This window comes from Stegodyphus dumicola, chromosome 11 (genome assembly GCF_044657685.1).
Source record: "Stegodyphus dumicola isolate Sdum_Otavi_A_Nest chromosome 11, ASM4465768v1".
In the NCBI taxonomy this organism is placed as follows: Eukaryota; Metazoa; Arthropoda; class Arachnida; order Araneae; family Eresidae; genus Stegodyphus; species Stegodyphus dumicola.
In genome coordinates, this window is record NC_140778.1 from 147,487,493 (window position 1) to 147,775,850 (window position 288,358).

Genomic DNA, 288,358 nt, shown 5'->3' on the forward strand with positions numbered 1-288,358 from the left:
TGCGGTCCTAAGGGCGAAAGCAAATTCATTGACATAGTTATCCCAGCTTTTATGAAAATTTTTAACATAACTACGGATAATTTTCACTATATTTCTGTTGACCCGTTCCGCTATATTTGATTGCGGCCGATACGGGACCATTTTTAAATGACGTATGACCAGTTTTTGGCACATGTCTTCAAATATATTACTTACAAATTGAGGACCATTATCCGATATAACTTTTAGGGGCGCCCCGTATTTTAAAATATATTTATTTAAAATAGAATCAGTAACTAATTTCGCGGAGGCTCGTTTTAAGGGAACAATTTCGGTTCATTTACTAAAATGATCAACCATAACAAGGAGATAGCGACTTTTATTTAACTGACTTTTTGGGAAAGGGCCCAATAAATCGATGCCAATTATTTCATTTGGAAATTCGGATTTAATACTATTTAGAAACCCGGCCGGGCGGAAATTAATATAATTAACGGCTTGACATGTTGGGCAGGACTGGACATACGCCCTTGTTAACTTTTGCAGTTCAGGAAAGTAGACTGCCTCGTGTACGCGTTGGATAGTTTTTCGAATACCAGCATGAGAAGCTAAAGGGCTGTCATGGAGCTCTTGCAGGATATTTAATCTAAGACTAGCTGGGATAACAGGTCGAAATTCGTTGTTGGAATTCGTAGTTTTTGTGTAGAATAATAGACCATCTATTAGTTCGTAATGGGCCGCCCTATTTCTTATCGCCACAATATCTTGGTGGCTAAAATTTTCAGGATCCTTCAAATACTCATAAATACTTCCAAACTCAGGATCCTTACCCAGTTCGGTTATTACAGTTTCTCGGGAATTTATTGTACGCTCTGTAAGCATTGCAACTTTTACGGTATTACCCTGTTCGTCTAATTTAATTCGTGATAGGGCATCTGCTACGATATTTTCCTTTCCGGGGGTATGCTTGATTACCAGATTATATTCTTGCAGCTTGAGTGCCCATCTTATTAACCTTGGGGATAAATTTTTCCCTGAGTACAATCTAGTTACCGCCGCATGATCAGAATATACTGTTATCGGCGCCTTTCCGAAATAGACTCGGAACTTTTGCACTGCTAACAGAACTGCAAGTGCCTCTCTCTCGGTCGCGGAATAGTTTCTTTGTGTTTGATTTAAAGTTCGGCTAAAAAATGCCACGGGCTGCTGATTTTGCGAAAGTACCGCTCCTACCGCATAATCCGAAGCATCCGCTGAAATTTCTAAATTTTCATCCTTTTCAGGAAATTTCAACACAGGGGCTTGCGTTAATGCTTGTTTTAATTTTTCGAAAGCACTATTGGCTTCGGCCGTCCACGAGAATCTTGCCTTTTTCCTTTTTAATTTTAACAATGGCTCAGCGATAGCCGCAAAATCTTTTATAAAGGACCTATAATATGAACAAAGTCCTAGAAAAGAAGAGAGCTTCTTTGCCGTGTTTGGAGTCGGATACTTTTGTACAGCGATTATTTTTGATTCATCTGTCTCGATCCCTTTTTGCGATATTTTGTAACCTAAATATTTTAATTCAGGGGCTGCAAATTTGCACTTTTCGACATTAACTTTTAGACCGGCCTCATTTAATAAAGAAAACACCTGTCTTAAATCCTGTATATGTTGGTCGAGATTATCACTAGTAATAATGATATCGTCTAAATAGATAAATGTGGACTTTCCAAGAACAGGTCTTAACACAATGTCCATGCATCGCTGAAATGTTGCTGGGGCCCCAGAAAGGTCAAACGGCATACGCAAAAATGCATAAGTGCCAGACTTGGTTATAAAAGCAGTCTTAGGCACGTCCTCAGGCCTGACCCCTATTTGAAAATAACCATTCGTTAAGTCTAAAGTCGTCATAAATTTGGTTGATTTTATGTTCCTTAAAATTTCTTCTATGATCGGTAACGGATATACCGGATATTTCGTTATGGAATTTAATTTACGGTAATCAATAGCGAATCTCCACCTTTTTGGATGCTCCAAAGGATAATCATTATTTTTCTTACATAAAACCACCGGGCTAGCATAACTACTTGAGATGGGCGTTATGATCTTTTTACGTAGCATATCGGTAATATGCCATTCTATAATTTTTTCCTTATTCTTATCATACCGGTATGGTTTTTGACGAACCGGCAATGCATCTCCGGTGTCAATACTATGGTTAGTAACCTGAGTAAATCCTGGAATATCACTAAATAAGGAAGCAAATTCACTTACCACTTGTCGGATTCTATCTTGCTCGTCATTAGGTAGGTGGTCAAGATTTAACCTTGGCGGTTCAACCTTTTCTACACGCACTGGTTTCATTGTCAGCCTAAGGGACGCTTCATTAAAATCCAGTGTAGCTTGCGCGTCTGAAAGAAAGTCTATTCCTAGGATTAAATGTGCTTGCAAATTCTTTACTATAAAAAACATCACCTTTACTTGTTCGTCCTTGATACGGATATATAAAGGTACTTTACCTACGCACTTACATTCTTTTCCTTGCGCCGCTAATACTGTCGTATTATCCGCATTATATATGCGGTATTTGCGAAAATACTTTCTAAAAAAAACTTCTGCCACACAGGAACACTGCGCGCCGGTATCCAGGAGTGCGGTGGCCGGGATATTATTTACCAACACTTCAATCTTCGGAAGAGTCAAATTTTTCACCATTACTGTATTTAACTTGAAGGAAGAGGGGTTTTCGTGGCCTTCGGATTTCCGCACCCTCTCGTCAGCAGAAATCCGTTTTAGTTTAAATTATTTTTCCTTTCCGTGCTTTCCTTCTTTTTCCCCTGGCCTTGAGACTTTTTTCCTGGGTTGCTATTGAACTGTCGACGTTCGCCGGCTGTTTTTGAATGCTCGGGTTTCCTTGCCCACTGATTCGCTTTTTCTCCGTAGCCGTATGCTTCAGTTTGTTGTAGTCTTGGCGTACCAAATTGGTTTCGCTGTTGATATTGGCGTCTTCTTTCGACGTCCGCCGTTCTTCTACTTTCAAACTGGATTGCTAGCTCAAATAACTTTTCCAGTGTAGTGGGATTTCTTAATTCAATAAAGTCTTGCACTTGGGGTAGTAACCTCGGCAAAATCACTTGAATTATTTCAGGATCCGGACGATTTCCATACAAGAGCTTGAAAACGTGAATTTTTCTTAAAATAAAGCTCGACAGGTTTTCGATTCTTTGTTGATATATGCTAAAAAGTTCCGTTTCTAATTTCGCACGATCCCTTACAACAGGGAAGGCTTTTAGTAGGGCAGTCTTGAAATTTTCATAAGTATAGGTGGGACTTCCTGCTTGACCCAAGAGACTTCTGCCGATACATTTGAACCAGTTAAGCGCTTGGCCCCTCAAAGCGCTGGTAGCTAAGGTAACTTTTTGAAACTCGTGCACGGGGTAGAGCATGAAGTGGTCATCCAGTTTTTCCAAAAAACTGGTTACCGGTGAGTTTCCATTAAACGTTGCTTCTGGTTTCATCGAAGCGCGCATGGTCTGGACGATGTACCCAAATCCTTCCAGGGCGGCAGCTGGCATTTCTGGATTCTGAGCCGTTTCTGCAGGCAGCACAGGTTCTTCTTGAAACTCGGCCATGGTTATTCTTCGTTGGGCGCCACTATCAGGTTCAATGTTTCTTCTAACCTTCTTCGGAAACATACAATGACCTGACTAGGAACAGAGAGCTTACTAAAGTTATGTTCACTAATTGTAGTAAGTAGACAGGATACAGACGAAGGGTATACAAAACCCTTTATTTTTCTTTATATACAATGACTTCCGTACTTCGGAATACAATGACCCTCCACTCGGGGTCTAACGTAAAAGATATCAAAATAAAACTAAACTCTAATTTAACTTTAGAATAATACACGTGTAAGATTGGCCTTATAATAACAGGAAGCGTATGTAGCACAGAGACTGTGAACACTACAATACGTTTAATTTATCAAGAGGATTAAAACCTCTGGCCTGGAAGGCAAATAGCAACTGCGTAACTTCTAAGGTAAGCGGCCTGCTTCGAACTCACTGCTTCCTCTCTTTCGCTTGGCAAAAAGGCCACACTTAAATACTTGGCGTTCGCCAGACAAACTTTGCATAAAAACCTTCACGCTTATAATTCTGGCCGGAAGTAGAAAATAAGAAGTGATAGTAAAGATTTAAAATAAAATAAACGTTAGTAAAACTTAAGATCCTTACAACATGACCCCACACATTACATCTATTATCCAGAAGTTTCGAGCTTGTGAAGCTAAACTCTACCTGTTAATTTCTCCATACAGCTTTTCATCTATAGACCTCAAGTAACTTATTTACAAATCTGTATTGCGTCTCATGCTTTGCTATGCATGCTCAGTCTGGGTGTATGCTTATAAGAACAATAAAAAAAGACTGCAGACGGTGCAGAACTCTGTTTTTTGTCAGATCGTAAATGCCCCGTGGTACATCCACGAAAAACTGAGTATCTTCCACCTCAGGATATATTACTATTTCTTAGCAAAAAAATTAAACGAGAGGCAGGGGGAAAATTAATAACCCTGCATTTAAGTATTTGCACGTATGGATTCCAATGATCTGGAAAACCGTAACAGGCCTATGGCAACAAGTATATTATGCAATACCGTATGTTATGCAATGTAACCGTAACAGGCCTATGGCAACAAGTATATTATGCAAATGCTGTACATTGTAAAATTACCACTATTTGTTTCCTTTTGCATTTGTAATATTTTTATATTCATTGCTGGTACCTGTGTTTTTTCTTATACAGTCAAAAGTCCTCCGGACCTCAAAGCTAAAAATTTTATTATTTAATTATTAAATTTTATTATCCGGACCTCAAAGCTAAAAATTTTCTGCGCATGCGTCAATGCATAATGCGTCCACGCTTGCGCATATGCGTGTGCGCATGCGCCTGATACGTTTACGCATACGCGTTTAATGTATAACGGACGGTATAAGGTAAGCTAAAATTATCTAATTATCTATTTCAGTTAATGTTGCAGATTGCGTTGTTCCTTAATCTTCGAATTGGATCCAGCTTATTATGTTTTTGCAGACTGTTAGAGCAATTTTATAAAAGTAAGCTTGAACTTTCGATTATGTCAAATAGAATTTCAAATGATCTACAAAGCGAAAGTATGTTTCGATGTCCATCAAACAAAAAGTGGAATTGCTGCAAAAAATGGATAAAGGCATATCCTTTGTTTCTCTAACCATTCCGAAATCTGTTTATCAATTTCACGCTGCTCTGCGGGGGGGGGGAGGGGGAACGTGGCAGCACGCAATGAATTGGAAGTTGATTTGTCAGCACTATCCTTATCTTCAGGGCAGATGTTTTTATTTTATTTGGCTTATGATTCCTTACTAAATGTAGTATTTCATCTCGATGTACACCGTCTTTGATATGATTTAAATGAAATTCCTCGTCATTATAATTCGCTTCTGATAGTGAAGAAAGTGACACAGAGGTTATTGAAAACGAAAAAATTTCGATTGACAAATTAGTCGGTGTTCTCAACACAGCGATTATAGGACTTGAACAGCGGAACTTTGTAACTGAACAAGAAATTATGTCTGTTTATAGAATTAAAGAGAAAGTATTATCACATAAAACGAAGCAATTTAAACAACTTACATTGAAAGAAATGTTTAATAAAGTAAACAGATAAATATTAAGCTTTTTGTTTTGTAAATTTTGATACCCTTTAGATCATAATTGTTCTTTATTTCATAAATTACGGTTTCATATTTTTAATTTTATAATTTCTGCATGCCATCTTACCAGATTTAAACTGATGATCTATAATCCGGAATCGCCGAAGTCCCGACGAGTCCGGATTAACGACTTTTGACTGTATACGTATATTTCATTTGCATGTTTTTGCATTCCTGCTCTTATAAGAGCCAGTGATTCGTACTTGCCTGTGTTGCATTAATCTTTGTTTTTCAGCAAACTCATCCGCTTAGACTATCCTTTTGGTCTCCGAAATGAATAGGAGTTGATTTTCGTAGATCCCCTTTTATTTACTGTTTCAAGCTTATTCTGTTCTTATGCCTTTTGCATAATCTCCTATTAAAATAAATAAGTAAAATCTGAAAGCATTCAGCTTTTATATATATTAAGGCCAAAGAGGTGTTCATTTCATTTACATGCACATACACTTTTTGAGAGCATTTGGGATAAAAATATTTAAAAACAGCCTATCTTTCGATCATATGCTCAGCTGACAACACACTGGGATACATGGAAAAACCCAAACCAAGGAATTGGTGATAATGAATGCTTCCTTGTAACACAGACAAAAAAAGCTGCTTATAAAAATATGGTGCAAAAGCGACATTCAAGACTCTCTGTTGAGAAATATAAGAGATCTAGAAAACAGGAGAAGGAGCCCATCGGCTTAAGATAAGACTTTTTCATGACAACCTATTTAAGGATGTTGAACATCTGAGGGGGTCCAATGAAAGCCGTGCTTTCTATTGTGAAATTAATCTTGGCTGCAAAAGTTTTAACCTAGAACTGCTGCCTGTAAAGACAAAAACAACATCATCCTAAATGATAGAAAAGAGGTACTCCACAGGTAGAATGAGCACTTTAGTAACTTTTTGAATGACCATACGCGGGATGGGTCTTCAACCTACCCAACTACCTCTGTAAACACTGATAGTATCCCGCCACCATCTTTGGCAGAAGTTAGAGAAGGAATTAAAAAGCTCAAAAATAACAAGGCCCCAGGCCCTGACTCGCTTACTTGAGAACTTATTAAAAGCGCTGTAGGTCAAAACATCGGGGAAATACACTACCTCATCGAATCAGTTTGGAACCAAGACGTTTTACTCGAAGATTGGAAACTGAGCATCATTTGTCCTATACACAAAAAAGGAGACATTTTGGAATGTACCAACTACAGGGGAATCAGTCTCCTTTGTGTTTTCTACAAACTATTTTCCAATATACTTTTTAGTAAACTAGAAACTTATACAGAAAATATTGTACGTGATTACCAATGTGGTTTCCGCAAAGAAAGATCTACAGCAGAACAAATCTTTAACATTAGGCAAATTTTGAAAAAAACTAATGAATATGGCATTACAACACACCACCTTTTCATCGATTTTAAGACTGGCTACGATTCAGTAAACAGAAAATATTTAATTGAAGCTATGAAAGAATTTGCAATACCTGAAAAACTTATAAATTTGGTCACCATTACTCTTACTAACACAAAACTTGGGGTTAAAATCCAGAATAATCTTTTTGAGCCTATTGTTGTTTCGAATGGGCTCAGACAGGGTGATGTACTGGCCTGCTTGCTTTTTAACCTTGCCCTCCAAAAAATCATAAAAGACTCCAACATTAATACTCATGGAACTATCTTTAACAAGTCTGTTTAGATTTTTGAATTTGCTGACGATATTGACATAGTCGCACATACTCCCGAGTCACTTAGAGAGGCTTTTACATCTCTAGAGGCTGCAGCCAGCAAAATGCATCTAGGAATCAACCAAAATAAAACTAAATACATGCCATGTAATAACAGCAGCCTCTATTTTGAAATAGGGAATTATGAATTTGAAACTGTTAGTAAATTTAAATATTTAGGATCAGAAGTTAATACTCTTAATGTTTTAATGCCTGAGATCCGTAGTAGAGTCACAGATGCTAACCGATGTTTTTTCGGTCTAAAAAAATACTTCATTAGTAGAGAAACGAAGATTTTAATTTACAAAAGCTTAATCAGACCCATTCTTACATACTCTGCTGAGACCTAGGCAATGACAGAAAAAGCTAAAAGTGTCATTTCTGCCTTTGAAAGAAAAATTTTGAGAAGTATTTTTGGTGGCATAAAATGTAACAATATCTGGAGAAGAAGAACTAACTCTGAACTAGTAAAATATATAAGGATTCAGAAAACTAAATGGGCAGGACACCTGTGCAGAATGGATGCAAATCGAGTAACTAAAAACATCTTCTCGGCCAGACCATTCGGCACCCGAAAAAGAGGGAGACCTAAACTTAGGTGACTCGACTGTTTGGAGGCAGACTTAAGAATTTTAAAAATAACCAACTGGATATCCATGGCCAGGGATAGAAGAGTTTTCAATTTGATTCTGAGGAAGGCAAGGGCCTATCCTGGTCTGTCTGGCCATTGAAAAAGAAACCTATCTTTAGAATTTCTGATAGACAGTATCGCGAACTGGAGATCATTTTTTTTTTCCCGTACAGTGTTGCCATTGCTCGTTTTGAAATCATTGAGTTCGTTAAAGTTTTACAAAATATGAAATATATAAAATATTCAAAATTCAGGCTTCCAGATGCCCATATTCAGGTGTAGGATTACGTTATTCAAAATTTGATGACTATAGGTACCGCTGTTTTTTTCACAGTGTGAAAACATGCATAGATTCATGCAAATTTTTCATTATTTAATTTCTTTAAATATAATACAGGGCGATATTTGGTGGCAAAAATTTGAAAAATAATTCAGATTTTTATACTGAATCAACGCAAAATCCCAATCTAATAGCCCTTCTAGGCTAATGCTCCTTTGGGCTAAAAAAAAAAAAAAAAAAAAAAAAAAAAAAAAAAATACTATTGAATTTTTAGTTCCTCTCAGTATGATTAGAAAAGTTAATTCTATGTAAAGTAGGACCTTGATGCCCAGGTGTCAACACCACTTGTATCGTCTGCCATGGTTTAAATAAACTACTTTTCAAGAGATTTATAAAGAGTTATAAAAATAATGGTTATAATGATTTCTATCGCTTTCGCACATGAAATATACATTATTGGAGAAGGACACAAAAATAATAAGACATATCTTAAGCTATCCCTATCTTTTATAGATTTGAATTTCGCACACAGTTCATTGTTATGGATGAAAATGCTCGTTACATTAGGCTACTCTGTTGGATTATTTTTCTGAATAGGGAGGTTATGAATTGGAGATACTGATCAGTAGATTTTCAGACCTGTACATACGTCTGAGACTCTTTATGAAAAACAAATGCAACACATTCTTACTTTACCAGAATCCACCAAGACCTAAAAACAACGTTGCTGCAGGAGTGAAACCGACTGACGCAGGAACTCATAAAGTACCTCATTCCCATTGTCAAGTCAAGCTATGAGAGTTGTATGGCTGTTAGAGCAGTCCATATCCTTTTTACAATCTTTCGATTTTAGTTTTAGACCATCCGACGAAAATGGAGCGCGCTTTATCGTGCATACGTATGATGATTGTTGTATTTTTCTGTATTATATCAAATTATATCCATATGAAATCAACTAAATCTAAATTAACTAAAATCTGTCCATCAGTGCTGAAGATAATTGATCAAATAAGAACATTTTTTCAATTTTTATCACTATTGTATTTTCTTACTAATACACTGATGGAAAATGAAAACTCAATATCAAGAGGAAATAAATTTACAGTAAAGCTTCTTAAACTTTTTTCATTCATGAGCATTTTTTATCATCGCAATTTTTTAGTGACCCTACATATTAAATATAAAAAAAATTTGATATGGACATCATATGACTTCATTGTACGGCCTATTAAATTATACGCATTTTTTACTTCACTTCATTTAAATTTATTTTCTCGAACTATTCTAATTTAATAAACCAATCCCTCAAGGTAAGTTGAAAATGACATCAAATATTGAAAATTTTCAAATTAAATAACCCGGTCAATTTGTCGCACAGGAGTCAAACTTCTTATAATTTTATTTTTTCATAAAGAGTATAAATTTTACCAAATATAAATACAAGAACTGAAAGATTGCATTAAAAATTAGATTTCGTTATTTCCACAAAGGTAATTTTTTTAAAATTTTACACTGCCAACATATGAATATTTTTGCTATTTAAAGCACTTCTATATCTTTGCTACACTTCATTTAAACTTGTTTCCTCGAATTATACTAACTTAATTAACCAATCCCTCAATGCAAGTTAAAAATGACATCCAAAAATTGCAAAGTTTGAAATTAAATTAAAAAGGTCAATTTTGCCATTTAATACTTCTGTTATTGGAAGTAACCCCCCCACCCCCATGACTACAATTTACCTGACCTTTATTTTCGCATACTCTCTCTCTATATATATATACACACATTTGGTTCAACCGATTGCAATAAAAGAGCGAGGTCCATAACAAGATGTTATAGCAGTCCCGCATACAAAATTTCAGATTCCTAAGACTGAATTTTGAGCAATGACGTACATATGTATAGAAGTCAGAGGGGGGAATCCCTTCTGAATCCATTTTACAATTGGTTTAGGGGGGGGAAAGGAGTCCTTTATTCTGTTCGTACTTACAGATGTTACGCAAAACAAATCATCCATATGGATTTCGGAACAGTCAAAATGGATATTTCTGTTGAAATATGCTAGACGAAATTTTTCACGATTACAATATTTCCTACAAATATTTGATGTAGACACCACATGTCCTTGTACGATCTATTAAATTATAAATATTTTTACTGCATTTCATTCAAACTTATTTTCCTCGAATTTCATTAGAGATACATTTCTCATTCAATCAATTCAATTCTCACGCAAGGGAAAAATATATAAACTCAAAATATCTTCATTAAGAAATGTAAAATACAGAAAAACATGAAACACCAAATAGAGTTTCTATGCAAAAACAAGCAATTCGGCCAGCAGGCCGGAAGACAGATTTTTTAGTGCCACAAACCTGGAAATTTACTTTTAGTTCCACTGGGCAACACTGATGTTAGTTCACAAACTGAAAATTCACTATTTTACTAAGAGTTTCAAATCAAGGCGGTTAGAATCTATTCTAACCTCTTTGACTTTTATTTATATGTAGTTATTTTTAATTTCCCATTGTTTCTGGGTTTAGGATTCATAAACCTAAACTCTTTAGTGAAATTTTCTTTGCATTGATGGTAGCAGGTTTATACATGTTTTCTCTTCATTTCCCACAGACCTCTTTTTTGTTGCAAACATTTATGTAAATTCATGCTTCACCAATGATCATGATGTATTTCCATTTATCTTCTGCAAAAAAGTTTTCATACTGGGTTCTAGAAATTGTTTTGCATTGAGCCACATGTTGCCTGATCCACTCCTTTTTGCTTATCCCCCCTATTTTATATTATCATTTCCTAGGTTAACATAAATTTGCTTTGAATTGTAAAAGAATTATATTTCTGGCATGTAAGTATACAACACGGAAAGACAAACTGAAACTGATAAGCAAAGAAGGTGTAAAAATAAACTTTTGTGTGTTTAAAAATAGAAAAAGGTATAAAACTAAAAGTGACACACTGATTTTCTCTTGGGTACAAAAGGAAATTGAATGCACAGATGAATACAGTACCTCTTAAGGACCGAAGCAGGTTGGTTCGGCGCCAACGTTTCGACACCGGGGCAGTTCGACGCCATATTTTTTTCATATTATTATTTTTTTTTAGAATAAATAGGAAGTAATATAAATAAGTAATATGACTGATTTTTATTTATTGAATTAGCGATTGTTTTCATGCATATTTGAAATAAATATATGTGTGAAAGTGTTCTAGATTTTTGTTTGTGTCCCAGATTAGTGAGAAGCCCCCTCGCCAACGTCAAGGCCCTGGACATGTGGGAGGTTTTTTTTTTTTTTTTATTTATTTATTTCACAAAACAGCATCAAAAAGGCAAAATACACAAATGGTAAATAAACATATGGTTACAAAGTAGTTATATTATATTGCAGACAAATATAATTACAGATAAATAAAATTACATCACAGAACTGTTATTATACTAATCTATTGCAAAATTATGCGCCACACCTTTCAGGTATTCCATTATTTCTCGATTTTCAAAATCTTCAACTATTACTTTAATTCTCATATCAGCTCGCAGATACCTATTCCGCTTGTGCGGCGGTTCATCTCCACGTACAAATTGTTCATAACATTGATCAATTGATTTTTGAACACGCCTGAGACCATCTATGAATTCCCATAATGTGGGGTGTGAAACACCAAATGATGATGACACCAAATTTATTTGAATGATGATGCAAACTTATTCTAAAAATAAATAAAAATACAAGTATGGCGTCAAACAAAAGCAAAAAAAGTATGGCGTCAAACTGACCTGTACCATTAAGGACTGCTTTTATTTCAGTGCAAAAAGTTACAAAACCTACTAATCTGCCACTGACAGAAGTTTTCATTCTTGATTACACATCATCACAACCTAATGCAGACAGACATCTGCATTAGGTTGTCTAAAACAGATAATATATTAGAGCAATATTTCTTCCTCAAAACGTCACTGCATTATGTCAGCCAATGGGTCAAAGCATTCAGGTTACAATGAAGAAAATTACAAGCATAAATCTCTTTCAACAACTAGTTTTATCAACTAAGGAAGAGAGAGATATGATTGAAAATCATATAATTATCAAAATTAACTAAGTTGGATACAGTATGATGATTCTGAAAAATGTTGGGATAAATTCAGCTAACTAGCTCTTCTGTTCACATAGAAAATTTTTTGACAATTCAGAACATGAGTCCCAACTTCTTCGCCCAACCAGCTAGCAGCAATGGGCTCTACAGTGGACAATATCGATCGACGACTTCTTTCATTATTAGACTGTTTCTCCTGTGCCGTGGAGCGCGTCGTGTTTCTCACCGCTATTCACACAGTTACGAATGCCACTATCCTTCTGCCATATATTCATGAACTCTCTTCTACTTCAACATCTCCAGGAACTTTTTTTATGTTATCAGCATATTTGTTAGAAAATCGCCAATAAATCAGTATTTCGCACTAGCATGGGGGCCCACTTAAGTGAACTGCGTTCGCCTGAGTTGTCCCAATAGAGCTCAGAAAAATGTTTTTCGGCCAGTAGTCTTAATATAAAGGATTCTAGGCTGACAGGAAACTACTAATGGTACTGTTGACTGGCAGATGAAATAAGGTGAGCATGAATCACTTTCTAGAACGCAATGAAAATGTTGCACTCATAGCAGAAAAATGTGAAGGATCATAGGAAATGGTAGATGATGGAAAAGTTAAGATGATGCATAACAAAAGACTAAAGTCTTAATCACACAACATAATACTTCTGGAATGGTCATTTTATTACTTAACTGCTCATACAAAAAAACAGCACAATGCTTCATTGTATAAGCTCATACAAGGAAGCACGAAGAAGGAATGATTGTAAAAAGCAATCAAATATCCCCAGACTTTTCTCTGTCTAATTAACTTTCTTAGATAAATTACCTCTTATCTACCATTCTTTTTGCATTGCAATTATGTTTTTGCTACATTATATATTATATGTAGTACCAATGTTGAATACCAGATGGCGTACAGATTGCTCATCCTATAATTCTTTTAATGTTTTATTTTTCGTTTTGTCAGTTGGCAATCAGATGAGTTGGACTCAAGATGCAGTAAAAGAACGACAACGATAAAGGCATAAATAAAAATGTATTGAAGAAGTTAATTCAGTTTATAACTACCATATTTGTTAAAAATGTAAATACTTTAAATGTAATTAAATGTGCTGTCCTTTCTCTAGTAGTTTCTTAGATGTCTTTTTCAAGAAGGTATTACCACATATATATAATTCAACAAAAATTTGCCAATTTTAGAACTTCCCAAGGCCCAAGGCGTTGGCTTCCGGAGTACCTTTGCAAATAAATGCAATTACCTCCACAACATCGTTAAGAAAAATGAATTAATTAAGAGTCGAGCAATGGCTAAAGAAAATGAACGAAACCATTAAGGGTTTAAAGATAACAGAAATGAATAAGGAGTCCACACAAAGGGACGAAAGCATCTTTCAACTTTCAATTCACTTAGGTAGGGGTCAGAGACCTCCCGCCGCTGCGAAATTGAAAGAGAGAAAGGTGATTGATAAGGTGAATTCCTAGACACACTGCGTGAATGGAATTGAAACAGGTTGAAAGCGTAAGGGGAGACATATTTCTCCAGGTCCCAGGTAAGGTCGTCATGGCAAGTCGTAGAGCCGCGAAGTTCGCTAATGCCTTGGGAATAGAACTTCCCAGCCTATGCATTACATTGAGTTTACAAAGGGGCAGGGATGTTTATTTTTGAGACTTTTCATTCTAAGTAATGTGACTTGCAAATATAAATACAAGTATATATACAGTATATGTAAAATATAATAAAATACGATGGCTGTGCTAAGAAATGATTGGCGACATCAAAATCGACTATTCTAGATTTTATATTCTGCCCATAAGTTCATCTTTTCTCCCAGAATTCGAGATCTTTCCAAGTTATATAACACTGCTTACAAGGAAACTAAAACCTAAAATTAACCAATGGCAGTTTAGCTGTACCTATGCACCTACCTAGTATAAATAGCTACTGACTGCGTAATCTCTCTCTTTTTTAACTCTTCGCCTGTCTGCTGATAGCATGTTGCTCAGCCTCTGCTAGCTATTTGCCATTTTTTAAAATGTAATTGCATATCTAAAATTATGGGATGCATTCAGTTATGAAGATATGTGCTAAGAAATTCGACACCCAAAAATAAATAATGTTTAACTGTCAAGCTGATCGGGCTTCTAAAATTCCATTGGATCATTCCATTATGACCCAATTTCCAATCATCTATGCAGCAGTATTTTCGGCCATGACTAGAAAGTGAATTGTTTTTATCCTCTGCCAAAACTACAACATATATAATATATATATATGTTAAAGAAAAATGATAAATTATATATAATTATATTTAATATATTATTTCATAAAATATTAAATATTTTTTTCAAAATCTCACTTCATAAAATAGTTGAATTATAATAAATTTTAACATAATTATTTGGACATCAAATGCATGCTGTTTGGAAGCAACAATTTTTTCACCTATAATGAGTTGGGAAAATTTTCAAAATATATATAAGGTGATACGACAAAATTTTAAAATGCTATTTTGGTCGTGATTTCTTTCCCAAATAAAATACTTCAAGAAACAATAGCAAGGAAGCATCTAAATGCAAAATATTTGTCTTTATTGTTCATTTCAAATAATGAAATGGACAATTTTATAATTAAAAAATCTTTTAAAGAAACTTATATGACCAACAAATATCAGAACATTATTCACTAACTTTCTGTGGGAAAAAAATATAAAATATTTTTTTTATCAAGCAAACAGGTCATTTTATTAAATAATGGCAACTATGAAGTATTCTTTGTCACAAATTAAGATAACATTTCATTGCAATTAAAACAATTTGCACAGTCCCATTACAACTAATTCATAAATTAAAACACATGCTTTTGTATAAATTGATCATAAATATGCTAAGAACAAATAGTTCATAAAACAAAAATATTATATATTGCAAATATTTGTAAATAAAATTATAACATCCGAGCTAAAGATAATTAACTGTTTTTAAAATTTTATTTTGAAATTTAAGAAGTACATAATCATACACTCAGCAGACAAAATTACACTCATAAATAATAATAATAAACATAACAGCAGTTAATAAATTTATACAATCATAAAAAAGTTATAAAAATATACTTTTAGAAATTTTTTAGATCACTAGAGAAATAACATCACACAATTTTAATAATTTACAATCAAAACTACAAATTTCATAAAACTGGATTATAATTACAGTTTTCCCCCTAGAGTAAGTTGATTCAGGTAGTCAGTTCATTAGATTTAAATTTATCATATATACACAACAAACCCAAAATATGAAAATGCCCTCTGTTTAATGAAATGCTTAAATTATAAAACTGAATTATTTTTCAGCTTAGAGGAGGTTCATTTTGCACAGTGTTACCTTCTTTTATCTGAACTAATTTATGGTAATGTTCACTATCAAGGTGATTGAAGAAATTTTTCCTACGCGTTGCCATTTCACTTTCAAGCTGATGCACTTCAGATGAGGGAATATCATTCAGATCATCATCGACGTAATCTTTCATTTTTTTATATTGTTCTAACATAAAAGTTCTTTCTTCTAGCTCTTCATTTTCTTTTACTTTCAAGTCATGTTTCTCTTTAATTTTCTGAAAGAATAAAAAATCTTACATAAGAAGAAAAGTATCAAATCAAAATGCAGCAATTTTTTTAACAATGACTGAGTAAAAGCAAACATGCTTAAAAAATGTCAGCTATTTTTTAAATACAAGCTTCTATAATACAAAGGTACTTAATGAATACTATCTGTTTTGCAATGATGTTTACTGTGTAGGACATTGTTTCCAGTAGATAGTAAGGAAGTAATTTTGTTTCACTCCAACACTCTACTTAAAATCACAAAACATTACCACACGTATTCAGAGATTACTAAAATCCCCAATAATCTTGAAAATGATAGAAATTTAGTAATTTGTTAGTTATAAAAATCTCACAGTTATACACTCTCACAGTTTTTTTAGTTCAGTTCTATCCAGGGCTGTGGAGTTGGTAGGGAAAATGACCAAATCCGACTCTTGGAATTTTACAGACTCCAACTCCCTCATACACACACACACATATATATATATATGTAATAATAAAATTCCATAGTCAAAAATACACTTAAAATTCTAACTGTATGTTCTTTTCATTTTTTTTAATGGCGAAGGTGATTTGAAAGTACTTACTTGAAAGTACGTGGAATTAAATCCACATCCCCATAGTCGTTGTTTTTCCCGCCTTTTCTACACATACAGTTATAGAATGTTCTGGAAATATTTAAAGCGAACTGGATTGGCTGATGAGGCCGACGTCATTTCTTGGAAGTTCCGCCTTTCCAGAGGCTATAAAAAGACTCACAAAGGAATATCGGGGGCTTTTCTTAAATGTCACGATGCAGTAAACTTCATACAAAAAGTTATTAGTAATTCCTTTTATTTACTCTGGATATCTGATTTTGTAATTGCTATTTCTCCTGAATAATAATAAATGGATACTGTTTTTTAAACTTATCGTCTGATAATTTAAGCTATGACTACATTTATGATTCTTCACCAATCTTTTATTCTGGACAAAAGCCAGCACATCACATATATGTAAACATATACACATGGTTTACAGCTTATTTTTTTAATATAAAAGAAGTAATAGATGCTACAGAAAAAAAATGGATGGCATAGCAAATTATTTATATTAATTAGCATTTATTATGAAATGGAAAAACTGGCATTAGTTATTTCTAAGAAACAGTATAGCTTTGTTGGAGGGCCATAGATCTGATTTGATAAACTTCAGAGCTGAGAAGAGTCTTTCCACACTAACTTGAGTAAGAGGAAGAGCTCTTACTGTTAGGGCTACTTCTTTTAACTTTTCAGGATAGATTTTTATAAGTTCTAAAAGAGGTGTCTTGCAAGCGCAATCATATTTCTCTATTTCCTAAAAGGCCATGTAGAAATCTTGTTTATATTTTTTTCATTTTTATATCTAAAGGCTCTTGGTTCTTTATTTTCATTCGCTTTGCCTTAGCCTTTTCAATATTATCCAAAAATACTTCTCAAAATCTAATTCATCACTGGAAGAGGATGATAGAGACTCAATTTCAATGTCCGCAGTTTGACTGTCCTTATTCAAATTCTCCAATTGTTCTGAGAATAATTTCATTTTTAATGAAAGTTTTTTGCCTTTTTAATTTGTTCCTCATCCAAGAAAATTCAGTGTTTCAGATCTACATATATTGGAACCCAGCAAGATCTCATTGTCTAGCAAACTAGTTTCTCTTTTCTTCATTGAAGGAATGATTCCTTCTGCAATAAACCTTCCATTTCAGAAAGAATAAACATCACATTCTTCCATTCTCACCTCCTGTCAATTCTTCAGATTGCAGCTTTTTTTGCGTGGGGTAGAAAGAAGAGTTTCCAATTCTGCAAGATCATTCCAGTCTTTCTGTTAGTGAAACATTAGGGTTATCTACATCTTCTAAAAAAGTCTTTAATTCTAAAAACTCTTTATCATCAAATATGTATTTCCTTATTGTGTTGCTTGATCAATAATTACTCCTTTTCCTGCTCGCTTCCTAAGAATGACATCAATTTTGGGAGTTATTGCTGCTATTACTGCTTACCTAAATTTACCTGTGAGATTTGTAACTAAATGAATCAATTTAATCACTAATGACAAATATCACATCCATTCTCCTCCCTTATATTTATTTATTAATACGTCAACAGAAAATAACTATTTATTAATGTAGTATATAGTCCATAAATAAAAATAATAACTCAGCTTGTCATTAATTTTTTTCAATTTTAATTTAATTTCAAATTCAAACTATCCAATGAAAACTGGAGTCGGAGTCGACCTGTTTTTAGCGACTCCAGCTCCGACTCCTTTTACCTCCAAATCTGCCCGACTCCGACTCCACAGCCCTGGTTCTATCTTCCACTGAAGGTTGAAGATTCAGCTGTCTTCTACCTTGACACATCTGCCTTTTCTTTATGAGAGGCCCAGATTTCAAGAAGTTGTCTACAGTAGGCTCTGCCTTTTTCAGAATGATCTTGAAGTAGTGCATAACTTTATCTCAATTTATTGGAATGCATTGCCTTGGTTATAATTTGAACTTCTCCTCACTTCTAATTAAATACACTTTTAATTTAGGAAGCGAGAAATCAGAGTAATTTTGATTTCCTTAAATGGTTCTTAATGACCCTTACATGACCTCAGTACTGACCATACATTCTTGATAATTCTAAGGCAGTATCCTCAGGAGTGTTCCCTTCAGACCTAGCAACAGGAGTCCTGGGAAGATAGTCTACTCAAGATGGCTCACTACAGCTAACAGAATTCTTTGCCTTTACATATTAACCACCGAACCATCAGACAACTTGAAGCTGTGTTTTCTTCACTGAACAGAACCATTTGTTGGGTCAGGAAATAATAAAATTTGAAAAAATATTTTTTTGTCCTATTTCACTCCACACTAGTGTATATGAGCCAGTTACCTTAGAAAGTCCTCCACAAAGACATCCTTCTCCTGAGACAGATAGCCTTCAAGTGTTTTTCAATAATAAAATAAACCAAAACCAAACCTAACTCTCCATGGGTGTAGGTATCCACACACATATTCAGGAAGTGTTGTCGTATCAGATTGGAAGATATGACACATGAGACCCAACATATTAAAAAATATGTTTATCTGCCCACACCTTTAATAGTTTTCTTAGTTAAGTTAGGCAAAACAAATTTAGTTTCACTTAATGTGCCATGAAATTTTCATGTGGTTTGTAATGGAGAACATTTTAAAATTTATTTGTATGTTCACTATGAAGGATGTTCAATACATGAAACATTCTCTATGCAAAGCCAGGGCCATTCCTAGCAGGAGTGCAACACGTAAAAATATGCGGGCGACCAAAATCAGGGGTGGCCGGACTCTCGCGATACCACGCCTAAATATTTTAAATTTATTATAAGTACTGGTTATATGTAAGTACGTTTTACACAATTTGTCATACGCAAGTACTTAGTGAGTATGAAATAAAAATTTTATTAATCATTGAGCATTTTTTAAAAATTTAGCAGAGGAGAGTAAGCAGGCAGGCCTAGGAAGGGACCTGTGCAAAGCCCTATTGTATAAAGTATCATAATTACTAAACTGTTGCAGATTACACATTACCTTACAATACATTCAACAACATACAGCTATCAAATTTGAGCATTTGGTAATGATCCATTTATTAATATTTTTCAGCCATGCTCAAGAAACCATTTAAAATATTAAAAAAATTTTAAACATTATTTCTCATGATCATTAATGACTAAAATAATGTGGCATATTTAACATAATGATTTGGCACACATTACAAAAATTCGATATGCTATTAAATGAACAACTTACAAGCAAATTATATAATATTAATTCTAGAAAATCTTGAAAGTAGTATCAGCATTATTTTCTTAAAAACGAATGCCTACGTCCTAGTTATGAAAGAATTTAATTCAACAAATAATCAAATTTAATTCATAGTAAACATCATAAGATATTGATTTACAATTTTAATAAATGCAAAAATAACTTACTTTTAGATGAAGATAATTATGCTGATAATATAGCACAGCTAAGAATAGATGCCATATTCGAAATTCGGGCCATAGTACTTTGTAAAAGGACAAGACAGAATAACTACTTTGCCATAACAGAAAGTCACTTAAGCGAACTTCTCCTGATGTTCTTATGACAATATCTGGATTTGTACTTTTACTGGAATATAGGCTGTGGTTCAAAATGTTCTCATTTATGTCTCTAAATAGAGAGAAATGTGGAAGGGAAAAAAAAAAAAAAAAAAAAAAAAGACATAATATTAAGGAAGGAAAAAATAATCTGATTTCATTCATTCAAAACACTGAAATTCAAAGGAAGAAATTAATCACACACACACAAACTTATAATAATAAGAATACACGTTAATAAAAGCTATAACCACTACTCGCGTAGTGAAATTTTTCCCCATTGCGCGTTGACGAGCTGAGCTCGTTCGCCATTATTATTCTGCATCGATTATGTTACAAAGGAATCCTACTTGCAAAATTTAGTTAGTTTTACTGTCTACAGATGGCAGTATGGGTTCCATGAATTTCTTTGGTACTTTTCCATTTTGCCGGCGCAAGCAATAAAGTCGCCAAAAATGGTACAATCGATGCCAAACGGAGTATCCTTGCTGGGAACCTATTATGCCTCATTTTCAAAAACAAGTGACAGCTATTTCTTGTCAGATTGATTGTTTCTTTCAATACTAGTATACAGTTACATAGAATTTTTACCACATAGTTCAATTTTATGCCCTAAGGCCATTCGCAGTAATTAAGTCAATTAGAATGCAATCACACTGCTCACCCGAAGGCAAAAATACAGAAAAGGCAAAGTCAAGGGTTAAATTCATCAATTCTAATGAGAATGCACTAGCTAAATAAAGCACTGCGGTTTTACATAATTTCTGAGTAAGCTATTCATACGAATTGAAATAATTCTTGCATTTAAACTTGTATTTCAGATTGAAATTTAACTTGAAATTAATGTAGATAATTACTGAGAGAATCAGATTTTTTTAGCGTAGTTTACGTGAGATGACATCACTTGGGATCACGTGATATGAAACGGCAAATCAGGATGTTCTACCATGAAAGCATAGTAAATTCTTAAATTAATGTCTTTTTGCAAATTTATCATCTTTATTTATTCTCTTTTTACAAAATTTTAAACGATATTAAAATGTTTATGCCTTCAAAATAAAAATTTCTTAGAACTAATATTTGTTAACCTTTTTTATGTGTACATTGTGTGTTGTCGCCAATAAAGTCTGCCTGGCGAGATTTGCGTCGGCGAAACGGAAAAGTACCATTTCTTTTCATAATGAAGGAAGAATTTTTTTTTTTTTTTACCTTGTTCTTTTTATGCGTATTTTGGCACGTTTTTAGGATGTTTGTAAAGTAAAATGGCTCAAAAGTGAAAGTTAGATAATTATGATGGTGATTATGATTGTGATACAGAAAGCTTATCAAATTTTGTGTCTGATGAAGCTTTGTTCACAGTATATCAAGCTCAGAAGACGATTCAAGCGATGAGGAAGATTTTTCGAGTGTTCGACAGTGGTGTAAAATTGATTCAAGTTCTCATGCTCCTAGCCGATTTAGTTTTACTGGTTAGTTTAGATTACGATTTAGTTTTAAAGTATATCACACACAAAAAGGTAATTACTGTATTTAAATGCTTCATAAAGTTTTACATTAGTTGTATTTATTTAGTCCTTTCAATTTAATATTTGTCTTATATTTATAATTAACTATTATTATTTATATAATTGATTATAATCATTTAGAATTTACTATTTAATAATTACCATAATAATTATCATTTATAAACTATTTTAAAGTATGCAAAAACTGTTATTTATGTACTACAAATACTTTAAGAAATTTTTAAAACGTGTGAGGTGAGCTATCTACGGCATCACCAGAGAAGGGTGACATTTTTAGAAGAACAGCAGGGAAAACAGCTGCTACTTTCGACTACTGTTTACTCATAATACTGCACGAATTAAGTAAATGAAAACTCCTCATTTCCCTGTAGTGTGGTAGGCCTCCTCGTGGTGCACCCTGGGTTATGCTAAATCTGCTACAGCTTTGCCGCTTGTTGATGGCTTCTAGAGATCCTCCGAACTGTCCTTTTCAGGGCAAACAGCATTTAGCTATTGTCCAATGGAAGGTGGGTGGTTTTTCCCAAGAAAAGAAAACACAGCTTATGGCTGAATTAAATGATCGATAAATAGATGTATTTCTTAGTTTTGAGGCAAATTTGTCTAGGGACAATATGAAATAATATTCTTTTGATAACTACTATCTACAGCTCCTGCCTAAATCAAGAAAAATCGCTAGTGGAATTTTGGTTGGTATTAAAAAGAACTTAACATCCAAATTCAATATTATCAGTGACTTATCCTCTCATATTGGTGCTGAGGTGGTCCAAATTGATGTTTGGAATAAAAAAAAAAAAAAAAAAAAAAAAAAAAAAAAAAAAAAAACATTTCACTATTTATGCTTGTTATAGCCCACCAAACAATATTAAACTAAGTTTCCAGGGCTTTCCTTCCTTAAAAAACTATCCTCTGTGAAGATTTTAATGCTCATAGCTCCCGCTGGAATTATAACGATTCTAACCATTCTGGGAGGATAATGGAGGACCTAATTAACTCAACCAGACTGGAACTAATCTACCAGAACACAGATATTCCTTCTTATATTCATTATAATGGAAATGGTACAAATCCCGATCTGATTTTAGTCACTGTTGATTTAGCTGGGGATACAAAGTCATTTATGATCCTGGTTCTGGACATCGTATATCACGACCAGTTTTGGATTACAATCCTGTAACCCTTTAGTAAATAAAGTGAGAAACAGGTGGAATTTTAAGAAGGCGAAGTGGGAAAACTTTTTCTGGGAACTTAAGACTATCTTTTCCCAGCCACCTAAGTTTTTAAACTTTAAGACGAGCATCGACAAGGCATTCTCTTATTTTTCTGAATTAATTTTGACAACCGCAAAGAAGTGGATACAAGAGGTAAACAACTAAGGTTCAATGCTTTCTGGAATGATAAATTGACTGAATTAAAGGGTATGTCCATTAAATCCTGAAGCATTAATGAACAAACAAAAATCCTAAGGACGTCCAAAGATGAAGAAGTGTAGCCATCCTCAGAAATGAAATTAGTGCAGCAAAGAAAAAATGATTTAATGATTTCACTACTAATATAGATTATAGAAAGGATGGAAACAAGGCTTATAATTTTGTGAATGGAGTGAAAAAGGAGGAGAGTGTTCATGGAAGAGAACCCATGAAAGTAGGTTCAAAAATACTGACAGACTATCTGGTCATTGCGGATGCTTTTAACTCATTTTATTGCAAAAGACAGCGTTTAAAAAACGATCTAAAAAAGAGCCAAAAGATTTTTAGGAAACCAATTATCGAGAAATTTTCTTCCAGCCCTCGGGAAGCTTTGGTTTTTAATAGAGATTTTACTATTTATGAATTGCGGTGAGCTATTGGACAAATGAAATGTAAAAAACATCCAGGCCCAGACAATATCCATATTGAATTTTTAAAGAATTTTGGCGAAAACACCCTGAATGTCTTCCTGAAGCTCTATAATAAGAGTTGGAACTCGACTGTTCCTGCTGCCTGGAAAAAGGCCATCTTGATCCCAATTCTTAAAAACAAAAACCCACAGCAGGATTTGAACAGCTATAGACCAAATGCTTTAACTAGTGTGTTATCAAAGATAATGGAGAGAATGATTGTTTCCCGTCTTAAGTGGTACTTGGAAACCAATGGCTTAATATCTTCCAAAAAAGCGGGATTTAGAAATTACCATTCTACAGGTCAACGCACTTGATGAACGAAATTCAGCACTGGCTGTTTATGTAGATTTCCAAACAATTTATGATAACGTCTGGAGGTTAAAGGCTGTTAAAAAAAACTTCAGACATTCGGTGTTGGTAAAAAAATGTTCCTTTGGGTAAAAAATGTCTTGACCCAACGTTTTTGTGCTACTTGTTACGGCACCAGCACTTCAAAATATAAACAAGTTGAAATGGGTTTGCCTCAGGGCACAGTTATTAGCCTTATTCTCTTTAACATTTTTATTAACGACCTTTTTATTAATAATGAAAGTTGAAGATACATATTTTCATTACCAAAAATAAATTTGGTACTTCTTTGCTATAGCAACCCCTAACCATATTTAGCAATTTTAGATTCATGCCAAGATCTCAGCTATAATTTTGCCAAGCTCATAAAGTGAATATAAAAATAAACAACACAATATATAATAATGACAGTAATACTCACATATCGTTTCCTAAGAATACTTTTAGGAATCCTTATCTTATTATTACTATTTTACAGCATGTAACTTTCAGTCAACTGCAGCACTTTCACACATATTAAGCTGTTTGTTACACCATTTCACGGACGTCAGCTCAAGAATATATTAATCTAATAGCAGTAAGGAATGATAGTCTGGAACTATTGAACCAATTTTCAACATGAAGGCCCTTCTCTTATTTGCAATTTTTAACATTGCATCTCCAATGGCATCTTTAAAAGACAATTACATGGTGAGGTATAAGAACATGCAGTTGGTACTAATATATGATCACGTGGCAACATGCAGCCAGATTTTGGCGAGATATCTGTTGACTGGGGATTTAATCTCGGGAGTCGGTGTAACAAAGAAGTACCATAAATTTCTCTTCTTGTGATATGTTTTTATGCAAAATAAAAGTCTAGTACAAACATTTCTGTGATTTAAAAAAATTGTGAAACATTTATGGGTTTCTTAGGCAACTTTATGTAGACCATCCTTACATGTGCCAAATCTGATCAAAAGGATATAATACAAAGATTTAACGCTGCATTTGCATATTAATTACTTATTTTACTCAAAATACTGCCATTTCGATTTATACATTGTCTCCAGTATTTCATTTTTATAGGATTTTATGAGATGATGTTTATAAAAATTGAGATTGCCAATGATTTTAATTAGATGATTAGAAACAGAAATTAAAAATCAACTGAGTTTTTTTTTTTAATTCACCAACTATAGTCAAATTTTGTTTGCTTAAAAAGAGCGTACTTCACACTGTATAGGTTTGAAAAGAAAGCTACAGAATATTTTCATGAATAATATGTAGACAGAAATGTATCGACTGAATTACTTAAATTTGTATCTGGATCATTACTTGCTGAAAACATTTTGTGAGCAATGACTGCACTATTGAGCTATATAGGATCGCATGAAAAACGTTTCAGCATGGAATTAATGCAGTTTTTACATACCCTTCCATTAAATTTCCTTTAGCAACTTCTGTAGCAATTTCTTTCACAGCATTGGTGATTTCCTCTCGAGAGGTATAAGCCAAGCAAACATTTAAGTAAGTTCTAGAGAGAGAAAAAAAGAAGCAGTTATGTAATGAAATAAAATTTGGGAGTAACAATTTGTTAATTAAACCAAATGCAAATATGAGACAGAGCTGATCACCATAAGAATAGAAACATAATCTGTCAGTTAGAAAATTAATGCTTAATTTTCCTGGATTGAACTTTTTTTTGTTATGCTTTTTCTACATTTAAATTACAAAGATAGGATACATCCAGTTAACTAAAACAAATTACCAACTAAATATTTGCCTAGTTTTATAACTGTGTTCAGTTAATGTACTGTCAAAAATAGTTTCTCTTAACATAATTTTAAAATAAATTTTAAAAAATTCTCTCCCCCCCCTTTTTTTACAGTCAAAAATCGTTAATCTGGACTCGTTGGGACTTCGGCTATTCCGGATTATAGATCATCAGTTTAAATCTGGTAAGATGGCATGCAGAAATTACAAAATTAAAAATATGAAACTGTAATTTATGAAATAAAGAACAATTATGATCTAAAGGATATCAAAATTTACAAAAAGAAAAAGCTTAATATTTATTTGTTTACTTTATTAAACATTTCTTTCAATGTAAGTTGTTCAAGTTGCTTCGTTTCATGTGATAATACTTTCTCTTTAATTCTATTAAACAGACATAATTTCTTGTTTAGTTACAAAGTTCCGCTGTTTAAGTCCTATAATTGCTGTGTTGAGAACACCGACTAATTTGTCAATCGAAATTTTTTCATTTTCAATAACCTCTGTGTCACTTTCTTCACTATCAGAAGCGAATTATAATGATGAGGAACTTGATTTAAATCATATCAAAGACAGAGTACATCGAGATGAAATACTACATTTAGTAAGGAATTATAAGCCAAATAAAATAAAAACATCTGCCCTGAAGATAAGGATAGTGCTGACAGATCAACTTCCAATTCATTGTGCGCTACGGCATTCCCCCCCCCCCCGGCCCACCGCCGCAGAGCAGCGTGAAATTGATAAACAGATTTCGGAATGGTTAAGAAACAAAGGATATGCCTTTATCCATTTTTTGCAGCAATTCCACTTTTTGTTTAATGGACTTTGAAACATACTTTCGCTTTGTAGATCCTTTACATATTAGTAAATATATATCGGAAATTCTATTTGACATAATCGAAATTCAAGCTTACTTTTATAAAATTGCTCTAACAGTCTGCAAAAAATAATAAGCCGGATCCAATTCGAAGATTAAGGAACAATGCAATCTGCAACATTAACTGAATTAGATAATTTTAGCTTAGCTTATACCCTCCGTTATACATTAAATGCGCATGCGTAAACGTATCATGCGCTTGCGCACATGCATATTCGCAGCCGTAAAGGTCTTACACGCACAGAAAAACGCCTATGCGCATGCGTCAACGCGATGCACACACAGAAAGTTTGTAGCTTTGAGGTCCGGATTATGCGTGTCTGAATTAACGACTTTTGACTTTTTTTTAAAGTCTACATACTGAATACCTTACACAAATAAAAATGGGACTGTTCTACATCTCCCATTCTACTAAACCGATTGTCTAAATTTAACTTGTGTTTTCCATGTCTCGAAAGCACTTCTTAGGATATATATTAGATTTATATACAGCATTGTTCTACTATAGGTATTTTGACACAAAATTGGACTTTTTCTGAAATAACATACCAATTTCTTTTTCTCCATATTTTGATTCTACGACTCAAATTACACCATAGTGCCAAGCTTGTAAAAGATCATGCAAGTAGTTTTTAAAAAATTAGGTCTCAAAATTTTAGCTCCTTCATGTTAATTAAATTTGGTATATATTTATTAATAACTCCTTTTTTGTTAAGCTTATTTGATTCTTCTTTTCACATTTCAAAATTTAGGTTCATTCCAAATAAAATTCACCTATTTTTTATGATTTATTTTTTAAATTTGTATTTTAAAATAATTTTTTATAAATTTTTTGACAAAATTTTGAATCATAACCAACAAATTTTTACCATCATTATTAATGTAGTAGATGTATTTTTAAGCATAACCAAAAAATTAAGAGTTTTTTATTCAAAATTTCCTATGTGAATTTACATATTGGTGCATTTTGAAATTTGGCATATTTGTTATAAGCAATAATAACGCCAAATGTGGTTTACACACTTTGTTAAAATTATTTGAAAGCATGAATGATGACCTTTTTTCCACTTGTGTACAATGAAAAAAAGGAAAGGAAAACAGGTTGCTATAAATTAAGAAGTTCACCAAGTGAATTCTTGGTGCAAACTGAAAAAAATGCAAAAAGATAAATTTTAAAATTTCTACATAAATTTTTCACCGAAAATGTCAAAATTTAATATCTATGCTTAATTTGAATCGTAGAATCAAAATATGGTATGTTATTTGAGAAAAAGTCCAGCTCTCAGTCAAAAATACATATGTTAGAACAATGCACGACTTAGGATATAAATCTAATATATATCCTAAGTCGTGCTTTCAAGATATGGAAAATGCAAATTAAACAGATGACTTAAAACAGACCAATATTTCAATTTTCTCCATCATTTTTAATTCAAAATTTCAAATTTCTGTTGAAAATGGCTGCTTATGTCATTTAAATCTATCATTGCAGGTTTATTCTCTGGCTCATTATACATAACATTTCTTCACTGACATTAATACGACAACCACACAATTACATTAATTATACAATGCATAGGTCTCTATTAACAACCCGTAACAATATTAGCATATATAAACACACCAAGACTTGATATTTTAAGCCTGAATGGCTACTAAATTTGAATGAATATAATATCTATATTTATAATGAGGTTCATTAATAGAAGGTCTTTTCTGCATTTCTTAGACATTAAAAATTTGACTATATATTTAATATGATATGGTGAAATGATGTGATAAAAATGAGTATATATTTAATGATTTAATTTACAAATGTTTGATGATTTAATCTATACATATCTGAACGACAAATTTGTTGCATTTCAGCTACGATAGCTCAGTTACATATGAAATGTTTGAAACTAAGAAAGCTCTTCTCCTTTCCAAACTTACATTTCTTATCTTTCTAGAATTGAATTAACTAGCTTGCAAAGTTTTTATGTCCTGTGACAAAGGGGGATTGTAAAGTCACCGGTCCAAACTGTTTTAGTTGAGACATTGGATAGTATTTCAAATGTAATCCACCAAATTTCTATGTTTTCCCAGTCCAATTTCATTGAGACAGAATTTTTTCTCTTAACACTGTCTTCTTATTAGTTCTTCCAAATAAGGAAATGAGATGTTTGCTTATTTTGTTAATTCCTGTTTTTGCAGCCAGTTGTCTATTATTTCATTGTTTTGTACTGTAGCATAAATATTCCTCCATGATAATTTAGATGAATTTTATTCTTGAGACTGCAGAAGACTTCTTTTGTTGCTTGAATACAGTCAAAAGTCGTTAATCCGGACTCGTCGGGACTTCGGCAATTCCGGATTATCGATCATCAGTTTAAATCTGGTAAGATGGCATGTAGAAATTACAAAATTAAAAATATGAAACTGTAATTTATGAAATAAAGAACAATTATAATATAAAGGGTATCAAAATTTACAAAAAGAAAAAGCTTAATAGTTATTTGTTTACTTTATTAAACATTTCTTTCAATGTAAGGTGTTTAAGTTGCTTCGTTTCTTATGATAATACTTTCTCTTTAATTCTATTAAACATACATAATTTCTTGTTTAGTTACAAAGTTCCGCTGTTCAAGTCCTATAATTGCTGTGCCGAGAATACCGACTAATTTGTCAATCGAAATTTTTTCGTTTTCAATAACCTCTGTTACTTTCTTCACTATCTGAAGTGAATTATAATGACGAGGAACTTGTTTTAAATCATATCAAAGACGGAGTACATCGAGATGAAATACTACATTTAGTAAGGAATTATAAGCCAAATAAAATAAAAATATCTGCCCTGAAGATAAGGATAGTGCTGACAGATCAACTTCCAATTCATTGCGCGCCGCGGCGTCCCCCCCGCCGAGCAGCGTGAAATTGATAAACAGATTTCGGATTTCGAAACATACTTTCGCTTTAGATCCTTTACATATTAGCAAATATATATCGGAAATTCTATTTGACATAATCGAAAGTTCAAGCCTACTTTTATAAAATTGCTCTAACAGTCTGCAAAATATAATAAGCCGGATTCAATTCGAAGATTAAGGAACAACGCAATCTGCAACATTAACTGAATTAGATAATTTTAGCTTAGCTTATACCGTCCGTTATACATTAAACATGCATGCGTAAACGTTTTATGCGCATCTGCATATTTGCAGCCGTAAAGGTCTTACGTGCACACGTAAACGCCTATGTGCATGCGTCAACGCGACGCATGCACAGAAATATTGTAGCTTTGAGGTCCGGATTATAGATCATTCCGGATTATGGGTGTCCGAATTAACGACTTTTGACTGTATTGGTTTATTTCATTTGATATGATTTTACATCAAAGAGTACATAAGCTATTATAATTTACAAAGGGTGTTTACACATTTTTTAACATTTAAAATGAAGAATATTTTTTTAAATATTTCAATTGATAACCTTCACTCTGGACGATAGGTCTGCATCATGATTTACATGACAGAATCAAATGTAAATTTTGTAAATTTTTCAGAAATATTTGATTTCCACAGATCATCAATTGTGGTGAGCTTGTGCTCAGAAATAGCTCCTTTTCGAGACCAAAGGCACAATAGTCCATCGCTAAAACATCAAGGGACTCCGCAAGAATATGTTTAAAAGGTATATGCAATACCTACATTGGTCTTAATTGTTTTGAGGAATGCAGTGGTACTTTTCATAACATGATTTGTTGCTTTGTCTTGATGAAGTTTCACTCTTTGAAAGTCACTACGGTAAAGAAATGGAATTTCTTCTGTAACTATCAGACGTAAAATTTTCTCATGGTAGTACATTAAGTTGTTTATGACATTCCCCCTCCCAATCTTCTTAGTTTTTATTTCACTTTGTAAGAGCATCTTAAAATAATCCTAAACTGTTTAATGAAACATTTTTTTGCATTAATGGAACTAGATTCATACTTTTTTTCTATTTATTTTTTGTGATAAATAGACCTTTTTTGTTGCAGTCATTTAGGTAAATACATATTTCATCAAGGGTTGCAATGTATTTTCATTTATCTCCTGCTAAATAGTTTTCGTACAGGGTTCTAAAAATTGTTTTGCATTGAGACATATGCCTCGGCAAAAGCTGGCGAACATCAAGTTTTTTAGCTCTTTTAAATCTTGGCTTACTATTTTCATTACTGTTGCTGCAGATGTATTTAAAGATTTTATAATTGATTTCTGTGTCGAAGGATTTTCTCTTGCTACGAAAGATTTAACGTTAGAAGCAACACGTACATTTTTCAGAAATTTGTTTGGAGCCTTCTTTCCATATAGAAGTAATGATTGATGGTTTTTCCCATCTGATTAACTATGTTGCTTATTTTGCAGCTTGAACTTTTAATATTATGCATTTCACAACATTTCTAAATTATGGAATAGGTATATTTCTCTTCAGAAAATGCAAAAACTCATCCTTCAATACTCAGCCTGTTTACATGCAATATTTTGAAAGACTAAATTTAAATCTCATTTCAAATAATAAGCTGTTGCCAAAAATGTCAAAAATTTTCATTCCAAAACACTTTCTTTTTAAAAATTCTTTGTCAAAATCATTCTAAAATTGTGTAAATACCATCTGCATATGCATGTTTTTGGATAGGCCTGAAATGAATTTTGAATTAGAATTAACCCACTGCTGCCTCCTTCAATGGAAAGAGCGATTTAATCTACATGAGTGGCAGTGACTAGTTGAATGATCTTACAGAGCACATTACTCATTCTGAGATCATCCATAAAGATTTCTAGTTACTTATTCTCACAAGATATTTTGTGCTTATTTCTTCTAAAGATACAAGTTGTTCTTAACATATACATTTAACTAAAAACAAAAATCAGAGCAAAAGAAAAATAAATGAACAACATAAAAAATAAATCCAAGAATTATAGTTGGGTAAGTTTTATGAAAAACGGTACTTTGGATTATTTAAAAACCTAACACAGGTCTCTGAAACAGCACAATTATTCTACTTGATAAATAGTCATTATGTTAATCTTTTCTTTCCCAATGAACAACCCATAAAATTCTCTGAAAATATCCACAGCTTTTATTTAAAACTGAATCCAATATGTGATTGAATATTGCCTGAGTTAGCATGATTTTCTTACATTTGTGAATTTAAAGTGACTGTTATGTATTGTATTCTTATGTCATACATCAGACATTTAGATTTGTTGGATTTAGAGAGAATTTCTCAGATGACACACAAAATAAGTGAAATTTTCAATCTAACTAAGTATGTACCTAATATAAGAAACTGAACAGCAAAAAAAGAAAAAGAAAAAAGAACCTGTTTATCCAATTTCTTATTATTTTCAGTAAAAATTTACAGTAAAAAGTATTTGTGTAGTCTGGTAAAACCTGTAATCTTATTATTTCTTTATATAAAATTAGTGAATAATAGCCATTTCACATATTTTAAATCACATAAATCTAAGCCCAAATGCTGAAATGAAATAAATACATGAAAGATGAAAGCAAAAATGAAATAAATAAAATGAAATTATAATTAGAAATTTCAGTATTACCAAATGAAACATGTTTGATATTTAATAAATATTTCAGAAGAAAAGCTACATACTCAGTGTTGTTATATGTATATAAAACTGCTTCAGCAACAAGCATCTGTAAGTCTACTGGTAGAAGTGTAATATCACCAAATATTCTGATACACACTCCATATTTGTCCAATTTGTCTCTAAAAAGATGATAGAAAATACACATATGCATAACACAAGACAATATATTACAGATGAACAGAGATATTATCAATAAAAGAGAAGACAGCAACTAATTTATAATGCTGCTTCTCCTTCTTTAAGGAAATGAGGTGTTGTCCCAACTGGCGATCTACCGAATTTCATTAGTTAGTTAATCAGTTCAGAAGTCAAACAACAAAAATCAGCGTAATATTTTCAAATTTTTACAGGACTAGTTTCGATGGTTTTACCGAACCACCATCCTCAGCTGCAAAACCGCAACTAGTCCTGTAAAAATTTTGAAAATATTACGCTGATTTTTGTTGCTTGACTTCTGAATTAGTATTTATTCGGCATGCTATTGTGTCTTAATTAGTTAATCAGTTTTATTCTAGATGGTGCCTCCTCTTTTGCAGACTACTGTTTGTATTGACTTATTTGCTTACCGTTTCTTTCACATTTAATTTTTCTGTTGAATTTGTGAAGAGTTCTTAAAACGCTATCTTCGAATCTTTGTTATCAATTTACTCTCAAATAAATTTTCTATTTACATTTACAAAGATTTGAAATAAGAAGCAAATGATGTTTGTAAATAGGTTTTGAAACAACTAAATATAGCAGTACAAAATCGAGTGTATTTTGTCTTACCTCCAGGGCCCAACTTAGCCTAATTGGGGCCCAGGACAAAAACTTCTTTGGAGGCCCCTCTCTGCTTAGTAGTGAAGAACCGGACTTTATGGAGGTATTTAAATTATTCACCTCATTATAGATGTATAACAAGTTTCCGAAATGCAGTTTTCTGATTGTTAGCTTTGTCATCTAGCTGCGAAAAATTCATATCCTTGCTGACATTAGGGCGAAATTCAGCTAAATTTTCACAATTACGATGGCTCAAATAAGCCGACCAGAAGCCTGTATTTTTGTAAACATTATCGCATTTTGCGATATGTTAAAATACAGGCTTTTGATTGGCTAAATCTGTCTATCGTAATTGTGAAAATTTAGCTAAATTCTGCCCTAGAAAGCCTTGGATTTACAACATATGGATTTTTTTTGCTCATACGATAGATTAATGAAGAAGCTAACATAAAACTGATGGATTTTACATTGTAGTGATATTCTGTTTTAAAAAAGTTCATTAAAGAAGGAAATGTAAAATAAACTTTCTATTCGATTTGGGGCCCCCTCTAATGTGGGGGCTCAGGACAACTGCCCCGTATGCCCCTTAGTCAGGCTCTGCTTACATCTTATCTGTTTCATTCAGTATATGTGTGAAATTCTTGATATAATCTGTATCCATAAAATTTAGAGAGTCACTGTATCCATAAAATCCAGTTATATTAATATTATGGATACAGATTGTTAATATAACAGTTTCTAGTTACATTAACAATCTGTATCTATAAAATCCAGTTAACAGTGAGTTAATTGATTGAAATACTTAAACCAGCTACTTTAATAAAATAAAAAAAAAATAAATAAATAAAAAAAAAAAAAAAAAAAAAACTCACCCTCTTATTCACACATTGAAAGTTTCCTTATACATACCATAAAACGCAGCAAAAGAAAAATATTTTGTGAAACAAAAAAAATTTAATATTAAATAATAATAAACCTGATCATGCAAATTTGAAAGTAAAAACAACAATTTTAGTAGTGGTGCCACCTATCAATCTGTAAAGTAACTACACAGTTAAGTAAGGTAGATCCCCTATTGGGAGAATACCAAAATGTACTTGTCAGTTACAAAAATTAAACTTTTTTTTTTTTTTTTTTTTTACTTGAATACAGAAATTTAAAAAGAAAGTCCCTTTAGCAAAAATTTTAAATATTTTTAGACAAATGATAATTTTTTAAAAAATTATTTAACTATTTTGTCAAAATTAATTGCTTCTAAAATTATGGAAACAAGAGAAATTTCATGTCAAGTTGTTAACAAGAGAAAATTTATGTATATGATGCTCAGATCAAACAAAATCAGATTCCTCTATTAAAATTTTTGGTTATTGGATTTGGCCTTAAAAAGAGTGGCACTTTTCCATTTCACCGGCGCAAATCTCGCAGAGCAGACTTTGTTGGCGAAAACATACAGTATACACATAAAAAATGTTAACAAATGTTAATGCTAAGAATTTTTTATTTTTGAAGGCATAAACATTTTAATATGGTTTAAAATTTTGTAAAAAGCCAATAAATTTGTAAAAAGACGTCAATTTAAGAATTTACTATGCTTTAATGGTTCAACATCCTGATTCGCCGGTTAGTATCACGTGTGACCCCAAGCGGTCTCATCTCACGTACACTACACTACAAAAGTCTAATTCTCTTGGTAATTATCTACATTAATTTAAAGTTAAATCTTAATTTGGAACACTAGTTTAAATACAAGAATTATTTATAGTTTAAATACAATTCGTATAAATAGCTTACCCAGAAATTAAAACCATGATGCTTTACTTTACCAAATGCTACTGCATTCTCATTAGAACTGATGAAGTTGAACACTTGATTTTGCCTTTTCTATATTTTCGCCTTCGGGTGAGCGGTGTGATTGCATTCTAATTGACTTAATTACCGCGAATTGTCTTAGAGCATGAAATTTAACTATCTTGTAAAAATTCTATGTAATTGTATGCCAGTATTGAAAGAAACAATTAATCTGATAAGAAATGGCTGCGACTTGTTTTGAAAATGAAGCGTAAAAGGTTACCAGTGAAGATATTCCGTTTGGCATCAGTTGTACCATTATTGGCGACTTTATCGTTTGATGCCGGCAATACGGAAAAGTACCAAAAGAATACATTTTATACATTAGCATACCTCAAGTAGAATGATTTATAGTAACATTTAAACATAATTTTCTTCAGAAATAAAAGACAAATGCTGCTTGATAAATAAATACTTTTTCTATTTGGATATTTTTAAATAATTTTTAGTGTTATGTTCTAAGAATTTGCATATAAACATATAAATAATGATAAGTTACATCTTCTTACAGTTTACATTATAAATTCCTTTTTATATTTAAGAGAGATTTTAAAAAATCTAGATTTTTATCCTATGCCATAAGTATATGATTTCATCACTGATACTATGACTAGCAACTCAAGTACTAGAGTTCAACTTGCAATTTTTTATATGTTTCTGTTAACTTCACCAAAATACCCGATTTTTTTTTTAAAGTAGTGAAATTTCAAATTTGGCCATCAATAAAATTTTTGCTGCAATAATTCTGCAAAGAAAGGAATGTGGCATAGAAATATTACTGTTAAATTAACAAATGATGCAATAACGGCTTCCAAAGTCATCATCAACAAACTCAGTTTTATTTCTAAAACATTAGATCATTGCTGTAAAATATAGCTCATAAAGTTCTTTTACACATACTACTTTTTTAATTGCTTTAAAAAGTAAAATTTATAGGTTATATTTGAAAGCTATTAATACTGATATTTGATATAAATGTTGATATATATTAGTGAAAATAAAAATGTAAATGAAAAAGTTAAATTATGTTCTATGGTAATACTTTCTTTTCTACAGGTACAAAATTGTATGGTGGAATTATCAGAAAAGAACATAATACTTTTTTTCCAATTAACATTTGTAAAAATTAAAACTACAGTAACATCCCAGTAAAATAATACTACATGGGAAGAATCCTCAATATGCATCACAAATAGAATTTGTAGAAGTATCTTAACACATTTAAATGTATAACCTAATGAAAAATTCTAACAATGTAAAAAGGTCAAACAGAATGGAAATATTTGTAATATAGTTTATTTTTATTCTTTAAAAAATTTAGCTGCTGCTTTTACAGGTATACTATATTGGGTACTATTCCGTTTTGAGGACCATAAAAAAAATTGCAGCGGAAATGTATGCGCAAAAGCACCAAATCTAGCGTACACACTGACTTCAGATGGCGTAAGTTTATATAGTTATGTATTTCTTAAGACGTCATTGAAACATTAGTTTAATTTTTAAATCCTTTTTTGATATCTTATGGATTTAACAATTTGGGAATTGCCCATGACGAAAAGTCTGCAATAGAATTTTAAGTAAAGTACAGAATCACCCACTGCTTGAAGTGTTTTTAAGAATTACACACACTGGGTATCCATGTACACGTTGACCTATATTCACTTAAAAAAAGAATCCCAGAATTGCACAAAAATGGCACTGCGCACACTCTTTATCTATGTACACATTGACCTATTTTCACTTAAAAAGTAAAAGAAAATGGACAAAAATCCAATTGTTTTTACCCTTGTAAAAAGCGGCACACAAATAAGAGGGCAATTCTGGACGTTACCGAGTCACGTTTAACCTTTTTTATATAAATTATAATGATAAAAAAGTAGTACATGAAATTAACCTTTCATGTAAATTAAAACATTAACCTAAGATAGTTATTTATTATTATACTTCCTTTCTTGCGTTAGAGTTGCTGCAATTATTTTTTACAGCACTGGCATCAACAATAGTTTGGCGATTTTTTATGGCCCTCAAAACCGAATAGTACCCTATATTTTAATTTAATATCCAAAATAAGGCTATTTTATAGCATGAATAAATGTTTTACATCCTACATAATTTTTAATTCACAATAAAGTAACTGTAAAAATTTAACACATACTTTTCTTGCAATAGTTCTCGGAACTTATCTCTAGCTAAATTCATCAGACAATTCACTTCTTCTTTTGGTCGTTTAAAATTTTCAATGCTGAATGTGTAAATTGTCACTTCGGTAATACCCAAATCAAGACACCATTCCAAGGTCTGTTCAAATAAAACTACAAGATTAAACACATTATAATATCAAAATACATGCATATATAATACCACGTGTACAAGTATGAAATGCTGATTTCAGATAACAGATGGCGAGATTTGACACAGTGCCATTTTGTTGTGTCATCAACAAGTATCAGAAGTGCATGAGTGATAAATTAGAAAAGTGTGTACATAGTGTTGTGTCCAATATGTCAAAATGTTTACCGAACAAAGAGCATTCATGGACAGCATTAATTTTTTGTTTTCATTTCAAGAAAACTGCTGCTGAATCATACCAATTACTTCAAGAAGCTTATGGTGAACACGCTCCTTCGCAAGACACCTGTAAATGATGGTTTTAGTATTTCAAGAGCTGACTTTGATGTTGCAGATAAGGAACGTGGAAAACCACCAAAAAAATATGAAGATGTGGAATTGCAAGCATAGTTGGACGAAGATGATTCAGAAACGCAAAAACAACTCGCCGAGCAATTGGGCTTTAGCCAACCAGCTGTTTCCAATTGACTTTGAAAGAATGGAAATCAGAAAACCAGTAGATAGGTACCATATCAGTTGAGCGACAGGCAAATGGAAAAGCGCAAAACACATGTGACATTTTGCTCACTCGATACGACAGGAAGTCGTTTTTGCATAGCATAGTTAAAGGGGATAAAGAGAGGATTTACATAGAGAATTCCAAGTGCAAAATGTAATATGTAGACCCAGACACACCATGAACATCGACAGAATTACTTTGGCAGGAAGACAATGCTGTGTTTCGTGGCACCAAAGGGGCATGATCTACTATGAGCTGTTAAAATCTGGGATAACGGTTATTACGAATTGTTACCAACAACAATTGACCAATCTGAAACATTTGCTGCTAGAAAAAGTCCAAAATACGAAAAGAGGCAACACAAAGCCACTTTTCTTCATGACAATGCTCCATCACATGAGGCAAAAGCAGTTTGCAACACCTTGGAAGCATTCAGCTGGGAAGTTCTACCCCATGCGGCTTACTCATCTGACTTGTCTCTTCCCGAATATCGTTTGTTTGCTTTAATGAGTCATGCACTTGCTCAGCAGCGCTTTGGTTCATACGAAGATGTAAAAAATGGTTCGATTAATAGTTCATGGTAAAAGGGGAAGATTTTTTACTGGCATGTTATTTACAAATTGCTCAAAAGATGGAAAAAATGTATAATAAGCGATGTAGCATACTTTGTAGCTTATCAGTCTTCCATATTTAGCATGTTTTTTAGGAGGGTGGATTCACATTTCATACTTCTACACCTGGTATACTTAGATAGACTAAATTTTGATTTAGAAACCTGAAACCTCACAAAACATATTAAACAAAATGCTATTAAAACAGCAGGAATCTGTTTTAATAGCATTTTGTTTCAAAACGGCTGATCTTTGGAAGCAGGAAAAAACGGCTGATCTTTGGAATATGGTAACTGGTAGTTTGGCGACATTTTGGAGGCGATAAAGGTTACTACCTAGGACTTTGGTAATAATGTGAGAAGTACTCAGTTCCGATTACGCATTATTTTGTGTGAGGGAAATGAGAGATCATGAGATATGTCATGTGACATTAATAGACGAATTACAGTTCTTTAATCGGAAAAGGGGGGAATTTGGAAAACTGTAGTACTATATTATTTTGTATTAAGCTTCATTGTGTGTTGTGTGAAATAGTGGAAGTGTGCGTGCCACGTAATGAAGATTCTGAAGATTAGGTAAGTTAGTATTTTTAATCATTTGAGGATATTATTTTTATGCATTGTTCTAAACGTAAGGAGTAAATAAATTAATATGGTATTATTGGAAAATTGTTATTAGCAATGATTTAGTTTAAAGTAATTAGGATTGTAATCTAATTTTTATTAATTTAATGCATGTGCTTATTTATATTTTAAGCAGTGTTTTTTAATTTAATTATATTTTAATTTAATGATCGTGATTTTGTGAGTTATATGTTTGCAGTATTTTGGAATACGTTTGAGTAGAATACGTTGAGTATTTTCATGCATTTTCGTGAAATTTTTCTAATTTATGAGAAAAAAGAAGTGTACATGGATATAGTGAAGAGTGTGCACAATGCCATTTCTGTGTAATTCTGGGATTTTTTTTAAGTAAAAATAAGTCGACGTGTACATGGTTTAGTGACATTTTAATTAAATGATAGTTATTTTGTGAATTATATGTTTGTAGGAATTTGATATACGTTTCAGTTGAAGTAAACGTGAATGGAAATAATTTAAATATTTGACACTAAGTATTTGTAACCATTTGTAATGTTTGCGGTATGAATTCGTTGGTAACGTTTATAATATAATAGATAATTTAGAGGTAAAAGTTTTTGGATATTTTATTTATTTTATACGTGGAAATGTTCATCCTTGGAAAGGGTATATACTTTTTCGCAATCAGGTAATTTCATATATGTGTTTTTTACCGAGTTTAAAGATTCACAGAATTTTTTTGCATTTTCGTGCAAATTTTTGTAATTTATGAGAAAATAACAGTGTAGATGGATAAAGTTAAGTGTGCAATGTCATTTTTAGGCAATTCTGGGATGTTTAAGTAAAAATAAGTCGACGTGTAAATGGTTTTTGTGTATGTGCTATTCTGAAAAACGCGCAAGGAGTTTGCGATTGTGCACTTTTTCCCAATTTTGCAGTTAATATTTGTCATGATTAAGCAGTTTTGTTACATAAAATTTCTAGCATAAGCGTAATTCGGCTAGTACATTGTTGGAAAAAGTGTTCAGTAAATAAAAAGAAAAGAAACATGTCTTTACTTCGTGAAGACAAAATGGCGGCGAAAAAAAAAATAGAGGGTTGCTGTAGCAGAGTTGGTCGCCAAATTTTCGCCAAAAAATCGCCAAGTTACCATAATCCAAAGATCAACCAATTAATTAGCATAATGCACCAAAAAAATTACAATAACATATTTCAAGTTATGTTTTTGGTACTTTCTGATTACCTGCACAACCTCTGAAAAGTGTCAACTGGAAACTTTGGAGAGCATTAAAGATTTTATTGCAGACTTTGGAGATAAATATATAATTGGATATCTTTACATCTACTATTTCAACAGTGCATTCAGTAATGCCTATTTGCTTTATTCTTCTTTTCCCTTACAAGATGCACACTTTCTGGTTTTTTGCATAGTTGTGCTCTCAATGTACACAGCAATCTTTTTGCTAAGAAAAGCATCAAAGAGTTACAGAAACTCGGCATCGCACACAACATCAGCACTAAAATCTTAAAATAAGAAGAAAAAAAAAGAGGAGCATGATGACTAAAGTCACCATAATATGCTTTCCCCTAGTAGAAAGCTAAATCCGAGATTTTGCTCGAGACAAAACTGTAGTAAGTACTTCATTACAATGCTAAAATGATGGAATTCTTATAGGATGAATCATAATCTACAATCACATTTGCAAAAAATGTCCGAAGAAGTGGAAATTAGTCTGGGGGGATGCTATATGTATACCTGGAAAGCCACATAAATAACTTTTTGACGATACCGTGGGTTGTAACATAAATATTTTTTAAGACACAGTACATTACTTCAATACTTTTTTGTGGCTTTTCATCAATTGAGGTGCGGATAATCAGAAAGTATCATATTTTCTTTAAATTAATAATAGAATTTTACTCTTCTGCAGATAATTATTTATAATTGCATAATCTTTAAGAGAAAACGAAGTTTAAAACAAAATATTATGCCTCTTTATAAGTTCTCACCTTGAGCCATTCAATAATTACAACATTCAAGGATAAGTTACATAATAATTAAGAGTAAGCTATTATGAAGTATCGACTAATTAAAGTTATAAGAGTAAGCTATGGTATTTTTTGGTATCTTCTTATTGTAGCAGCCTCCGAGATTCAATCATTAATAAACAGAGATACCTCACCAGCTGTTCTCATATTAGCACCATGTTTCATTTTTACTAGTTCTCATATTAGCACCATGTTTCATTTTTACTAAGTTTTTTTTTAAGGTTGGAAGTTGCTATAATAAGGAAGTAAATTTTTTTTTTAAAATCAGAATGTTGCACTGGACTATAAATCCTGAATAAATATTATGAAATTCAAATATAATACCTCAGACAACTTTTGGAAACCTAATGCATGACCCTTAAGTTTCTCCATTCCATTTTTTGTCGCATATCTTCTGTTGCCATCCATTATAAAGGCAATATGACGAGGTATAGGTCCAGTTTTTAGAACACTTATGCAAAACTTTTCGAGCCATGAGCGCTTACTCTCACGGATCCAAGACATATCCTTAAAAAGAGACAAGCGGAAGTGCAGATAACCAATCAAGGAAAGTTTAAGCAATTTTTTAAACTTAAATCTTTACAACATATAAAAAAATGAAGCAGTAAATGTACTGAATTCTACAAAACAAGTATAAAATGTATGTTGGGTTATTTTTTACTTTTCATTAATTCAGGTTGTGTCAGCTATTAGTTAACCATGATTCAAAACAGACTTTAAAAATTATATAAGCAATTTTTACTATACATGTTTTTTCATAATATTACGCTTTGGTACTCTTCTGTTATCGGGACATATGTATGTATGGGGCATTTTTTCATAATATTAAGCCTTGGTACTCTTCTGTTAGTGGAACCAGATTCAAAAATTTATGCATGCATCCATGCATGTATATAATAATGTAAGTACATAGTTAGTATGTATGTATGGCTGTGTATACGCACATACATACATACATACATAATACATACATATTTTAATCCGGTCCTAATAACAGAAGATAACCGTTAATTCTTTTGTGTCTCCGATACTAAGAAGCTTCATATCACACAAAAATTTATTACTACAGTAATTTTAATGGAGTCTATTTTCATACATTTTTTTTTTCTTCCAAATATTTGTTTTCACTTATCAAACATGAAATTCCTTTTTTCTAAGCTTTGCATAAACATATATAAATATAATACTGAAATAAATGCACATACATAAAGTCACTAATATGTTGAATCAAAGTAAAATAAAGATAAAATCTTTTATTGAGGTAAAAACGTGAAAATAAATTTAAAAAAATTCTGAAGGATAAAAAAAAGTATCATTTGCTCAGTTACTGATGGAAATTAATTATATTTTAATGAAAGGTGATTTTTTCCTTTTGTGAAGAATTTATTTTTTTATATTACACGAATTAGTTAAAATTGTATAATTTATTTATAATGCATTATTATTATTATTTTGTAACATTGTATTTCAGATAAATGGTATTTTAATAAAAAACAAAATTAAATATCACTTTACAATATCATAATAAAAATATCACTCTTGATATGTGATATTTTTAAGTACACAGACATTCATGCATATTTGTTTATATTTATAACACATATGTTTGAAGAAAAAGAGTTAAGCTACAAACTGAGGTCATAACTGGAATTATACAGTACAAAGTCTGAAATCCGGACTGGTCAGGACTTCGGCGATTCTGGATTTGGGATTTTTTCAGATAATAGATTATCAATTTAAATCTGGTAAGATGGCATGCAGAAATTATACAATTAAGAATATGAAATCATAATTTATGAAATAAAGAACAATTATGATCTAAAGGGTATCAAAACTTACAAAAAAAGCTTAATATTTATTTGTTTACTTTATTAAACATTTCTTTCAATGTAAGTTGTTTAAGATGCTTCGACAAAAAATTAAAAAGTTCCTTTCTCTTTATTCTTGTGTCATATACAGTGGACTTTCCAGTGCCATACTCCTTGCATAATTTTCAGACAGATATGCCTTTACCCATTTTTTGCAGCAATTCCGCTTTTTGTTTAATGGACATCGCAACAGTTTCACTTTGTAGATAGATCCTTTGGCAACTCCAGAATTGGAAACTCTTTTCACATAATCGAAAGTTCAACTTTAGTTTTTATAAAATTGCCATAAAAATAACAGTCTGCAAAAAATAATAAGCTGGATTAAATTAGAAGATCAGGGAGCAGCACAGTCTGCTACATTAATTGAATCAGTAAAGAATCAGTAAAGAATCAGCCTTAGAATCAGTAAAGATAATTTTAGCCTAGCTTAACAGCGTCCGTTATACATTATTGTCTGTGTATCACGAGATTGGCGATGAAAGCCAAGTTGTTTCGATAAATTTTGTCTTGCTCCTATTGTGTACTGAATTAAGCCTGAATTGTATTACTTTAGTTATTTACTACACCTACATTTATTTCTTGCACATGCTTCAAACTAATCAGAGTCCTGAATAAATAAACTCCCACATATATTTAAGGCTTTATCTAGGGCCAGCGCTCGATACCGCCTGGTGCAGTCTCTACGGGTCCTAAATTCTGCTACAAAGCGCTTTCCTAAGTTCTAAATTTTCACTGTGCCTAAACTTTGGATCCCAGTGCTTTCCCTAAATCATAAAAACTTTTCATCCTTAATTTTGACGCTTGGTTTTCCCCAAATTCCAAAAATTTCGCCTTCCCTAAATTCTGCCGTCCAGTGCCGACATATTCTGCAGCCGCTTCTGCATTCATGGTCAATAATATATAAGTTATTCTTCTTTAAAATAGCACTAAATGTAATCTTTTGGCCTATGAGTTTCATTAACTAAATCTATTTTTAGCATATGAAAAGAAACGTTTGTTAAATTTTTCCTCGTCAACATTTCTTAGAGCATTTAAAATCTATAATCATCGCCAAGCGTAATGTTAGCATAATAGGTTGCCATACTCTTGTTATTCAATTACTAATATAAAAAAAATTTAGCCATCACAGCATGAGTTATTACTGAAGCTGTAATGTATTGATAAACATGCGGCGATGAAAGCAAAATACAATAAATGATGACTCGCCAGGTCAGCATCAGGGATATAAAATAGGTGAATGTTTCGGTTTCAGATGTATGCCAAGTAGATACTCAGCTACGGAGCCATATTATAAATCTCACAAATTTATGCTTACATGATTGTTTTTCCATAACGAGGTATTTTATTTAGAACCTAAGTGAAATTAAGAATCGGAAATTTTAAGTGAAAATCTCCCCATGTTTTATTATAGAAGGCAAAATCAAATGCGCATGCATAAAGCATTAATAAAAAAAAAAAAAAAAATGTTTGTGGCTTTGAGGTTCAGATTTTAGATCATTCCGGATAATGGACGTATGGATTTCGGACTTTGTACTGAAGAAAATGCCTATTACTCATGCTCTTTTTGGGAAGCTTGAGAGATCAGTATCAAACCCTTGGCCGTTTGCACGATTAACAATATATATTGTACTTCTCCATTATGCATATATTGGTACTTTTCCATTATGCACCTGCCACAGTTTTTGCTACCTCTAAAAGAGAAGGGAACACCAGGCGGAGACCCAATGATAGTGCCATCAGGGCTGTCACTGTGTGTATGTGTATCTATAAACTATTATTGTAACTAGAAATTGTTTCTAAAAAAAAAAACCTGCCAAAATTCATAGCAGATGCATTACGGAAAAATACCAAAATACTGATATATAAAGCAAGCACATAATAAGCAGTCATTTCCTTTTTAGTTATATAAAAGAATTTTATTTTGTAATGTTCCTACAATATGTTTTATTTTTATAAAGTATATAAAATTAAATGAAGAAACCCAGTGCTTATTTTAATGGCATGTTCAAGTCCTTAAAATTCGGATAACACTATGATGTATTTGATTAGGTGTTAATAGAATTCGGTTTCTGGATATTGCATTACATAATACAGTACAAAGTCTTTAATCCGGATGTCCATAATATGGACCTCAAAGCTACAAACTTTCTGCGCATGCATCTCATTTATGCATGCGCATAATACATTTACACATGCGCATTTAATGTATAACGGACGGTATAAGCTAGGTTAAAATTATCTAATTATCTATTTCAGTTAATGTTGCAGATAGCATTGTACCTTAATCTTCTAACTGTACCTTAATCCAAAGGATCTACAAAGCGAAAGCATGTTTCGATGTCCATCAAACAAAAAGTGGAATTGCTGCAAAAAATGGATAAAGGCATGAAGAAAATGACAGAGAGGTTAGTGAAAACAAAAAAATTTCGATTGACAAGTTAGTCGGTATTCTCGGCACAGCAATTACAGGACTTGAACAGTGAAACTTTGTAACTGAACAAGAAATTGTGTCTATTTATAGAATTAAAGAGAAAGTATTAGCATATAAAACGAAGCAACTTAAACAACTTACATTAAAAGAAATGTTTAATAAAGTAAACAAATAAATATTAAGCTTTTTTCTGTTTTTTGTAAATTTTGATACCCTTTAGATCATAACTGCTCTTTATTTCATAAATTACAGTTTCATATTTTTAATTTTATAACTTCTGTATGCCATCTTACCAGATTTAAATTGATGATATATAATCCGGAAAAACCCCTAATCCGGAATCGCTGAAGTCCCGATGAGTCCTGATTAAAGACTTTGTACTGTATATAATTTTTTTGGCTGGATCCTTGCAGAGCCCACACCCTTGGGGCACCCACTTATATGGCACGTATCGATGTGTACATGGACAAAGGGAGTGTGCAGTGCCAAGTTTGTGAAATTCTCTGATATTTTAAGTCAAAATAGGCCGATTGATATCGAGTTTGTGCAATTCCTTGACTTGTTATTTTCAAGTTGGCGATTTTGAGAAACACGAGAAGCAGTGGGTGATTTTGCACTTCCCGATTTGTTGCCAAGGGTGGCTCTTGTAGGATTTTACCGTGTTTTTGGTATAAGATGGTGCAGAAATAATGTATGCTAATAGAAATTGCATTTTCATCTTTTTTTCTAAGCTAGAAATACAGGCAAATCCCAAATGAATAATTCTTTGATTTAATAATTCTTTCTCCCATCTCATAAAATAAATAAATAAAGATTATTTTATCTTAATTTAACAAACTCAAAAAATTAAAATATTTAAAAATTGTTATTCTACTTGTATTAACAATTTCAGATTGGTAAGAGAAGTTTTCAAATTTATTACTGATTTAAAGAAGTGCTAAGCTTTTGAAAGAGTGAGGTAATTTAATAGTCACCATATGAGCTCATAGTCAACATGCAGTTAGGAATCAACTTTACTTCAAAAACTGGGATGAAAGAAATTTTGGTAATTATGCAGCATCCGATCCAACGCTTTTAAATAGTCATTTATTTTTTAGGTGACCACATATTATACTGCATAATTTTAAAATCACTTACAAATAAACTGCTCATAAAGAGACTTCTATGAATAAAAAACTAGACTAAAAAGCAATAATTTATATACCGTATTATCTTGATGTATAACATGCGCTTATAATTTCAAACTAAATTTTTTAGTTTTAAGGTATATCTGGTGTATAAAGCATAACCTTTTCTTTACGAAGCAATCTGTAAGATACATGTTCGATGCTTTTATATTTTGAAGTCATTCATTCGAAGATTTTCTCAGTCTTTCGAGCAATGGTACACTGAATTGACAAATTATCAATGGGAACAATATGTGTGTAGGGAAAATGCTTGAAAGAGTAAATAGTTCTGCAAAGAGCATGCGTTGTTGTGCACAAGAATGTTATTCTAGGGTTTTGAGAAAAGAAGATCATTATTGGAGGCAATAATGCACACCCTGCCTGAATGAATTCACAAAAAGAGCAGTTAGATGTTTTTTCTTTCTGTAGTCATTTGAAGTGAACATTGAAGTCAATAAATGAAAAAAGAAGGGAAAGGAATCCAAATGGGTCATGCCAGTCTGGAAACTGTGTGTGAGTGGATAATAAAAGCATGGAATTCAATTAAACTGATATAATTCAAAAGTCATTAAAAAAGTATACAATATGTAACAATCTAGATAGAATGGAAGATGATTATTTATTAACGGATCACAATAACAGTGATGGTGAAGATAAAACAGAATTCGATGACATGATGAAGATATGACAGAAGACATATCTGACAAACTTTTAATGTCATCAGAGAAGAAAATTTTTTAAGTTCATATTCCATATCTGATATATAACACCACACTCACAAATTTTGATCTTATATTTTGTATTAAAAGTGCAGGTTATATGCGGGAATATATGATATTAAAATTACTTTCATGTAGTAATTTTTTAGAATTAATTTTTATTTTTCCTAATCCTGAGCCCCAATATTTTCAAGGTATTGCTGCATTTCACCCATTTAGAGGTCTAATTTCTGCAATATACTGTATTTAATGGCTTCCATTCTGCAATATACTCTCTATATATTTTTTATAAGCTAATTCTAAAATTTGTTGGTTTCATTTTCATACTCAGTAACCATATTATTTGCAATAATCCTTGCATTAAAATAATATGTAAATTAAATTCACAAGCATCTATAAAGAAAACAATCAGAATGATAAATATGAATGATGATTGTTGCACTAATGCACTGCACTGTTTTCTCAAATTTTACTTTAAGATTCAGAGGGTCTACCAGCGACCAAGCAGTAAAGTTGCTGAACATGGGTAGCTCGACCTGGGTTCATTTCCAGGCAAAAAGTTTCACTGCATGGGCGTTCTGTACATCAGGCAGTTTTCCTTAGAAAGTCCTCCATGATGGCATCCTTCCCCTTATGCAGAAAGGCTTTGCATTCTTACCATAATCAGAATTAAGATTCAGAAACATATGAAGTAATAAATGAAATTTTAGTTTGAATGGTTTTTATAAAAAGAAAGGGAAAGGCTTTATGGTAGTACTTTTTAAACTCTAAAGTAGATTATTCCACTTTAAATTCACCACTATCACAATCTCTAAGAAATTATTTAAGATATTATTCAGTAAGCTAAAATCAAAACAGTTTTTAATCACTCCACCCTTCGTGCTTACAGATAAGTTGTTTATAATTAAATATAACAGTCAGAATATTTTAAAAGAAACTATTAAAAAATATTTAATTTATTAATGAAAATTTGGCATTAAATAAAATTCTGTGTTAAAACTTACAATATATTTTGATGTTAAAATGAGGAAAGGGTATAGAATAATAAACTTACTGAAGCACGAGGAAATTCCGAGAAAGCTAATTTTAATATTGCATTTACATCATTAAAAAAAATAGTTAAACATTTATCTGTTTAAATATGCACAATTACGAGAAACAACACAAAATATTATTACACCGTCTGTAAAATTATTTGAAACTGTCAAACGTAAAAAATTATATCCAACGAAATAGGTAAAATTCACGTAGAAAATTGCGCAATCATACGCAACTAGAAATATTTTTTATCTTTAATACACCTTCTTGTTTTTTCATTCATTAGTTAAAAAATGATATCTGCAGTGTTTAAAATATAATTATATGTATTTATTTTATTATTGTATGCCATTTAAACGTTAAAGGAAAATATTACGAATGAATTTCCACTACGTGATGTAACCTTACTCAGCCACCACGTCAAAATGTACATTCATCATTAAATTGATGGTGACTTCCATCACATCTCGAAAGTTATGGATTTATTTAAGTCTATTATAAGTGAATTATTATACCATAGGATCTTGTTAGGTAAAAATGTCTTATACTCGAAAATTCTTACTTTACACTGCCTTCGGTCTCGCCAAGGAAAGCCTCAACGATGACGCATGCGCGGTGAACTTTGGTCGTCATCCTACATACGTTGGAAATCATCGGACTGAATCAAGAGAAATTCTCGATTTTTGATTGTAAAAATGACTATAATTTGTGTTATTAATGTTCATGAATACTTGTTCTTATGTATTTAAATATCCAATGAATGATTTAATGTTGGAACTATGTTTTCTACTGTTACATATCATTACACAAAGACTAGTATTCAATGTCGTTAGAGGATATGCTTTAGAGCTGTTCTTCTGTTTATAATTCATTTGAAACAGAACAGTTTATGGTTGTGTGTAATTTGATTATTTTGGAAATTTTGAACTATCTACAGTATGCCGAGTGATCGTAGGATTAAGAATAAGTCTTCAAATTTAGAAGCAGGTAAGTTAGAATATTTATATTGTGAAGCCTAACTTGTGCTAGTAAGTAATATCAGGTAGAATTCATAAGTGGTATAACGATATGTTTATTTCAGAACTATACTTATTGATTGCAAAATTTCTCAACACTGGGCCGTGTAAGCAAGCAGCAGAGGTAAGTAGAGTTTCTTTTGAGCGTTATTAAGCTGTAGTATTCGAATGTAGTACTTACATGTATTTTTTTTGTAGGTTCTTAGGAAAGAAATTGAGGAACACCATGTAAGTTTTGACATGAGTTTGATCACTTTTTACACCTCGTGTGCCACCACGTGGTTTAGTTTGACAAGTTGGCGTTTGTTTACGTTATATTGCATGCTATATATTAATAATAGTTAATATTGTAAAACTTTTTTGAAATTACAGTTGTTGCCGAAACGTGTTGATTGGCTTGGAAATGAGCATAGTAGAAGCTTTAATGAGTTGGTAAGTTAAAAATTTTTAGTTTTTCGTAAATTTTGCATTTATGCATTTTAATTGAATTTTTTTCCGGAATCTATATTATTAAGACATCTTAATGTGAATTACATTGTTTGAGGTATAAATAATGCTAATTTATGTAGTAATAAGTTATTTTTTTGTCGTATTTTGGTATATTCCTTATCTTTCCTATGATGTTTATTGAATACTAAAACAAACGGGAGAGAAGGGGGGGAAGAGAGTTATTGCGTCCCTGTACTGTGACGTAGCGTTAGTGTGCTCTTCATCCAATGAGAACTATACATTGTTCGGTAACCTTTTACGCTTATGACGTCAGCACAGCAGCATTTTATGGGAAGGGTTATCGCATTTGGCGTGTATCTGCTCCTTCTACGATGTTCATTTGTGCTTAGGCTCTTTTTTTGTGCCGAAATCAAATTTCGATTATACAATTCTAGCTGTGAGAATAGTTAATCATAAAAGTCCTGTCTGTTAATCTCTGAAAAATAATCTTACTTAAACAGTTTCTCATAAAGCTTGAATGGTTTAGAATACGAGTGTCAGTAGTTTTTGTTTTTTTTCAATTATTTTCAGAAAATTTTTACTAAAATATTAATTCGATTGTTAGAGACCAATAAAAATAATGAATAGTTCAAAAAAGGAGACTTAAGTGAAATGAACTTACTTTAGTTCCTTATTTGAAGTTACATAAAAATTTCATCCCTATAGGATGAATTAAAAAAAAAAAAAAGCTGAAAAGTTATGTTATAGTTTTAATTTTGTCAAATCTAGATCTTAAGTTTGTTTGCTAGAAAACAAAGTTTAACCAACAAAAATATCTTGGCAAATCCAGAATAAATCTTAATCCAGTAGAACGATAAAATTGGGAATTTAGCATAATAAAAGACATCCAATAAAATAATAAAATTAACTGTTTTGGAACTGAAATATGTAATAAGAATGGTGGGGTTTATGTTATTATGCAAAGCCTCGAGGTTTAGCTGCCTAAGTGGAGGGATGCCTTTATGGAGAACTTTCGAAGGAGAACTGACTCGTATATGCATGCAATATAGTGAAAATGTATTTAGTTATTAGATGAATAAATAATAATAATCATCACAATAAAAGTAAAATCAAAATTTCACATAAATTCATAAAATACCAAGGATCTAAAAGAGATGATAGAAGTTAAACCAGAATTAACCATATTACACATATTATAAAATGCAAAAACAAAAGTCTTAACTATGTAGCTAATTTATTTCATCAATGGAGCAATAATTAGACACATACTTAGGAAAGATTTTCAATTATCTTCTAATTTTCACTTTTTTCTGAATTGCGTTTTTTTGCTTGTTATCGTGAGCATTTAGTTTATTATTAAATTTATTGTGTAATAAAAGTGTAAAATAAGTTTCCAAAATAAATTAACCATGCACTTATCTTTTTTTTCTTTCCCCTTTTCTTTCTTAAAAAAAAAAAAAAAAAAAAAACCTTTTGAAGAGTAAAGAGCAGAATCGCCCACTTATTTGTTTGGCGCTTTTTTCAAGAGTAAGAAGAATTGGATTTTTGTCAATTTTCTTTGACTTTTTGAGTGAAAATATGTCGATGTGTACATGGATACAGTGCACAATGCCATTTTTGTGCAATTCTGGGTTTAATCCTAGTTTTCGGTGCACAAGGGATTTGGCTACTTTTGGCGACTTTATGATGAGCAGTAAACGGGACATATACGATGAGTAGTTAAACGGGTCATTTTGGTGTTGGCGATAATTTTCAAAATCGCGCCAATACTGCATTGTATACTAGGATTTTACCCAATTCTGAGATGTTTTTTTTAAGTGAAAATAGGTCGATGTGCACATGGATACCGAGTATGTGCAGTTCTTAAAAATGCGCCAAGAGTGGACGATTCTGCACTTTCCCTCAAAGGGATACAAAAGAGTGGCTAATACAAATTTAAAGTTATGAATTTAAATGCAAATTATCGAAATGTTTATTTTTTGTTTTGTGGTTCTTTTCCAAATCTGTTTGGAAAAAATGTAAGCTTTTGATGGATATGAGAACTTGAAATCTAATTTAATTCATTCTGAAATATAATGAACTATTTTGTTGAACAATGTAGAACTTTTTGTATTTACTTAATTAAAATATTATGGAATTTTAGTGATGGGAATATCACATGAAAAGTTAGATTTTATATTTACAAAACCTTTTTGAACTACCCAAGTGAAGTTTTTAAAATTCTTGTCTCTCATTTTGGAAGGACTTCAAAAGTACATGTCTGAAATCTTTAATTAACCATCTGAGCTCAGCCTAAAATACTTGTATTTTTGACTTCTGTATAATAAGATCTCGTACTTTTTCTTTTTATGACTGTTCCCTAATGAGAAGTCTCTATGAATTTAAATAAACTAATTATATCCTTTAAATTTAGGTCATTACTTTTTTTTCTAGTTTTGATAATATTAAAATATTAATTTAGTCTTGATAATATTAGAAGCTGTGCATGGGAAGCATGAGAAAACAATGTGGGATATGTGAAAATTGTGTCCGGGAAATCAATTTGTCCATGTCCGGAGATGACAAACTATTTTACATGGTTAAATCAATATTGATAATGATTCCGATACATTGCATCGACTTGACAGTAGGATCATATGAATTGCTTTTTATAAAATAAATCAGCGAAAATGTAATGGAGGAGTTTTATTGACACATAATCCATACACACTATACAACACATGGTTAACAACTGCCGGATCGACAGACTCTATCTCTTCAGTTCAAAGTTATGGTTTAGTTAAAGCACAGAGTGAAAAATTAGGAATTTAAACAATCACATCATAAGATGAAACCAATCACACCATAAGATGTGTCCAGAAGAGAGTTTAGAGCTGTTGAAGATCAACAAAGTCTCTCCAACAATTAACTTTTTCAGCTCTTCATCCTGACCTTGTTCCAGTGCAATCTTTTCATAGTCAATAATAGCAATCTCTTCAACTCGAGGCAGGGTATCTGCCACAAAATTCTCTTTGCCTATAATGTGCTGGGTGTTAGTGGTAAAGTGAGAGATGTACTGAAGTTGTCTCCATTTGCTTGATGCTTTTTCATTATTTTGCCTAAAGGCAAAAATTGTAAACTCTCTATTGTCTAATAAATGTTTAAATTGTTTTATTGAGAGATATATTTGTAGTAATTCTCAGTCATACATGCCCCCTGTGCTTCATTCAATTTCTTCGGATAGAAAGTGATGGGTTTCCTGCTTCCTTCATCCAATTGTTGGAGGACTGATCCTGTTGCCCAGTTTGAGGCATCTGTACATAAGGATAATAGGCAATCAGGTTTGGGAAACGTTAACAAAGCAGTGTTAGCCAAATCTGTTTTGCACGTTTCGAATTGCAATTTAGCTTCCTCTGTCCATGAAACTTTTCGCTTATCCTTCTTCTTAGCACCTTTGAGCATCTCGTGGAGAATGGCTTGTGTTTCTGATGCATTTTTTAGATATCTGCTGTAGTACCATACATAGTAAAGTAGGTAGGTCATGAATTGTTTTGGGCAATTTGTAATTCAAAATCCCTTGCACTTTTGCAGGAAGAGGCCTTGAATCTGCAGCATTTATGAGATATCCGAGAAATTTTATTTCTTCAACTCCAAACAGAGATTTTGATATATTGATGCACAAACCATATTTGTCTAATCTTTTAAACACTAGTTTTAGGTGTTCACTATGCTCCTCTTCTGACGATGAGGCTATTAATATATCATTCAAATAAGGGAATGCAAAAAATCAAGGCCTTGGAATACTTCATGCACAAAATGCTGAAAAGTTGATGGTGCGTTCCTAAGTCCAAAACTCATGACATTAAGCTCGAATAACCCAAATGGAGTAATGATATCTGTTTTGGCTTATCCACTTCTGCAATTGGAATTTGGTAATAAGCTTTTAAGAGATCTAGTTTGGAGAAAATGGATTTCCCATTCAAAATGAGATGAAAATCTTCTATTCTGGTACCTGTCTGCGATTATCTGAGCTTTTAGCCGTCTATAATCCCCGTCTTAAGTGTTCTGTCTTTTTTGTTTACTAAATGCAAAGGACTGGCCCACTGGGATTTTGATGGTTAGATAATATTGTTATCAAGCATAAAGTGGAATTCTTGCTTTGCCAGTTTCAGTTTTTTCCCATCTAGCTGCCGTGCATGTACATATACAGTTTGGTCTTTTGTACAAATATAGTGTTTAACATTATGCTTTGTTTGCTTATTTAGCACATTAGGTTTTGTAATATTTGGGTATTGATGTAACAATTCAGCAAATTTGAAAGAATTATTTATGGTAGGTATAATATGATCAACACCAATTGACATTATAGTACTTGAGAATTGAGTAATGTCATCAATTAACTGTTTCTTTTTTATATCAATTAATTGATTCAAAAAATCTGCACCTAATATGCCGTTACTTACCTTGGCCATTGAACCTGAACGGCCACTGGAATGGACGTCTCAGTCCTAAATTAAGACACAATAACACGCCGAATAAATACTAATTCAGAAGCCAAACAACAAAAATCAGCGTTATATTTTCAAAATTTTCACAGGACTAGTTTCGATGGTTTTACCGAACCACCATCCTCAGCTGCAAAATCGAAAATGAACAAGATAGGAAATAATGATTAGATAAGATAAGAAAGCCTGGACAAGAATAAGCAAGTAATGCCATCTGTTGGTAAAACCAGAACTAAAACATAATTTCTTTAAAGGCCGAAGGCAAAGATGGATTGGAATTAGGATCGTTAACAGGAAGATTTTTTTGAATGTGAAATGCCTCTAGAAAATCCAGTTCTCCAATGGAAGATGTTTTTTGTATAAATTTGGCAGCAGAAGAATTGAAAGTGTGATTTTCGGACCAACAAAGTTGAGCAACAGGTCTTCTGTGTCTCAACATTGTCTATTGAAAGGAAGGTTATTTATATTATAGATATATATTGTAATTATATACTTTAAAAATGTAGAAGATAATAAGTATTTATCTAGCACATAATCCTTCTTCAGTTAATAAAAGTATAGACATCCAAGAAGCATCTACTCAATTTATGTACAGCAAGAATTAAGTTTATTTTAAAATATAACAGTGAAATATCTTACGAACAATACCGTGAACACAATAAGGAATGTCAACCATTATTACGCGAAATTCACACTAATGTAAAATAAAAATGAAAAATAAATAAATAAATTTATAATATTTTTTCTGTAGTTGTAGTATTACTAGTGTGGTACTTTTAAAAATAATTTTTAGGTCAGAAGGGCTATTGATTTCGTTTTGCCATTTTGCAGTGTTTCACAATAAATGGCATTTCACTTTTTAAATTGTTGCCCCTAAATATTATCGCACTGTATTATATTTAAAGAAATTAAATAATGAAGAATCTGCTTAAATGTATGAATGTTTCTCGCACTGTGATAAAACAACGGTACCTAGAACCATTAAATTTCCATAATCCTCTACCCTAATATAGGCATCTGTAGGTTCAAATTTGAAACTGGGAATTTGTTTTATTATCTGTTTCATATTTTGTAAAGCATTTATGAGTGTTTGATTAAGAAACTCGACAATTTCAAAACGACCAATGGTAACATTGTAGGAGAGGGGGGGGGGAAGTGGAAAAAAGGATTTTCATCTCTAGCGTGCGAGACTGTGTATTGGAAATTCTAAAGATATGCTCTTTTTAAATTATATAATATTGCTGTTAAATTGAATTTTATGGTTTAAGTGCGAAGAACATAATATTTAATAAATAAAGTAACACACAAAAACGTTAAAAAAAACTGCCCTTTGGGCGTAATGTAAAATTTAAGGCTTTTAAATTTTTTTCTGCGTGTATGTGTAATTTTATTACGATTTAAAACTGTTTTCTAATGGTTCCTAAGAGACTTTCTGAGGGAAACTGGCTTGTATACACGGTACACATAAGGAAATCCACTAAAACCGATGCGGCCAGCCCGTTCGTCGGATTCCAACCTCGGACTGAACTACCTGTGTTCAGCGACTCTACCGCTCGACTGCTGGTGGGCTTATTAGCAGAATTATAGTGCATTATTATTGTATTATGCTATAAAGTAACAATGCTATGAGACTGAGGGTTTGTTCATGAAATAGTACTTTTGTAATCTATTAGTATTAAAAAATCATTGTTTCTTTGCAAACTTAAAAAAAACCCTGTTCATAGCAGAGTTTTTATTTTTATATTGTAAAAGAGATATTGATTATTATTAGTTTTCTATTGAATGTGTCAAAACACTGATTTAACAAGGACTTCTTCAACTGCAGGATACCTGCATTGATTTTTTTTTACTTTAGTCCTTCCATTGTGAAAATAATATTACTATCTTTTAATTATTTTCACAGAATAAAATCTTTTGAGAAGGAAGAATATCTAAAATAATCAGTTCTTATATGTATATGAAATTAAAATAACGGCAATGTAATATTTAAAAAAAGTACAGTCAAAAGTCGTTAATTCGGACACCCATAATCCGGACCTCAAAGCTACAAACTTTCTGCGCATGCGTCGCTTTGACGCATGCGCATAGGCGTTTACGCATGCACGTAAGACCTTTACGGCTGCAAATATGTGTGTGCACATGCGCGTTTAATATATAACGGACGGTATAAGAAGCTAAGCTAAAATTATCTAATTCAGTTAATGTTGCAGATTGCGTTGTTCCTTAATCTTCGAATTGGATCCGGCTTATTATTTTTTGCAGACTGTTAGAGCAACTTTATAAAAGTAAGCTTGAACTTTCGATTATGTCAAATAGAATTTGCGATATATATTTACTAATATGTAAAGGATTTACAAAGCGAAAGTATGTTCCGAAATCTGTTTATCAATTTCACGCTGCTCTGGGGAGGGGGGGGGAAACACCATGGCGCTTATAATTCCTTACTAAATGTTATAATTCCTTACTAAATGTAGTATTTCATGTCATGTACTCCGTCTTTGATATGATTTAAAGCAATTATAGGACTTGAACAGCGGAACTTTGTAACTAAACAAGAAATTATGTCCGTTTAATAGAATTAAAGAGAAAGTATTATCACATGAAACGAAGCAACTTAAACAACTTACATTGAAAGAAATGTTTAATAAAGTAAACAAATAAATATTAAGCTTTTTTTATGTAAATTTTGATACCCTTTAGATCATAATTGTTCTTTATTTCATAAATTACGGTTTCATATTTTTAATTTTGTAATTTCTGCATGTCATCTTACCAGATTTAAACTGATGATCTGTAATCCGGAAAAATCGATAATCCAGAATCGCCGAAGTCCCAACGAGTCTGGATTAACGACTTTTGACTGTATTACTAATATATGCGTGACAAAAATTGCAATACGAATTAATCACGCATACAGAACAGATTAGCATAATTTTGGTTACATATTTTATATTAAAGAATATTTTCTTTCCTGTTAATTATAGAATAAATTATTTAAAGTAAAAAATTTTGATGCATGTGTGATAGCTGAATGCAGCAACAATCAGCCATACCGTAATAACAAATAAATTTTAGTTCTTTTCCTGAAAGAAATAATTTTCATAGAAACAGAAAATAAAAAAAAATAAAATAAAATAAAATAAAATAAAATAAAAAAAAATAAACATTAAGAAAAAATATTTTCTTTCTAATTTCTTACATTAAGAAATATTTTTCTAATTTTAACTGTAAAATAAATTGTGTGAAAACACAGTTTTAATGTAAGCATGGGGGGAAAAAATTAAAAAAAAAACTTAGTTTGCTATTAGATTGTAATGCAAATTAATCATATTATAAATTTAAATAATTAAAATTGTTTATTTCTAAAAAGATTTAAAGTAAGCTTAATTCATTTATCTATTATTTACCGTTGCTTTCGTGGTATCCCACATCTCTCTTTATTTCTTAGACCTAAATTCTGGCGTTAACTTTCCCCTTAAAAAATGGGATTTTTCTTCACATCACACAGCAGCATATTCTGCTGCGTGTTAGTCATTATACTGTTTTGTGCCATTTTTTTTTTTAAACTACAAATACAGCATGTGAGTTAGTGAAATAATGAGAGAATATTCCTAGAACTTCAGCCAGCGCATGCTATAAATTTCGTCACTCGTCTGTACTGCGAATGATCTAAAGCTCCTTGAAACCTTGTCCCCTTTCAATAAAGTCAAATGGACCCACCCGCCCTCCAATTGAGAACCACAGAATGGCTTTCTCCGATACATTGCGATGGCTGTCCATACTAGTCTGATACATATTGACTCAAAAAATTAAGTCAATATTGTTCGCTCAAATTGTAGACGTTTCCAGTCATTGTAGAAGAGGCGTCCAGGTATACTCTGACGTTCGACCATATGCATTTCCTTCCTACAGGACACATAAATACAATGGATTTAAATTATCAGTGCTTTTGATTTACTCATTAATTTAAGAAAGCACTGCAAGTTCGTAATATGCAAGTGTTTTTAAAAACCTAGTAGTCGGTTTAAAAAAAAAAAAAAAAAAAAAAAAAAAATTGAGGTAATAAAATGCCATTAAACGTTAAAAAATAAATGGTATAATTTTGGTATATTAATGTCTTTATTATTATTATAGGATAGTTACCTATCCCAGATATCAGATGACCATCTGCTGAAGATATGCTCAAGAATTGGACCCATCTTAGATAAAGAAATACCACCAACTGTTCCAGGCTTAACATCTCTGTTAGGAGTGGGAAGACAATCTCTTTTAAGGACAAAAGAAGGTAATTATTTCAACAAGTTTAAAATTTTAGTCTTTATACAAATTCTTATGTATATGGCTGAGTAAATAAGCAAAAAGTATTAAAAAATCTAATATCAGAACTCCTTAAATTATTCAGTCTGTATTACTTTGATAATAGTTTCAAAATTTTTACAGTTTTATATGCAAAGGAAAGAAATAATTACAACTGTGAATAAAGAGCCAAAGCATAATTGATGGCATCTTGTTGAACCTGTGATAAAATAAATGTTAGAATCTGGAATTTTTCTCGGATTGAGAAAGGAAAGTCTGGGTTGCTTTTGTCGAATTTATATCCTCGCCATGTAGTATTAGCGAAAAAAATTAGAATTAAAAAAAACTATAAAAATTAATTTGTAAAGCAATAAAAAATGAAAAGTAGTAAATGTTATGAAGGAGGAGGGGGGAGGAGAAATCTTCATGCTAATTGGCAAATAGTAGCAACTCAGAGAATGAAACATTACCTATTTTCTAGTCAAAGAAAGAATAGCTATATATAAAGAAATGTCAAATTAAAAAAAAAAAAAAAAAAAATACTATTTATATTTTGCACTATGGAATACTTTCTCGAACGTTCATGCCATTCCTCCTAAAATTTAGGTTTAAGAATGCCTTTCATATCATGAGATAAAACTTCAATGGTTGTAGATTACTCCAACTTTTTTTAAATGTAAATTAATGAAAGTTAATGGAGCTTGATTATTTTATTAGGGTCTGTAAGCATTAAAATTTCTTCTTGTTGCTGTTCTACCTCAGTACAAATATTCTTAATATGTTTTATTTGATTATTAATACTCTTACTTAAAACCCTTTTTGGAAATGTTAGAAAACCAGTTAGTAAGTTTCGTAGTAGTAAAGTTGAAATCTTTTCGTTTAATTTTCACTATTAATTTTGTCAATTAATAATATAATGTTTATTTTCTTACATTTTTTTTGCCTCTTTAGTTTTAATTTTAATTTAATCAGTATTTGCACATTATGTCTTAATAGCATTATGTGCAGGTAATGGATTTTAAGACCTTATTATTTATATTTTATCCAGTTTAAGTATTTAATAATAGAGAGTAGTTTTAAAACACTCTACTCTTATATTAGTATTTCAAAGTTTCACCTTTATTATTACTAGCGGGCAAAATTCGGTTGGCAGTATTTGTCATACGCTGCACTGCCATTTGTGATTTTTCAATGTGTGGATTAATTTAATGCTAAAATAGTGGGTGTTGCCATTTAGAAAATTTTGCACTATAATCATAACCGTGAGAGCTCTAATGTTTTAACTCATCACAGTCTTAAGTATACACCTTCTAATAATAATAAATTTAATTTTGATTGGTTGGGTGTATAGGCTGCTAGTGGTTTGTATATTGGAAAAGTGTTTTTATGACTACCCTGTTTATATATGTGTAATAGATTTGTTAGATTAGCTGTAATGGATTGGAGGTGGTTTATTGCATAGATGTAACTTGGAGAGATTTGTATTGTGTAGATAGACGGATGACACTTGTAGGCGGAGGGTGACACTTGTAAACAGACATAGCAGTAGGTTTAATATAATTTTGTTATTGGGTAAAGCTAATTTTTAAGATGCATAATCTGATTCAAAAGATTATGAGCACAATATGCATATTTTTTAAAGCTTAATACATCGTTAGACAGTGGATGATACAGAGAAACGAGTGTGGTGTATGTTGGCAACAACAAAGCAAAGCATTCAGAAGCATGAGACAATCAGAAAGTTTCAGTTCTTAATAATCGAAAATCTTTAATCTGATTGGTTGAACAGCATCTGCGTTGTAGTGTTGTGTAAGATAGTATGAAGAGGATTAATTTCGAAATGACATTTCAGATTCAGATTATACTTTAGAGTCACATATTATAAGCAGTTAATATTTTTAGGACAAAAAGGGGAAATGTCTAAATTAAAAAGAAGGCTATAATGGGGCTATTGCCAGTTTAAATTAGAAGTTTACTTTGCATATTTTTATCTTGCATATAAATTATATCTTACATACTTGTTATTTAATTTAAAAATAAAATGTACATTATTAAATAAATAGAATAAAAAATTGTTCACATGTAGTTTTTCAAATTGTATATTGTGATGGATTTTGCAATCTAATTATTTTATGCTATAAAATATAAAAAAAAAATTGAATAATATTTGATTCATCATAGTTATTATAAGAGTGGAAATAAAGACTTGATGCTATAAAATTGTCTTTAACAATTTTTTCCCCTCTGTTGCCAGACAAAAGATCTTTAGCCTAGCCTTTTCTTTTAAAATCGTGATATAATAAAGCTATAAAATTGCTGTCTTTTGTGTTTTGTTTAGTTTCTGAAACATTTATGTCATTTGGCAAATTATATGTTCTAATAGCTATTATGACATATAGCATATGCTATTTAATTTAGGTTCTAAATTCTGATAATAAATTCCCTCAAGTATAAAACATTTGATATGTTTCTTCATGTTTAGTAAGAGGTGATAATTTTCAAATTTATTACTTTTTTTAATTTTTACGTGATTTTTACTTAATGATAATTTTATTACCTTTTTATATTATTTAAAAAAATATATATTGTGCAATTGAGTGTAATCTTTTCTTTTGTGGATTTTTCCTTAGATATCGAAAAGCCAAAGTATAATTCTATCAATCTTTCGGCACAAAAGAATGGGATGCCATTATTTCCATCACCTGCAGTTCAGTCTGCATATCCACCAAATATTAGTAAGTAAATTTTGTTGAATGAAGAAGAAAATAGTTATATATATATATATATATATATATATATTGATGATTAATTTAAATATGATCAATATGATTATTGCATAGGAAATGATGAGGAAATGTTTCTTAGAAAGAAATTTTTGTTTATTTACTAGATAAATATATATATATTTATATGTAATAAAAACAAATTTTAGAAGTACTGGTGTAGGAACACTGAGATGTAGAAATACTGATTGCACATCACATAGAGAGGACAGATACAGATGGAGGACAAAATGTGAACACCTGTGAAAAAGTATAATGTATTTCACACCTGCAGTACAGACGTGCCACCTGCAACAGAAGTCTGTCACCTAGCGAGCATGAAGAGGAAGGTGTCAGTCTCTCAACAGCAGTCACCTGCATTGCATGCTTCGATCGAACTGCCTGTGAAAAGTTGAAATGTCAGACCTGACAGAGTTCCAAAGAGGAATGATAGTTGGAACGTGTTTAAGTAGGGCATTGATTAAGGAAATAGCAAACCTTGTGGGGTGTGCAAGGAGTATGGTATCTGTCGTTATGACAGCGTACACAAAAGAGGGTAAGATGATGTCTTCAAAGCACAACAGTGGCCGAATTATCCGAGATAACATCCGAAATGAACAGTCATCTCCAGGACCCCGTTTCAACAAAAACTGTCAAAAGGGAACTTCATGCTGTGAACATTTATTGCAGAGTGGCAATTTGTAAACTTTTGGTGAAAGCAACTAATGCTTTCAAGTGATGCCGATGGTGCAGAGATCACAAAGGCTGATCTCCACAGCAGTGGCAACAGGTAATATGGTCAGATGAATCGTCATTCACCCCATTTCAGATGACCGAATGCGTTTATGTCTGGAGAACGCGCGAAGAAGCATTTCATCCCGACTGCCTCTTGCCGACTGTGAAGCAAGGCGGTGGCGCCTTCATGGTGTTGTGTGTGATATATTGGCGCAGTCTTGGGTCACTTGTTATTCTGCATGGGAGGATCACATCCAATCACTATCTAAGCATTCTAGGGGATGATGTCCATCCTTTTGTCCAGACTGTATTCCCTGAGGAGCGAATGCTTTTTCAACACAACAATGCTCTATTTACACTGCTAGGTGTCTTTAAGAATGGTTCAAAGAGCATGACGATGCAAATGAACATCTCGCTTGGCCCCCCTCGGTCTCCGGACTTGAATATTATTGAACATTTATGGGCATATTTGGTCCAAACTTCGTTCCCGATTTTCACCTCTATCTGGACTTTGGAATTAGAGACCGCTCTGCAGGAGGAATGGCTTACTAATCCTTTAAATATTGTCCATGATCTTTATGTATCTATCCCATGTTACATCCAATCTGTACTTCAGTCAAAGGATTCTCCAACCCTCTATCAATAAAGATTTTCCATTATTTCACAGGTATTATTATTATTTTGTCCTCCATTTGTAGTAGGTGTATACTGAAGAAAAAAAAAAAAAAAAAAGATTGTGTAGAATGCTAATCCATACTGAAAGGGAAACTTGGCAGTCAAGGCAGATTAAATTCCAGTTTTGTTTAAATTGACATTTTTGGTCACAATTAACTTGGTACTCTAATCGTGCCTATTTCGAGAAAATTTACATTGATACTGGTGGAATAGAAAGAGAGTGCAGCAAAATTACGTCCAAGCTGCAGCAAAGGTAGAAGCAAAGTGCACATTTAATGAAATATGGAAGACTGCCAAAAGAAACGTTTTAGTTTAGGTTAGAAAAGTTTCAGTTCTTAAAATCTTGAGTTCAAGTTCCCAATTAGTTGTCATCAGCCTAAAGCAAGCCATGTATCATACATTGATCTAGAAATGACAGAGTCTGGGAAACTTATTCCAATTTTTAGAATACAATGAGAAAATACTAACATAAAAATGAGTAATGAAAAGCTTATGGTTAAATTGAATTATAAAGCTGATTTACATATTTTTATCTTACATATAAATCTGCACTTGTAATTGCTTTACTAGCAATGGCCAGTAGTAGTGGATATGCGTAAAATTGTGACAGAAATTGTCAGTGATATTTAAGACAACAATTTTTAATGATCATTAAAGCTATAAAAAGAAAATTACTTAAAAATGAACAATTGAAAAGATAATGAAATGATACCGACTCTTCAGGAGGAATTAGCTTATTTCACACTTCCTCCAACTGTTGAGGCAACTTTCGTCCTTGCTATGCATATGCAAATTGAAAGTAGAAATGAAATTAAATATTGAATATATACATACATATATGTATAGGTATAAAAGAAAATTGAAATAACTCATGATAATTAACAAAGAAATGCTATGAGTAATTTATTTGTATTTTCAAACAGTTTTGAGATTAAAATCATTTGAATATGTAAGTTAAATCATTGTTCAGAATAAAAAGAACATACTGTACGCAGCTTAACCTTTAGTGGGACGGTGTGCCCGTTATGGGCACCCTAAAAATTTCCTTCTGTATGCACAGAAAAACTGAATGAAAAAGGATTTATAAGTTACTCTGAACCTTCTTCATTTATAGTTGATAGCAGCTCAGCACAAACCAATCCATATATTTTAGCCATGTTTAGTTTTTTAAGACCCTCATTTTACAAAGAAATCTTCCAGATTTTTTTTAGGGTATAAAAGGAATTGTTTGAAAAGAAATTTCTGTTATTTTTTTGGCTGTATCTCCTGAATATTATTAGTATATTAGTTTTAAATTTTTATCTTGAAATCTTGCCTAAAATCGAACGGCAATCCCCAGCTGTGCCCAGAATGGGCTCCCCGATAAACTACGACAACTGAGAGACTGTATTCTTTGTTTCTCCGCATCTCATCAGTCAGTTCATTGACAACAGAAATGTGGGTCCACATCTGTGTTTCATTTCCTGTTTTTCTCTTTCTTTCTCTCTCTCTCTCTTTTTTTTTTTTTTTTTGAGGGGATGTTTGGTTATTAACTAACAAACTTGTTGGGGTGATTTTCTGAATATCAATGGTAATGTTATTGGTTAGCTGTTTGGTTTTTCACTACAGCAGTTCTCTTTTTCTCTTTCGCTTTCGTTCAAAGTTTTGCTAGCGCTACGTTTAATAGATTTGAGTTGTAGATGTTTATTTAATTTAATTTTATAGTTTATAATTTCTAATTGTAGATATAATATTAGTTTATTTTTTTCAAATTTTTAATTATTTTCCAAACGGATCAGAAAGGACTGACCATTTCTGAAGCACTCAAAGTGCTACACGAATTGCTTTCAGATAGTGAATCTTATACGGATCTCGGTACATGCGCAAAACATGCAATATTGAGTTGTGCTTTTTCAAAGGTGTCACTTTCTTACCACCATGAAAAAAAGTACCACCATGGGAAAAAAAAAAAAAAAAAAGACTAAAGTGTAAATAATGTAAATATCATATACCAAAGTTACTTTTTTTTCCCCATTCATATGCATGTAATCATCGTATAACCAAAAAAGATCTTTTTAGGGGGTGTCGAGTAGCAGGTCTTCCTGTGGCACACCCTGGGTAATGCTAAATCTGCTACAGTATTCAGAATCTAGTGTTTTTTTAATCGTAGGTAAAATCTCTTGCACTTTTACATGCTTTCCAGTAATGCTCATTTCAGCACTCTTTTTGAAGCTCTATTCAATCAGTGTGCCTGCTTCGGGAACTCCCACAGAATTAAAACGATAAGTGCTATCTTCACGAAATTTTATGTGTGTACTCCTCTAGGCCTAATTAGACTGCCTATCTTTTGTTTTTATCGAAATTCCAACTTTAAAAACTTTATGAAATAATATTTACAAAATGTCATCTATACGGGGTTGTAAAAGGAATTGGCGATAAAGTGTTCAAGTTATTTGGGGATAAAAACTCAACCTTGCAAAAAATCTCTAAATTTGATTAAGGCATCACTTATATCAGTTTATAAATATCAAATTAAATGTGCAGAATTTTGTTTTAAAGAATCTTTCAGAGAAATAGTCTTTAAAGATAAATTTATGCAATATTTATCTAATAAAAACCATTTCTCTATTCTTTTGTGATATTAAACAGAAATAATTCTGTTATTCTCCCTCATTTAGCTCAGGTACTAGTCTCTCGAGAATTAAGTGGTGCTATATCCATCCGACATGCATTTTCACCCAAGATCCATGCTCGTCCTCAACTTTATCGAAGACTTTTAGGGCATTTATCATCAGTTTATTGTGTGCTGTTTGATAGAACTGGAAAATACATATTTACAGTATGTATTAATATTGCTTTTCTGACCTTATCTTATTCATATTTAGCTTATTTTTGCTAGCTTGAATTTTCTCATAATTATATTTAACATTTTTAAAAAGTATGTTCATTTGAAAGGATACTTGTTATTTTAGTTGATGAATTAATTAACTGAATTTGTGCATTTTTCCGCTGAAATTTTTATTTGTTCTAGTTTGTTTCATTTTTAAAGCTGTTGAAAATGACTTAATACATCTTAAAATACTGACCATAAAAATGAGTATATTATGAATGCTAGCTTTTCAGTGCTGATCAATAATGCTTGTTTTAAAATTATATTCTCTTGTTGGTACATCATAGAAATCTACCAGTAAGCATCATAGAAACTGTAAACATTTGATATTCAGGATTGTTAAGTTTAAAGATTTTTTGGTACTTTTCCGTTTCGCCAATCTTGCCAAGCAGACTTTTGTTGGTGACAACATACAGTATACACATAAAAAATGTTAACAAATGTTAGGTCTAAGAATTTTTTATTTTGAACTCATAAACATTTTAATATGGTTTAAAATTTTGAAAAAGACCAATAAATAAGGACAATAAATTTATAAAAAGACATTAATTTAAGAATTCACTATGCTTTCATGGTTCATTATCCTGATTCGCGGGTTCGTATCACGTGACCCCAAGTGATCTCATCTCATGTAAACTACGCTACAAAAATCTAATTCTCTCAGTAATTATCTACATTAATTTCAGGTTAAATCTTAATTTGGAATACAAGTGTAAATGCAAGAATTTTCCATTTTGTACGATTTGCGCACTCAGAAATTCTGAAAAACCGCAGTGCTTTACTTCGCTAGTGCATTCTCACTATAATTTATGAATTTAACCCTTTACTTTGCCTTTTCTATATTTTCGGCTTCGGGTAAGTGGTGTTATTGCATCCTAATTGACTTAGTTACTGCGAATGGTCTTAAGGGCATAAAATTAAGCTATCTTGTAAAAATTCAATGTAATTGTATGCCAGTATTGAAAGACAATCGATCTGATAAGAAATGGTTGTGACTTGTTTTGAAAATGAGTTGTAAATGGTTACAAGCGAAGATATTCCATCCGGCATCAGTTGTACCCTTATTGGCAACTTTATCGTTTGCTCCGGCAAAACGGAATTTTTTTTAATAGTTAGTTTCTGAAAACTGCAGGGAGCTATATATGTCAAATAAGTACATTCATAAGAAAATGTAACACTAGAAGGAATATAAAGTTAAAACATTTGTGCTAAGAATTGATACATTTTGGTATAACATGGTTCGGTTAATCTTTGGATTATGGTAACATGGCGAAAATTTGGCGACCAACCCTGCTACAGCAACCTGCTAGTTTTTGTTTGGACGCCATTTTGTTTACATGAATTAAAGGCATATTTTTTTTACTCAGCATTTTTTCCAACAATCTGCTAGAACTTATGGAACAAAAGTGCAGAATCGCAAACTGCTTGCCACGTTTTTAAGAATTGCATATACACGGTAACCATGTACACGTCGACCTATTTTCACTTAAAAAAACATCCCAGAATTGCACAAAAATGGCATTGCGCAGACTCTTGACTTTATCCATGTACACTGCTAAAGTCCTAGTTAGTAACCTTAATTGCTTTACCAAAATGTCGCCAAACTACCTGTTACCATATTCCAAAGATTAGCCCACGGTTCTCTTACAATTAATAAGTTTACTTTCTGATTATCTGCACAAAGGGGGGGGGGAGCAGATAATAGCATTTACATTGTGTACCCACCACAATCATGATCACAATGTACACTCTAACGAAACACTTCAATAGAATGAAAATATAAGGGCAAACTCCACAATTTCATTAAGATTTGTTGAGACAAAAACAGATATATTCAGTGTAAAAAGAAATACTAATCAGAAAAATGACACTTGAATTTGAAAATTCACATGTACTTAAACATATGCAATACGCTTGTGGCTTACCTGGGTTGCCATGTAAATCCTTTTTGGTGACATTGTAGTTGCCGCACAAATACTATTGATGACGTGTAGCACTGCTTCATCCATACTTTTTCATGGCTTCTTGGTGAGGATGTGGATAATCGGAAAGTGTTAAGTTTAAATTAACACGAGCTGATATTTGTTTATGGAAAATTAATTTTGCTTGTCATGTTTCTCATGTTTAACTGCAGAAAAGGAACACTTCATTATTATTATAAAAAGGTCAGCAAAATATTTCTCATATGTTTCTTAAATTTTGTAGAATATAATTTGAATGATTCATATTTGTTCTGTTTCCCTTCTTTTTTTCTGTAGTTTAATTTTCTACTTTTAATTATAAATAGTATAAAATTTATTTTCTTTTATATATTTCTGTGTTTATTTGAATGTTCTTAGTTTCACATTGATAACCTTAGGGAATAGCAATTTCATTGGCTTAGATCTTTCACTTGTTTTTGACTGACTTTTGTCCTCTAATTCAAAAATAACCTCAGTTTTTGTCTATCACATCAACCTTTTATGCTGCAGAATACCTTCTCTTTGTTTCAAAAGTCATACAAGATATGCAAATAAAGCAAAATAAAGGGAAAATTTCACAAAGAATAGTGTTCACAAAGAATACAAAGGCTGTATATAGTATACAAAGGCTGCAAGTTAAATTTTTTTTCATACAAACAGTAAAACTTTTTTACAAAATGGTAAACAAACATATGAGTTAAAAATTTTTACTTATTGCTTTTTTAGAGTGTTTGTTTAATCTGTGGATATTCTTTCTTGGTGCTCAACAGTGGTGGAATTCTCACCCTGCTCATTACTGATTATGCCAAGATTTTTCAGAAGTTGTCAAGTTGGCTATGTACAAAATTAAATTTCATGCTCATGTTGCAACCAAGCATTTTGAAGCTCTTCAAAAGTATTTGGACAATTTTACTGTAATTCTATGTTTGTGTATTTCCAAGAAAGTTTTTGACAGTGTATTTGAATGCCTTCCAAGCATGCTTTTTACATTTTGTCGTGTTCCGATGAAATGTTCATCTGTGAACCATCAAACACACAGGCTTTCATCTTTTCGAATGACAGGCTAGGAAATGCTGAAATGAGATACTTAAAACGGTCTCCTTCAGTTGGCAAAGCGTGATCTAATTTGCTTCACGAAACCCAATTTTATACGCAGAGGTGTTCTTTCTGTCAACAAGTGCCGATGCTGGATGTTTGGATCAGGTTTCAGACTAGATCTTGGCTACCAATTCAAATGCACGCCATGCTTCTGACAAGCTCTGCTGTTCCAAATACACAAAGTGTAGGGATACTTGGCATATTCGCATTACTGGTCAAAAATGATGCAGATCATGCTAAGGTCCACACAGGTGATCCATGAGTGCATGTGATATTGCAACAAATCAAAGGCTGTGCATTAGGTGTTTATAATATTCTTCATACAAACAAACTGAATGTCCTATTAGGCCTGCACAAAATAAATTTCCATTGTTGTGAAAAACACTTCAAGCTCTGTTTTGAGTTGTCGATGAACAATCACCATTGAGTTTCATTATAGGCTGAAATTCTCAACTCTTCCATTAAACCATGTACATTGTGGCAATGCACATCATCACTTTGAATGTATTGAAGAAACACGCTTAGTGGGATGCCTTAGCTCCTTTTCCAAACAAGTTTTTCTTGTGCAGTCTTGATGCTAACAGCTCTGAAGCTTTTTTGGATAGTCCCAAATTTCAGGCTAAATCATTAACTCATGTTGGTCTTAGCCCTTACAAATGGAATCATCTTCAGTTTCAAAATTTTTGTCATTGCGGTTAACTCGATACTCACCAGAAGCATATTCTGATGTTCCCAAAGAGGACAATTCTTTGAATACACTGAGAATTCAACTGAGTGAGGCAATAGGTGTATAACTGATGGTAAATTAGGATACTCTACATTTGCTTTTCTTGTTATATTGTGGCATTTTTGTAATGCAAAAGTGTTCACTTCATATATAAATAAAAACTGCTAACCTTGTATACAGACAAGCATATGGACTCCACATTGGAATGCGCTTCGCTATATCAGAGCGACACACAATGTCTCACTAAGGTATCTTAGCTGTAACTGAACCAGTCTAGAGAAAGGTGTCTATGTCACTTGTCTCCTAGGGCATCATTCACCTGGTGCCAATCGGAGAGTTCATGTCAGTCAGTAGAACAGCTGTAACACCTCCTGTGTATTGTGTTACATGGTCAGTGCTGAGAGTGTTCACATTAATATATAGAGAAAAATGTGATATGGTTGAAGAAAACTAACTACAGTTTTGAAATTAGTATGTCTGTTTAACTCTAAAAAAGTTCATAAATCGAACTTGACAGAAATTGTGTTACAAATTGTTCCCCAGTGTAAACAATTTCAATATATACTTGGTTATTTTAATATATCAAATTGTTCTTGACAATCAGTACCATCTGTAGTTAGCTATTAATTAATGAAGTAACAGTTAAAGCTTGATTATCCAGATAGCTTGTGAAATGTTGAATAAAAAGCTCTGGATAGTTGAGCATATAAAATGCAGTTAATGGTAGAAAAACCTAATAAGTGGAAGAATAAATTTATGGGCTGAAACTGTAAAAAGTCACCTTATTTGCTATTATCTTAAATTTCAAAGGTTTACTTATAAAAAATATTGAAATAAATACAATAAAATTATTGAATGTAAGATTGATTGATTTTGAAATTTTAATTTTGAATGTAAAAACTGCTGCAAGCTTTAAATAAGATAGAATATTCAATTATGAAATCTCATCAAACCGTGTAAGTTGGCTGAAATACTACCAAACTTACCCCTGCCATTTCAGAATTTTTTTTTTTATTATGCTATTTTGTTAGATGATCATCAGATACAAGTTACAGGTATAACCTATACAAAAACTTAACATGTTTATCGTAATTTTTTACATTGCATTATATATAGTTTGCTCATTAAATTCACACTTTTCTTGATGCCAGAATACTTAACTTTGAAAATACTGCACTGCGTGCTGTTTCATTGAAACAGTTCAAAATTTTAATAATTTTTTTCAAAATGTGACAGAAAAACCAATAAATAGCAGTTAACTTATATTCTTCTTTACAAAACTAAAGATTATTGAGAACTAAATGGATTTCCATAAAACCAAGGTGAAGATCTTATGATCATGTTCAGATATCACAATCAGTTATTATTGTAAATCGCAATGTTTGTTGTCGTCAGTGTTCTGTACTTGCTTTACAGCTCTCATTTGTTTACTTTTTGGTGAGGTCTTAATTTCTAAAATATTCTGGTGACTTTAGCGTTCCATTAGTTGCATCGATTAGTTGGGTTTATACTTATTTTGAATTTTTGGTGATGTAAATATGACTTTCATACACTTAGAGAAGCATGTTGTATATGTTTTTTATTATTGATATTGATTGTGATACAGTTTATAAAAATGTATATTTTGAAATTGAAGCAAAGCATTTTATTTTCAAATTTGATATTTTGCCAGAACAGTTATTTCCCATATTGTTCACAATTCTTTTCTTGTGTATTTTAGGGTGCTGATGATTTACTTGTGAAGATATGGAGTGCAGTTGATGGAAGATTGTTGGCTGCCCTCCGAGGCCATTCTGCAGAAATAACAGACATGGCTGTCAATTACGAGAATACATTACTCGCTGCTGGGAGCTGTGATAAAACAATAAGAGTATGGTGTCTTCGTACTACTGCACCAGTAGCTGTACTTCATGGACATACAGGAATGGTGACATCTTTACAGGTATTAACTGACGAATTGATTAATGTATGTGAATGCTAATTACATATTTCTGTAATAAAATAGGGGCATTCTTCTCTTGGTTTAATTAGTTATTGCTTTTGTAGCATATTGATGTTTTTTGTAATCAGTGTGTAGAGTCATTAGGTTTTCTGGAAGCAAGAGATGTCAAAAATGTGCAGTGCTCTCTCCGGGACTTGAACCCTTGACTTCTGGAATATGCATTGAGTTTGCTTCCAATTACACCATGAAGGCATATGAAAAGGAGGCAAAAAATATCATATATGCTTTCTCTTTTAAAGGGCGAGTGGGGATTAGGGGACCCAAACACCAAATCCTGGTGATGATGAATTATTGTCTGCTGCCTCTTGGTTCAGGCATCACTTGTAGATTCATTAGGTTTTTTGAAACAGTAGATGTGGAAAATGTGCAGTCCTCTTGCCAGGACTCGAATATGCATCGAGTTCGACCTCTCGAATATGCATCGAGTATGCTTCCAACTAACCACAAAGGCATGCGGAAAGGAGGAAGAAAATACCGTATGAAATTAATTCTATGCGTTAAAAACGTTACTAATTTTTGTTTTTGAATTAATGTTTTTTAAGTGATTACATATTCATCCATTTAATTAATATAATATTTTGGCAGTTTAGTGTACTATTTTGGACATCCTTATGTAGTATCAGTACTATCAAATTAACATATATGTTACGCTATGTTCTTTTTTTTCACTTAATAAATTAAAGCAATTTATAACCCATTAAGATATAATGCAAATCTCCTTTCTCAACTCAATTTAGAACATTTTTATTTCTTGCTTTGTAGGATATATTATTCCTCTTCATTAGGAAAATATTCTATTTATTTTAAAATAAAACTTCATCCAATATTTTTGTTATAAAATTTAGTAGAGTCTTAAAAAGGGTACTTTAATAAACTGAAATTGCTAATTCAGAAAAACGAATTTGATTATCCTGCTGTTTATAAAAAAAGTATTTTTTATAAATGAAATTGCCAAATCAGAGGAAGGAATTTAATTATCTTGATATTTATAAGAATTGTTCAGATATTAATTAAAAACTTGGCTACATCTGCTTCCTGTCTTAAAAATGTTAACTATGAATCTAAAATGCTTCATCTGAAAATTAATCTGTATTACGCTATTACACAAGAGTAACTTTGTGGATATCTTTTATTGAATCACAATTAAAAATTTAAATAAAGTATTCTATAAATACCCCTTTGCTAAAATGCAAACTCACTTTTCCTGCTTTACCCTCTGCCTGCATAAATGCATGCTGCTTATTTATCCACTTTGTCCATTGTCTCAAGATGTGTTCATTTGTATAAAATAGTGGGGATGCTTATCACATTCATAATGACATATGTGTCCTCAGTATTAGTTATTGAGGTATAAAGTTATGTGGTAAATGTATAAATGTCTACATGGCTACATGTCTCCAAGCTTTATCCTTCTACTATGTATTCGATCTATGTGATAAATATCAACATAAAATGCAATTTGCAATACTAATGCCAACTCTAGTGACACACTTCCATATGTATTGCTATTCGAAAATACAATCATACACAAATATTTGGAAAAAATTGTGTAATATTTTACGAAGTGAATATTTTCGTCAAACTAGTTTGGGATTTGGAAATTTTCTTTTGTTCTGATCATTGGCTGCAGTGCTATTTCATGGCTGTGTTAGTCCTGAAAGAATTTTACTTTGGGGTTATTTGAACAAAGTCTTTCATTATCCATAATTTTTTCCCCCAAATAGAATTTAATAAGAGACTTGTTATCGCTGACGTTTTCAAATTGTAAAATCCATGTCAGTTCCTTGATAAAAAAAATCAACAATGATTCAAAGCCTAAATTGAAGAGTCACAATGTTTGGTAGATTTTGGGGTGTAAGGTTACTATTACTGGCATTCATGCACACATTTTGGTTGCTGCCCCATTAATAAAAAGTACCAAAAATTATTAATTTAATCCAGGTATTTTGAATGTCATGTGTAACTTGCATTTATAACTTAAAAATTCTGCTTGAAATTTTAAAATATGGGCAATTTATTTAATTTGATTGCTTAAAGTATGCATCACAAATGAAGCAAAACTTTTGAAGACTATAGTATTACATTTTTTAGAAGATTTGTTCCAGATTATGTCATTTAAGCTGGACCCTTGACTCAATTAACTAAGAAAAATCAAACATTCAGATGGGAAGAAAGTTAGCAGTTCTTTTACAGTGCTGAAAAATAAACTGACGAATCAAGCATTTTTAGCTTTGTACAATCCTAAAGCTGAAACAGAAGTCCATACTGATGTATGTTCAGAGGGTATAGCTGTCATGTTACTTCAACTTGGAAGTGATGGTAAATAGCATCTTGTCTACTGCATGAGTAAGAAGACAAGAGAAGCTGAAAAGAATTACTAATGGCAATTGTCTGGACTCTAGACAAATTTCCACAATTCCTACTCGATATTGAATTTATGGTAGATAACGACTGTCAAGCGTTGGTTTACATGAATTCAAAGAAACTACCAATTGCCAAACTGCTCGTTGGAGTAACCTTATTCAAGAGTATAATTTTGAAATATGCCACAAACCAGGGATTATAGCGTCTCATATTGGTGCAATCAGTAGAACGCCTGTTATTAATTCATCAGACATTATACATTCTTTGATCAAAGATAATTTAGAAGTTAGTCTGACCTTAAATTTAAATGAATAAATTCTTATGATACAGCATGCAGATGAAAAGTTAGGAGAATTAATAATTATCTTGAAGAAATACCAAAGTGAAAGAACCAAAGAAGAAAACCAAAATTTAGAGAATTATATTTTGAAAAGGAATAGACCGTTCCATATTATCGAGGATGGAGAAAAGAAGTTATTATACATCGTACCTGAAAGCATGAGAAAAAACATGACATGAAATTTTGAAAGTTTCATGACCTTAAGGGACATTTTGTTGTTGTTAGAACTGTCTTAAAAATCAAAGAACTACGCTGGTTTCCTGCTATGAAGAGATATGTTTGTGGACATATATCAGTGTGTTTCAAATGCCTCATCAGCAAAGTTCCAAGTGGAAAAAAGACATTGTCTTTTATATCCTATTCCCCAGGCCACAGACCTTTTTGCAACAACATTGATCATCTTGGACCTTTCGTCACAGGTTCTAAAAGAAACAAGGAATTGTTAGTCATCATTGATAATATGACCAGATTCGTTCAATTGTACGTTGTGAAAAACACATCTTTGAAAAACATACTGATATCATTCCCGAGTTTCATAGAAAAATTTGAATTACCAGATCATATAATATCAGATCAAGCTTCTTGTTTTACTTCAAATGAATTTCAAAACTTTTGCAAGGAAAAGGGAATTTTTCATACATTAAATTCAACCTGACACCCGCAAGGAAATGGTACGGTTGGGAGATCTCTCAACTGTTCTATTTTAAACGATGTTAACATCGATGAAAAGTAGAGATCAAAGGATTGAGGCAGAAGAATTAAAGAAGTTGAGAGGAACTTGAAGAATAACACAATCAATAAAACTATTGGGAAAACACCGTTTGAAATACTTCATGTATATATACCACGATTTCAAGATGGAATTTTGAGATTACTTGCTAATGGAAGATGCAGAAGTTTGGAAGGAACCGGAAAAACTACCAAAGGAAGCTAGAGAAAAAAATTGCTAGAGAGCGAGAAAAAAGTGAAAACTTAGTATGACAAGAAATCGGGATCTCTATCATTTTGGCTTCAGCTAATTTCTGGATGTTGATCTTTCTTTTTTTTTCCTCCCCCCTTTTTTTCCCATATTGATTTAGATTATGTACAATTGAAATGTAGAAATATATATTGGTGAGATGCAGTAAGAATGTTTATGATATGTATGTTTAAGAATGAGTTACATGTAGTTATAAAGTTAAAAGTACGATTTATCTTTTAATAAATGTTTGTTTTTCTTTTAAAAACAGCTTATGAGTGATTAATTTAAAATACAAAACGAAGCTAACACATGCTACATCATTATTATTATTATATTTCTTACCATCAAAAGCTGAATATGTTTAGGAAAGTTCGGATTTATTTAGTAATTTCATAGTGTTAATGGCATGTTATTATCTATTGCCATATAAAAGAATAAATGAAGTGTTGGAAATTTTTATAATTTGTGAAGGTGTGGTAAGTCTTTCCAAATGGAACACTTTTTTTTTTGAAAAATTAGTGAAAAGTAAACTTCGTAAATGAAAAACAAATTCATATAATGTGTTTATAAATTCATATGTGCCTCTGATTATAGCTGCTGATTAACAATTTTACAGTTGACCCACAAGAGTAGAATGTTTGAAATTAGAATTACTTTTGTTTGCAATTATTTCTTTGCAACATGCAAATGCATGTTTAAATGTATTTTTGCCCCTTCTTTTTTGAAAGTTTTATTATATGTATTTTCGTTTAATATTTGCTTTTTTGTATTTTAGTTTTGTCCCTATCCAAAAAATGAAGACCAGCTTTTGATATCTACAGGCAATGATGGGTGTATTTGCTTCTGGCAATGGAAGCCCAAAAATAATGCGTTCAAGTATGTTTGAATTAACTATCTTCATTATTATTATAGTACTGGTTTGAAAGATTGTATATTGCACAAATACAAATTATAGTTGATTTTAAGGAGCTCAATTTTTATCAGATAAATAAAAAGTTTGTGGCATAGATTTTAAATTTGTTAGCAATTTTTTTAAATAAAAGTTTTAAACTGTGTAAAGTTTTTGTTGTAGTAGATTGTCCAACAGGAATTTAAGAATTTTTTTTAATTCATACTCAAAAACATTTAATTATTTAAGCACATATTTACCATTAACAGCTACATCTTACCATTTACCAGACAGACATAAAAGTCTTTCCTTACGTATTTATGTTGTCCAAAAGATAGTTGGACTTTACCAAAAAAGTGAGAAGGTCATTCTTTCAATGTATTTTACGAGAGTTTTCATACGAGAAAAAAGGGCCCACCAGCGGCCGTAAAGTCGCTGAACACTAACAGTTCGGTCCAAGGTTTGAATCCCGTGAACGGGCTGGCTGCATGAGCGTTTTCGTGGTTTTCCCCATGTGTGACATGTATACGAGCCAGTTTCCCTTAGAGAGTCCTCCACGAAGGCATCCCTCCCCTTAGGCAGATAGCCCTAGTGTGCTTTGCCATAATTAAATAAACAAAACCAAACCATATGAGAAAAGTCATTCCTTCAGTGTGTTTTAAGAGACAGTTTCGTTGTGTGAATTTTCTTGAGATTAATTCACTAATTATTTTTAATTAAATTCATGAAGTATTAGCAACCTTACGTATTTATGTGTAAAAATTATTCTGTAGTATCTATGCAATTGCACATAATGTTTGTCTTGAAGTATTTACAATCAATAGAAATCTCTTAAAAGTCCTAGCTAGCTATTTAAATTCAGTTTCCCACTTCCATTAAATAATCTGATGTTAACATAGTTTTATACTTATTTTTTTACATATTTTTGTATTTGTTTTGCTATATGCAACCATATATAAGTTAAAAATACTAAATAATTTATTTTTATATCATTGCATTGTTCATGTTTGCTCTAAATCAAAATTAGCAAATTAAAATTTTATATGTAAAATTTTCCAGCCCCAAACCTTTGAAGTTCACTGAACGAAATAAAGCTGGTGCTCAGATGATATGTTCGTCTTTTAGTCCAGGTAAAATTTTTGTAATATTTTGTGTATATTATTTTTTTAATATATATTGATGTTAAAGAAAATTATTATTAAATATATTCCTCTAGAGCATTATGAGAATTCAGCACTAAGTGAAATGAGGACATTATGAGCAATTTTAATGTACTTTGATATTTTTTTTTAAAGTTGAGAGATCTTGAGTTATTCAGATGCAGTAAAATCTCCCTTATCATGAGGTAAAAGAATGATGTATATTCCATTTCAAAATTTTTAGAAGAATATTGGATAAACTAGTATTTATATTAACAAAGAAAAAGGGGGAAGAGGCCTATAGAACAAGAATTCTAAAAATGGAAGAAGCTAGGATAATTAAAATCACTTTAAAAGTGTCGAAAATACATTTAAGGGTAGAGATCCAAGAACTGTAATTGGTTTTTAATAAGCAGAAAACCGGTAGCAAAGAGGAAAAGCACATCTAGGATAAATCATGATAGAATACGAAGTGATCACCAGGGTGGCAACAGCAAACATCTAGAAGTGACATAATTCTGGTATGCAATTTTCCACATGTAGTTATTTATTTATTTCTTAGGTTAGGTGGCACCACTAAAACACTATTTTGAAACCTGAATATGGGATAAAATGAGGGGGATGATTAAAGCAGCCATCAGTTTTAATGCCAGCATATAAAAAATAAAACTCAAAGCAGTAGACTGTGTACTTATACGTTATCTGTTTCAAAAGACTTTCAAGACTCAGAGGGTGGGAGACACATAAAAATTAGAATTTGGACCAACCTTAGTTTGGCTTAATATTTCTAGTTTTCTTGGAGGTCTTAGGGTTCAACTTAACCTTCTTAGTTTAAGACTTCCAACCAAATTAAGTTGAGATATTGAAAGAGCAACTTATATTTTTGCCCCTGAGCTGACGTTGAAACAAAATTTTACATTAAATTGAAAATTAGTTTCAGTATGTGCTTATGCAGTATAAGTCGGAAGGTTGTAACAAATTTGAAACCTGTGGGGTATTGAAGTAAAGTAATTTTTGAATGTAATTATGAGTCAAAATGGATTATTTATCTGACATATGGATCTCAGTAGTAATCTCAAGTCAGAAGAAATGTTTAGATGTAAATGAAATACAATTTAAGAGCAGTTATTTTGTGCAAAGGAATATTGATTTGATTACTTCATGTTTTGATTTTGTGCACAGGTGGTATAAATGTTTCAAAGGTGATCCACAGTTTTTCATTTACACTTTTTTCATCATTTTCATTTCAGTGACATTTTATTTCCATCCATCATTTTATTTTCATCCTTATCCATTGTTGATTACAGAAATAATACTATAACTGGTTAACTATAACTGGTATTTTGCACAGTGTAGTTACTCTAGTTTTCAAGGTGATTTGTGGATAAGCATTTCAACTCGCACTTATATAAACTGTTCATGCATTCATACTGAAATAAGAGTGAAAGAAAAGCTATTCAGTTAAAATTCTGCTCATATAACAATACAACTTAATTTAATAGGTTATAATATTCGCCACTGATTAATTTCGGTGTCTAGTATTATGGTACTACTACAGTACTGTGGATTTTTTAGATTTGTCAAGTTCTTGATGATTGTATTCATATTCATCATTATCCCCTTCATGCCGACTGTCACGTCTACGTGCCAGCGACAAACACACTCACTTCCCGGCCGGCACTCAGGCGTGCCAGAGCATTTTTCCGTTCAGCCCCGACTGTCACGTATTTGTGCCAGTGTCCTGGAACATTTTAAAAACTATAATTTCTGCCACAAGATGGCACTGTATCTCCATATGGTTTCAGATACATGTACATAGACTTTCTTCTCGAAATGAGAGAAGCATGACTCGCATACACGTGTTTTTGATTATATAAACAAAAAGGGAAATAAATGTTTCCGAATGGCGTGATTTATGATGTCTCTTTAAATTCGCACATGGTAGTTGTTTATTGTAAGTAGAGAAGTTTTATTTTCGCTAAAGCATTGGGTATTTCAGTTTGCAGTTCAGTTTTTAGAAAATAATTAGATCTTGTTAGACGTGAATTCTTTCTGTTTTTACCGTTGCAATGTCGAAGCGTCGAAAATGTTTAACAGAGCATGAAATAGCAGAAATGATGCAAAATATTTCAGATGTTGATTCTGAAATTCTGATATTCTGACATTGATTCTGAAAGATTAACTGAAAGATATTTTTCAAAACTTTGTTCAGAAGCGACTGATAAGAAAATGAGACGACGATGCTTCGTTTGTGCACATTCCTGGAAAAATCCTCCAAAACGGCAAATGAGTTATTACGAGTGCGAGGAATGTAAATTAGGACTGTGTGTAGATCCCTGTTTTCAAATTTTTCATATGAAAAGAGAATTTTAAGTAATATATTTAGTTTTCATATGTATAATGTTAAAAGTCATAAAATGTGTAAAATATGCATTTAAACAAGAAATAAGGCAATTAAAGTATATATAAAAATATCTATAAAGCATAAGCCGTTTAAATACTCTATAGAGCATTATTAAGCAATGCGTTGATACTTCAGAAATTTCATCGATTTAGGCTTAATAGCAAAAAAGCCCCTGTCCCTGGACAGAAGCTCGCGTAAAACACTGCCAGCCTCCGCAATAAGCGCGCGTTTGTGCTACCCGTCGCTAAGGGGTTATAAATGCAACTATGGGTTTTTTAGGATTTGTCAATTTCTTGATGATTGTATTCATATTCATCATTATAAATGCAATTTCTCTTTAGCTATCAATTTATTTCTTCATTTTTAGGTGGCTTGTTTCTAGCTACTGGTAGTACCGATCATAATGTGCGAGTATACAATATAGCTGGGGTGAATGGTCCGGAAAAGATTTTAGAAAGAGAAGTGCATGTTGTAAGTCTTGTTTAATGAATTCTTAATATTTAAAATGCTTAACTTGTATGAAAAATTGTACCTCAAAATTTGAATTTGGTTTAGAAAAAGGATACCATATGTATGTGTGTTCCTCCTTTTTTTGTGCATTTCTAATGTTTCCATATGTCCATGATTTAGTGTTTTTTGAATTGTGTCATAGCAGATCAATTGCAATTCATATTATAATTATTAAAATATGCTGTTGTGATTTGATAACAAACTAATTATATTGGATTTGCTTCCCTTTACTTCAAAAGTAGCCATTTAAGCCTTAACTAAAAAAAGATACATAAACTAGACTTTGATAATATCAGTTGCTAAAATTAAGTATAATTGCATTAGTGAGCTAATTTTTGTGCTCCATAATCTGTTTAGTAATATATCTACTTGCCTTTAATGTATATAATTATAATTTGTATGGTAAATTTTTTATTATAGGATCGAGTCGATAGTTTGCAATTCAGCAATTTAGATTGTCGTTTCATCAGTGGTAGTAAAGATGGCACAGCCTTAATCTGGAAGTATGAAAGGCAGAATTGGTCAAGTATACAATTAAAGATGACCACAAAGTTACCTGGGTAAGTTAACATATAATAATCTAAATCAAATGTGTGTAATCTGAGGTATTTATGTATGTATGTTAGTCGGAAATACACACTTGGTTTTGAGTCGCTCAACTCAGAAGTTACGCTTGGAAAGTGAAGAATAGTAACGTGAAATAGTACACTGAGTAGCATTCATTTATCTGCAGTCAAATAACAGGTGTATTTAATGAGCATGTTGCCTGAAAATGCCATTTCAAATACCATTGTGTAATTCTGTGGTAGTGAAAATTTACTGTCACAATATCTAGAAAAATGCCAGGTCTGCTGCAACAAATGTTCATATGCAAGTCTTTTATGCATCTTATAACTTATAACTGGAGTCATGCACATATTTTTGTATATCCCAACATCTCACTCATAAAACTCTGTGACTTTCATTGAATTTATATTCCAAGAAGTGTATGGTTACTTTATAATCTGCCTTTGCACTTTTATAATCTTGTTCCATGAATAAGTCTAATGACTATATTTGGTGCAAATTTTTTTTTTGGGGGGGGGAGGGTTGTGAAACCTTATATATATATATATATATATACAGTCAAAAGTCGTTAATCCGGACTCGTCGGGACTTTGATTCCAGATTATTGATTTTTCCGGATTATAGATCATCAGTTTAAATCTGGTAAGATGGCATGCAGAAATTATAAAATTAAAAATATGAAACCGTAATTTATGAAATAAAGAACAATTATGATCTAAAGGGTATCAAAATTTACAAAAAAAAAAAAAAAAAAAAAAAGCTTAATATTTATTTGTTTACTTTATTAAACATTTCTTTCAATGTAAGTTGTTTAAGTAGCTTCGTTTTATGTGATAATACTTCCTCTTGAATTCTATGAACAGACATAATTTCTTGTTCAGTTACAAAGTTCCGCTGTTGAAGTCCTATAATTGCAGTGTCGAGAATACCGACTAATTGTCAATCGAAATTTTTTCGTTTTCAATAACCTCTGTGTCACTTTCTTCACGATCGGAAGTGACTTATAATGACGAGGAATTTGATTTAAATCATATCAAAGACTGAGTACATCGAGATGAAATACTACATTTAGTAAGGAATTATAAGCCAAATAAAATAAAAACATCTACCCTGAAGATAAGGATAGTGCTGTGATCCACTTGTGCACCGCGGCGTGAAATTGATAAACAGATTTCGGAATGGTTAGAGAAACAAAGGATATCTTTTTATCCATTTTTTGCAGCAATGCCACTTTTCATTTGATGGACATCGAAACATACTTTCGCTTTGTAGATCCTTTGGAAGCTCCAGCATTGGAAATTCTATTTGACATAATCGAAAGTTCAAGCTTACTTTTATAAAATTGCTCTAACAGTCTGCAAAAAATAATAAGCCGGATCCAATTCCTTGATTAAGGAACAACGCAATCTGCAACATTAACTGAAATAGATAATTTTAGCTTATACTGTCCGTTATACATTAAACGCACATGCGTAAACGTATTATGCGCAGCCGTAAAAGTCTTACGTGCATGCGTAAATGCCTATGCGCATGTGTCAACGCAACGGATGCGCAGAAAGTTTGTAGCTTTGAGGTCCGAATTATAGATCATTCCGGATTATGGGTGTCCGAATTAACGACTTCTGACTGTATATTGTATACACCAGTAGTTTCTTACAAATGAGGATTGATTTTGGCAAGTGAAAAGCACATGACCATATTTCACTTCCTTATTAAAGAATTTTGGTGTTCTGAAATACCATTTCATTTCACTTATTTCGTATGCAAACCTTTCACAGGACTGGAAGCGAAATAGTGCTATGCACTGCACTGTTGAATGAGGTCATTCCTCGCTGTGCAGTGTCTCAAACCTCACTTCCATAATGCCTGGCAAAGTCAAAGGTTTTGAAAATGTTAATTGTTCCATATCCTAGCAAAAGAAATTTTTAGCATAATAATAACCTTTTCATTTGACTAAACTATCTAAAAGAAAACTTTCTATTTTTAAATCCATAGGTTAAATAACAGGTGTATTTAATGAGCATGTTAATGCCAGCATCTAAAAAAAAAGTTGTTTAAAAAAAATTTCCGACAACAAAATTGTCTTGGTCTTCATAAAATTGACGACATAATTGAAAACTATAAAGTTCCTCAAAGAAATACTAGAAAATGTTCTAGCTCTTATTTATTGAAGTAAATCTGATTTGAGGTATCAGTTTATGAGAATCAGCAAGATATTTCTGCCCCACAACAAATGAAAAACATGATTCATGTCTTATGTACACAAAACTTGAAGTTTTTAAAACTGCTGTATATTATTTGTGAAACTTGTCAGCCAAATGCTTTTTTATTTTATTTCTTTAAAAGATTTTATTAAATGTATTGTGTCAAGTTGGCATTGATTTTAAATTGATTAATTTCATTTCAACAGTCAGTCAGATGAACCTGAAGATGTAAAAGTGAAATTAAGAGTAACAATGGTTGGTTGGACCCTTGATGATAGCAAAGTCGTAACAGCTGTCAGTGATTCCTCAATAAAAGTGTGGAACTCGTCTACTGGAAGTTTGTGTAATGTGTTAAAGGTATCAGTTGTGTCATTTTATTTCTGTTTCTTCTGTTTATTGTTTTTTGTACTTATTGAAAAATAGATCTAAGCTCTGTGAATGAATATTGGGAAGTGATTTTTTGCTGTCAAGCTTGCATTATATTTTCTCATTTTTTCACAATAACATTCTTCAGTTTTTGTAATATGAGAATGGGATTAAATTGAAGGTGTGGCCAAATGCTTTTTTATTTTAATGTGTGAATAATGTTTAATTAATATGTGATTAATTAATTAATGTTGTAGCGTTGTGACTACAGCTAGCTGTAAAGTTGTTAAACAAAATTGGTAAAATTTAACCCAGTCAAACTTTAACATTTAACAAAAGGAATTTAATTAAACACAAACACTACATAAAGAAAGTTACATGACAAAACTAACAAGAAGTAACACAAAGTAATATTACTCAAAAGAAAATAAAAAGTAATAAAAAGTACATGTTCATAGTCCTCTGCCGAAACTCGAACTAACTAGTTCGGGCGTAGATGTTTTTTAATAGCGTCAAATAAGGTGGCGCTGCGATACATGGGGCTGTTTGCTAGCGTTCGTTACAATGTGTGTTTAATTAATGTGTCAATAATGTTTTTAATTTAATGTGTAAAATACAGAAGGTGTTTACACATTTTTAGAATTTCAATAAATTTCAATAAAGAATTAAAAAAAAGCAAATGTTTTTAGAATAAAAATTTCTGGCTACAGCTTATTAATTTATATGAGGAATATCATCTGCTGTTTTTAACTTTATTCTTCTTTCAGAATATTGCATGTAAATAAGTTGTTGATTGAAAGATGAATTTTTGTATTTTCCAAAGATAAATATTGCTATTCCATAATTTAAAAAAGTTGTGAAATGCATAGCATTAAAAGTTAAAGTTCAAAATAAGCGAAGTTATTAATCAGAAAAGGAAAAAACCCTTTAATCATTACTTTACTCGTAAAGAAGACTCCAAATGAATATCCGAAAAATGTGCATACTGTTACAGTGTATCTGTAGCAACAATAAATAAAATATTGTACCTAGGTATACATCATAAAATACTACAAAATATAGTGTTCACCAGCTTTTGCTGATGCATATGGCTCAACGGTGAACGATTTGTAGAACTCAGTATGAAAACTATTCAACAGGAAATAAGTGGATGTACATTGTGACCCTTGATGGTGCCCACCTAAATGACTGCAATAAAAAAAAGGTCTATTTATTATCGAAAATGAAGAGAAAAAATTGCACAAACTTTTTTCCATCTGTGCAAAGAAAGTTTCAGTAAAGGGGTAAGATTGTCGCAGGATTCTCTTACAGGAAATGAAAGATAAGGAATGGTGGAAAAGTGTTATAATTAACTTGACATACTATCAAGAAAAAATCTAATGTCCGATATTTATGGAAGAAATTCCATTTCTTCATCCCAGTGACTTTCAAAGAGTGAAACTTTATGAAGACAAAGCAAAAAGCCATGCTTGGAAAGGAGCCCAACAGCGGCCAGGTGGTAAATTCGATGAACACTGGTAGTTTGATCAGAGGTTCAAATGCTGTAAATGGGCTAGCTGCATAAATGTTTTTGTGGTTTTCCTTGTGTGGAACATGTATATGAGCCATTTTCTCTTAGAAAGTACTCCATGAAGGCATTCCTCCCCTTAGGCAGATAGCTCTCGAGTGCTTTGCCATAATCAAATAAACAAAACCATACTTTGAAAAGCACCATTGCATTTCTTGAAAAAATGAAGACTGCTACAGGTATTGCACATACACTTTTCAATGTGGTCAGCTTAAATGTCAGTCCGCTGACATTTAAGCTATGCACTATTGTGCCTCTTAAAAAAAGCTCTTTCTAAGTTCAAACTCATGATGATTGATGGACTTAAAGAAGTGGAAGAATGGAAATGAGTACTGCTGAAAATATTATGACTAGCCCTTCTGTATCATGGAAATCATGATGCAGCCTTAATATTAAAAAAAAAAAAAAAAAAAAAAAAATTGATGAGGGGGGAGGGTTGTTCAGATTGAACATTTAAAAAAATACTCATAGCATTTTAAACATTAATTAAACGGTATTCTAAAAGTGTGTACATAGCCATCTTTTGCTAAATAATTAAAAAAAGTAACAGTTATATAAAAAACCTAATTATTATGTCATGGTATTAATATTGTAACATTGAGATTGTTTTCACAATTTTTTGTTACATTTGATCAAATTTTTGATAAAATTGTATTCAATAATGATTAGGATAACAAAAAGAAAAATTAGAATAAGCATGGAATGTTAAGGGCCCTGGAAAAATTTAATGTGTAAGAAAGGTTAAATTTGATTGATTTCTGTAAAAATTTTGTGATTTGTAAGGAAATAATAAGGCTTGATACATTTTCATCACATCTAGAAGTTCCATTAAATTATTACATTGTTAAACTGTTTGTTCACTGTGCTTTTTAAACAATTCTTTTCCTTTCATTTTTTAACAGGGACACGAAGATGAAGTTTTTGTCCTTGAAGCCCATCCGACTGATCCCAGAGTTTTCTTGAGCAGTGGCCATGATGGGCGGATTATTATCTGGGATTTGATAACTGGGACCATAATAAAAAATCACTTCAATTTGGTATGCTTTAAATTAGTTTTTTTGTATCTAGTTTTGGGAAATAAATTATAAATTAAGATTTCAGTGTCAATTGCATGTAGTATATATTGTTTTGGCAGAGTGAAATGTGTATTTTATGAGAAAAGTTTAATAATTATTTTTTAGAAATATTTTACAACATATTACATGCATATTTGATTCATTTACTTACATTTGTATTTAGAAAGCAGAAAATACTCATTGATATATAAAACTGTTGTTGAGTTTAATTTATAAAAGCAGAGTATTTAAAAAATATTGTATTGTATTGTATGTAGCTGTATTTTTTCACATTCCAAATTTGAATTCTTTACATGATTATCCATAACTGCAGATTGGCTTTGTGATTAAAGAGCACTAAGCAAAGTCAGTAGGAGGAACAAGGGTTAGGCTCTTCTCAAATTGACACTGCTTACTTACAGGAGAAATATGAAAACACAAAGGGAGTAGGGAATAAGTTGCTTTTAAGCATACCAGGAGTCGGTGACCACACAAGAGCAAAACTTGTAATTTCAGAGTGATTGTTTGCTTTGAAATTGTTGAGTTTATTAATCAAAAATTCGTTAAAGTTTTACAAAATATGAAATAGATAATAAAACAGATTCCAAGTTTGGGTTTCCAGTGCCCATGTTCGAGTGGAGGACTATGTTATTCAAAATTTGATGTCTCTAGGTACTGTTGTTTTTCCACAGTATGAGGAAGATACATATATTCATGCAGATTCTTCATTATTTAATTTCTTTAACTATAATGAAGGCTCTAATATTTGGTGGCAACAATTTGAAAAGTGAAATGCTGTTTATAATGAACCAACACAAAATACCAAAATGAAATTAATAGCCTTTCTGGTCTAACACCCTTTGGGCTAATAAGTAAATAAAATAAATAGAGAAATATAAAAATCTAATATATTTTTTCTAATGTAGGCTTTTTTCATGTATTCTAGTATAAGTAAACTTATTTTACGTAGATTAACATTTTAATATGTATTATACATCTTGAAATTACTGCATGCAAATTAATATTTTAACTCAGTATGATTAATTTTAAAGTATTGCCCAGTAATTCTTAGTTTTTTCACATTGCATTTCAACATGATCAGTGTGAAAATGCATAATTTTCATTTGATAGTGTGAGCTTCTGATATTTTATGCATTGGGCATCCTACCTTGAAAACAGGAATAAGTCATTTTGTTTATATGAGTCATCTTTAAACCATCACCATTGAAAGTTGTTCCAAGAATTATAGATTTCCCATAGTGTTGATGGTATTTGCTGACACACTGAGTGTTTTTGTGTGATTGTCGGTTAATCTTCACATATGTCGAGGTCAGAATAGTCATTGCCGTCACTATCCTCTGTATTTAATGCATATGGGTTTTATATGTAAACTACGTTAAGTATAACTTAAAGCTGTACCATTTGCATTTAATACTAAATTTATGAGATATTTATTAAAGCTTTACTAAACAAAATGCTCAGGAAATGTAATAATACAGAATATTTCCCCAAATCAAACAGGTGAAAAGAGAAGTTTGTTCAGTACTGTTCTGTTAACAGGACTGGATAAAGAAATGTATGTATGTATGGATGGATGTGTGTGTTCATATATCTAAGTACGGATGTATATGCGTGTAAGTATACACATACATACACAAATGCGTACATTCATTCATTTCTGAATTCGATCCCGATAATAGAACAGTACCGTTTGTGCTGTGATTGATTAAATGTTGTAAATAAAAAAGCAAGTTAGAATAAATAAAATATAATAAAAACTAAATAGTTTGAAAATGAGATGTTCATATAACATACAGGCAAATCGCACTGCATAAAGTAGCATTGAATGTATGATGTATGAACAAAACTGCTAAGTGTTTAAAAAGGAAGAAAATTATTAGCTTTGAAATCTTCTCATTTACTTCATTTTTTGAAATGCATACTTTGGTTTTTAAACATTTTTAGTATGGAGTATTTTTTTTTAGTCCAAAGGGGAATTTGCCCTGAAGGACTATTGATTTCGTTTTTGCATTTTGCATTGAAAACTAAACTACAAACCACTTTTCAAATTGTTGCCACCAAATATTATCGTCCTTAAAGAAATTAAATAGTGAAGAAGCTGCATGAATGTGTCTATGTTTCTTGCATTGTGATAAAACAAGGTAGCTAGAGCTGTCAAAATTTGAATAGCATATTCTTCCATAGAATGTGAAAGCCCTAATTTGAATTTGAAATTTCATTTATTATCAATTTCATATTTTGCAACACTTCAATGAATTTTTGATTTAAAAAAACTAAATGATTTTAAAGTGAGCAATGGCAACACTGTATGAAATAAAAAATTTTTTGCTCCAGCGCACGAGACTCTGTATCAGAAATACTAAAGATTGTTCATTTTAAAATAATTTTGCGATAATGCTGTTGAACTGAATTTTATGGTTTAAGTACATAGAATATGATATTTAATAAATAAAGGTAACACACAAAACATTAAAAAAATGCCCTTTAGACGTAATTTAAAATCCGAAACCTTTTAGATTTTTTTTTCCCTGCTGTATATTTAAATTTTATCAGCACTAATTGAGATTGAGTTGCGACTTTTACAAGATTCAATTTGATAAGTTACAACTGCATTGCTTTCAGTTAACTCACAAAATGAAAATGCCAAGCCGCGAATTCTGTTCGAGGCTTGTTTTTCATTCAATGATAATTTGCTATTTAGACCGCTGGATTTTAAAGTTTTCTTGCTTTCATTTCTGTAAATACCGTGCTTCTATATAAATATCTCTATTGTTGTAGCTACATACTGAGGGGTACCATTATTGGTATTAAAAATTTTAAGGAAATTAGGTGTTAAATACAAAAAAAAAAAAAAAAAAAAAAAAAAGAAAGAAAGAAAGCTACATGAATATTTATAATGCTCATTAATGTAAGAGAAGACAAAATACAGTAATGCAAGTGTGTTTGTATTATAGATTGAAGGCCAAGGTCATGGGGCAGTATTTGACTGCAAGTTTTCTCCAGATGGGTTTATGTTTGCCTCCACTGATTCTCATGGTCATCTTAGCATATTCGGGTTTGGTTCAAATGATCGCTATAAAAAGGTAAGAGCAATAAGTATGAAATTTTAAATCTAAATACATTAACTGATTATTGTGATTTGTATGCTACTGTGTTTGATGTGAAAATAAATCTAATGACGGTATACTTAAAAACTGAAATTTTGTACAGAAAGTCTCAAGCTCTTGAAGTTAAAAAAAAACTGAATTTATACTGCATGATACAAGAAATTCATGTTTTATTATTATTATTATTATTATTATTATTATTTTATTTATTTATTTATTTATTTTTTTTTTTTAGGTTCCTGAGGAACAGTTTTTTCACACAGATTATAGGCCTCTCATTCGAGATATTCACCACCACGTTCTGGATGAACAAACTCAGATGGCACCACATTTATTACCACCACCATTTCTCGTCGACATCGATGGGAACCCGTACCCACCAAATTTACAACGCCTTGTTCCTGGTAGAGAACACTGTAATGATTCTCAGCTCATTCCATATGTTGCAGTATCAGCAGAAGGTATTAATATACATTACGCTTAATTTTGAATAGTGTCTGCTTCCCTTCCTTTTGTGTATGCATGATGTAATGCAGAAAGTGGCTACAACTTAAATCCACTCTGTGGCCTCTATATGTACGCATTCAAAAGTAAAGGTACTCTCTGTATGTACACATTTAAAAGCATTAGTTGTGACAATTGTACATAAATGGATGTGCATCTTGAAGTGTGTCTAGGCAAATAAAGTAGTACATATATTGATGGGGAAGTAGGCAGTGTACAAATTGGGAGGATCATTTTGTGAAATTGTAATCAAGAAAATAACTACTTGTGCCCTTTTATGGAAACTTTAGGGTTTTGATGTCAAATGAGATCACTTGGAGGGTGAAGGGTTGATACGATATGGAAAAAGTAACAGTTTTTGTAATATATTAAAAATTAAGATAGTGACTTGTAGACAGAGCAACTTTCATATGTGTTGGCTTGTTTAACATGTTCGCTGCCAACCACGAGTTATCTCGTATGTCTTGTTGTGTTTAGACTCCAGCTACGAGTTAATTTGTAGAACATTTTTGTTTTACCTACACATATGATCAAACTCGGTATTTTTATGGTCTTTGAAGGTATCTGGCTTTGGGAATTAGTAAAAAGCACAATTCAAGAGATTTTTATGGTTTATGGATTTTTATGGTCTTTGAAGGTATCCGGGAATTAGTAAAAAGCACAATTCAAGAGATTTATTGTAATTAATACAGGTATAATATAAATAATTATAAAGTAAATAACACAGGTACTGTAAAAATAAATAATGATCAAGCAATTTATAATAATCTTTGTTATAATAGTTGTTGTAAAAGTAATCAATTTGTTATAAGCAACTTCTTCTTCATTGGCTCGACAGCCCTGGGTGGGCCCTGTCCTTCTCCAGCCATCTCTACTTTTGGCAACCATTTTCCAGTTTTGAACCTTTAAAATATTAAGATCTTTTTTCGACACATTCAAACCATCTTAGCGGGGATCTGCCCCGAGATCTATTTCTAATGGGCTTTGCCCAAAAGATTTTCTTGCAGCAACAATCTTCATTCATGCTAGTCAGATGGCCAGCCCATTTAAGTCTCTGTAATTTGATGAATCTTAGAATATCAGGTTGTTTGTAAATTTTATAAAGTTCTAAATTAGATCTTTTCCATGATCCATTCACTTGGACTCCACGAATGCAACACAAGATCTTTTGCTAAAAAATTCCCAGAGCTTCCTTATCACGTAAAGTCATGCCCACATCTCTGATGCATAAGTCGAAACAGATGTTACAAGACTTTTGTAAAGAAGCAATTTAATTAATTTAAGAAAGCTGAACTTTAATTAACTGTCCAGGGCATAAAAACATCTATTTCCAGCAATGATTCATTTATATATTTCTGGGGCCAACACATTTTTAATATTTATCTCTGTTCCCAAATAAGTAAAAATGTTAACTTTTCCAAACTTACAATTGCCAATTTCTAAGTGACTAAGTTGTAAGTCAAACTTTAAGCAAGGTAAATATTTAGTTTTATTTTCATTTACAAGTAAATTAATGTTATAAGCAAAAGCAACTGCGAAGTATAAATATACTCGAAACAAGTATGTTCGTAATTATCACTGTCATAAAACATTTTATCGGAAAATCCAATTATGAAATAACTTATATAATTAATAAAGCAATTAAAATTATCTAAATTCGATATCTTTTCCATAAATACATGTTTTGCACTTTTATTTTGCAATTTATTAATTAAAACATTTTGGCGTGGTGGAACCGTTTTTGTAGATGTCACTCAGAAGCAAATGTGTTAATGAACTTAATACTTACATGTAGGCAAACACAGTTGCATTGCAGATGAACAATATTGCTCTGTTGATGTATGCATGAGTTTCACCTTTGATCACATAATGTACCCATATAGCCTACCAGAAAATGTCAGCGGAAACAAGTACCATATCTTCTTTCAACTAGAGGTGCCTGATTTCCTCATAGCAGTTCCAGTCAGCATGATGGAGTGCTGGTCCATAACACAGCAAAAGTGTAAAACTATAAGAGTATGCCAAATATAAGGGTGTATGGATTTTTTTAATTCCTGACTCCTCATGAAAGGCTGAAATTTAATTTAATAAAAGTATGCAATAGATATCTGTTTTGCAAAATATTTTTACACTAAACATGTGTTTTAAATAATCTTCTTGGGATATATGTATTGGATTATAATATGATACTGAAGTATTTTTAGATCAGCACATTTTTTCTTATTTAAGTTTGTGGATGCTCATTGGTCGTTTGTGATTAATTCAGGGAATTATACTCATGGTTCATCAATATATGCATGCAAATGTTTCTATCGCTATATTGTCATCAATATCTAACATAATAAGCAAAATGCCAGTGAAATGAGAGTGTGTAGTTATATATTTTTAAAAGGTTTCATTTTTATAGTAACTTTAGTATATAAAAATCTAGGGGAAGCAGAAATATTGGAACCGGTGCGTCCTGCCAACGATGGTACGGTCCGACCAACAATTGATGACATGATTGAAAGGCTTCAGATGGAGCAAAGCCAAAACTTAGGATCAAGAGATGTTAGCGATAATAATACGCCAAGAAGAACATCTTCTGATTCATTCAGATCTCCTCATTCTAGTCACAGACCACCAAATGGAAATGTTGAAAGGAATGGATCTGAAGCATTTTCGCCACGAACACCACGATCTCAAGCAGGTGACTTGAACCTCTTGCATATCTACATTGCATTTTGGGGTTTTAGATTCAAAGTTATTTTTTCATTTGTACATTGTGCTTTTTCTTTTTGATAAAATATTTTATAGTTTCTAAAACTATAGTGATTTGGGGGGATGATAAAGTATGATAAATTGTAGTAATCGATAAAGAATAAAAGTTTAATATGATCCATTAAGTTTACTTGTTATGTAAGTTAGAAATATATATATAATGTAACAATATGTATTAAAATGTTCAGTATTAAAACTGAAAATTTTGTTATATGTTTTTCAGGTCACAGTCGGGTAGGTTTACGGCGTACAGGAGATGTTGAGGGTGTCCAGTCAGTTGGCAACTGGCAATCCAGGGGAAATCAAGCTGATTTACCGTCTTGGGTAAAACGGGTTGTTGTTAAGCCCATAAATTCCTCATTGTCCAATGCTTACCTCCAGAGGAGAATGGGCTTGGCTGAACATGAATTAAATTTATTTAATAGAGAGCGAAAGAAGAGGCCCTTGCCAGATCCAAGTGAAGTAAGTCTAAGCTTTCTAGTCCCTTGTGTGTATTTTCCTTTTCTGAAAATTCAGCCTGATTAACTGTAGTGGCTTCATAAGATTCCTAAATTCAGTTTCACAAAGAAATAAAATTAAATGTATTGGTTTATTGTTGAATTTTTAGAAAGGTATTTGCCACTAATGATGTTCATTATTGATTTAGGAGGTTACAGTCAAAGCAGCTAACAGTGTAATCATATTCAGTTTTTTAGTAATTTTTTTTTACTTGAAATATTTTTTAAGCTGAATTTTTCTGTTTTGTTGGATAGAACTTTTCTGTATTTTCTTACTAAAATTGCCTCCCCCCTTTTTTTTGAAATGAAAATACGAAATGAGAAAAACAATAACAAAATAAAAAAATAGTGCATTTAAATTAGCAAAGATTTCTCTGGCAAAATTCTAAAAGCGATATATTGTAACAGATAAATGCAAACTGCAAATAGTAGCATTTGTTCTAGTTTATTTGAAATAATATCTTTAACTCTTTAAGTGGTATCTGTAAGAATATTTTTTGTGATATTTGTAAGAACATGCATATCAGGATATTTGAAGGAGTTTTATTTTTTGTTGTTCATAGAAATAACTGTTGTATTTATTTAAAATGCATCTAATTTAAAATAATTATTAATTCATCAGGATTATAGTAAACAAGAAATGAAAGATATAAGATGGCAACAAATAATATGCAGATTTCATGATTGATGGGGAGGGAAATGCAGTATTACATGTCAGGATATTTGAAGGAGTTTTATTTTTTGTTGTTTATAGTAATAACTGTTGTATTTATTTAAAATGCATCATCTAATTTAAAATAATTATTAATTCATCAGGATTATAATAAACAAGAAATGAAAGATGTAAGATGGCAACAACGAAAGGGCCTTAGGGCTGGCTTGAGATCTAGAACTCAAGAGGAAGCACTTAATAATGCTTTTGGAGAAGAATTTGAAGTAAGTACATCTTTAAAAATTCATTCCCCCCTTTTTAAAGCATAGTTTTCCAAACTTTTGTGGGTCTCCACCCCATTGCAGTTTTTCTGTCCAATGTCCGTCTCCTTTGAATTTGCTTAGCATTCCGTACTTCCATTAGTGTGCTATGAATGTAATTTTTAGGCACTTAAAGAAATGCATATAAATTTTTTATGTTTATTGTACTTGCAATTAATCTGTAGTTATTAAAACTGAATACAGTCAAAAGTCGTTAATTCGGACACCCATAATCCGGAATGATCTATAATCCGGACCTCAAAACTAAAAACTTTCTGCGCATGCGCCGCTTTGACGCATGCGCATAGGCATTTAAGCGTGCACGTAAGACCTTCACGACTGCGCATTTGCGTGTGCACAAGCGCAGAATACGTTTTCGCTTCGCGTTTAATTTATAACAGACGGTATAAGCTAAAATTATCTAATTGTCTATTTCAGTTAATGTTGATGATTGCATTGTTCCTTAATCTTCGAATTGGATCCGGCTTATTATTTTTTGCAGACTGTAAGAGCAATTGTATAAAAGTAAGCTTGAACTTTCGATTATGTCAAATAGAATTTCCGATGCTGGAGCTCCCAAAGGATCTACGAAAACGAAAGTATGTTTCGATGTCCATCAAACAAAAAGTGGAATTGCTCCAAAAAATGGATAAAGGTATAATATCCTTTGTTTATCTAACCGTTCCGAAATCTGTTTATCAATTTCATGCTGCTCTGCGCGGGGGGGGGGGGGGGACGTGGCGGCGCACAATGAACTGGAAGTTGATCTGTCAACACTATTGTTATCTTCAGGGCAGATGTTTTTATTTTATTCGGCTTATAATTCCTTATTAAATGTAGTATTTCATCTCAATGTACTTCGTCTTTGATATGATTTGAATCAAATTCCTCGTCATTATAAATATCACGAATACAAATCAAATAGTTTTCTGGTTGCAATTTTCTAATTTCGGCTATGCATAATGTATGCTTTACGCATGCGTGCGTTGAAAGAAATGTTTAAGAAAGTAAAAAAATAAATATTAAGCTTTTTTTTGTAAATTTTGATACCCTTTAGATCATAATTGCTCATTATTTTATAAATTACGGTTTCATAATTTTAATTTTATAATTTCTGCATGCCATCTTACCAGATTTAAACTGATGATCTATAATCCGGAAAAATCGATAATCCGGAATCCCCGAAGTCCCGACGAGTCCGGATTAAAGACTTTTGACTGTATATATTGATATGGAATGATAATTATTAAAAGCTTCTCATCTTCCAATTCCTGACATGCTGTGTGCAATAGCATAAACCCTATACCTGTGGACACCATGGCACACACTGATCGTGTAACGTATGCCCCCTGCTGTGCGATCACAATAAAAATATTTTAGTTTTCAATAAAACTCCATGTGAAAGTTTACTCATTTTTAATGAAATAAAAATTGCATCCAGCACAGATACCAGCACAAAGCGAATTGGACCAATCTTTTTTTCATGTGCATGTATAACTCTATCCAACTATAAATTCACCTTGAAAAAGTAAATCATGCCTGCTGTCCAACAGATATTCTAGAGTGTGCTCTTAAGGAGAAAAAGGTTGGGAACCCTTGACTTAGAATATGCATTTATGCTCTTGTTTTTAGTTAGTAATTTTCATTCCTAGTGATTAAAAAAAAAAAAAAAAACATGAAGCTTGAATTTGTATGTATCAAAGACCATCTAATGAAATTTGGTGCGATTCTTAAAAACATGCATGGCTGTAATAATTGTGCCATCAAAGTGAATGATTAAATATTTGTATCAAAACTGCATAAGTAACCAAATTTTCTAGACATGTCATTACTCCTCACATGTTTCTCAGTGACCATTTATTCCCTTTGAGACTAATGTCCCTGAGATCACCTCATTGTCCATCAGTGGGCATTGAAAACCTGTGAATTAAAGTTCTGAAGTTGATTTCAAATCATTCTTATTAAAAATTTAATTTATATGTAACTTTTTTTTATTAAATTGTTATGTTTAAGTTCATTGATATTAAACAATATTTTTTATAAGCTAAAGTTAAACTTTTCATTATTACACTATATTGTTGTTTAAAAATGGAAAAAGCTAATGTTAAAATTTTACTAAAAAAATTTCCATAATCATTTAATCTTTTCATAATATGCCAAAACTCTTTTGTTTTGTGTAGAATCCGGACAATGTGCATTCTTCAGATTCAGAATCCGAGCAAGAAGAATCAATGTCTGATAGTACAGAAGAAAGGTAATTAATTGTATATATAAAAAAGTCTTTATATACGTGTGTGCTAGTAAATAACATGGAAATAGTTAATGTATGATTATTATTTTCCATATCTTCAAAGTGTTAAATTTTTTTTAAAAGATTCAAGTAAGCTAGATATGAGTAACATTGCACAAAATTGTATTATCATGCTATTGATCGAAATTGGAGATTGCAAGCATTAAAATAGTAGGAATGAGTGGTATTAATGTCACAGCGAGATAATTAGGAATTGAATCAATTCAGATTAGAGGGAACAGGAAAATTGATTAAAAAGTTTTGAAAAGGAGAGCTTTACCGTGGCTCCAAAATAGAAGGACTGTAGAAATTCTTTGTGAAGTTTCAAATTATGTATGCACTTTTGATTCAGCTTGTGCACAGTGAAAAGGAAACGAAACCTGGTTACCATACATTACAAATTTTGTCAAGTGAGTTAATTATTCTTGGTGCAAATTGAAAAAAGTTCACCAAGACAAATTTAAAAATTTCTTGGTAAGTTTCTAACCAAATTTTACAAAATTTAAAAATCTAGGCATTATTTGAGGCATAGAATCAAAATATGAGGGGGGAAAATTAATATGTTGTTTCAGAAAAGGTCTGATTTTCTGTTAAAATAAGTATGTTTGAACAATTGTACGTATAAATCTAAGTACATCCTAAGTCGCCTTTGAGAAATGCGAGTTAAATTTCTTCAGTCAGCCTAGTACAGCAAGAAAAACAGAACTGTCGGTTCCGCCCCCCCCCCCCCCCGTTTTTGTGTGTGTGTGTGCAAAGTGTACATTAATTTTCTTATAGTATAATTATTTGATTAGCGTTTGCTAATTATTTGATTAGCGTTTGCATTATAATGCTTAATGGTATGAGATATTTTATAATAGACGAATGAAAGGTACAATGAAATTTCCTCTTAAATGAGTAATAGACTGTTGTAATTGAAAAAGTGATTTTCTTTATTAGTTATTTTTATCATAATACTGGAAGTTTTTGTTCAGCATGCATTACTATCTGATATAATTTTCTGTCATTTTTGTGTATTTTTTCTGTCTAGTTTGAAATGAAATAGGTGCCTATTCTGCATACTTTTGTTGGAGCAAAAATATAATGTAAAAAATGGAGTAATTTTATAATTGGTAGTTCTTTTTATGTATCTCTTTTTTTAATCTAATAATAATGCTAGGTAAAACACGTATAAGTTTATTAGCGTAAAATTAAGATTCAAATGGTAGAAACAAATGAAGAATGATGAATAAACTGTAATGAATCTAGGAAAATGCTAATAATAAATCTAATACTATGGAAAAAAAAAAATATGTGTGTATATTTTTAATAGTTAAATGTATTAATTTCATATATTTTTATTGCAACTTAATTTACTGATGTGGGACTGTGTTTAATAAAATCCTTAAAATATAACATTTGTTTTCAAGCTGAAAATTCTTGATAAGGAAGGGGGATTGATATTTTCTTTCTTTTTTCCCTTTTAATTGTTTTTAATTGCAAGCAGAAAATTTAAGAAAAAAGTTTGCTTTTTTTTTTTTTTTTTTTTTTTTTAATCATAGGCAGAATTTTTGATAGAAAAAATGTTTTTCTCTGCTTTCATTTCTCTGTTGTTTTTATTTTTCTCACCATTGTTATTTTTGATCGCAGGCAGGTACTTTGTGATTAAAAAAGGGAACGACTGATATTTTTCCTCATTTGTTTCTTTCTGTCTTCTCTGGGTTATTGTTATTATCAAAAGTGAATGAACATCAAAGATTCATATTATAACTATAACATATCCTTACCCTTTTTTATGGAGGTTGAGCAAACATCTTCTTATGTTTTCATTGTGTTCTTTTAAGGTTTGGTTCACTTTCGTCCACTCTAAAGATTTGAAATTTGTCTAAGACTATGCTTCTCTTGTCTTTTTCAGTTAGTGACACACTTAGCCCAAGTAATCTCATAGTTTTGTGATGTGAATTTTAAATTTATCCATAATACTAGTCGGCATATTTCTATGTGTGAGCTGAGAAATTTTAACAAATTTTACTTCTGAAGTTTGGGAAGTTGGTTTGCACACAATTTCAAAATGATTTCCACTTAATTTGATTTGAGAAATGTTATAGGTTGAATATCTAAAAAAATATTATTTTTACTTTATTACATTCAACTTTCAAATTTTCTAGCAATCTTTAGAAGTCTCTCTCTGCTAGAAGCAAGTTCAGATGAATCTCATTCTCCATTATTTTACCATTGAGATGTTGCTACCATCTTGTAGATAATTTTTAGTCCATAACATCGCCTCATCAGTATTCAGTGATGATAACTTCTAGTTTAAAACTAGCAGCAAGTGCTGTCCTTTTTGTATGATCATCTTTCACTGTATAACAGAAATGAAGAATTCTTTTTCACTTTTAAAAAGAAATGCAGCTGAGAAGAAAAAAAATCTTATTCTTGCTAGATAAGTGTTGCCAACAATTTTAACCAAAGTGAAATTCACTGGACTGGTGACAAAGCACCATAGAAGTAAGCCAAAAAGTTAAGAGAATTAAGTAACTGTTGGTGCTATAAAAGTCTTTTCTTTCTGCCATGCTATCACCTCTATTTTTTCAAATGGAAGTTGAAGGTGCATTGACATTCAACTTCAGTTCACCTGATAAGTTTAGTTGTGCCAAATGACTAATTATTTGAGCATTTGGCGATATACATATCTGAATTTGTTGAACAATTTAAAGTTCTATACAGAGATTTTCAACTTTTGTTAAATCTTTGCAGTGAAGTCTTACTTTTGGCTTTCATTTAGAAATATAATATGAGGTGTTTGACATACTAAATTTAAAATAAATGTGACCCATTTGATCCTGACTGAAACCAATTTTCTCTCATATGATATATGTAAAAAATAAAATCTTGCTGGAAAGATTTCCCATCCAGTTTATCAGTTTTTTTTTTTTTTTTTGAAACATGTTAATAATGAAAGAAAAAATTTATGCTTTGATAAAAGTTGAGTGTTTCTTATTTATTTATGCTCAAATAAAAGGAATAGATTAAACATTTTACAAGTAACTAGAATGTAATACAACTGTTCCGAAAAGTTATTAAAGGCTTTAATTAAATGTGCAAATTTTCTTTAATATAAAGGACAAAATAAAAATTATTACAATTGTTGATAGTTTAATGCAGCATGTTTCAGAATAATGTATTATTCTTCTTCATGGTAAATATTAAGAAGATTTTTCTTTGGCATAAAATGTGAGATTAAATATTGTGAAATATCACTAAAGATTTAGAAGAAAACCTCTGATGCCTTATTGTTTTTTACCTTGTTACTTGTGTGCGGTGCCTAAAACTCCCCAAAGTAGTGGAATAATTTCTATGGCTATGTGAAATACTGTGGAACCTTAAGATGTGAATTTAATTTCTTCCAGCATTGAGCTCGTATAGTGAATTTCTCGTATTTAGATACAAGCTCCCCCATTGAAAATAATGGAAATCCATTTGATCTGTTCTGCACCCCCAAAAATATCAACATTAAAATCAATTTTCCTAATAAATAACAATGTTAAATAATATAACCATAGTTTACCTTTTTGAAGAGTCCTGATTGGCAATAGGGCTGGGGGGAAGACGAAACGGGCTACTGTGGCGAAGGAGAGTCACCATCTAATTCAGGAGGCTCTTTCTTCTTGAGAATGTTACCCCACTGCAAGCAGATTCTGTGTCAGAATCACTTAACTTTCTTTTTGTTGCAAGTTGCTTTACCAAAAGCTTTTCTAATAACATTTGCTTCTGGCTCCTTTTTAAGCTTTTTTTCTAACCTCTAAAATGCGACACTACATTGTCATTACAAGTTCATGGGGCTCTCACTCACTGCTTTATTAGTTTTTCAAAGAAGAAAGTTTTCACTTCTTCTCACTTTGCTAACACTTCTTTAATCTTAGTGGTAGAGAGGCCCTCATCTCCTATTCTCTCCTTTCCTAATGAAAGCTCTTCTCACCACCTCTCGCTGCTGCTCCTTGTGAAGTTCTTCAAGTTTGTCTGTTGTAAGTTCCTCACTGAGCTCCTCCACTAACTCATTCAGATCATCACCATCCACATCCAGACCCATACTTTTCCCCAGAGATACAATTTCTTCGACTAGCTGCACTGTGTTGTTCACAAGTTGAGGATTGAAACCCAAGTCAGGAATATTCTGAGGCCATAGTTTCCATGCTGAATTCAGTGTCCTCACTGAGACTTCTTCCTAAGCATTATCAATAAGGTTTAAACAATTTAGGATGTTGATGTGATCTTTCCAAAATTTTCTGAGGGTCAGGTTTGTATTTTCGGTCACTTAAACACATTTGAAACAAGGCCTTCATGTACAGCTTCTTAAAGTTGGAACTTGCTGGTCCATAGGCTGGAGAAGTGGAGTGGTGTTGGGAGGAAGAAACTTGGCTTTTAGAAACTGAAATTCCTTCCAGAAAATAATTATTTTCACATTAATTGTAAAAAAACAATTAACTCACAAGCACACGAACATGTAGGTCAAAAAACACTGAGTGATCTGATGAGGGAATTCCTTGTGCCTAGCATACCAACAGCCTGGCTCGTTACTTGAGTCAATGCTCGTATTTAGAGAGGAAATTTTTTGCTCATACTTTCCTCATGCCTCGAATTTCTCATATATAGAGGTGCTCATATCTTGAGGTTCCACTGTAGTTAGTAAGTTGTAAGAGAATGCCAAAATGTGTAATAATTGTTAAAAAATCTTTAATAAAATGTGTTATACAGTGTATTGAGTGGTTGAGATTCATAGAGGAGAAAGACTGATGTTGATAGCCGAAGATTAAGGGCTATGCAGGTGATCAAAAAATCACTTTGCCTATGACGGAAGTTGTTTGTGTTTGCTTTCAGATGCAGCATTGACACAAGCAGATCCTGAACATTTTTCTTTCAGCAGCTCCTCTCCTTTTTTGTGGTTGTTTTCAGTGGCAGTCTTGAGTTTATCTACTAGTTTGTAATAGTTTTTAAATGCTCTATTTTTAATTGCATTGCGTAGAATTTACATGTCTTGTAGATATATTCTCAAAGTGTCACACTCAAGATCAACATAGATATTGGATTGTGCAATCATGTTAAAAGTAGGCATACCAAATTACATCTTGTGTTAGCACATCTCAAGTGGGTTTACACATATGCATTTTACACACATGTTAAGTGGGTATACTCATCTTAAAACTCTTTACCATGTAGCAGGCAATTTTTTTTCAGTCTGTACAAAATTACTTCTGCTTCATGGCAGAATCATTGTTCGTTAAAGAGTTAAAAAAATAGAAACACTTTCTCAACAATAAGAAATTTAATAATCTTTTAAAGTGTTTATCTTTCAAAGTACTTTACTTTGTGCAAGGGTACATTGCAAATTTTACACATATACCGAGTCACACTGGGTATTTTCTTGACAAAGCACAATAGATATTGTTTCAAAATATCCCCCCCCCCCAAAGTTCCAACGATGGGTCCTGATGTATGGTTTCTCAAGGAAAGTTTCCCGGAGAATCGAACTCTTTTTTTTTTTTTTTTTTTTTTTTTTTTAATGCCAAGTGGTAATGTTATTGGTTTTTCTGGGTCTTGAACAACTTCTGGTGAAATTTCATCTGATGGCTAATGGACTGCTATGATAATAAAAACATTTTTATATCTTCTTTTCCTTCATGGAATTATGAACAACAAATGAGTTGAATAATGCACAGTTTATAAGGTACATAACAACATTTTTGTCTGTTTATCTTAGAATGGAGTAATATGATAGAAATTGGTGAGCCCAGTAAACATCTTTCATCTGCCTTATTATAGTCAGTCAGGGTATCATATTTTTCCCCTGGTGTTTCTATCAATATTGTGCCTATCTTTCATTTTAAATGATTCGGTTATAGATATGAGAGATACACCGTTTTTCTTATTTCCACATTTGTACTTAAGTATATCTTTTTTTTTTTTTTTTTTTTAAAGCGCATTTTAGTGAAATTTGTTTTCAGGCAATCCGTATCTATAAAATATAGTTAAAATATATTTTATTTAAATTTATTTTGAATAGGGCCACAATATCAAATTTTATTTTGTAACAGCTTTTCACTATTTTCCTCACTATTGCGATAGTTACCTATATAGAAATGATGCCACAAATTTGTGTAAGGTGTTGCAACCATTTGATTTGCTTCCAGTACTAGCTTTCCTTGAACACAATATATTTTAAATATAGTTATATATTAAAATATATTAAAATGAATATATTTTAATATATATTTAAATTAAAATGTTGTATATTAAAATATATTTTATTTAAATTTATTTTGAATAGGGACACAATTTCTAATTTTATTTTGTAACAGCTTTTCACTATGTTCCCCGCTATTGCGATAGTTACCTATGTAGAAATGTTGCTACAAATCTGTGTAAGGTGGTGCAACCGTTTGATTTGTTTCTAACACTAGCTTTCCTTGAATACAGTATATTTTAAAATTACATATGTAACCTATAGTACTTTCACACACATTGCAAATGAGAATTCCATAGTTTACGAACATACCTGTAGTATAAACTGTGGAAAATAATCTCTCTCTCCAAGAACACCTCTAAAGACAGTTGCTAAATAACCTTATAAACATTTATAAACTTGGAAAAAAGTAATTCAGTAGTGGTCTAACTTTCAAAAGCATATCTGATCCATCATCCAGGTCTTTATTATTATTGAAGTGCTGGCCTTTCCATAATTGATGCAATCTGTCTCTTGTCATTATTTTTAGAAAAATTGGTGTTCTTATACACAGTAGGAATATACTGTGCTTCAGTAGTCTAATTTTTGGTCTTACACACTTGTCCTGTAAAAAGAATAAGCTCCCAGAAATTTCTTCATGTCTGGTATTGTAATGTCTTTCCATTTGAGGCCTTTTCGGGATTTGTGAATTTATCAACATTTTGGTAATAATATCTATTTTATTCTTATACAAGGAATTTAAAAAAAAAGCATAGTTGGAGCTGCAGCTCCCTTTACACTACCCAAAACGTTTTATTGAGTGGCATAAAAGCTGTTCCAAGACTGGTGGATGATTGTCTATTGATGACCATTTTTCTTCAGAAAAAAGAATCATCTGAATCCAGGCTTGAAGTTCTTGGTCAGAAAAAAATCCTAGGACATGGTATATTTTTGTTGTCACTCGAATCATCGTAAGCTCATTTTTGCAGGAAAAATTCTTTATCATAATTTTCTATTTTATTATGGTCCATTTTTAAGTATTTATTGCAAAAGAATTAAAATTATTGTAAAAAAAGTAACTTTATAGCTGAAAAAACCTGCTGATAGCAATAATCCACCAATAATCCTTAATCATTCAAGTTTTGTCATGTCCATGCTTTAATAACAATGTGCTCCTCAAGATGTGTTAATTGAACAATGAAAGGATAAAGAATATTGAATGTGATGCAGCCAATAAAAACCTGTTTTCTTAAATACTTAAATAAGCAATTTTTGTCATCATTATGTCAGGTACCAGTATAACTGTCAAAAAATAATTTATCTGTCATGTTACATAGCACACGTCTTTTATTTAATTATGTAATTTAGTACGTTCATGTGCAATCATGTAATTTAGTTTTGATTTGCTGTTATTTTCATTTATGTATTTGTTTTATTAGTTATTGTTATGTGATTATGAAAATATTATTATTTGCTTATGTAATTTCATTTTGAATTGCTGAAGTTTTTAGATTTACAGTTGATTTTAGTTATTATTACAACAACTAAATGTAATAAATATAAAATTGTATTTTTTATAAATTAATATTAATGTAAATATAAATATCTATATTAAATTAAAATTGAATGTGCAAATTACATATAATTCATAGATGTATTTATAAATGCAGGGGATCCTGCCTAAGTAACTGTCATAAATTTTGAAAATACAGTTATTCAACTGAATCTACAGTTGATGATGAATCCTATTATGCTTATTACTATTTATAGTAATTCTGGAGAATATTCGGATTGGATAGAAGATGTCGGATTAAACGAAAGACCTGCTGCGAAACCTAGTTCCAAGCCGTCTACATCTGGTATGTCTGCTAGATCAGGAAGAACTCGTAGACAGGTAACTTCATCTGAGGAAGAATCTGAAGAAGAGAAGGGTGAGGAAGAGGATGAAGAAGAGGCATCGGCAACCGATTCTGCTGCTAAGAAAAAACACAGAAAAAGGCCAGAAATTAAAAAGAAACCATCAATGAAGAAAACTGCTGTGAGTTTCTTTTTGTTATTGTTTAGTTTTTAAAAAATTCTACTTTATTTTCAGAGTGTCTGAAAAATGTTCTGCCGTTAAATGGATTTCTCTGATTTTTAGGTTAATGGCAAAAAGCTTCCAGAAAGGTTCCGTCCTCCTGAATGGTTAACGGATGTGACACCTCATAAAGCACCATATGTACCTCAGATAGGCGATGAAATTGTATATTTTAGACAAGGTCATGAACTGTATGTCCAGGCTGTAAAACGGAATAGAATATATGACATATACATGAGAAGTCAGCCATGGAGAAAAATTAACTTAAGGGTAATGAATTGAGTTTATTTTAAAGATTTCAAAGCAACATTCTTTTTACTCTTTTGAAGTTACTTATGAATTGTTATAATGAAAAATTTTATGATTGTATAAACACCCCTTCCCCACAAATATGTACATAAAAAAGTTCTTCACTGTTTAGAGTAAGTATTTTCTTTTGGAAAAGTATAGAACGTGCAGAACAAAAGTTTCCCTATTTGACTACCTATATGTAAGTCAGTTGTTAAACTGTATCTTCAGTGGCTTTTGAGTTCCCTGAATGGCGTGACTAAATGTGTGCAATTCTTCTTGAGCAGATCCAAAAAGTCATGAAGGTTTAATGAAATTAAGCAAAAGGGGGGACTATTTTGCATTTAACAAATACTTAAAAGTTGGAAACATTTCATGTGGTAATAACCTTTGTGGATTTCTTTAAATATTTTGAAAATATCTTTCTGAAGAAGGCAGTTTTTGCAAATTGAAAATGTAGGGCATTATGGCTTTAAAAGCAATCTCGTATATTTTTTATTTATTTTTTAAATAACTGAATTTTTCTATTTTTGAACACAGTGGAACTTCCTGTGATTGGCTTTTGTCTATTACTAGGGAGGGAAAATGAGGCAAATTTGGAATGAATTTGTTAGGGGGGGTTAATGGGAATCTGTTGGCCTTTTAATCCTTTGACGGGTGGTGGGACGCTAGTTTTTATCTCCCAGATGAAAGCTGCAAAATTCCATTTAAGTACATACAATTACACCTTTTAGTTCTTTAAATATATAACAGATAGTAGCACTAGTATTCATTAATGGAAATAATGTAAAATAAAAATTCTTTGCAGATCTAATTTTGAAGCAGTTTTTTTTTTTTTTTTTTTTTTTTTTTAAATATTTATTTCTAATGCAATTTAAATCGTCTGAACAACTTCTGGTGTTAGAATAAATATTTTTATGTGGAAGTTTCCTTTTCTAAAAAAATTATTCTTTGAATTCATATATATTAATTAAAAATGGTTGAAATTAAAAGGTGGGACAAAATGCGTCCCACTGCGCATGTAGGAATTATTGCTACTAGATGGCAGCACCATTAAAATATTTTTAAATTCAAGTGTCATGTTGAAAAATATTTAGTATTTTTTCCAAAAAAAAAAAAAAAAAAAAAAAAAAATGAAAATATAATTCTGTAACATGAAATGTCATTGAGATATGTAAGTGTGATTCACCATAGAAAAATATCCTAGCAGAGGAAAGGTGAAATGTAAATCATGACAGCCTTCTAAATATCTTCCTTTTCAAACCTGTAGCAAATAAAGTACTGGAGCGAAAATCTTGTCTGTTTCAAATTTATTGTGAAATCGTTAAAAAATATCTAAAAGTTGAGAGCGATTTTTTTTTAAAACAAATTATGTAATTTGTTTTGAAAAAAATATTTTCTAATTTTTTTAATTATTCAAAAGCTTTCTCTATATTTTGAATTTTCATTTGGTTGTTAAAACTAGCACCTTAGATAAGCATGTTAGGAGAATTTATGCTGTGGCAAAGATGCCATTTTACTGCTCTAGGTGTGTGGTGGGATAAGCGGTATCCCACCATGTCATGTATTACCTTAAAAGTTTTACCTTTTTTTGGGGGGGGGACATTAAATAACATTGTATTAGGGGCTAGTTATCTAAAGTTATTTTTTTCCAAAAAAAAATTTTTTTTTATGCACCGAACTTAAAGAGTTAAATGAGAGTCTAGTGATTTAGAAACTGTCCATTAAAGGAAATATCCACTACAATGGGGTACTTATTAATAGAGGTTTAACTGTATGTTGCTAATTTTTATTAGATATAAATATAATGTTTCTAAAAAATAATTTCAGGACCAAGAAATTGCAAGGATTGAAGACATGACTTTTGAAAATCATCCTCCTCGCCTTTGTTGTTTAAAGCTGGTGCTTTTAAATCCTGCATCCAAACAAAACGATACTTTTACAGTTAAATACCATGACATGGCAGATGTTATTGATTTTATTGTGCTGAAGCAGAACTATGATCAAGCAATGTACTATGACTGGAAACCAGGTAATTTATTCTTCAGTTATTTTCATTTAAAAAAAATTCATATTGTTGCGTGCGTACGGGTTCGTTATGAAATGAATGCACAAGTCCGATGAAAAATGAACAAAAATTTATTATTATCACAACAAAAATGCTTAAATTTTCTCAAATTATCATGCAGTATTACAATATCTCACAGTAGTTATCTTTTAACTACTCAAATGTCCAATAGAATGTAATTCAAAACAGCTAAAGAACGCTAATCTGCAAATTCGCTACAATCAACAAGAGCAGTTTTCTAAACAACAACAAACTAAGCAACTACTACAAACTGAGATGTTTTCCTCCTTTTATATTATTTTAAAATCACGCGCTAGAATTTTCCAGTACTTTCTCGAAATCAAAAAGAGATATTTATTTATTTAATGCACGCGCTCTTGTATTTTCAATTTTCTGGGTTAGCTTTTTTTTAATATTCGTCACGCACTGCACTGCGCGAGAAATAAAACCATTTAATTTATAATTGAACTAACATTAGCTTTTTAAATACCAAATTCGTAACAATATTATTCAAATACTACTTTTGAATAAAGCTTTTTGTGGAATGGTCATTGTTAACATATGAATGCTGGTGGTTGATAAAGTTAGATTTTGTCATTAATTCTAGAAAGTATTTAAAAGGTTTTAAGAGAGTTGTAGAGTTTATATTTATTTTAACTAACATTTATTTTAAGTTATCTTTCCTGTCTAGCCTTTACTTTCCCCTAGAATTGGCAATGCTAGAGTATGTAAATTGTAGTAAAGAGTGCAGTATATTCAAATTTAGTGGAAGTAAGTTGAGTTTAAATAGAAGGGAAACGAGATTGTAGGTGTGCTTCTTGAATCGTGAACGTGAATGTTGCTCGGTAGAAATTTAGATCACGTGTGTCGGCCTGTGTGCCTATCTCGGCAGATTTTGCTAGATCTCTCAACTGCTTAATTAGTAAGCGCGCTGAATCTCATCAGTAATTTAGAACACGGTTAGGTTTGTTTAAGATCTCAGAGTCTCCTGGATAGTGATCTCCCTATTTATTCATCCAGTCATTATTTTTCAGTTCTACATTCTGTTTCAGTTAAAGCGGGGTCGGCGTAGTTTGTGAACGTCAAGTGGACGCATCTGTTATTTTAAAAGTTGAATAAAAAGGGCTTTAAACCCTTCTTATGTTTCTGTGTAAATTCACACTTAGTAGCAGTCACTACCACAGTTGCTGACAAGCTGGGGCCTTTCGATATTACAGAATAATGGGGAAAATTGCAGTATATTTTGTTGATTTTTTGCAAATGAACTCATAATGGTTATTTTTTAAAATTAAAACTAACAATATTTTGAATAACTTTCGTGTTTTTTTTTTTTTTTTTTTTTTTTCCTATTAGAGGTTATTTAATTTTGATGTCAAAATAATTTGATAATTTTGATGGTTCAGTGAGAAACTTGTTAAAATATAGTTTAATTCTTTTTTTTTTTTTCTCTTTTAAATTAAGACTAAATACTGAGAGAGACATGAGTAAAAAAATGACAGAGTAATGTTCTTGACAGAGTAATGATCTGTCAAGAAAACAATATATGAATTTGAAAATGATCTTATTTAAGGTTATTTAATTAATCTCAAATAATATATATATAAATTTTAAATATTATATTTTCTTGTAAAAGTATGTTAAAAGTGTTTGACATTTAATAAATGCTTATTAGTTGCATATTTAATAGCATATAAATTAATAAATATAAATAAGTTTATTTTTATTTTTTGTTATATTTTACTGTGTGTATGCATTGGTATTTTCAGCATTTGATATTTTCAAGTCACATGATTTCAATCTTGCTCCAGTTAGTCTTTAATGTGAGCTTTTTGTTATATTGCGAATCTGTCTGGTGAAATTCTTCCTGGAATTGTGAAGTTCAGCTTTTCTTCCCCATTAAGAACCCTATTCTTTCAGTTGTAGAGACATTAGGTATTTTTTGGAAACAGACAAGATGAAAAATAAGCAGTCGCCTTCGCCGGAAATTGTACCACAGACCTCTGGAATACTGGCCCAGTGTGCAGAACCACTACACCACGAAGGCACGCTAGGAAGGTGGGAGAAATACCTTATATACTTCCCCATTTAAAGGATGACTGTGGTTTTATGGGGGCTCAATCGCCAAATCCTGGGTGAGGAGAATCATAATCCAACACCCTTTTAGTTTGGGCACCACTGTAGAGACATGAGATATTTTTTGGAAGCAAGCAAGATGAAAAATGAGCAATCAAACCATGGATCTCTGGAATACTAGCCCAGTGTGCAGAACCACTACACCACGAAGGCACGCTAGAAAGACGGGAGAAATACCTTATACAGTGATTGATAAATTGAAAATTTTCAAGAAGTTTGAAATTATGTGTGCAAAATCTACATTGTAAATATGTAGTGAATTGTCAAGTTTAAATAAAATTAAATTATAAGAAGAAATGCCTCCTTTTTAAGGAAACAGTAGTTTTATATTAATATTTTTCTTTAAAATTTTATAATTTCTCTTTGCTGTGTGTCGGTTGTCAAGTGTGAAAATGTAATCTAAACTACATGTTTGAGTATTACAGTAAATAAAAAACAAGGGAGCGTGGAAGAAAAACTTATGTTTGAATTTTCAATGCTTTAAGTTCATGCTTGAATCATGATTTTTTTTTTTTTTTTTAAACTGCAAATATGGAGTAACTGAAAATTAAGTTTTTATTTTGTTTTTGCATTTTTTTTTAAAACTTTTTTTGTTGTTATAGGTGATCGATTTAGGTCTGCAATTGATAAAGCATGGTGGCTGGGAACAATAAAATCCCAAAAGCCTTTGAATCTCAATTTTCCCGATTCGATGTTTCAGTGTTTTCTTGTAAAATGGGATAATGGAGAAAAGGAACATATGAGTCCTTGGGATTTTGAGCCTATCGATAATGCACGTGAGTAAATTCTTATTATACGTATTATTATGCTTCTTATTAGGAGATAATATAATCAATATTATTTAGTAAATTAATTTATATACATATATGTAATGAAACTGGTTCGGTGACACAACATGAATCATTTGATTGAGAATGTGGCACTAAATTGCATTAAAATTTTCGGTGAAACAGAACTTTTCCCATGATTCACAGTGAACACAGAATAACAAACCCATGCAGATTTCTTCATAATTAGAACTGACTGAAGAATGTAATCACAGAACACTTTTGGAGGCACTGAAATAAGAACACTGAGACGTAAATGCGTAGAAATGCTGATTGCATAGATATTTGGTGCTTAGAGCATCCATCCATTTTTGAAGAAGAAGCAGTCGAGCTGGATTAAATTCCTTTTTTATTTAAATTCCCATTTTGTGTCCACAATTCACTTGGCACTCTACTTGTACTTATTAAAGAATATTTACAGTTTTGATATTATTGCCATAGAAGCAAATATAGCAGCACACACGATTGCAGAAAAACATCTAGTACGAAGTCCAAAATATGGACATCCAAATATCTGGAGTGATCTAAAATCTGGACCTTTAGATTACAAGAAATCTTTGTCTTTTCTCTCTCTTATTTATTATTTTTTTAATTAAGCTTGGACGTAGAATAGAATTCTGTTTAAAAAAATCCAGTATTAAACTTCTTTAGAATTATGGCTCAATTTGCTATTAGGCCACTGTGTGGTTTAGAGATTCTATAAAGATCTGTGCAATGGTTCTATAAAAATTTGTAATTTTTCAAATGTCCCACATGTAAAGTCTTACATAATATGTACAGAATCAGCTAATAGAATTTTTCTGAAATTATTAGATATAGTTTATTGAAAATTAGGCCTAACTCTAAAAAATTCTAAACAAGACTGATTTCTTTAGTGTTTTATAAAAGATTTCTGTAGAAGCTTATGAGTATTTAAAAGCACTATAAAATCGATGAAATCTGCACTTGGGATTATGAATTAAATGAATTAAAGAATGAATTAAATTTTCATTTTTGAATAGAATTTTTTAACCTAAATTTTAAAAAGATCTGTGATTTGGGAAAAGGGTTAGCTTTCAGAACAAATATCATTTTTTGTAATAAAAAAATTCAATGTCACTTTATTTAAAAGTATTCGAATAAATGCACTTTTAAATAGTAGTTGTTTATAATTAAAATTAAGAAACAGTTTTTTTTTATCAGGGGTATGTATGAGTAATTAAAAGTATTGATTTCAGAATTAAACTTTTAAAACTTAAATGTAGTCGCTTGTACTTAATTTTACTATTTAAATTGATTTTATGATTTTACAAGATGTATGTTTTATATTATATATGCAATACTATACAAAACATTGCAACTTAAATTTAAAAGCTAAAAAATGTCAGGTTGTAGAAAAAGGCAAAACTTTGAATTAAAATTATTCAGCACTCTGAATGAAAAGTGTTTGTTTTTGCTTTTCTATTTGCTTTGATTACAGTCTGAAAACTAAGAATATTTCTTTAGAATATACCATTCTAGAAAAATTTGTTGATAACCTATAAAATGATTTGTTGACTACCTATAAAATTTTGTTGAAATTTATGGTGAAGCATTTCTATAGGAACAATAGAGGATCAATAGATTCCTCTGTAAAGTCTATAGGAATTTCAATAGAGTTCTATCAGGCTATATAAAAGTGTTTCATAGCAGCTACACCTGGCATTCCTTAAACCCTCTGTGTACTGCTGAGTTTTCATATTTTCTGGTTTTGAATAAGGGATGATTTTTTTAGCCTAAAGGGTGTTAGCTCAGAAGGGCTATTAATTTCGTTTTGGCATTTTGCGTTGATTCACTATAAATGTCGGTTTGCTTTTCAAATTGTTGCCTCCAAATATTATCGCCCTGTGTTATATTTAAACACTTTAAATAATGAAGAATCTGCATAAATGTATGTATGTTTTTCTCGCATAGTGATCAAACAATGGTACCTAGAGCCATCAAATTTTGAATAATGTAATCATCCACTGAATATGGACATCTGGAAGTTCTAATTTGGAATTTGTTTTACTATTATCTATTTCATATTTTGTAAACCTTTAAACAAATTTTTGATTACCAAACTCAACGATTAAAAGCAAGCGATGGCAGCCTATGAAAAAAATTATCTCCAGCGTGAGAAACTGTCTGTCGGAAATTCTAAAGATATCGTGAAGTATACTCCTTTAAAATTGCTCCACATTTTAAGTAAACAGATTTAATTATGTACATTATTTTGTATAGTACAGTTACATAGCAAATACACGTTACACAGCTCTTCACACTACATTCTCAAAACTCGCGCCAACTCTCGCTCAAATCGAAATTTTTCTCACACAGTTGAGGGGTGCTACAATACCCTCTATGTTAGATCTCAACAGATATGCTCATTTTAAAATTATTTTGCAATATCGCTATTGAACTGAATTTTATGCTTTAGATGTGAAAAACATGATATTTAACAAATAAAGGTAACACAGAAAATGTTAAAAAAAGCCCCTTTGGGCATAATATAAAATCTGAAAGCTTTCCTATTTTTTTATTTTGTATTATTTTATTATTGTTATTATTTTCTTTGTCAACATTTATTACTATTTACATTTTTAACTACAGCTTTTAAATAATACTAGGATTTTAATTGCTTTTTGTAGTTTCAAATTATGTATAATACAGCGCATGTGACTTCAGTGGACATAATTTGTTAGTTAAAAAATGCACTCAATATTTTTAATTTTAGGTGAATTTAATTTTTAATTAAGTATATTAATAGAAATGTTGCTTTATTTGTTTCAGTCTCTTTACTTATTTTCTTTTGCGGTGCAACACATAGCTTGCTTGTTGTAAAACGTTTTTGTAGCCTCGAAAATTTCACAACAAAATTAATAAAAGTAGAGAGCAGATTGATTCCTCTTACCTTGTAGCCAGTGCAGGGTCAAGCAAGATCATGGCTAATTAACTTGTAATCCAAAAAGAGGTTGTATATGGAAATTATAACTGAAACACATTTTTTTTTTTTTATTTACATATGAAAATAGATTAAGATTTGTTAGTATTCAAATATATATCAAAAGGGAGTTATATAATAGAGAGTGTCATATCTGTCCTTTCCAATAGGAGTGAGAAAAGTAAAAGTAAGGAAAAAACGAGTTACACAATTAACTCCTTTGCAGGGTTTCCAGTTCATAATGTTTATCACGCTATTGGCAACAGTCCATCACTATTTTATGCATGTCAACAACGCTGTCTTCTAGTATCCTTTTTTATACAATTTGATGGTATATATCTGGCAAAATGCCTTTCTACAAGGTGAAATGCATTGGGTTAACTATAAAATATTCCAAGAGTATAATGATTTTTTTTAAAAAATTTATTTATAGCGAATTCATCACTCATTTAATATTGCATTGCTATGTTATTTATTATTACTTTTAGGTTTACCGAACGAAGAGGGAGGTAGTGTGGAAATTACACCTGAGGAGCGTATAGCAATGATGTATGTTCCAGATCCACATGAATGGTCATCTTATGGTCGAGATCAAGACTGTGATAGAATAGTCCGGGGTCTCACCAGGATAATGGAGTTGTCTATAGCGGAGCCTTTTGTTGCGCCAGTGGATTTGAATTTGTACCCTACCTATGCTATTGTAGTGGAATATCCTATGGATTTGGGAACAATCAGAGCAAGGGCACAAAATCGTTTCTACAGGTATACCTTTTTTCTTGTTGATGAATTCTTCATTTTGCCAATTCATATTTTTTTTAAGCCCACAAGGGCAATTTGCCCTTAAGGGCTATTTATATTGTTTTGGCATTTTGTCTCTCCCCGCTATAAAACAGCATTTTATTTTTCAAATTGTTGCCACCAAATATTAGACCCCTCTATTATATTTTAATAAATTAAATAATAAAGAATCTGCATGAATGTATGTAGGTTTCTCACATTGTGAAAAAACAACCATACCTATAGATATCAAATTCTGAATAACATAATCCTCCCCTCGAATGTGATCAATCTGGAAACCCGAATTTGGAGTTTGCTTTATTATGTATTTCATATTTTGTGAAACTTTTATGAAACAAACTCAATGATTTCAAAGCAAGCAGTGGCGACACAGCTCGCTTTGAAATCGTTGGGGAAATAAAAAATCGTAAAGGGGGAATAAAAAACATTTTTATCTCCAGCACATGAGATTGTGTGCCGGAAATTCTAAAAATATGTTCTTTTTAAATATTTTGTAATATTGCTGTTGAATTGAATTTTATGTTTTAAGATCAAAGAACATGATATTTAATTAATAAAGGTAATACACAAACATGTTAAAAAAGCCCCTTTGGATATAATATAAAATCTGGAAACTTTCAGATTTTTTCTTTCCTTTATTTTTCTTTCTTTTGTATTTTGCATAATTTAAAATAATTCTAGGACAGTGTAAAATTTCAGCAAATGAGTAGACTGACTACTTTAAATTCTTGTTATGTGAATTCAGAAGCATAAAATGATTTTTTATAAAAGAGCCTGTTGTATTCTGTGAATGTTTAAAAAAGTAATCTGAATTTGTGTATTTTCAATTAAATTAAGTCTGGTTTAAGAAGCTTGGGAAAACAGATTTTTAGTCAAGTTCTCTTTCTCAAATATATACAGTCAAAAGTCGTTAATCCGTACACCCATAATCCGGAATAATCTATAATCCGGACCTCAAAGCTACAAACTTTCTGCGCATGCGTCAATGCATAATGCGTCGCGATGTGCAGTGAATTGGAAGTTGATCTGTCAGCACTATCATTATCTTTAGGGCAGGTGTTTTTACTTTATTTGGCTTATAATTTCTTACTAAATGTAGTATTTCATCTTGATGTACTCCATCTTTGTTATGATTTAAATCAAATTCCTCGTCATTATAATTCGCTTCTGATAGTGAAGAAAGTGACACAGAGGTTATTGAAAACGAAAAAATTTCGATTGACAAATTAGTCGTTATTCACGACACAGCAATTATAGGAGTTGAACAGCGGAATTTTGTAACTGAACAAGAAATTATGTCTGTTTATAGAATTAAAGAGAAAGTATTATCACATAAAACGACGCAACTTAAACAACTTACATTGAAAGAAATATTTAATAAAGTAAACAAATAAATATTAAGCTTTTTTTTGTAAATTTTGATACCGTTTAGATCATAATTGTTCTTCATTTTATAAATTACGGTTTCATATTTTTAATTTTATAATTTCTGCATGCTGTCTTACCAGATTTAAACTGATGATCTATAATCTGGAAAAATCGATAATCCGGAATCGCTGAAGTCCCGACGAGTTCGTATTAAAGAGTTTTGACTGTATTCTTATTTTGATGGCCCACCAGCGGCCGAGCGGTAAAGACGCTGAACACTGGTAGTTTGGTCCGAGGTTCGAATCTCGCGAACGGGCTGGCTGCATGGGCATTTTCGTGGTTTTCCCCATGTGTAACGTGTATACGAGCCAGTATCCCTTAAAAAGTCCTCCACGAAGGCATCCCTCCCTTTAGGCAGATAGCCCTCGTGTGCTTTACCATAACTGAATAATCCTAATCCTAATCCTTATTTTGATATTTTAAATTTGCATACCAAACATATCTGCATTTTAGACTTTGAAGAATGGAACTTTGTAACTGAATTAGAAATTATGTCTAGGAGCATATGCATTTAAGATCTGCATTCTAAATGATACTATTTTTTTAAAGTATATTATTAAAGTACCAGATTTTTAAGCTAACACAGTCACTCAAAACTAAAATACTACGGAAAAAGTTTCAGGAGAGTTTCAAATATGAAATTTATTTTGTATATTTAAATTTTATAAATACTTTTTAAAGTATAAAATTCCATCTGCTTTATTATATATAAATGCATACTTCTATTATAAGCATACCATGCATTTTCTGCACCATATTGGCGCATTCATTTAGCCTTTTTTTTTTTTTTTTTTTGCCTGGTGATAAATTTTGGCAATTATCACAAGGAAAGAAGCCAAACCAAACCACAGCACCTAATGCTGAAACGCTGCACAAAATTTTAAAATATTTTGTATGGCTTTAATTGAAAAGTATGTATATATTTATATCAAATGTTTAAAATAAAAGGATTTTTTTCAGCACTAAAAATAACTTATTACATAAATGTATAAAAGCTTATTTTAACGCATTTTTATTAAAGAAAATGACTTAGGAAAATAAGGAAAGAATTTCATTTATCATAAGATAGGTGAAATAATAATTTATATTATAGTACTTAGGTGCGGAATTCACTCCATAAATTTTGTTTGCAGTCTTCATCATGTAAGAAAGTGGAAAAGAGTTTAAGAATTTCCATCATGTAAAGGAAGTGGTGATTGAGCTTTTTAAAATATTATTGGTAAAGGCTATTATGTATTTTATATGAATAAATAATGATGATTGTTTTAAATATTTACTGTACAGCTGCAGTAAGTCTAATGTAATACAATTTACAGGCGCTTGGATGCTGTAAAGTTTGATGTGCAATATATAGAAATTAATGCTCAAAAGTTTAATGAACCCACCAGTCGTATTGTGAAGCAGGCAAAATGTGTTGTGGATTTATGCTTGAAGTTTATTAAGTAAGTTTACACATTAAATATTAAGTAATTGATTTTTAGTATTGTTATTTTATCAACTAATTGTACAGGATATTTAATAGCAAATATATATATAAAATATATGTACATTTAATAACTGTTTTTTATAGGGAGGATAAAATCATTAATATAGATTAAATAACAACAAAAAAGTTATTATCGCAAAGTGCACAAGTTTTATTATTGCAAAATTAATTCAAGTTTTAGAAATTGGTTTTTAATAAAAAGTTTGATGGCATCCAAACAAATTGTGGTACATGAAGATTTATAAGAAATTTGATTTGGCTTGCTAGCTTGTGGAGACATTAGGTTATTTTAGAAACAGGAAGAAGTGAAAAATTAGCAACACCTTTGCCGGAAATTGAACCACGGGCCTCTGGAAAATGCTCCCAGTCTGCTGGCCACTATGCTATAAAGGCATGCTAAGACCACTATGCCATGAAGGCATGCTATATAGAAGGTGGGAGAAATACCTTATAAGGTTTCACCTTTTTCCTGTTTTGTTGGGGGAGGGGGAATATGGAGTTAAAAGATCTGGTGTTATGTTTTATACCTCTAAGATAGAAATTTTAAGATTTGGATTTATTTTGTAATAAGTAGGTTTTTCAGGATAAACATCTCTAGAAAAGCCAATAATTACCTCTGTGGCTGGCAGGGGCCCTCAACCATTTTGTTCCTAGGTGCATGTTCTAGAATTTGGATGGCGAGTACCATTTATTTTTTCAAGGCGAATTTATAATTGGATAGAGATAATGCACACACAAAAAAGAGATTGTTCACATTTCGCTTTGTGTTGGTATCCGTATTGGGCAGGTGAATGCAGGGCCCGGACACCTGCACGGCTTAATATGACAAATCGGGTGTCGTCCGGTATCTGCAACCATCTAGAACAACACAACTCTCGCGGCTTCCTGCGAGGCTGCATCGGGAATATATTAATGGAGAATATGAGGTTTTGTCATGGACAAATAAGGGTGTGTGCATATATGTTTCAATAATACAATTAATTAAAAGTTTCATACATAGGTACATTGGATATTATATTGTTGCGTAATTTCTAATTCTTCTGACACCAGTTGTTATGTTATTTTCTTCCTTCGCGTTCGTACGGGGTTCGTGGATTTGGAGTAAATAATGACGACACTTGATGAAATATCGAAACACACTTTATTTAGACAATGTTGTCAGGACAGCTCCAAAACACGTTTTACAGTCGTCGATGAACTACTATAAACACGCTGACAGAATCAGTGACACAGCCTTCAGGTTATCAGGCTATCATGGTGGAGACAGCTTCCTGCAAAGCACCCGACTCTGCTTTCAGGAGTACAGCTCCCGACTTTGCTTGGTCGTTCTTGGAACTCCACGTACTCTCGAGACTCTCCACGCTACAACTTGCCATGCATTCAACGACAGACAAAGCACAGCTCCTGACTCTAGGTTCAGTCTTTTCTGGAGCTCAACATGCTTTCTCGATGATGCAGTAACTGCGATACTCAACGAGACTCTTTCGGTGCACTCGACGACCCACTCCGCATTTGCTGGCTGGCTGTCAACGCGATCGCTTTCACAGGAATTGACTCGCAAACGAGACACACTCACTGACTGCAGACCAGCAGGGTTTATATAGCTTTCGGCTTGTGTTCGAGAACATTCTGGGCTAAACCGTTAAGAATTCGTTCCAGAAGGTTCCGTCCATGGTATATCGCCAAATGTGGCAACCCTGCCTTCTCTTGCTATTTTATGGCAAACCTAAACTTGCTTTGGGGGGAAGCCATCTTACCGCGCCTGTACATTTCATAACAATATGTATATTAGTCTAAGTGGTTAATGAGATAGGCAAACAATAAACACTTATACATTAAAAGAAATGATACACTGATAATGCAACTGGTGCATTAATGCAGAAGATGATATCCATATTGGACGCAATTTCTATTTCATTAAAAATGAGAAAAATTCCGCATGGAGTTTTATTGAAAACTAAAACACTTTTATTGGGATATCACAGTGGCAGGCACATGTTAAACGATCAACAGGTGCCATATTGCCCTCAGGCATAGGGTTGGGAATCCCTGTTCTAGAGTATTAAATGTCAGTTATTTCAAGATTATTGTACCACTAGTTTAAAATAATTGTCGTTATAAAGAGTTTTCAAGTAGAATTAGTCCTGAGACAAAAGGTAGACTTTCACAAAGAAATCCAAAACAGCATATTGAAAAACCAGAAAAATAATCTTTTCAGAAAAATTTTATGTCTATAAATTGTAAAGCTAGAATGTCTTACATATGCTTGAGAAGTGGGTTCTCATGTGTTGAAGTTCAATGAAGTCAGTTTTGAAAGATAGCTGTTGGCATTTAAATCATAAAGAAAGTTTTAGGATGATTAAAATTATGTAAATATATATACATTTGAAAATTCATGCTCGGTAATAATAAATTTTGTTAGTCTGTATTGTGCCACAGAAAAATAGAAAGTGTTTGCCTACTGACTATCCGTTGGCTGTCATTGTTTTACACTACGCTAAAAATAACATGCTTATTTTCCAAGATACACATGAGAAAATATGTACGAGGCATAACTTGATTCTTCTGAAAGTTCAGATGTGCATCAAATCTTTATAAATACCTTTTCTAAAAATAATGAATTCACACAGATTTGTGTCTTTAGAATAATGAATATACGAATTTCTGCTAAGAATATTTGATTTAACAGCCTTTTATATTTGTTTTATTCTACAGTTTCCCCCCTCCATTTCTCTGTTGTATTTTTTCTTTCTCCTTCTTTTGACATATAATTCATCATATGTTTGTAGGATTAAAAAAAATCCTAAAAATTACACGTACACGTGGGAAGAGTTTTAATGAATTTGCTTGTACACTCCCCCCCCCTTTTTTTTTCTTTTTAAATTTGCTTTGCAAAAGTGATAAACTGTTGAAATACAAATAATACAAAATTAAAGTGTATATAAAAATGCAAAATAAAATAAAAAATATACTAAAAATTCATTCAAATTTCAATTTGAAATAAATCGCATGCAAAAAGCTCAAACTACAAAGGAGGCTAAATAAGCCAAAACCAAAAATAAAATGTGAAATTTACATCTTTTGTCATCGTCATCAGGGGACTGGTGCAACAAAAGAAGTACATAGATAAATAAAAAAAATAAAACAGCCTATTTCTGAATTGAAAAAGACTCAAATTGAAGTTTAAAAATAATCTTAGAAAACATTAAAAGTAATCTTTGTCTTTGTCAGTCCATCCCCCTTGAGGCCAAAGTTGTATTGTAAAAAATTGCAAAATAATAGACTAAAAGCAAAATAATTTAAAACTTGCAAATAATCCAGTACTTGAAAACAAAACCATATGAAAATTTTTATTTCAGTATTTTAAAAACAAAACTGTATACAAATTTTCAAAGCATACAGGTTAGATTAAAAATTATTATTTATTCATTAATAGAAAATGCAGTTAAAAATAAAATAATATAATATATGTATCTTTGCTATAAATTAAAGAAATAACAAAATGCAGAGGAATTTTAAAATTTTGATCAACAAAAATGTGTTGTACTTGGGGTATGTATTAATTTGGCTGTATTTCATATACCATTGTTTGGAATTTTAGCTCTCCAAATTGCCGGGACCCAATGGTGTTGTATCATGAAATGATGGAAGCCAAACAGTCTAGGTCTCAAGATTCACAAAGTGAATTAGATGTACTGTGCAGTGAATCAGATAGTGATGGAGAACATCCTAATAGTAGGTTAAAGAGAAAGAAGGTGAGTTTATACACTTTTCTTCTAATATTATTTTATATGTATTATAATAATTTTTTTGGCATTTTTTCTTTTCCCTTTCTTTTTTCCTTCTCTTTCTTTCTCTCTCTTTTTATTTCTTTCTTCTGTTTCCCTTTTCCTTCTTTTTTCATTCTTTCCGTCATTAAAAAGTATTTTAAAGTATTAAAAAATTATTTTAGAACATGCTTTTATTTCAAAATAAATTATCGTGTATTCAAAATTAAATGTTATTTTTAATCCTTCCAGGCAGGGAAATCAGATATTTTAATACTTTCTTAGTTTTAAATAAAATTGATAACATTCAGCTGTTGTTAAAATAAAAGGAATATATAATTTTATTTCAAAGGGGCTTTGTCCTATTGTTTTCGTTTTTGAGATTTTGCGTTGAAAATTTTAAAAGGCTATATCACTTTTCAAATCATTGCCACCAAATACTATCACCCTGTATTATATTTGAAGAAATTAAATAATGAAGAATCTGCATAAATGTATGTATGTTTCTCGCATTGTTATAAAACAATGGTACCTATAGCCATCCAATTTTAAATATAATCCTTCTGCAAATATGGGCATCTGAAAGCCCAAATTTGAAATATGTTTTATTATCTATTTCATATTTTGTAAAACTTCTACGAGTTGTTGATTAACAAACGTGCCGATTTAAAAGCGAGCAATGGCAACACTCTAAGGGGGGGGATTTTTAAACTCCAGCACACAGAACTGCGTATCAAAAATTCTAAAAATATGATCATTTTAAAATTGTTTTTCGACATTGCTATTGAACTGAATGTTATGATTTAAGTGCAAAGAACATGATCTTTAATAAATAAAGGTAACACACAAAATGTTAAAAAAAAGCCCCTTTGGATGTAATTTAAAATCTGAAACCTATCGGACCTTTTTGGAGGGGGTTTAAATTTTTAGGGCTACTACTCAAATTAAAAATTTTGTAATAATGAGTCATATATTTATAAAAAATTTGATTTTTATCTGTGATGATGATGATGCTGAAGCTGTGCGTAAAGATTTTTTTTTTGGGGGGGAGGGGGTTTATGCATCGTTGCAACGTACTTCTTAAATATATATCATTCTGTGTTTTTATGCTTCTTGTATTGGACTTAAGTTATGTATGATTTAGATAGATTTTGTAGTTATGCTTCTCCATTTCTCTTTGAATAGCAAAATGCAGTGAATTCAAGTAAACATGTGCATCTGGAAGATAAATATACCTCAAACAGCTGGAGACAACAGTGCATGTCCTTACTAAATTACATTTTTCAAACAGATGATTCAACTCCTTTCCGCCATCCAGTTAATCTTAATGAATATCCAGTAAGTTTATTCTGTTATGTATGTGTTTTCGCCATTTTACAACATTTTGTCATATTCTGTGTTCAAAATTATGGAATATTACTTGGTTTATTAATTTTAAAAATTCAGTTTATCAGTATATATAAAGGAGAGTTATTATTTGTTTGTAATTCATACAAATCTACGGTTTTATTTCTATCTTGATGAAATTGTGCAGATACTTTAAAATTTCGTATATATATGTGTGTATATTTTTATTGTGTTCTTGCATTTTACTTTATATTGCAGTTATTGAATAAAAATTTATATATTTAAAAGAAATATTATTGATTTTTAAAATAAATCATTTTGATGTATTTTCCCCCTTATATTAATTTTATACAATTTCTTTAGTGACTATATGATGCAGCTTTACATCAATAAACAATTATCAGTTTTATTAATAAATATTTTTATAATCAATGGGATGTTGATTATGCCTGATCCATTGTCAGCATTGTCATTGACTATCGATCCCTTGATCATCATAGAGCCCTCTTTAAAATTTCATTAAGCGATAGGGATTGATACCATCCTTGATGGAAACCCTTGCTTTTAGGTTTTTATCATGCTGATTGTCTGTATAATATATTTCTCATATTTTATTTTATTTTTATATTTTTCTATAGTGTTTTAACTATGTAAGATGTAAGTAATAATTAACGAATATTTTTTTCTAGGATTATAGAAATATTATAGATTGTCCTATGGATTTGTCTACAGTTAGAGAAAAGTTAAATAACAATTTCTACTCCAGTCCATGTGAGTTTTGCAAGGACATGCGGTTAATTTTTCAGAATTCTCGGAATTATAATACAAATAAAAAATCTAGGGTAAGTTTTTTTTAATGTATTTCTTTTCCCTCCTCCTCTCCTTCCCCCCCTTTTTTTAATTTTGGTTAAAAAAATTCTGCATTTTAAATTTGTTTCACTAAACTATACTTTGCAAAATATATTTTTAGAAATGTGTTATATTGTGTTACTTAATTGATTAGCCTATACTTTATCAAATATAATTATCTTATAAGAAGAAAACGGCAAAACATAATAAAAAAATTATTAAACAAATGCTTTTATCGTGTGAGAAAGAAACACACCAATGTAAAATTTTATTGATTTTGAGGGCTTTCACACACAGGTCCCTCTTCTTCAGGAGCAAAGAAAATTTTGCAAAATTTCTTCAGGAGGAATACCCTCTCCCTTAAGAAGAGGACATATATCTGATCATCCTTAAAATCTATATCACACTGAGATTGCTTTTTTTTTTGGCCTAATGTTAAATTCTTTTATACTTGTGCTGTTTGTCATGTGAGGCTGCGTTGATGTTATTGCGCAGACATAGAGGTGGATTGTACCCATATGCTAATTTAATTATTATGAGAAATATGATACAAAAGTGCAAATGAAAGATGATTATGTGTGTCACAGTGGTTGTTAAGCCTTTAATCATAGAATGTTATGATTGTACACCAGCATGAAATTAAATTAGTTCTCCGATGTCACATTACATTTAAAAATTAATCACAGTAAGTAACAATATGTATTTTTTTTGTATGAAACTATGTTACAAATATATATATATATTACAAAGGAATTTATTTCTAATAGTTTTAATGTTATTATTACAAAAGAATCAGAATGTTATTCATTGTATAATCTTTGCATGAATCGTGTTTAGTGATCTTTGCATGAATCGAATTTTCGTGTATAATCTTTGCATGAAATACATTTTAACTTTAATTTGAAATCAGACTACATGTACAAATAGTTTCTAACTTTCACTCCATGCCAGTAACAGCATATGTACTCAAAACATAATACCGATTGAATGGGATTACCAGCAAATGTGTTAAGATTATTTATTTAATAATATAATATTCAATTATAATCTTGATGCAGTATTTTATTATAGTAAATGCTTTAATATGCAATATTAAATTATTTTATTAATTCAGTTTTAAACTTAAATATGCTATCACAACAAAAAATTTGAAAGTTCTCCTTTTAGGCAGAATCCAAATCCTGAAAGTATCTGGAATGTCTTAAATCATTTCTGAAATCATGCATATAAAAATAATAAAAAGAAGCAGGAAGTATTAAAAGTTTTTAATAAAAAGCAAAATTTGCAGTCTGATTTTATTGGAATACAAATTTAAGAATACAATTTTTAAAAATATGTGCGTATGTATTAAGAAGATAGAAGTAAAATTTAATAACTGAATCATGTGATTAAAACATATGAAGTTCAATCAAAGCAAGAGTAGAGTCGAGTGGATTATTTTAAGAATTAATGCTGGCTAACACTAAACACAGAAGACAGAATTCTATGTAAAAAGTAAAAGTGTGAGGCATTCAAAGCCACCAGATTGTGATACTGGTGATTCAGGTTACCCTTTTCTTTGGGGGGGGGAACTCTTGTATAGGACTTCAGTAAAACTAATGTTTTCCAAAGCTTTGAACGAAAATGTTTAACAATTTTTTAGTAAAGGTTCCAAAGATTTCTGTGCCAAAAAAGAGCAAGAAAATTCTCTTGCTTTTTTTTTTCGGGGGGGGGGGGGAAGAAGCTTTGCACATTTATTTTCAAATCTGAAATTTTTCACAAGATTTGTGGGATTTTAGGATTTGAATATTCTGTCACTTATTTTGACTATAGAAACCACATAATGTTCCTAATATGGTTTATTATATGCAGAAAAAATATTTATCAAATTCTGGTACAAGTAATTTTTATCATTGTTAGCCATATTAAGGCTGTATAAAATTGTAAGATGCCAATATTGTTAGAGAGCTACTTGAAATAGCAAATAAAATTAAAAATGTGGTGTTAGCATAGTTAAACCATGCATCAAAATTGCCATGGAATGTTTTAAGGTGGCAGCAAGCAGCTATTTTTTATTTTATGCAGCATAAATTTAATCGGCCTCTATGGAAAAAGTATGAGGAGTGTTCAAATGAAAAGGTACAAAACAATACTGTGAGTATAATTGAAGTGTTTATTCGTAAGTAATCACCAGACACTTGAACACAGCTCTCCCACTGTTTCATGAGCTGAAGTGTTCCCTATTCTCAGAATTCCTGTGGCTGTAACAGGAGGCAGTCCTCCACTATGTCCTTTAGTTCGTCATGCAAGTAAAAGTGTTTCCCTTTGAGATATTTTTTAGTGGACCAAACACATGGAAGTCTCCATGTGACATATCCAGGCTGTAGGGTGGATACACAAGATGCTCCCACTTGAACTTGGCCATCGTAACCTTGTGACATGTGTAACCTTGGAGACTTAATGGACGTGCGTTATTCTGGAGCAGAAGCACTCCCTCTGTGCGCAGCCCAGGCTGTTTGCTCTTAATGGACTTGCATAGGCTACAGAGTGTCTCACAGTACATGTCACTGTTAGTGGTTTTTCCATGATTAAGGAATTTTTTGAGTGTCAGATCTTGGATATTGAAAAAGATGGTGAGCATCACCTTCCCTGCTGAGGGTACAGCTTTGAATTTTTTAAGGGGAGGTGATGACACATGATGTCTCACTTTGTCTCTGGCTTGGGAGAGGGGTGGAAGACTCTCGGACGAAGTGATGGCAGCAGCCTCTGATCACGGCGCCGATCCTCTCCAAGAAAATGGGGGTCTTCATGATACCGGAACAGGTGTCACAGTGCTAATTCCATATGCTCTTCCTTTTGTAAGTTCGCTGAGCATCTTCGGAACTCACTGCGCACACACCTTCCAGTAACCCAACTTATCATGCATAACTGTCCACACTTTTCATTGTTGGCCCTCACCATTGCTGCCAACCCGTATTGTGATATGCTGAACACTTCTCATCAGGTCGTTCACCTTGTTGATGAGATCAGCTATGATTATCGTGTTTGCCTGGCCTGGTCCTGGGTCATTGCTGTAATGCTCCTGGCCTTCGTGAAAACGTGTACTCCATTTTCTGACTGACATTGTTGGACACACAGTCTCCGGCCAGCATCTGGCTCTGAATATCGGCCAGTTTCCTTCCACAGGCAGAAATCTGATGATATTTTGCTGCTTCAAAGGCATCGAATTTTGCAATGTGAACATCGTGGTGTCCTCACACTCACTACTACGTCATGAGCGGGCACCCATGCATGATGACAACTTCGCTGGACATTACATTCATGTCCTTGTATGTCTCACTACATAATCTCAAAGCAACCTATTCACATTTCAACTGGTTTAGTTGATATGGTGTTTCGTACTTTTTCATTTGAACACCCCTCATAGTATAGGCTGTACCTCTAATGAAACTTTATTTCTAAATTTGCATTTATCAATAAATATTGAAATACTATATGTATTCATATGACTGGTATGTTATATCTATTAATATATGTATCTGTTATTATACATATACCATGTATTCATGTATAACATGAAAATGTTACTACATATATATCCTTTGAAAAAGGTAGTAAGATTTCTCTTGAAATAAAGTAAATTAAAAAGCATATTTAAAAATTGAGTCTTGAATTTTTTTTAAAATTAAAACATCAAAAACAAATCTTGAATAAATTGAAAATGAAAACTTTAAAAAAAATATAATTAAAATTGAAAATGTAATCAATAAACCAAGTAATTATTGTCATTGACCAGAAATTAGTTGGCCGGGAAGGGGAACAAACCAACCTCCGAACAATTAACAGTAATTAATAAATGTGAAGATGTTTAATCTTTTTCTGAAGTAAGAATTATTATGTTAGCCTTCCAGCACGTGCGTATGCACAAAATTTACGACAAATTCAGTTTTTAATGCACATCTTTCGCATATCAAAGCTGAGACATCTGAATGTCATTTCTATTCCTTCTTTCTACCCTTCCCCACATCATGGAATGTGCCAACAGGAAGTAATTTAACTTTTTTTCAAAAACTGGGCTTTTGTGCTACGTGGCAGCTTTTTCATAAAAGTTACAATACATGCGTGGTTGTGTTTTAAAATTCGGAAAATATTTTTTTCTCAAATATTTTGTAATTTTGTGTTATTAATTGCCGTGTATTATTTTAATTTGTATACATTTGGCTCTCTAAATTTTATATCAGTTTTCAAGGCAAAAAATATGATCAACCAGCTGATTTTGCTCAGAATCTTCAAGAATTATCTGATGAAGAAAAAGGAAGACAAGGAAACCTTTGGATGGGAGAACAATAGTGATTTTTATTCCTTATTTTCTTTTATTTCTATATTTTAGAAATCAATAAAAACATTAAAGTGCGTTTTTGTCACCAGTAAAAAGTAAATTTCTTTGCAGAAATAAGTAATGCTAAACTCACTTTTTTTCCTACCAAGGTGTTTTCCTTTTTTATTGTCTATACTTATCTTAGATGAATATTAAAATTAGCTTCGATTTTAAAATATAATTATTAAATAATACATTTAAAACTTTCTATAATGAAATACATCTTTGCATTTCCATCTCACTAACATAAGAACTTAAAAATAATTTAATTATATTTGAATATGATATCATTTGTACTTTGCAGTAATAAAATTATTTTATTTCTTAACAAATTTATTATCAATATTCACTCATTTCTGTCGTTTTTCGTGCCCAAAATGGTAAAATAAAAGATGACTTTAAAAAAAACGACGCGATAGCGTGCTCATGTGAAATTGCCAAGTGTGCATGCTGGAAGGTTAAAAAAGTTTTTTGGTAAGATGAGTTTAAGCTAAGTAAGCAGAGTTTAAGTGAGATGAATTGAAGTAAAAGCACTGTGTAGAATTCAGTAAGAAAGTGGCTGTTTCGTCAAGTTTTAAAATTCAAAATTGTGATATATTATTGTAAGAGTGAATTGTATTTTGTTACTTGAAAAGATTGCCCCCCAACACCTTCGCCTTTAATCATATTTACACAGTATAAACTTTGATTTGTAAAAATAATGAACATAATGCAATCTTAGTAAAAACAATTAAACAAGTAAGAAAGGTGAATAAAATTATATTCACATAAGACAAAAAGGTAAAATTAAAATGTATGAAAAGGAAATGGGCATAATATGCATAAATGGCCAGAAGATGAATTAATTATGTGCTTATTAGTTTATAAACCAAGACAGGCCTGTTACTAAAAATCTTTTTTAACATAATAATTCTTACTTGAGAAAAAGACGAAACACCTTCACATTTATTATTGTTAATTGATCAGAGATTAGTTTGTTTCCCTTGAAATTTAACTAATTTCCAGTCAATGATGATAATTACTTGATTTATTGATTAAATTTTCAATTTTAATTATACCTTTTTAAAAGTTTCCATTTTCAATTTATTCAAGATTCATTTTTAATGTTTCAATTAAAAAAAATTCTAGACTCAATTTTTAAATATGCTTATAAGTTACTTCATTTCAGTAGAATTCTAACTATCTTTATCAAAGGAGATAACATACTTAATCCATTAGTAAATAAATTATTATTTTATTTCTTTGTAGTTTTTGTACAAGTATTAGGCAATTTATTACGATTAATTAAATTTTTTACTTATATATATATAAACACACACACTTGTCGTATATACTAAAAATTTATGCCAGTTTCTGTTAACTGAATATTGTGTACAAATCTTCAGAACTAATATTAATTTACTGATTTATGGCTAAATGTGTTATGGCGTTGTACTTCTTATTTCCTTGTTTTGATGTAATGCTCATACTGTTTCTAAATTTTTGTGAAGCACCAAAAAATGGAACGAAATTGTCAAGTTTTGAGCTATGAGAAATAGTCACAAGAAGTAGCTTTGAAGATTTTTAACTATGATAGAAGATAGATTTGCTATAATTTATAGAGAAAAGACTCCAGAAGTTCTTTGATAGCGTTTTGTATTTTTATGGCAAACCCTCGTTAAAAAGAGAAAAAAAATATGCTTGCTTTGACATAAAATGTGTTTATAAGATTTTAGCTGTAGGTAAAGTAGTAAAATTGCTGTGCATTTTGTTTAGATATATTCGATGACAATCCGGTTGTCTGCGATGTTTGAGGAGCAGATTAGGAGTATAGTGAGTGACTGGAAATCTGCTGTGAAATACGAAGAGAAAATTAGAAACAACCAGTATGTGAGCAACAGGTAATCATTATGTATTTTATGGGAAGTATTCGATTAATTTTTATTCTTGAGAATGTGTACTTGGCCATTACTTTTAATTGTGATAAATAAAAATAGTAGTAAAAAATTGGAAAAATAATAAAAAAATAAAGGTGCAATTTTTTTTATATAAATTTTAAATAATATTATATGTTTCACTTTAGTGCAGAGTGGTTACAAAATTGTATTTACTTTTAATTTCTCACTTCAGTATAACTTAATGTTAAGCAGCTGTTATTTTGCGTACCAATTCCTGTGTTATTTCTCTGTTAGCAAGTTTTCAATTTTCTAAGACCAGAGTGACTATCTTATTTTTAAAAAATTAGAATAAGTTTTATTTTTTGCGAATTTGCATGTTAGTCTTATTTCAGGTTACTTTCTTCTGTGAAGTGTAGAAAAAATATTTATTTAACTATATATATATTGGAAATATCTTGGAAATTAAGGGTGGGAAAAATGTACAGATCTGTTCCCTGAAAGGAGGGGGGGGGGAAAGTTTATATTTTAAATAGTATTAAAAATTGTCTTTCATGATAAAAAAACAGATGAAGAGTTATTGATATCTTTGTTTTTCTTGCAGAAATTGATTTATCGATAATTTATATGATACTGTTAAGCCTGTAACAGAGCGATGTTGGCTTTCAGTAAAGCCACAGAACGCTAGTAATTTGCCCTGGTTTCATTTTTGATGTCTGAGTGCACCAGCTTCATGGATTTTTGTAATTTTCACCAAGTGTAACATAAGTTATTATCCATTTAAGCAGAAGTGCTTTTTGTGATTATCTAACCACTTTAAATTCCCCCCCCCCAAAAAAAACTCCCAGCTATCGATCATTTTAACACTCTAACTAGTAAGAACGTATATATACTTGCATATTAAACTATGCCAAAGAAATTAAGCATATGGGACTGCATCTAGTTGCACACCTTCCCTTTTTATTGGAATAGATCCGGCAGTACAAAATGTGTATGTATACATACACACCCTTACCTGGCCTCTTTCCCCCCAATCATTGGGTCATTGTCATGTATGTGTAATTGCAGAAGTGTTTTAAATATTCATCTTTTCTCAATATTAAAAAAGGGGGGTCAAGTAACAAAACTTAACTTATTATGTAATTTCCCTGTTCCCATGTACTGTATATTTGGGAAAGTTTTATACTTATGATGAAAAAATATGTATACAGTCAAAAGTCATTAATTCGGACACCCATAATCCGGAATGATCTAAAATCCGGACCTCAAAGCTAAAAACTTTCTGCGCATGCGCCGCGTCGACACATGCGCATAGGCGTTTACGCGTGTGCGTAAAACCTCTTACGACTGCGCATTTGCATGTGCGCAAGCGCAGAATACATTTTCGCTTGCGCGTTTTATGTATAACGGACGGTGTAAGCTAAAATTATCTAATTATCTATTTCAGTTAATGTTGATGATTGCGTTGTTCCTTAATTTTTGAATTGGATTCGGCTTATTATTTTTTGCAGACTGTAAGAGCAATACTATAAAAGTAAACTTGAACTTTCGATTATGTCAAATAGAATTTCCGAATCTGGAGCTCCCAAAAGGAAAGTATGTTTCGATGTCCATCAAACAAAAAGTGGAATTGCTGCAAAAAATGGATAAAGACATGAAGAATGTGACAGAGAGGTTAGTGAAAATGAAAAAATTTCGATTGACAAGTTAGTCGGTATTCTCGGCACAGCAATTAACGGGACTTGAACAGCGGAACTTTGTAACTAAACAAAAAATTATGTCTGTTTATAGAATTAAAGAGAAAGTATTATCACATAAAACGAAGCAACTTAAACAACTTACATTGAAAGAAATGTTTAATAAAGTAAACAAATAAATATTAAGCTTTTTTTTTGTAAATTTTGATACCCTTTAGATTATAATTGTTCTTTTTTTCATAAATGACGGTTTCATATTTTTAATTTTAGAATTTCTGTATGCCATCTTACACGATTTAAACTGATGATCTATAATCCGGAAAAATCGATAATCCGGAATCGCCGAAGTCCCGACGAGTCCGGATTAACGACTTTTGACTGTACAAGAATTTTGACTCCCATACGACAAAAATTGATCGGGACATTCAGTTTCAAAATTTGCCATTTTTTATGTCATTTTGAACTTGCTTTGAGGGCTCATTTAATGAAGTTAGAATAATTCTGGAAATTAAATTTAAATGAAGTGCAGCAAAAAATATGTGTAATTTAATAGGCCATAAAAAGAAATCGTCATGTCCATATCACATGTTTTTATAGTTTATTATCTCACATATTTTAAAGAGTACATCACTAAATTAATACTGTAATGCATGTTTTTCATAACATATGATTTCCAGGAGGAAACCTCTTCCTGTTCAAGAAGCTGAAGTTAATGTTGGTGCTTCAACATCTCGCTCTTTTATGCCAAGTTTACCTTCATCTTCAAGATCAGATACAACTCGTCACTCTTCGAGTCGCATCTTAAATAATGCATTTATTGAATCAGGTAGTTCTCGGAGTAGTCACAGTAGAATAACTAATGGAACAGGTAAATATTTTCATTTTGAAGGTATATTTGAAGGTTTTCTTGCTATTGATATATTTCAGTTATATTGTACTTTAAATAAGGTAACCAAACTAATGCATAATTTTCTATTATTAAAATGTTTAATAATGATGCTTAGAAATGTATGATGTTCTTTTATAAATCACCCTTTTTCATTTACGCATTTCATTCGAGTTTATCTATAAATCATTGAGAATCATAAAAGTGTCAGCATCTTTATGTTAAGTATTGCTATGCACATAGGATTTTTTATTTTACTTTATTAACGAGAATTACTTACATAGAAGTGTCATGGCACAAATGTGATAGCACTTTCCTCTGTTGAAAATAAATTTCATAAACGTATGGGCACTATATGAGAGCATCTCTGATGAAGATTTTCTGTCTTGTACAGAGGTGCAGCACTTTTAATCAAGCACCATTATGAAAGCATCCCAGGATATATATATATATATATATACACACAGTGGAACCTTGGTTTGCAAACTAATTTTCCAAATGAAAAATATCTTAGATGATGAATGATGTGTAAAGATGCAAACAAATAAGCTGGCAACAAAAGCTACTCTAAGAGCAGTTAATACTAAAAAAAAGCAGTTGCTATTCCAAAAGGGTGAAAACATTATCACCCTAACAAAGCAGTAATAAGCTGTAGCATAAATATTTGCAATGACAATGCCATGTCTTGGATTAGGAACATTTTTAACAAAAACAAATATAAAAAACAAAAACAAGTCACAGATAAATTTTTAGTGGGACATAGGCTTAGTGATTCTTAAGTAGAGATGAGTGTTATTAAGAGAAAAGAAAAAGAACTTCAAAGCAGCTAACTGATATTTTTGTAGAATTAGATTTTCCTTTCAGACAATTACATTTTTCACCTTTGGTTTCTTTGCTGTTTTCTACTTCTACCCAGGGCTTAATTTCTAAAATTAGAAATGCTGTAGCCCTATGTTAGACCATCAGGAAAGAGGAAGAAAAAATTATATATATATAAAAAAAAAAAAAAAAAAAAGTGAATGATTTCAGATTGTAAATTATGTTCAATGGGGCTGTTGTTTAACGTTTTGTGTGCTACCTTTATTTATTAAATATCATGTTCTTTGCACTTAAACCATAAAATTCAGTTCAATAGCAATGTCACAAAACAATTTTAAAATGAGCATATCTTTAGAATTTCCAGTACACAGATCCGCGCGCTGGAGATAAAAGGTTTCCGCATGCCAATATTCGTAGAAGGATTACATCATTCAAAATTCAATGGCTGTATGTACCGTTGTTTTATCACAATGTGAGAAATATGCATACATTTTTGCAGATTTTCCAATATTTAATTTCTTCAAATATAATACAGGACTCTAACATTAGGTGGCGACAGTTTGAAAAGTGATTCGCAGTTTATAGAGATTCAGGTACAGCAAAATTTAATTAAGTTTTCATATTTTTATTTGTTTAGTATTGTCTTAAGTATAATATATGTTATTATTGTCTGTGTGTTAGATTTAATGAATTCCACTGGTTTTGCATTACATATTTATATACAAAGTACTCTTTTCTAAACAATTATTTGGGATCTGGGAATGATTCATTCATTTTACATAGAGTCCTGCGAGAAACGTTGGTTTGGTTTAAGAATATTTTTAATGGTGAACTATTTTCAGGAATGAATTAAGTTCAGGAACCATGATTACACTATATTTTTTATGTTTTTTAAAGCACTGAAACACTATGTCAAATAAGGCGTAAGTTATGGTATACTAACTGTAGTAAATATTTTAAAAGCTTTGGTGAACTATCAAAGAAGGAATTGGAATTTATATTATTAATTTATCATTGCTCTATTAAATTGCATGTTTATTGATTATTTTTTAGAAACTGTGTAATTATTATAGTTTCTAATATATTGTATATCTTAATGTATTGTATATCTTAAGTGATCCTTTAGTATAGTCATGTTTTTATGTATAAAAAGTAATTGGAATTTGCTAATTTATATTTTTATATTTATTTATTTAATATTTCTGTAGGTCCCAAAAAGAAAGTTAAACAAGAAGAGCCCCAACCATCTAAGTCATCTACCATCCGAACTAGGAAGAAGGAATTGAGACCTACGATGGGTAATGCCACATCTCATTGTTATTAATTTTTAAAAAAAATTCTATTAATGTTTTCAAATTAGGAGTATTTAAGAATAATGAATTCTTTGCAAATATTTGCCTATTTATCAAGTTAGATTTCTCAAATATCCGTGTATGTGTGAAGAAAAAAATATTTTTAATGGTGCCGTATAAAAAAAAGTGTTTTACTCTTTTTCTGTTTTTATTTATAAATCAGATTATAATTAAGATTAATCGGATTAGTATTTAATTTATATTGATTAATTTCAAAATTTTGTTTAGCTGCAGCTTACTAAAATTGAAAATTTTCTATTCATGATCAGAAGAAAGTAATAATAGTATTAGAACCTATATATTTTGACAGGGGTCGTAGTGGTTCTTACAAGTGCTTATAAGTCCTTATATTTTAAAATAAAATATAAGTCCTTATATTTTAAAATAAAATATAAAGGTCCTTCCTTATAAGTGCTTACTTTTTCTCTATAGAACTTATTCCCCCCTCCCCCCTTTTTTAGTGCTTATTTTTTGCTTTTAGCGTCTTTTTTTTTAAACGAACGCACATTTTTTCCCTGTACCAAAGTTGAAACTAAATAACTAACTTTTCTTCCTTATATGGAACATCAGATGGTGAATCATGCTCCCGGAAATAGCTTTTCACCCCTTTTTCTGCATTGATGTAACCTTTGGTGTGCACGAGTACAGATAAGTGCATGTTGTTCTATTGGTCAAAGAACTGCAAAAGCGGTAGAAAATTCCCGTACATTTCCATATTCTTTTCCTCCCACCCAATACTACACATGTTTGAATTTCTATCAAGATTTTAATAATTTGCATTTTTGTTCCATGTGATAAGTTCATATTTGCATTTATTATGATCATTATGCTTATATTATGAGCATATGTATGAATATTTATACAGAGTTGCCAACTCTCCCGATTTAAGCGGGAGACTCTCGATTTTCGACCGCTCTCCCGCCAACCCGATTTACAATATATTTCTCCCGACATTTTCTTATTCTTAAAATTTCTCATGACTTTTATGCAACTTGGCTTAATACTTTGTTATATGAATAAAAAAAAGTGCTTTTGGACGTCTGAAAGCAATTGAATTATTCTACATTATATCTAAAACAAAACCTTGCTAATCAGATAGCTTCTGCTTTGTGAGTGAGAGCATTATACGTATCCAGAAACGTCGTTCTCCAGTTCTCCAATGGGCTTCGAGCTCCACTGCGTGTCAGCTGGCATATATTAGCCAATGAGGACAAAGAAAGTTGTTATTTGGACGTGCTTTAGTTATTTCGTTCATTTTGTCCTGAGTTGTGTGAGTACACGTGCCTTAGGGAAATAGTTTTAGAAATTATCATCTTTTGTTACATCTGCGAGAAAGTGAAATACTCGTGTACGTTTCAAAAATCGTACACAGTTGACTTTCCTTCCATTATTTCCTCAAAGAAATGTAATAAATTTGCGATGTGTACCGCCTGTCGTTGCGATTTTTCAATTTCGTATGGTGGAAGGGCGGATGTTCTCAAACATGTGCATGCACAAAAACACAAGGATAACATGAGAAAATTAAATTTTTCTTCGGAAACAAAGGACCAAAAAGTTATTAATGCAGATTGTCTGTTCTCTGCCTTTTTACTGGAGCACAACCTGCCACTGAATGCATCGGATCACACTGGAGCTTTATTTAGAAAAATGTTTCCCGATAGTGAAATCACTAAAAAATACTCAAGGTGCAAGAATCAAAACAGGAGCAATTGCTAAAGAAATGGGTTTTAAAAATAAATCTTCAGTTATTGATTGCATTAAAACAGCTTCGTTCTGCCTCTCTACGGATGGAAGTAATAATACTGATTCAAAACTGTATCCAATTGTTGTTTCTTTTTTTGATCCAGAGTCTTCAGAAACTGAGTGCAGTTTACTTTATGTTCCTACTTTAGAAGGACATTTGACAGGCTTTAATATAGCACAGCTAATTATTAAAACTTTAAAAGAAAATGAAGGCCCTCTGGATAATTGCTTAGCACTTGGTGCCGATAATGCACCAATATTGGTAGGCTTGGAAGACTGGTGTTGCAGGCATCTTAAGAAAGGAAAATTCAGATTATGAGGTGCACCTGTCACCTCATAAATTTAGCAGCTGAAAAAGGGGCAGCTTCTTTACCAATAAATGTGGATGAGCACATTGCTGATATTTATTATTATCTTGAAAGGAGTTCTAAAAGGAAGGAAAAATTGAAACAATCCATCCAAGTTTTCATTCAAGTTTTCTAATTGTAACAGCTGCATAACAGCAGTTTACAATTAGAAAACTTGGATGAAGTTATAAAATCATCTAGGATTGACACCCAATGGAGTTTAATTGAAAAGTGAAAAGTGTTGATGGAATTGTTAAATATTGTGAACTGTCTAAAATTGTGTTGCCATCTTGACAGTTCCCTATAGTAATGCAGAGTGTGAGAGGATTCTCAGTGTTGTTGCGAAAACGAGGACTAAATTTAGATCTAATATTAGTGATGACACATTCGAAAAACTTTTATTAGCAAAAACAGGCCTACGTGGCAATTGCTGTGAACAAAATTATGAAGTTTCTTTCTTAAATAAAGCAAAATCTGCCACTGTTTATAACATTTGTACGAAAACTAATTAAAGTGTCTTTTTTTTTTTTTTTTTTTTCCTTAAACGATGCAAGTAATAAAAATGTTTTTTATGTGTGAGGTATTTTTGTGTTGCTTGCATTTAAGAATTAGTTACTATTTAAAGTTAATTCATTATTAAAAACTATATTTTTATCATTTAAAAAGTCTTTTTAACATTGTGAAAAATCTCCTGATTTCTTAAAAAAATCTCCTGATTTCTGAGTGTCATAGGTTGGCAAGTATGTTTATAATATATTTGCAGTAACTGAAGTATAGATAAACTTAAAAAATGGGTGTGTTTTAACACAGATTAGTTTTCTAAGGAATAATATTCGGAATGGCATAAATAAAGTAAAAGTAATCAAATAGTCTTTTTTTTTTTTTTTTTTTCCCCAATGCATTATACAGTATGGAAGTTGGGGGGGGGTCTCCCCTTTCTTCGCAAAATCTCGAATATTGAAATTACAAAGCAAGCAACAAAAATTTTTTTTTTTTTTTTTTTGGTCACTTTCCAATCTGGATTGAGTAGGACTAAAAGTTCTGCGGTCTACTAACCCAAGCGAAGAATGATTCTTTTGCAGAAATTTAATGCAGTCTGTTCAAAATTAGATTGAAAACACCCCAGATTGGTAAGTCTCTCTCTCTCAATCAATATGAGTATGGCAGAGAAAGCGCACGGAGCGCAACGCGTCTTGCTCAGTGATAAATATGCCACATGGGTGCATGGCGGTGAAAAACGAACGAAGCAAAGAGGCGTTTTCCTTTATTTAGTTATTTATTCTCCAAATACCAGTAGCTGTTGATTCCGATTGCATGATATCATGTGTGGGGCAATGAAGGTGCAGGTGTGCAACGGCGTTTGAGATATTTCACAGAGATAAAAGAGTTTTACTGTGCTTGCTAAGCAGATTATTTTCTACTTCCATTGGGCTATTTTTATATAATGCACATATCAAAATTCCAAAATCATTATTGAGCTAAAAAATCTAAAGAACAGCTAATCTCCCCCCTCCTCTTTTTCCAGTTACGCTCGACTATCCAGAATTTTCAGATATTCGGCAATTTCCGAGTATACCGGTTAGTTAAGCTTTTACTGTTACAGAATGACTGCATGAAGCAATTTCCTGTCTTCTGATTTCAGAAATGTTCCTTTTTTTACTTATTTTTACTTAAATTACTTTGCTTGCAATATCTGTTAAGGGAAAACTGTTTTACAATGAAAATTTAGAAAATCTTCAGAATTTTGATTTAAGTTAAATTATTTAAACATTAATATGAGTGGGAAAAAATTGCATTTATTTTTAGGTGCCAAGCGAATATAATAAATATGGCTTACTATTATTTATTTTCTCTGTTTTGAACTGAAATTTCATCATTAAATCTTAGAATATAATTTAGTTCTGCATAGTTCCCCCTCTTTCATAACTTAAAAAAAATGTTATTGTTTTGCATGGGTGAGTAATGCTCATTCTCTCTTAATAAATACTGAATTTCTCATATCTTAAATTACAAGTCTAATATTTCTTTTAAGGTTATGCAGATGTGTATATTGTAATTAGACAAGTGCTTATTTTTTCCCCTTAAAATGTGCTTGAAAAGTGCTTATTTTTTTAACTAAAATGTGGCTACTAACCCTGTTTGAGTTCAGTATAGTAATAATGAAATTTTGTTGTGAAAGATTTCAAATAATATATTGAGTAACTGAAAAACGATTTGCAGCTGTGTTGGTTTGTGTACACTTTGCTTCCTTTGAATATTTCTGTAACTAGTGGGCTGTGTTGTATATGAGTATATGCTGGTTTTCCGAAGTTGTATGAAAAGTCGCTAAAATTGTCGAATGTTGCAAATTTTTATTGTGGAGATGTTGCCAGTTCAAGAGAGATCAGTTATTCTGTGTTTGAAATTGCAGTTGCAGTGCCTTGGGCAATTGCACATCAGTTAGTGTGAACATACTGTCATTGGATATAAAGTGCCAAGCAAGTTGTGCTGGGTGTCAGTGTAATGTGCGGCATATCCAAACTGAATAATGTAGTAGAACTGCAGGAATAGTACTAACTGTACTCTGCTATTTATGCATTAGCAGCCACCTCATATTTCTTGCTGCTGGAAACATTGAAATCCAGGGTCCTCCTTTTTGTAGTTAAATTTTCAAGTGTAATGCTTACATTGCATTACATTTGAAGGCTTGAATTACAACCATTTGTTCTGTACTAAAGAGTAGAAATCGCCAAAGCCTCGGAATACATCAAACTCTGCTCATAACAATAAATTAGACCACCATGCGCATGACAAATATTAAATTTCATATGTCATCATTTTCCTATGATTCTCTCTGTTGTACCCCAAGTCCAAATGGTTTTTATAGAACAATTATGATATTTTTTGTCTTAAACTTGATTTTAGAGTGCTTGTAGGATTTTCTTATAATAGAAGAAAGAGAGGTGAAATTTCTTCAGGAACATATTATTTTGCCCCAAAATTGCCAAAGCAACAGTGCTTCAAATTCTTTCTCAAAGCAGTTGCTATGAAATTTCCACCACAGCAAAAACAAAATATCATTTTTAACTAGGTTTACTAATTCAGAAGTCAAACAACAAAAATCAGCGTTATATTTACAAAATTTTTCACAGGACTAGTTTCGATGGTTTTACCGAACCACCATCCTCAGCTGCAAAACCGCAAATGAACAAGATAGGAAATAATGATTAGATAAGATAAGAAAGCCTGGACAAGAATAAGCAAGTGGCGCCATCTGTTGGCGAAACCAGAACTAAAACATAATTTCTCTAAAAGCCGAAGGCAAATTTGGATTGGAATTAGGATCGTTAACTAGAACAGAAAGATTTTTATGAATGTGAAATGCCTCTAGAAAATCCAGTTCTCCAATGGAAGATGTTTTTTGAATAATTTTGGCAGCAGAAAAATTGAAAGTGTGATTTTCGGACCAACAATGTTGAGCAACAGAAGACTTCTGGGTTTCCTTTTTTTTAACATATGCCTCATGTTCCTTGACGCGAAATTTTAAGGCTCTCTTAGTTTGGCCAATGTAAATTAAACCACACTTGCAAGAAATCCTATAAATACCCCAGGAATTCATATCCAGAATGGGGTCCTTGAGTATGAAACTCGGAATTTTATTGATGGGAGAATAAACAACCCGAAAGTTAAATTTCTGCAAAATATGTGCAACTTTGTAGCTAATTGATGGAAAGAAGGGAATGACAACAGAATTTTTATAATTTCCTAAAATAAGAGTGTGCCTTTTAGTGTGTTGAGATGAGAAATTTTTAACTGCTTGATTAATAATGTTGGGTGAAAAGCCCCTGTCAATAGCTATTGCTTTTAAATAATTTAGTTCTTCATCAAGGGCTAATTTGGAGGAGCAAACTTGAAGAGCACGGAAAACATAGGAATAAAATGAAGCTAACTTTTGTTTAGTCAGATGACATGGTTTAAAGTGTGGTGGAAGGCAAACCGATGAAAGTTTACGGTAAACCGTAGTACTGAAGTTGGATGTGTTACGTGTTATGTTAGGTTTACTAATTTAAAATAAATATGTATTTGATTCATGGGATATGCATGTATATAATGTATGATATTTTACAATAAAAGTAACTTTTTTCCTGTAAAATTCGACATGGCCCATTCTTTTTCTTCAATAAAATTCGACAAGTTGCGATAATACTGAAGTACGAAATTTTCTGATATATTTTTTAAGGTGTTATTAAATTTCATTCTAAAAGTATTATAGGTCTACAGATTTTTACAAAAGTCAGTATGCAGGCCTTCAGTCACGCTATATAGTATATTCTAAAAAGGATCTGTTGGCCTTATTTCCATAAATATTGAACATTAGCATATATTTCCAGTTACAGAGTTTGTTAAAATACGGCAGAAATTTGTGTAAAAACTGTACTAGGATTGTGTTTAAGAGAGTTTTGGAAACAAAATGACGTTATATTTCCTTGTATATACTATAGATTTCAGTTAGTAAAATGTTCATTATGCTTTATTAAGTAAAAAAAAAGTACTATTTTCATGTGTAAAATTCACTAAGATATTAGTCATGAATAGTTTCTTGGAGCCAGCTACAAAACTAATAATTAATTAATTAATTTGTAATAATTAATTATTATGAAAAAATTAATTTACCAGACAAGTCAAATTTGCAAATTTTCTGTAAACCTGATGAAAATTACTTAAAATCATGTGACTCAGTAAATTCATTCTATGGTAACTATGTGACTTTTGCACGTAAATGTACAGAACATTTTGCATTCAAATAAAAATGAAATACTTTCAGCTGCTTAGCTTTTGAGTTTATAAAGTTATTACAAATTCTACTTTTTATGTAACACAATTGTATCTCTGTTGATTATTTTTAGGTACTTCAAGAACAAATGGAGTTGCAAGTGAAAGAATCCTAAGAGTTTCTAAAAGGAAGAAATGTGAGAGGTCTACGAAGAAATACACTGAAAATGTTCGAAAGAAAGAACGCTCAAATTCCGATGGCAGTCAGTCAGATTCCAGTGCCAGTAATCAGTCAAACTCATCCGTTAGTAGCAGGAGCGAGGATCTGAGATGGGGTAGGAAAGCGAAAAGAATTCGCAAAGATTCTGCACCTCAAATACAGAAAACTCTAAGGCCTAGGATAATCAAAAAACATATTTCTATGAGGCATACTCGTTCCACAGCATCCTATCATAAAAAATCACCAGTGTATTCCAGTTCGCTTCGTTCACATACCAAGTTATCTGCATCTTTGCAATCTATGTCTCATTCCAGATCTTCATCACCAGAAAACCAGTGGCCATCTATAAAAAAGAGACCTGTAAATGATAAATTGTCACCTCTTCGTACTCGTTCCAAGAGACTTTTGTGCAGTCCGCCGCCAAGCAGATTAAGTTCTCTTCGGAGGAATGTAACGAGACCCCAGAAATACAAAAGCTCAGGTGAAAGCTCAGAGAGTGATGCCTCGGAGACTCGCAGCTCTAAGAGTGGTCAAAATTCTAATAGTTCTGGCTGCTCGAATTCATCATCCGCATCCTCAAAAAATACAACTCAGGAGACCAGGAGCAGCAGTAAAAGTCAACAGTCGTCTTCAAATTCAGAATCCGAAGGCAATTCAGATGAAGACGAAGAAACATCGCGAAGATCCACTCGTTTAGCGAAACGAGACAGCACAAGAGCTACCAGCCGTGCCTTACCTGGGCCTAAGGGTCAAAGCCCAAGGAAATTATCCAGTAGAATTCAGACCAGAAATTGTGGCCAAAGGACTGTACGTTACGAAGAAGGCAGTGATGATTCTTTGCAAAACTATGATTCTGAAAACGCTGAGCCAGTGATATCTTTCAGCAGCAGGGGCCGTTTACGTAAGTTTAAAAGTCATGCTAGAGCCTTCTTTCATGAATAACTTATAGTTTGTACAAACATATTTTTTAATGTTTTATTCAAGTATGCATTTGCTCAATTTTAAAGCAAAGTGCATCTAATTAATTTGATAAGTACACATATTTAGTTGTATTTTTGTACAAATGAAATTTTGGTATTTGTTTCCTCTTGTACAATTTGGTATTTAATAAGTAAATGGAAAAGATCTTGAAGAAAAGTATCTGACCATTTCATTATGTACATATCTCTCATTCAGGATAGCAGCTTAAAATGTCTTTCAGTAAATATCAATATGAGCATCTCGTTTTCATGTGGTGATGTAAATATATACGTGAAGATCTGCCAGCTGTTGGTAGCATATTGTTTTTCTCCCCTTTTTGTTATTTAAAGAAATCTCTCAGTAGGATTTATTTAAAAACTAATTTATATTTTTCTTGACTGCCAGAAGAGCCATATTTTAATGAATTTAGTTATGATCGTGAAGGAAAAAAATATTGTTTTAGTGTCTGTTATATATAATTCATTTCTTTAATTCATATTTTTACATCCCTTTACTATCGAGTAAAAAACGACGTCGTTTGAAACAGTGATCTTGTAAATATATGTCAAATGTTAAAGATTGTGCACGGTTCTTTTTTGTGTTGTAATTGCTATTATTTTGTGCCAGCTGATTGCATTTCGTGTCTCAGGATGGAAAAATTAATTCAGGAAATTGTTCTGCATGACTTGTGTGATAAGATCAAAATTAAATTAAAATTTCAATTTGTAAAATGAAATAAAATTACATTTTCAAATTGTACTCTTTGCTTATTTTTTTTTATTAAGTTCCATATTATTGATGAATTTTTTTTTTATAAATATTCTTGCACTAAAATATTGCCAGAATGTATATGTAAAATACATTTTTTAGAGGGAAGGTTGGTTAACTTTAAAAGGATGGTATGTTTTTAATGAAAACATCTTTGAAGTGATAAAAATTTGTAAATATTATATTTAGTTAGCTCATTCAATGATAGTTCTTTTGAGCAAGTAAAAGGCACAGTAATATTTAGTGTATATTTTATGTATGTTTTGCCAAGTTATTTCTGTTGATAACACTGCCACATCATATCAAAGTTATGCAGGAATATTTTGACGAGGTGGAAATCTCGTAATGTAAATCTCTATCTAATATATGCAGTACAGTAAAAAAAAGTTTTTTTTTTTTAATATAATGTGTGTTCTCATCTATATTGATATAAATATACAAAATCGTGTTCCTGGGAAAAGTTTTTGAATTAAAATTTGGAATTATTTTAGTGTAGAATTGATACCATCAGTAGTAGTAATTTGTGTCCCTCATTATCTTAAATAATGGTTCACATCGTTTTATCAGTTTATATGCATATAATTGTTAGATCGGTACATTATTTCAAATAAATGAATAGTGTATAAAATAAAATATTAAATAACCTTTTCTGTTATGTTTTTAAATAAAATTTGAACTGTTAGAAACATGGTATTCTTTATTCTTTTACAAAGTTACTCATTTGTTTCTGATAAGGATTAAAACTGGAACACAGTGAAACATTATTGCTTTTTCTAGTTGTGTGGATATTCCATCTTCTTCAGTTGTTCATCTATAATGTTGTTGAGAATTTTGTGTAATGATTTTGATATTTTTGAGAATTATTAGTAAGCTACTCATCCAAGCTTTTGCAAAATAAAATTTGTTACTATAGAACTGTAAAAAATACACTGTAAATTAATTAATAAAGTATCATATTTTAAAATTCCTAACATTTGATACTTATAATCTTCCTATGATAATCAAATTTTGATATTTTACATAGGAACTTATGTTCTGAGCAGTGATCTTTCATGTAAATGAATCAAGCATTATTATTTTATGTAAATATTACAGCATTATTTAGAAGCATTTGAACAAAGTATTAATAGATTTTCATCCATCTACTGGTAAACTGGAATTATGAAAAATTTGATGTTGTCTTGTATTTTCACTGTGGTAGAAAATTTGTTGAAATTCACATACATGGGAAGAATTTCTCGGAACTCACACTTGACATTTAAGGTTTTCTTATTCTAAAAGAAAATCCATAAAAGTGCATAAAAAGTGCTATATAATAGTTAGTTTTTACATACTTCTACGGTAATTGAGGAAAAAAATTAAAAGGCCTGGTTCTTTTTCTGATGTTAAGTAATATTCTTCCATTGTCTAAAAAAGAACGGGTATATAGTGGTGCTTTATTATAAAGGTGCTGGTACTTTCATTATGGGGTACCACTCAATGACAGGGTTTACATTCATCACTCAGAATAGCTCTCCATAAAAATACCAGCACTTTTACAGTGGGGCACTGCCCATCATGATAAGGATGTAGTATGAATTTGGGCTTTGCTGAGTAACAAAGAGCAACTATTTTCACTCTTCTTTGCTTATTTCTTTTAGGAAAGCTATCAAGTTTTATTTAATTAATAGTCATTAATCATATGATCGAAACTTCTTTTAATGGTGTTAAAGCTGTTTAAAAAATTCTTTAAGCTCTCTTTTATTTATGTTGTAATATCATTAAAATTTGTAAAAACTATTCATTTTATACTCAGAATAAATAGCTTTTGATATACCTATTTAATTTTGTAAAATATTTGTTTTTTATTTTAAAAGTTCTGCATTGGAACTAAGATAGTAGCAGAAGAAATTACACACTTTTAAAAGAAATACTAATCATGAAATATGCAATTTAAAAAAAAAAAAAATATTTTTCCAAAAAGAGACTTATTTTTAATCAAGCACTTCCTTAAAAGCTTTTCAATATATTTGGGAAGAAGTTGAGTTTTCGTTTCCATTTTGGTAAAAACAGAATCATCTTATCATGATAATCTGTTATGACTGTTGCATCAAACATTTTGTTCTAGATTGATTTGGGCTAGATATGATTGAAAGACAATAAAAGTCTGGCTGTGCTCCATTATATCTGACAAAACATTTATGGAAAGAGCTATGTTCATGTACTATTTCAGGGTTTAAACGGAAATTAACAAGATGCAATCAAACAAATCTTTTTTAATAACTCTGGTTATAATTCCCCATTCAGTGCTTTAAAATTTCTATATTGCATAAAAGGACTTTCAATATGGAATCAAGAGGACTTTATTTCATATGCACATGTCTCCAGTTTGGAAGAATTTTTATAATGTGGAACTATTTATGGATTCTGAGGCGCAGCTTGCTGTGTGGAGTTTTCACTGCTTCCTATAAGTAACATGTAAGTACAAGCCAGTTTCTTTAGAAAGATCCCATCATCATCAGATAGGTGATTTACCTCAATTTAGATTTTTTAAAAGCTAATTTTGAAAACTTCTTTCTTCCTTTGATATCAATGTCTTCATTTTTAATTACAAGAATGGGAATCATTTTCAAAATCAAAAAATATTTTCTAAATTAAGTGTTAAAAATAAATTGATCTAAAGAAGCTTGTTTATGTGTGTTAACTATTACTTAAGTATTTTCGATATAATACAACAAAGAAATTCTAAATCTTAAACTGATATATGATCGAAAAATATAACTTTCAAGTATATTTTGTGAATTTTGATTTATTTATTTATTTATTTATTTATTGCAAAGTATTTCTAGAGTCCTTCTAATCCCAAATAATTGTAGTTATCATTTGTAAAAGTTAATACCAATGCTTATTACCTTAAAATTTTTGGTCTTTTTATTATCTGAGAAATCATTTGCAATTTTTTGATAATTTGATCCATTGGCAGTTATAGGGTATGATGCATTTTATTAGCTGATAAAAGCAAGAATTTTCACTTCTTCCTCAGATATTGGATTTACCCATTCTGTTGCAATATATTTGATAGTTTCAATTATGAAAAGTTTAATCATTGGAATATAGTTTTAATTAGAAAATAAGAGTCTATTAAAAATCCTTTAAAATTAAATGTATGATTAAAAATGAAGTATGCTATGCTATATTCTATTCTATTTATATTAGAATCATTTATATTTTCTGAATGAGTTTTGATTGAAGGTAATTTAATTTTAAAAAAAATCAGTTTTTATTTTTAGGCAAATTTTTATATAACATAACATAATTTTGTATTATATGTGGAACATAAAAATATATCCCTATAATTTAAACTTTTCCTGGTCTAAAAAATTTTTTTAATGTACATTTTTTTAGTTTATGAATTTTTAAAGTGTGCTACTGTTTTAAGTTTTTAAAATTAAATATTTTGCTGCTCTGTTTAAAATTGTGAATGAAATGATGTATTTAAATAAGTTACTATTTTATTCAGCACATTTAGTAAATACATATTGGTTTATCAGTTTATTTAATAAGTAGACATTTACACATATTGGTTTAGAATGAGTAAGTTTGATATGATAAATATTATTTGTTTAATGTTTTTTGGAGGAATGGGATACTTGCATTCATAAAGTTGTTATATAATTAAAATTTTACAATTAATTTCATGCTGGATAATTTTTAATAATTAGTTTTATGGCAAACTTTTTTAAGCTGTTATAAACTTTTACGACAGTTGTTATAATTTATGTCATAAAAAGAATAAAATGCAACACATTCAGTTTATCTTACTCAGAAAATTTTATGTATTAATTGGAAGTTTTAATTAAGGCTTTAACTAATATACTATAATTTTAAGTAGCATTTGAATTAATGATATGAATGGTAACACATATCTCTTTTACACACTGTCCATTAAGTGGACACGTTTGAACATTATTTTGTAAATATTTAAATGAATATAAATAGTACTTATGTATTATCCCATTGACCGTGAAAGTTGGCTACCATAGAACCACAAATGTTATCAATTGTTCCTGCAGAAAGAACTGATGCCTCTTCAATTCTTGAATTTTAACTAATAAACAATCAGTATTTGACTCTCTTTGTTTTGCAATTTGTAAAAATGCCTGTCAGTTTCTACTGTTTTGTTTGGCCTTCTGATTTTACTGAAAACTCTGTCTAAAAAGCTATGAGTACAAATTTCTCAAAGCTAATTGTTCCAGTCTATTACTTATTTGTTAGCCATATTCAGATGAACCGTATCATGTCCAATTAATATATGCTTTTTTCATGGTAAAATCACACAGCCTTTCCACTGTTTGCTGTTCTGTAGAGGGTAGGTCACAAATTTTAATCATTTCTATCAAAATGGAGGGGGAAAATATAGCAATAACGCTTAATTTAAATCCTTGTTGATAAATACAAAAGATGATTTGTCAAGCATCAATCAAGTTTACATCAGTTGATGTTGCAGATGTAACGAGTGTGCTACGACGTTACGTTCGTCCATAATTGGCACCAAATTGTGCTGCGTGGCAACAGTTTCACGGTCAATGACATAATACGTAAGTACCATCTGAACTAAGGCTAAATTCATCCTTAGATTAATCCTGCAAAATTTATAGAGTTTAAAAAATATGTATTTCAAAAAGAGTAGGCATGGAATTCCTCTTCTTCTGGGAGCAAAAATATACAGTTGTAGGTTGAAAATATGCTTTTTAACTAGGATAAACATACATAGATTGATTAGAAAAATACAATTTAAATCAGGAAAATAAACTTTGTTACAAATGATAAAATTTCCTCTTTCTGTATACAGTCAAAAGTAGTTAATCCGGACTCCTCGGGACTTTGGTGATTCCGGATTATAGATCATCAGTTTAAATCTGGTAAGATGGCATGCAGAAATTATAAAATTAAAAATATGAAACCGTAATTTATAAAATAAAGAACAACTATGATCTAAAGGGTATCAAAATTTACAAAAAAAAAAAAAAAAAAGACTTAATATTTATTTATTTACTTTATTAAACATTTCTTTTAATGTAAGTTGTTTAAGTTGCTTCGTTTTATGTGACAATACTTTCTCTTTAATTCTTTAAACAGACATAATTTCTTGTTCAGTTACAAAGTTCCGTTGTTCAAGTCCTATAATTGCTGTGTTGAGAATACCGACAAATTTGTCAATCGAAATTTTTTCGTTTTCAATAACCTCTGTGTCACTTTCTTCACTATCGAAAGCAAATTATAACAATGAGGAATTTGATTTAAATCATATCAAAGACGGAGTACATCGAAATGAAATACTACATTTATCCCCCGCAGAGCAGTGTGAAATTGATAAACGGATTTCGGAATGGTTAGAGAAACAAAGGATATTCCTTTATCCATTTTTTTGCAGCAATTTCACTTTTTGTTTGATGGATTTCGAAACGTACTTTTGCTTTGTAGATCCTTTACATATTAGAAAATATATATCGGAAATTCTATTTGACATAATCGAAAGTTCAAGCTTACTTTTATAAAATTGCTCTAACAGTCTCGGCTCTAACAGCCGGATCCAATTCGAAGATTAAGGAACAACACAATCTGCAACATTAACTAAATGAGATAATTTTAGCTTAGCTTATACCATCCGTTATTATACATTAAACGCTCATGCGTATGCGCACATGCATATTTGCAGCCGTAAAGGTCTTATGCGCAGAAAGTTTGTAGCTTTGAGGTCCGGATTATGAGTGTCCGAATTAATGACTTTGACTGTATTTTCTGAATATGTTTCTTCATAATGATAAGTATGTGCTTTCTTTTTACATGTTGATTAATCGGTGCCAGTTTCTTTGTGCTTTGGGTTTAAAATTTTTTTATTTTAAATTAGAATATAAGAATTTTTGAGAATGTGGTTCAGTTATTTTAAAGATTTAATTATTTATTGCCCCAAAATTTGACTTATTTCATTTTATAATTCCAAATTATAATCAAATACTAATAGTAATAGTTTGTAAACGTTATGTATCAAAAAATGATTTTTGTTGAATTATAAATTTTCTCCTCAGTATGTCTCTGAAATTTTTCAAATGCACATTTTTTTAAAAGTTATGTGTTTGTGGAAATTTAGTATATGTTGTGTGATAAACTGATACATATTTTCTTTGAATCATGAAAAAAAAAAACCTTTAATAAAAAATGCTTAATTAACAGTTTTAAATAAAATAAACATTAATTTTTTTTTTTTTTTTTTTTTTTTTTTAAATGAGACATCACTTATGTGTAATACTAAACAGAATTACTGAAGTTTTAAAAGTATTTTAATAGACTTTGCTTTGAATTTTTAACTATTTTAAATTTTAAAATGTTAAGCTATCCTGTGCTGCAACTCTTCAGTTATTTATATATTAAAAGTTAATGCAGTACATAAGCTAATATTACTAGGAAACATAGGTTAAAAACGTTTCATTATCTCATTAATAGATAGATATATGGGTTTGCTTTAATTTATTACACAGCCATCACAGTATTTATTTAATCAGTTCTGATATATTATATGAAATGAAACTATAGCACAGTGAACACCCATATAAATTACAGCAGCTTAAAATTATCAATTTGAGAATGCTAAATGAAACTAGAAATGTGTGGTATAATATTTGTTGTCATCATGCAGCATTACAACCTATTTAAATCAAAGCTTTTATTCAGATCATTAATTCTACTGAAAACTATGCCTGGTGAAAATTATTTAGAAATGCTAATTTGTTAAAAAAAATTCTTATTCTAAATTTTTATTTAAAGAATGAAATCGATTGAAAGAATTGAAGAAAATTAAAAAAATGTGATGTTTTTAAGTTGCATATCACTCTTTTTATATTAAATACATACATATTGTGGATTAAACACAATATTTTTTAGAAAGATGAAAAATGTTAGTTAAAAAAATTATGAGAATCCTTTAGACTCTGAATGTAATATTGAGATTTCAATAATTTTCAATAATTACATGCTATAGAATTGAAGATTGTACAGATTAAATAATTTTACATGTCTTCCTGAGTCTTGTTTACACTTTTTTCTTTTTAATTTAAAATTACATTTGGCCTGTCAGCTCATGAACCCCAAATCATATCTCAAGAATTATTTAATCAAGATTTATGGAACGTAAAATTTTTATTTTCTAAACATATTTTAGGTACAAAGAAAATATTTTAAGTGCAAGAGGAAAATGTACAGGAAAGAAAAAGGGGTATATATTTTTTTTAGGAATTCTTTCGTAAAAAATACATCATCGTAGTTTATGAAAAAAAAATTGTATCTCTCTTTTGAAATTACATTCACAGGAATGTTTATGTTTTTAAACAAAAGTCGGTAAATGAATAAGTAAGCTGTTTACATAAAGTCCAACACCACAGGTTTCCTTAAATTTAATCCCTGTGCTAACTTTGCAATATGTTCTTGCTTCTGCAGTTGGATTATTAATTCTGTTATTAGCTTATTAAAGTGCTGAAACTGAAATTTTAGATTTATTAAAACTATTTTTTTTTATCCTTTTATTACCGTGCTTTTTATTTCTAATTAAATCTACAAGGATTATTTTTAAGAATCTATTCGTTTTTACCATCGATGTAAGCATAGATAATTTGTTGTGTAGAAGTTGCACAAATCTACTGTAAGCTGCAATTTAAGCTGGAACTCGACATCTGAAAGTTGTGGATGTGTAAGTTCCTTACATATATTAATCACAAACTCAAAAGTAACACTTATACCCAAAGTACTTCTTTATTCAAAATGAAAAATTTGCAGATGTTTCTTACGAAAAAGTGAATTTAGTGCATGCAAAAAATGCCATATAATTTCAATAATAAAATAAACTATTTCTTCAATCAAAATACATTATAGCATGCTTTTATTAAAAATATATTTACATATTTATATAAAGAAAAATTATCATTAAACTTACGTGCTAAATTTTTTAAAAATCAAATTTGGTTTGTTTACATTAAAAAAAATAAGTACAGTTCACAGACAGCGATCGATTATCAAAATTTTACTGCGGTTTGAGGTACTCGCCTGTAAATTTATTTTTGCCGATTTTATGGAACTTTTTATAATAAAATCTTTTAATATTTTATATATATAATTAAAACTATCATCTATTCACTGTTTTAGGTTTCCCATTGAGTAATGGTGTGCAGAAAAGCCCTTGGATGTGTAAAAGAATTTCCACTCAAAAGTTGAAAATGCACGAAAGAGAAAGCATTGTGAAAAAGGAGTCTGCTAATATGGAAGGTACGTCAGAAAACTCTAGTATTAGCAATTTACCTAGTACTTCAGAAGTTCATAATGAAAATATACCTTCAGATCAGAAATCAACTATAGATACTCGGAAAGAAATAAGAAATGATGCAAGAATTCCTAGAAAATGTTCTGTAAAATATGCCCGACCACCTTTGTATCATCGAAAAACATTTTATGCGAATTCAATTTCTGCTCACACCAGATCTGCATTTCGTAAACTTGGAGTGCCTGTACCTACAATGCTTGGTCGCCGCAATGTGAAGAAAGCTTGCGAAAATAATACAAAGAAAAACCAGACCAATAAGGCAATCTCTGTTTCAAATTGTAATGTTTCTAACATTCCTAGTACATCTGGTAGTTCTGATATTGGAAGAGTTGATTTAAAATGGGAATTGAGAGCTAAAATTGTTCCCAAATATTTGAATCCAATTTTGAGAAATCGGAAAACACGACCACAGCATTTTATTAGAAGCAATGTATGCCCTTTAGCATCAAGGTATAAAAATGTGGCATTAAAGTCATTAAGGAAAGAGCATTCAAATTCTTCAAACTCAAAACTGTCAATACCATCCAGTTTTGCCATAACACCAACTGAACCTATGAAGTTGAAGAAAAAAAGAGTGGCATTGAAAGAGCGATCAATGAATTGCAAATTAGTGTGTGGCATAGAAAGCTCACAGAGTCAAACAACTTTAGATAATAAACAAAAAAATAAAACTGAAAGCCAGGATTATGATCTTTCAAATATGCCTACGTATGAAAAAAATAAAAAGAATTCTGTTAGCAATAATAAATCATGGAAAAGTATTCAAAGCAAAGGGCCTGGTGGCAAAGATGAGCGGCATTACTTAAATCATGAAATGAATAATGGTTATGAGGAAGGTAATAAATGGTCACACAGATCAACTCGTTTAACAACAAGGATCAACACAAGAGCTACCAGTAGTGCCTTTCGGGCTCGGAAAAAATTAAATCCGGTGGAAGATTTTTCAGCTAAAATTCGAACCCGCAATTGTGGTCGAAGGACTGTGACATATGAAGAAGATAGTGACTTTTATCAATAATTTAAATGGTGATGTGATTGGTATGGATGTAAAAAAATTGTCCAAGACGAAAGAGTAAAAGTGTGGAAATATCTGTCCAACAGATTTAAGATTTAAAGTTTTTCATTAGTCTACGTGTGAGTTTTAAAAGATGTTTCAGTTCCATAAAACTCTTTCAGGTCTTTTGCATTATTATAAGATTGTACAGAAAACTAGCACAGTGTGTTTTTGGATATTTGAGATTATTTACACATTTCAAATGTAAAAAGTCAATGGTATCTTTCTCAGATTTGTACAGAGCCTTTCTTTTCACATATAGCTGTGTTTGTGAAAAGGTTGTCATCTTTTTCTCTTACCTCATAAAACGAATGAAAATTTACTTAATTTGATGAAAAACTTTTAGTTACACTTTTGATAAGTTACTAACTTTTTTTGATGCTGTTTGAAATATGCAGAAATCCGGTATTGTGATTATACTCAGGGGAATTTTAAATTTCAATGCAATTTTTATTTGGTTGCCCTCTTCCTTGCTTGTTAAGTGTGCCTTAATGTTCTAAAATAATTGTCAAGTGGATAAGGGATGAAAACGAAGATCTGCAAGCACAGTTCATTGATTATAAAAATCTTTATTAAGAATAATGATTAATTTATTTTGTTTTGTTTATTGGAGCCAGAGAGCTTCTTTCCAGAATCCTTTTGTGAGGTGTTTACAGAACTTGAAATATGTCAAGATATTCTTTCAATTCTACATTTGTGACCACTGTTATCGGAAATCCCAATTTCAATAAAAGCCAAATATTTCTTGTATGTGTTTCTTGCTGAAGGTGTGAAGATAATTTTTTTTCGTATTAAAAAATACACAGTTTTTGAATTGAATGTGGGAATATTTTCAGATTATAATAAAAACCTAGAAACATATACAAAAATATTCACATGAAATTTTTCACATAAAGCTATTATTTATTATGTTATAGTTTACCTTTATAAATTATTTATTCTTATTTTTTATGTCCGTATTATATTACAACTTCATGTTGGAAAACAGAAGAAATTTCTTAATTCAGTGCCTCTTGAAAGTTTTTTAAGTAAGAAAGAAAGTAAGTAAGAAAGAAAGTGGTAAGAAAGAAATTTTTTCGTGAAACATTTATTATCAGAATTTTTTTTTACAAATTTGAGTTGACTAAAGTATGATATTTTACTTTTTAATTAAAAAAATCCAAAAGAGTTCATATTTTAATGATAGCCCAAAAGGATTTAACGTGTTTTATGCTCTCACTGAGCTGGCAGTCTACCCAGACTGCTGTTGTACTCATGCTTGCTAGCTTTAACCCTCTTGAGCGGTGTGACTGGCTTTATCCAGTCATGGGATTTTTTGTTACTTGATACATATTAGTGCATAACTTAAGATATATTTCTTTAATAATGTAAATGCACTCTTAATGAATGTGAATTTATGAAAAAAAAAAGGCTAAAATATATAAATTTAGCTAACAAATGCTGCATAAATACAAGTCTTCATGACAGTTCCAAAAACCTGTGCTGCTTAGAGGGTTAATATTACGTACCATTTTCGCCGTGCTTAATGCCATATATGATTCAACTGCAAAATTTAAAAAATTGTAAAAGCAGCATCTGTGTAAAAGCCCTAATTAAGCGTTGGCAATTTTTTTTAAACATTTTGTCAGATATTTTCAGTTTTTCTTATCAGTGTTTAGTTTTCATAGTAAGATCGCATACAAAACTTTTTTTGTTTTTGTGTTAACTTTATTTAATAATTAAATATTGTATTCTTCGCATTTGCATCACATAACAGCAAAATCATAAAACATTTCAAAACAGCGTATTTTTGGAATTTCCGACAGACGGTCTCGCAACTGGAGATAAAAATATTTTATTTCATGCATTGCTGCCACTGTTCACTTCCAAATTGTTGCCAGGGTTCGTATGGTCCTTAAGAGTCCTTAAATTTTTTGGAATTGATATTTGGTCTTTAAAAGTCCTTAATTTTGGCCAAAATCAGCAGAAGGTCCTTAATTTTAATCATCTGAAATTTCTGTCTATTTTTATGACTGCCATTTTGAGTGTGAATTAGCATTTTGGAGGAATATTTTTGGCGATTCACTGACATATATGGTTATCTTTTGAATGGGTTCATGGGTTATAATTTGCTTCTATTTCTAATAAAAATGATGGGATACTTGAGTTTCTAAGCAAGAAGTGAAACATAAGCATTTCAAAATTCCTTTTTTCTAATAAAGAACTCTTAAACAACTTTTCGCTTTTGGGGATGTGAATTCTTTTATTAAACAGCTCTAAATGTGGTGACTTGTCAACATTTTGGCAATTTTAGGATCAGTTTCTGTAGAAAATTTTTAACTCCGAGATCTGACAATTTTTTGACCAGTTTTTTTTTTAAAGCATCATAACATTGATAAATTTCATTAAAATAATGGTAATATATTGAAATTATATATAAAAAATAACATTAAAATAAAACATTCTATTTTTTGCTGTCATATTATAAAGTTTCATTTTGGCAACTTATACAATATTATGAATCTGCTAAATAAGGCATATTGCTCATAACTTACGAAACAGCTCTTAGCAAGAGCAAAATTAGCTATGCAATTAATTAAAAGTGTATTCTTTTTAATTTTTTCATAGTAAGCGTTTTTCTCATGCAATTGTCTCGGAATATTCAAAATTCTCAGAATATGCATCAGTTTTCTCTATAAAATTAATTTTACACTTTTTCCCTCTTTCTTTTTTTTTTTCAAAATATTTCTGACTTTTTGCTGTTACAGAATTGGTAGGGATAATTTTTCTTTAGTATTTTAGACATTGCTGCTTGCAGCTTGGAAAGTTTAGAAGGGTTTGAAATCAAGATTTATAGACCCACGATTCTAGAAGATTCCAGAAATATGTGACAAAATGAAAAATGTCTCCATGATATCGACACGTAATGGATGTATTTTACAGAAAGTTTGCGATGAATTTCTTACCTTTTGGAGAACGTCTGGAAGAACAATGAAAACATAATATTTAAATGTTTTACTCCTGATACTAGAATCTTTTTCTTAACATGTTTATCTTCCCTTTATTTTCTCTACCTTTCACTAGACACAAGCATCAAAAATGCTTCTAATCTTATCACTGGGCAGGCATTATAGAAAGGAATTTTTTTATTAATAAAGAAATTGAAAACTTACAATTTAAAAGATTCATCTAATATGTCTTAATGCATCATACACAGAGCTGACACTAGGCATTTTCCCACCTGATGCAATTTCTGTGGATCCTAAACGTTTTGCTATTTCTAGATTTTTGTTGTTCAGTGTGTCTCTAAATTCTAAAAATTCTGCCACACCAGCTTTGTAACCAGGCTTTACCATATATATTTCATATTTCTTCTGAATGTTCATATTACTAAAGAAATAGAATTAGCCACTTTTTCTATACATTCTAAATGCATTTAGTGTTTTTTAGAATAACAGAAATAATTAGATCCAAAGGTTCTAAAATGAAAAGGAACCGTGTTGAAGAAAGAAACTGAATACATAAAGAATATTACTCCTCAAAAATATGTGCAGTTATTATTATGTAACTTACCCAATTGTTTATAATTTCAGCCTTTCAGTTTATTATTCAGTCGGGGTTTTGGGACTATTAAACTTTTACCAGATCAAGTAAACTCTCATAGGTACCTTGCAGTGGCATAGCTAGGGTGGGGCAAGGGGGCATCTGTTCCCGGGCGCAACATCCAGAGGGCGCCAAATTGATGATATGAAATTTTTTAATGAAATGTTTTCCATTCTTGGCACACAGAAAGAGGTGCAAATTCTTCAGTTGTCCCCGGGCGCTGCAAACTCTAGCTACGCCCCTGGTACCTTGTGGAGATGTTGACAAGTTAGGAGATAAGCACGCAGAAACTAGCGAGAGCATTGGTTTGCATATTGAGACAACTCTCTAATTGTTAGAAAAAATTATTAAAGAGAAGGAAATCGATATAAACTAGCGAAAATGTTTAGAAAGGCATCAAATTAAAATGAAGGATAAATATTTTGTTGAGTGTTGTTACAAAACATAAATGCTTTGTAGCTTTTAATGTGTATGCTAATATCGTTTAAGAATCAATGTGATAAATTACATGCATTTTAAATTGTGAAATTTTATTAGATTTTGATTTTAATAGGCTTTTTTAACAAATATTGTTAAAAAATAAAATCTAATAGTGGCCATGTAAATCCATAATGACTAAGGTTATCTAATTACCTAATTTAATTATTTATAACTAACTGCTTACCCTTAAAAGTTATCTCTACATATTAAAGCGAGTTATTGCCTTTCATTAACACTTACTGTGGTCACAAGATAAAACACAAAAATTTAAAAATTCAAGTAAAACTTATTCTTTGCATCTAGTGAAACTTAAAAATAATACAAAACAACTTATCATCTCTGGTATTTTAATCGCTATTGGAACATTAAAGTATATTAACTGGGCTACAATCAAGCTATGACACTAACTGCATCAAACAGAGCCTGACTAAGTTTCAACACTTGCCAACTGTGTCCACATCAGACCTTTCAGGTTTGTTCTAATGAGCAGGTCTCTCTCTAGACAAGCAACAGCGGTGACAACATTCAGTCTTTTGTTATGAATCATGCTATGATTATGATCTTACTTTTCATTTTAACCTATACCGTTTGACATAAAATCTACCTGCTATTTACTAAACCTCTAGACTGACTAAGTATGTAACAAAATGAGACACAAAAAAATCAACATAAAGCTAACTATTAGTAAAACGTAAGTAAATGTCATCTTTCAAATATGTCCAACTATTATAAGTGTAAAATATTTAATCCTACTTGATAAATTGTATAAAGTTTATTTTATTCTCAAACTTATTAATCATTATGTTAAATAATTCATGTTTAGTAATAATGCATACTACTCAGGGATCTATTTTATTTTTAGGATGGTATTACAAAAGTGCAATTCAGGCATAGAATAGTATTTTTAATTGAATTTATCCAGTTCCCATTTGCTCATAGGTCCTTAATTTTTTCATTAATGGTCATTAAAAGTCCTTAAAAATACTTAATTTCTGTGTGCAGAAATGTGTACAAACCCTGTGTTGAGTTTGTTAAACAAAAGTTCATTAAAAGTTTTACAAAATATGAAATCCAAAATTCGGGCTTTCGGGTGCACAAGGACAAGGCTATTAAAAATTTAATGACTATAGGTACTATAATTTTTTTCCAATTCGAGGAACATACATGCGGATTCTTTATTACTCAGTTTCTTAGTAATGAAGAATGCAGGGTTAGTTAATACAGGGTGATAGTATTTGGTGGCAACACTTTGAAAAGTGATTTGGTGTTTCTAAAGGACAACGCAGAATCCCGTTTCAAGACTAATAGCCCATTCAGGCTAAAGCCCTTTTGGACTTGTAATAATGGTGCTCAAGTGAGAGCAGTTTCTGTGTAAACATTCTTCTAATCTTGACTGAAAAATTTCCATCATTTGACGAAGCAGATCGGGTTGTACCATGCAATTTCTTGTTGTCTGATGTTCATTTTTTTATATTGATATGGTTTGTAGTCTAGTAATCTCTTCAGAAATCCCCAATGAAAAAAGTCAGACAAATCTGGGAATTTTGCAGGTCATGTCACTATGTATGGATATGAGTTTTTCCAAGAAGATTTCTCTTAAAGCAGTCATGGACACACACTCAATATCACTTATGACCCACCCTACTGGAAGAAATTAATTTCAGGAAACCTAGGGAGCTGTTGCATAAAAAATGTTTTCACCATGTGTGTGTAGCACTCTGCATCAACAATTTTGGCATTTCCTGGATTACCTTAAAAAATATGGCTCAATAATGCCAGATAATAAAAGCGCGTACCACACTATAGCTTTTGGACTATGTAATGGCTTTTCATGCAACTCACCTGGATTTTCATCATTCCAGTAGTGACTAAAATTGCACAGTCACCATTCTTATAAAAACGATTTTACGCAGACAGCATACTGTACACCCAATAACTGCTCCATGTTTAACAAATGGCATTAAATATCAAACTATAATCCAAAAATCTCCTCACCCCCGCATAAGCAGAAAATGAGCAATTGGACTTTTTTAATTTTTTGCTTGACTTTTGGACCCTGTATTAATGAACCTAATATGCCAGCTTTGTTTAGACCAGAGGGGGGAATTTCTTAGTTCGGGAGGGGGGTAGACTGTCAGTCTTTTTAGCTGTTAAGTATTTAGTTTTAAGTTTATGAATACTAAAAATTATCTTTACTATACAAATTTTGGTATTTACCAATATTTTCTATACTTTGTTTTAATTTTATTTATAAAACATAATAGATAGTAATCAAAATAAATGTACATATGTATTTTTCGAGTTTGGGAAGAGCAAAAGGAATACTTGAGGCAGAAAAGGTTGAGAACTACTGGTTTAGACAGTATTAAGTAATATATCTTGGAATAATGAACAGAAATTATTTCATTATCTTGGAATAATGAAAAGAAATTATTTCATGATACCGTTACTTAACATTTGCTTCAAGTTACGTTTTAGAAATACTTTTACAAATAAGCTGATGCTGACTCTATATTTACTATTAAATTTAAAATGCCATTTTTAATATTTTTGTCCTTAATCTTTTGACAGTTTTTTTAACCAGCTCATAAATTGCCTTTAAATAGTATAAATAAATATTTTAATCTTCATAACTTTTCATTTATTTAGATGATAATAGATCATTTAAGGAAATAAGAAATCAAAACTGTTTTAAGTAACTAATATATACCAAGTGATGACACATCTCATGATTGGATAAAAGCAGTAAATCCATTCAAAAGTACAAATAAAGTAAAAGAAAATATTGTGGTTGAAGTGAAGGAACAAAGTTGTCAAAATCAGTTTTCATGTGTAAGGTTATCAGAAATCTACATGTGCAGTGTGGATTTGCGTATTATAAGAAAAAAGCTTGAAAATATACATCCATCTGTTGTCAATACAAAAAAAATCTCTCTAATGATTTAAATAATCTAAGTGAAGTTTATGTTATTATCTTTGATACATTATGCAGCTGAATTAATATATTTAACTAGATTTCATGTAAAGCATCATCTTTCTGATAGGTAATATATTCTTATGTATAAGGGCGAGTCAAATGAAAGTGAGCCAACCTCTCCTCAGCAAGAATGGTTCGGTCCATCATCTGCGGCGCATGCGCGTAGCACAGAGACAGCCTTCATTTACGAAAGTGGCGTGAAAGTGTGAGGTTAAAGTTCTTTAAAGCGCTCTTACACTGGGTTGAAGACGGTAGCGTGACATAATGGATGCTCCAAAAGAGGAACAGCGTGATGTGGTCAGGTTTTTGACAGCTGAAGGTGTTTCCCAACATGAAATTAGTCGCCGTATGACTGCTGTGTACGGTGAACATTGCATCGCATTGGCCACTGTGAAGCGTTGGAGCAAACGGTTCAGAGAAGGACGTGAAAGTTGCAAAGACGATCCAAGACCGGGCCAAAGCCACCTTGCAATCATCCCCGACACTATTGCACAGGTTGATGAGCTGATTAGACAAGAACGGAGGATAAGCATCGATGAACTGGCAGAGCGTGTGAACATCAGTCACGGTTCGGTTCACACCATAGTTCATGATCATCTCAGTTATCGGCTTTTGTGTGCTCAATGGATGCCCAAGATTTTGAACGACCGCCAGAAGACGGAGAGGTTCGGCGCGGATTGACTCATCTCATCCGGTATCACAATGAGGGTGACGACTTCTTGTCTGCAATTGTGACCGGAGACGAATCATGGTGTCACCACTACCAACTTGAAACACGCCGGCAAAGCTTACAGTGGAAACATTTGAATTCACCACCCCCGAAGAAAGCAAAGGCTGTCATTTCCTCGAGAAAGGTGCTATTGACTTTTTATTTCGATCGTCAGGAGCCATTACTGATTGAATTTGCTAAACGTGGAGAGACTATCAATAGTTCGCGATATTGTGCAACGCTGTATCGGCTGCGTGTCGCAATCAAGAACAAACGACCTGGAAGATTGACCAATGGTGTGATCTTGCTACACGACAATGCTCGTCCCCACGTCGCTGATGTGGTTAAGACACAACTGGCAAAGTTTAAGTGGGACACGCTGCAACATCCTCCATACAGCCCAGATTTGTCGCCATGCGACTTTCACATTTTCGGGAAACTGAAAAAACATCTCAAGGGTACCAGATTCGTGTCGGACGACGCCGTTAAGGAGTCGGTTACAGACTTTTTGAATCGACAGCCCAAGGAGTTTTATGAGACGGGGATCACACGGCTCATTTGTCAACGGGATAAATGTCTCAATGTTCATGGAGACTACCTTTAAATAAAGTACTCTGTTTATCATATATTCGCATTGGCTCACTTTCATTTGACTCGCCCTTGTACTTTATTGTAAGGCATTACTTTAGAATAGGCACTTCAAGGTTATTTTCTCTTCTGGCTTGCCTCACAACCATGGTAATAACTGTTGAGTCCTCTAATTTTCTAAAATTCTTTACTCCCCTCTGTGCGGTGATGATATATTTGAAGGAAGATTCATTATGGCCTGACCCTATATTAAAGTAATAGGTTATAATGCAGTCTTGCTCTTACCTGTAGTTGAACAAATATGCCTGTACAATATCTTGTGAGATATATTTCAATACAACAATACAAATGCAAATGTAACACTGAAAAGGTTGGTAATTATTTCGTGGTGGGAAGATAAACAACGTTATATGGTTGCAAAGTAAAATACTTATTTTTTCACTTACAAAAGTAAGAGGAAGTAAAACATAAGTGATCACTTTTAAGTAAAATTTGACCAATAAAATATTAAGTCTTAATGCAGTTTTTTTTTATCCAATCCTAAACTGCTATTTAGATAGCATTTATACAATTATTAATTTTTCTGTTTTCATAATCTTTAGATCATTGGGATGATATCTAACTCATTAAAGGAAATAAACATTATCTTGTTAAATACTTTAACAAACAAGGTAGTGCACACAGAAAGGTAATAAATATGACGACTTGCATTAAAATTATGTCACACATATGAGAAAAGCTTGAATGTTCTTTTGTCTGCTTTAGTCAGACTATCAAAACTATTGTAATAGTAATACAGACTCTTTATAGAAATGCTTACAAGTATACAATATAGGTGATTCTGTTTGTTTAACCCTTTGATTACGTGGATCTATGATTAGCCCTTTTGTCATTTATCCTGAATATATGTGAGGAGGGTTCAGTTTTGTAGAAATAGTAATTAATGCACAGAGTCTTTGTCTTCAACTGTGATTAATTTTATGCCGGGAAGGGAATATATGTATTAAAAAAAAATTACCCATAGTCGGAGGGTTAATCAATTTATATACCTGGGAGTCAAGAAGTGTTCCTATGTATGATGGTTAATTTTTAGAACAATATGATTTAATGATTCTTTACAGAAATAAGTACACAATATTAGTAATTCTGTTAATTATTCTATTCTTGAGCATTGCACACCTAGGATTATTGTTTCTATAATTTTTTATACCAAGTGCAAGTAAATTTTTGCAGATTTTCCAAAAAAATATTCAAAACTACAAAATTGTTTTATTTTTATTGTCTTCAAAGTAATTAAATATTTTAAACATCTAAATCATAAAAATATAAATATTTTATTTACAAAGATCTTGTAGCTGAAATTTGGTCAGTATGTTGAGTGCTTTTAATGTAAAAATCAATTTACAGCAAATGAAATAAATATCTGTATTTATGCATAAAACCAAATCCCAATTCTTTCTATTATTTAAAAGAAAGAATGTTTTTAAAAACTTACTTTTATAGATAATTTAATTTCTTTTAGAAACTCAGTAAAATGTAAAATAAATAGTTCAGCTTTTAAAAAATTTAAAAGAAATTTGGTAATTCAACATAAAATTGTACATCATTATATTTTTCGTTTCAGTAAGGGCATTGAAGAATTCCAGTTTTTCATAAGTGTCAAAGGTGGGGAGTAAATATAAAATATACTGTTTTTTTTTTCTGTTCTACATAACTTATGTGACACTAATAGTAAATTGTCTAGCTTACAAGACTAGCCTATTTGTTCCAGAGATGTGAAATCGAAGTAGAACTTATTTTTTCATAATGTGAATAACCATAAGGTTAATCAATTGCACCAACATCATATGTGGCATATAATTTTGGGACTTACAGAAATTCAAAAAATTTTCATTAATGTAATAAATAAATGTAATTCATAAATAACTATGTAGAGAAATATTGATGAATTAGTTATATTACACTGATCTGTGATATAATACATACAGACGGTCAAATCTCAATTTAATGATTATCAAGAAATTGAAGGAAGTTGTCATTAAATCAAATACTGATCTTACTCAGTTTTAAATCTGATACATAATGAGCAGCCTCCCCCCCCCAAACTGGGATATATGGTAAATCTACATCTGAAGTGTAGAACTTCAGAGATAAAAAGACAGTAGAAACATGCATTTTGAGCGATCCATAGGCAAAGAAAACCATTCCTTTCCAATGAATGATCTGCAATTTTGCAATATTCATAGGTGATGAACTTCTGCATTGAACTGAATGTTTCACAATGCAGCAATGACATGGTGTCGTAAGCTTGCTTGGTGCTGCTCAGTATGTAGTTGCTTGCTTGTGTCACCATCTGTTAGTACAAATGAGAAATGCAGCACTGCATGAGCTTCATATACCCTTGAGATGATTCTTGGGATTTTATCCTGGGTCCCTTTACATAGTAGTTAATGACACCATATGATCGTTACAGTGGCATCCCAAATCTGTTTCATAAAATTGATATCTAATGAACAAGAGGGCCATTTCAAGGCTTCAGATCATTATTAAGTGTACATATAACATCAACAAGTTTTATATATCTGAAGGAATGTTAGTATAATTTTCCCCAATCAGAGAAGATTATAAATATATACAAATCTAACTTTAACCTATCCTAATGGATCTTTATAATATTACAAATAAAATATTCTAAGAACTTTGCCTCAGAAAAAGCCATTTAATATTCAGCTTACATTTCTAAAAAACAAAAGTTTCTTCAGACATTAAAATTCTAAATAAATTTTCATGAAATGAGAAACAGTTTATTATATAATTTCACCCAAGTTTTTAAACAACAAATACCAATTTTTACAAATATAAATTTTCGGCAGCAAAATCAGGAAAAAAATGTGAAAACCTGCAAGTGTCATTAAATATAAAAACAAACAATTCAAAGTATCTAAAAAATGTTCCATATATTTCAATTCTTGAATATAATTAATTAATTTATAAAAGCTGCAGTATCTAGATCATAAAATATCTTTTAATTTCTCAACAGAATCATATTTAGATATATCTCAACAGAATCATATTTAGATATATAATTTCTCAACAGAATCCATATTCAGATTCACATTTAAGGTAATGTCAATTGTCACATGAATTCAAAGAAAGAGAAATTTATTTTCCTAAAGTTTAACCAAATCCTCACTACTAAAAGGTAAAGTGAATTTCTACATTTACAGGTGTGTTATGATTAAAGCAGCCACTTGGTGCAGCCATCAATGAACTACTTTCAGCCTATGGGACACATGAGGGCCTCGGGTCATTTTTCTACGATTCACACCCGAGAAAATAAAAAACTAGCAAATTATAATAATAAAATGGAACTATAAAAAATATCAAAATGGAGCCTATTTTGTACAAAACATGTGACAAGAAGCTTCAGCGCTTGAAAGCTGAATACGAAGAAAGGTTCCACGGTATCGTATATATCAGAGACAGGCTGTCCAATTTTATGCTACTTTTTCAACTGTTGTTAAGAAAGTGCCATGTCACTTATAGATTGAGACTTCACTCTGAAGCAAAAATTCAGTGAAGTGGGAATCCTGGATTTTAAAAGTGTTTGCCTCAGAAACCTAAAAATTTGCATTGCATGCTAACATTAATAAGTTTCAGCTAACATTTATTAACAATAAGTTTCAGCTAACATTTAAAAGGATTTTACCTCTTTTGAAAACCACATGCCATTTGAGTGTAATTGGAATTTTGCACGAATAAGAAGAGCTCAAGTTGTATCAGCTTTACACGAGAAAGAACTGGTTGTCTTTCCCATTTTCCCATAGCTGCTTTACACATGCTGTTCATTACATCTTTTAGGGCCTTGTTTCTATGAAAGCATTCTTGCGATATGCGAAAATGTCAAGTAAAATATATATATGTAGCAATTCCAAGAAGCAGAGAATGAAAAGCTAGTCCCCATACTAGAATCACTACACAGCATGCACAAGTAACTTTTGAAGTTGTTCTGACAATACACCACTTATGAATATTACATGTCTATGGTCTTGATAGCTTGGCTAATATGTTATTTGGGATAATACATTTTCAAAAGAAAATAATTCTAAAACATAGATGCATTTCATATATTTTTATTCATACAAACAAGAAACATTTTACCCACCATTCTAAAAGTGTAACAATATGCAAACTAGGAAATAATTTATTTTGCTATCCTTGTATTCTTTTAGAGAAAAAATGTTTTTTTATTAACTATTGAAGTTTCACGATATCCATCAGATTAAAAAAATTATATATTTATTATGGTGTGATCATTCTGATTTCTCCTCTTAATCCCATTTTGAAAAAGTTGTCAAAAATGTAATAAAGCCTATCGTGATGATCATTTCTGAAAGTGAGCAATAATTCTGAGAACAAAACGGAATACTAGTAATTTCACCTCTTTATGATGAGCAACTCATTCGCTATGTACTGTTGTTCTAGAGATCATAATTTTTCTTCTTGGCTAGCCCTTTGATGAAAACCACAGGGCACCACTGCTTTAAACTTATCTCCCAGAATTAAATTTTAGCAAATTCAAACTATAAAATAAGGAACACATTCTTTCCTTTTCTGCTTCAATGAAAACCATAGGATGCCACTGTTTTAAATCTATCTTCGAGAATTTAATTTGAGCAAGTTCAAAATATAAAATAAGGAATACTTTTTTTAATTGCAGTTTTTACCCACATATATGAGAGCTGTTCTCTCATAATGTCCTACATAATTTGAAAAGATTTGAGACTTAAATTCATATGCAGTAAGGTTATATAGCTTAGGTTTTACTATATAAGGCTACAGAGAAAAAGCTGATATAGTTTTCTGTTCACAGAAACTTACCTTTACAAGTAGCAGGCAAGAAATCAATGAGCACAGAAAGATGTTGCAAAATTATCTATATGTATATATTCAATAATTAAATATATTAGATAGAAAATTATACAGCAATTACAAAAGAAAGTTGAATTCCATTACTGCGTCGCCCTATAAGAAAACATGTGAAACAAATTTTATGGAGAAATTATTTTTAAAAGCTAAAAATCTAAAATGATACTTTTCTGTTAATGGAGCACCAATGTGATAGCTTATTTAAATAGCATCTGCAATGACTTCTCTGTGAATAAGCAGGAAAAATGAGCATATGGCAGGAATTTTCTCTTCCAGATTTTTCAGTTGCTTAGGCAGATGAATTGGCACATGCAAGTTAATCACAAATGCTTATGATTCCTGATTCCATGTAAAAAATAATTAACAACAGTGCAGTGTTGGTTCTAGATCATTCTATGAGATATCATAGAATTCATGGGACTGTGATTACATGAAAAACTGCAATTTTCAGCAACATTAAATGAAATTGGCAGTTTTATGCCTCCTCTGTAATCTGAAATAAGTCATAAAATGTTTTAGGATTTTAATAAAATCCTGAAACAGATTGTACCAGACTTATTCTGGATTTTAATATATTAACCATTCTTTTTCTGAAGTTTTACATATCATTAGGATTACTGGCATCCAGTTAGATTTTGCAACAATGTTTATGTCTGCCACTAAACGGCATCCTATTAACAGAGAAGCACTTAAAAAATTCTCTTCTTGGAATCATCAAGTTCTGGCTTTTCATATGTGTGCATTTTTTGAAGGAAATATTAGCTAGTGTATAAGACAAAGTCCTATATTTCAGTCTAAATATGCTGAAGATAATCTATGGCAGCAAAAATCATATGTTTTTTAAATATTATGCCAGTAACCCTAAAGTTATATGCGAAAAAAATAAACTTGTACTAACAGTAATGTAGTTATAAGTTTCATATATCATATGTATATGTTACTGTGAAAGACCAGAATTAGAGAATGTCGACATTCACCAAATATGTCGGTGAAAGATCGAACATTGCATTACATTCTTGTACATTCAAACCCTCATTGATGCATGTCAACAATCACAGATATGCTCTGGTGTAGGTCGAAAAGAGAGGTCATAAAGTGTCATAATAGTTTAAGTTGTTGCAATAAATAAGATTTGAAGATTTGAATCGCATAATTTATTAAGTTTTTTATTACTATTATTTTATTTTCTCATTTAGAATGTACTGTATAATTAAGTAAGTTTTTAACTTCTATTATTTTCCTTTATCATTTTGAATGTACAGTGTGTTTTAAGTTCTTATTTTAACTCTGAAGTGCGTTTTTTCGCGACTGAATTACGGAGAAGAAAATATAATATTCTTATATGTTCAACATTCACCATTAGTACACGGTGAATGTCGACATTTACCGGTGTAAGTTAGAAATAAGAGTATTTGGAAAATATTTTGGACATACACCAAGTGACTCATTTTGAATGTACAGTGTGTTTAAAGTTCTTATGTTCTTATTTTAAGTCTCACGTGCATTTTTTTGTGACTGAATTACGGAGAAGAAAATATAATATTCTTATATGTCCAACATTCAACATAGTATACGGTGAATGTCGACATTTACTGGTGTAAGTTAAAAATAAGAGTATTTGGAAAATATTTCGGACATACACCAAGTGACTGTGTGAATGTTGACATTCACCAGTGAAAGTCCATTCTCCAGATTTCGGTGTTTTACCATAATATATATATGATAAATGAAACTGTAATATATAATATTTACTGTGTATGTATCAAGCAATATATGTAATATTTAAAGTGGCCATTGCCAAATCTGTGCAAATCTCAAATTAAATTTTTTGGGCAAAATCATGAAAGAAATTCACAAATTTTGCACTGCACACTGCAAAGCTATTCATGATGTGATATGAACAGGCTACCATATTTGGTAACTGCTATTCTGTTAATAGAAAAGTACCAGCATTTTTATACTTCCTTATATTTGACCCCGTAATTTAAATGGCACCATCAGCCCTCTTGTTTTAATAGACTGCTGCTGCCAAAGTGACAGTACTGCTCAGAGAGTTCTTCTCATGATGGGACTTATAAGTGAGTGTAGTCAGGACTGTATGTTATTTGGTAATTGATTTACCAGTAACTCTTAACTATGGCTGCTCATAGGAATACTCTGTTAACAAGAGAACTCTTATAGTGCTGTTTAATTAATTGGAGCTGTAACAATAATTAAGTACTATTTTTTTCTTCCTCTTTCCTAAACTCAATAGATCACAGCAGTGAAAACATGGCTCAACAAAAAAATGATTTCAATTTCTGTCTGCTTCAACAAATTTTCTATCTATCTTATATGTACTGGGAGAAATTATGCAAATCTGCTAAACAGATGGCCCATTTTGTATAGGCATGCTCAAGTTTGAAATGAATTGCATTAACACAGAATAAAACACTTTAAATTGCTATGCAATCAATGAAAACAAACTGTCATTTGAAGGTATGAAAAATATTCTCATAACAGATCAATGGCAGCTATTACATTGGCAGAATTTCAATGGCCAAATGCATTGATTTCTGTACAAATCCCATAGGCAGCATTTCAGTTTTTGATCATTAAGGGCTAAGTATAGCAACGTAACTGAGAAAACTGAAATTTTAAAATAAGTTTTATTACATTGTGCGTGTAGTTATTTTCTGTAATCTGTAATATATCAAATATATTGCATTCTTCAAAGAATTATAAAAATATTTTGTTGATATAACATTTCATTTTGATATTATTTAGAATTTAACTCATAACATTAACACATCTTAAATGTTAAACAACTAAACTCATTTTGTGCAGCTTGTTATTAAAGTGCAGGAGACAACAAAACTCATTTTCTAATTCTTGGTGGGTTTTGGTGACAAAGTAATTTTTTATAAGACTTTTTTACAGTAAATTATAAAAATAGACTAATGGAATAGTTGATGATGAAGAATTGTGTGCAAATAGTTTGACAAATTATTTGTGCAAAGAACACTCTTACCGATGATGACTCTAGTGACATGAAAATTATACGATGTCCTAGGACCTTTTTTTTCCGACTAAGCAGTTCTGATTTAAACCCAGATTCAGATGATTCTGATTCTAAAGAAGAATGGTCATCAGTAGGCATGTCTTGGAAGAGTTTTTAGGCCTCTCAGGAATAAATACAGAAATGGTTTGATATTGTAACGTGGATAGTGCAAGCACATATAATGTTGTGAGATCATTGATCATAATGCTGGCCCATACCATGGTATTGCATCTGGGATATCAGTCTTTTATGAAAAATGTTATTGGTCTCAATAACATTTTCTGGACGATAAGAAGTGCCGCTCTCATGCCAGATCAGTTGTCATCTACAAGTGACGATAAACTGTCACTACTCTCATCTTATAATATTATGCAAGGCCAGTGCTATTCAGTAAAATTACAATGCTCATGACACCGTTAAAGATAGGCAGCATTTTGCTGTCTGAACAATAGGATGCACACAACAGATCTAAGGGCATATAGTCTTCCTTTTCCCAAACTTCCGGCTACAGTTTTTTCGGGATATCTGCTTTCCTGTAGCAGTAACCGATTCACCACCTATTAAGCTGTGATGCACCAGTTTCTTTTTCTTTTGTTTGTACCTCTCTCCTGCAGACATCCAATATTACTATAAACACTATATACTATATCAACATGTGACATTAGAAAAAAAATCATCCAAGTACAATTCTCCAGGGAGACTTTTCATGATCATGAGGAAACATACTTTAAAATTTATCGGAGGGAATTGGAAAGAAGGAAAATATTTTGCAACAATGTTGTGTGCGCCCTTCCACGAATTGGTTTCATAACAAAACAGAAGTAATTTTGTGTGCTAATTGCAAAAAATTATCTGCTATATAGTGAGAGTTTAAGATGTGTAAAAAAACAGAAATAAAAGTATATGATTTAAAACTAATAATAAATGAAATAAATGATTTAAAACTTGCACTATAACTTGAAAATTATATATTTTTTCCTTTTCTTTTCTTTTTATATATGAGAAAATGACCGCACATACTTATTCTTTGCATCTGAGCTGATTCTCAGATGTGCACTTTTTAAAAGTAAATATATATATATTGTAATTTTTCAGAGACAAAATTACATAATGAAAAAATTATCTTTAGCATGTAACAAGTAGACTGCTATTATGTTTTATTTACTCTCTAAAAAAATTTCAAGTTAGTCATTAGCTAAAGCACAATACAAAGTCCAAAATCCAAATGTCCGATATCTGGAATGACCTAATATCCAGATCATCTGCAAATTTTTTTTACAAGTTCTAGGAATTGAGATCATGATACTAAAAAAAAAAAAAAAAAGTACATGTAACGTAGAGATTTCACCCGATTAACTGATACTCCTATATGTTACTTTCAAAGATTTGCTGGATAAGGAATCACATCATGGCCAATGACAGTATACTGACTGACATTAGCCATGTCTCCTTTCATGGTTATAGCTAATGTCAATCAGTGTGCTGACATGAGGGCAGGCCCATGGCTGACTTAACAATAAGTGAAGTTCCAAAACATATTTATTTGGAGTAGGATGTCACTCATACTGGTTTTCTTTGTTGCTATAACAACAGGGAAGGGAAAGAGAATTAGATTCCAAAAGAATGAAATCCAGTTAACATAGCAACCTGCATTTTTCTTTAATTTTCTCATTTGATCCAGCTCATTATTTTCCACAAGCTAATTATGCTATGTTATAAATTATTTTCAATTATTTTGAAGAGTTTCCAGTTCTGCAACTGTAGCAAGATCTGTAAAGTGAAAGCGTATTTGGTATTTGACTTATATAGCGACCTTAGCATTTGCACAATTCTAGCGTAAGAAAGTGTGATTTCAAAATTATACAAAACAACAATCTTCTTTTGCACCCCTGAAAAATCTTCTGCTGCCAAAAGTCACTTTCTAATAGGAGTTGAAAAGTCATCTAACTAATTTTCTAGTTCATTAACTAGAATTCTGCACACAAATGTAAAGTATATTTTGCATTCAAGGAAAGACATTTCTACAAGGCATACTCATTCCACAGCTTCAATCTAATCACCAATTCTTTGAAGTCATATTCTTGCCAGCTTAGCATTTAAATTTATAAAATCAATACAAATTCTATTATTTTCATGATATACGATTATATCTATGCTAATTATTTACAGGTACTTCAAGAACAAATGGAGTTGCAAATGAAGGAATTTCTAAAAGAAGAAAATCTGAGAGGGCCATAAAGAAATATACTGGAAATGTTCAAAAGAAAGAATGCTCACATTCTGATAGCAGTCAGTCAGATTCTAGTGCCAGTAATCAGTCAAACTCATCCATTAGCAGCAGGAGCGAGGATCTGGAATGGGGTAAGAAAGCGAAAAGAATTCATAAAGATTCTGCACCTCAAATACAAAAAACTCTAAGGCCTAGGATAATCAAAAAACATATTTCTACGAAGCATACCCGTTCCACAGCATCCTATCATAAAAAATCACCAATGTATTCCAGTTCACTTCGTTCACATACTAAGTCACTTGCATTTTTGCAATCTATGTCTCATTCCAGATCTTCATCACCAGAGAACCAGTGGCCATCTATAAAAAAGAGACCTGTGAATGTCAAACTGTCACCTCTTCGTACTCGTTCCACGAGACTTCTACGCAGTCAATCCACAAGCAGATTTAGTTCTCTTCAGGGGAATGTAATGAGATCCCGGAAATACAAAAGATCAGAGAGTGATGCCTCGGAGACTCGCAGCTTTAAGAGTGGTCAAAGTTCTAATAGCCCAAGCTGCTCAAATTCATCCTTCTCATCCTCAAAAAGTACAAGAAGTAGCAGTAAAAGCCAACAGTTTCCTTCGAATTCAGAGTCCAAAGGCAATTCAGATGAAGAAGATTCTCCACTTCAAATACAGAAAATTCTAAGATCTAGAATAATTGAAAAACACATTTCTACAAGGCACACTCATTCACGAAGATCCACTCGTTTAGCTAAACAACAGAGCACAAGAGCTACCATCCGTGTCATACCTGGGCCTAAGGGAAGCCAAAGGAGGTTAACTAGTAGAATTCAGACCAGAAATTCTGGCCAAAGGACTGTACATTATGAAGAAAGCAGTGATGATTCTTTGCAAAACAATGATTCTGAAAATACTGAACCAATGACATCTTTTAGAAACAGAGGTCGTTTACGTAAATTGACAAGCTATGTTAGAAACTTCTTTCTCAAATAACTACAGTTTATAAGAACATATTTTTAACTGTTTTATTCAAGTATGCATTTACTCAATTTTAAAGCAAAGTGTGTTTCATTAATTAGATAAGTATGTATACAGTCAAAAGTCGTTAATCCGGACTCGTCGGGACTTCGGCGATTCCGGATTATCGATTTTTCCGGATTATAGATCATCAGTTTAAATCTCGTTAGATGGCATGCAGAAATTCTAAAATTAAAAATATGAAACCGTAATTTATGAAATAAAGAACAATTATGATCTAAAGGGTATCAAAATTTGCAAAAAGAAAAAGCTTAATATTTATTTGTTTACTTTATTAAACATTTCTTTCAATGTAAGTTGTTTAAGTTTTGCTTCGTTTCATGTGATAATACTTTCTCTTTAATTCTATTAAACAGACATAATTTCTTGTTCATTTACAAAGTTCCGCTGTTCAAGTCCTATAATTGCTGTGTCCAGAACACCGACTAATTTGTGAATCGAAATTTTTTCGTTTTCAATAACCTCTGTCACTTTTCTTCGATATCGGAAGCGAATTATAATGACGAGGAACTTGTTTTAAATCATATCAAAGACGGAGCATATCGAGATGAAATACTACATTTGGTAAGGAATTATAAGCCAAATAAAATAAAAACATCTGCGCTGAAGATAAGGATAGTGCTGACAGATCAACTTCCAATTCATTATGCGCTCGCCACGGCGTTCCCCCCGCCGAGCAGCATGAAATTGATAAACAGATTTCGGATTTCGAAACATACTTTCGCTTTAGATCCTTTACATATTAACAAATATATATCGGAAATTCTATTTGATATAATCGAAAGTTTAAGCTTACTTTTATAAAATTGCTCTTACAGTCTGCAAGAAACAATAAGCTGGATCCAATTCAAAAATTAAGGAACATCGCAATCATTAACATTAACTGAAATAGATAATTAGATAATTTTAGCTTATACGTCCATTATACATAAAACGCGCACGAGAAAGCGTATTCTGCACTTGCGCACACTCATATGCGCAGTCGTAAAAGGTCTTACGCGCACGCGTAAACGCCTATGCGCATGTGTCAACGCGGCGCATGCGCAGAAAGTTTTTAGTTTTGAGGTCCGGATTATAGATCATTCCAAATTATGGGTGTCCGAATTAACGACTTTTGACTGTATTTAGTTGTATTTTTCTACGAATGAAGTTTTGTCATTTGTTTTCTCTTGTACTGTTTCAGTATTTAATAAGAAGATGAAAGGATTTTGATGAAAAGAATCTGGTCATTTCATTACATATACATTATGTCTGATTTAGGATAACAGTTTAAAATATCTTTCACTAATAACCATCAGCATAAGCATTCCATTTTAATAGGCTGATGCAAATATTCGCGTAAAGCTGTGCGAACTTTTTGTAGAATCCTGTTTCTTCTCCAACTTTTTTTTTTTTTTGTTATTTAAAGAAATATCTTAGGATTTATTTAGAAACCTATTTATACATTTTTGACTGCCAGATCAGCCATATTTTAGCATATGTGAATTTAGTTTTGATTGTAAAAAATATATATATATATATATATTGTTTAAGTGTTTCTGATATATGAATGATTTTTTTAAGATTCATATTTTTGAATCCCTTTATTATCAAGCAAAAACAACATCGTTTGAAATAGCGATCTTGTAAATTTATGTCAAATGTTAAATGTGCAGGATTCTTTTTGTGTTGTTTTTGTTATAATTTTGTACTAAATGACTGATGAATCTTGTGTCTTGGAATAGAAAAGTGAATTCAGGAAACTGTTCTACATTACTTGAGCACTGCGTGAAAATATTAAAATTTCAACTTGTAAAGTGAAATAAAATTACATTTTTAAGTTGCATACTTAGCTTTTTTTAACTTTCATATATTTTAATTTATTTAATGATGAATTTTAAAAAGTACTATAAAATATTGTTGCATTGAAGCATTGCTAGAATTTGGATGAAAAATATAATTTTTTATTACCTTTTATTTTAAGCTTTTTCTTTTGGGAGGGGCATATATTCTGAGTGTTAAAGAAGGAAAATGTTTCAGTTAATGGAATTTGTGAAAAAAAAATGTAGATGTGTTAATAAATGAAGAAGATAAAACAGAAGTTTTCTATTGTGATGATGAAATGAGAAAGCCCAATCAGCAATCACGGAACAGATGACAAAATCTGTACTCTGGTTTTAAATCTTGAAAATATTGCTACCGATAGTGACGAAAGTCACAGAGAAGTTTTGAGAATGAAGATTTCAATTGACAATTAAGTGGGAATTCTTGACATGGTAGTTACAGAACTTAACAATGACTGAAGAAGAAATTATGTCCATCTATAAAATTAAAGAAAAAGGCATTAACACAAAATATGAAACAACTTACAGTGAAAAAATTATTTAATAACACAAAATATAAATACCGAGCTATTTTTGTAAATTTTGTTTCCCAAATCTCATAATCAATTATTTCATATTTTAATTTCATAATTTTTAAATCATAAATGCTTCATTATTTCTTAAGAAATTATTTAATATTTTTAATTTTATAGTTTTTACATGCCATTCTACTAGATCTAAACTGATGATTTAAAATGTGGAATCGTTGAAGTCTCTAGAAATTGGGATGTCAGACTTGTACTGTATTTTCCATACTTTTCATTTACTAGTTCAAATTGATGGACTTAGTATGCTGTACAGTTGATTAAATTAATTTAATCAATTAAACTGATTCCAGATTTTAGCAACACACATCCAATAGGAACTGTTTATTTTAATTAAGGCTTGTTTGTTTTCAAAGTTCAGTTAATTACCTATTGTTGCGTGCGTACGGGTTCATTACGAAATGAATGCACGAGTCCGATGAAAAATGAAGAAAATTTATTATTATCACAACAAATATGCTTATATATCCTCAAATAATCGTGCAGTATCACAATATATCACAGTATTTATCTTCTAACTACTCAAACGTTCAAGAGAACTTAATTCAAAACAGTTAAAGAAAGCTAATTCGCGAATTCGCTACAGTCAACAAGAGCAGTTTTCTAAACAAACTCTTAAAACAACAACAAACTAAATTTTATAAAAAGGAGGAAAATAAAAATAACAACTAACTAAAAATAACAACTACTAACTGAAATGAGAGGTTTTCCTCCTTTTTATAAAATTTTAAATCGCACACAAGAACTTTCTGGAACTTTCTCAAAATCAAAAAGCAATTATTTATTTATTTATTAAATATTAAATGCACGTGCTCTTGTATTTTTAATTTTCCGGCTTAGTTTTCCTTTAATATTCGTCATGCACTGCACTGCACGGGAAATAAAACAATTTAATTTATAATTCAACTAACATCAGCTAATTCAGAAGTCAAACAACAAAAATCAGCGTTAATTTACAAAATTTTCACAGGACTAGTTTCGATGGTTTTACCGAACCATCATCTTCAGCTGCAAAACCATTTGCGGTTTTGCAGCTGAAGATGATGGTTCGGTAAAACCATCGAAATTAGTCCTGTGAAAATTTTGTAAATTAACGCTGATTTTTGTTGTTTGACTTCTGAATTAGTATTTATTCGGCGTGTTATTGTGTCTTAATTAACATCAGCTATTTAAATACTAAATCTGTAACAATATAAAGAATTGTATTTGTCCTTTAATAACTCAGTCACTACTATGGCTATCATCACCAAACATTCTACAATTCTTTTCAGAGTCCTGGAAAAGGTTGACGTTCACCTTTTTTCCCCAAAAAAGTAGCTAAAATCATAGATATTAATTAAAAGCTTGGAAAAACAGTAATTTTTGCCCTAATTTTTCAGAGTGGCAACAGTCTTGCATGCTGGAGATGAAAATCTGCTTAAATTTCGAGAAGCGTTGCCATTGGTCGCTTTCAAATTGTAGAATTTGTTAACAAAAAATTTCTAAGTTTTCTGATGAAATAAAAAAGGTGAATCTTCGGATTATGGTAACTTGGCGATTTTTTGGCAACCAACCCTGCTACAGCAACCTGCTAGTTTTTTTTTTTTTTTGGGGGGGGGTCGCCATTTTGTTTTTACGAAGTAAATGCATTTTTTTTTTTTTTAAACTCAACATTTTTTCTAACAATCTGCTAGCCGAGTTACGCGTATAATAGAATTTTTATGGAACAAAAATGCTTAATCATGACGAAGATTAGGTGCGAAATTGGGAGAAAGTGCAGAATTGCAAAATGCTTGCCACGTTTTTAAGAATTGCCAATACATGGTATCCATGTACACGTCGACCTATTTTCACTTAAAAAAACATCCCAGAATTGCACAAAAATGGCATTGCACACACTCTTGACTCAAATTCATGTACACATTGACCTAGTTTCACTTAAAAAGTCAAAGAAAATTGAGAAAAATCCAATTCTTCTTACTCTTGTAAAAAGCGGCAAACAAATAAGTGGGCGATTCAGCACTTTAGCAGCGAAATTGTTTCTAAGTGCTTATTAGCTAAAATCCCGATTGGAATTTTCTGGAAAATGTCACATTATATGTCTCATGATCTCCCATTTCTCTGAGACAAAATAATCTGTGATTCGAACTGTGTACTTCTCATATTATTGCTAAAGTCCTAGCTAGTAACCTTTATCGCCTTACCAAAATGTCACCAAACTACCTGTTACCATATTCCAAAGATTAGCCAAATAAAAATAGCATTGCCAAACATTAAATACGTTATTCTCGATTCCAAAAATTCTTAAGAAGCCATTTCGACTATTCCCATTTCCGTACGACTGTAATCAGCCGAGATATTAATTAAAAACTCTGAAAGCGCTAATTTTCCCACTCATTTTTGTAAGTGGCAATAGTCTCAGGCATTGGAGATAAAAATGCTTTATTTCAAAAAGTGTTGCTGCTGCTCGCTTTCAAACTGTAGTTTGTTAATAAAAAATTTGTGAGTTTTACAAAATCTATACATATAAAGAAGAATGTGTGTTGTTTGCGTTATTGATTTCTGATAAATTATGATAAATTTTTTGCCACATTTAATCAAATAAAATATAGAATATAGGTGAAATATTGGATGGAACTTGCGCTTTTGGGACCATTTGGTTAGAAAGATGAAAATCATTAAAAACTGTGTGCCATTGTTGCTGATATAATGAGAGAGAACTAGTTTATTTTTCTGCTGAAATTTTTTGTTTGTTCCATATCGCATCAGAATGAAAAATGTATGACTATGAATCGTATTTTTTGCATCGCTATTAGAGAAGGATTATAGCGGTATCATTCTCTCTGTTGTTAGATACATTACTCTCAATTTAACTTGACTGGCATCGGGTGCTTCCGCTAGTTAGTTATTAATTAAAGTTTAACAAGAAACATTAGAGAACATATATGTGTGCTAGTTTTAGAACACATATGTGTACTAGTTTTAAAATTGCTAAAAGTTTTATAATTTGGTTCACTGGTCACTAGACAAACATGCTTTTGAACTGCAATGTAATGTTGCAAACATTTGTCTTTGGCGACTTCCTTTTATTACTAGAAATTAAAATAATGACTAAATTCTAAGTATTTTATTCTAAGATTCTATGTCAGTGTCAAAAACATAACAAAATCATACACAGAACAGGCAATCAATTAAGAATATAACTCTGTACAAAATTACATGTTCATGAGATTGAAATAGTAACATTATTTCCTTTTGGCAGCATTTACATTTAGCAAGTTCTTTGTATAAGTACCTCCGCTTAAATTCAGCATTTATGTACAAACATGTAAAAAAAAGTAGTTTGTTTAAATCACAATAGGTTCAGAATTTATTTTTTTCAATTTTGAAGTAGAATTGCCCATTTTATATAAGTATAATCCAACTGCTAGTGGAGAAATGTAACTTAAAACTATGTAGACATAAAAATTTAAAACCTTTGTATTCCACGGCCACAACCACAAGCCACGATGCAAGGAGTCACGCAAATGATGGGAAACAATGGCCACAAGAATAATCCACCCAATGTATTCTTGACTAGCACAGTTCTTGTATCGCATTGCAGAGATGTATGATGCTATTCCCAATATCATTAGGGTACTATTATGGAATGGTGGCCGGCATGGTAAACTTACAGCTGCCTAAAAAATAATAACTGATTTATATACATGCATCTTATATTACACATCTCATTCTTATTATCACTAAATGTATCTGTACTATGAAATGAATCTGTACATACACAGGCTCAGGTTCAGCATTTTCACTTCCCTAGACAATCAATAGAGTTGATGCTTCATATATATTAACATTTTAATATTTCAAACTGAAATATACCCTTACTCTGTAGATTAAAAAACTGTAATTTTTACGATCTCAAACATATTATAAATTAATTACGCACTTTCTGTTAGAATAAGTCATCATTGACAGCATCATTCTGCAGTTTCCGAGACATATTATTTTGACACTGTTTGATTATTTGCACCAAAATGTCACCAATTTGTTTGCAGTTTTGAAGAACATTTATGAATTCATTGGCAGTGAGTGCTATGGAGAAATATTTATTTAGGTATTTTTGGATTTATTTCAGTGATGCATCCATTGCCACATTTTTACATTCTTGTTTTTCTTTACAAGGCTTGCACACTTCTTGTTTTTCTTCACCGTGATTCTCCCCATGCACATAGCTTTAAAAGAAAAAAAAAAAGTATTGCATGAACTCAGCATTGGACACAACTTTGTTATTGCACATTACTCCAAAATCCTAAAACGAGAAGGAAAAAAAGAGGTGCAAGATGCCTTTAAGCGAATCACATTACACTCCATGCATGCAGAAAGCTGACATTTTGTTGAAGACTGCTATATGCAGTTCTTGTACAGTATGCTAAAATGCTACAATTCTCATAATAATTTATAATCTGCAGCCACACAAGTGGAAACGTTTGGAGAAATGGAAAGCCATTTGGAGATGATACTTCGGTTACCACATAAGTTAAGTTCAAGATTTTGCAAAGATGACAAGAACTGCAGCATGTGGGCCATCACCATGTTAAAATGCCAAAATTCTCACAGAAGGGATCATATTCTGCAATTATGCTGCCAAAAAAGTTCGGCTAAGCAGAAAATCATCTTGGGGGGGGGGATACTTGACCTGTCACATAAATAATTTTTGTCAAAATCGTGGGATGTCATATTAATTCTTTTGATACTGTGACCATTGCCTTATCAGTACTTTTTGGTGGCTTTTATGTGGGGTGTGCATTAATCTGTTAATAGACACATGAGGAAATTCAATTTTTCAAGATTTAAATATGACTTTAAATTTTTATCAGTTTTAGCTTAGAATCACTCTTTTTTGTTGCAAATACTAATACTAAAATTAGAAAAAATTCTGTAGAGTAAAAAATTATACTTTATGATAATCTTCTTGTAAATCACACATATAAATATAAGAGCCAATATTTTCTGGTGTCTTTTTTCCACTTCTGAAAATAAGATCCTATAAGCTGAATAATTCTATGGTTATCTCTTCAACACTAACATTAGACTGAAGGCTGTTATTGTTCCTTCAGTTACCATTTGCAATTAAAGCACATAGCAAATTTTTGCAATTTTCTGCTAATGAACTTCTATTTAGCCCCCCCTTTTTATTTCAAATTCATAAGCAAATCACCTTTCGAAACTGCTTTATTTTGATCTACTGAAGTTTTAATGAAATACTGTACAGTCAAAAGTCTTTAATCCGGACTCCTCGGGACTTCGGCTATTCCGGATTATCGATTTTTCCGGATTATAGATCATCAGTTTAAATCTGGTAAGATGGCATGCAAAAATTATAAAATTAAAAATATGAAACCGTAACTTATGAAATAAAGAGCAATTATGATCTAAAGGGTATCAAAATTCACAAAAAAAAAGCTTAACATTTATTTGTTTATTTTATTAAACATTTCTTTCAACGCGCGCATGCGTAAAGCATACATTACGCATAGTCGAAATTAGAAAATTGCAACCAGAAAACTATTTGATGTGTATTCGTGATATTTATAATGACGAGGAATTTGATTTAAATCATATCAAAGACGAAGTACATCGAGATGAAATACTACATTTAGTGGTAAGGAATTATAAGCCGAATAAAATAAAAACATCTGCCCTGAAGATAAGGATAGTGCTGACGGATCAACTTCCAGTTCATTGCGCGCCACTACGTTTCCCTCCCCCCCTCCGCAGAGCAGCGTGAAATTGATAAACAGATTTCGGAACGGTTAGATAAACAAAGGATATACCTTTATCCATTTTTTGTAGCAATTCGTTTTTTGTTTGATGGACATCGAATCATACTTTCGTTTTGTAGATCCTTTGGGAGCTCCAGCATTGGAAATTCTATTTGACATAATCGAAAGTTCAAGCTTACTTTTATAAAATTGCTCTTACAGTCTGCAAAAAATAATAAGCTGGAACCAATTCGAAGATTAAGGAACAACGCAATCATCAACATTAACTGAAATAGATAATTAGATAATTTTAGCTTATACCGTCCGTTATACATTAAACGCGCACGCGAAAACGTATTCTGCGCTTGTGCAGTCGTAAATGTCTTGCGCGCACGTGTAAAACGCCTATGAGCATGCGTCAACGCAGCGCATGCGCAGAAAGATTTTAGCTTTGAGGTCTGGATTATAGATCATTCCGGATTATGGGTGTCCGAATTAACGACTTTTGACTGTACTAAAGCAAAATAATTTTAACAGTAAAGATGCAAAGAATTATAGATACAATTTTTGACCAGAAATAAAGAAGTGATTTGAAATGTAAAACCCCCATCCCTCGTAAAGGGAAAGCAAGTGCAATCGAACACTAAATGTACTCCGGCAAAATTATAAAGATGTATAGTAAAAGCTTAACTATTCAGAAAGCTAAAAAAATGCTGAATTCTGGATAGCTGAGTGGAATTCACATTAGAAAATTCATATTTCAATGGCATTCATATCAGGAAAGCCAAATTAGTGAGAAAAATTTCCGATTTAAAATTACAAAAACAATTATCTCATCTGTTATTGACTTGAAAATCAAAAGCCTACATTTATGATTAAGATTTAAAAGAAAAGAAAAGAAAGAAAATTTTAGTTTTATAAAAGTTAATGCAGTTCTTAAGCATGATCTGATTACGAAATCTCGCTGAAGTTGGCAGAGATGTTGCCAATTATTCCAGCAGAAGTTTAAACAAACATATCATTCCTTATTTAGCTAGATAATATGAAATAAAAATAGCAGATATATCATCTAAAAAACTAAAGTGGCTTATCACAACTTTTCATGTTACACTGCTATTGTTTATCGATTTTTAGATGGCATATTTTAACTGCTAAGATCTCGTAACTTTGAAAATAACTTCACTTCATGAAGTCCCAAACACTAGTTATTTGTTCAAAATGCAAGGAAAAAACTTATACCAATTTTTACAGAAATTAAACTAATTTCTCAAGAATTAATCAAATTTACATTAAACCAAAACCAACTTCTTATGACTATATTGTGACATTATGCTTATCCTATTATTGGGCCCACCAGCGGCCGAGCGGTAAAGTCGCTGAACACTGGTAGTTCGGTCCGAGGTTCGAATCCCGCGAACGGGCTGGCTGCATGGATGTTTTCGTGGTTTTCCCCATGTGTAACGTGTATACGAGCCAGTTTTCCTTAGAAAGTCCTCCACGAAGGCATCCCTTCCTTAAGGCAGATAGCCCTCGAGTGCTTTGCCGTAATATAATAAAACCAACAATAAAACCTATTATTGGAGCAAAATCACATTGGTGGACGGCAATGTATCCATGTTAACAGTGTTGCAAGTTCTACAATGTCATTATAAATCTCTGATTTACTAAATTTTTGGGGGGGGGGAAATCTTTTCACTAAAATCCTAAAATATTCCAATTACTTTAGCTTTCCGGTTATCTGAAGGCCGGACAGTCAGGCTTTTATAGCAGTATAAATAACAAAATATTCCAATTACTTTAGCTTTCCGGTTAGCTGAAGGCCGGACAGTCAGGCTTTTATAGCAGTATAAATAACAAAATATTCCAATTACTATAGCTTTCCGGTTAGCTGAAGGCCGGACAGTCAGGCTTTTATAGCAGTATAAATATTAATCTCATCTTTAAAGAAAGAAATAGCTTCAGCATTTATTAATCAACCTTCCCATCTAACATGAAAACAATTTAAATGGTGCTTTTTATATATTGGACCCTACAAAGGTACATCGTACACTATACCTGCAGCAAGGCTCATATATACGCATAAACAAAATATGTTATTCATACTGAACTAGAAAAAAATATATATCATTAAAATAACATAATATTCTGTCTAGTGCTTTTTTGGGCTAGACTGGAGATTACGGGGCAGTTGCCAAATGTGGTTGCCTGTTTATATCATATCATGGAGAGATGTGCAATGTTTAATATGTGCAACACACACACTGATCTGTTTCTGATATATGAAACATCAGGGAACTACACAAATCAATTCACATTGTGAACAGCTTCGGCATTACATACATTAAACATGTAAAGTGCAGAATCGCCCACTTTTATGGTGCCTACCAATGTGTACATGGACAAAGTCAAGGAAGAGCGCAATGCCAAGTTTGTGCAATTCTCTGATACTTTTTTAAAGTGAAAAATAGGTTGATATGTACATGGATACCGAGTTTGTGCAATTCTTTTAACTTGTTATTTTCAAGTTGGCGATTTTGAGAAACGTGCGAAGCAGTGGGTGATTCTGCACTTTCCTCCATTAAACACTATACAGTACAAAATTCTTCCACTGCTATGGACTGTTAAAGAAAGAGTGAATAAGAAAAGCTAAGATTAAATTTACAAAAACCTGGGTATTTCTTTGTTATATTTTTACAGATAATAGTTATATGACTTACTGACAAGCTAAAAGATTTTGCTGCAAGGAAATGATCGATGTCTATTGCTCCAGCGCAAAAAGCACACATTAAAATATATGTAATCTTCTCAGAAGTGAAATTTTCAAAACTGATCACAATAAGCCAACTAATAGCTCCTAAACATATGTGAGTTAAATTGTCAACTACGGCTAACAGTATAGCTATCTTCTGAACTTTATCATGATAAAACACATAGTCACCAATACGTGAAAACATCCATAATAATATAAACAGAACAATCTGTTTGAGTATAAAATTCTGATGGTGAAGCCAAAATGAATTCATTGCCAAATTTTGATAAATATGACTGATACATAGACATTACGAACACAAAACTGACCGAGGGAGAAAACAGACGAAATACAATGGGTAATGCCAACTTATATTTCAATATGAGAGATAAAAGTGTTCGGAGGCTGCACATGTAGTTTTAAACTAGAATTTTTTACATTTATTACAAGATTAAAGTGCAGCATCATTTGCTATTTCGAAGAACAGTAATAGAATTATAAAAGAAATATAGCTATAAAGTAATAAATAAACTGTGCGTTTTGAAATTTGATTAATAGCAAGTCGCAGTTAAAGGGCAAATACTCTTGTCGAAGGTACTTTAAATCATTACCGAAGAAAGATTAAATGGATATTTCAGAGTCGTATGCTCTTTATTACCGCTCTTCGGAAAAGATAATATATTTTCTTATTCAGAGAAATCGATGAAAGGGGGGGGGAAAATCTCAATGATATACATTCCGGTGACGTCGGAAGTCACGTGATGTAAGACATAACAAACAAGCTTGTGCTGCGGTAGATGTGTTGAAAATTCGGAAACTTTGCTTATTTTTAATTAGTTATGAAATTTGCATTTCAACTTTAATTATTATTTCATCCATTAATCGACTTTTACCACATTTATGGTGCGTTATTGCATATTGTGATTGATTTACCTAATTACACATCATAACAAGTTACTTTCATAATGCAGAAAAGTGAAAATTGCACCGTAAATACAGCAGAATTTTATTATGCAAAATTTTAAAAAAATCAGTCTTAACCTATGCTTCAGAGACGTGAACTCTGACTATGAAGGAAGAAAGAGCCTCGGCGATCTTTGAAAGGAAAATTCTGGGCTGTCCTGGCAATGCTGATGATGAAAGTAAGTAAAACTAACGTCTGTCTGAATATTTGAAAAATCTCAATAATGAGATTTTTTTCCTATTTCCTGAAAATGCAGCGCATATTTTCTGTTACTCAAGTAGTAAGGATGCAAAATATTACATTGTTTGCATAAAATAATAATGTAGTATTTCACCTATTAAATTCAAGCAAAATGCTTATCACTCTAAAAAATTAAAAGGAGTGGTCAAAGCCATAAATACTGCAATTGTTTTGTTGAAATGGAATGAACTGGTTGTATCAGTTTGTATAACATGGGCTTTCTGTGGTTGCAATTTCAGTACTAACAGCTTTGACTTACTGTCTACTTTCATGCAAACTTTGCAAAATTAATTGTTCTAATCCATTTCTAATCTTGACAACCTGTGGGTCACTAAGTGACCTTTTTGAATTCCAATAATAATGTATAATATACATAAAAATAAATTACAAAACATACATATCAAACAAACACTTGAAGATTACATAAAAAAATTAACTGAAAACAAATAATACAGAACATTGTTTATGCATCTTTAAAAGGATAAATAATCGGTTGCAGTTTGATCAGAATATGGTGCTATGCCTCAAATAATAAGAAGAAATAATTACCAGTAAGTGTCGGAATTTGATAGTGGCAGGATCGTTGCCTATCGAGAGTGTGGATTATTATTCCGTGATATCGCCCGTCGTACTGGTCGACATCCAAACACAGTCATGTGAATATGAAATCAATGGGTTGATGAGTGTCATACTGAATAGCATGCATCATCTTGTCGCCCTCTCATGACTAACACTCGAGAGGACAGATATATTGTAAGGTCAGCCCTGAAAAACCATATAACGATATCACGGATCATTAGTCAGGAAATGGGCATGTTTGCAGCATGCCCAGTATCCGTTCATACAGAGTGTCGACTTTTCAGCAGCGTGGACAATCATCAGGGCGATCATTTTTTCAACTTCCCTTGAGAATGCAGCATAGAGAGAGATAGCAACTCTAGTGCATTGAACGATAAAGCTGGATGCAGGAGTGGCACAGTGTGATCTTTTCAGACGAATTCCGGTTCTGCATACAGTATTCTGATCGACGTGTCTAGAGGCTTCAAGGAGACCGCTCGTCACTTGCTTGCATTCGATGTCAACATAGATGCCCTTCACCTGGTGTGATTGTTTTGACAGCCATTGGGTATACAACACACACATCTCTAGTTCAGATTGGCGATAATTTGATCGGTACATTTCTGACATCTTATGTCTAGTGGTTGTGCCCTGTCTTCGAGGTCTGCCAAACGCCATGTTCTAGTTTTATTGTTAAACAGTTCAGTTTTATTGTTTCAACTTATAAATGAAAGAAATTATTTTCACATATGAAGTTCTCTTTAAGTAAGAACAAGACTAGGTTAACTACCAGATGTTTGTGTTCGTCTTAAGAGTCCAACTGTAAGCTAGACTTAAAAAAATTAACATCATAAGTTTGAACTGGAAAAGCCGGTGATATCAAAGAGAAAATAAAGTTCATTCAGTTATGTTTGTTTTTATAATAATTTGAATTATAATTTTTATGCTTTAATTTTAAAGCATATTGTAATTATTTTCTCAATAAAAGTTATCTTATTAATCACCAAAAAAGGACTGTTTTAAAATGCAAATAACATTAACCCAAAACACCTTCTGAATACTGGCTTGAATATACAGATTATAATACAGATTGATTATTTTTATGACATAAAATTCAGAATTATTTATATGCAGTAATTTATATTATGCCTGAGAGAACCCATATATATTTATTTTTCTGCTCTTATACAAATTTTTAAAATTAAATTTACTGATAGAAAAGACAGAATGTTAAAAAAAAGCCAAGTTTAATATTATTTTAAAACTATGTAATTTTTTTAAATAATTTTAAATGAATATGAAATTATGTAATATTTTTTAAATAATATTAAATCAGTATGAAGATTTCATGTGACCTCGTTTTACTTCAGATTCGACATTCTGATTTGATGACTACCAACGTAAATGCGAAATTTCTTGGCAGTTCCTATGATTCATTTTGCGAGGCGATCTTCAGGAGTTCGGCATGCACTTTCCATGCGTCATGAATCTGGCTCTTGGCTTTTAGGAAAGTCTTTTTTTAGTTTTGTGAGATACATAAATTGAAATTGTTTTGTGTCAGTAATTTATGTAAAGTTCCGCTGTTTTCATGTGGTATATATCTCTCTAGTTAATTTATATTAAGACTTTAATTGCAAAATATTTTTAAATAAATTTATCAATAAATTACTTTTTAGAAGTGTGAAAAAATATTTTAGTAGTTAATATTTTAATAATTTAATATATTTTCAGGTGATGCAGGCTATCCTTTAGAACCTTCTCCAACTGTAGGATCTGCTAATGAAAGGTACAACAAGAAGCATGCAATAGCCAGAAACTGCGTTGAAAGATGTACTGGGGTTTTGAAATCAACATTCCGCTGCCTACTGCATGCAAGAGAATTGAATTATGAACCAGCAACTGCTGGGAAAATTATAAATGCCTGTGCAGTGTTGCATAATATTTGCAGGCATTACAAATTACCTGCTGTTAAAAATGATTGTAGACAAGAACTATGGAGACCAATTCCAACAACAGTTTTTGAAACATCATTAAAAGCTGCTGCTCTTAAAATCAGAGATAATTTAATTTTAACTCGATTTTAAAACTAATGATAATAAATATTCTAATATGTATTCGATTCAGATTTTGAAGTTATAGAACCACAAATAATACATATTCAAAATATTTATCTTTTTTTTTAATAATAAATGAATTTTATTACAAAAATACACATTAGAGATATTTTAGATTTTGTTTTCTCATTTGAAAATTTATTTTCTGATTATCAGTCTTAACTTTTTTATTTTTTAACTGGAAAAATTTTTCCGTCCACACACACTGTTTTTCTGCAGCCATTGCTTGCCTCTCAGTTGCCAAAACTAGTCTTTCCGTTGCAACAGCTCTTCTTTCTGCTTCAGCTGCTTTTATTGTATAAAACCCCAGCTTCTGTTTATTTTGTTTATGGTTTATTTCGCTAATTTTGAATTGTTTGCACAACAAAGCACCATCGCATGATCAGGGATCTTATTGTATGATCTGGGTCAATGTGAAACATTTCTGCATAATGTTACATTTGCAAAACCATCTTATCGTCAAATTTTGCATACCAGTATAATGTTAAAATATTGAACAATAAGCTTTGTTTTATGTTTCAGATTAATATTTCCAGATATGCAATAAGTAAAATGCTGTAAGCAAAAATGTAAAGTAACCCAGGTCAATGCGTACCATCGTTCCAGATGGCTTTCCATTTCTCCAGATCTTTTTGTCAGTGTGACTGCAGAGTTTGATCGCTCCTATAGGAATTGCAGCATTTTAGCATAGCAGTGAAGCACATCCCGCAGTTTTTGCCATTCTCGGCAAAGCCTCAGACTTAAATTCCTACACATATACAGCACAATATGCCTCGCTTAAAGGCTAAGTGAACCTCTTTTTGAGCTGAGGTTGTATGCAATGCCAAATTTGTGCAGTTCTGTGATACTTTTTTTAAACAAAACTGGTTGCTGTATACTCAGGAAGAGCAAAAGCACACACACACACACAAATAAAAATTAAAAAAAAAAGTGTGCATGTTTCATATGAGAAAAGAAGAATGTAAATAGAATAGACAGCGTTGGATATGTCACTAAAATAAATGCAAGCATTCCCAACCAATCGTTTCTTTCTACACTGGTGTGCAAAGATTAAGGACGAGACGGTTTTTTCAATATAACTTTGTACAAAAGCTTTCCGAATCAACACATTTAATACCGTAAGATCCCCAATACGTAAGGACATGAGTAATGTAAGCAACACTTACTAACAGAGAAATCAGAGGGATAAAAAGAAGCTTTATTGAAAAAGTAGCATGGAGCGCAATGCGACTGAAGGCCGAAACATCCCTGTGATGGGTGACCAGCAAGAAACATCCGGTCTTTAATAGGGGATATGATCTCCCCTGACTGGATAGGCAGGTTTCACAGCGTCTGCCCATGCTGAGAATGAGGGTGTCAATGAGTTGTTGAGGCATTGCTGCCCATTCGTCTTGCAGCGCCAATCGAAGCTCCGGAATCGTTACTGGTGGTAAGGTACGAGCTGCCAAGCGTCTGCCTAGAAAATCCCATACATGATCGATGGGATTGAGATCAGGAGATCGTGCCGGCCAATCCATACGTTCAATATCCTCACTCTCTAAGAGCTGTTCTGCAGCTACTGTGCGATGACATGGTGCATTGTCGTCCATGAAAAGGAACTGCGGACCCATAGCGCCTCTAAAAAGACGCACATGTTGAAGAAGAATCTCGTTACAATAACAGGTCCCTTTGACTGAACCTGCGTCGAAGATGTGAAGGTCTGTACGACTACCAAGTATGATGCCTCCCCAAACGAGAAAACCGCCACCTCCATACCTGTCCCTGTCAATGACGTTCGAGGGATGATTGCGGCTTCCCCGCTCTCTCCAGATGAGTATGCGATGAGAATCGCTACTCAGACGGAATCTGCTCTCATCTGTAAAGAGTACTCGTCCCCATTCATTGTCTCTCCAATTCCGGTGTTCCCGGCACCACAGAGAACGCCTTCTCCGATGGGCAGGCGTTAGAGGTACACACCGTACAGAGCATCGTGCAAACAGACCACCACCGTACAGTCTTCTGGTCACGGTAAAACGCGATATCGGTCGTCCAGTCGCCTGTGTCGTGTGTCTAGCGATTTTTCCCGCAGTCTGCCTCCTGTTTCTTCTGGCCTGTAAGGCAATATACCGGTCATCTGCGGGTGTGGTTCCTCGTGGACGACCACTACTAAACCCCCGGATAGCTGTTCCTGTAGTTTGAAATTGTCTCCAAAGTCGTGAAACGATGCTGTGAGCAATTCCGAACTCTGCAGCCACACTTGTCACACTGCGGCCTTCCTCCAACTTCCCAATGATTCGACCTCGGGTAAAAGCATCCAGATGTCGTCTAACAGATTGATTATTCGCCATTTCTCGCTGAGGCAGCTGTGATTTTAACTGCTATACAGCGTGCAATCTCTTTGCCAGAAATACTGATCTTACACCGACAACATGCTTTATACTACTCAGACACTCCCCATTACGTCTCATTACGTCTATTATCCCATTACGTCATTATCTGCAATTTCTGCGCATGTGCTACCGTACATCACCTTACTTAATCTCCTGATTGGTCTTTCTGTCCGCTCTGCCTCTTCGTTCAGCTGATATGCTAATTTTTCGACTTCGTCCTTTATTTTTGCACACCAGTGTAGTTAGAGGAATGAGTTTCCATATTTTGATGGGGGTGCGGATAATCAGGATGTACTGAGCAAACGTATATGCTTTAATAATAAACTTAAAATAGTTTCATTTTGTTATTTTAACCCTTAAATTGACGCCCTTATTGAATGTTTTCATTTGGTTTATTTTTCGTTTTATTTTACTATATTTTCCCGCGATGTTTAGAAATGGTTTAGTTTAGACCTAAAATAACGCTTGCTTATGTGCTTTGAAAGTTATATATTTTCCTTTCTTTATACAATTCCTAAATTACCGTAGCCATATTCAATTTATACAATGTAAAGGCATTGCTAACCCGGCTTTCTAAGCGACAAATATATAATACGAGATACCATCATAATTGTACCATCACTAAACGCATGATGGTACGATTAAGTCATATATCTACTCTCAACCACCAAAGCATTTTTCACCGTTCCAATCGTATATCTGCTCTCAGCCACCACAGCTAAGAATCACATTGATTTCATATCAGATTAATTAGACCAGCTTCATAATATTTCATATTATGTGTTACTGTTCGTTCAAGGAAAATTAATTCTGAGCGAAAATCATTTTTAACTCACAATGTGTGAAACAACTTAACAACTATGTGTAAATAAAATTATATGATTTAATTTAATTAAATTGGCTGAAATTCTTGGTACTTGGTTATGGTTACAGCAAGATATATGAGAACTACTCTTCCTGGGAAGATTGTTGTTAGAGAGAGCTTTTTAAGAGATTACTGTTAGTTTGGCAGACATATATATCATGCTAGCTTTGATAGTCTATTACCAAAGCTAGCATGCTATATATGTCAGCCAAACTAACAGTATATGTATATAGAAGGTGTACAGAACTGATGGTCATGAGTTTAAGGGTTCTGGTATGAGAGACATTTGTATGAGAAAGCAAAAGCACAATGAGTATGAAAAACATGAAAATGGAGATGCCATTTTAGACACAGATATTTACAAGAAATAATGTCCTATATTTAAAAGAATTGTTCAAATGGATGACCAGCAGCTGCACTATATGCATCACAAGGACAATGGATCTCATCACAAGGACAATGGATCATCGAGATACACATCGACTCTTCCGCCATTAGAATTAGTATTAGTGCTGCTGAGGTATATGACATGCTAGGCATCTTTCAAAGTGTATGCCATCATCATGATGCATGTATTGCTGTTAATAATAGTTTGTTTGAACAATTCTTCGAATGTCAAACATTTTTTGTTAAACATCCATGATTAAAGCAACATTTGTACTCCACATCTTTGTATGTTTCCACAACACACTGTATTGTTGCGAAATGTAGAGGCGCGGTGGGATGGCTTCCCTGCAAAGCAGTTTTGGGGTGGCAAGGGGACAGTGTTGCCGTATTTGGCGAGAGGTCGCCCATTTGGCGACAACGTTGGCGATGTGCCGTGGGCGGATGGCCGGCCTTCTGGAGCGGGTTCTTGCCGATTTGGCCCGGAGTGTTCTCGAGCGCAGGCCAGGGGCTGTGTGGGCCCTGCTGGTCCGCAGTCAGTTGGTGTGTGTGTGCCTCGTGTGGCGGGCTAGTAGTAGTATCCAAAGTAAGTGCCTCGTCGAGAGGGCTAGTGAGAGTGCCTCGTCGAGTGCGAGATAGTCAGTATCGAGTTGGTGTCTCGTCTAGCGAGTCAATCCCTACGGAGACGATCGCCCGAGTTGACAGCCGGGCAGCAAGTGCCGAGTGGGTCGTCGAGTTCACCGAAGGAGTCTCTTAGTGTATCGCAGTTAGTGCATCATCGAGAGAGGGTATTGAGCTTCGGAAACGACTGAACCGAAGAGTCGGGAGCCGTGCTCTGGGTGTCGTCGAGTGCATCGCGAGTTGTGGCGTAGAGAGTCTCGAGAGTACGTGGAGTTCAGAGAACGACTGAGCAGAGTCGGGAGCTGTACTCTGGTGCTTTGCAGTGAAACTGTCTCCACCATGATAGCCTGATAACAGGAAGGCTGTGTCGCTGATCGTGTCATCGTGTTTATAGTAGTTGATCGACGACTGTAAAACGTGTTTTGGAGCTATCCTGAAAATACTGGTAAAAAAGTGTGTTTCGATACTTCATCAAGTGTCGTCGTTATTCACTCCAAATCTACAAAACCCGAACGAACGTGAAGGAAGAAAATAACGTAACAACTGGTGTCAGGAAGAGAAAAACGCAACAGTATTATGAAAAATGTAACTTATGCCATGTATTATCATATAGAGTTATAACTATTAATTTTGGCATACATACATATATATACTGATGGTAGGCTAAAAATCACTACTCATTAAATGCCGAGTCAATTATAAGTTACATAAGATCATCTAGATGTTTTGCAATATAGTTTAGTATTTTTTGTTTGTACTAGTTGATAAAAATAGAAAATAAGGCGTACTACTCATTTAAAAACGATACAATTATTCAGGTAATATAATTAACAGTAAAATTAATTCTTGATCAACAAGTTGCTTTGTTCCTGACAAAAATAATTTTATTAATAGTTTGACCTTTTTTTTCCTGATTTTCATCTGAATTTTAGTTATGGTGTGTATTCAGGTTTTGCATTGCATTTAAAAAATTTTTTTGAAACGGTTATGGATTTATTTTCTGTTTCTGGAGTTGATATTACATTTTAAAATTATGATACCAAAACTAGTTTCATCATTTAATAAAAGACTTGTATTCATACGTGTGCTTATTACTTTACAGTTGCACAATTTAAAATGTGTTTCCTTTTTATAATACAAGGTGTTCATTTTAAAAGTGGACCCTTCATAAAAATGGTATGTGTGCATATTTATGAAGCATACCTTGTTTTTATAAATCATATATTGACTGGTTTATTTAATTACGAGAAAGCACTTGAAAGCTGTCTGCTTAAAGGAAGGGATGCCTTTGTTGAGGATTTTGTAAGGGAAATTGACCTGTATGGTACATGTTACCAAATAGGAAAAAGACCACAAAAAGACTAATGCAACAAAACCCATTTGTCTGACTTGAACCCAGGTCAAATTGCGAATGTTCAACGACTGCTGGTGGGCCACATTATATGTTAATATAATGCCCCAATTTAGTGCAATTATCTACATATTTTTAGTGACAAAATGAAGTTTTTCCCTATGTTATATTCTGAGTTGCTGCAATGATGTTCATTTCCAATTCTTTTAAAGGTGTGAGTATTTTTTATTTACCCAGTTTGTGTTCAATATCTCCATTAGAGAAATAATCTGAACTGGTAAGAAGTAGAGATTTCGATGTTCATAGCCTTTAGATATAATTCTGCATCTAAAGAACCTCCTTCAATATCTTCATGATGGAATCTACTCCGAAACATTTTGCATTGCCTTGTTAACAGTCAGTAGTGATGTTCATTCTTCTGCAGTGAAACAGAGAATTAATAGATAATACCTTGCAAGGTTCAGCATTTATTATTGTGTTAAAGAATACCGAGTAATTTGTTGCCTTAATATGGCAATTAATTAATTTTTTATTAACAAACTAAACGATTTCAAAGCGAGCAATGGCAACAATGTACAAAAAAAAAAAAAAAAAAACATTTTTATATCCAGCGCGCGGAACTGTGTACCGAAAATTCTAAAGATATGCTCATTTTAAAACTATTTTGCGATATTGCTGTTGAACTGAATTTCATGATTTAAGTGCGAAGAACATGATATTTAATAAATAAAGTAAAAAACGTCCCTTCGGACGTAATTTAAAATTCGAAACCTTTCAGACTTTTTTCTAATGATGGTGGTAAATGCTGTGAAACTAGGACAATATTTCTAACTGGAAAACCGCACTCTAGAATTTTAGCTCCTTTTCTTATTAATCCTAGTCATAAATCTTATTCAATATTTATAACAGGATGCTTTGAATCTTTCGTTTTCACTCCAATGATCTAATTTCTCCTGTATTTCTGATCATAATTTCTGCTATAATTACAGTCAAAAGTCTTTAATCAGGAATGATCTATAATCCGGACCTCAAAGCTACAAACATCCTGCGCATGCGTAAACGCATAATGCGTTTACGGATGCGCATAATACGTTTACGCATGTTCGTTTAATGTATAACGGACGGTATAAGCTAAGCTAAAATTATCTAATTATCTATTTCAGTTAACGTTGCAGATTGCGTTGTTCCTTAATCTTCGAATTGGATCCGGCTTATTATTTTTGGCAGACTGTTAGAGGAATTTTATAAAAGTAAGCTTGAACTTTCGATTATGTCAAATAGAATTTCCGATTCTGGAGCTGCCAAATGATCTACAAAGCGAAAGTATGTTTCGATATCCATCAAACAAAGAGTGGAATTGCTGCAAAAAATGGATAAAGGCATATCCTTTGTTTCTCTAACCCTTCCGAAATCTGTTTATCAATTTCACGCTGCTCTGCGGATGGGGGCGGGGAAACGTAGCGGCGCGCAATGAACTGGAAGTTGATCCGTCAGCACTATCCTTATCTTCAGGGCAGATGTTTTTATTTTATTCGGCTTATAATTCCTTACCACTAAATGTAGTATTTCATCTCGATGTACTTCGTCTTTGATATGATTTAAATCAAATTCCTCGTCATTATAAAATATCACGAGTACACATCAAATAGTTTTCTGGTTGCAATTTTCTAATTTCGACTATGCGTAATATATGCTTTACGCATGCGCGCGTTGAAAGAAATGTCTAATAAAGTAAACAAATAAATATTAAGCTTTTTTTGTGAATTTTGATACCCTTCAGATCATAATTGCTCTTTATTTCATAAATTACGGTTTCATATTTTTAATTTTATAATTTCTGCATGCCATCTTACCAGATTTAAATTGATGATCTATTATCCAGAAAAACCGATAATCCGGAATCGCCGAAGTCCCGATTAAAAACTTTTGATTGTATTAGGTAATATTATAATATACAGTATGTTTTGGTAATGGCACTACTTTAAAGTATAAAAAAGTTTATGCAAAAGTAAAGTATTCAAGAGAGAGACCTTCATTTTGTAACTTGGTTAAGTAAAGAGGGGGTATGTTTGTTCAGTACTTAGTTTATGTAAGTACTATTTGCTTTTTTGTAGTTCGAGTAATAGATGATATTCCAATTAAATAGACTCCTATTAACAGTGCATTCAAGAAAAATCCATGCAACCAAACAATTCTGCTACAAAAACCTGCATAGTTTATATAAAGCAATAGTGTCTCTCCTTAATGGTTTAAAAACTGGTAACAAGTGTCACTGTCACCAAATACTGTATTACATGAATATATATCAGATGTAAAATATTTGGATGAAGGATTTCCAGGACACATAGCTACAAATTCTATACGCTATGAGTTTAAGATCTGTGCAAAAAAATAAAAGTATTTATTAATGTATCTCTATGCAAATTTCAGAATACATAATCAGACTGAAAGCTACCCAACATACGCTGGTGCAGACGTAGAATTTAATTTCATTTTTTTAGTATTCTTTTATTTGTGTAAAGTAATGCGCTATGCAGATTTACACAACAGACTCTTTCTAACAGAAGAGACGAAATGATATATATGCCATTTCATGTAAACACTCGTTTTCCAAAACAATTACCGTACCTTCAACAGTTTGAATTCATTCTTTCATAAAATACAAATAAACTGTTAATAAGATCAGTAGGGTATTTTAAGTATATTCCACACAATTCTCCATAACTTCCATTCATAAAATAAAAACTTATCTAACGAAAAAAGCTGTTTCTCCTCGCTTTACTGAAAGCCCACAAGGTGTGTTTGGCGTTCGTTATAAAGCCTACAAGGCGATAACTCGCCATTCCGTAAATGACTGGCAAGGAGACGTTTCATCCAATGAGGGAAGACCATAGAAGAAACGGTCTGTAGGCTTTGTGAATATGTGTGAAGCACGCGCGCAACAGCACTTTTTGACTTTTTGACAGCAAACTACCTTCTTTGCCTAAGCCTCGAGCAATGTAGAAGTGAGAGAGACTGGTTGCTATGCAATAAACGTCACTTCCGGACGGAATTTCCACTTCATTTTCCGCCGACGGAATTAGAAGGAGTCAGACTCGCTCTCCCGTTGGCTGCCGAGTGGAAAGAGAATCCCGATTGGTTTTCCGATATCGATCTCGACAGGTGTCCAGACTAGATCCCTAATTCTGCCAAGTCAGAAAATTCATTTTTGGTGTCGTTGATAGCTTCAGAATAGATACTAGTCGATATCGCCTGCGCGTACGGCTTACCTTCTATGATCCTGCTAGAGAACTTTTTTGGTTTTTCAACCTTTTTTGATTTATTTGTTGGATATTTTTCACATTTTTTAAAGTTTGAGGTATGGTTTCCATTACAGTTTGCACAGCAGAGGGGTTTGTCAGGGTTATTTTTATCGGGGCAATCCTTAATGTAATGAGGGTCGCTGCATCTAACGCATTTAGGCTGGTAGTTGTAATAATCCTGAATGTGGTTGAAACCCTGACAGAGAAAACGCTGTATGGGGCCTTGTCTTCCTTTTTATTCGACGATTTTAACTATTAAGTCTCCAGTGTGTTTTTCATGATACATTTGCCGTAATTTTTCATTTTAGGGTAGCGTGACAAGAAAAAGGGGGGCTTTTGGACTTCTCCGCCTCTGCGTCTTGAAATTTGCTTAATGTCCATAACCTTATAATCCTTACTAACTCAATGTTTTTATTTCATCAATAGTGGTACAGAGTAAGAGGCCATTTATGACCACTTTCAGATTTTTATCCTCTGGAAGGATATAAGAATGATGCTCAATGTTTAGTTCCTTTAACACTTTCACGATGCCTCGATAACTGTGGGGATTGGCGGCAATAACTGATTCTTTCGCGGATTTCACTACCCATGAATTCAAATTGTTTTTGGCGGAAAATCTTCGATAATTCAAACCAAAAATATTTGGTTTCTTCTAAAACAAATGGCGGGAGTTTAGAGTTTTGTCTAATTGGTTGTGTGTCCTCTTCATTATTACTGTTCTGCTGGTCATCAGCAGTATTCATCTCCATGTTTTTATTATCAGGTTGATTATTGACAGTTTGTTCCAGACTATTTTGTTCAGCGTTTTTTGTATCAGAATTTTCTTTGACATTTTCCTGATTTATCAAAATTGCCGGAGAAACTATTTGAGTGTGTGTGTGAAGTTTTATTTTTTTGATGCCTGCACGGGAATTTTTCGTGCGTACAGTCTGATCGCCACGACGGCGTTTTGGTTCGTCTTCCTCGGAAATCAAGTCCTTATCAAGTGTTTTTTCCTCAGCACTATCAGTGTCTTCGTTAGTCAAATTAATAGGACTTCTAGCACTTTCATTATCCTGTAAGCTGTTATCAAGTGTAAAGGATCTGGGACCGCATCTGGGAGTCCAACTTTGGAATTTGTTTTATTATCTATTTCATATTTTGTAAAACGTTAACGAATTTTTGATTAACAAACTCAAGAATCAAGGATTTCAAAGCCAGCAATGGCAACACTGTATACGGAAAAAACATTTTTATCTCCAGCGCGCGAGACTGTGTATCGGGAATTTTAAAGATGTCCTCATTGTAATTTTTTTTTTTTTATATTACTGTTGAACTGAATTTTATGGTTTAAGTGCGAAAAACATGATATTTAAGGGGTCGGTGGACTTTATAAAAATTAGTTTTTAAGTTTTCGTGTTTTCAACAAGAAATTTTACACATATACATATTATAACATCAGTTTATAAAATATATGCTCAAAATTTCAATTTATTTTAAATTAAAAATTTTTAAAACAAATAATTATTTTAGTTAAAGATTAAAAATGCTCCTTGCGCTCTAATTTTCAATATTTTTTCCTAATTTTTCCTTTAAGTTAGCTATAAAGACTTAACAAATGATTCTGTGTATCCGTTATTGAATATGTTGAATAAAAAATTTTTGAAAAGGATTTTTGTGAACTTAGACCCAGTTTTCGGAAAAAAAATCACATTTTGTTAAACATTATCACAAGTTTAAACTTCTTAATAACCTCATATCCAAAAATGCATACACAGTTCTTCTGTAACAAGATAGTTTCTTCCAAATATCATTCATTTTGAACTAAAAATGAGTCGCATGGAGCATTTTCAAGACATAGGAATTGCCAAAATATTTGTTTTCTGAAAACCGAATTTAAAGTTTTTCTTCAAACTTACCTTTAATACATGGTCATGAGAAACAGCAAATTAACTTTAAATATGAATTTGTAAACACTAGATAACATTTTCGTATCATTTAACTATTTTTAATCTCATAATATTAAATGAGACAAATATAAACATATCTGAAATTGGTATGTGATTCAAAGTTATAGGGAGAAACAAATTCATGCATTATATCCAATGAAACTTTTAAAATTCACCCGCACCCTATGTTTTACCTTCATGTGTGACATTCACATTATCTTTTAAATGCTTTACAATATTTTTTACTATTTCTGTTTTTTGTTTTTTTTTCCAAGCAGGTGCTCTTTTTGCTTTGGTTCAAGCGACGTTGATCCCGCTTTTTTGCAACGAATAAGGAAAACGAGTTTCACCATGCTCTACGCGTATGGCATTTACATAACCAAAGTTAAATTCATTAATACAGTCAAAAGTCTTTAATTCGGACTCGTCGGGACTTCAGCGATTCCGGATTATCGATTTTTCCGGATTATAGATTATCAGTTTAAATCTGGTAAGATGGCATGCAGAAATTATAAAATTAAAAATATGAAACCGTAATTTATAAAATAATGAGCAATTATGATCTAAAGGGTATCAAAATTTACCAAAAAAGAAGCCTAATATTTATTTGTTTATTTTATTAACCATTTCTTTCAACGCGCGGATGCGTAAAGCATACCTTACGCATAGCCGAAATTAGAAAATTGCAACCAGAAAACTATTTGATTTGTATTCGTGATATTTATAATGACGAGGAATTTGATTTAAATCATATTAAAGACGGAATACATCGAAATTAAATACTACATTTAGTAAGGAATTATAAGCCGAATAAAATAAAAACATCTACCCTGAAGATAACGATAGTGTTGACAAATCAACTTCCAGTTCATTGCGGGCCGCGACGTCCCCCCCCCGCGCAGAGCAGCGTGAAATTGATAAACAGATTTCGGAACGGTTAGATAAACAAAGAATATGCCTTTATCCATTTTTTGTAGCAATTCGTTTTTTGTTTGATGGACATCGAAACATACTTTCGTTTTCTAGATCCTTTGGGAGCTCCAGCATCGGAAATTCTATTTGACATAATCGAAAGTTCAAGCTTACTTTTAGAAAATTCAGTCTGCAAAAAATAATAAGCCGGATCTAATTCGAAGATTAAAGAACAACGCAATCATCAACATTAACTGAAATAGATAATTAGATAATTTTAGCTTATACCGTCCGTTATATATTAAACGCGCACACGAAAACGTATTCTGCACTTGCGCAGACGCATATGCGCAGTCGTAAATGTCTTGCGGGCACGAGTAAAACGCCTATGCGCATGCGCAGAAAGATTTTAGCTTTGAGGTCCGGATTATAGATCATTCCGGATTATGGGTGTCCGAATTAACGACTTTTGACTGTAGTTGTAATCCTGACATTTCTAGCCTTTTTGTTTAGAAATAAACACTTCTTTTTGGCAAATGTATAAATTATAACTGTTGAAATACATTTCTTTTTTAACATTTTCTCCAAAATTTAAAGGGCAAAGTTTACATTGTTTATACATTTTAAATGCTTGTAACTTCTTTAAAAATTAGAATATTTGAATTCAGTGTTTTTGCATCCAATATAATTACGTATATGGAATATTACGAGAGTAAAAAATCAAATTCAATATTCTGGTTGATTTTTAGCTATTTTAAAGTCCACCGTTCCCTTTATAAATAAAGGTAACACACAAAACTTTAAAAAACGCCCCGTTGGGCGTATTGTAAAATCTGAAAGCTTTCAGATTTTTTAGTCCAAAGCGGCAATTTGCCCAGGAGGACTATTAATTTCGTTTTGGCATTTTACGTCTATTCACTACAAGTGTTGTTTCACTTTTCGAATTGTTGCCACCAAATATTATCGCCCTGTATTATATTTAAAGTAATTAAATAACAAAGAATCTGCATAAATGTATGTATGTTTCTCGCATTGTGATAAAAAAAAGGTACCTAGAGCCAACCAATTTTAAATAATGTAATTTTTCACCGAATATGGGCATCAGGAAATCCAAATTTGAAATATGGAATTCGTTTTATTATCGATTTCATATTTTATAAAACTTTAAAAATTTTTTTATTAACAAACTCAAGGGTTTCAAAGCGAGCAATGGCAACGTTGTACAGAAAAAAACATTTTTATCTCCAGCGCGCGAGACTCAGTATCGGAAATTCTAAAGATAGGCTCATTTTAAAATTGTTTTGCGATATTGCTCTTGAATTGAATTTTCTGGTTTAAGTGGGAAGAAAATGATACTTAATAAATAAAGGTAACACACACAATGTTAAAAAAATCTCATGTGTACACCACATGACTTCCTTGTACGGTAAATGATACGCATTTTTTCTTGCATTTCATTTAAACTTATTGGATTGAATTAAATCTACTTTGTCGATAGCGCATAAACCACAATAGAATAAATGCACTCTTTAAAATTCACTATATTTGTTCACCATAGCGACACTCTGGTGCTAGGTTCACTTAACAGCGTTATATTTCGTTCATATTATAACTCAAAATGCGCAGAATTTATATCATTTGAAGAATTATCTAATCGTTGCCACATGTTCTATTCAAATACTTTAATTTATCTAGAACGATGTATAAAAGAAATTAAGCAAACAAAACAGAAAAGAAACAGTTTTCCACAGACGATTCAGTACTTCTCATTCAAGTAATTCAGTTCTCACTTCGCGACTAGGCAAAAATACATAAAAACTCAAAATATCTGTATTAAAAATTACGAAGTAAATCTTAAACACTTATTTCCTCAAAAAAAAAAAATTCCAGAAAGGATTAAGGATGATTTAATTCGTAATAATAAATGAAGGCGTTATCTTTGAAGTTGCGGAGCTTAGTCTCTCTAGACTGGCAACAAATCTACTATTCTGCTGTTTCAAATGTAAACAAATATGTCCGTCATGTCATTTAAAACTTAAGGCTCAACCGCACTTAAACAGCTTTTAAATTGTTGATAATTGTACAAATATTGCTTGCAGATTTACTAAAGCATAAGAACCTTAACCGAAATATAAGAACAATATTTACAAACAATTTACGAACACATAAGAGTAAAGAAACTGAGAGCCGGGTAACAAAGTGGATATATATATAAATATATTTATATACGTTTGGTGCGGCCGATTGCCGCGAAAATACGAGGTGCACATCTACATGTTATAGCAGTCCTATATACAAAATTTCAACGTTCTGAGGCTACTCGTTTTTGCGTTATACGAGATACGTACGTACGTACATACGTTCTTACAGACGTCACGAAAAATTCTCTTTAGAATTCATTTTAAAGCAGTTTTATATTTTTTTTGGAGGTAAAGATTCTTTTATTCTGTCTTTATGTACAGATGTCACGCAAAAACATCGTTAAATTGCTTTCGATAGCGGTAGAAATGGATATTGTAGTTGAAATATGATGCCTGAAACTTTTTGCAATCACAATACTTCCTTTTTACTTCGTACAAGGAATTAAAAACGCTCCTTTAGACGTAATTTAAAATATGAAACCTTTCAGATAAAAAAAAAAAAAAAAAAAAATATTTTGAATGTTGAATTGAAATTCTAAAGGGAAACTCATTTAGTTGATGTATATATAAATTGCATTACCAGATATTGCATTCGAGGTAATTTATTTATTTGCTTAAGGGAAAGAATGATTTTGCTTAAGGGAAAGAATGACTATGAGGATGATTTTCTAAGGGCAACTAGATCGTGTTCGCCTGACGCATGGGAAAAATACAAAACGACTTCCCCATTCTTTTAGAATTTTAACACGGGCTTAATACCAGTTTCCAGTGATGTTATTTCGGCAAATGGTAGGCCTTTTACTAAGGCTGAAAACTTTAATAATATTAGTAGTTAGTACTGCGAAGTATTTACAAATGAAATGAATGATTCCAAGGAAAATTTGCATTGAATAGCGTAATCAATCTAATAATAGCAGGAAGAAGATAAAATTGAGTACATATTCATCAAATATCACGATTGTCTTTTAAATGAGTATCACAAATCTTTCGATAAGAATACTGCAGAAGATTATTATCAGCTCGCGCATATTGTCTGGATTTTTTATTGTAAACTGCTGAAACGAAAACTGCGCTTACACCATTAATATCTTTCGACCTATTTCATCCTCTATCAAACTTCAGCTTGAAAACAAAGTAATGATCCTATGAACAGCTATGAGGAAAATGAGACCCTCCTTTTTTTTATTTTTACTTTGGTGCTTTATCGATAAATTTGACTGATTGGATAATCTTAAAAGACAATGCTAAGAAAGGCCTATTTGCCTGACGATGGATATCTTTATAGAGAGTCTATTGAGGAAAAATGACTCGCATTTACGTCACAGCTGCAGGGAAAGAAGAACTAGTTCAGAGTTCTGGCGCAGTGCTAAACAAAACGCAAATATAAACCAATCCTACAAACACTGCATGAGCTTCAACATTATTTTAATTAAACTTATGGTTATAATTAACTATGTGATTCCCGAGTAAAGAAACAACCTAATGTAAGATAATAGAATTAAAAGAATCGATCTTTCTTTCTTGCGCTTCTAAATCGTTATGCGAACACGCATTTACAACTTTTAGATCCTGAAAACGCGTGTGTGCGATGTTATCGTCTTGCGATAATTTGTAGGTACTTTAATTTTACCACGATATTTTCGACGACGATGTTTTTAAACTGCGAAGTTTTCGAGCCGCTTTATTTTCGACCATGATGTTTTCTCTTCTTTTTATTTTCTCCCACGATACTTTGTACTACAACGTGCGTTGTTTTCTCCGCGACGTTTTCGTCCTTTATGTTTTTGCAGTGATGTTTCCGGCGGATACCATTAAAAATGCGAAGGAAACATAGATAGACTTTTGGCGACTTAGCATTTATGTGCAGCAACCTTAAAATAAGAAGCAAAATTTCAAAAACGCGAAACCTTTCCCAGCAGGTTGGCCTGGTAGGGTACGAACTGCGCAAAATTTGATCGAAGATCCTCCCTCCCTCTTATCTAATAGACGAACTGCGCGACTTTTTCCTGTCCTCTCTTTCTAAGAACTTGATTTCCCAAGAAGATTGGGTACTACAGAAAGTCATTTATAGTCATTAATGGGGCGTTTTATTGAGACTGCAAGCCTCTATTTTCGTTTATCAATATTGTAAAAAAATGAGCATACAAAAAACTATTAATTTAAAGTTTGGTGTGTGGTAAAGTAAAAATGAATTTCTTTTACACTCATTTTAAAGTTTTATGATGCTTAAAAGAATGATCAGCCAGATCTTTTTTATTCTCTATAAGAATTAAAATCTTTCCAAGTTGTTAAGTTTGTTACTCAAAAATTCGTTAAAGTTTTACAAAATATGAAACCGATAATAAAACAAATTTCAAATTTGGTCTTCCGCATGCCCATATTCGTAGGAGGATTACGTCATTAAAAAATTCGATGGCTCTATGTACCGCTGTTGTATCACAGTGCGAGAAATAGACATACATTTATGCAGATTTTTCATTATTTAATTTCTTCTAATATAATGCAGGACTCTAACATTTGGTGGAAACGATTTGAAAAGTGATACAGCCTTTTAAAATTGAAATGAAAATCGAAAAAAAAAAAAAAAAAAAAAAAAAAAAAAAAAAGGTCCTTCAGGGGCAAAGACCCTTTGGACTAACAACCATAAAAGAAATCTCTCTCAATCCGACGTTGAAGACATACTCAATCAGAATAAATTTAAAGATTTAAAACAAGACAATAAGATCAAACAGGAAATCTCAGATTCTGATACTGAACCTATCCCAACAAAAGAATAAAGACCATATTCCCCCAATCATCATTTTGGATTTAGAACTAGACTGAGAAAACTTAAAAAGCACAGATACAACATCTCAAATCATCTTGGGAGAATCAAAGAGAACCAAAAAGGAAATAATATGACGATTCGAGTATATAACTCAGATCAGTAACGAAGACGTTTAAAGAACAAGGCGCACACATTCTCATATGACGCTGAGTTCAAAAGGAACTACGAAGGAAAGCAAATATACCATATTACTACCATTAGTGATCTAGACGGTTCGTGTTGAGTCATACAAAGCCAGACCGGGGCGCGTAATGGCAGACCGCACATTGAGTTGAACAGTGTTAAACGAATGTCGCATACTGCGCATGCCCAGAAAACAATTTGGCGTAATAATTACTATGTTGGCGCGATTTGAAAAGAAGATAAATACGGTATATGGTAGATGTACCGCCATCTGATTGTAAACAAATCTGGCGTTTAAACCTTCGTAGAGTATAATGTAAATGTAAATTAATTACTGTGTTAAAATACTATTTTTTGCTGTACTGCTCAAACAACTAGAAAGCTGAAATTATTGCGAAGTAATGTGAAGCAGTGTTTGCATTCAAAATGTAAAATATAATACCTATGAAATTCTGCGCATTCCTTTGGAACTGTACAAATTTTCGTTCAAAAAAAGACTGAAATTTAGGATAGTATATCAGTTGAAAATTTATTCATTATACTTTTAAGCAATAAAAACAATTCAGGATTTACCATACGTTCCATTCGTACATGCATAAAGAAACACTGAGGAATATAACAAGTGCTTGCAAATAACACTGAAGAAATTTTACAATTCCTTAATGCTAGTTATTAAATTCTTTGAAATGGGAAAATAAAAGCGCGAATATACGCTAATAAACTAAGCGAGATACTCCAATTTACAATTACTGAATTATAACATGTAAACAAATTACATTTAAATAACGAATTATTACGAACATATGTTAACAAATATTAAATGCACTGTTATTGACAAATTACAATGAAAGATATATTAGAAAAATAAGCAAGTGCAATCAATATATTAGAAAAATAAACAAGTGCAATTAATATATTAGAAAAATAAGCAAGTGCAATCATGGACGTTAAAATAACTAATAAGCAACATTTTACAGTTGTAAACATCCTTCGAACACACTCGACAGCCATGGTGATCACGAATAATAGCGTAGGGTTGCTTAGTCGCCAATATTTCTCCCCGCGCCAAAGGTACACCATCAAGCATGCGCAGTAAGCGAAATTTCCTTAATATTGTTCAACTCAATGTGCGGTCTGCCATTACGCGACCGGGGCCTGTGTCGGTCACATTTATCCAACCAGCTACAATGCACAGGCGCACGTGAAACTTACTTGTGCAAAAAGAAACAACAAGGACGAAGTAGCAGGTCTTTGTGGTGAAAATCATGTTTTCCAGTTAATAAGATTGCAAGAAATACACTAAAAATCTAAAAACCAACAATATTCAATCCGGAAAAAGTCCAAATTTTAATTACAGTAAGGAAGATTTTCGCAGAAAATAAAACTGGAATATCAGAAACCAAAGATTAAAAAACCATAAATTCCGTTACGATTAAAACCACAAAAAAATACAAATGAAACCTCCTTTATAGCCTGGCTCAAATTACAATTCGCAAAAGCTAAAGAGTTCTTCGAAAAACAAAAAATCTAATAATCTTTTACAGAAATTAGAAACTAGGCATGGAAGATATTTGTCTTTTATCTCGAGTTCTAAGCTTACCGTAGCCCGGTGGATTGTAATACCAAATGACTTAGTGTTCGGGCATCGATTTTGGACTTTACCGTTTTTTTAGATTGTGTTTTCAAGACTTTGCATTTAAAATATTTTAAGGACATTTTGAGTTATTTCCATGCTTTTCACTTCACTTTTATTCGACTTCACTGTAAATAATATTTGGACCGCAGTGAACTCTTTTCGCCTACAGCCAACAGATGGCGCCACATGCTGAAGTACTCACGAACGTTAACTTGTAATTGAAATTATATAGAAATAATTTACTTGAAATTGCATTGTAAATGTAATAACATTATGCAGTTACTATAATTACAATTGCAAAGTAGCTGTGACTCTGCGTTTTCTTTGTCTCCCAGTAAAAGGTGCGATTGCAGTGCATTTCCTGATCTGCTTGATCTTCTTCAAAGTTGACGCTAGTATCAGAGTCACGATCCCGATCTCAATCTTGCTGATTTTTTTGCTCCTGCTAACGTTGTATTTCATTCTTATTTTAGAACCGTGTTTGGGTTAATGATTGTATTCTTGTTTTATATATTTGTTTGTTTGTAAACGTGTTATGCATTTATGGATGTAGAAAATTTTATTTTATCGATTCCGCGGAACAGCTTGTGTATAACCCAATTTTTTTCGCCAAACTATCGCCGATCTGACTAAATCTACGCTAAACACAAGGTTGTTTGCATTGCTAATTCTACATTTCCCATCTCTTCTGTTTCAATTTAACAACGTATGTAGTGTCTTAGCTATCGCAATTTTTTTCCCATTGTGATTTCAGAGTACTCGTATACACATGTGGAAAACCACGAAAACGGCCATGCAACCAGCCCGTTCGCGGGATTCGAACCGAACTACCAGGCTTCAGCGACTTTACCACTCGGCCGCAGTGGCTTTATAACAAAAGAAAATATTTAATTAAAAAAATAAAATATTTATTAACAAAATAAAATATGCTTTACACATATGTTAATTTTCGCTTACTAATTATATATCAAAACATATATAAAGAGTAATAATAATAATAATACAGTGAAAAGATAAAATTCAAATTTAAATTTATTTTTATCTGAAATCTAAAGTTCCGTATCTGTAAGTCATTTTTGTTGATTACATTTTGTAATTAAAATATATTAGCTAAATAACAAGTTCTTAGACTGACTTTTCTTTTAATAATTTTAGTATGTTTAGTTAATCATTAACTAACTAAAAATTAAGTTTTAGTTTAAGCAAAAGGCTAACAAATTGTGAAAAGTTTTTAGGTTTTCAGAGAAAATTTACCAGGAAAACATAATGATAACCTAGCATATTTTTTTTTTAGCCCAAATGGCCATTAGACCCAAACGACTATATTAGTCTTTAAAATGGCATTTAGCGTGGTTTTAGTGCTGCGCTAATTTACTTTTCAAACTGTTTTCAAACTGCCACCAAATATTATTGCCATTAAAGAAACTAAATAATGAAAAATATGCAGGAATGCATGAATGTTTCTTGCACAGTAAAAAAAACAACGATCAAATTTTAAATAACGTAGTTCTCCAACTTCCAATTCCTCTAGTTTTTGAATTTCGAATTTGTTTTATTGTCTAATTCAAATTTTGTAAAACTTTAACGAATTTTAGATTAACCAAAAACAATTTTTTTTTTTTTTTTTTAAATCTCCAGCGTGCAAGACTGTGTATCGGGAATTCTAAAAATATGCTGTTTTTAAATATTTTGTGATATTGCTGTTGAATCGAATTTTATGTGGTTTTAAAGTGCGAAGAACATGATATTTAATAAATAAAGGTAACACATAAAATGGAAAAAAAAAAAAAACCCTTTTGGGCATAATATAAAATCTGAAAGCTTTCAAATATTTTTTTTCCTATTTTTTCCGACGCATAAATAAAAATGCAAATTTGCGTATGTAAATAGATCGTACCACTCGTGAAAGTGTAACAAATAAAAATGGATTTTCCAAACTCAGCTTCTAACACAGAACTTTTTTTTACTGTTTGGAGATTTGTTTTTCTAATTCATGATAAAGAAACGCATTCATAAAACGGCAGACTCTTAGCAACTAAACGATAAGAATTTTCAGATAGATAAGAGTAGCAAGATAAGAGTTTAATAAGAAGTAAAATTGTGGTGTGGAACAATTTATGCATAGGTGGCTTTTACTTGTGAGTAGTATTTTATATTTTTTAAGTGTTTCATTCCCTTAATATAGATCACATTTTTGTCGATTAACTTTATCTGCATGTTTTAATTTTCTTTTGAATAATTAATTTATTAGCCCAAAGGGCGTTAGCCAAGAAGGGCTATTAATTTCGTTCTGGCATTTTGTTTTGAATCACTAGAAACGGCGTATCACTTTTCAAATTGTTGCCACCAAATATTAGAGTCCTGTATCATATTTAAAGAAATTAAATAATGAAGAATCTGCGTAAATGTATCTATGTTTCTCGCATTGTGATAAAACAATGGTACCTAAAGCTATCAAATTTGGAATAACGTTCCAGATTCCAGATTCTCCATCGAGTATGGAGAATCTGGAAGCCCTAATTTGGAATTCGGAATTTGTTTTATTATCGATTTCATATTTTGCGATTATTATCGATTGCATATTTTCATATCTTTAATGAATTTTTTATTAACAAACTCAACGATTTCAAAGCGAGCAATGGCAACACTGTAAGAAAAAAATACATTTTTATCTCCAGCGCCTTAGACTGTGTATCAGAAATTCTAAAGATATGCTCGTTTTAAAATTATTCTGTGATATTGCTGTTGAACTGAATTTCATGGTTTAAGTGCTATGAACATGATATTTAATAAATAAACGTAACATATAAACGTTAAAAAAAAAACCCTTTTTGGCGTAATGTAAAATCTGAAAGCTTTCAGTTTTTTTTTTTCATCATTTTTTCGAGCATTCTGTTTCGATTTAATATCTAATTTATAATTTTTTTTCTTCTAACTTCTTTTTTATCGATGTTGCGTTTTTCTTTTCTGACACCAGTTGTTACGTTATTTTTTTTCCTTCACGTTCGTACGGGGTTCGTGTGGATTTGGAGAGAATAATGACGACAGCATGTGACGGAATATCGAAACACACTTATTACATTACCAATATTAATCAGGACAGCTACAATCAGCGACACAGCCATCAGGTTATCAGGCAATAACGGTGGAGACAAGCTTCACTGCAAAGCACCAGAGTGCAGCTCCCGACTTTGTTCGATCGTTCCCGGAACTCCAACGTGCTGTTGAGACTCTTCACGCTACAACTCGCGATGCACTCGACGACAGACAGAGCACAGCTGCCGACTCTTCGGTTCAGTCGTTCCCAGAGCTTAACACACTCTCTCGACGATGCACTAACCGCGATACACTAAGAGACTCTTCTGTGCGCTCGACGACCCACTCGGCACTCGCTGCGCGGCTGTCAACTCGATCGACTCCGCACGGACTGTCTAACTCGAGACTAACTATCTCGTACTCGACTGACTGACTATCAACTCGCTAGACGAGGCACAAATACTCACTGTGGACAAGCAGGGTTTATATAGCTTTCGGCTTGTGTTCGAGAACATTCTGGGCTAAAACCGGTAAGAATTCGTTCCAGAAGGTTCTCCATCTGTCCATGGTATATCGCAAATTTTGTCGCCAAGTGGGCGATTTCTCGCCAAATGTGGCAACCCTGCCTTTCATTGCTATTTTAGGCAACCCTAAACCTGCTTTGCGAGAAAGCTATCTCACCGCACCTGTACATTTCGTAACATTATCGTGCACATTTAATAGTACGCCATAATTATCCATTTCCATTTTTTCGTTGTTATTATTTGAATTCTATTAGCCATAGCTTCATAATTTCGAAACATTTCTAATTCGTAATTTTGATTCTTATATTTTTTATTAATAATTATTTATTTAAGCTAACATTTGTTTATTTATTCCATTATTTTAATCAATCCTAGACATATTTTTTTCCTTACTGTGGTAATTTAATCCTTTTGTTTAATTTACCATTTGGACCCAGTATAATAATTCATGCGGAAATTCTCAAATATTCATTCAATTTAATCCACGCAGTACATCCTATAGCTTATAATATTACATTCAAGTTCTTTTCTGCAGCTTTTTCGGTGGTCTTTGTGAAAGATTCGCGAAGTTCAGTGTTTAGTAGACAGCAAAAAGAAATTATACTAGAGAAATAATATAGATGATGAATACTACAGAACAACTATTGTGTCCCCTATTATCACATTAAAAAAATAAGTGAATAAAATAAAATCTGAAGGTTTTCAGATTTGACATTACGCCCAAAAGAGCGTTTTTTAATGTTTTGTGGGTTACCTTTATTTATTAAATATCATGTTCTTCGCACTTAAACCATAAAATTCAGTTCAACTTCAATATCGCAAAATTTTAAAATGGGCAAGAATAAGGTATTTCTGCCGCCTTACTAACGTGCCTTCGTGGTGTAGTGGTTCTGCATGCTGCGCCGGTATTCCAGAGGTCCGTGGTTCGAATCCCGGCGAAGGCGTTGTTAACCTTTCCGGCTTAAAAAAAATATCTAATGTCTCTACAATATATTTAGAATTTCAGGTACAGAGTCTCGCGCGCTGGAGATAATTTTTTTTTTTTCCTGTACAGTGTTGCTATTGCTCGCTTTGAAATCTGAGTTTGTAAATCGAAAATTCCTTAAAGTTTTACAGAATATGAAATCGATAATAAAACAAATTTCAAATTCAAATTAGGTCTTCCACATGCCCATATTTTATGGAAGATTACTTTATTCAAATTTTGATGGCTGTAGGCGCCGTTGTTTTATCAGAATGCGAGAAACATACATACATTCATTCAGATTCTTCATTATTTAATTTCTTTAAATATAACACAAGGCTCTAATATTTGGTGGCAACAATTTGAAACGTGATTCGCCGTTTATAGTTTTCAACGCAAATTTACAGTCCTTCAGGGCAAATTGTCCCTTTGGACTAAAAATATGTAACATCCTTCTATGAAAATACTGAATATTTTTAATTATGATCACTAATATTTAGATCAGATTGATTTAAATGATAGATCAGATTGATTTAAATGATAAAAATGATCAGATTGATTAAATGATCAGATTGATTTAAATGATCAGATTGATTTAAATGATAAGATTGATTTAAATGATAAAAATGTATTTAATTTTATTTGATCACTAATTAAATACATTTTTATCATTTAAATCAATCTGATTCAAAAGTTAGAAATGAATATTCTTAAGAACTACATATATTGCTTTGAAATAGCTTATTTCGTTAATACACAACAGACAGATTCTGTTCGAAAGATGAATATCTTACATTTTGCCGACAGGTAATAGACTCGAATGAAAAATAATACATCGCATTTATTTGGATTGGATGCGAAATGCCCTTTCTTCCTTTAATATCCCCTTTTAGGCAGAAAATGAAGCAAACGACATTACAGCTAGCATCAGTATTTTAAATATGCACACTAAAAAATAGAGCAAAGTAAAAAAAAAAAAAAAATCTGATGTGTACCCCACATGACTTCCTTGTACAGAATATTAAATTATACGCATTTTTTCTTGCATTTCGTTTAAACTTATTAGATTGAATTAAACCTACTTCGCCGACACCGCATAAACCACAATAGAATAAATGCATTCTTTAAAATTCACTTTGTTTACCATAGCGACACTCTGGCGCTAGGTTCACTTAACAGTATTATATTTCGTTCATATTATAACTCAGAGTGCACAAAATTGATATCATTTAAATAATTATCTAACCGTTGCCACATGTTCTATTCAAATACTATAATAAAGCTAGAACCATGTATAAAAGAAATGAAGCAAACAAAACCAAAAAGAAACAGTTTTTCACAGACGATTGAGTATTTCTCATTCAATTAATTCAGTTCTCACTTCGCGACAAGATAAAAATACATAAAAACTCAAAATATCTGTATTAAAAATTACGAAGTAAATATTAAACGCTTATCTCCTCCAAAAAATTCCAGAAAGAATTAAGCATGATTTAAATAATAAATGAAGGCGTTATCTTTGTTGTTGCGAAGCTAAGTTTCTCTAGATTGGCAACAAATCCGCTATCCTGCTGTTTCAAATGTAAACAAGAGCAATGGCCGCTATCAAAAACATTATTAGGCTTAGCAGTACTTAAACAATTTTAAAATTGTTCATAATTCTAAAAATATTGCATACAGATTTACTAAAGGCATAAAAAACTTAACCGGAAGATAAGAACAACATAATTCAATCATTTTTATGCAAAAAATTTTACGATTTACAAACATATAAGAGTAAAGAAACTGAGATCACTGGACGCCACGAAAAATTCTCTTCAGAATTCATTTTAAAGCAGTTTTATAATTTTTTTGGAGGAAAAGAGTGTTTTATTCTGTCCTTACGTACAGATATCACGGAAATACATCGTTAAATTGCATTTGAAAGAGGTCAAAATGGGATGTTTTCGTTGAAATATGCTGCCTGAAACGTTTCGCGATTACAATACTTCCTTTTTATTTCGTACAAGGAAGTAATAAATAAATAAATAAAATAAAATAAATCTGAAAGCTTTCAGATTATATATTACGCCCAAAGGGGGATTTTTTTCATTTGCATACACATACAGGTTTCGAGAGCATTTGGGCTAACGCCACATTCGATTAAAAATATTTAAAAACAGCATATCTTTAGAATTTCCGATAGCGCTGGAGATAAAAATGTTTTATTCCCTACAGTGTTAGCATTCCTCGCTTTGAAATCGTTGAGTATTTTAATTGAAAATTCATTAAAGTTTTACAAAATATGAAATAGACAATAAAAAAAATTGGAAATTCCAAATTCGGGGTGGAGGCATACGTTATTAAAAATTTGATGAATATGGGTACCGTTGTTTTTTTCACAGTGCGGGAGACATACATGCATTAATGTAGATTTTTCATTATTTAATAATTTTAAATATAACACAGGGAGATAATATTTGGTGGCAACAATTTGAAAAGTGATAGAGCCGTTTATAGTGATTCGACGCAAAATGTTGTTTGGAGAGTAATAGCCCTTCTGAGATAACGTTCTTTGTGCTAAAAAAGACGTGGAATACATGAGAAAATAGGTTTATTACAGATCTGATGACTTCTGTAGGATTATAAAGGGATCTTTAACACGTTTTTGTTCATTCAAGTGTAGTTATAAGAAATAAGATATTCCTTTCATTAAATCAATTTTAAATTATTTTTTATTTTTTAAAAATATATCAAGTTTTACTTCAGATGGACCCAAATATAAAAATTTGTGTCAAAATTAATTTATTTATTAAAAATGATGAAATAGAAGACTGAGAATTAATGTATCTTTTCTTATAGGACTTAACTGGCAACCTTTCTCCAGTTTTGCTAAAGCGATGGAATTCATCGTGTACATTATTCTAACCGCTCTGTTGTGGGGCGTAGCCTTGACTGTATTTCTACCACTTACAGCTCTCTTGAAATACAGCAAACAATTTAGAAATAAATGGTTTCCATTTATTTATGTTTATGGTGTACTTTTCCTTTTTGGACGTTACACAAGGCCTTTTCGAAAGCGATGTTTTGAAATGCTGAAGGAAAATTTACCTAACCGGAGCAAATCCAAACGCATCAAAATCTTGGAAATTGGAATTGGTTCTGGAGCAAATCTGCCATTTTATCCAGAGAACTCCGCTTTAACAAGCGTGGATGTTAATCCTTCGTTTCGAGAATACTTCTTCAAAAACCAATCTAGATATCCTCACATCGAATATGAAAGAGCTATAACGTGCATGGCTGAAGATATGTCTGAAATAGAAGATTCTTCAATGGATGTTGTGGTAACTTCTTACGTACTTTGCTATGTCGACGGTATCCAGGCAGTCTTACGTGAAATCAGGCGTGTACTGAAACCGGTGAGTATATTTTTATTGTAGCATAATAAAGAGAATATACTTTTTACTGTTATTAAAACAAAATCCTTAACATTAAAGGGAATTCCATATAATTTGTTGAAATTATTACGAGGTAGGAAACTATATTTATTTAGATAAAAGGCATAATTCGTACGTGGCTCCCTGTAATTAAATTTATTGCTTTTGTCGTGTACAGTCTCTCTACTGACCAGTCTATACATAATTATGGGCAAATATAGGGTGTTCCATCAAGACCGCCCGAACTCTGTCCAACCAGATTCCTCGTTTGGAATACATAAAAATGCTCAGAGAACTGAACCTGTATGACCCATAGTTTCCGGGTTGTAAAAGAAAAGTATGACGTCGTATTTGGTGTAAGAAAATAACTTTATTGGAAATATGATCCTCCGTCTCTGCATATGTTTATACAGAACGTCAGAGAAAGAGCCCTTGACCCAGAACACAGTCTCCCATACAAAGTTTGCATTGACTCAGTCTCCAGAGACTATCCGAGGCGGTCAATGCAAAGGGATTTTAAATCCCAGTGTTATTCCTTGATGAGGGCCGACGGGCGACCGAACGAATCGATCCACAGGGCCGGAACTCAATCATCAGCTACTCAAAAAACAACGCTTCGATTTCCTGCGAGCGGTGTCATCACTCCCTCTCACTATACTAGTAATTACAAGTTATAAAAGTTTGATATCGCCGTCCCTCTGCACCCACTAGAGAAGTCCATACTCCTCGGACAGTCTTTCGATATCAAACCATGTAACATCCTCACACCCATGGGGTAGACATGACAGTATCATATGTTCCCTGCCGAGCCTGAACCAACCACCGAAGAATCGATGGCTCTAGTCCTGTGAAGTTACTTAATTTACCCAAAGAATTGAAACTGTCTAGACTGTCCAGCCACTTGTCTGGAAGAACTCCGGGTCTCCTCCCATAAATGGTCGGTTCCAGAAATTCCCGCAGCCAATCCCAACGGATGTTTGCCTAGCATCATTAGCCTATGCCAGCGGAAGCCGACAAAGTTACCAGCAGGAGCCACGAGGAGGCCGATGCTGAGCGGGGGGGGGAAGGCTATGACGAAGCGCGTCACTTTCCTGGCAGCTGCACCTTCAGATTGAACACTGGGTCTCCTACCGCCCGAGGTCGGCTCCTGATATTCGTCCTCAAGTAATAGCCACCTCCCACATATGTTTACACAGGAAGACTTTCAAAATGTCTACCACTTATATTAAGGAACGCATGCGCAGGCCGTAGATAAGCTGACTGCACACGTTGCAACAGCGGGTGTGTACCAAAGTACAAGCAGGATGGTGACGAGAAACTCACTTTCTGTGGAAACTAGCCCTCGACTGACCAATTCATTCAAATGGCCCATCAGGAAAAACAAAGGTGACAGATCTGGCGATCTTGGTGGCCATAAAACTGGACTCCCACGTCCAATCCAGTGGCCTGGGCATTCCGTATCCGACGTGCAGAAGTGCTGAAATGATCTGTATCTCCATCATGCTGCAGTTATAGGCGATGTGACGGACAGGGCATGATACTTTTCTTCCGCATTTATCTTGAAATCTATGGGTCGTACAGGTACAATTCTTTGGGCATTTTTATGTACTCCAAGCGAGGAATCTGGCTGTGCAGAGTTTAGGCGGTCTTGATGGGACACTCTGCATATGCTCCTTTAGTTGGAGATAGGCTCTGGGCAACAATGGCGACAACAATAAGGGACGTAGGGCAGGGCATCCTCAAACCAGCTGTAGTAGTAATAGCAATAATAATAATAATAGTAATGATAATGATGATGATAATAGTAATAATAATAGTAATGATAATGATGATGATAATAGTAATAATAATAGTAATGATAATGATGATGATAATAATAGTAATAATAATAGTAATGATAATGATGATGATGATAATAATAGTAATAATAATAATAAACTACATTACTCACCTAAGTTTGACAAACACGGGCTTTAAATTACACTCGTGTTAAAAAAATAAGCAACAATTGTTAAAAGATAAGCTATGGATATAAAAAGGGGAATTAAAAAACATACAATTTACATATGAGATAGAAGTTGTATCGCCGAATGCAAATAGTCAACTAAAATTAGCATAAAACGTTATTCCGCAGTCACACCACAACGCCGTAAAAAGGGGCACGCGTGACCTATGCAGTACTCAAGCAGCGATAGTTCGGTGCGTACGAATACGTAATGGACTGAATTCACACACAACCGATGATAGCTTGATAAAATTTATTTTACCGAAAGAAACACTTCACACTGAGTATCAAAGAGGACAATCAGTAGTTACATTTCAAACTACTAAAAACCTTAAACACTCTGAACTAACAATCGCTACTCGGAAATTGACACTTTCCCGGGTCTTATTTAGTTTTCTCCTGGCCGCCGAGAAATTTTTAATCTCTTTCACCTTTCACTTCTCTAAATTACTGGAAGAGAGCCCGATGCGGTTACAGCTACATATAGCATCAATTACAAAACCCATTAATGTTATGCAGGAATGAGAGTAAAACGTCACTAAGTTTTGCGACTTTTGGAGGTTTCTTACTAAATTTAGCGACAAGGCTTACTCGCGAAAACCATCGCCAGCTTGGCGATATCTCGCCAATTTAGCGAGACAGCTATTTACTCAATGCTAAACAATCTTGCTCCTGTATCTTTAATTTTCCGGCAATGCTTCGCTTTCTTAGATTTTCGTGTTAAATGATGCCAAAAAAATATGCCGCATATAGTTATAATTTCACTAAAATTATCTATATATGTGGGGATCATCAACGACCGATGCTGAATTAGAATACCAGCGTGGTGACGTCATCCCAGCCTAGCTCAGTGCAGAGCATTCCAGACAGCGTCAGATAGCGTCCAGACGTGGACGAGAGTGGAGCATAGCAGATGCGAGCGGATGGCTTGCTTGTCTTCAAGAGTTAAAGAAGACAGACGGTCTTCTTTGGTGTTTAAGTGCCTTTGTTGCTTAAAATAAGCTGATCATACTATTTAAAGCTAGCTGTGGATATTAAGAGAATAACGTATTCTATCAACGCCGGAGGAACTAATAGTGTGCTCTATGAAAGCAAAACCTACATATATATGTACAAAATTCGTAATAGATGTAATTCGGAAAAAAGCGGAAAGCATAAGCTGAAGATATTATTTGCACGATAACATCCGTTGGAGAATTGTTGGAAGGTTGCAAGTTGGTGCAAGACAAACAATCCGTTGTTGCGAGAGAGCTAAATGTGCATCGTAGTGTTATCAATTGGCTGAGGAGTCGTTACCAAAGGGATCAAAACCTCTGTAGAAAACGTGCGTGTAGATGGGCCAGACGATCCCTTCCTGTTGCTATCTGCAAGATGCATTGAATTACTAACAGCAGGACAGCTGATGTCATAATCTCTCTGCTGCTGCAAGACGGCTCATATGCCATATCATACTGTGTCGTGTCGACTGCATGAAGGTGGACTGTACGCCTTACGACATGTGGTTTGTGTTCCTTTATCCCCATCGCAAGTCAGAGCGCCGTTAAATTGGGCCCGTGACTACTGTTTACGAATGAGTCTGAATTTAGCATCTAGAACGGTTCCCGAAATGTAACAATATGGAGAGAGCCAGGGATACGTTATCCCCATTGCAATGTCAGAGCGCCGTTAAATTGGGCCGGTGAACATCGCATTTGAATACCAGAGCAATGGAGCCAAGTATTTACTGTTTACGAATGAGCCTGAATTTAGCATCTAGAATGATTTCCGAAGTGTGATAATATGGTGAGAGCCAGGGATAGGCTATCGGGCACCAAACAGAGTGGAAGAAGACCATTACTGAGAAGAAGGCTTACTTGAATGCGTTGGGATAGCAATGAACATGCGCACCGATCTCTACGTGATTCCTGGCGGTTTCCATCAAAGCCGTCAATATCACGACGAAATTTTACATCCTCATGTGCTTTTCTTTATCTTTAGAATTTGTGCCAACGCGCTATTTATGTATGATAATGCCGCCGGCATACAGCTCGAGTGATGCGGAGTTATCTGGAGAGTGAAATCATTCCGCCTCTGCCGTGGCCTACTAGGTCACCAGAACTGAATTCCAAAGAGCACACGTGGGACATGTTGGGACGACGGATGACAAGTCACATTTGCGGTCAGGCAATCTCCACGAGCTCCGACATGCATTACTACAAAAATGGATGCTATTGCCACAGCAAGCGGTCAGCCAACTTGCCTGGCAGTGGCCAAGCATGCATTTCAGCTACAGGGTATTAGGTCTCTTATTAGCGTGATGTTTCCATTGCACATTCTTCCGACCATTTGCCGTTTCGCGATGTGATGGTCCTAATACATGTGTTTTTGTATATCTTTGCTGTGTGATCTAGTAATGCCACACCAAACTCTTGGATCAGTTTCGCACATATCCATTAAATAGTTCTTGTTTCATCCAGTATTTGCTGCTTATTTTTTTTAGCTGGAATGTAGTCATCTTGCGCAGAAATGTACTAGTTCCTGCTCTTATAACGGTCTTCAAGTCATTTTGCTTAAGCGAGTTCATACTCGTTTTGCGATTCATACTGGTTTTGCGAGTTCATACTCGTTTTGCGAGTTCATACGTAAGTTACTCGTTATACTCGTTTTGCGAGTTCATACTTAAGTTACTCGTTTGTTACTCGTTATACTCGTTTTGCGAGTTCATGCTTAAGCGAGTTCATACTCATTTTGCTTAAGCGAGTTCATATTCGTTTTGCGATTCGTGTTGGATATTATGACTGGAGATAATCCTGGGCATGAAGAACGGATTATTCACGGTGACTTTGGTACATTGCGACGCAATGTTCCTTTTACTCAAAAGTCAGCAGCTGGTTAAAAACCAGTCAGCGACACACAGCCTGTTCAGTTCCAATGATAAATTCTTTTTGAACTGACCCGTACGGCACACCAATAATATTTACGTTGTTACTTATCGCCCTCAGATGATCTACACGCCAAATTTGAAAATTCATTCCCCAGTTTGAGGTAATCTCAGTGGACAGTGATGGCTCGTTGACTACAAGTAATGCCTTCAGCCTTTGAATCTCCTGTGCTATTTGAAAGAATGCGTACAAATTATTGTCTGATTGCCATAAGGTTGCCAATGCATGTTCAATGATTATTTATCAAGTTTATGGAACGCTTTGTTTTCAACACCTTTTGGCTACATCTCTCCCTAAGCTGTTACTATGCTCGGTAGTGTTTCAGGTCTTTGATAGCTTGCTAGCTACTCGATATATAGGGCCAACTACTTAGAAGTTTGATAGCTTAGGCTATATCTTTTTAGTTAAGCATTAATTAAGTCTTAGTTCTTATTATTTTGAGTTGAAGTCCAAGTGGGGGCTTTGCTGTACGCCCTGAGAAAGAGGCCGAATGTTCAACTCTTATTTTGAGAAATAAAGGGTAATTAACCCTTCTTGAGTTTACGTCTATGTTTCTGAACTAAAGCGATTATCTGGTTAGCTGTTCACGAGATTCCTACACATTTCGCTGTTAGATAAAAGGGCGGAACTCCACAATTGTTGATGTTTTTTTTTTTTTTTTTTTTTGACGTTTTCTGTTTTTAAATGTACTTTATGAGAATAATTACTGTATTTACTGGATAAGGAACTTCATAGATTTCAAACCCTTGCTATCAAGGAACAACAGTTTGGTTTAGGTTATTACGGTGTAGGGTTTATATTTATTTTAACTAACATTTATTTTAAGTTTAAACTATCTTTCCCGTCAAGCCTTACTTTCCCCTGGAACTGCCAATGCCAGAGTATGTAAATTTTAGTAGAACGCGCAAGGATTCAAATTATCAGCGGAAGTATTCTGAGTTAAATAGAAAGGAAATGAGTTCGAGGTGTGCTGTTCTTACTTCACGAGCGCGGAGGTAGTTAGCCAGAGATTAAAGAACCCCGCGTTTCGGCCTGTGTGCTTGCCTCGGAGAATTGTTAATCGTTCAACGTGATATTCAAAGTCTGCTGAATTAGCAGCGGTATTGTAAAACGCGGTGAGGTTAGTTACTTTTAGTGAGCCTCGTAGTTAGAGTCTTGTTATTATTTCTTTTCAGGTTCTTATTTTTATTTTACCGCCGGGTCGGCGTAGTTTGTGAGCGTCAAGAGCACGCAATTGTAATTTCTTAAGTTGAATAAAAAGGGACTTAAACCCTTAGCAAGACTCTGTCTATTTTCCAGTTTCAGCAGTCACCTTTTGGTTGCATGCAGGTTGGAGGCGCGCAACTCTACAACGGCAAAGCACACTAGGGCTATCTGCCTAAGGGAAGGGATGGCTTTGTGGAGCACTTTCTAAGAGAAACTGGTCCGTACACATACACATAAGGGAAATCACGAAAAAGCCTATGCAGCCAGTTCGTTTGCCTGGAATCTAACCCTGGTCGGAACTGCCAGTGTCCAGCGATTTTACAGTTTCGCCGCTGGTAGTCATCAAGGAATAGTTGTAATACAATGTATTACAGTTGTAAATATCTTTGGATAAATGTTGTATATCTACTAAATTTTTCCCTTTCTATGCATAGTTTTTAATGATGGAATCGAACTCCTGAAAATGCATTTTAACTGTGCTTTTAATTTTAAAAATTTATTTTTCAGGATGGAAAATACCTTTATATGGAGCATTTTGCTTTTCCAAGAAAAACTTGGAGTTATTTATTACAGAAGTTCATTGCACCACTGTGGGTTATTTATTCCGATGGTTGCTGCATAGACAGAGATATACCAAACGAAATTCGCAAAGCTGGATTTTCAAATATTATATGCGAAGAAAAGTATCCTTTTACTATACCACTGTGTGTAAGGCCTCACGTACTGGGCATTGCAACAGTATGCAAAAATTAGGTATGATATTTCATTTAATTATATCGTAACTTTGAAGTTTCTTTTCATCCCAAAATTGTTTCTCTGATTCGAAATTTATTTATGCACTTAAGAAATTTAGTTTTGCAGTCAACAGTTTGTGAATAATTATTCACAGGTTCCAGCACATAAACAAATTTGCAAGATGGTTTATATCTAGGAGCCGATGAATAACTATAATCATAGGTTCACAGAAATATAATGATTTATAATCATAATGTTTAACATTGTTCACAGAAACCATCATATTGATTAACATTGTTCATAGAAACCATCATATTGATTAACATTGTTCACAGAAACCATCATATTGATTAACATTGTTCACAGAAACCATCATATTGATTAACATTGTTTGTTCACAGAAACCATCATATTGATTAACATTGTTTGTTCACAGAAACCATCATATTGATTAACATTGTTTGTTCACAGAAACCATCATATTGATTAACATTGTTCACAAAAACCATCATATTGATTAACATTGTTCACAGAAACCATCATATTGATTAACATTGTTCACAGAAACCATCATATTGATTAACATTGTTCACAGAAACCATCATATTGATTAATATTGTTCACATAAACCATAACACACATAAACATAAACTTGGTTTACATATACGTTGTTCACATAAATCTCAATCTCGGTTCACATAAACGTTGTTAACATAAATAATTATCTTTATTTTCATAAACATTGTTCACGTAAACCATTATCTTATTTACATAAACATCAACGCTGTTCATGTAAATCATTTATTAAATTTATGTAAACATTGTTCACATAAACCATTACCTTGATTTACATAAACATTGTCCACATAAACCATTATCTTGGTTTACATAAACATTGTTCACATAAATCATTATCTTGATTTACATAAATATTGTTCACATAAGCCATTATATTGGTTAGATATAAACGTTGTTCACAAAAATCATTATCTTGATTTACATAAACCATTATATTGGTTTACATAGACATTGTTCACATAAATCATTATATTGGTTTACATAAACATTGTTCATATAAACCATTATATTGATTTATATAAACATTCCTCACATAAACCATTATCTTGATTGGCATAAGCATTATTCACATAAACCATTATGCAAGATTCTTTATGTCATGGAGTTTTTTGAATAATATATATGTTTTGAATAATATATTTATATGTTGAATAATATATATATTCGCTGTATATTTAATTATAACAGCAAAATTTTAAGATGAACTGTTATTAATTAAATGCTTTAGAACAGTTCATCAGATAATTTTGGGTGCAGAAACGCAGTGGTTTTAAGTGGAAAAGGGAGAAGTAACTGAGGCTGATATAACCCCCTCTTGATAATGTTATATCAAATTTCATTGAATTCTTTTTCTTTTATATAATTTTTTTCTGGTTTTGGTATATTTTTCTGGTTTTAATGATTTTTAGATTTTAGTTTCATATTTCTTGAATTCTTATTTTGCATATTTATAGGATATTTTGAAATTTATTGGTATTGCATTTCACTTCCTTTGAATCTTTGCGTAAAATTGGTTCTAAATTTCATACTTTTTTATCTAAACTATATACATACATATGTATGTATGTGTGTGTGTCTGGTGCTCCCGATCGCAACGGAAAAGGGAGGTGCACAACTAACATTCCATTATACAAAATTTTAACGTTCTCCAGCTACTCGTATACGAGTTTATGCGAGATACAAGCATACGTAAAAAAATCTCTTCTGAACTCATTTTAAATCCATTCATTTATTTACAATCCATTTTGGAAAAGAATAGCTATTTATTTTGTACATACGTCAGATGTCAGGCAAAAAAATCGTTGAAATGGGTTCAAGAGTGGTCAAAATGGATATTTTCATTGAAATATGGGACCCGAAATGCTTCGAGGTTGCAATACTTTCTTAACTTCCTACAAGGAAGTTAAAAAAGACCTTTATTCTCTTCATATGTACAGATGTCGCGCAAAAATCGCTCAAATGGATTTGAGTTCTCTCGATCAAAATGAATGTTTCGTTGAAATATGACACCAGAAGTTTTTCTCGATTACAACGCTTCCTTTGCTTCGTACAAGAAAGTAAAAGACTTAATTATCCAAGTAGCAGCTGAACATTTATTTAAACGGATCGCTTGTTCACGAGGCTTAGAACACATATTTCTGTCAAGTTATTTCCTATTTTGCCAGATTACGAATCCTCTATCGAAAAGTAGTAAATACCTTGAAAATGTTTTTACCAAAATTATACCAAAATGATAGGAAATTTAGCTATATAAAAATTTCCGTATAAATGCAAAGAACAGACAGTCTTAGGTCAATGTGTTCTTAATTTTTAAGAGTTGTTATATATTTGTTAATATTTTAGGCTGTCATATTTTTGACAATGCACTGCCTTGTTTGGTTTACCTGTTGTGCTATAAAAAAGTTCATTAATTGTTATTGTCTTGCTTTATTAACGTACATATGTATAAATATATAAATTCATGTCAAAAATATTTCTTTTCCTGTTTAGAATTTCGAAAAAGAAGTATTTGGGCAATCCTATCATCTCCTGCAACATTGTGATTATTCAGCAACGTGGACGACTTGGATTTTCAGTGGACTGGAAAACATTCTGACTGGCATGTGCACTCCAAGATCTCGTGTGGCGGGTAGTGAAACAAAGTGTGAAATCCGAAATTCCTACACTGACGTCTCGTCATCGTCAATTTTCTTTCTGATTCTCATTCAATGGAGTGAAAACATTTAGTATCAGTCAACAAAGATAGCATCCAAAGACTATATTTTCAATGCCTTTTAACATTCTGAAAGCATAGTTGTTGTCAATTTTTGTCAGAAAATATCAAAGATAAAGCATTAAATATTAATCTATGCATGTTATGTTAGTGATATGACATACTTCGAACGTTAAATTCATCTCGCCTTGTCATTTTATCATTCCTTATTCAGATATGACAAAGAAGTGTTCTTTTATTGGAGGAATACGTTATGTTTGTTTAGACATGGTTAACAGATTTTGTCAAGAAAGAATTGTCTAAGATATGCATTATAAGTATATCTTTGGCATTCTTTTGTTTGCATGTAATGTGATTTTTATGAATTCTTTATGCCAGTTAAATTTGTTACCGCTGTAATTATTGAAGCTGGTGTCGTCTGCTTAGTATTCTTTGGTTTGAGCAGAATTAAACTTAGAAAAGTTGTTAAATTTATGATCACTCACAGCTGATGAATTTGATACAAAAATTTTCAATAAACTGAAAAATATTAGAAAACAAAATTATATTTCAAACAACAAAGTATACTTGATTCTGTAATTATAACAGTTATTGTGTTAAATTAATGATAGAATATGTAGCAAATATAATTGTTGCCAATTTGAAATGGTGAAATTGAATACAACAGACGAAGAAAAGTGTTATTATTACAGAAACGAAAGAACAAAATTTTCTGCTGCCCAATATATTAAATGAGAAGTTTCTAATATCTTGAAAAACTGATAACACTATATGGCAGTACTGAGTATTGAGTAAATAAGTATAGTTAGACGAATTCTGATATTTGTAAGCTAAAGCAGTTAAAGGTTAAAATTTTATATTCCACAGAAACAAATCGCATCGCACTAGATAAAAAAGATAAAAAAGTTTTATTTCGTGCCGTGGCAACACAAAGCTCTTTTAAATCGCCGAGTTTAATTAAATTTGAAAGATTAATATCTCAAGCTTTGGCAGTGGCTAACTAATGTTGCCACTGCCACTGTAGAAATAAAAACTGTTGAATTTGTTAATCAAAATTAAGTTCGCGCAAAATATAATGTATATCACACACACACACACACACACACACACCAAAAAAAAAAAAAAAAAAAAAAAATTCAAAATTTGGGTTTCGATGTTTGAAGGTTTGGGCTCAAAATTTAGGCTTCGATATGGTATGTTCGGGGGTATGTTCAAAACTTGTACCTCTAAGTGCCGCCATTTTTGCATTTGCGAAGAACATACATACATACATACATACATGCATGCATAGAGATTCTTTTATTTAATAACAGTAATGTAATCATTAGGTTTTCTGATGAAGCATATTATTCTGAAAAAGCTTAATCCACATACTACTAGCTTCAGCTGCAGGGTGATGTGACATCAAACCACATCAAGCAAGAACTTTCAGTCATCCTCCTTACTCAACAGATTTTACAACTGCAGGCTCTTTTTCTCTTTACAAAAGTGAACTCTCTTAAAGATGATGTATATTATATTGGCAGGACTGTATATTTGAAGGACAAAAAGTAAGATTGTTTTCTTCAAACATCGATTTTGAATTAAGTTACCTCTTAAATTTCGAATGCATATTGTGCATTTATTCTTTTATGTGGAATCTGTTGCACAAGACTTTCTGAGTAGCGAAACAATTTATAGAATATTACATAAATATGTACTTAGATTAACATGGAAGCATTATACATCTTCTGTATATTTAAAAAAGTAAAAAAAGTATGTAATATAATTCTATAAAAGTATTTAATGTTTTAATTAGCTAAATTATGGATTAAATGCATTTTTATTTAAAGCAATTAGATGAAAATAGTAAAAAATAATATTCTTAAGAACTGCATCTATTGCTTTTAAATAGGTTAATCAATGACAGACAGATTAACTATGAAAGAATAATATTTTACGTTTTACGGAATGGCAACAGACTCGAAACTCTGCGACAACAACACAAAGTCGTATTTCAAGATAACCAACTCTTTTGGGCTAAAACGTTTAAACGTTCGAAACATATTTGATTTTGATAAAAATCAACTATGCATTCAGTGCAATAATTCTTTTAAATTTATTTTATAAAATATGCATCTCTGTGTTTTTATAATAATAAAAAACATCAAAAACTAGCATACGAAATACGCGAGAGTGAAAGCTAGAAATGCAGACTCGTGCTTTGGGCATGGTGACGAAAGTACAGGAAAAAATTCTGTGTTGTGGGAACTATTTTGCAGATAACAACAGCTTAGGCGCATTTCTTTCTTTCTTTCTTTCTTTCTTTTTTTTTTTTTTTTTTTTTTTTTTTTTTTCTTTTGGTAAAGAAAACAATTCTTCGAATTTTTTTTTACTCTTCTAATTTTTCGAGTATTATCCCTTTTTTAATAGTATTTTTCTTATATCCGATTAAAAAACGAATTTAATTTGGGCTAGTGTAGACATTTCTAGTCAGCAGGCCACAGAGAATGAGGAAAAGCCACTGGGTGTTTGAAAAGAAGTGAGGGTTAGAATAACATTACAAAAGCAATTTTTTTAAATTACACAGTTTTAATCGAAAGCATTAAAAGGTAAAAAAAACAATTTTTCTAGCTGTATGTGACTAAAATAAAATTGTGGAGCTGAAAAAAATGGCGGCTTTTATATCAAAACTAGCGGAAGTAATGTACAGTGTCTCACAAAAGTGATGGGACACTTGTGCTTTGCAAAAGGAAACTGTAATAAAATAAATTAAAAAAACATGTAAAATTTTTTTGTGGGTGTGTTTCATACTTAAATTTAGTAACAAAAATTACATAACATACATTTTCTCAAAATATTAAAATATTAATTTAATAAAAATACAAATGTTTAGAACGGAGCAAAAAATGGCTCACATAAGTGATGGGACACTTACTTTTCCATCAAATATTTATCCAAAAATTTTACTTTTTAAAAGGTTTTAATATTTTGTTGGATTTCCTTTTACTTTTAAAACATGATTTAATCTTCTTGGGATGGATTCGACTAATTTTTTTTGTGATTTCTGGAGTGATTTTACCCCATTCTTCTTGAAGCACCAATTTTAATTGTTGTTTTGAAGAAATGGTGTGTTTGCGAATTCTTGATTCCAATTCTTGCCAGATATTCTCTATGGGATTTAAGTCTGGAGATTGTGGTGGTGTTTTTATTATTTCAGGACAGTTATACAGCAGCCAGAGTCTAACGTTCAAAGCAGTGTGCTTGGGGGTCATTGTCCTGGTAGAATTTAAAATCGTTATGAAGGTCCAATTTTCGTGCTGAAGATTTCAAATTTTGATTTAAAACGTCAATATACTTGTACTGATTCATTATACTGTCAATAAAAACAAGATTACCAACTCCAGCCATAACTCCTCCTCCACCATGTTGTACTGTTGACACCAAGTTCTGTTTGCGAAATTCTTCCCTGGGTTTTCTCCACATCAAGATTCTACCGTCAGAACCAAATATATTAAATTTACTCTCATCAGCAAATATAATTTCATTCCAGTAATCATAATTCTTATTTATGTTGGACTTTGCGACCAGTCTGAGTTTTCTATTCTTTTCACTTACGAAGAATTTTTCCTGGCAGATCTGCTGGATTCCGTGATGTCCAGCAGATCGAACTACTCTTCTAATAGTCTCAGGATTAACAATTACTCCATATAATGCTTGTAAATCAGCAGAAACTTTAGAAACAATCATTTTTGGATTTTTTTTTAATATTTCGAACGATAATTCTCTTTATTCCATTGGATAGCTTTGATGGTCGGCCAGGTCTCCTTTAATCCTGAATCATATGATTCTTTTTATATCGTTTAATGATATTGAAAACTGTTGAATGACTCAAGTTAACTGTTTCAGCAATTTCTCTAATAGAAGATCCACGTCCAGTATGCAAATTAACAACTAATTTTCGAATATCAGGCAAAGTTTCTTTTCGTTTAGCATTCATGGCTGCACAGAGCTAAAAAACACAAATATTCCAAAACAAACTGGAGAAAAATACTGAAGATGATTTTATAAATTATTGCCAATTGTTTTTAAGTAACAATAAAAACCCCAAAAAATATTTTTATCGTAGTACGTAGTAGTATCTAATGGTGTCCCATCACTTACGTGAGCCATTTTTTTGCTCCGTTCTAAACAACTGTATTTTTATTAAATTAATATTTTAATATTTTGAGAAAATGTATGTTATGTAATAATTGTTACTAAATTTAAGTATGAAACACACCTACAAAAAATTTTACATGTTTTTTTAATTTATTTTATTACAGTTTCCTTTTGCAAAGCACAAGTGTCCCATCACTTTTGTGAGACACTGTATCTAACAATAGAGAGAACGATACCGCTATAAACCTTCTCTAATAACGATGCAAGAAATACGATTTATATTCATACATTTTTCAGTCTGATGCGATATGGAATCCACATAAAAATTTCGATAGAAAAATAAACTAATTCTCTCTCATTATATCAGCAACAATAACACGCAGTTTTTAATGATTTTCGTCTTTCTAATCGAATGGTCGTAAAAGCTGAAGTTCCATCTAATATTTCACCTATATTCAATTTTTGTCGATTAAATGCGGCAAAAAAATTTATCATAATTGATCAGAAATCAATAACGAGAACAAACAAACAGACGTTCTTCTTTATATGTATAGATTTTGTAAAACTTACAAATTTTTGATTAACAAACTACAATTTGAAAGCGAGCAGTAGCAACACTTTTCGAAATAAAACATTTTTATCTCCAAAGCGTAAGACTGTTGCCACTCGGAAAAATGACTGCGAAAATTAGCGATTTCAGAATTTTTAATTAATATTTCGGCTGATTAAAGTCGCACGAAGATGGAAATAGTCGAAATGGTTTCCTACGAATTTTTGGAATCGGGAGTAATGTATTTAATATTTGGCAATGCTATTTTTATTTCATCGTAAAACTCAGAAATTTTTTTCTAACATACTCTAGGATTTGAAAGCTAGCAGTGGCAGCAACTTTCGAAATAAAGCAGATTTTCATCTCCAGCTTGCGGGACTGTTGCCACTCGGAAAAATGACGGCGAAAATAATCGCTTTTCCGAGTTTTTAATTAATATCTCTGATTTTAAATGCGTTGCCACACTACCAAACTAAATATCGAATGAGAAATGTAAAAGTCTTTGCACTTAAAAGTGCGGGTAACGGAGTGGGAATATATATATGTTATTCATTACAGATATATTTCTCATTCAATTAGTTCATTCTCACTTCGCGACAAGGCAAAAATACTTAAAAAACTCAAAATATCTATATTAAAAATTGAAAAGTATAGAAAAACATAAAACACGAAATACAGCTAAAACAATTAAAAGCAAATTTTTGACAATGAGATACATTCTGCAAGAGAAGAAGAGGAAGAATGACGTCGCTTGTTTGCATTAGCTGTACATAAGTCACGTGATCTCTGAGGTCATCTGCATTGTTTGTTTATAAAAGGTATACATAAGTCACGTGATGAATGAGGTCATCGGAATGTATCTCATTAAGATTACAGTTTCTACGCAAAAACAAGCAACTCGGCCCGCGGGCAGATGTTTCGGTGCACAAAACTAAAAGTTTACGTTTGGTCTCACTCGGCAAAAAAGACACTGAAGGCGTAGAAACTGAATTTGTTGTGGACGCTATGCTGAGTAAATATATGGAATAATTTAATAACTTAAATGAGAATTCCAGAATGGATTAAGCGTAATTTAATTCGCAATAATAAAAGAAGAGGTCACTTTGTTTTTGCGAAGCTAAGTTTCTCTAGATTGGCAACAAATCCACTATTCTGCTAAGCTTCATTTGAAGCTAAACAAATATAGCTGCTATGAAAAAAAAAAAAAAAAGTTTAAAAGCACTTAAGCAACTTTTAAATTGTAGATAATTCTACAACTATAACATGCAGGTTACCTAAAAACCTTAACCAGAAGATAATAACAACATAATTCAATCATTTTTTAAAGCAAAAATTGCACAATTCAACAACATATAAGAACAAAGAAACTGAGCTCACTCAGCCGAGTAACAGGGTGTATAGATATACAGGGTGATTATAATTAAAGTTTAAGTTTCAAAACGCTATAAAAAAAGAACCACTGATGGAAATGATGTGAAATTTGAAAGGAATGTTATTGAAGAAGGCGGAAAGCGTATGGCAGAAGAAAAAATTTAGTTTCAAAAGTTAGCAACAGATGGCGCTGTAAGCGGGAGAATCACGACGAGAAATGATTCGTAAAACAACGGGTTAAGGTGGAAGTTACACATTAAAACGCATTGACAAATTAGAATTGTTGAATAATTTTATTTGCATGACTGTACATATCACATCGAAAGGGACAAATCGGTTTCAAGAGTTTTGCGGCGACATACCGCATAAGAACCATTCATCAAAGCAGTTCGGAACTGTCGCGAGACTGGCGCAAAACATGTTCAATATGGTGTCCACCGTTGTGTGCAACAAGTTGAAAGCGACAAACAGCACGTTCCACAACGGATCGCAGTGTCTCCGGGGTGATGTTCAGAATGTGTTGCGAAATGCGTGCCTTTAATTCCGCTAAATTTGCAGTTGGAGCACGGAACACAACATCCTTCAGATATCCCCTCAGCCAGAAATCACACGGAGTAAGATCAGGCGATCGGGACGGCCAGGCTGTAGGGAAATGACGGCTGATAATTCGAGCATTTCCGAAATGGCGCCTCAGCAGCTGCTTCACGGGATGTGCAATGTGCGGAGGAGCGCCATCTTGCATAAAATGATTTCATCCACACGTCTACGCTGTTGCAGAGCTGCAATCACGTGGTTGCGCAAAATCGATGCATACCTCTGACCAGTGACGGTTGCGATAACAGGACCGGAAGCACCCGTCTGCTCGAAAAAATATGGTTGTAGGATGAATGATGCCGTAAAGCCACACCATACCGTGACCTTTTCAGGATGAAGTGGTACGGGGTGCGTTGCCAGTGGATTTTCTGTTGCCCATATTCGACAATTCTGGGTATTCACGTATCCTATCAGATGGAAATGGGCTTCATCTGTCCACACAATTTTCCACAGCCATTCATTATCCACTTCCATGCGAGCCAGGAATTCTAACGCAAAAGTCTCCCTAGCTGTCAAGTCAGACGGAAGCAACTCCTGCACATGGCCAATTTTGTACGGATAGCATTGCATGATGTTTCGTACAATTTTCAGCACCGCGCTCGTAGGCCTGTCCAATGTTCAGGCAATTTCTCGTGCACTGCACGGTTGCACACCACCGGCCGACCCCTCTTGTAATGCTGTGGCCACTTCTTCAACTACCGTCGAATGCACTCGTTTTCTCCCTCTACCAGATTGCACATCAAACGAACCTGTCGTTTCGAATTTTTGCGTCATTTTCTTTAGACCTACGACACTCATTGGACCAACGCCTTCTTTTATACCCTTCAGTGTCCTGAATTTTTGCAGAGCTACTCTTGCACAATCATCATTCTTGTAATACAGCTTTACCAGCAGACGCGATCCTGCGGTGAAACACTCATGGCGAACGTCTGAGACGCGAAATGAGGAACAGCCTGGTACCTGGCGGCTTTATAACACTGAAATTTAACTAAAATTTTAATTTACGTCTTCTTCCGCTTGCAGTGCCATCTGTTGCTAACTTTTGAAACTAAATTTTTTCTTCTGCCATACGCTTTCCGCCTTCTTCAATAACATTCCTTTCAAATTTGACGTCATTTCCATGAGTGGTTCTTTTTTTATAGCGTTTTGAAACTTAAACTTTAATTATAATCACCCTGTACATATATTTGTATACTTTTCTTTTGATGCGGACGACTGCAACCAAAAAGGGAGGTGCACATCTACATCATATAGCAGTTCCGCATACAAAATTCAACTTTCTGAGGCTATTCGTTTTTGAGTTATGCGATATACATACATAAGTACGTACAGACGCCACGAAAAAACTCTTCTGAATCAATTTTATAATTCGTTTGGAGAAAAAGAGTCCTTTTTCTATCCTTACGTACAGATGTCACGCAAAAACATCGTCAAATTGCCTTGAATAGCGGTCAAAATGGATATTTTAGATAAAATATTGGTACTCGGAATTTTTCGTGATTACAATACTTCATAAAGGAATTAATAAGATCTTCGCTGGAACACCAGAAACGTTTCTGTAAGCTTATTAATATAATGTTATTAATTTATTTTTCGATATCTAAAAAATTAAGTTAATAATTCAAACAATCAACCAATTAGTTGATAGAATCAATCATCAATCAATTAAAAATATTATAATACAAAGAATGAAACAGTTTAAAATGTTATTAGAATTAAGGAAATGTATTTGCAAAACATATGATAAAATTACGCTCACTTATTATGCAACCTAAAGACTGGTGACACTCTGATTTGCCTAGTAACTGGAATAGGTGCGACAAGCGCACCTATTCGTGGTACACTGCGGGGGGGGGAAGGAAAGGGGGACAGTTTCCTAAATATCTCCCTTTCTACTGGACAGATTGACGAAATTCAACTTGCGTTTTTCATGTATCGAAAACGTGACTTAGGATAGATATTAGATTTATATATAGTATTATTCTAACATAGGTATTCTGACACAAAATCGGAGACTTTTTCTGAAATAACATATTTTCGTTATTATCGCTTATATTAAATACGCCAAATTTCAAAACGCGCCAAAATGTAAATTCACGTATATTTTACGAAATTTTGAATGAAAAACTCTAACTTTTTTCAGATATGTTTAGAATACATCTACTTAACTACTTTAGATGTTAAAAAATTTCTAGGTTATGAAACAAAAAGTTTTTCGAAAAATTTATAAAAAATATTTAAAAATAAAAATTTTAAAAAATACATCATAAAAAATCTGATGTGTACACCACACGACTTTCTTGTACGGAATATTCAATTATACGCATTTTTCCTTTTATTTCATTTAAACTTATTGGATGGAATTAAATCTACTTCGCCGACAGCGCATAAACCACAATAGAATAAATGCATTCTTTAAAATTCACTCTAGTATTTGTTTACCATAGCGACACTCTGGCGCTAGATTCACTTAACAGAATTACATTTCGTTCATATTATAACTCATAATGCACATAATTTATATCATTTAAAGAATAGAATTATCTAACCGTTGCCACATGTTCTATTCAAATACTATAATAAAGCTAGAATGATGGATGAAAGAAATTAAGCGAAAAAACAAAAAAGAAACAGTTTTTCACAGACGATCGAGTATTTTTCATTCAATTAATTCAGTTCTAAGGATTAAGCATAATTTAATTGGCAATAATAAATGAAGGCGTTATCTTTGTTGTTGCGAAGCTACGTTTCTCTGGATTGGCAATAAATCCACTAGTCTGCTGTTTCAAATGTAAACAAGCAATGGCCGCTATCAAAAAATTATTAGGTTTAGCGGCACCTAAACAACTTTAGAATTGTTAATAATTCTAAAAATGTTGCATACAGATTTACTAAAGGCATAAAAACCTCAACCGGGAGATAAGAACAACATAATTCAATCATTTTTAAAGCAAAAAATGCACAATTTACAAACATATTAAAGTAAAGAAACTGAGATTACTGAGCCGGGTAACAGAGTGGATATATATATAAATATAATATGTTTGGTGCGGCCGATTGCAACCAAAATACGAGGTGCACATGTACATGTTACAGCAGTCCTATATACAAAATTTCAACGTTCTGAGGCTACTCGTTTTTGAGTTATGCAAAATACGTACATACAAACGCCATGGAAAATTCTCTTCAGAATTAATTATAAAGCAGTTTTATAATTTTTTTGGAGGAAACGAGTCTTTTATTCTGTCTTTACGTACAGATATCTTGCAAAAAAATCGTTAAATTGCATTCGATAGTGGTCAAAATGGATATTTTCGTTGAAATATGCTGCCTGAAACCTTTGGCGATTACAATACTTCCTTTTTACTTCGTACAAGAAAGTAAAAATGGGTGAATTAAATTTGGATTAAGCCTAAGATTCGAATCCTTGACGAAGGAATCAACAAGTTTAATAAAAAAAAGAGATATTAATAAATATACATAAAATTCAACTGACATGGATGAGCTAAAATTTTGAGAGTTAATTTTTAAAAAACGACTCGCGCGATTTTTACAAAATTTGGTAGTTTCGCGTAATTTGAGTCGTAGAGTGGAAATATGGAAAAACAAATGGGCATGTCATTTCAGAAAAAGGTCCCATTTTATGTCAAAATACCTATATTAGAACACTATTTATTCACAGCTGCAAAAAATTAGAGTATTTTTATTCAAAATTTCGTACGATTTGCATGAATTTACATATTGGTGCGGTTTGAAATTTGACATATTTGTTGAAAGCGATAAAACATCAAGTGTGGTTAAGCGACTTTGTTAAAATTATTTGAAAGCAGGAATTTTGTGACTCTTTTACCTAGTGCACAATGTAAAAAGGGAAAGGAAAATAGGTTGCCGTACATTAAAAAGTTTACTAAGTAAATTATTCTTGGCGTAAACTGAAAAAAATGCGCCAAGATAAATTTTTGAATTCCTCCGTCGCACCAAATTTTACAAAATTTAATATTTAAGGCATAATTTCAGTCGTCGAATCGAAATATGGAAAAAAATTGGCATGTCATTTCCGAAAAAGTCCGATTTTTTGCCAAAATATCTATATTAAAACAATGCTGTATGTAAATCTAATACAGATATTTAAGTCGCGCTTTCGAGACATAAAAAACGCAAGTTGAATTTCGTCAATTGGCCCAGTAGAACGGGAGATATAGAACTGTTGGAATGTAGATTTAGACTTGCAGTAACATTTTCTGAAACCTTGCCCGATCAACAGTTTAATGAAAGTGGCAGCTGTTTTAAACGTCCATAAAACGTTGTTCCAGCAAAGCTCCTATAGTCACTTTAACGAGTACCTAGTAGGTAATGTGCAGATTATCTAGGTAATTTGAGAAATAAAACAATTTTCCGCATTTTAACAGATCATCTTAGTTAACCTGCAGATTAGCTAAGATAATCCGTTAAAATGCGGAAAACTGTTTTATTTCTCAACTATGTAATCTGCAGAATAACTGATTTTCGCTTTTTAACAGTAATAACACATTGTTGCTTGCGTATGTAATGCGTAACATATTGAATGCACACAGGTCCGATGATAGGTTAGTAAAACTTATTTTATCAAAAGAAACGCTTGAATGTTTTGAAATTTTACGCATAAATCGTAGTACAGGTGTTCACAGAATCCAATCAGCAGTTACACTTCAAAGTACTAAGAACGTTAAACACAACTCAACGGAAAGCGCATCTAAAGAGAAAGGCTAATCTGGAGATATCTCAGTTCACGCTGAACTAACAGCTCGCAACAACAAAAACAGCTGAACGCAGGTGCTCGCTCCGGCCTTATATAGGTTTCAACCGGCAGCCGAGAGAGATATTTCTAGTACTTTCTGCTTCTCGAAATTACTGGAAAGTAATATGAGGGTCGAATTACGGTTGCAGCTAATGTAGTGATCAGTTATCTGAATCTGGTATCTTACCTGCTGGCCTCGACTTCTAAGAGTCTTTACCAGTAAGTTAAAATTTGAACTTGTAACATTTGCTTGGTAAGAAAATCAAAAGATGCATGAGAGCATGCATCGTCGCACAGAGGCGTGAATAAGGTAATGAAAAAGCATTAACTTGTTGATTAGCATCTTTAATTAAAGTTCAAAATAATTCCAGAGTCCACCAGCGGAGGAGCGGTAAAATCGCTGAACACTGGTAGTTCGGTTCGAGGTTCGAATCCCGCGAACGGGCTGGCTGCATGGGCGTTTTCGTGGTTTTCCCCATGTGTAACGTGTATACGAGCCAGTTTCCCTTAGAAAGTCCTCCACGAAGGCATCCCTCCTCTTAGACAGATAGCCCTCGAGGCTTTGCCATAATTACACACACACACACAAAATAATTCCAAGTAAAGTCGCGAAGGCAGAGCTTGAGGTGGCACGTGACGAGGAGAGCATCGCTGATTGGTCTGGTCTCGAAATTGTAGTGAGGCAACGGAACTAGCTTAAATTGCAGTAAATATCTTGAATAAACATGAAATAAATGTTGGATCCACTAAAACAAAGTCGGGAAAATACTAAAAGTCCGTAGAAAAGCAGCAGTAATTATTTAAAATAGAAAAACGAACTTAGGGGCCTGGCAAAGCCCGCGCCAATGAGGTAGCGTTGAGCTCAGTTTCAATACTTATTACGGTGATACAGGGACCGGATCAAAAAGTCTCCAAATGGTCGCCAATGGTGGCGACTTTTGCCGATTTCTCGCGAAAATTGGCGACAAAGTTCCAAAACGTTGCCAGCTTGGCGATCTGTCACCAAAGTACCGAGATACCCATTTACTGAATGTTAAATGCACGTACCTCTGTATTCTTATTTTTCCGGCATAGCTTGTCTCTTTACATTTTTTTTGTTCGCTTTACATTACACAGAAAAATACAACAATTTGACATGTCATTGCACTAAACTCATCTATCTACGTACAAATTCGTAACATTGTGTATGTTTGGTACGGCCGATTGCAACCAAAAAGTGAGGTGCACAACTACATATTTTAGAAGTCTCATACAGGATCGGATTTACGAGGCCTAAGCTATAAGCTTACACGGCCTAAGCTATAGCTTATACTACACAAGCTATAGATTAGGCCCCCCTTTCTTGGAGGGCCAGCCAAAATTAAAATATAGTATAAATAGTATTAAAATATATCATAACAGACTTATAAAGGGTCCCATATGTCAAATAGCTTAGAGCCTTATCAAGTCTAAATCTCGCTCTGGTCCCATATACAAAATTTGAACTTTAAAATCTGAGACTACTCGTTTTTGAATTATGCGCGATACATACAGACGGCACGAAAAAAATCTCTTTTGAATCCATTTTAAATCCATTTTACAATCCGTTTTGGAAAAGAAGAGTCTTTTTTTTCTGCCCTTACGTACAGATGCCATGCAAAAACACCGTTCAATTCGATCAGAGAGCAGTCAAAATGGATATTTTCGTCGAAATAGGATACCTGAAATCTTTCGCGATTGCAATGCATACTTTTATGAGCAATACGGCCAACGGAAAGAAAAAAAAAAATTGGTGCACGAAAAATTAAAGTAAACTTCCGTTCCCACTGGGCACAAAAACACTGAAGTTGCTCCTCCCCCAACTGACTTAATTCACTGTACTACTAATTGCTTCAAATTTCAACAAAGAGCCGCCACATTTAGCGTAGCGACACTTAAACCCTTGAATTATTAATCATTTTATAATGCATGCAAATTAACTAAAGAACAAAAAAAAAAAAAAAATCTGAAATGTTTCAGATTTTAAATTACGTCCAAAGGGGCGTTTTTTTAACATTTTGTGTGTTACCTTTCTTTATTAAATATCATGTTCCTCGCACTTAAACCATAAGATCCAGTTTTAAAACTATTTTGCAATATCGCAAAATAGTTTTAAAACGAGCATATCTTTAGAATTTCCGATACAGAGACTCACGCGCTGGAGATAAAAATGTTTTTTCTGCACAACGTTGCCATTGCTCGCTTTGAAATCCTTGAGTTTGTTAATCAAAAATTCGTCAAAGTTTTAAAAAATAGGAAATCGATCATAAAACAAATTTCAAATTTCAAATTTGGTCTTCCACATGCTCATATTCGTTGGAGGATTACGTTATTCAAAATTCGATGACTCTATGTACCGTTGTTTTATCACAATACGAGAAATATACATACATTTATGCAGATTTTTCATTATTTAATTTCTTCAAATATAATGCAGGACTCTAACATTTTGTGGCAACAGTTTGAAAAGTGAACCGACATTTATGAGTCCGACGCAAAATGCCAAAACGAAACTAATAGTCCTTCGGGATTAAAATCCCTTTGGACTAATAAAAACCTTAACCGGAACATAAGAACAACATAATCCCATTTAAAGCAAAAAATGCACAATTTACCAACATATAAGAATAAAAAAATGGTACTTCTCGAGCCGGGTAACAGGGGGTATTTTTTATTTATCAAAGAATTTAACTCCCAAAAAAATCTACAACCACAAGAATTAAATTACTACAAGCACACTTACAGATATATTGATGACCTTATTACAATTAATAATTTTAATAAAATTGAACATCCCGTGATTTATCCAAATTGTTGTACACTTAATAAAACTAATAATTCACAAAATAGCATAGACTATCTAGATCTTCAAATCATTAACTACAAAAAAATTTTACTTTTTGACAAAACAAGAAACTTTAATTTTCTTGTTTTGTCAAAAAGAAGAATTTTCCTAGAAGGAATTAAAAATGATAGATCATATCCCTCATATTTTGCTGTCATGACCTAATTTCTCAAAATATGCTCTTTTATAGCAAAATGTCCCATAAATATTTATAAATCTATTACCTACAATGTTTCATTGCCACATGTTCACACAGCGTATCCATTTGCAAAGGAAGAAAACAAATCCCAGTTACATATTGCCCCTAAATAAAGGTCCATCGAACCCCCATTACGATCCATATTTTGACAGACAATAGAAGCCGAAATTTAGCAAAAAGTTATATTTTTTAAGAAGAAAAAAAAGCTGTACTTTGTTACCAAGACAGAGATAAGGCATCTTCAGAATACCCATTTTCATAGGAGACACTAAGGCGTTTCTTAGAATGGTAAAGCGTCTAGACAATTTGTCTGTTTCCTATTTCTATCTGAAACCGATATCTTCGTAAACATTCGGTATTATATAGCACAAATGGCCACATGGGACAGATAACTATAGGCCTACTTGAATTAATTGCCGCTTTCTAGCTGTCTGTATAATTTTATTTCTTTTGTTGCCTTCTAGGAAGCAAGAAGAACTTGTAAATCCAGCGTGAAAAGTAAATCGATGAAATATTATGTGACGCAAAATGATTTGTTACATTTGTGTGGCCAAAATATCTTCGAAATTGAAATCTTATATTATTTATAGAAATATGGAGTGCTAATGAAATAAAGCCAATGATTTCACGAGAAAATTGTCTCTGATATTCGAATGTAACTGCGCACTATAGGAAAAGAAAAATCTTCCATAACTAATTAAAATTTCAAGAAAAATATCTCAATTCCACAGCACATGACTTCCTTCTACGGCGTATTAAATTATACTCATTTTTTGCTGAATTTCCTTTAAATTTATTTTCTCGAATTTGAAGATAAAGATATACCTCTCATTCAGGTATTTCGGTCTCATTTCGCAGAAAGACAAAAATGCATAAAAGCTCAAAACATTTTCTTTAAAAACTGTAAAATGCAGAAAAAACTAAAACATTAAATACACTTAAAAACAGGTAAATAAAAGCAATTTTTGCAAATTTATAGTTTCTATGAGCAATACGGCCAACGGAAAGAAAAACAACATTTTTGGTGCACAAAAAATTAAAGTAAACTTCCAGTCCCACTGGGCAAAAAAACACTGAAGTTGCTTTTCCCCCAACTGACTTAATTCACTGTGCTACTAATCGCTTCAAATTTCAACAAACAGCCGCCACATTTGGCCTAGCCACACTTAAACCCTTGAATTATTGATCATTTTATAATGCATGCAAATTAACTAAAGCCTTAACCGAAACATAAAACCCTTAACCGAAACATAAAAACCTTAACCGGAACATAAGAACAACATAATTCAATCCCATTTAAAGCAAAAAATGCACAATTTACCAACATATAAGAATAAAAAAATGGTACATCTCGAGCCGGGTAACAGGGGGTATTTTTTATTTATCAAAGAATTTAACTTCCAAAAAAATCTACAACCACAAGAATTAAATTACTACAAGCACACTTACAGATATATTGATGACCTTATTACAATTAATAATTTTAATAAAATTGAACACTCCGAGATTTATCCAAATTGTTTTACACTTAATAAAACTAATAATTCACGAAATAGCATAGACTATCTAGATCTCCAAATCATTAACTACAAAAAAATTTTACTTTTTGACAAAACAAGAAACTTTAATTTCAATACTAACAAATTAATAAATTGGAATTCCAACATATCCAAAAAAGTAATTAACAATATAATAATAAAATCAAATACAACGAATTAAAATTATCTGCACAGATACAATAGATTTACAACGCGAAATTTTGCTCCTTATTAAAATTCTCAAAAATAATCTAATACCCATTCAATTTATTAACCATTGCCTTAAAAGAGCAGGCGTTAAATACTCACTCTAAATCATTTAACTGATAGGGATATGATAATATGTTCCTAAACCTGAGAAGGCGGTATAAGTTGGATGACTATCAGTTGAAGGATTTGTATATAGTGTAATTACTCAGTTGTATATATTGTAAAAAGCTAATTGTCTTCAGACTTATGCTGTTATTATGCTGTTACTAAAAAAATGGGCCTATTTCATAATCTTTAGTCTGTCTAATAGCTCTTAGACAGTGAAAATTCCTTTTTTCCTTTCTTAAATTCTTAATCGTTTCGACACGACAATTAGCCAGAAATTAATTAATTTCCATTCACTAGTATTTTCAAAAAAATCTTAATAGACAGTTTCACTCAAATAAGAACTCCATATAATACATCCCTCAAGAATTCCGAGTCCCACCCACTACCATAAATTACTTCACCCAAGTCTTACCGACTGATATTATTCAAAGCCCCCGCTGCCGCTAAGAATTTTTCGGACACCCTACACTTCTGAGTCAGACGCGAAGAGAACACTTTGCCGACTCTCCACTAGAAAGAATGTAAGTTACTTAATACTTTTTCTGGCCTTTATATCTTCATGTACATTCACTGTTCTTATTATATTTTTTATTTTTATATTATTTTTGATTTGTTTTTACCAAGTTTGCATTATTTATCTTATTTTGTAATCTTCTATGTTTATTTCAACTTTATACTTTGAATTCTATTTCATAATGACAATTTCCAATGTTTAATTTTTACAAATAATATAGAACTCAAATGCATAAACACGGGGGTGTCGGGGGACGGTTACTCGAGTTTTTTCGAAATTCATTGCAGAAATTGCTTTTCACTCAAAATTGAATTGGCTAAAATGCTTCATAGGAATAAGTTTTTGAGTATCAGCATTGGTTCATAATCCCTTCTATTCGCGGAAATATTTGGCCTTACTAGAATTGCCGGTTTGGCTTGACCTTATTACTCCAGTTTTAGGTCATTAACTTTAATTTCTAATCTTAAGAACAATGTGAACATAAAACAATGTGAAAATTTTAAATAAGTAGTAGACGAAATGTCACGTGCAAAGCAAGGAAAATGAACGTTTCTGCAGGGTGTTTATAAAGTCCCGGACCCATTTTGATGTTTAATAACTCATAAAATAATGAAGATATAAACAAACTTATGGCATTTGTTGATGGAATAACTTATTTATTTTCCTTTTCAGGTCTGAATATCTTTACTTTTGTAAACATCGTCTGCGCATGTGGTTAATTTCAGATAATTTCATTTTCCACTCTCAATATATGTACTTTTCTAAATATCGTCTGCTTATTAACTGCATTTTTCTATGTTTTGTTTTTGGCAACTATTGCAATGTTATGGAACTTTTTCCTTTGGGGATTTGTAAAGGGACAACGTTTACAGGAGGAGCGTGTCGAACATTGATGACGTAAAAGCCAGAATTACAACCGCAATAGCCTCTGTGGATGTCGACATGCTTGCCGGTACCTGGCGTGAAATTGAATATCGACTTGATATTCTCCGTGTGACGAAGGGAGCACACGTGGAAGTTCATTGACAAGGGTCATGAAACTTTTTGAGTCTATCTAACCATTTATGTTATTAATTTTAATCTATCTTTATTATTTTATGAGTTATTAAACATCAAAATGGGTCCGGGACTTTATAAGAACCCTGCGTCGAATATAAGAATGCGTCGAAATGTTTTCCTTTTTCTTTGTCTGTATTGCCTTATCTTTGTCTATTTTCAGATATATTGTATAAAAATATTTGGTGATTGTAAAATTATTATAATAAGTTAGAGAAATATCAAAACTGCTAAATTTTTGGCAACCCCCTGCTGCAGGTCCCGCGAACCTCCTGGGTGTCGCGACCCACAGTTTAAGAAACGCTACCTTAGAGGGCCCAAAAAGTCCCATTAATATATTTTATCATTCACCGTAAGTTATAAATAATGCAGTTTTAATATTCTCTAAATATATTAATATCTAATTAATATACATTAAAATAACTGTTCCAAGTTTCTGGAAAGAAAATCTACGGCCTAATTTGCTACACAGATTTTTTTTTTTTCCTTTGGGTAATGCATCTTTTCTGTGCAATTAATGTTTTTGAATGCATTGTTTCAAAGAACATTCAGAATAGTTTCTTAATTTTGCATTTTTCTCAATAAAATTTGAATTTAGAAAATACCGCTTTTAACAAGCCTATCACTTTCTAGAAATACTTAGACTTGACGCAAGATAAAATGTCTTGCATAGGAAATTAAGGAAATAATAACACTTAAAATAAAATAACATCAATTGACTGTTCATTAATAATTCATGAGAGAAAGATTATTTTGGAAAATTCTGACTTTAAATTATTCATTACATTTAGTTTTAACCAATTTAAATACACAAAAGCAAAAGAAATAAATTTTCTTTTCTCTTTTTTTTTTTTTTTTTTTTTGTCTTTCCCAAATACTAAGCTCTAAAAGGTTATTTATTAGTGTTACTGAATAAGTCAATTTTTAAAGAAGAAACGTGTTCCTTTTCGGCAGATATTTTTAATCTAATTAGAATAATTAATCACTTTAAGCTCAAGTACTTATACAAATTTTTTAAACTTTAAATTCAACATTATTTAATTGTAAATTTAGATAACAATTAAAATATTTTTTTCTTATTGCATAAATTAATTTATATTTTATCATTTATATTAATTAAATGATAAATAACTATAAATAAAAAAATCTGAAAGTTTTCAGATTTTATATTACGCTTAAATGGGCGTTTTTAACATTTTATGTGTTACCTTTATTAAATATCATGTTCTTCGCACTTAAACAATAAAATTCAGTTCAATGGCAATATCCCAGAATAATTTAAAAAGAGCATATCTTTAGAATCTCCGATATACAGTCTCGGGCGCTGGAGATAAATTTTATTTATTTATTTAGTTTCGTATAGTATTTCCATTGCTCGCTTTGAAATCGTTGAGTTTCTCAATCAAAAACTCATAAATTCTTTATAAAATGTGAAACAGATAATAAAACAAGTTCAAAGTTTGGGACTCCCGATGCCCATATTCTGGTGGAGACTTATGTTATTAAAAATTTGATGGCTCTAGGTACCGTTGTTTTATCATAGTGCGAGAAACATAGTTGCATTTATGCAGATTCTTCATTATTTAATTTCTTTAAATATAATACAGGGCTCTAATATTTGGTGGCAACAATTTAAAAAGTGGTTCTCCGTTTATAGTGAATCAACGTAAAATGCCAAAACGAAATTAAAAGAACTTCTGGGCTAATAAATTAAATCTTCGCACTTAAACAATAAAATTCAGTTCAATGGCATTATCCCAGAATAATTTAAAAAGAGCATATCTTTAGAATCTCCGATATACAGTCTCGGGCGCTGGAGATAAATTTTATTTATTTATTTATTTATTTAGTTTCGTATAGTATTTCCATTGCTCGCTTTGAAATCGTTGAGTTTCTCAATCAAAAACTCATATATCCTTTATAAAATGTGAAACAGATAATAGAACAAATCCAAAGTTTGGGACTCCCGATGCCCATATTCTGGTGGAGACTTATGTTATTCAAAATTTGATTCAAAATTTGAAACATAGTTGCATTTATGCAGATTCTTCATTATTTAATTTCTTTAAATATAATACAGGGCTCTAATATTTGGTGGCAAGAATTTAAAAAGTGGTTCTCAGTTTATAGTGAATCAACGTAAAATGCCAAAACGAAAATAATAGAACTTCTGGGCTAATAAATTAAGAAAAACAAAATAAAGATTTGCCGTTCTTGATATCGTTTTAAGAAATTTCCTGCAATTTAGAAACAAAATGATTCATTGGAGTTACAAAAATTTATTTTTCGTTCTTTTTTGCAACGGAATTAAAATATTTCCGGGCATTTAAATGCCATTTCTTTATTAAAATGTTCGATAAAGTTATGCATCCCATGCAATTACGCCGTGTTGCCAAAGGCCACACGGTAAGTTTGCGTAATAAATGGCACTTATCGTTCGGAGCTATATTTACCTTTACTAATATCGCGCTAATAATATAGATATAAGCTACTCCAAATGCTTTCATCTATTCATTAAATCGTCATCATCAAGTCAGTATCCAACAAACTCATTTACCACCAACTTGTCAAATGGCACACAACCAAAAAAACAGAATGAATATTCTGCTATTAGAGGGGAAAAAAAAAAATGGCCATTAAGAAAATGTCAACCAGTTGCATTTTTCATTACGGATATTTTTTGTGTCTGGCTATTATTACAGACCTGCTTCGCTGGAGGTCCAGCTCATACGCCCAAACAGAAGCCGATGAAATTTTCTACAAGCGAGAACACATCTAATTTTGGGAACTCAACAAGGGATATTATATCCGCCAAAAAATCGTTATTATCGGCATAGTTTTGTAATGGCGACTGTTATTATTGGAGTATAATATTAGTTTTAAATGCCATGTAATTGAGGTCTTTAAGATGATGAGTTATGCAAGAAGGAACCATAGCTTCCGGTGGAAATCTCAGATTTTTCAATCATTCATTTTAGAAATATGAAGTGAAATGAAAAGGGAATCGTGTTAATAACTATGCCTATATCAGTTATACTGAAATCAATATACTTGTCGATGTTCTAATAATAAAATAAATATTAATGTCATTCAAATTGTAGTGAAATGAATTTATTTCATTGATCATATTCCTTAAGCAAAAATAAGTTGCCCGCTTCGTTTGCAGAATATTTTTAAAGGTTTTGCCGGTCTTTAATATTTTTGTATTTGTTTTGCGACGCTAACATATCGTCTGTGAAAACCGTCTGCGAGACTATCTGCGCACTCGCAAAGTGTTACCATGGTTACCAGTTTTTTCTTTACCGTTGCTATTGTTAAAAATAAATAGCAAAATGGTTGTTCTAAAAGATTTGAAGTTGTGTTTAATTGTTTATTCGGACTACATTTTTTTATATAGTCGGCAAAATATACATACTATACAAAAGGGCTATCAGTTTCGAAACGGATTTTGCGGATTCCACTATAAAAGTCGAATCATTTTTCAAATTGTTACCACCAAATACTACTGCTTTAGATAATATTTAAAGAAATTAAATAATGAAGAACCTACATCATGTATGTGTGTATATTCCTCGCAATGTGAAAAAATGACGGTACCTAGAACCATTAAATTTTGAGTAACGTTGTCCTCCACCCAAACATGTGCACCTGCAGGCCCGAAGCTTGAATTTCGAATTTTATATTTCATATTTTATAAGACTTTAATTATTTTTTGATTAAAAAACTCAACAATTGTATCGCGCAGTGACAACACTATATGGGATGAAATATTTTTATCTCCAGTGCGCAAGTCTGTCTGCCTATCGGAAACTCTAAATGTGTGTTGTTTTTAAATATTTTGTGATTTTGCTGTTGAACTTAATTTTATGTGACGTAAGTCATGTTTTTATGTGACGTAAGTCATGTTTTATGTGACGTAGGTGACGAACGTGGTCTAATAAATGAAATTATCACACAAAATGTTAATAATGAGAAGACCCCCCCCCCCAAAAAAAAAAGTTTCGTATGCCTACTAAAGCACTAAAAAGTACTAAGAAAACTGAACATTTATATAATAAACTAAGAAAAGATTGAAAAAAAATCTGAAGATTTTCAGATTTTATATTACTGAAAGGGCGTTTTCTTTAAATTTACACGCACATATACGTTTTCGAGAGCATTTGGGCTAATGCCCCTTTGGCCTAAAAATATTTAAAACCAGCATGTCTTAAGAATTTCTGATAGACAGTCTCGGGCGCTGAAGATAAAAATGCTTTATTCCGCATAGTGTTGCCACTGCTCGCTTTCAAATCATTCAGTTTTGACTAATATTTTTGTTTATATTTTTTTCTAACTGCAGCTTCTGAGTAATATTGCACGAGCTTCAAGCAGATGTAATCGTTTTCTTACTCTATAGATTTTTTTTATTCATTATCTATTCATATTATTATTATCTATGTTTGGTAACAGTTTATGTTTCAGAGAATGGCAACATACTATGATGCTGTTCTTTTTAGAGAGTTAGTGTAACTTTTGTTTTCCTCATTTGAGAGTATGAATAAAGGAATTATTTAATTATTGTAGAGTCATAAATAACTAAAGAGATATAGATAGTTATTTCTGAGTAATAAATAGTTCTTGAGGTAACAAATTTGGTGAGAATTTTTGAACATTGTTTGTTAATCAAAAATTCGTTAAAGCTTTACGAAATGCAAAATAGATAATAAACCAAATTCGAAATTCTGAATTGAATCCCATTTGGAACCAATATCCCATATGGGACTACTGTCTCTTTTGGGTTATAAATGAGCGTATGCCAAACATATTAAAAAGATATGCAGACGTAACTTCCTCTTCTGACAGACGCCAGCTTAAGAATGATGCAATAATCTTAATTTATTGTCTGAACCTGTTCGTTAAGTAGTCGAGAGTAAATATTCGGGTGACATTAAGGCATATAAATCTGCTTTGAGGTACACTGCCCCCCCCCCAAATGGCACAGTCCTGTAAATCTCTCGTCCTATTGCGCTGAATGACAAAAATCAACTTACGTTTCTCATGTCTTCAAAGCGCGACTTAGGATATGTATTAGATTTATATATAGCATTGTTCTAATATAGGTATTTTGACACAAAATTGGACTTTTCCTGGAAGGGCATGCCAATTTTTTCCCATATTTCGATTCTACGACTTGCCTAACTATTATTATGCCTAACTATTAAATTACTTATGCCTAACTATTAAATTTTGTATTAATGCCATGTAATTGAGGTCTTTAAGATGATGAGTTATGCAGGAAGGAACCATAGCTTCCGGTGGAAATCTCAGATTTTTCAATCATTTATTTTAGAAATATGAAGTGAAATGAAAAGGGAATCGTGTTAATAACTATGCCTATATCAGTTGTACTGAAATCAATATACTTGTCGATGTTCTAATAATAAAATAAATATTAATGTCATTCAAATTGTAGTGAAATGAATTTATTTCATTGATCATATTCCTTAAGCAAAAATAAGTTGCCCGCTTCGTTTGCAGAATATTTTTAAAGGTTTTGCCGGTCTTTAATATTTTTGTATTTGCTTTGCGACGCTAACATATCGTCTGTGAAAACCGTCTGCGAGACTATCTGCGCACTCGCAAAGTGTTACCATGGTTACCAGTTTTTTCTTTACCGTTGCTATTGTTAAAAATAAATAGCAAAATGGTTGTTCTAAAAGATTTGAAGTTGTGTTTAATTGTTTATTCGGACTACATTTTTTTATATAGTCGGCAAAATATATATACTATACAAAAGGGCTATTAGTTTCGAAACGGATTTTGCGGATTCCACTATAAAAGTCGAATCATTTTTCAAATTGTTACCACCAAATACTACTGCTTTAGATAATCTTTAAAGAAATTAAATAATGAAGAACCTACATGTATGTGTGTATATTCCTCGCAATGAACCTACATGTCGAAGAACCTACATGTATGTGTGTATAGATATAGATTATGCCTAACTATTAAATTTTGTAAAATTTGGTGCGACGGAGAAATTCAAAAATTTATCGTGGCGCAATTTTCTTCAGTTTGCGCCAAGAATAACTTACTTAGTGAACTTTTTAATGTACGGCAACCTTTCCCTTTTTACATTGTGCACGAGGTCACTTCGTTCCTGCTTTCAAATAATTTTAACAAAGTGGCTTAACCACATTTGATGTTTTATCGCTTTCAACAAATATGCCAAATTTCAAAACGCGCCAATATATAAATTCTCGGAAATTCTGAATAAATAAACTCTAAATTTTTGCAGGTATGCTTAGAAATGCATCTAATTTAAGATGTTGCTAAGCCTTTTATATATAATATAATTTAAAATGTTTTTCAAAAAATTTATAAAAAATTAATTAAATATACAAATTTTAAATATAAATAATAAAAATGGGTGAATTTTATTTGGAATGAACCTAAATTTCGAAATGTGAAAGTAAGAATCAAATAAGTTTAATAAGAAAAAGAGAGATTAAATAAATATATACCAAACTCAATTAATACTGAGGACTAAAATTTTGTGAGCTAATTTTTTTAAAAGGACTTGTGCCGTTTTTACAAAACTCGGCAGTTTGGCATAATTTGAGTTATAGAGTAGAATTATGGCAAAAAATTGGCATATAATTTCAGAAAAAGTTAGATTTTGTGTCAAAATACCTATATTAAAACAATGATATATATATATATTAGAACAATACATATCCTAAGTCGTGCTTTCGCGATATGGAAAAAATCTGATGTGTACACCACATGATTTCCTTGTACGGAATATTAAATTATACGCATTTTTTCTTGCATTTTATTTAAACTTATTAGATTGAATTAAACCTACTTCGTTGACAGCACATAAACCACAATAGAATAAATGCATTCTTTAAAATTCACTTTGTTTACCATAGCGACACTCTGGCGCTAGGTTTACTTAACAGTATTATATTTCATTCATTTTATAACTCAGAATGCACAAAATGTATATCATTTAAAGAATTATCTAATCGTTGCCACATGTTCTATTCAAATACTATAATAAAGCTAGAACTATGTATAAAAGAAATTAAGCAAACAAAACAAAAAAGAAACAGTTTTTCACAGACGATTGAGTATTTTTCATTTAATTAATTCAGTTCTCACTTCGCGAGAAGGCAAAAATGCATAAAAACTCAAAATATCTATATTAAAAATTACGAAGTAAATTTCAAACGCTTATTTCCTCGAAAAAATTCCAGGAAGAATTAAGCATGATTTAATTCGCAATAATAAATGAAGGCGTTATTTTTGTATTGCGAAGCTTAGTCTCTCTAGATTGGCAACAAATCTACAATTCTGCTGTTTCAAATGTAAACAAATACAGGGGTTGGACAAAAATATGGAAACACCTTTAAAAAACATGTTTCTTTGCTTAATATGGTGTAGGAAACCCGTTGGCATCCAAAACACCTTGCAGTCTTCTCGGAACGGATAAAAACAGTTCCTGTATGTTTGCCAAGGGAATATTATACCATTCTTCCTGCAAAACGGTGGCAAGTTCAGATAACGATGTTGGCGGTGGATAACGAGAACGCACTTTCCGTTCCAATGTAGACCACAAAGGTTCGATAATATTCAGGTCTGGTGACTGTGGTGGCCAGGGGAGATGGGACAACTCATCCTCGTGCTCAGAAAACCAGTCCTGGACAATGTGAGCTGTGTGAACAGGGGCTTTGTCGTCTTGGAAGACACCATCACCATCGGGAAACAAAGTTTGTACCATGGGATGAACTTGATCGGCCAAAATGTTCACATAAGTCTTGGCAGTCATGTGCCCTGACACAGTTATCATGGGGTTAGCAGAGAACCACGATATGGCTGCCCAAACCATAACAGAACCTCCGCCATGTTTCACTCTTGGCAACAAGCAATCTGTATTATAGGCTTGAGATGGCGTTCTCCAGACGTAAACTCGGCCAGAAGTGGGAAACAATGTGAAAGAAGACTCGTCAGACCATATTACTCGCTTCAACTGCTCTATAGTCCAGGCTTTATGACTTAAACACCACCTTTCCCTGTTACGAGCATTAGCATCACTGATTTGTGGCTTCTCAATTGCAGCACGGCCAACAATTCCCTGTTTATGAAGCTCCCTTCTAATTGTTTTGGTACTCGCAGGGTTCGGTAACACAACATTCATTTCAACAGTAACTTTTGCAGCTGTGGTCTTCTTATTTTTCGTCACAGTTGCCCTTAATTATCATCTGTCACGATCACTCAGGACACACTTTCGTCCGCGCTGTGATTTAGCAGATGATGTTTTTCCGCTTTTCAAATATGCGGAATAAATCTTCGATACAGTACCTCTTGAAACACTAAACACCTCGGCTACCTTGCTTACTACCTTGCTTACCTACCATACGTGCTCCAACAATTTGCCCACGTTCGAAGTCTGTTAACTTTGACATAATGCAATGACAACCTCACATAACAGTACTCCGACAACAACTGAACTGTTTAGCACATTTACGAAGTTGTATAGGTGGCGTCAGTAGTCAAAAACGCCAGCGCCAGGTACATACTCGTATTTCATTAAAATCAATCTTTCTTTTCAAACATGCATTTCACAAGGTGTTTCCATATTTTTGTCCATCCACTGTATGTCCGCCATGTTATTTAAAACTTAATCGCACTTAAACAGCTTTTAAATTGTTGATAATTGTACAAATATTGCTTGGAGAATTACGAAAGGCATAAAAACCTTAACCGGAAGATAAAAACAACATAATTCAATCATTTTTAAAGCAAAAAATGTACAATTTACAAACATATCAGAGTTAAGAAACAGATCACTGAGCCGGGTAACAGAGTGGATATATATATATAAATATATTTATATACGTTTGGTGCAGCCGATTGCAACCAAAATACGAGGTGCATATCTACATGTTATAGCAGTCCTGTATACAAAATTTCAACGTTCTGAGGCTACTCGTTTTAGAGTTATGCGAGATACGTACGTACGCACGTACGTACATACGTTCGTACATACGCCACGAAAAATTCTCTTCAGAATTAATTTTAAAGCAGTTTTAAAATTTTTTTTAAGGAAAAGAGTATTTTATTCTGTCCTTACGTACAGATATGACGCAAAAACATCGTTAAATTGCATTCGATAGCGGTCAAAATGGATATTTTCGTTGAAATATGCTGCCTGAAACTTTTCGCGATTACAATACTTCCTTTTTACTTCGTACAAGGAAGTAAAAAGCAAGCTGAATTTCATCAATCGGCCCAGTAGAACAGAAGGTACAAAAACAATCCCCCCTCCTTTTTCTTTGCGGGGGGGACCAGTGTACATGCTAGCAACCAGCTTAGAATTCTGGGAAGCAATTAATTTGTCCCAATTAATTTGTACTTTATAGAAGGTAACATTCGGCCAAATTTTTAACTTTTACGCTAGTAAACGTACATGTTGAAAGCTCAAGTGCATGTCTCTAAAAGCATACAGATTCAGATCAAGGTTTAGATGTTAAGAAACAAACGTAAAAATGCGGTAATATTTACGTTCAAATTGAACGACGTTGTTGACTGAAGTGCTCTTCGAAGAGCTTTAAAACTTGTTAAATACGAGTATTAGCGGACGAAAATGCAATGCTCTACTCTTAGTTGAGCTACTTCGGCGAAAATTGAGACATCATCTAATATATTCTATGTCATATATTACCGAATCACATCGTAAATTACTTTGACGCGGAGTTTCATTGGAAAGGGGCAACTAATATACTCTTTTATAGCTCATTAAAGGATTAACTGCAATAAAGGCTACCCATTATGCCAAATTATACAGCCATACAATAACTAGGTCAAGCTTCAAGAGATAAACTTGACTTGTCAGCCATATTTGGACACATACTGCAGTAGTAATTTTCATTCGTCAATTCTTTCAGTTTATACCTCACCTGATTCTGATTGTCTGAATTCTCAGACTTCATAAATATTCTTTCTATGAAGATTTATCGTGATAATGTAACGTATCGTTTTTATGAAGCTTAAAGTAACTTTATTCTTTTCATGAAGATTTATCGTATCGTTTTTATGAAGCTTAAAGTAACTTTATTTATTCTTTTCATGAAGATTTTTTTTTTGAATATTTATAAGTATTCTTTTGATGAAGATTTAACTCGGAGTTATACAGGACAAAATTTATTTACAAATTAATTTTACCATCTTAGGGGTAGCTCAGACGGTATAGAATGTCAGGCGAGCCTGCTACGGTACCGAAGGCCCCGGGCTAGAATCCCGGAGAAGACATGGATGTTTGCAAGTATATAATGTCTGCGCGGCATGGAAGCACTCTATGGCAAGCCGAAAGTCCTCTCGTGTGGATTCCCTCACGCCCTCTCCCCTTCCACCAATCCACACGAGAATCCACAAATAGAAATAGATGGAAAATAGAAGTCCAATATCTCTTCGGGGTATCTGGCAACCATTGTTCCGTGCAATATGGACAAGACAACAACAAGAACCATCTTAGCGAACGACTTCTGCACTTTTTCGCGTGACTCTAAAGCGAAACTGATTAAAGTTGTACCGTATATGACATATTACAATACGATATAATATATCATAATATAGTGTAATATAAAATGCAATATTATATTATTATAACATAATGTAATGGAGTAAAATATAATATAATTAACATAATAAAAAAATTTGAAAGGTTTCCGATTTTAAATAAAGTCCAAAGGGACTTTTTTTAACATTTTGTGTGTTACATTTATTTATTAAAATCATGTTCTACGTCCACAAACCATAAAATTCAGTTCAACAGCAGTGCCACAAAATAATTTTAAAATGAGCATATCTTTAGAATTTCCGATACACAGTCTCGCGCGCTGGAGACAATTTTTTCCCCCCGTACAGTGTTGCCATTGTTCGCTTTGAAATCGTCGCGTTTGTTAATCAAAAATTCGTTGAAATGTTGCAAAATATGAAGTCGATAATAAAACGAATTTCAAATTTAAATTAGTGCTTCCATATGCCCTTATTCAATGGAAGATTACGTCATTCAAATTTGGATGGGTTTAGGTACCGTTGTTTTATCACAATGCGAGAAACATACACACATTTATGCAGATTCTTCATCATTTAATTTCTTTAAATGTGATACAGAGCGATTATATTGGGTGGCAACAATTTGAAAAATTATTCTGTTTGTAGTTTTCAACGCAAAATGCCAAAACGAAATAATAGTGTTTCAAGGCAAATTGCTCCTTTGGGCTAATAATATAATGTTTTGTAATATAACATAATATAATACACCTCATGACGAAATAATAAGTTTTATCCCATATAATATAGAATTATAATCTGTAGTATAATATAACGAAATATAATACAATGTAATGTAATGTAACACAATACAGTATAACACAATATAGCGTAATATAATATAATATAATAAGGTTCCTGAAGAAAATAATTTTAACCGAGCCTTAATGATACTAATTATTAGAAGAATCCCAATACTACCGCATAATACTGAAACAGCGTTAAGCGGAAAAGCGTCAGTCGATATCTTACTTTTAGTCGAAGTTAGGGATTACGGCATAGTATTTTAGGAAATATTGCTCTAAGTATTTTCCTTCAGTTTAAGTAGCATAAACAAGTCAGCTTGTCAGCTCCGGAGAATTCTAACGCATTTTTCAATCCTTCATATCAGAATTCAGAAAGATAATGAAATTTGTGCACCTTTTAGGTGTTTTTATATGAAAGACTAAAAGAGAGAGTATTATTTAAAAGAAATTAACATACAGGCAGCTTCATTTCTCCGCCGTGAAAAATTTAGATTGTATTTATTAAATCACATAGTGTTGTTAATAAAACAATTCTTAAATTCAATCATTATAAGATGTCACTGCTGTTATATAATTCATGTTCTTCACCTTTCTGTAAGTTACAGTATATATTGCGCTTTTTTCCAGTGTTTGCGAGTTCTTACCAGTAACCGAGTGGTTAAGACCGTTGAATTCTGTTAGTTCACGCTGGTTTGGCTTCTATTCCAGGCAAACTGCTTGAATGCATGGTTGGTTTTCATAGTTTTTACCATGTGTAACGGGCCCACCAGCGGCCGAGCAGTAAAGATTTGGTTTGGTTTTATGGGATTACGGCAAAGCCTCGAGGGTTGTTTGCTTAAGAGAAGGGATGCCTTTGTGGAAGACTTTCTAAGGAAACCTGGTTCGTATACACGTTACACATGGGAAAACCACGAAAACGCCCATGCACCCAGCCCGTTCTTGGGTTTCGAATCTCAGACCGAACTACCAGTGTTCAGCGACTTTAACCACTTGGCCGCTGGTGGGCCGGTCGAGAAGTAAAATCATTGAACACTAGTAATTCCGACTTGGGTTACATTTCAGGCGAAAGAGCGGTCTGCATGGTCGTGATTTTTCCCATGTGTAAAGTGTACACGAGCCAATGTTCCTTTGAAAGTCCTCCACGAAGGCATCCTTTCCCTTAAGGTTACTCATACACCTTAAAACCCATAAGATGTTCGAATAGGTGATTGTTGCAAGAATTGGGATAACTTATTTATTTTAAAAGCAATTACTACCAACTTTTTACAGCTGACTATATAATATAGCTGCTTTCTGAAATAGTAATCAGAAAGTTTGTGTTGCCACAAATATTTTTATAATTTAATCCGCTTTGTGACAACATTTTTCGTCATGTTTCCAACTTGCGCGCACAGTTTAAAACACTCTGTTTCATAATTTAATTCCATATTTAATATATAGCTTTTATAACATCTGGAAACGACTGTGAGCCTAAAATTCTAAAAATTTCATGTTAAATTTTTATTTTATTTGGAGTTTATAAAATGTATTTTATTAAAAAAATTTGTAATGTTTTCGTCCATAAAATTTTTCAATATTAAAATATTCATCAGATTGTTGGTTCAGTTAGAAAATAGTGCCCATATAAAGAATTCCATCCAATTTGAAGTATGTACCATTAGCCATTTTTAAAATATCATGCGCGCAAGGTGGAAACATGGCGAAATATTTTGTCACAAAGAGGATTAAATTACAAAAATATTTGTGGCAACACAAACTTTCTGGTTACTAATTTCCAAAGCAGCTATATCATGTAGTCAGCTGTAAAAAGTTGGAAGTAATTGCTTTTAAAATAAATAAAATATCCCAATTCTTGCAATAGTCACATATTCAAAGATCATGAGGGGTTTAATGTGTATGAGTCCCCTTAAGCAGATAGCACTAGGGTGCTTTGGCATAGTCTATTAAGCCATGTGAAATCATATCAACCCCATGTGTAACGAACATGAATACAAGCCGGTTCCCCTTAGAAAGTCCTTCACGAAGGCACATCTCCTCCTAGGCAGATATCCCACGTGGTTTTGCCTTATTCAAAATCAAACTAATTTAGCCTAACCAGTCATTTTCGACAGTAAGTTTTATTTTAAACAAGGTGCTGTTAATCTACTGAATTCAACTATATAATATGACTGCTCTCCAGTTAATGGACAGAGTTGTACCAGCCATACATGCAAATTCTTAACAATGTAGAAACTTAGCTTTTTTAGCGTATAATGTGTATTATGAAGTGTTAAAAGCGTTCTATAAGATTTACACGTATGCACGGTAGTGTTTTATGAAGTGCAGTACAAAACAATTACACCAGTCTCCCTTTTAAAATTGCTCCGGGTAGTTATGTCTATCAACAGGTGTGTCAATTTATTTCTTATTTTGTTTATCGAAGTGAACAAACAACTGAGGGCAGGTTTCTTTTATTTAGGAAAACCGTATTCGAAATAAAACTGATAGCGGAAGTAGATTTTTCTAGTTAGAACTATCAATTTGGCGACCGTATCTTTCTAAAGTAATATTGGCGAGTTTTATCCAAGAACGATAAAAATCCTGATGCTGCAGTATTAATTGTACGATAAACAGAGTTTTAGTTAAATAATAAAAAGAATTTATTTAGTCTTTTAACACAAACTCGAAACAATCATTCTACAGAGGTTGTTCACACATTTTTCAGACAATTTTGCTGTGCTAAAGCCGTGGTTTTTCGATAACTAAATCGACGATAGGTAATATCGTCAACAAGAAAGGAAAAAATTGTTAAAGTTTGGTTTTAAGGGAAAAATTTGTTCCAAATACCGATTCAAGGAAAAAACGCCATGTTTCAAACGTTGCAGAAGTGAGATCTTAAATGTTAAAAGGAAATCCGCCAAGTCAAAGGACAGTTGCAAAATCATTAAAACGATCTAAGTTAATTGTAAACAAGTGATTAATGCTGATTTGAATCTGAAAAAGGCAAGAAAAGTTTTCAAAGAGATTTCTGAATTTTGCTGGTTTTTTCATACAACAGCAATTAAAAATTAGAGGAAAATGTTAAGATCAACTGCACCTATTAACAAGAATATATTTTATACCCAATTTTCAAATATGAAATACCTTTTGTTTAGTCACAGCGCCGTCAATCAATAGAACTGCATCAAGAGAAAGCCAACAGTCAAACGTCAAAATCCACTGTTAATTCCTGGAAAAAATTTAACAAGAAATGGGTATCATCCCTTCACTCATTTCCCTATTAAATTCCCTGACCCATGGATTTTTGTGCTTTTGGAACTTTTAAAAACTTCGGCCTACAACTCTCTTTAGTGCAGTGCCTGATGCCTCATGCACTTTTACCTGTTTACCTGACGACTGTAGTAGAAATTTCTACAACAATGTGATTCGGAATTGGATTTGGTAACTATTCCTTAATGTATTTTCCTCCAGTTTGACTAGCAGAAACAAGAAAGCCTTTTAAATAATGATAAAGCGAATCTTCAATTTTCTCTCAGCTGAAGTTTAGCTTTTTCTTGAACCATTTATATAAGAATATCGAAAGGTACTGAAATTTACATTTCTTTGGTGTCCTTATATGAAAGACCATGCAAGAGACTTATTTCAAAAGAATTCAAATACATCTCCCCCGTGAAAGTAATTAGATTTATTAGATCCCGACAAAGCGCATAAGGTTATCTGTGCTAAGAAGCAAAGTGTGTCTTCGACTAGTATTTAAGAAAACCGGCTGATGGGCTAATCTTTGGAATATGGTAACAGGTAGTTCGGCGACATTTTGTTAAGGCGATAAAGGTTTACTAGCTAGGACTTTAGCAATAATCCGAGAAGTTCTAATCGCAGATTCGAATCACAGATTATTTTGTCTCAGAGAAATGAGAGATCATGAGACATGTCATGTGACATTTTCCGGAAAATTCCGATCGTGACTTTAGCTAATAAGCACTTAGAAATAATTTCGCTGCTAAAGTGTAGAATCGTCCACTTATTTGTTTGGCGCTTTTTACAAGAGTAAGAAGAGTTGGATTTCTGTCAATTTTCTTTGACTTTTTAAGTGAAAATAAGTCGATGTGTACATGGATAAAGTCAAGAGTGTGCACAATGCCATTTTTGTGCAATTCTGGGATTTTTTTTAAGGGCAAATAGGTCGACGTGTACATGGATACCGTGTATGTGTAGTTCTTATAAACGCGGTAAGCAGTGGGCGATTCTGCACGTTCTCCCAATTTCGCACCTAATCTTCGTCATGATTAAGCACTTTTGTTCCATAAAAGTTCTAGCATAAGCGTAATTCGGCTAGCAGACTGTTTGAAAAAATGTTGAGTAAAAAAAAAAAAAAAAAAAAACCTAGCAGGTTGCTGTAGTTGGGTTGGTCGCCAAAAAAATCGCCAAGTTACCATAATCCGAAGGTTTACCGGCTGATGTTTTCACTATAAGTGGAGGAAAACCTCGAATACTCCCAATACCAGACAACTCGCGACAGGACTTTATACTGCCATATCCTACTAATGTTTATTCGGACAGATATTGGTCACTTTCAGAGTTACTATTCATAGGATTGTGGTCCCACTAGTGGCGAAGTCGCTAAACATTGCTGAATAAGGGTAGTTCGACTCTGATTCGAATCCAAGCGAACAAGCTGGATGCAGTTTTACCCCGTATGCGATGAGGGTAAGAGCCAAATTCTAATAGGAAACGGTTTCATGAAAGTGACCGTTTATAACGTCCACCACAAAAACTTTCCTTTAGTATTATGTATTTTCTCCCAAGTTTTGCCATAATATAAAACAATTCAGAGACGGTCGTCTTAGAGAGGTGATCTTCTATATTGATGTCTATTCTCAAGCACTGGTTGCCTGCGGACTTCTTACGAACGACATCAGCAGAGGGGCTCCTAGCAGTTTTATTTGCATTGGCTTTAATGGCCGAAAGCAGAATTTGTGTGGTACATGTACCACTGATGGTGCATGTTTTGATAGATGTATTGGTAAATTATTAATTATGTAGTAGAAAATTTAAAAAGTTCGCCTGCTTTAAAGCTTAGCTTCTCTCTTTAGTAAAGCCCATAACCATCAAGAGGAAATCACTAACAGTATTTAATGATTAAATTATTTAAACATACTTCAAGTTAAATTAGCCATTTAATCACGAAAACGTAGCGACAGAAAATGAACGGAATAGTGTATAAACGTTTCTTCATAATATTAAATGCAAAAACTATTGCACGTTTGAAGCAATTCTGTCTGTTCAGGTTTCCTTGAACAACAGGCCTGAAACTCTGATTTATTATAAACCCGACATCTAATCCAGTAAACTTACACCCAACATTTTCACACGACTAATTAATGCTAATACAAACCCATCTCCGCCTGAGCGGCTAAAATCCCTGAACACTGGTCGTTCCGACCTGGGTTCGATTCCATGAGCATTTTCATGGTTTTCCCATGTGTAACGTGTATACCAGCCAGTTTTCCTTAGAAAGTCCTCCACAAAGGTATCCTACCCTTTAGGCAGATAGCCTTGTGGTGCTTTACCATAATCAACTAAACCAACCATACTAAATGTTAATACATTGTTCATTACAGGATCTTTCCTGTTGTAAGACAGCGTTCATGAAACAGTATCTGCAGTTATGTTATGCTTGCTTTTGGTATGAATGCTACTTCCCACCTTTATCTCCTGATGATGAGAGACCTGCACACCTTCCCCTCGACATCGATAAAGTCTTCGCTAAAGTACGTGCTAAGCAGGAGGTTGTTGGTCTGCCTGTTTTTGTATGCACCAAAGTTACTCATTGACGCCATTGAATTAAACGTGTTCTTGAATCTAATAATACTGGTTTTGCTCTTAAAGAAATAAATACTTTTAAAGTGAGTCTTTCGGTTTTATGTTTTGAATATTGAAAGAGCTAACGCAATAGGCAATTCCCATTTAGAAAATTTTTATAAGAATCTAACTGAGCTAACGAAAGCTTCTTGATATAAGTATTAATTTGGCGATTATATTTCTAGAGAAAACTTGGCGCCTTTTGTTCTCCATAGCTGCAAAAATAGTTTCTGTTTCAAGACCCAAGAAAGAAAAGAATAAAGATTTTTTTAAAAAAGAATTAGCGTTTACATTTTAAACAGCATGGCAGGAAAGATGAAAATATTAAACTTCATTAAGTAAGACTTCATTCCCGAAAGAGAACAAGTCAATTGAAATGCATACAATTAAAACTCACATTACCTTGAACCAAGACTAAATTCAACTTTAATTCTGAGTATACTACTACATTATGAAAGTGAATTGGATTGTGTGTGTGTGTGTGTGTGTGTGTGTGTGTGATTATGGCAAAGCCTCTAGGGCTATCTGCCTAAGGGGAGGGATGCCTTCGTGGAGGACTTTCTAAGGGAAACTGGCTCGTATACACGTTACACATGGGGAAAACCACGAAAACGCCCATGCAGCCAGCCCGTTCGCGGGATTCGAACCTCGGACCGAACTACAAGTGTTCAGCGACTTTACCGCTCGGCCGCTGGTGGGCTGAATTGGATTGAGTTTTAAAAAGTAACATTAAAACCTGGTTTTCAAGAATTCCTCAGCATATTTTCCTATGTTTCCACAAAAAGGGCTGGAAATATTTTAAAATGTTCTTCTAGTACTATGAAATTTTAGAAAAACTGATCTTCGCATATCTTTCGAATGGTTAAAGATGATTTCGAAGTTTAGAAAGGTAAATTTCAATGTTACCCTAATAGAAATTTAAGAGAAATACATGTGTAGTAGGAAATTTCGCATTGTAGGAAAATCCACTTGCCAAGCAATTTCCTACAGTAAAACACGGCCGCCATTAAATCAGATGCATTGTTTTTACATCTATGTTTTTATTTCTGAAGAAAGCACTGTGAGCGAAAGGTTTAAAATTATTCAGTTTTTTGCGTATGGAAGTAAACTAGTTTACTGCTTTAAGTTACTAGATTCAGATTTCAAGTTACTCTTATGACTTACTTTTTTCTGGTCATTAACTACTAAAGAGTTTTTGCCAGTAGATCGCATTAAAGTGCACTAGGCAGGGCGAAGAAAATTCAGCTGCGTGAGCAGGCATATCGTAATACTTACGAAAGTAGGCGTTCATCATAAAAATTGTGCAGTGGTAAGCAATTAGTCATTTGCCCGTTATGTGGTTTACAGAAGTTATGGTAGTGGTGTCTATGATAAAACCTATTCAACAAGTTCCATGGGCGAAAATGACAGCCTTGGCAATTTTCAAAACGTTATCTCTTACAGAACTGATTCCTTAACATTGCATTGTTAAAACTCCAGCAACCACATTTACATATATGAAACTTACTCGTTTCTGTACGTCTGCTTCAGCGCTAATGCTGAAGAAATACTCATGAAGAGTGGTGTCAAGAAGGGCAACACTGTTACCCCCCCCCACACACACAAGGGAATTGTGTCCTTGTGTACTTTCAACTGTTAATTATTGAAACAACGCAAAATACATTTATTTGCTAAGTATAAATGTATTTTGCGTTGTTTTTGCTAAGTTTACTTAAACATACTTCAAGTTAAATCACGAAAAAGTAGCGAGAGAAAATGAACGACTAGTGTATAAATGTTTCTTCATAATATTAAATGCAAAAACTACTTATGTCTTAATTCGCCTACAGTAAGCTTTTGCTAAGTTTACTATAGGCGAATTGAGCAGTTATAAAAGGAAGTTTTTAAACTGGAAGCAGTTTGGCGCATAAATCTGTTCCGATAAAATCACTTTGTGGATATAACTGAAGAATATCCAATTCCAACTGTATGGTGTGATTAACATGAAGAGTTCATGCTGCGTTTCAGCTGTTTTAACTTCTGGGGCCACAGAAGGGTGCTTCGAGTGAAGCGAGTACCGAATAGTGGGTCCAGGAGGACAGAACAGAAGATAAAAGAAGGACGTGAGAACTTCGTTTTGTGTGCAAGAAGATAAGTAACAGGAAAATGTACGAAGTAACAGAAAAATGTACTAATTACAATAATAAATAACATTCATTTTAAATACAAACTTTTGGACAATTCTAATAGCCAACTGAATTTAAATACCAATACTAAACTGATTTACCTTCCCTTTAAAACTGTTCTTAGCGATTAGAATTAATTTCTTTTTATCATTTTGCACATGGCTAATAACACATGTCGTTTAACAAAGAAATATTTAAAAGTATTAAATTCAACTTTAGTTTCTTCTCGTTGTGAGACCTCAGAGGGCATTAATTATACATAAGCATTCCATCAGTAAATTTCTTTTTACATACTTTCTCAGCAACTAATTTAAACAAATTTAAAAATAACACACTTAAAAATGTTAAACTTCAACGATTTATTAACGTTATTTTTCTAGATTAAAGTTGTAAAGTGACAAAACACAGTAAAACTTACAGGAATAATTCAGTTAGTGCAGACAGCTCGCTGAAACAAAAGTACTAAGAGCGTCTCAACATACTTATGACTCAAACATGAGAAATACGACTTTACAGAAATCACAGGCAGTGTTACTGTGTCGTTTTATAATCTTGGTTAGGTGTTTCGATGGTGATAGGCACCACTTTTACGTTGCTAGCTGGCGGTTCCACCACCTTCAGTGGAGCTTGCACGATCAGAATTCCATTCTTGCTCACAGTAGATGTCAGCTTCTCTTCATCCACACTTTCTGGCAGCAAGTATTTTCGAGTGAACTCACGCATGACGAAGCCATGCTCATCAGCTTTCTCCTCGTGTTTGCCATGAATAACAATGTACTTGTCAATGACCTTCACGCTGACCTCCTCGGGCTTGAAATGACTCACATTCACGATGACTTGGAATTTGTCAGACATTTCGCCGACAGCCAATTTGCCAGCGTCAGTAACACTTCTGCCGATTCGGGGCAAAACGCTACGTTTGGGACCAAGGGCTCCTGTCAGGAACTGCTGGAATGGTGGGAGTCGATCAGGAAGATACCAGTTCCGCAGTAAACCGTCAGACATGCCTGCATAGAGCGGCGCTAATGGTGAGGTCATCTTGAAGAGGTTTGATGACATTCGTAAAAAAACAGCAGAAAAAGGAAGTATTCTATCACCACCAGCTAAACTATGCACTTCTGAAAATGGGGAATTTCAAAGTACATTGCAGGGGGTGTTCAGTACCTTTTATATAGCAAAACGATGCGCAGAAATTTTTAACATTTTCCTCTACCTTCAGAATTAGCATATCACCATAGCAACGAGATTCGCAGAGTTGTGTCGTTTGTTTAAAGCGCGTGTTGAAACCATGGATGAGAAAATGCAGTAAAAGTTATTATCTAAACGTATTATTCTACGAATAAAGAAAAATCGTTAAGGTCTTCGCATTTTTGCAATGAGATACATTCCGATGACCTCATTGATCACGTGACTTATCAGTAATTTTGCAAAAATCGTTTTTGCTTCAAGACCCTTTTATAAACAAACAATGCATATGATCTCAGAGATCACGTGACTTATGTACAGCTAATGCAAACAAGCAAGGTCATTCTTCCGCTGTTTGGTACTACAAAAGGGGGGATGCTCTGTGGAGGACTGTTTAAAGGAAATTGGCTCGTATCCATGTTACACACGGGGAAAACACGAGTCCATACAGTTGTCCTGTTCGCCAAGACTTAAACCCCGGCTCGAACCACCAGTGTTTAGTGACTTTTACCGCTCGGACATTGTGTTGGATTTCAGATGAATGTAGGTTTTATTTTATATGTGCTTCAATTTAACATTACTTACTTTCCTGTAATTTTTTATTTAATCTCATTTGGCCACGAATAATTATTGTTAGTTTAGTTTCTTGGAAGCGGCAACAAAACTATTTATAGAATAAGCAAAACATATACTAATTCAGAAGTCAAACAACAAAAATCAGCGTTAATTTGCAAAATTTTCACAGGACTAGTTTCGATGGTTTTACCGAGCCAGCTGCAAAACCGCCTGGCGGTTTTGCAGCTGAAGATGATGGCTCGAACCATCGAAACTAGTCCTGTGAAAATTTTGCAAATTAACGCTGATTTTTGTTGTTTGACTTCTGAATTAGTATTTATTCGGCGTGTTATTGTGTCTTAAGCAAAACATATGTTTATGTAGTTACTTATTCAAAGAAGAATGACATGTTATGTACATATGTTTTACTAAAGTTAATAAATGAGTACTTTAGAATATTTTTAGTAGTCTCTTAAAGTCCTTGATACGCTCGTAGCGTAATAGTTTAGGCTAATCTTTGGAATATGGTAACAGGTAGTTTGGCGACATTTTGTTAAGGCGATAAAGGTTACTAGCTAGGACTTTAGCAATAATCCGAGAAGTTCTAATCGCAGATTCGAATCACAGATTATTTTGTCTCAGAGAAATGAGAGATCATGAGACATGTCATGTGACATTTTCCGGAAAATTCCGATCGTGATTTTAGCTAATAAGCATTTAGAAACAATTTCGCTGCTAAAATGCAGAATCGTCCACTTATTTGTTTGGCGCTTTTTACAAGAATAAGAAGAATTGGATTTTTGTCAATTTTCTTTGACTTTTTAAGTGAAAATAGGTCGATGTGTACATGGATAAAGTCAAGAGTGTGCGAAATGCCATTTTTGTGCAATTCTGAGATGTTCTTTTAAGTGAAAATAGGTCGACGTGTACATGGATACCGCGTATGTGCAATTCTTAAAAAGGCGCGAAGCAGTGAGCGATTCTGCACTTTCTCCCAATTTCGCACCTAATCTTCGTCAAGATTAAGCACTTTTGTTCCATAAAAGTTCTAGCATAAGCGTACTTCGGCTAGCAGATTGTTGGAAAAAATGTTGAGGGGAAAAAAAAATGCCTTTACTTCGTAAAAACAAAATAGCGCCAAAAAAAAAAAAAAAAAAAAAAAAAAAAACTAGCAGGTTGCTGTAGCAGGATTGGTCGCCAAATTTTCGCCAAAAAATCGCGAAGTTACCAAAATCCGAAGATTTACGATAGTTTATTTTGACGCGTAAGCGAACACACTGGTGGGCTTCAAGTAATAAAGGTCACTTCAATTTGATTACATGAATTATTGCCCTTACGTGTTACAGAGAAGGCTTGAATAAATTTGGCGATAATTTGATGCGAATAATTTTTCTTTACTTCTGGTGGAAAATGTTTCATAATAGCTTCTAAACTAGCTTCGAAGATTTTTTTTGCTTTGAGCTACAACTTTCTGCCTGAGGTGATCTTAATTAAGTACGACTGCAAATGGTGTCTTGCTGTACGCCTGTGTTCCTTGTTTAGACATTTTACTCTCTCGATATTTTATGTATGAACGTACTATTGGTACTACTTTGGTAGACGGTTGCACGGATTTTTGGCGATTTACATTGGCGCAATTGTTGGCGCGTTTTTTACAGTCGTCAGCCATCTTGAAAAATGCTGTTTTTACGTATTTCACGCATAGTAAAGTATTCGAAACTTTAAAAAAATAAATGTAGTTAAAAATAATGGATTAATTTTTTGTTGAAAACGTTGTTTTTTTAAGATGGCTGGCAAATGTAAATAAATACATTTACTAAGAGTAAAAAATGCTGAAGTAAGGTTAAATTATTACTTTCATATAATAGAATCAAAACACCGCTATAAAAACATTGCGCCAACATTTAATTGGAATAAAATATTACTTAAATTGAATATTGAATTCAAAACATCATACCAACGTTTAAAAGAATTAAAATTTTCAATTACTTAAATTAAAATCCTTTAAAATAAGTTTTATAGGATATAATTATTTAACATTAAAACATATGTGGCAATAAATATCTCAGGAATTTTTCAAAATAATGTATTAATTTTTTAATAAAAACTGAAGTATACAATAATAAAGTAAAAGAAAAATATGTACTTAAATTTTTTTAAGCATTTTACCTTACGTATATTGATAAGTACCAGAAAAAAAAAAAAAAAGATCTTCATCTGTTATCCACATCTCTCGCACTTCATTGAAGAAGCAATTAGCGAGGTTTCCTCCAAAAATTTTAAATAAATTTCCTCTGACTCTTGCAACAATAAATAAATCTTTGATTAGGAAATCCAGGTTGGCCAAAATAAGGTCTCAAACGGCAATTTTTTTACGCCGATACCAATAATTCTTGGTAATTATTAACAACATTCATCTTTGGAACGGAGACATCCATTCGCTTTGAAATCTGAGGAATTCGAAGAGATGAATAATAAAATTTTAAAATGGCGCGGGTAATGCACAAATATTCAGTAACCAATCAAGGAGCTGATTACGTCACGCACAGAATTAAAATTATTTAAATAATCATTCATAATAAAATCATATTTAAAAAATGCAAAATTAAATTGTATTTTAATATTTAACAGCCATAAATAATGTTTAAAACATTAGATTAAATTTATAGATAATAAAACCAATTTCTTTTAAAATAATGTGACGTCGTTCATTACATCATTCACAACATAAAATTCTATAAAATATCATAAACAATAAATTTTTTATTTAAAATAAAAATGCAAAATTAAATTCATTTTTATTATTTAGAAGTCATAAATAATATTTAAAACACGGAATTTATGCATAATAAAACGTATTATTTTTTAAATAAAATGACAACAAAGTATCGGTTACCATTAATAGCCTGTCTAGCATTGCGTTTACCATAAGTCATATCGCTCGCCAAAAACAAATCGCCAAAAACCGTGCAACCGTCTACCGTGCTATTTAAGACACTACAATGATGGTTATTTGACAATATAATTATACTGTTGTAAAACATCTCTCTCATTCATTGTTTGTTAGATCCAATTGTAATTTATTCTCCACAGACTCATAATCCAATTATTACTAAAAAAAAAACGGTACGTGAAAAAAAAATATGCGTAAAACTTACATACTGAAGTGTTTTGATATTTGACATATTTTTTATAATCGATAATAACGCCAAATGTGATTTAAGAAATTTATGAAAGTTATTTGGTAAAAATATATTTGCGGGTATCCCTTTGCGAAAATTGGCGGTACATGGATACCGAGTTTGTACAATTCTTTGACTTGTTATTTTGGCTTGTGTAGCAGCGAAGTTTGCGCCAAAAATCGCCGCTACACAAAGCTAAAATAAAAAGACAAAAAATTGCACAAACTCAGTCAGTATCCATGTACACACTATTTTCAAAATCTCAATAAACTACATTTTAAATCAAACAATGAAATAACATAAAAAAGGAAATTAATCTTTGTACTACACAAAGGAAATATCCACTTACAGTGGATGGACAAAAATATGGAAACACCTTGTGAAATGCATGTTTGAAAAGAAAGATTGATTTTAATGAAATATGTAGGTGGCGCTGGCGTTTTTGACTACTGACGCCACCTATACAACTTCGTAAATGTGCTAAACAGTTCAGTTGTTGTCGGAGTACTGTTATGAGAGGTTGTCATTGCATTATGTCAGAGTTAACAGACTTCGAACGTGGGCAAATTGTTGGAGCACGTATGGTAGGTGCTTCCATAAGCAAGGTAGCCGAGGTGTTTAGTGTTTCAAGAGGTACTGTATCGAAGATTTATTCCGCATATTTGAAAAGCGGAAAAACATCATCTGCTAAATCACAGCGCGGACGAAAGTGTGTCCTGAGTGATCGTGACAGACGATCATTAAGGGCAATTGTGACGAAAATTAAGAAGACCACAGCTGCAAAAGTTACTGCTGAAGTGAATGTTGTGTTACCGAACCCTGTGAGTACCAAAACAATTAGAAGGGAGCTTCATAAACAGGGAATTGCTGGCCGTGCTACAATTGAGAAGCCACTCATCAGTGATGCTAATGCCCTTAACAGGAAAAGGTGGTGTTTAAGTCATAAAGCCTGGACTATAGAGCAGTGGAAGCGAGTAATATGGTCTGACGAGTCTTCTTTCACATTGTTTCCCACTTTTGGCCGAGTTTACGTCTGGAGAACGCCATCTCAAGCCTATAATACAGACTGCTTGTTGCCAAGAGTGAAACATGGCGGGGGTTCTGTTATGGTTTGGGCAGTAATATCGTGGTTTCTGCTAGCCTCATGATAACTGTGTCAGGGCACATGACTGCCAAGACTTATGTGAACATTTTGGCCGATGAAGTTCATCCCATGGTACAAACTTTGTTCCCCCATGGTGATGGTGTCTTCCAAGACGACAAAGCCCTTGTTCACACAGCTCACATTGTCCAGGACTGGTTTTCTGAGAACGAGGATGAGTTGTCCCATCTCCCCTGGCCACCACAGTCACCAGACCTGAATATTATCAAACCTTTGTGGTCTACATTGGAAAGGAAAGTGCGTTCTCGTTATCCACCGCCAACATCGTTATCTGAACTTGCCACCGTTTTGCAGGAAGAATGGTATAATATTCCCTTGGCAAACATAAAGGAACTGTATTTATCCATTCCGAGAAGACTGCAAGGTGTTTTGGATGCCAACGGGTTCACTACACCATATTAAGCAAAGAAACATGTTTTTTTAAAGGTGTTTCCATATTTTTGTCCAACCCCTGTACCTTATTTACGGATTAACACGTCTTCAGTCAAACAAAATTCCTTAACACCACCCCAAAACTTTCTAAAATTATCTGAACTAAAATCTGTATACTGGCGTCGCCACATAAATTCAGAAAATAAGAGTAAAAAATATCCTCCGCAGCTCCGTTTATCGTCCGACGTTCGACCATACGTATTTCCTTCTTACAAACATGACACTTAATAATGGCTACTAAGTAAACCTTTATGTACACAAATGTAAAGTAATGCTTTTTTCCCCGTTCTTTCCAAATCGTATACAGCAACTTCAAATTAATCTTACCACATTGAGCCATTTTACCGTCTAAACCACAAAACAAGCAATGTACTTCCTAACCAACACACACACAAGCCCTTACGAATTTACCGCAATCATGCAACCGATTACGTCATAATAGGGCTTCCATAACATTCAACTACTCAGGTTACCATAAATGAAACAACAACTTGGCGATAAATGAACCGAAATTTCGCGATAATACAAGGGGTACCCTTCTCTATACTCCAACCAATTATTTGAAAGAAGGAATAATGCACCTTTGTTTCGCTCGTGCACAATGAATAAAGGAAAAGAAAAATAGATTACTATACATTAACAATTTAGCCAGGTTAATTACTCTTGGCGGAAACTGAAGAAAGTGCGGCAAGATAAATTTTTAAATTTCTTAGTAAGTTTCCCACCAAATTTTGCAAAATTTAATATTTGGGCACAATATGAGTATTAGAATCGAAATATGAAAAAAAAAATCAGTATGTAGTTTCAGAAAAAGTCCGATTTTATGTGAAACTATATATGTTATAACAATGTTATTTATAAATCTAATACATATCCTAAGTCGCGCTTTTGAGACATGAAAAACGCAAGTTAAATTCTGTCAATCGGCCCGTCAGAATGAGAAATATAGAACATTTCCGTACGAAATTAAACTACATCATTTTTGCAGTTTCAATAATAATTTATTTTTTAGGTTATGTTTACAGCATTTATGCGAAATTTTATTAAATTATATTTCTTCAAAGAAAAATGTACCACGTTATCGTAATTTTAAAAGGAGAAACAAATTTAAATCTGTTAATTAAATGAATTTATGAATCTAGAATAAGTAATTTAAATGAATCCAGAAATTCTGTTTGTGTTTAATTGCTTGTAAGATAGCAATTTTAAAATAGTTTCCGGATAATAAAACAGCACAGCAAACGGTTTGAAACAGCCGGCGATTTTTTTTTTTTATTTTCCCTTTTGATTTCTTTTTTGGAAGTTTAGCAGTTCTTTTGCTTCTAAACTCCGCGGCATCAGCAACCAATCAGACGAGATCTCCGATACGCCCAGGCTATTAATAAACTGAAAAAAATGTCTTAGCAGAAAAGAACCACCTGCTTAAATGATTATGGGGAACTGAAAGAAGAAAGGTGTAGTTGCGTTCTTTTTTATTTTTTAACTTATTTATTTATTTTTATGTTAAGCTTTGCTTTTTTGGACATCCAATTCATTTATTGGCAGTTGCAGAGAAGAGCGTTAATCACCAAAGGCAGAGAATTTTAATTTCATTTATAATAGAATGTTTTTTAATATTTTTAATACCTTTTTATAGTTTTAAAGTCCACAAAACCATTTTAAAATTCTGTTTCGATCATATGTGTTTGATTTTTCATTTTCCTTCTCTTTTGATGGTAGAAATTGATATTTCCAAAACTTTTTTTGTCTTACGTGAAGATATTTAATCTATCCCTTAAGAAAACATCTTAAATTCTAAACAAAATCCAGTGTTAAACAGCTTTAGTATTCTTTAGAACTATATCCCAGTTTTCTATAATCTAGATCAAAGTTCACAGAATTCTACAAAATTTTAGATATTGCTTGTATATAGATATAGATATTGCTTATACACAGAAATTCTATTGAGATATGAGTGCATATTCCATGACGGTTTGCGCAGAGTTTTTAAAAATTTTGTACACAGTTTCGGAAGCTTGCACTTATAAAATCTAATATAAAGTGTATAGAATCAATTAACAGAATTCTACTGAAAATATCAAATCCAGTTTATAGAAAACTGGGGCATCATTCTAGAGAATTCTAAATGATTTTCTTTGTTATAATTTTTTTTTTAAATAAAAGATGCTATAGAAGCGTCTAAATATTTAAAAGCATCATAAAAGCAACACAATTTTCTTTGGGGATGAAAAGGAATGAATAAATTTTTAATTCTAAAATAGAATTTTTTAACCTTGTCTAAATTTTGAAATCATCAGTGACGGGGAGGTGGATGTCTCCCCCCCCAACGAATTATGTGCTGACTTCTGGTACTTAATCTTTAAGCCATGAGTAATTAATACCCTTGAGTGTGCTAAGTTTACTTCTTCTGCTCCTCACACCAAGGACGTGTTTTTTACTCTCAAATGACCTTCAGTTTGTGAGTTTACCCTCAAATGACCTTCAGTTTGTGTCATCAGTGATCAATGGCTTTGATGAGCAAATGCACTGGTGAAGAACAAGCTTGAGAGATACTGTATGCTTCCATTAAACTTTAATTAAAAAATTTATCTAAATCTGCACCAACCCATACAATGACGTAAAGACTGACCATCAGTGGCTATCATTTTTTTGGTCAGCGGTAACCAGCCAATCTTCAAGATTACCTCGTATGATTTATTTTAATTAACAGTTACGTCTGATACTGTTCTTTCGCTTTCTTTGTTTTATCTACTTCAGGGATTTTCAATGGAGTCTGTATTGAACCTTGTGTTTCCAAATATTTTAAAAGGGATCAATTATGATCAAGCGGTCGACTGGAGGTCGATGGGTGATTATGCACTAGCAAGTGAACTTTTTAGGGGGGGGGGACTATTTTCCCGCTCGTTTACAATGAAAAAAAGAAAAGGAAGATAGGTTGCTATAAATTAAGAAGTTCGGTCAAGTGAATTATTCTTCGCGCAAACTGAAAAAAGTGCGCCCAGATACATTTGTAAATTTCTCCCTAAGTTTCTCACCAAAAATTACAAAATTAAATATCTGTTCCTGATTTCAATCATAGAATGGAAAAAAAAATTGGTACGTTATTTCAGAAAAAAGAACAAAAACCGATTTTGTGTCAAAATACCTACAGTGTCTCACAAAAGTGATGGGACACTGGTGCTTTACAAAAGGAAACTGTAGTAAAATAAATTTAAAAAAAAAACATGTACAAATTTTTTGTGGGTGTGTTTCATACTTAAATTTAGTAGCAATTATTACATAACATACATTTTCTCAAAATATTAAAATATTAATTTAATAAAAATACAATTGTTTAGAACGGAGCAAAAAATGGCTCACATAAGTGATGGGACACTTATTTTTCCATCAAATATTTATCCAAAAATTTTACTTTTTAAAAGGTTTTAATATTTTGTTGGATTTCCTTTTACTTTTAAAACATGATTTAATCTTCTTGGGATGAATTCGACTAATTTTTTTTTTTTTTTTTTTTTTTTTTGATTTCTGGAGTGATTTTACCCCATTCTTCTTGAAGCAATGATTTTGATTGTTGTTTTGAAGAAATGGCGTGTTTGCGAATTCTTGATTCCAATTCTTGCCAAATACTCTCTATGGGATTTAAGTCTGGGGATTGTGGTGGTGTTTTTATTATTTCAGGACAGTTATACAGCAGCTAGAGTCTAACTTTCAAAGCAGTGTGCTTGGGGTCATTGTCTTGGTAGAATTTAAAATCGTTATGAAGGTTCAATTTTCGTGCTGAAATTTAAAATGTCAAGATTACCAACTCCAGCGAACGACATACACCCTCATACCATAATTCCTCTTCCACCATGTTGTACTGTTGGCACCAAGTTCTGTTTGCGAAATTCTTCCCTGGATTTTCTCCACATCAAGATTCTACCGTCAGAACCAAATATATTAAATTTACTCTCATCAGAAAATATAATTTCATTCCAGTAATCAGAATTCTTATTTATGTTGGATTTTGCGACCTGTCTGAGTTTTCTATTGTTTTCACTTACGAAGAATTTTTCCCTGGCTGCTCTACCGTGATATCCAGCAGATCGAATTACTCTTCTAATAGTCTCAGGATTAACAATTACTCCATATAATGCTTGTAAATCAGCAGCAACGTTAGAAACACTCATTTTTGGATTTTTTTTTTAATATTTAAATGGAAAATTCGCTTTATTCCATTGGATAGCTTTGATGGTCGGCCAGATCTTCTTTTATCCTGAATCATATGATTCTCTTTATATCGTTTAATGATATTGAAAACTGTTGAATGACTCAAGTTAACTGTTTCAGCAGTTTTTCTAATAGATTTTCCACGTTCAATATGCAAATTAATAACTAATTTTCGAATTTCAGGCAAAGTTTCTTTTCGTTTAGCATTAATGGTTTCAAAGCTAAAAAACACAAAAATTCCAAAACAAACTGGAGAGAAATACTGAAGACGATTTTATAAATTATTGCCAATTGCTTTTAAGTAACAATAAAAACCCCAAAAAATATTTTTATCGTAGTACGTAGTAGTATCTAATGGTGTCCCATCACTTATGTGAGCCATTTTTTTTGCTCCGTTCTAAACAACTGTATTTTTATTAAATTAATATTTTAATATTTTGAGAAAATGTATGTTATGTAATAATTGTTACTAAATTTAAGTATGAAACACACCTACAAAAAATTTTACATGTTTTCTTAATTTATTTTATTACAGTTTCCCTTTGTGAAGCACAAGTGTCCCATCACTTTTGTGAGACACTGTATGTTAGAACAATGCTATACATAAATCTAATATATATCTTGAGTCTCGCTTTCGAAACATGAAAAGCGCAATTTGAATTTCTTCAGTCGGCCCAGTAGAACGGGAATTGTCCCATTTTTACTTCCTTATACGTAGTAAAAAGGAAGAAATTGCGAAAAATTTCGGATATCATATTTCAACGAAAATATCCATTTTGACCGCTATCGAATGCAATTTAATGATGTTTTTGCGTGACATATGTACATAAGGACAGAATATAAGACTCCTTTCCTTCAAAAAAATTATAAAACTGATTTAAAATGAATTCTGAAGAGAATTTTCGTGGTGTATGTACGTACCTACGTATGTATCTCGCATAACTCAAAAACGAGTAGCCTCAGAACGTTGAAATTTTGTATATAAGACTGCAGTAACATGTAAATGTGCACCTCGTATTTTGGTTGCAATCGGCCGCACCAAACGTATATAAATATATTTGTATATATATCCACTCTGTTACCCTGCTCAGTGATCTCAGTTTCTTTAATCTTATATGGTTGTAAATTGTGCATTTTTTGCTTTAAAAATGCTTGAATTATGCTATTCTTATCTTCCAGTTAAGGTTTTTATGCATTTAGTAAATCTGCAAGCAATGTTTGTAGAATTGTCAAAAATTTAAAAGCTGTTTAAGTACGGTTAAGCCTAATTTTTAAATAACATGGCGGATATGTTTGTTTACATTTGAAACAGCAGAATAGTAGATTTGTTGCCAATCTAGAGAAACTAAGCTTCGCAACAACAAAGATAACGCCTTCATTTATTATTGCGAATTAAATCATGCTTAATCCTTTCTGGAATTTTTTCGAGGAAATAAGTGTTTAAGATTTACTTCGTCATCAGTGATCAATGTTTTAATAGAGATATTTTTAGTTTTTCTGTATTTTTACCTTGTCGCGAAATGAGAACTGAAATAATTGAATAAGAAATACTGAATCGTCTGTGAAAAACGGTTTCTTTTTGTTTCTTGAATGACTGTTTCTTGAATGAGAAATACTCAAAATTACTCTAAATGAGAAATACTGTGAAAAACTGTTTCTTTTTTGTTTTGTTTGCTTAATTTCTTTTATACATCGTTCTAGCTTTGTTATAGTATTTGAATAGAACATGTGGCAACGATTAGATAATTCTTTAAATGATATAAATTTTGTGCATTCTGAGTTATAATATGAACGAAATATAATACTGTTAAGTGAATCTAGCGCCAGAGTGTCGCTATGGTAAACAAATACTAGAGTGAATTTTAAAGAGTGCATTTATTCTATTGCAGTTTATGCGCTTTCGACGAAGTAGATTTTATTTAATCCAATAAGTTTAAATGAAATGCAAGAAAAAGTGCGTATAATTTAATATTCCGTACAAGGAAGTCATGTGGTGTACACATCAGATTTTTTAACCATAGTAGCCATACTCGTTTACATTTTAAACTTAGTCAGAATAGTGAATTTGTTGCTAATCTAGAGAAACTAAGCTTCGCAACAACAAAGTGAAGTCTTCTTTTATTACTACGCATTAAACAATGCATAAAGCATTCTGGAATTATCATTTAAGTTATTAAATTATCCGACATATTGACTTAACATAGCATCCAGAACAAATTAAACCAGTTTCTACTCCTTCAGTGTGTTTTTGCCGAGCGAGACCAAAAGTAAACTTTTAGTTTTGTGCACTGAACAATCTGCCTTGTTGCCCGCTGGCGGAATTGCTTGCTTTTGCGTAAAAACTCTAACTTAATTATAAAAATTGTTCTTTAAATTGCTTTAACTGTATTTATGTTTTATGTTTTTCAATTTTTAATAAACAGATTTTGAGGTTTCATGTATTTTTGCCTTGCCGCGAACTGAGAACTGAATGAACTGAATGAGAAATATATCTCTAATAAAATTCGAGGAAATAAGTTTAAACGAAAGGCAGGAAAAATTGCGTATCATTAAATATTCCATACAAGAAAGTCTGTCTTGTGGTGGCACGCATCAGAATTTTTTTTTTTTGGGGGGGGAGTGTACCTTTGTTTTTCAACAATGCGAGGACATTATGTACAGATGTTTAAATACAGATAAATCCCTACATCATGTATTAAGGAGGAAACGATAGAAAAATTTAAGAGACTTATATTTATTTTAAAATAAATATACCTGACTGTGATTGATTACTGAAAGAGACTGTATTTTATCAAAAGATATATTGTTATACTATACTAGCCCTTGAAGAAGTTAAAAGGTAATATAATATTCGCCTCCAAGACGCTGAAAATTTGAATGGAACGACATGGCTCACAGAATCGCTGAACCACGAGACTCTCTCTTGATATGATACAGAAAGAGTTGATTGCATTTCAAGAGAAAATCTGGAGATTTTGAATTCAAAACCATTCGTGAGAAAAATATCACTAAATAATAGTTGTTATTTAACGAGTATTACTGACTGCATCGTCTTCTTACTTACTGGAAGCAGTTAATAATTTACAATAAAACACAAGAAACAGGATAAATACTTTTGATTCAGGTGATTTAAGAATGGCAACTATTAAAACAATTGCATCCATGCTTGAAACACAGCCATAATTTTAATTCAGATTGAACGTTTGTGCAATTAGAATTATAGAGACATTAGGTTTGTTGCCTCCTACGCCTCCACTTTTGGAAATTTTTATGTTTTTGAAATTTGTATGCTTATAGAAAATGTTACGTTTCGCAAAATGCAAACTTGTATAGATCATTTTAAAGAGAATTTATTACTGAATTCAATACAAAACACAAAATTCAATTATTTGCAATACAAAAAAAGTTATATGTACTTTAATATAAACAAAAAACACAGTTATGAAGTGGTTTGTAATGTCTAGCTTTCCTGGCCAATCACTTTTCTTGTTCCGAGAACCAATCAAATGTTAATAACTGCCAGTAGAAGCTGACATCATGTTTACACTTGAAACAATTCATTATTTTGCTTTGTTCTGTAGGAGGAGGACCTGTTTCTTATACACTGCAATTACAAGTAGGAATTTTTGTAAAAATTTTTAATATTTAGTCAAGAAGCAATAACATGAAATAAAAGAGTAGATTGGACACCTAGAAAGAGATGTAATATTATTGTGTTACGAGAAAGTGGTCTTTCCTATGCTGAAATTGCAAGACAGGTGGGTGGTTCAGTGACTACATCTGGAGTGCGAAAGTTTTGTTTACGATATCAGGAGACAAATTCAATAAAAAACAAAGAAGGAAAAGGCCGAAAAAGGTGCACCACATCTATTGATGACAGAAGAATAAAAAGACTATGTCTCCAAGATAGAAAAATGTCATCAGCGGCCATCAGAAGTGATCTGAATGATGCTGGTGTTTCTGTCACTTCAAGAACAATCAGGAGAAGATTAACAGATGTTGGACTGAGAGGTAGAGTTCCACGAAAAAAGCATTATCTTAATTTTCAGCAACGAAAAACAAAAGACTACAGTGGGCAAAGGAACACATTAATTGGACAGATTATCTGTGGTCACAAATTACATGGAGTGATGAAACTAAGATATCGTTATTCGGTAGTGATGGGCGAAAATATGTAAGACGTAGAATAGGAGAAGAGATACATCCTGACTGCATTCAAGCAACTGTGAAGAACCCAGTTAGTGTTATGATTTGGTCATGCATGTCAGCAGATGATATTGGTTGCCTTCGTGTCATCGATGGGACACTGAATGCCAGAAAATACATTGACACTATTCTAGAACTAAATCTTCTACCTTCCATCAGAGATCTCTTTCCCAACAATGCTTCGTTTATTTTTCAGCAGGATTCTGCTCCTTGCCACACGGCCAAAATATCGAAAGAGTGGTTTCGTACAAAGATCATTTAATTGTTGTCACGGCCAGGAAAAACTCCTGACCTCAATTCTATTGAAAATTTGTGTCACCGTTTGAAAACTCTTGTCCGAATGAGGCGCCCATCAAATAAAAGGGAACTAATTGAGGCTATAATTGTTTCCTGGCATCATGTAATAACGAAAGAAGAGCTTAAAACTCTTGTCAGCTCAATGAAACGTCGATGTGAAGCTGTAATCAAAAATAAAGGGTACCCTACTAAGTACTGATAACTCACTGCAATCATCACTATCTAATGTATATCGATAACTATAATCGTTTAACTTTTTTTGTATTGCAAATAATTGAATTTTGTGTTTTGTATTGAATTCAGTAATAAATTCTCTTTAAAATGATATATGCAAGTTTGCATTTTGTGAAACGTAACGTTTTCTATAAGCATACAAAGTTCAAAAACATAAAAATTTCCAAAAGTGTCCACAATTTTGGCCACCACTGTATGTGCAGCGCATTGTTTCTGCGCAACTTCAAAGTTATGTACAGCCCATTGTTTCTGCGCATTTTCAGTTAGTTAAGATTCGAACTCCTAGCGTAGCATACATGTTTTGATCCCGTATGGTCAGGAATTTATCATTTTCGATTTAGATTTTATGTATGTTACAGTCCACGAAATAAAATTGGTTGTTGTTATTGTAAAGTTGTCTATAGTATACAGTCTAACCAGTGATCTCAAAACAAGGTTATTTTGAAACAGGAGGCATGAAAAATAAACAATGCCTTCGCCGGGACTCCAACTTCGGACATCTCGAATACGCGCCGAGTGTGCTGACCATTACACCACTAAGGTATGCTACGAAGACAGAAGAATTACCTTGTATGTTCCCCATTTTAAAGGGCGACTGGGGATTAGGGGAACCAATCGCCAAATCCTGGTGGTGGAGAATCATCATCCACTACCTTTTTTTTTTTTTTCAGTTAGGGCGCCACTGTTGAGACATTTTTGATACTGAGAGATTTTAGGATTTTTGATGCTGAGAGACGTCAAAAATGAGCAATACCCTTGCCGAGACTCGAACTTCTGACCTCTCGAATACGCGCCGAGTGTGCTGACCATTACACCACGAAGGCATGCTAAGAAGCGGGGGAAATACCTTATGGAATGTGTAATTTTGTCAGTGAAAACGTGTCTGTATTTTCACAATTAACGGTAATAATAAACCTAAAAAGCCACTTTCTAAATACTTTTGTTGTTGTTAGTTTTCATGTGTTTCATGGAAGAATTGCCAGAGGCTGAAGGAGGTTGGATTTTTACTTCCACCATAGTTTTGAGGAAGAGAACCCCGGGAGAGGGTGATTCGAGGATCCTCGACGCTTCTTTCCTGCCACAAAACCACATAAGAGGACTTTCACCTCGAGATCTATTTAGTGTCCCCATGCCGCAAAGACACTATACATTTGCAAACATTCATGTCTTCTCCGGGATACGAACCCGGGTTTTTCGGTAACGTAGGGAGTCGCCAAAAATTTAGCAATACTGATATTTCTTTAACTTATTATAATAATTACCAAAGATTTTTACATAATGCATCTGAAAATAGATAAAGATAAGACAAGACAGACAAAGAAAAATCTGATGTGTACACCACATGACTTACCTGCATGGAATATTAAGTTATACACATTTTTTCTTGCATTTCTTTTAAACTTACTGGATTGAATTAAATCTACTTCGTCGCAATAACGCGTTTCACGATATTTTAAGTTTATGTAAACATTTGTGCTTATTTGATTGTTTTCTGGATTTTATGAAATTTTGTGAATTTCTCCCTCCTTCTTAGCATGCCTTCGTGGTGTAGCGGTCAGCACGCTCGACGAGTATTTAAGAGGCTCATAGTTCGAGTCCCGGCGAAGGCTCTGCTCATTTTTCATCTCTCCTGCTTTAAAAAAATACCCAATGCCTCTACAGTGGTGGTACGAAATAAAAATGGGTGGATGATGATTCTCCATCAACAGGATTTGGCGATTGGCTCCCCTAATCCCCAGTCGCCCTTTAAAAGGGGGGAGTATATAAGGTACTTTCTCCCGCCTTCTTAGCATGCTTTCGTGGTGTAGTGGTCAGCACGCTCGACGAGTATTAGAGAGGCTCGTGGTTCGAGTCCAGGCGAAGGCGTTGCTCATTTTACACCATATTCAAAATTTCAAACTTGTTCAGATACTCATTTTTAAATTATACGAAATACATACATACGTAAGGACGTGCGTACAGACGTCACAACTCATTTTTAAATTATACGAAATACATTCATACGTAAGGACGTACGTACAGACGTCACAAAAAAATCTACTCTGAATCCTTTTTTACATTCGTTTTGAGGAAAGAAGTTCTTTATTTTTTTTCCGCACGTATAGATGTCGTTCCAGAATATTGTTTAAATGGATTTGAGAGCGGTCAAAATGGATTTTTTCATTGAAATATGAAAAAGTGAGATTTACATAGAACACAAATTTTAATTATTTTCGCTTTCTTACGATAAATGGCGCATACGTTTGCACTGTGGCAGGCACACCACTCCTATAACTAGAAATGTTGTGAACAACGTCATTTTCTCTCTGTTCCATTCTTTGTGATTTGCTACAGACATAGCGCAGTGTCCAGTTGGGGCCCACCAGCTTTCGAGCGGTAAAGTCGCTGAACACAAGTAGTTCGATCCGAGGTTCGAAATGCCCGACTTCATGGGCGTTTTCCTCATGTGTAAAGTGTACACGAGTTAGTTTCCCTTAGAAAGTTTTCTACGAAGGCATCCCTTCTCTTAGGCAGATAACCTTCAAGGCTTTGCCATAATCCCATAAAACCAAAAAACTGTGTCCATTTGCAAGTCGTTCAAATATTTGAATTGTGACTTCAAAAGGAATCGTTCTCGGTTTCATTTGGCAATAGGTGCATTTTCGGGCTACCAAAAAATATTAAATATTTTTTTTATTTGAAAATTTTAAATAATTTTTTGCATAATTTAATTAATAAATAAAATTTGCATTTTAATTATTAAATAAATTTGCATTTTAATTAATAAATAAAATTTGCATTTAAATAAATAAATAAAATTTGCATTTAAATAAATAAATAAAATTTGCATTTTAATTTTACCGGATGTCAAAACATTGACATCCGGTAAAATTGAAACAAAATTACACGTGCATAAATTTCACTAAAGATTCAGTTGCCTTAAAATAAAAGTGAATATTAAATGCCATACGAAGAAACAAAACATCGTTTTCATAATTAAATTTTAAATGCACACAGCTTGGAAAGGAAAGGTAAAAAAAAAAAAAAAAAAAAATCTGAAATGTTTCAGATTTTAAATTACGTCCAAAGGGGCGTTTTTTAACATTTTGTGTGTTACCTTTCTTTATTAAATATCATGTTCCTCGCACTTAAACCATAAGATCCAGTGCAACAGCAATATCGCAAAATAGTTTTAAAACGAGCATATCTTTAGAATTTCCGATACAGAGACTCACGCGCTGGAGATAAAAATGTTTTTTCTGCACAACGTTGCCATTGCTCGCTTTGAAATCCTTGAGTTTGTTAATCAAAAATTCGTCAAAGTTTTAAAAAATAGGTAATCGATCATAAAACAAATTTCAAATTTCAAATTTGGTCTTCCACATGCTCATATTCGTTGGAGGATTACGTTATTCAAAATTCGATGACTCTATGTACCGTTATTTTATGACAATGTGAGAAATATACATACATTTACGCAGATTTTCATTACTTAATTTCTTCAAATATAATGCATGACTCTAACATTTTATGGCAACAGTTTGAAAAGTGAACCGACATTTATCCGTCCGACGCAAAATGCCAAAACGAAACTAATAGTACTTCGGGATTCAAATCCCTTTCGACTAAATAATATATCTTATCACGTTACATACTATTTGCCGTAAGGTGGCGCTTCATTCTCCTTCACAAACTCTTATGCAATCTTTTCGTGTGTGTGTGTGTGTCGAAAAGAGAGGTCATAAAGTGCCATAACAGTTTAAGTTGTTGCAATAAATAAGATCTGAATCACATAATTTAGTAAGTTTTTTGCTACTGTTATTTTATTTTCTCATTTAGAACGTACTGTATAATTAAGTAAATTTTTTAACTTCTATTATTTTTCTTTCTCATTTTGAATGTATTGTGTGTTTTAGGTTCTCATGTTCTTAAATTCTTATTTAAAGTCTCAAGTTCGTTTATTCGCGACTGAATTACGGAGAAGAAAATATAATATTGTTATATGTTCAACATTCACCATTAGTACATGGTGAATGTCGACATTGACTGGTTAAGTCAGAAATAAAATTTGGAAAATATTTCGGACATACACCAAGAGACTATGTGAATGTTGACATTCACCGGTGAAAGTCGACATTCTCCAGATTTCGGTGTTTCACCGTATCATGTGTATTACTGTGGCATAAACAAAAATGATGTTTTAGCATTTAAGCAAAAACATTTTTAGATATTTGCTTCGTCCGGTCGTGTTAAATCAAAATAATACACATGAAAAAGAGATTGAAATATTTATTTTGAATTCATGTTCAATCAAACGTGTGTAAAAGACAAAATTTGGTGTATATGCATGTGCAGAAATGCATAAAAATAATAATTTTCTCTGCAAAGTTTTTTCCGTGATGTAAGTTAATTTTAGCTTAAGCAAAACTACTGCAAAGTTAATTAAGATACTGCAGCAAAAGAACAACATCCAAGATCAAAATGGCAAAGAACAGGAAAAGAATGTAAACGCATTATTAGCCTTAATTACTACAAAGGCCAGCCTTTAATTATGAAACTGAAATAAAAAAGTACATTTTTGGAGAGATACTAGGCAAGTCTTTGCGTAATACTTGAAAAATGGAACCAAAAATCTGAATTTTGAAGTCCAAAACAATGCAAGTAAATAATAAAAAATAAAAAATAAATAAATGAATAAATAAATAAAACTAAAAAAATACTGAGAAAGTTCTGCAACAAAAAGTACCAGAAATATTACCATAGCAGTCATATTCACTTAACTTGGATGCCGAAGAATTTTTCCCTTTTGTTGCAGAAGACGTAGCAACTTTGGAACAAATTATCAGAAGCATCAAACAATACTAATACTTTGGTTGTCTAAAGTATGATTTTCACCACGCATAAACTGTTCTGAAAGGTTCAGAAAGATATAATAACAGTTTTACTTTTACCTGTTTTCATCCATCAGTAACTCTGATGCTTTCTGGTATTAAATTGTGTCATAAATATATGTCAGAATTATGAAACGTTGAAGAAACTCTACGATAATGCTATTCAGGTTTATTGAAATGTTCTTCAGTTGTTCAAAGAATTTCAAATGGCCACAGTTTATGCTTTCAGACTGCTAAATGGATGACCAACATGTAGGGCGTCCAAGCTCGACTGGCAGAGCGGACCAAGTTAACAAACTTTGTTATATTCATGTGTCAGTAACACGCATTGAAAATTTATAAAACCAAAGCTGCTATTTATTGCATTTTGGTGAGATCTTTCAAGATAATTGATTTGTGATAGGTCTCCAAAAGAGGAAAGATTTGTTATCGGGTGCTCTCCAAAAGACGAAAGAGTGTAACACTGCACAGATTTGATTGACATTGAAGACATCCATACTTCTTGTACACAGCTCGGCTGGTATAGTGATTACGAAAAATGACATTGTGATCAGTGTGATGAAACTGTGTTCATGCGTCAGTAAGACATATTGAGAATTTATAAAAGCAAAGCTGCTATTCATTGCATTTTGATGGGATCTTCCGAGACAAATGATTTGTGATAGGTCTCCAAAAGGGAAAAGATTTGTTTCCGAGTGCTTTCCAAAAGACGAAAGAGTGTAATATTGCACAGGTTTGATTAAGATTAAAGACACAGGTACATATTTCTTGTACATAGCTTGTCTGATTAGACCGGTTACAAAGCGTGGCATTTACAACGGAAGTTAAACCTTCAGATCAGGAAAATAAGCTGGTAGACGTTTACGTACATTAGATCAATTTCTTTGATTACAAGGAAATAATCCACAAAGAAATTATTTACAGAATTCTACTTAAAAAATTTAAACCGTCAGGATGCAAGATTTCGTAAAGTGCGAAAGTGTTTATGCCACAAAAGCATGTCTTCTATCTCAGTTAGAAGCGCACTTTGCCATTCGTCAATGATTGCTCATGGGTCCACAACTGTACAGGAAATCTCTTCCTACTCAATCAGGGATTGTTGATGGTTTTCCCAATTATATAGCATATTTCTCTTCTGCAGTTAATTTTCGATTTTCTTTATTGAAAAAGAAAACAAGAACCATTTAGGTAGTATAAATAATGTTTGAACAATCCCACACTGAAGGTTCCTAAAGGTGAATTACCAATAGTTCTTTGAAATGCTGTATGCGTGCTGCTACAATTAGAACACTAAAACAAATGGAATATATTTTATGTAATTTTCATCAAATGATTTTAATATTCTCAAAAGCATTAACTTTTCGTAATCAATGCTGGAAATAATAGGATTTGCTTTGTATATGCTTCAATCACCTGAGGTTGTGAATCTTTATGCTTCATCTCTTTACCATAGGTTAATTATCAGTAGGTTGTAAGTAAGTATAGCACCTAAAATCACGAACAACGAAACCTTTCTGATTTGAAAAATATTCATAGCGGAAAACACAAACTTTGGCCTTTTCATCACTTCATTGCAGTATGGGTCATTTTCCAAACGTAAGATCTGTCGCTTGTCACACTTGTCATTAAAAGCAGTCTGCAGACGATCCATCTCGACTGGAACTTCACCAGCTATGAATGTCAGTATTGCCAAGGATCCAAGGCAGTTTGCCAAGCTGAAAGCAGATTCTACAAATATGGTTACTGTACTTCTGCCGATTGGTTTCAGAGCGATCGTGTAGAGTATAATAAAGAAAAGTGTGAAATAGGAAACACAGAGGCAGAAGATTGTCACCGAAAAGATATTTTGTATTTCTCTCAGTTTGAAGATTATTCTAGAAAGATTCTGTACCACTCGGACTTGCTGGTATATTGAAAACGCACAGGGATCCAAACGATCCACGTTTCTTCTAAGAATACATAGGCGTTTAATACAGTGAATGCACAGCAAGCAGTAAAGTAAATTTATTAAATGATTAAAAGCTGAGTAGGAAAATTCATTCAAAAAAATTTAATAAATACAACAGCAATCCTTAGTTTTTTGTTTTTTACCCACATTTGGTATGTGTAGAAAGCATAGAATGTAACATCATTCTCGTCAAGTGTTAACATAAATATAGAGCAATGTAAAATGCAGAAATAGAAAATACCGACTACAATAACATTAATTAAATGCTTTTCGAATGGTTTTGGTGACCGTATATTCATGCTCAGTGAATATGAGATGCGGTTCCGTTTTTGAGAGTGAGAAATAAATAATGACACTCAGTGTGAAAAAAATAATATATCCGAACCCAATTTTCCAGTGATCTAAATTTTCCCAGTAACCTACAATGAACATAGCAATATGATCCATGAAATTTGCCACTGTGAAAGCTCCAAACAGGAAAGCACATACTCGCCTTTTCAATGTGATGTTTGATTCTTCAACAAGACCCATGAAAAGCAAAACTCTGAAAAGGAGACCGTAGCGAGCAATGTACTTTTTGCAAGAAACAAGAGACATATTTTCTTTCTTTAAGCTAGGTTTCTGGATCTTAAAAAATCTTCAAATGTTCAAGACGAGAAGACAGTTTCTAAACAATGAAGGATAATTTTATAGACCCAGGAATATTGCTCCCGTGTCTTGAAAACGTAATCAGAAAGCATGAATGGATTTTGAAATCGTATTTCGTACTCCTCAAGCATTTTCATGCAATGAATCATTTGACAGAATATGATTCTAAAATTTGAATAAATTGTTAAGCGATGCAGTTTTTCAAATTATAGATGGACCCCCTTTAACGATTAGTTGCTTATTTACACTTGGAATAGCGACACCTCAACAAATAGCGTTCGTTCTTGAGTTCGTTAATATTCAATGATGTTTCTGCCACTCTCAAAGATTGTGGATGTCTATGTAAATGAAGAATCAGTGGTTTATTTTCATTTGGAATGGAGACAGCTCAACAAATAGCTTTCTTCCTCGAATTCGCCAGTATGCGATGATGGCTCTGCTATTTTCAAGACAGTGGATGTCTGTGTGTAAACGAAAGATCAGTTCAGTTTCACTTGGAACGGCGACACCTCAACAAATTTCTCTCTTTCTCGAAATCGCAATTATTCGATTGTGGTTCTGCCACTTTCAAGAGAGTGGATGTCTGTGTAAATGAAGGATCAGTTTAGTTTCACTTGGAACAGCGACACCTCAACAAATCGCTCTCTTTCTCGAGTTCGCTAATATTCGATAATGGTTCTTTCAAGACAGTGATGATGGTTCTGCCATTTTCAAGACAGTGGATGTCTGTGTAAATGAAGGATCAGTTTAGTTTCACTTGGAACGGCGACACCTCAACAAATCACTCTCTTTCTCGAGTTCGCTAATATTCGATGATGGTTCTTTCAAGACAGTGGGTATCTGTATAAATGAAGGATCAGTTCTTGGAATGGCGACATTTAAAAAATAGTTTTCTTTCTAGAGTTCTCTAATATTCGAGGATGGTTCTTTCAAGACAGTGATGAGGATTCTGCCATTTTCAAGACAGTGGATGTCTGTGTAAATGAAGGATCAGTTTAGTTTCACTTGGAACGGCGACACCTCAACAAATTGCTTTCTTTCTCGAGTTCGCTAATATTCGATGATGGTTCTGCCACTTTCAAGACAGTGGGTATCTGTATAAATGAAGGATCAGTTCTTGGAATGGCGACACCTCAACAAATAATTTTCTTTCTCGAGTTCGCCAATATTCGATGATTACTCTACCAATTTTCAAGACAGTGGATGTCTGTGTAAATAAAGGATCAGTTCTTTAGTTTCATTTGAAATGGCGATACCTCAACAAATCACTCTCTTTCTCGAGTTCGCTAATATTCGATGATGGTTCTGCCACTCTCAGAACTGCAGATGTCTGTGTAAAAGAGCAAAGTTTATTCGAATATAGGTTTCGGACAAAATAGGTTAGAAAATCTGGAAGATGTTTCAGCGGAGATCACAATATTAGTCTGAGCTATATGATCACCTGACCCAGAAGAGCATTAGCAGAATACGAAATAAAAACTTCACTATCAGTAGAACACTTTTTGTCTGGTTAGAAATTTGAATCTCGTTTCCTTAATAGGATGTAGCTTCATGAATTTGGTTTAACCTTTTTGAATAAAACCATTATTGAGAAATCGAATGATGGAAAATCATGCCTCTTACATTTGTTATTAGTTACGTTAATGTTCCAATCATTCTAATGCACTTAAAATCATTTGGATTATCGTTTGCTATGCGGCAGATATTGTTTCTAAAATAACAATCCCTTACAAAACATTTCACATCTATATTCGTCCAAAGTGAAAATCATTTCGCTAATTGAATTGCATACTCAGAAGATTACATACACACTATTGTTAATAAAAATCAGCAATAAAGAGGCTATTATGAACAAAAAGTATTTTTGGCTTAAAAGTATCAAATATCGCTTTGAATTCAATTTATAAACAAGTTGATACGGAGAAATCGCATTTGACAATTATATTATTACTAAAGCATAAGAATTGAGTGTTTAACATAGTGTTGTGTTAAAAATATGAAACTGTTCATAAATACTTTTATTTCGAACTTTTGCTAAACTAATTTCATTAAACTCAGTAACTAACAAGAGATAAATCTAAGAGATAAAAAAATCTGAAAGGTCTCAGATTTTAGTGGTATCCCCAAAAGGTTTTATTAAAATTTTTCTACTCTCTCGCTGATCTCGGAGTCTACCAATCTGATATTACATTCACTGCTGGTAACCCATTTCTTTTTGTCTTTTTAGCTTTATTATTAAGCGTGATTCTCATCGCATTTACGTCATATGCAATTCAATAACAAATACAAAAACTTTTATAATAACGTCTGTTTATAATTCACTATAAAGTGGCAAGTGTTGGCACACATTTTTCTATTTTTTTTTTTTTTCAGTCTTTTCTCAGTTTATCATACCGTTACAAATTTTGCATTTTAATAGGTAATTTTAGTGGAATTATAATTAAAATTATTGTATTTTTCCTGTGCAATGTAGCGCGAGACAAATTTTAAGCGAAACCTCTGCTGGAAAAGTAAGAATATGTGCATTTAACGTGCACGTGCATTTAACGTTCAATAAATGGGTTTCTCGGTTATTTGTATTGAAGTGGAATAAATGTAATTGATCACTACGTTAGCTGTAACTATAACTCCACCCTCGTATTGCTTTCCAGAAATTTTTAAAAGCACAAAGTACTAGAAATATCTCGCGATCGGTTGAAAACTATTTCAGACCGAAGAGAGAGCATCTGCTATCTGTTGTTTATTCAGCTGCTGTTGTTATTTATGCGAGTTCAACGTGAGATCGGATTACATTTCTCTTTACATACTCTTTGCAATGCGTTGGGTTTCGCGTTTTTAGTAGTTTGTAGTGTAACTACTGATTATAGTGTGTCATAGTGTAAACACTTGTACGAATATTTCTGAGGAAAATTCGAGAATTTTGAAAGATTTCTTTTATTAATATTCGTTTTAATAATAAATTTACATGAACAAAAGAAATATCAGTCAGTTCGAAGTTTCGCCGACCGACTTTAATGCACTCCTCACATCTACAGCGTCCGAATATTCCAGGCATATGTCGAATTTCCCCGGCAGATATTGCAATTCGCGCCACTAACTCGAAAACACCCATGCAGCCAGCCCGTTCGCGGGATTCGAACCTCGAACCGAGCTACCAGTGTTCAACGACTTTACCGCTCGGCCGCTAGTGGGCCTAACGGAAATGAAGAAATTCAAAAAGCGTAACCTCAGGCTGCAGGGGGCTCATACACTTTAAACCCCTTATGATCTTCGAATATGTGACTGTTGCAAGAATTGGGATATTTTATTTATTTTAAAAGCAATTACTTCCAACTTTTTACAGCTGTTTACATAAGATAGCTGCTTTGGAAACTAGTAACCTGAAGGTTTGTGTTGCCACAAGTATTTTTGTAATTTAATCCGCTTTGTGACAAAATTTTCGTCATGTTTCCACCTTGCACGCATGATATTTTAAAAGTGGTTAATGGTAATACTTGAAATTGGATGGAATTCTTTATATGGGTACTATTTTCTAACTAAACCAAAAATCTGATGAATATTTTAATATTAAAAAATTTTATGCACTAAAACATTACCCTTTTTTTAATCAAATACATTTTATAAACTCAACTCCAAATAAAATAAAAATTTAATATGAAGTTCTTAGAATTTTTGGTTCACAGTAATTTCCATGATTACAATTGTTGTTGGTTCACAGTAATTTCCATGAATACAATCCAAATGTTATAAAAGCTATATATTAAATATGGAATTAAATTATGCAACAGAATGTTTTAAACTGTGCGCGCAAGGTGAAAGCATGACGAAAGCTTTTTGTCACAAAGCGAATTAAATTATAAAAATATTAGTGGCAACACAAATTTTCTGATGACTATTTCAGAAATCAGCTATATTATGTAGTCAGCTGTAAAAAGTTGGAAGTAATTGCTTTAAAAATAAATACGTTATCCCAGTTCTGGCAACAGTCACATATTCGAGGATCTTATGGGTTTTAAAGTGTATGAGTCCCCTTAAACAATATTACAAAAAAATGAATCCCCCTAAAAATCAACGGCAGTATGAACGTTATGAAATTTTTATGGACTTGCAAGGATCGTATACGCCGCCCAGACGGTAGAATGATTAGAGGAGCCCACTGCGATACCAAAGGGCCCAGGTTCGAATCCCGGAGAAAGCATGGATGTAAATTGTCCGTCCCCTCATAGGCTATTAGATGCCTCTGTAATAAAATGACCCCTACTTCTGGCCTCAGTAGTGGCGAAAGCCTAAACATGACTAGTGCCCGCCATTAAAAAAAGGATCTTGTATTAAACGCTAAGATTGCTTCTAGAGAACTTTCGATTCTGTACGAATTTAGTTCTAAAATTTCGTAGGCTCACTGTGTGTATCTTCGACAAATAAAATTTTGCACATTATAGCAAGTATCATCATCTATGTCTATAAAATCATTAAAAATCGAAAGGTAATTCCTTAAACTGGTTTTATTTGTTTAAAACAGAATTTTTGTAAAAAGAAATTTATGACCACAGCAGCCATTTTATGATTCTCGCAAGGTTGTACTCAAATATAGCACTATTGCGTGTTGCCAACATATCCATTCAAATTAATCAGGTGTCTAAATTTCGACACACAAAAAAAAAAAAAAAAAAAAAAAAAAAAAAAAAAAATGGAAATTATTCAATGCGTCAGATATATTCTTCCCCTCCACCCCACCCCACCTTGCCATTCTAAGCATAACTTTCAGGCGCCAGTTTTACTTAACGGGAAAAAGTTCATTTAAATAAGGCATAACATTTAAATGATGTTTCAGTATTGGTGCGTGACAAGCATATAATTGGCCGGCAAATTCGTCCATGCTTTGTAACCTAAAAAAAATTAATTAATTAAATAAAAAACTAAGAACTTAATTAACGTGAGTCATTCATACTGAAAAAAGTTATTAGATATTATAATAAAGATACCTTAAACGGATGATTAAAATTAAAAAAGCTTTTTAAGTAAACCAAGATGTAAGAAGAAAAATATATTTATAAAGAATTCGTAAAGCTGTACATATAAAAATAGCTTCGAAAAGAAGCATATTAATTAAAAAGCTGAAAAGATTGAAAGTGATCCATCAAATGAAAGGAAGAAAGTGTTGCCATATAACATTAAAAATTTCAGAATTAATGAAGGCGGTACTTATAATAACATTTCTGGAATTTTCAGCCATTTTCTTCATCCATATTCGGTTTCTGCTATTTATATTTTATCAAAGACACTTCATTTACTCAAATGGGATTTTCGTATTTGTATTTTACTATATTAAATATTATAATTTTAATATTATACATTTGTTGTAATTTATGAAAGTTCTGGCAGGAGTATTACGTACGAATCAAATGGTAATCCTCAAAAGTACGAAAAATCATCATCGAATTTAGCATATAGGTGGTATAATTGTCTTCGAAATGCATTTTTGCATGTTCATTGATAGAATGTTGTAATATCTTAAGGCGACGGCAGAATATTACGAGGAAAAGAAGGAGGATGCATTACAGAGAAAAAATTTCGAAAGGCCTTCATAAAAAAATCCAAGCACGAAAAAAGATATCACAAATTCAATGACTTTTGCTATTTTATTGCGATTGTATAGACTGTTTTTACTTCCTTGTACGAAGTTGTAGATACATAAGGTAATTTGGAAGCAAGAGAGATTGAAAAATGAGAAATCGCCTTCGCTGGGAATCGAACCACGGACCTCTGAAATGCCAGCTCAGTGTGCTGACCACTACACCACGAAGGCACGCCAAGAAGGTGGGAGAAATACCTTGTAAAGGAAATATTGCAATCACGAAAAATTCCAGGTACCGTAGTTCAACGAAAGTATTCATTATGACCGCTAACGAATGCAATTTAACAATGCTTTTGCGTTACATATATACGTATGAACAGAATAAGGGACTCTTTTCCCCACAAAAAATTATAAAACTGATTAATGGACTCAAAAGAGACTTTTCGTGGCATCTGTACGTACGTACGTATGTGCGTGTGTACGTATGTATCTATCCTAACTCAAAAACAAGTAGCCTTAGAGCTTTGAAATTTGCATATAGGACAGCAGTAGGATGTAGCTGTGCACCTCCCTTTTTGGCGGCAATCGGTTGACCAAAATTAAATTAATATATACATACATATAGCCACTCTGTTAGTTGGCTTCGTGAGCTCAGGTTTTTTTTATTCTTATCTGATGATAAATTGTGTATTTTTTGCTTTAATAATGATTGAATTATGTTGTTCTTATCATCTTCTGGTTAAGGTTCTTATACGTTTAGTTAACCTGCATGCAATATTTGTAGAATTATCAACAATTTAAAAGTTGTTTAAGTGCGGCTAAGCCTAATGTTTTTGCTACAACACCCATATTTGTTTACATTTGAACTTAGCAGATGGGTAGATTTGTTGCCAATCTAAAAAAACTAAGCCTCGCAACAACAACTGTTTCCTTTTTATATGTCTAATTTCTTTCATACATCGCTTCAGATTCATTATAGTATTTGAATAGAACATGTGGCAACAATTAGATGATATAATTCAGATGATATAATTTTTAGGCATTCTGAGTTATAAAATGAATGAAATGTAACGACGTTAAATGAACCTAGC

General features: G+C 32.4%; 5 protein-coding genes and 1 non-coding gene across 15 annotated transcripts; 2 read left to right on the forward strand and 4 right to left on the reverse strand.

Annotated features, from left to right (window-relative positions):
- Window positions 1–15,411: 15,411 nt before the first annotated feature.
- Dhdds (Dehydrodolichyl diphosphate synthase subunit) lies at window positions 15,412–48,773 on the reverse strand. Of its 4 annotated transcripts, XR_015044145.1 has the most exons (8): window positions 48,625–48,709; window positions 41,212–41,394; window positions 36,954–37,096; window positions 32,194–32,310; window positions 25,338–25,439; window positions 20,021–20,243; window positions 16,633–16,788; window positions 15,916–16,053 (listed from the first exon to the last, which is right to left on the reverse strand). XR_015044145.1 is itself a non-coding variant. In XM_085827303.1 (7 exons), exons 2-7 carry the CDS (start codon window positions 41,389–41,391, stop codon window positions 15,790–15,792), a joined length of 1,029 nt encoding a protein of 342 aa, XP_085683429.1. In that variant the 5' UTR covers window positions 41,392–41,394; window positions 48,672–48,773; the 3' UTR covers window positions 15,412–15,789. The 4 variants fall into 4 exon arrangements, 3 of the variants coding, with proteins under 3 accessions (XP_085683429.1, XP_085683428.1, XP_085683430.1); XM_085827303.1 differs by lacking the exon at window positions 16,633–16,788 and having other exon boundaries at window positions 15,412–16,053; window positions 48,672–48,773; XM_085827302.1 differs by lacking the exon at window positions 16,633–16,788 and having other exon boundaries at window positions 15,412–16,053.
- Window positions 48,707–172,488, forward strand: BRWD3 (bromodomain and WD repeat-containing protein). 3 transcript variants are annotated; one of them, XM_085827301.1, is made up of 35 exons: window positions 48,707–49,096; window positions 49,191–49,249; window positions 49,324–49,353; window positions 49,498–49,557; window positions 58,194–58,344; window positions 60,986–61,090; window positions 65,185–65,345; window positions 70,903–71,124; window positions 75,625–75,725; window positions 76,798–76,868; window positions 79,649–79,752; window positions 80,212–80,351; window positions 82,769–82,919; window positions 85,398–85,532; window positions 88,526–88,654; window positions 88,914–89,139; window positions 91,614–91,871; window positions 92,166–92,404; window positions 93,256–93,375; window positions 95,592–95,665; window positions 103,671–103,938; window positions 104,041–104,247; window positions 106,096–106,297; window positions 109,069–109,242; window positions 112,723–112,996; window positions 115,777–115,902; window positions 119,548–119,701; window positions 120,899–121,051; window positions 121,750–121,902; window positions 128,022–128,146; window positions 130,515–130,705; window positions 132,751–132,840; window positions 139,871–140,857; window positions 149,860–149,979; window positions 169,563–172,488. In XM_085827301.1, exons 1-35 carry the CDS (start codon window positions 49,048–49,050, stop codon window positions 170,618–170,620), a joined length of 6,867 nt encoding a protein of 2,288 aa, XP_085683427.1. In that variant the 5' UTR covers window positions 48,707–49,047; the 3' UTR covers window positions 170,621–172,488. The 3 variants fall into 3 exon arrangements, with proteins under 3 accessions (XP_085683427.1, XP_035213977.1, XP_035213976.1); XM_035358086.2 differs by lacking the exon at window positions 149,860–149,979; XM_035358085.2 differs by lacking the exon at window positions 169,563–172,488 and having other exon boundaries at window positions 48,711–49,096; window positions 149,860–151,838.
- On the reverse strand, window positions 160,682–181,917 carry LOC118187812 (transmembrane protein 267). Of its 4 annotated transcripts, none has more exons than XM_035358089.2 (3): window positions 181,528–181,917; window positions 176,528–176,731; window positions 160,682–161,910 (listed from the first exon to the last, which is right to left on the reverse strand). In XM_035358089.2, the coding sequence occupies exons 1-3, from the start codon at window positions 181,831–181,833 to the stop codon at window positions 161,872–161,874; spliced, it is 549 nt and encodes a 182-aa protein (XP_035213980.1). In that variant the 5' UTR covers window positions 181,834–181,917; the 3' UTR covers window positions 160,682–161,871. The 4 variants fall into 4 exon arrangements, with proteins under 4 accessions (XP_035213980.1, XP_035213981.1, XP_035213979.1 ...); XM_035358090.2 differs by having other exon boundaries at window positions 160,682–161,930; XM_035358088.2 differs by lacking the exon at window positions 160,682–161,910 and adding an exon at window positions 172,631–172,965.
- Window positions 181,918–205,942: 24,025 nt separating this feature from the next.
- LOC146994417 (thiol S-methyltransferase TMT1B-like) lies at window positions 205,943–222,634 on the forward strand. Of its 2 annotated transcripts, XM_085827306.1 has the most exons (4): window positions 205,943–206,032; window positions 211,260–211,816; window positions 218,474–218,719; window positions 221,270–221,406. In XM_085827306.1, exons 2-3 carry the CDS (start codon window positions 211,298–211,300, stop codon window positions 218,717–218,719), a joined length of 765 nt encoding a protein of 254 aa, XP_085683432.1. In that variant the 5' UTR covers window positions 205,943–206,032; window positions 211,260–211,297; the 3' UTR covers window positions 221,270–221,406. The 2 variants fall into 2 exon arrangements, with proteins under 2 accessions (XP_085683432.1, XP_085683433.1); XM_085827307.1 differs by lacking the exon at window positions 218,474–218,719 and having other exon boundaries at window positions 221,270–222,634.
- Window positions 222,635–259,107: 36,473 nt separating this feature from the next.
- LOC118180940 (alpha-crystallin A chain-like) lies at window positions 259,108–259,907 on the reverse strand. Its single transcript, XM_035350021.2, has one exon. It carries the CDS (start codon window positions 259,820–259,822, stop codon window positions 259,295–259,297), a length of 528 nt encoding a protein of 175 aa, XP_035205912.1. The 5' UTR covers window positions 259,823–259,907; the 3' UTR covers window positions 259,108–259,294.
- A 27,518-nt stretch (window positions 259,908–287,425) lies between these two features.
- Window positions 287,426–287,498, reverse strand: TRNAA-GGC (transfer RNA alanine (anticodon GGC)). The gene has a single exon. It is a non-coding gene; the product is annotated as a tRNA-Ala (tRNA).
- Between the last annotated feature and the right edge of the window lie 860 nt (window positions 287,499–288,358).

Bases quoted from the DNA above. Each gene is read 5' to 3' on its own strand.
- Dhdds (XM_085827302.1), bottom strand. The intron at 25,440-32,193 runs GTATGTAGCTTT...TTCTCTCTCTAG, and splicing joins TATACATATAACAACACTGA to AACTTACTTAAATGTTTGCT. The intron at 16,054-20,020 runs GTAAGTTATTTT...TTATTCTTTCAG, and splicing joins ATAATTATCTTCATCTAAAA to AAAATTAAAGAGAAACATGA.
- BRWD3 (XM_035358085.2), top strand. From the start codon at position 49,048: ATGCCGAGTGATCGTAGGATTAAGAATAAGTCTTCAAATTTAGAAGCA. The intron at 71,125-75,624 runs GTATTAACTGAC...TTTGTATTTTAG, and splicing joins GAATGGTGACATCTTTACAG to TTTTGTCCCTATCCAAAAAA. The intron at 92,405-93,255 runs GTAAGTCTAAGC...TTAATTCATCAG, and splicing joins CCTTGCCAGATCCAAGTGAA to GATTATAATAAACAAGAAAT.
- LOC118187812 (XM_035358087.2), bottom strand. From the start codon at position 181,833: ATGAATTCATTTTGGCTTCACCATCAGAATTTTATACTCAAACAGATT. The intron at 176,732-181,527 runs GTAAGTCATATA...ATTATTTTTTAG, and splicing joins CAAAATCTTTTAGCTTGTCA to GCAGCTGTAAGTTTACCATG.
- LOC146994417 (XM_085827306.1), top strand. From the start codon at position 211,298: ATGGAATTCATCGTGTACATTATTCTAACCGCTCTGTTGTGGGGCGTA. The intron at 211,817-218,473 runs GTGAGTATATTT...TTTATTTTTCAG, and splicing joins TCAGGCGTGTACTGAAACCG to GATGGAAAATACCTTTATAT.
- LOC118180940 (XM_035350021.2), bottom strand. From the start codon at position 259,822: ATGTCATCAAACCTCTTCAAGATGACCTCACCATTAGCGCCGCTCTAT.